The 288,358-nt window shown below is 39.2% G+C and overlaps 2 protein-coding genes and 1 non-coding gene across 10 annotated transcripts; 2 read left to right on the top strand and 1 right to left on the bottom strand.

Annotated features, from left to right (window-relative positions):
* Nucleotides 1-70,192: 70,192 nt before the first annotated feature.
* On the bottom strand, nucleotides 70,193-105,680 carry SUDS3 (SDS3 homolog, SIN3A corepressor complex component). The gene is made up of 12 exons (XM_053589211.1): nucleotides 105,149-105,680; nucleotides 101,499-101,568; nucleotides 98,384-98,439; nucleotides 96,610-96,681; nucleotides 93,916-93,935; nucleotides 92,321-92,477; nucleotides 83,800-83,895; nucleotides 82,725-82,786; nucleotides 82,535-82,556; nucleotides 81,364-81,469; nucleotides 74,591-74,675; nucleotides 70,193-71,838 (listed from the first exon to the last, which is right to left on the bottom strand). Exons 1-12 carry the CDS (start codon nucleotides 105,525-105,527, stop codon nucleotides 71,740-71,742), a joined length of 1,224 nt encoding a protein of 407 aa, XP_053445186.1. The 5' UTR covers nucleotides 105,528-105,680; the 3' UTR covers nucleotides 70,193-71,739.
* A 3,934-nt stretch (nucleotides 105,681-109,614) lies between these two features.
* On the top strand, nucleotides 109,615-286,908 carry TAOK3 (TAO kinase 3). 8 transcript variants are annotated; one of them, XM_053587887.1, is made up of 21 exons: nucleotides 109,861-110,115; nucleotides 123,348-123,393; nucleotides 185,879-186,088; nucleotides 200,261-200,332; nucleotides 200,757-200,858; nucleotides 204,505-204,550; nucleotides 205,769-205,865; nucleotides 208,209-208,322; nucleotides 209,730-209,821; nucleotides 222,492-222,585; nucleotides 223,722-223,803; nucleotides 234,928-235,095; nucleotides 237,820-238,032; nucleotides 249,637-249,771; nucleotides 259,719-259,955; nucleotides 263,594-263,722; nucleotides 267,429-267,632; nucleotides 276,334-276,573; nucleotides 277,933-278,145; nucleotides 284,364-284,546; nucleotides 285,555-286,908. In XM_053587887.1, exons 3-21 carry the CDS (start codon nucleotides 185,969-185,971, stop codon nucleotides 285,714-285,716), a joined length of 2,703 nt encoding a protein of 900 aa, XP_053443862.1. In that variant the 5' UTR covers nucleotides 109,861-110,115; nucleotides 123,348-123,393; nucleotides 185,879-185,968; the 3' UTR covers nucleotides 285,717-286,908. The 8 variants fall into 8 exon arrangements, with proteins under 8 accessions (XP_053443864.1, XP_053443862.1, XP_053443860.1 ...); XM_053587888.1 differs by lacking the exon at nucleotides 109,861-110,115 and adding an exon at nucleotides 119,239-119,384; XM_053587889.1 differs by lacking the exons at nucleotides 109,861-110,115; nucleotides 123,348-123,393 and adding an exon at nucleotides 109,615-109,735.
* LOC128585180 (U6 spliceosomal RNA) lies at nucleotides 262,054-262,165 on the top strand. Its single transcript, XR_008379915.1, has one exon. It is a non-coding gene; the product is annotated as a U6 spliceosomal RNA (small nuclear RNA).
* Nucleotides 286,909-288,358: the final 1,450 nt, after the last annotated feature.

Below are 288,358 nucleotides of genomic sequence, written 5' to 3'. Positions count from 1 at the left end.
TGTTAAATAAGGAGTATTTCCCCCACTGAATATTTTTGATAGGCTTCTCAAAGATCAAATGATAATAGCTAGCTGGGTTCATCTCTTGGTTATCTATTCTGTTCCATAAATCTACGTCTCTGTTTTTATGCCAGTATCATGCTGTTTTGATCACTATAGATTTATAGTATAGCCTGAAGTCTGGTAATGTGATGCCTCCTGATTTGTTTTTATTTCTGAGTAATATATTTGCTATTCAAGGTTTTTTCAGATTCCATATAAAATGAAGCACTATTTTTTCAAGTTCTTTAAAGTATGATAATGGTGCTTTAATAGGGATTGCATTAAATCTGTAGATTGCTTTGGGTAGTATGGACATTTTAACAATGTTGATTCTTCCCAGCCATGAGCATGGTATATTTTTCCATTTGTTAACATATTCAGCTATTTCTTTTCTCAGAGTTTCATAGTTCTCTTTATAGAGATCTTTCATGTCCTTTGTTAGGTAAATTCCCAGATATTTCATCTTCTTTGGCACTACTATAAAAGGAATAGAGTCCTTGACTATATTTTCAGCTTGACCATTGTTGGCATATATAAAAGCTACTGATTTGTAAGTATTGATTTTGTGTCCTGAGATGCTACTGTATTCCTTGATCACTTCTAAGAGATTTATAGTTGAGTCTCTGGGATTTTCCAGGTATAGGATCGTATCATCAGTGAACAGTGAGAGTTTAATCTCCTCTGACCCTATTTAAATACCCTGGATCACCTTCTCTTGCCTGATTGCGATGGCTAAGACTTCCATTACTATATTGAATAGCAGTGGAGATAGTGGGCATCTTTGCCTCATTCCTGATCTGAGTAGAAATTTTTTCAATTTTACACCATTCAATATGATATTGGCTGTGGGTTTGCTGTAGATGACCTCTATCAGTTTAAGAAATGTCCCTTCTATGCCTAATTTCTTAAGTGTTCTGATCATGAAAGGATGCTGGATATTATCAAAAGCTTTTTCTGCATCAGTTGAAACAATCACATGGTTTTTGTTTTTATTTTATTGATGTGATGTATTATATTTATAGATTTGCATATGTTGAACCAACCCTGTAACCCTGGAATAAAACCAACTTGATCATGGTGTATAATTTTTTTGATGTGTTGTTGAATTCTGTTTGCTAAGATCTTATTGAATATTTTTGCATCAATATTCATTAATGAAATTGGTCTATAATTTTCTTTCTTTGTGGGATCCTTTCCTGGTTTGGGAATCAGGGTGATATTTGCTTCATAGAATGTATTGGGAAGTATTCCTTCTTTTTCTATGCTTTGGAAAATGTTATATAATGTAGATAATAGTTCCTTTTGAAAGGTTTGATAGAATTTAGATATGAAGCCATCTGGTCCCAGACTTTACTTTTTAGGAGATTTTGTATCGCTGATGCTATTTCAGTGATTGATATAGGTCTATTCAAGATTTCTATTTCTTTCTGGTTGAGTCTAGGGAGGTGCTGTGCTTCCAGGTATTGGTCCATTTCCTTCAGATTTTCCATATTTCTGGGAATAGAGTTTTTGTCATAATCATTGAGGATTTTTTTTTTTATTTTCTAAGGTGTCTGTTGTTATTTCTCCTTTATTGTTTCTGATAGACAATATTAGAGATTTTACTTTTCTGTTTCTGATTAGGTTGGCCAAAGATTTATCAAATTTAAAATATTTTCAAAAACCAACTTTTTGTTTCATTGACCTCCTGAATGATTCTTTTGTTTTTGATTTCATTTAATTCTGCCCTAATTTTGGTGGTTTTCTTTTCTTCTTCTGGGTTTGGGGTTGGAATGTTCTTCCCTTTCCAGTTGCTTGGGATGATCCATTAGGTTGTTGGCTTCCTCTCTTTCTGTTTTCTTGATGAAGGCTCGCAATGCTATAAATTTCCTTCTTAGAACTGCCTTTGTAGTATCCCACAGGTTTTGATAATTTGTGTCTTCATTATAATTTTGTTCCAAAAAAGTGGTGATTTCCTTCTTAATCTCATCTTTGACTCAGCTATCATTCAGCCTAAGATTATTTAGTTTCCATGACTTTGTTTGAGTATAAAGATTCCTGTTGCTGTTGAGTTCAACTTTTTTTCATGGTGGTCCGAGAAGATACAAGGAATAATTTCTATTCTTTTAAATTTGCTAAGGTTAGACTTGTGTCCTAGGATATTATCACTTTTGGAGGGTGATCTGTGGCCTGATGAGAAGAATGTATATTCAGTTTTATTAGAATGAAATGTTCTATAGAGGTCTGTTAAATCCATTTGTTTTAGGGTTAGGTTTAAGTCTAATATTTCTTTCTTTAGTTTCCTCTTGGAGGATCTATCCAAACTGTCTAAGGGGTGTTAAAGTCTCCAACTATTATAGTGCTGGAAGATACCAAGTTGTTTGCATCCATTAGGGTTTGCTTTATAAATTGAGGAGCATTCTGGTAAGGTACATAAATCTTAATTATCTAAATCTCTTCATGTTGAGTGTTTCCCTTGACAAATATGTAGTGACCATCCTTATCTTTCTTTATCTTTGTTGGTTTAAATCCACTTGTATCTGCTACTAAAATTGCAACCCCTGCTTTTTTCTGGTTTCCATTGGCCTGTATTATACAAGTCCATCCCTTCAACCTGAGTCTATTTTTATCCTTTAACATAAAATGAGATTCTTGTATGCAGCAGATATCTATTCAATTTTATGCATGGCGGAAGCTCCCCACCTTTGACTTCATAAGAGTCTGATTCTTTCCAGTTTTTCTCCCTCTGGTCAAGAGCCTCTGCTGAGAGTTGCTACCAATCAGCCATCTTCCCAGGACTCCTTCCCTGATTCATCCCCCATTTTAAACTTCAAATCAAGACAGAAGGTTTCTAGAGATGAAGTAATCATCTCAGTTCATTCATTTTTTAAAATCCAATAGCTTACTTAGGAGGAAATATGAAAATCCCACATGGTAGAGTTTGCATTTTTCCTCTGAATTTCATTGTGTTAGAAGCTTAATCTTCAAATGTATATGTTTATGGAGGTGGGGTCTTATGGAGGTAATTAGGATTAGAGAAGGTAGTCAGGGTGGGGCCTCCATGACAGGACTAGTGTCTTTATAAGAAGAGGAAGAGAAATCTGAGCTGATGTGCACACTCCTGTACTCTCACCAGGTGATACCCTCCTCCATGTTCTGATGCAGCAAGAAAGCCCTCAGCAGATACATAGCCTCAGCCTGGGACTTCCCCAGACTCCAAATGGTGAGAAATGAATTTATTTTCTCTTTTAGTTACCCAGTCTGTGGTATTCTGTTATAACCATGCTTCTCATATTAGACAAATTATCTTTTTTTTTTTTTGAGACAGAATCTCATGCTGTCATCCTGAATAGAGAGCCATGGTGTCATAGCTCACAACAATCTCCAACTCTTGAGCTCAAGCAAGACTTTTTTTTCCGTTGTTGTTGTTGTTGTTTATTGTTGTTTGTTTGTTTGAGACAAAGTCTCAAGCTGTCACTTTGGATAGAGTGCTGCGGCATCATAGCTCACCACAACTTCCAACTCAGGCTTAAGTGATCCTCTTGCCTCAGTTTCTCTATTTTGATTTTGTTTTATTTATTTATTTATTTTGAGACAGGGTCTCACTATGTCACCCTCAGTAGAGTGCTGTGGTATCACAGCTCACAGCAACCTCAAACTCTTGGGCTTAAGTGATTCTCTTGCCTCAGCCTCCCAATTAGCTGGAACTATAGGCACCTACCACAACACTCAGCTATTTTTTTGTTACAGTTATCATTGTTGTTTTAGCTGACCCGGGCCGGATTTGAACCCACCAGCCTCAGTGTATGTGGCTGGCCTCCTAACCTGAACTAAGGGCAATACCAGGTTCTCTATTTTTAGTAGAGATAGGGTCTCACTTTTGCTCAGGTTGGTCTCAAACTCATGAGCTCAAGCAATCCACCTGCCTTGGCCTCCCAGAATGCTAGGACTATAGGCATGAGATGCCACACCCAGCCTAGACAAATTAACTTAAATTCTGAGGGAGACTCTACCACTTACCACTTATGCAACCTGGACTTTGATTCTCTGAGCCTCATTTTTCTCATAAGTGGTCCTTAAAAATCTACACAGAGCAAACATCATATAATATCATGAATAGTTTATGCACATGAGTGTAGGCTAATACTTATAAATTATAGCCAATGCCCACTTTGTTAGTTTTGCTCATTCCTACCCTCTTATCATTATTGCTGTATAGCACATTATTGTGTCTTGGTGACTTGTTGATTCTATATAGTACTCAAGAGCTTGCGAAACACTGCAATACCACAGCCACAATTCATTTTATGGTTACTAAAAGTGCTGTGTACTTTCTAATACATAGCCTGATAGGTCCTCACAACTCAGTAAGTATTACACATCTTGTATAAGCCATATCCAACAATGCTATATAGTAAGCAACCACAAAAACCTCAGGGCACAGAGCAATAAACACTTATGTCAGGCTCCTGATGATCTGGGTTGGGCTTATCTGATCTCACTGCCTCAGTCACATGTCTGGTTAACCGCAGGTTATCCAGGCAGCTCTGCTGATCTCAGTTGGACTTGTGTCTGAGGGTTGGCCAGATGTTGGCTGATGCAGGATGGCCTCAGCTGTTGTGATGGGACAACTTAGCTCCACAACACAGACCTTTCATCCTCTAGCAGACTAGCTTGAGTATTCTCCTGTGGCTATTAGAGAGGAACTAGATGAAAGCAGAAATGTGCTAGCAGTTTTTCAGGCTTCTGCTTGCATCACCTCCACTAGTATCCCACTGGCCAAAACAAGTCCCAAGACAAACATACTTTCAAAGCATGGGTAGATTGACTCCATGAAAGGGATGGCAAAGGATGTAGAGACAGGAGAGGTATTATAGGTTTAAATGTGTCCTTCCTAAAAGTCATATATTGAAGTCCTAACCCCCAGAACCTCAGAATATGAAATTATTTGGAGATAAAGTTTTTACAGAGGTAATCAAGTTATAATGAGGTCCTTAGAGTGAGTCTCTAACCCAGTAACACTGGTGTCCTCATAAGAAAGGGAAATTTGGATACATACACACGGAGAACAAAGATGATATAAAAAAGCAGGGAGAAGATGACCATGTGTAAGTCAAGGAGTTAGGCTTGGAACAGATTCTTTTCTCAGGGTCCACGGAAGGAGCCATCCCTGATGCTGCCTTGATCTTAGACTTCTAGCCTCCCTAAATGTGGGAAAATAAATCTCTGTTTTTTAAGCCACCCAGTCTGTGATACTTTGTCATGGTAGCCTAACAAACTAATAAAAGAAATAAAGAATGATGACATGAATGCAACCAGTCCTCAATATTCCACTTTACAGGTAAGGAAATTGAGGTGCAGAGAGTCCAAGTTAATGTGTTACCCAAGGGGACAAGAGCTGAGGAGCATTAGAATTGTTGAGTGGGACCCAGAACTCTGTATTGGTTTCCTCACAGCTGCCACTAAGCCATAGCAAGCCACGGTCCTTTGTCTTTTCCTAGGTGGCTTCCAACAGGGAGGTAGTGGCACGTGCAGGACACTGTTCATGCCTAACTAGGCAATTCTGTGCATGTTGCTTCAAAGCTTCTCTTTTACAGTCCTTAATGATCTAGTAATTGTGTTTATGGCTTTCCAATGAAGTGTGCGGGACTTGGAGAGCTGTCACTGGTTTCTTGAGGGCCTTTATTTGATCTGAGACTGAGCAGAGCTTCTAATAAGATAAAAAAGGTGTGTGAGGCAAAGAGGAGATAATTCGGGTCAAACCTTACTTTTCAAAATAGCTTTTTTAGCTAACTGCTCTGCATGTCTAAACCTCTATCACCAACTATGTTTGCACTGAACATACTCAATTATTTGGGATCACTCTGAAGCCACTGGGATGATTTCTTGGGCAGAATAAAATGATCGGAAAAGAATTAGGGCATTGACCCAGGCATAAGTTAGAGTTCCCTAAAGAAACAGAAACAATATATATCTATATATAAATAGATACAGACATGGACACACATATAGGCATAAAATACAAATATAGATACAGAGGGTCTCAAAAATGTATACACAAAGTAAGAAAGGAAACAACTGCATTAAAGTTGTAATATTCGATATATGTCAATAATAAAAGATAATACAAGTCAAGTTTGACTTCTGCCATTACAAGAAGGGCTCAAAGTGGTGACCATCAGCATCCAGACACTTCTGATTACAGCAACCACAGCCTGAGCAACACTGACCAAGGTGTCCACTTGTACCATTGCACATGGCCAGCACAGCCGGTTTCCTACGGCACATCATGTCCTTTAAGGTTCCCCACAGTTAGAAGTCAAGGGGTGTTAAGTCAGGAGAATATGGGGGAAACTCAACTGCACCTCTTCGTCCTAGACACTGTTCTGGCAAATTGTCATCAAGGTCAGCTGTCATGTCTTGGTGCGTGTAATAATCTTGGGATGAAAACTTCCCATTTTGCTGTTTTAAGAATACATCGTACGCTTGTTCTGCTGACTCCTGTCTCATGTTGCACACTGGTGGACTCTGTAGCTAACATGTAAAGTGTTCCAACACCACAAAAGAAGCAGCAGGATGTGTTGCTGTGCGAGGCATCCAGATCTTCCCCTGTGCACATCACACGGCACTGTGCATGTGCTCACACTTATCATCACACGGCACTGTGCGTGTGCTCACACCTATCACAAATGTGTGTGTATGCTTGTCAGGCACTTTGGAGATTCTGTTGCATACTCACGCCTCCATAGCCATTGTGCTTCCACAGTGTTCTTGAATTTCAAATACCACATCAAAATGGTCTTGCACTCCTCAAATGACAGCTGCACTTCTGCCATCATCTTTGACTGTCCTACCTGCTTCCTCGTGATGCTAGGTTCATTTGATTAATGCCTAAAAGATTAATCTTTTGAGCAAACATCATATACTCTACACATGGCTACCGTACTTCAACTTAGAAAAGTAATGCATACATAGATAACATCTCTTAAAATGTGTATACATCTTTTTGGCAACCTAGTATGTAGAAAGAGATTTATTATGAGGTATTGGCTTACACAATCATGTAGGCTGTGAATTCCCATGGCCTGCCGTCTACAAATAGGAGACTGCAGAAAGCTGGTGTGTAGTCTGAAGGCTGAGAGCTGGAGAGCCAATGGTCGAGGCTCCAGGTCTGAAGGCCTAAGAACCAGGAACACCAAGCTCAGGAGAAGATCCATGTCCCAACTTAAGCTAGCAAACCAAGCTCATTCAACCTTTCTCTGCCTTTTTGCTCTATTCAGGCCTCATGGATTAGATGACGCTCACCCATTATGGGTAAGGTCCTCTGCTTTACTCAGTCCACCAATTCAAATGCTAATCTTTGCCAGAAACACTCTCCTGGACACATCTAGGAGATGTGTAATAATGTTTAACCAGCTCTATGGGCATCTTCTGGTCCAGTCAAGTTGACACCTAAAATTAACAATCAAACCCATTACTCAAAAATTTACTGAGCATCTACTATGTGCCAAGCCCTGGAATATAGACATAGTAAGGCACAATAAGTGAAAACAAGGAGCTCGTTGTCTTGAGTTTATTCAATATTCTATCATCAAAAAATGATTTTGAGCATCTACTAAGTGTTCATCACCGTGTGAGTCACTGAGGATGCTGAGATGAAAAAGATGCAGACAGCCCCTGCTCTCCTGGAGTGTGCACGGAAGTGGAGGAGACAGGCCTTAGATAACTCATGGCACAGCTAAGCAATGGCAGTTGCGATGAGTGCTACAAAAGAAAAGTGAACGTTGTGGGGTGGCACCTGTGGCTCAGTGCATAGGGCGCTGGCCCCATACACCAAGAGTGGAGGGTTCGAACTCGGCCCTGGCCAAAACTGCAACAACAAAAAAAGAAAAGCAGACGTTGTAAAGGACTGCAGCCCAGGAAGACCTGATCTGTTTATCTGGAGGAAGCGGGAGTGGATCAGGAAAAACCATCCTTAGGAAAGGTTGTTAAAGCAGAGACATGAAGGATCAGTGGGGCCTCGCTGGGCAAGGACAGTGGAAACTTCCTTGTGTGAAGAGAAATGCTGCTTTTCTGACATCCAGGAGCTGTCCTGTCACCATTCCTTGGCCTCAGCTGCTGAGCTGACCTGTTGGCACTCACAGCCAGTGCGTGGTGTTCTCCTGTTGAACACAACTATTGCACAGAACCTCAACACAAGACAAGGGCACTCTGAGCCACAGCGGAACAGACAGAAGCAAACACATCTGAACACAGACAAAACATGAACACTGCCCAACCCGCAAAAACCACCCGATATTGCCTCTTCTGTCTAGTAAGGGTGGCTGCCACTTCTGTGCCAATTCCAGGCTGAGGCTTGCAGTAGTCTTTTCTCTTTTTAGACAAGATTTATTAAGATGCCCAATCATACGATGATTCCACTTCCTGCCAGTATCCAACCCCAGCAATGCCCCAGTTCCTCAAACTCTCTCCCCAAATCCCCGCCCCAAGTCCAAATCCTGTAATAAATACTCCCTAACCCCCCTTACTACGTTGCCCTACAGTTCTCACGCACCTGTGCTTGCTCACCACATGAGTAATCACCCCAACTTGTTTGACTGCCAGTGTGTTCCTGGTGGTCTTCAGCTGAAGGGCATTAACACTTGTAAATGCTTTTAAGATGTGAGCTCTAAGGAATCTAAACCATCTTCCAAAAGCACTTCTAAATTTAAAGAGGCAAGAAAGATTATTATTTGAATGTGTAATTAATATTCATCATAGCTAATGTATTAGTTTTATGGTAAATTTAAGATGGAATTGTGTTTTTATGTGCTGTGTATACACTTTCACAGTACATTGAAAACCTCTTATAATTAATGTGTCTCGTATATCTTTATTTATATTGGAAGCAAAGTTTATTATCCTAACTCACATGAGCCTTAGGATTCTTATACCTCTGATTTTTGGCATTGCTTCAGTTGTCACTTCTCTTCAGAGTCACAGCCTGTGACTTGATTTGGGGGCACTCGTAGTGACCTTAGACCTTTGGCACCTTGACCTTACTTGACCAAAACAGAACTCAGTGCTCTCTCCTAAAAATATAGCCATCTGACAATTTAGAACAACTTATCAAAATTTTAAATGTGCTTAACCTTTCACCCAGCAATGCTACTCAAAAAATTTTGTCTTATAAATTCACTGGCACCAAAAACCCAAAGATATGCTTTGGGGTAATATTAATAACAGAAAGAAAAATTAATTGGAAACAACTCAAATTTCCCTCAATAGTCAGCTGGCTAAATGAATCTTAATACCTACAAATGTAGAATACTATACATTCATTAATAATGACGTGGTAAATTGTATGGATTGCCTCGGAAAGACATATGCAATACATTGTGAGGGAAAGGTGCACAGCATCATCCAAGATTAACTTACACACATGCATTTTTATAAAAGCATATTTTTATGCTATAGATAATAGTGGAGAATTACTTCTGGGGATATTAATTCCCGGAGTTGGAGAATTTTAGTCCATATATCATGTTCAAAAGACATGTGGTGGTGGAAGGGGAGAGCAGTGGTGGCTCACACTTTTAATACCAGCTACTCTGGAGGCCAAGGCAGGAGTATCATGAGCCCAGGAGTCTGAGCTTGTTGTGAGCTGGGTTAATGCCACTGTACTCTAGCCTGGGCAACAGTGAGACCATGTCTCAAAGAAATAAAAAAACAAACAAAAGAAAAAACAGGACATGTATTGTTTTTATGTTTTTAAATACATTTTTAATTTGTCTCATTTGCTTTATTCCTTTCCCAGATTTACCTACTACCAAATGCCTCATCTAGATGTTTATCTTCAGGACTGGTCAGTCACGGGCTATTAAAAATTTTTTTAAATATAAAAAATTTTTTTAAGATTGGGTCTTGCCATGTTGCCTGGGCCTCAAACATGTGGGCTCAAGCAATTCTCCTACCTTATTCTTCCAAGGAGCTAGGACTATAGGCTACTTTTTATGTTTTTTTGGCCTTAGTCCCTACACGAGGTCAGACAATTAAGTTTTCGAACTCATCCTAGAAAAAGTGCTACATACCTCAATGCTGAATATCATCATGGTCACCTTCAAAGTACTCCCCTTGGAAGCTGTGCACCAACACCAGTGTCTAATGCACCCTTGAAAGCCATTTTGGAACTCTTCCTGTTGTTATCTGAGGCCTGACAATTAAGTTCATGAACTCATCCTAGAAAAGGTACTGTTCTATAGCATCGGTCTTTTCTATTTTCTTTAGGTAGTCCTTAAAACATTTCCCACTTCCAAGGAGCCTGAACCCACCTGCTTCTATCAATTAAAAAAAAAATTGACTTTTTTAAAAAAATGTTTAAAACATAAATAATTTCATAAACTTTTTTTAAATATGGAGTCTTGCTGCATTGTCCAGGTCTAGAACTCCTGGGCTTAAGCAATCCTCTTGCCTTAGCTTTCCAGGTAGCTGGGACCATAGGCACATACCACTGTGCTAGCTAGTCATAGACTTTTTAATACTTTTTCAAAAATTGAACAGGCCCCTATCCTGAGTCTCAGGAATGTGAAGACATTTATTTTGCTTCTTAAGAGACTTTCTTTAACTCCCTTTGGATTCATAAGATTGATTCAAATAATTAAGATGGCAAAATTAGTGACTTATCTCTATGGGTATTTAAAGGAATCAGAATATTCAACCCCAGAATATGCCATTTGGGCATAAAGATTATTTGAAGCTGAAAGCAATTAAGAAGCGGCAAACACACACACACACAGACACACACACACACACAAGAAGCAGCAAACACAGAAGGAGCTCTTTGCTCTACCCCTGTTGAAACTGCCCTTTATAAAGTTAATAAAGGGCCACAAGGTGGGAACTATGGTAGGGGCCTGAACTCTGCAAAGTTATAGGCATAGGTAAAATACATGGCCCGTACTCAGAAGTCATATAGCTGATGGTTATAAAGATTCTTTAATTACACCCATAGATAAAATCACCCTTGGGAAACCTAAGGCTAGTTTTTGAGATATCTTCCAGGCCCTGCATTCCAGACCTGCTGACCCAACCAGACCAGTGGCTCATACTAAGTAACTAGCCTGGCTACCTCTACTCAGGAACTGACTCAGTACAAGAAGACAATTTCTACACCTCATGGTTCTATCCTAAACCCAGCCAATCAACACACTCAACTCCCTAGCCCTTTGCCCACCAAACTATCTTTTAAAACCTTTCTCCCAAATTCTCAAGGAGACAGATTTGAGAGCATCCTGTCTTCCAATGACACTAAACTCTTTTTCTGCTGCAACCCCTGCTGTCTCAGTGTGTTGGCTTCCTCTTGAGCGGCAGCCAATGAACATGGTAAGGCCATAGCACTATCTGCCTAAAAGCAGGACATAAATTTCCCTTTATGAAGATCTTCCTTCTTCCATACCAGAAAGGAAAAACAGCCATTATCACTAGAGGCAGAAAGTCAACACAGAGGTGAGTCTACGCAAACAAACCTTTACTAAAGAAATGCTTACCTTCCACTGGTTTCTCCCAATTACCTTCCCACAATTTACCACTCCTAGAAGCCCAAACTTCTTTGTCTTGTCAGTGCTCCACAAATTTATCACCCTTTGTTAAAATGGAATATAAGGCCCCAGATTTAACCACCTCTATGGATCTTTGTTTCTTTGCTATAAAGGCCTCTATGTTTGTATGTTAATAAAAGTATCAAAATTAAATAAAATGTGTATACCTTTTCTTTACTGATCTTTTTGTCAGACTAATTCATGGACTTTAGCTGCAAAATCAGTAGAAGAAAAGCTTTTTTCTTCTCTTGCAGTATTATAAGCATACTAGACCAATGTATGTTCCTAGTTTAAGTTGGAATTAAGGCCTTTTAGAGAACAATGAAGAATTTTTATTTATTTATTTATTTATTTTGCAAACAAGAGTCTCACTCTGCTGCCCAGGCTAGAATGCCATGTTATCAGTCTACCTTACAGTAACCTCAAACTCCTGTGTTCAAGCCATCCTCCTGCCCCAGCCTCCCAAGTAGCTGGAAATACAGGTACCTGCCACAATGCCCTACTAATTTTTCTATTTTTAGTAGAGACAAGGTCCCACTCCTGCTCAGGCTGAGGCTCCTGAGCTCACAGCAATCCTCCTATTAGGATTACATACATGAGCCACCACACCCAGCCAAGAATATTTTTTCAGTTGTATATAATTTTAGGTTAGTTCATGTCCTTCATTCCAAAGCCATTTTATGGATCCTGCAAGATTTTACGCATGCATAGAAAAACTATACATACATTATATACACATTTATAAGTAAATAAATTAACATATATTATATTCAGTGTGTTGGAAATACACACACATTTACCTTATTTGAATTCAATTATGAAGAAGAGAAAAATTCATCCTGCATTTCTTAAAACCAATTATACTAGAACTTGATCTCGATGCCTCAGGAAAAGGAAGGTCACAATCAAAATGCAAAAAAACCAAAATAAGTTATTCTTGCCTTTTGACATTATAAAGACCCAGGACAATTTAAGGTAATTGTGGCCACACAAAATTTTCGCCTTAAGCACAAACATTGGAACATAATCCCTTTGAATTGCCCTTTAAGATGTAACCCCCACGTATTTTCCACATCATTGGTTTTAAAAGTGTAGGCCTCACCCTATATAGTCATGAAATCAATTCAGTGGGTTGTCCAGCATTTAAAAAAAAAAAAAGTGGAGGGACAGACAAGATGGCGGACTGAAGCCAGCTTTCAACAGAGGCTCCCGTCCAGAAGGAGAGTTAAGGGACAGGAATTTAGTAAGTATCCTGGTGGATTTGAGCTGCACCAAGAGAGAAGATTGAAGAATGCACATCAACACCGCTGAGGCAAGCTGTGATCACAAGGACGCAAACAAAAGGTACAAAATCCACCACCAAGCGGACGGGAGTCCCCCTCCCCCATGAGACCGGCTCAAGAGCCCCACAATTAAACAAACGGGCAGAAATTAAAGGCCCTCCCACTACACTCCACGGGAGAGACCTTCTAAAAACTGGACCTACCTCCCCTACTAGGGTGCCATGGCATTCTCCTGCCAGGCATAAAACTGTATAAAACTTTAAAAATCCTTTGCCGGCAACCCTGAACCCCCAAAACTCCCCTCCCACCCACTGAGGTCTGGAGGCCCGTCCCCCAGGAGTTTGGATTCTTGGGTGATTTCTCAAGAGGAGTGGACAGTCCCTGAGCTGCAACTGGTCAGCGCTGACTCTGAGACACGCGAGTGAGGAGAGGGCACCCAGCTAAGGGGGAGTCACGCCTCAGCGGCACTTCCCTGTGGTGAGGTGCAGCAGCCCTCCCTGTGCATCAATACGGCCAGGCATAACACTGAATGAAACTCTAGCTTCCCCCCACTCTCACTCGGGGTCTGGAGGCTTGTCCCCCAGGAGTTCGGATCCTTGGGTGATTTCTCGAGGGGAGTGCACAGTGCCCGAGCCGCGACTGGTCAGCGCTGACTCTGAGACACGCGAATGAGGAGAGGGAACTCGGCTGAGGGGGAGTCACGCCTTGGCAGCACTTCCCTGCAGTGCAGTGCAGCAGCCCTCCCTGGACAACAATACGGCCAGGCATAAAACTGAATGAAACTCTAGCTTCCCCCCACTCTCACTCAGGGGTCTGGGGGCCTGCCCCCCAGGAGTCCGGATTCTTGGGAGATCTCTCAAGGGGTGTAGACAGAGCATAAACTGCAGCCACTCAGTGCCGACTCTGGGGCGCAAGACAGAGGAGAAAAGGGTCAGCTGGGTGCCCACACCAGAGCGGCAGTTCCTGGAGGCAAATCAACAGCCATTTTTTCTTTAACAGCAAAACGGCTCACTTCTGGATATTCTGAAGCCACACCCCCTGTCTCCCTGGGCAACCAGAGGAGGCCACCAGTGAGCAAAGGATTTGCCTGACACTGCTCACAAACCCGGGAAGCTTCCAGGGCAGGGCCGACTCAGAGAGGTAATCGGACACAAACCTCCAGCAGCAAAGACATTTGAACACAGAACAGCCCGTCTTCTGTAGGCGATTTTAGCAGAAACAGAGACAGAACCCCACAAAGTTGTCTGTTCTGTTCTGTTAGCAACGTCAATCAGGGACGGGGCTAAGCCTGAGTGAACACCTCCCTCCCACCACCTGCATCAAGCACTCAAAGATGTCAGGCCCCATCTCCTCCTGCTAGATAGCGGCAGACTGCAGGGGCCTGGCAGACTTCCTTGCAATTCAGGCAGGTGCAAACCCCTGGAGTATCTGTTCACTACAGGCAACTGGGTTAGCCATCTGCAGAGATACCAGTGACTGGGTCCGACGGAGGGGCAAAGTGGGGAAGGAGACATCAACCTTCCCAGACTGATCTATTTGCTAGGTGGCTCCTCCTGACTCCACGTAGCACTGGAGTAAGCCATATCAGAGGAGTCACCAGCTCCCTGTGATCCAGTTCCCAGAGACCTCTTGAACTCTCCCACCCGAGACAGGTGCCGATTGAGACAATCGATTTGGACCTTTTGAACTGAACTAATAGACTGAGGACTTTTAAGGTGGTGCCCTGGGTATGCGGTTGTAGGAAGGTTTGATTTTCCTTTTCCTTTTCAAATTGGTGCCAGAGGTGGGTGGGCGGGGTGACTTAATTGCTGGTTTTTCCACACAGCTGAGACTTCAAGCCAGAGTAAATGTTACAATAGGATCGAACTGAAAACAAGACAGAACCACTTCACCCCACCACACAAGACAGGGCCCCAGTTTCTCAGGCCACAACACTGTATGGGCCCCCAGTAAAGCCCCAGGGGAAAAAATAAAAGGGAGTAAAATAATCATGGGGCGGAATCAGTGGAAAAACTCTGGTAACATGAATAACCAGAATCCCAGAAAAGATACAGCAGATGTGATTCAAGATCCCATTCATAAACAACTATTTGAGATGTCAGAAATCGAATTCAGAATTTGGGTTGCAGACAAGATTAATAAAATGGAATTAGGAATTCGAGGAGAAATTCAAAAGTTGTCTCAAGAATTTAACGAATTTAAAGACAAAACCACCAAAGACTTAGACACACTGAAACAAGAATTTACAGCCCTCAAAGATATGAAAAATACAGTAGAATCCCTCAGCAACAGAAGGGAGAAAGCAGAAGAAAGGATTTCTGACATTGAAGATAAAGTCTTTGAATGCTCCCAATCTCTCAAAGAGGAAGAGAAATGGAGAGCAAAAATGGATCATTCACTCAGAGAACTCTCGGATAATTCAAAGAAAAGCAATATACGAATAATTGGGATTTCGGAGAATGATAAAGTGGCCTCGAAGGGCACAGAGGCCCTTCTGCATGAAATTATGAAAGAAAATTTTCCAGACATGCCTAGAGAATCTGAAATTCAGATAGCAGACAGCTTCAGAACCCCAGCACAATTCAACCCCAATAAGTCATCCCCCAGGCATATCATAATTAGCTTCACTAAAGTTAATATGAAAGAGAAGATTCTCAAAGCAGCCCGGTGAAAGAAAACCATTACATACAAAGGAAAGAATATTAGAATAACTGCAGATCTCTCTGCTGAAACTTTTCAAGCCAGAAGTGGGTGGTCATCGACTTTTAATCTCCTAAAGCAAAATAACTTTCAACCCAGGATCCTATATCCAGCTAAACTGAGTTTCATTTATGATGGAGAAATTAAATACTTCAATGACATTCATAGGTTGAAAAAATTTGCCATGAGTAAACCAGCTCTTCAGGATATTCTCAGACCTATCCTCCACAATGACCAACCCAATCCTATACCACAAAAGTAAACTCACTCAGAAACTTTGGATCAAACTCCAACTTCCACACCAGTGAAAGGATCAAAAATGTCCCCTGGACCTTTGAAAAACTCGATACCCAAAATTCCACCAGATTTATCAATACTCTCCATTAATGCGAATGGCTTAAACTGTCCTCTAAAGAGGCATAGGTTAGCTGACTGGATACAAAAACTCAAGCCTGATATTTGTTGCATACAAGAGTCACATCTTAACCTAAAAGACAAATATAGAATCAGGGTGAAAGGATCATCATCCATATTTCAGGCAAATGGTAATCAGAAAAAAGCAGGTGTTGCAATTTTATTTGCAGATACAGTAGGCTTTAAACCATCAAAAGTAAGGAAGGACAAGAATGGTCACTTCATATTTGTTAAGGGTAATACTCAATATGATGAGATCTCAATTATTAATATCTATGCACCCAACCAGAATGCACCTCAATTGATAAGAGAAACTCTAACAGACATGAGTAACTTGACTTCCTCCAACTCCATAATCGTCAGAGATTTCAACAATCCTTTGGCAGTGTTGGATCGATCCTCCAGCAAGAAGCTGAGCAAAGAAATCTTAGATTTAAACCTAACCATCCAATATTTAGATTTAGCAGACATCTACAGAACATTTCATCCCAACAAAACTGAATACACATACTTCTCATCAGCCCACGGAACTTACTCCAAAATTGACCATATTTTAGGTCACAAGTCAAACCTCAGTAAATTTAAAGGAATAGAAATTATTCCTTGCATCTTCTCAGACCATCATGGAATAAAACTTGAATTGAGTAACAACAGGAATCTGCATACTCATACAAAAACATGGAAGTTAAATAACCTTATGCTGAATGATAGCTGGGTCAGAGATGAGATTAAGAAAGAAATCGCCAATTTTTTGGAACAAAATGACAATGAAGACACAAACTATCAGAACCTCTGGGACACCACAAAGGCAGTTCTAAGAGGGAAATTTATAGCACTGCAAGCCTTCCTCAAGAGAATGGAAAGAGAGGAAGTTAACAACTTAATGGGACATCTCACGCAACTGGAAAAGGAAGAACATTCCAACCCCAAACCCAGTAGAAGAAAAGAAATAACCAAAATTAGAGCAGAATTAAATGAAATTGAAAACAAAAGAATAATACAACAGATCAATAAATCAAAAAGCTGGTTTTCTGAAAAGGTCAATAAAATAGATAAACCTCTGGCCAACCTAATCAGAAAAAAAAAAGAGCAAAATCTCTAATATCATCAATCAGAAACAACAAAGACAAAATAACAACAGACTCATCAGAAATCCAAAAAATCCTTAATGAATATTACAAGAAACTTTATTCTCAGAAATAGGAAAATCTGAAGGAAATTGACTGATACTTGGAAGCACACCACCTTCCAAGACTTAGCCAGAATCAAGTGGAAATGTTGAACAGACCCATATCAAGTTCAGAAATAGCATCAACTATACAAACCTCCCTAAAAAGAAAAGCCCAGGACCAGATGGTTTCACGTCAGAATTCTACCAAACCTTTAAAGAGGAATTAGTACCTATATTACTCAACCTGTTCCAAAAGGTAGAAAAAGAAGGAAGACTACCCAACACATTCTATGAAGCAAACATCACCCTGATCCCCAAACCAGGAAAAGACCCAACAAGAAAAGAAAATTATAGACCAATATCACTAATGAATATAGATGCAAAAATATTCAACAAGGTCCTAACAAACAGAATCCAGCAACACATCAAACAAATTATACATCATGACCAAGTTGGTTTTATTCCAGGGTCTCAAGGCTGGTTCAATATACGTAAATCTATAAATGTAATTCAGCACACAAACAATTAAAAAACAAAGACCATATGATTCTCTCAATCGATGCAGAAAAAGCTTTTGACAATATCCAGCATCCCTTCATGATCAGAACGCTCAAGAAAATTGGTCTAGAAGGGATTTTCTTAAACTGATAGAGGCCATCTACAGCAAACCCACAGCCAATATCATATTGAATGGAGTTAAATTGGAATCATTTCCACTCAGATCAGGAACCAGACAAGGCTGCCCATTGTCTCCATTGCTTTTTAACATTGTAATGGAAGTTTTAGCCACCGCAATTAGGGAAGAAAAGGCGATCAAGGTTATCCATATAGGGTCAGAAGAGATCAAACTTTCGCTCTTCGCAGATGATATGATTGTGTATCTGGAAAACACTAGGGACTCTACTACAAAACTCCTAGAAGTGATCAAGGAATACAGCAGCGTCTCAGGTTACAAAATCAACATCCTTAAATCGGTAGCCTTTTATACACGAACAACAGTCAAGTTGAAAAAGCAGTTAAGGACTCTATCCCATTCACAGTAGTGCCACAGAAGATGAAATATTTGGGAATTTACCAAACAAATGATGTGAAAGATCTCTATAAAGAGAACTATGAAACTCTAAGAAAAGAAATAGCTGAAAATGTTAACAAATGGAAAAACATACCATGCTCATGGCTGGGAAGAATCAACATTATTAAAATGTCCATACTACCCAAAGCAATATACAATTTTAATGCAATCCCTATTAATGCTCTACTGTCACACTTTAAAGATCTTGAAAAAATAATACTTTGTTTTATATGGAATCAGAAAAAACCTCAAATAGCCAAGACATTACTCAGAAATAAAAACAAAACAGGAGGAATCACACTACCAGACCTCAGACTTTACTACAAATCGATAGTGATCAAAACAGCATGGTATTGGCACAAAAACAGAGAAGTAGATATCTGGAACAGAATAGAGAACCAAAAGATGAATCCAGCTACTTACGGCTATTTGATCTTTGACAAGCCAATTAAAAACATTCAGTGGGGAAAAGATTCCCTATTTAATAAATGGTGCTGGGTGAACTGGCTGGCAACCTGAAGAAGACTGAAATTGGACCCACACCTTTCACCATTAACTAAGATAGACTCTCACTGGATTAAAGGTTTAAACTTAAGACATGAAACTATAAAAATACTAGAGGAGAATGCAGGAAAAACCCTTGAAGAAATCGGTCTGGGCGAGTAATTTATGAGGAGGACCCCCACCCCGGCAATTGAAGCAGCTTCAAAAATATACTACTGGGACCTGATCAAACTAAAAAGCTTCTGCACAGCCAAGAACACAGTAAGTAAAGCAAGCAAACAGCCCTCAGAATGGGAGAAGATGTTTGTAGGTTATGTCTCTGACAAAGATTTAATAACCAGAATTTACAGAGAACTCAAACATATGAGCAAGAAAAGAACAAGTGATCCCATCGCAGGCTGGGCAAGGGACTTGAAGAGAAACTTCTCAGAAGACAGGCGCACGGCCTACAAACATATGAAAAAATTCTCATCATCTTTAATCATCAGAGAAATGCAAATCAAAACTACTTTGAGATATCATCTAACTCCAGTGAGACTAGCCTATATCACAAAATCTCAAGACCAGATATGTTGGCGTGGATGTGGAGAAAAGGGAACACTTCTGCACTGCTGGTGGGAATGCAAATTAATACATTCCTTTTGGAAAGATATATGGAGAACACTCAGAGATCTAAAAATAGATCTGCCATTCAATCCTGTAATTTCTCTGCTGGGCATATACCTAGAAGACCAAAAATCACAACATAACAAAGGTATTTGTACCAGAATGTTTATTGCAGCCCAATTCATAATTGTTAAGTCATGGAAAAAGCCCAAGTGCCCATCAATCCACGAATGGATTAATAAATTGTGGTATATGTACACCATGGAATATTATGCAGCCTTAAAGAAAGATGGAGACTTTACCTTTTTCATGTTTACATGGATGGAGCTAGAACATATTCTTCTTAGTAAAGTATCTCAAGAATGGAAGAAAAAGTACCCAATGTACTCAGCCCTACTATGAAACTAATTTGGGGCTCTCACATGAAAGCTATAACCCAGTTACAACCTAACAATAGGGGGAAGTGGGAAAGGGAGGGGAGGGAGGGGGGTGGTGGGTAGAGGGAGGGGGATTGGTGGGATCATACCTGTGGTCTATCTTACAGGGGTATTTGCGAAACTTGGTAAATGTAGAATGTAAATGTTTTGGCACAGTAACTGAGATAATGCCAGGAAGGCTATGTTAACCATTATGATGAAAATGTGTCAAATGGTCTATGAAGCGAGTGTATGATGCCCCATGATCATATCAATGTATACAGTTATGATTTAATAAAAAAAAAGTAAATAAAAAATAATAGAAAACATTAAACTGTATGATTCACAATATAATTTTCTTTTTATGAAACTTTTCCTTCTTAATAACTCTTAGAGGGAGGGGTGTATGTGTGCATGCTGAATTGTGATTAACCTCTGGCCAAAAACATTTGAAAGTCATTGTTCTTTCACATATTCCGTGCTGTCCAATACCACAGCTGCTAGCTACAGGTGCATATTGGAGCACTTCAATGTGGTGGATCAGAATTGGCATGTGCTGTCAAGTATAAACTATACACTGATTTTCGAAGACTCAATATGAAAAAAAAGGAAAGTAGACAATCTTGTTGGTAAATTTTTATATTGAGTGCATGTTGAAATGATAACATTTCATTTTTGGATATACTGAGTTAGAGAAAACACTATCGAAATTAGTTTTACATGCTTCTTTTTATTTTTCTACAATGTGGCTACTAGAAAATTTTAAATTCTATATGTGATTGTCATCATCTGCTTATTGGGCACTGGTGCTCTGTATGTTTCAGCAAAGTGTTGTATATATTTGATATATCTGTAATCTGGTTTATAATACTATATTTTTATATAGCATCTATCACCATATTTTTACCATTTGGAATGATTTGTTCAATCTCAAAATGGCTGCCAACATTAATTAAAATGGCTGCCCTCAATCATCTGAAGCCCCTACCTCCAATGCAGGAGGTACCTTTTGACTCAACCTGGGTATACCCATCTGCATGATCAATTTAGTCTGATGTTACAGTGCCTTGGCAGAGATGACAAACCCCTTGGAATGTTTTTCTATTTTCTCTTTAACCTTATTAGTTCAGAAAGGATTATGGCCATCTGGCAATGATTATGCACTCCAAACAGCAGGTCCTCCTGAGTCATTCAAGATATGGTTACATGTTTATTTCCTGTGTTCCCTTTAAATCTCTCCATACATTAGCTTTACCACTCGACTTCCCTCCAACCCCAGGTCCATTCAATCTCATTCCCCATATCCTCCTTCCCTCTCCTACCTCAGGAATAGTAACATAGTCTGTCAGTTATAATCTTGACCTGTCCAAGTTATCCTACAATGACACCCCTACATACATACCTGCCACTTCTGATGAGTTTTAGTCTCTACATCCAACACCTCTAATTATGTAGATCTTAGGGATTATTTTTCCCTTCCTACTGATAAATAAAATAATAATGATATAGTATCTGCCTTTTACTGAGTATTCATCATCCAGACAGTATGCTAAGCACTTTCTCTCACATAAATATCACAATTTTGTAATGTGGATACTTTTCCAATTTTAGAAATAAGAGTTCTCTTTGCCTCATGAAATGACTCAAACTGTAAGATCCATGATGTCTTGTTCACCACATAACCAAAGAATGCAAAAAGAGCCTGGCACATATGTGTAAGTGTTCAATAAACATTTGTTGAATAAATAAGTTAGCAAATGAATGAATCATGGCATAGACCACTTCTCCTTCATTTACAGTTGTATCTACGTAATACTCCAGTCACCTTTGACTTCTGCAATTACCACAGGTGTGTTCATCCTTTGTTATGGGTATATATTGAGTAGTACAATTTTATACAGTTTTGTTCTTTCTTAAAATGTGTATACATTTTTTTGGCACCCTGTGTGTGTGTGTGTATCACAAAGAATCCGGATTTCCGGCTTCTCTTGGAAAAAAGAGTCCAGCAATCTGGAAAGGCTGCATGTATCACTCAGGACAGGTGAGCAATGCTGCAGTAACACCCTCAAAGTCATAGATGGATTTCTCACTCACGCCACATGTCCACTGTGGGTGGGCAGTGGCTCTGCCCCCGTCTCCCCTGTGTTCTATCTGGAACATCTAGTCCTTGCGGCTGAAAGGAAATGAGACCCAAGCAAACCATGCCCCCTCTTAAAGCTTTCACTCATAAGTGACACACACCTCTTCCATCCAAATTTCACTGGTCCAACCAGTCAACAGGATGGGGCTATGTAACCCCCTCATGGGAGGGGAACTGGCATATCCTGAAAGTCGTAATACAAATCCATCCCAGAGAAATGATTGCCTGGAATTGAAAAGTAGCTGCTTCCTTCAGAGGGGACATTCACTACCTAGTTTGACACACACAACTCTTCCTGCATTACTCTTCATACATTACACCAATTCCCTACAGGAATTTAAGTTTATAACCCCTTTAGTAGAGGTTGTAGAAAGAATGAATATGTGAGTAAATGAACAAACTCTCCTATATATTATGGCACAAATGAAAACTAGCTCCTTGAGATGCATTTCCTCACACCAAGCCCTGGCTTGTTACCCATTGTCTTTCTTGAGATGCCCCTACCTGGACTCATCCCACCCCATGGGGTGGCTCTAGGAGTGAACAACATCGCCATGCAGACCCCCCTCCATTACAGCACAAATGGAACATCTGCCCCCAAGCGACCGAGCAGGGTGGTCAACATTCGAGGGGGCTTCCCAGAAGGAGGAAACAGCATCCATGGTAGCCAACGGGCCCTAACAGGTTGAAAATGTGTTGGGGTTCAGCCTCATTATTGTGTGTTTAATGGCCTTAGGATCAAAGAACAATCTCAAATGCCTTATCTTTCACAGTGACAAGAAAGAGGAGGCTCTCAGTTCTGTTGATGAACTCAGGGGCAGGTAAGGTTGATTTCTTTGCTTTGTAAAAGTATAGCGCTTTTTTTTTTTTTTAACTTTTATCTTTACGCTGGGCGTGGTGGTTCACACCTATAATCCAAGCACTCTGAGAGCCAAGATGGGCAGATCACTTAAGGTCAGGAGTTCAAGACCAGTCTGAGCAAGAGCAAGACATGTCTCTAAAAAAATAGCCAGGCATTGTGGCAGGCACCTGTAATCCCAGCTACTTGGGAGGGTGGGGCAAGAGAATATCTTGAGCCTAAAAGTTTGAGGCTTCTGTGAGCTACAATGCCACAGCACTCTACCCCAGAGCAACGAAGGGAGACTGTCTTGAAAACAAAGAACAAAAAGAAATTAAAACTTTTATCTTTAAAAGTCCTTAAGATGCTGTGGTGAGACACCTAGGATGTGAATCATCTGTAAAACAATCTCCTGTCCCAATCAGAATTAGTTCTGCTAACTTCCACCAGGCTACTAGATTTTCAATTATCTCCTCCTGGACACACACATCAGTGTTCCTATGCGGAATCTTGAAATGACAGCATTTCACTTTTAGCCAAATCTTCCCCATTTTCTGCCAGGCACAGTGGCTCACTCCTGTAATCCTGGCACTCTTAGAGCCACAGCCAGTGGATTACTTGAGATCAGGAGTTCGAGAACAGCCTGAGCAAGAGTGAGACTCCGTCTCCACTAAAAATAGAAAAAATTAAGTGGGGGTGGTGGTGGGTACCTGTAGTCCCAGCTACTCAGGAGGCTGAAGTAGGATGATTACTTGAGGCCAGGAGTTTGAAGTTGCCATGAGCCATGACACCATGGCACTCCAGCAGTGAAACTCTGTCTCAAGAAACAAAATAGCAAACAAACATAAAAATCTTTCCCATTTTCTGAGTCTCGTGTGGTCACTCTCTCACATGCATATGGGTGTGTGCATAAATACACATAAATGAATAAATGTGCACATAAACATCATTCCAGTGGCCATTTAGTACAATGTTAGATACTTGGGGTCAAATGACAAGCCCAATAAGAGCAGACACTGGTCCTCTGGAGCTCAGAGTTGTGATAGGAAGATAGCAGCAATAATAAGAAACTGTTGTGATAAATTCTACAACAAAAGAAGTTCAGAGAGTTACAGGAAGCTTGAACTCAGACCCAGACTACTATCAGGGACTACTTCCCAGAAGAAATGACATTTATGGCCGACACCTGTAATCTTAGCACTCTGGGAGGCCGAGGTGGGTGGATTGCCTGAGTTCAGGAGTTCGAGACCAGTCTGAGCAAGAGCAAGACCCCATATCTAAAAACAGCCAGAATTGTCGCAGGCACTTGTAGTCCCAACTACTTGGGAGGCTGAGGCAAGAGAATCACTTGAGTCCAAGAGTTTGAGGTTGTTGTGAGCTAGATGCCATGGCACTCTACCCAGAGTCACAAAATGAGACTCTCAAAAAGAAAAGAAAAAGAAAAAAGACATTTAACCTAAGAACTAAAGATCAACAGTAATTAGTAAAGCAACTCCAGACAGAAGGAACTACTGTGAGAAGACCCAGAATCCAAAAAGAGCATGGACTCTTTAAGGAGCCATTTAGCCCAGGTCAGTTGGAATACTAGAGAAGGAGAACCAAGGGGTGAAGCAGGTGGGGAAATAGTAAGCAAAGAAGCTAAAAAGAAAGCAGGGCCAGAACTTGTAATGTTTTATGTGCTCTGTGAAACAGCTAGAACTTAATTCTGAGTGGAGCCGGGAGCCAATGAAGGGTTTTAAGCAGAAGATGATAAGATCCTATTTACATGTATTCTGTGGGGCTGTTCAAAATACTCAGCAGCCTGGAGGTCTTGGCACTGACTCATCAGAATAGACGTAGACAGGGTCTTGAAGGCGCCGGTTCTTCTAGGTGTCCACTCATGGGTTGCTGGAAGTTTGAGGTGCCCTGGGGCAAAGGTGGGGCTGCCTGGGAGCCAGGATGGTGCACTGTTGTGGTAATAATTTACCAATGCGTATTATATCTAAAAATATAGATATGAAAAAGATGAAAAAAACTCTACACAAGCAAAAGCTGTCTTTTTGGATGATAGGATTAATGCCCTAGTTCAGAAGTATCTTACTGTTTTACCTACCAGTATAATCATTCTCATGAGCGCTAAGTCCTCAGTCTGCATAGAACAAATAAGCCAGAACAATATTTTAAAAGATTAACAAATGTTCTTTCCTCCCACCACCAGTATGTCATGTCACCCCATGAACCTTCTCTATTTGAGCAGTCAGACCACAGGTAGCTGAAAGCAGAAGAAAGGCTTTTAATTTTTAAAACCCTGAATCCTAAAGGGACTTGAAGCAGAGGGAAACAAACACAAGGAGACCAGGATTTCTTGCCTTAAATCCTAGACAAAGAAGGAAGGCAGAGAGGGGGAAACTTGGCCATTAGAGAGTCCCTACTCCATTAGGAATCTTTATAAACAGAAACTCTAAAAGGAAATCTGGGAGGTAAGGATCTGGAATCTGGGATTTGTTCTCTGTTATGAGTGGTTCACCCAAGAAGCCAGCAAGAAACTAAGGGGGCAAGTATCGATGATTCAGTTATAGTAAATATACCTCCTACTCCCCAGTAATCTGGTATTACTAAGCCTCCTGAAACTTAAAAGAAAGTTTCTGCACAGCCAAGGAACCAGTCAATAGAGGAAGTAAACAATCCACAGAATGGGAGAAAATACTCACTTGCTAGACATCCAATAAAGGGCTCACAACCAAGCTCTACAAAGAACTCAAGCAAATCAGCAAGGAAAATACAAACAACCCCATTAAAAAATGGCCAAAAGCTCTTCAAAAAGAGGTAGCGTAATGGCCAATAAACACATGAAAAAAATGCTTAATGTCACTAGTTACCAGAGAAATGCATATGGAAACAACAAAGAGATATCACCTAACCCCAGTGAGAATGGTTTTTAATCAGAAAGTCTCAAAACAACACATGCTGCCTTGGATGCGGAGAGAAAAGAACTCTTATACACTGTTGGTGAGACTGCAAACTTGTACAACCTCTATGTAAAGTCACATGGAGATTTCCTAAAGAATTAAACATAGATCTTCTATTTGATCCAGCAATCAAATCAAATGGTAAATCCAGTATTTACCCAAAGGGGAAAAAAAAAGTCATTTTGCCAAAAAGACACTTCCTCTAGAACGTTTATTGCATCATAATTCACAATTCAAAGATGTGGAATCAACCCAAGTGCCTATCAGTTCATGAGTGGATTAATAAAATGTGGTATATGTATACCATGGAGTACTACTCAGCCATAAAAAATAAATTAATCCCTTTTGCAACAATTCAGATAAAAATGGAGACCATTCTCCTAAGTGAAGTATTGCAAGAATGGAAAAATGAACACCACATGTATTTGCTATTAAATTGGGACTAACCAATCACTATGTGCACAGATGGAAATAAAACTCCAGGGAAATCAAGCAGGCTTGGGGGAGGGGAAGGGGTGAAATCACCCCTAATGGGTACAAGGCACATTATTTAGGTGATGCACACACCTTTAATTTTGTCTCAAACAGTACAAAAGCAATCTATGTAACCAAAACATTTGCACCTCCATAATATTTGGAAATTTTAAAAGAAACAATTTTAAGACTGTAATGAATTCAATCTAAATAAAGCAATAGCAAAGTTCAAGAAGAAAGAAAGAGTTGGGCTCTAAAAACCCACTTATTAATATAAAAGGCATTCTTGGGACAATTAGAGAATTTTGAATATGAACTAGATTTTAGATATCATGAAAATTATTGTTAATGTTCTTAACTATGATAATGGTATTGCGATTATGTAGGAGAAAGTCATTTTACTTAGGAAAATGTGTACCAAAGTATTAAGAGGTAAAGTGTCGGAGGAGGAGAGCAAGATGGCTCAAGTAACAGCTTCCTTGCATCTGGGCACCGTGAGTCCGGGGAGATAGGACTCCAGGCATCTCTGGCTGGTGGGATCTGCCTATCATCACCCCTGTGAGGATACAGGGAGTCAGTGAGAGACTTCTGGACCCCAAGAGGAGGACTAAAACAGTTGAAAAACGGCAAGTGGTCGCGTGTGTTCAATCAGTCTAAACTCACCCACAACTGTAAGTTCAGTAGCAGTGAGACTGCAAACCGGAAAGGCCTTACCTGTGAACTGTTTTAGTGTCTTTGGACTTGGCACTCAGTTGAGCTGCCTTGGGGAGAGCCTGAGCAGGAATGGGGAGAACTTTGGCCGTGGTCTAGGTCCCCAGTCTGAGCCGCTGAGCCAGATGGAGCTAATAGTGTTTGGCTGTGGGCCACAGGGCGCCATTGTGAGTGATCTGCCCCAGCAAGCTCTGCCCTCAGGGTCGCAGAGCTAGAACTGGGTGGGAGCTGGTAACCCAGCACCAAGTAGCCTAAGGGTGGGGTCTGAGCTGCCTTGCAGCCCTAACCCTCAGGGGCAGAGTGAGACCGGTTTTGGCACACTGGGTAAGTGGATAGCCACTTCAGCAGTGATTCCAGTGACAAGCACTTTCCTGGGAAGGCTTCTGCTCAGCAAGTTTACAAGTTCAAAGTGCCTTTTAAGTGGGCTGAAGAGAGATTTAGGGTGTCTACCTGCTGGGGTTTGAGAAATCAGCAGCCTCCAGTCGTATCAGAACTGTGATTAACATCTCATACCCCAGAAGACCAAGTGTTGCTCAGACAATATTCAACAACATATACATACTGCTTTGTTTTTGGTTGTGTTTTTTTTTTTTTTGGTTGTTTGTTTATTTTGATGTTGTTGATGTTCTTTTGTTTTTTAATATCAACCTTTTCCACACAGATCTTTTTTCTTTCTCAATTTTTCTAGTTTAATTATAATCCCCCATTGCTGCCTTTTTTAATAACTAGAACTTCATTTTTGCTACTGTTTCTACCGCTATTATTTGGTTTTTCACCCAATTTTATCCCGTAAAGTTTTCTGTTTGCTTGTTTTGGTTTGATTTATAGCACTTTTGTCTTTCCTCTCTACTTGGTGGAAGTGGGGTACTGTGTCTCATCAGGTTAGCAAAGAGCTGCTGACCTCAAGGGAACCACACAACTGGGCACTCCCAGATGGTGGGTTTTTTTTTAATGTGTCAAAGTACCCTACTGTACACCTATATTGCTCTGTCTCCCTATTTCTGTGCCTCTCTTCTTTTTGTCAATATTCCTTTTAACCATCCCCTCTCCTTTCTCTATTTTTTTTTTCTTTTCACTCGGTCCTCCTTTCTTTCATCCCTTTCTTGCTCTTCAACCTTCTCACCCTTCTGGTCCTGTACCAAAAGGACTCATCTGACCCTTAGTCCACAGGCACGAGAACTTAAAGAACAAGAAGAAGTGAAAAGAAAATTAGGGCAAGGAAACAGATAAAAGAAATCACTCCTGAGGAAGAATCAGCAGAAAACTCCAGGCAACATGAAGAACCAGTCCAGAACAACCCACAAAGAGACCATGAGGTAGCTACTGCAGAGGATTCCACCTATAAAGAAATGTTAGGAATGACAGAAAGGGAATTTAGAATACACATGATGAAAACAATGAAAGAAATGATGGAAACAATGAAGGAAACTGCTAATAAAGTGGAAAATAACCAAAAGGAAATCCAAAAACAGAATCAAATAAGAGATGAACGATATGAAGAATATAAAAAGGATATAGCAGAGCTAAAGGAACTGAAACAGTCTATTAGGGAACTTAAAGATGCAATGGAAAGTATCAGCAACAGGTTAGACCATGCAGAAGAAAGAATTTCAGAGGTAGAAGACAAAGTTCTTGACATAACTCAGATAGTAAAAGAGGCAGAAAAGAAGAGAGAGAAAGCAGAATGTTCACTGTCAGAATTATGGGACTTTAGGAAGCGTTCCAACATACGAGTTATAGGAATTCCAGAAGGGGAAGAAGAATGCCCCAGAGGAATGGAAGCCATACTAGAGAATATTATAAAAGAAAATTTCCCAAATATCACCAAAGATTCTGACACACTGCTTTCAGAGGGATATCGGGCCCCAGGTCGCCTCAACTCTAACCGAGCTTCTCCAAGACACATTGTGATGAACCTGTCCAAAGTCAAGACCAAAGAAAAGATTCTGCAAGCTGCCAGGAGTAAGCGCCAGTTGACCTACAGGGGCAAATCCATCAGAGTGACCGCAGACCTCTCTAATGAAACTTTCCAAGCAAGAAGACAATGGTCATCTACCTTTAATCTATTTAAACAGAACAATTTCCAGCCCAGAATTCTGTATCCTGCTAAGCTAAGCTTAAAAATTGATGGAGAAATCAAATCATTTACGGATATACAAACATTGAGAAAATTCACCACAACAAGACCAGCTCTACAGGAAATACTTCAACCTGTTCTGCACACTGACCACCACAGCAAAGTAAGAACTCAGAAATTAAAGGACAGAACCTAACCTCCACACTGATGCAAAAGATAAAACTAAGCAATGGACTCTCACAAAATAAGATGAATAGAACACTACCACACTCATCAATTATCTCAATAAATGTTAATGGCTTGAATTCCCCACTGAAGAGACATAGATTGGTTGACTGGATTAAAAAACACAAGCCATCTATTTGCTGTCTGCAAGAAACACACCTGGCTTCAAAAGACAAATTAAAGCTCCGAGTCAAGGGTTGGAAGACAATTTTTCAGGCAAATGGAATTCAGAAGAAAAGAGGAGTTGCAATCTTATTTTCAGATACATGTGGATTTAAAGCAACTAAAGTCAAAAAAAACAAAGATGGTCACTTTATATTGGTCAAGGGAAAAATACAACAAGAAGATGTTTCAATTCTAAATATTTATACACCCAATTTAAATGTTCCCAGATTCTTGAAACAGACCTGACTCAGTCTGAGCAATATGATATCTAATAATACCATAATCACAGGGGAATTTAACAGTCCTCTTACAGAGCTGGACAGATCCTCTAAACAGAAATTAAACAAAGATATAAAAGATTTAAATGAGACCGTAGCACAACTGTCCTTGATAGACGCATATAGAACACTCCATCCCAAAGATAAAAAATATACATTCTTCTCACCACCCCATAGAACATTCTCCAAAATTGATCATATCCTGCGACACAAAACAAATATCAACAGAATCAAAAGAATTGAAATTTTACCTTGTATCTTCTCAGACCATAAGGCACTAAAGGTGGAACTCAACTCTAACAAAAATGATCGACCCCACACAAAGGCATGGAAATTAAACAATCTTCTGTTGAATAACAGATGGGTGCAGGAAGAAATGAAACAGGAAATCAGTAACTTCCTTGAGCATAACAACAATGAAGACACAAGCTACCAAAACCTGTGGGATACTGCAAAAGCAGTTTTGAGAGGAAAATTCATCGCTTTAGATGCCTACATTCGAAAAACAGAAAGAGAGCGCATCAACAATCTCACAAGCCATCTCTTGGATTTGGCTTGTGAGCCAAGAAGAACAATCTAAGCCTAAACTCAGTAGAAGAAAAGAAATATCCAAAATCAAATCAGAGATCAATGAAATTGAAAACAAAAGAATCATTCAGAAAATTAATGAATCAAGGAGCTGGTTTTTTGAAAAAATAAATAAAATAGATAAACCATTGGCCAGACTAACAAGAAATAGAAAAGTACAATCCCTAGTAACCTCAATCAGAAATGATAAAGGGGAAATAACAACTGATCCCACAGAGATACAAGAGATCATCTCTGAATACTACCAGAAACTCTATGCCCAGAAATTTGACAATGTGAAGGAAATGGATCAATATTTGGAATCACACCCTCTCCCTAGACTCAGCCAGGAAGAAATAGAGCTCCTGAACAGACCAATTTCAAGCACTGAGATCAAAGAAACAATAAAAAATCTTCCAACCAAAAAATGCCCTGGTCCAGATGGCTTCACTCCAGAATTCTATCAAACCTTCAAGGAAGAGCTTATTCCTGTACTGCAGAAATTATTCCAGAAAATTGAGGAAGAAGGAATCTTCCCCAACACATTCTATGAAGCAAACATCACCCTGATACCAAAACCAGGAAAAGACCCAAACAAAAAGGAGAATTTCAGACCAATCTCACTCATGAATATAGATGGAAAAATTCTCAACAAAATCCTAGCCAATAGATTACAGCTTATCATCAAAAAAGTCATTCATCATGATCAAGTAGGCTTCATCCCAGGGATGCAAGGCTAGTTTAACATACGCAAGTCCATAAACATTATCCACCATATTAACAGAGGCAAAAATAAAGATCACATGATCCTCTCAATAGATGCAGAAAAAGCATTTGATAAAATCCAGCATCCTTTTCTAATTAGAACACTGAAGAGTATAGGCATAGGTGGCACATTTCTAAAACTGATTGTAGCTATCTATGACAAACCCACAGCTACCATTTTACTGAATGGAGTAAAACTGAAAGCTTTTCCTCTTAGAACTGGAACCAGACAAGGTTGTCCTCTGTCACCTTTACTATTCAACGTAGTGTTGGAAGTTCTAGCCAATACAATTAGGCAAGACAAGGAAATAAAGGGAATCCAAATGGGAGCAGAGGAGGTCAAACACTCCCTCTTTGCTGACAACATGATCTTATACTTAGAGAACCCCAAAGACTCAACCACAAGACTCCTAGAAGTCATCAAAAAATATAGTAATGTTTCAGGATATAAAATCAATGTCCACAAGTCAGTAGCCTTTGTATACACCAGTAACAGTCAAGATGAGAAGCTAATTAAGGACACAACTCCCTTCACCATAATTTCAAAGGAAATGAAATACCTAGGAATATACCTAACAAAGGAGGTGAAGGACCTCTATAAAGAAAACTATGAAACCCTCAGAAAGGAAATAGCAGAGGATATTAACAAATGGAAGAACATACCATGCTCATGGATGGGAAGAATCAACATTGTTAAAATGTCTATACTTCCCAAAGCAATCTACCTATTCAATGCCATTCCTATCAAAATACCAACATCGTACTTTCAAGAGTTGGAGAAAATGATTCTGCGTTTTGTGTGGAACCAGAAAAAAACCCGTATAGCTAAGGCAGTTCTTAGTAATAAAAATAAAGCTGGGGGCATTAGCATACCAGATTTTAGTCTGTACTACAAAGCCATAGTGGTCAAGACAGCATGGTACTGGCACAAAAACAGAGACATAGACACTTGGAATCGAATCGAAAACCAAGAAATGAAACTAACATCTTACAACCACCTAATCTTCGATAAACCAAACAAGAACATACCTTGGGGGAAAGACTCCCTATTCAATAAATGGTGTTAGGAGAACTGGATGTCTACATGTAAAAGACTGAAATGGGACCCACACCTTTCCCCACTCACAAAAATTGATTCAAGATGGATGAAGGACTTAGATTTAAGGCATGGAACAGTAAAAATCCTCAAAGAAAGCATAAGAAAAACACTGGAAGATATTGGCCTGGGGAAAGAATTCATGAAGAAGACTGCCATGGCAATTACAACAATAACAAAAATAAACAAATGGGACTTCATTAATCTGAAAAGCTTCTGTACAGCTAAGGAGACGATAACCAAAGCAAAGAGACAACCTACACAATGGGAAAGGATATTTGCATATTTTCAATCAGACAAAAGCTTGATAACTAGAATCTATAGAGAACTCAAATTAATCCACATGAAAAAAGCCAACAATCCCATATATCAATGGGCAAGAGACATGACTAGAACCTTCTCTAAAGATGACAGACGAATGGCTAACAAACACATGAAAAAATGTTTATCATCTCTATATATCAGAGAAATGCAAATCAAAACAACCCTGAGATATCATCTAACCCCAGTGAGAATGGCCCACATCACAAAATCTCAAAACTGCAGATGCTGGCATGGATGTGGAGAGAAGGGAACACTTTTACACTGCTGGTAGGACTGCAAAGTGGTACAACCTTTCTGGAAGGAAGTATGGAGAAACCTCAAAGCACTCAAGCTAGACCTCCCATTTGATCTAGCAATCCCATTACTGGGCATCTACCCAGAAGGAAAAAAATCCTTTTATCATAAGAACACTTGTACTAGACTGTTTATTGCAGCTCAATTTACAATCGCCAAAAATGTGGAAACAGCCTAAATGCCCACCAACCCAGGAATGGATTAACAAGCTGTGGTATATGTATACCATGGAATACTACTCAGCTATTAAAAAAAATGGAGACTTCACATCCTTCGTATTAACCTGGATAGAAGTGGAAGACATTATTCTTAGTAAAGCATCACAAGAATGGAGAAGCATGGAAAGGATTCACATGAATCCTATGTACTCAATTTTGATATGAGGACAATTAATGACAATTATGGTTATGTGGGGGGGAGCAGAAAGAGGGACGGAGGGAGGGGGGTGGAGCTTTGGTGTGTGTCACACTTTATGGGGGCAAGACATGATTGCAAGAGGGACTTCGCCTAACAATTGCAATCAATGTAACCTGGCTTATTGTACCCTCAATGAATCCCCAACAATAAAAAATTTAAAAAAAAATGAAAAAAAAGAGGTAAAGTGTCACAATTTCTGCAAGTTATTTTCAGAGAGAAAGCAAATCCAGAAAAATGTTAACAGTTGATCTAAAGGGCTTTATGGGGTTTCTTGTACTATTTCTGTAATTTCTATATGTTTTAATTTTTAATAAATATATAAACTTTTCTAATACATTTTTAATAAAATTCATATTTATAATTATGAATGCTAGAAGTCACAGGTTAAAAATTACGCAATAAGTTGAACTGTTTTAAGTATCATAAAAATAGTTTGCATTGAGTATACATATAAACTTGTAAAAACATGAGCATGAAAAGATAAAGAAGATACAAATAATAGTTGTTGAATTAGAGTGGTGAAGTTATCTGTGTCACTTTCCTCTATTTTTCATCTTCCTGCATTTCATAATACTAAACATTAGGTGGGGAGAAGAGACCAAGTATCTACCACTCATTATAATGGGTGCTCAGAATAAAAATTAAATGGAATCATGAAAAAGTAAGAAAGTGACTTTACTGATATGCTTAGGCTAATGGACCAAGAGTTTGCATGAGTCAGGTTCCTTAATTGTAAGCAACAAAAACCAACTCTGGTTCCTTTAATCCTTCTGGGGATTGTGGGGAGCTCACAGAATAATGAGAAACATTGAAGAGCCAGGCCTGGCAAGTGGGTAGGCGAAAAGAAAGGCTAGCTGGTAGCCAGGACCTCTGTCAACTTCAGGCAGCAAGAGAGGTTCAGAGAGAAAGGAATATAGCAACTCAAGAGTGGTACAGCTCAGACGTGAGCCCCTGCTAGTCCTGGGCACTAAGTGCTGCTGTTGGTAACAGTGTTGCCCTCCAGAAACCCACTGCTGCCCCTGCATCCTCCAAAATAAACCCTCCACTGTCCCTATTTTTGTATAACATGCTTTCCTCTTCTTTTTCTTTCTTTCTTTTTTTTTTTTTCTGGGAGAGACAGAGTCTTGCTATCTTGCCCACCTGGTCTCAGACTTGTGACCTCAAGCAATCCTTCCATCTCAGCCTCCAAAGTATTGAGAGTGTAGGCATGAGCCATAGTGTCTAGCCAGACACTCCCCTTTCAAAGTTTCACATGTGTACCTCTGATTGGCCAAGTCTAGGTTATATGCTCATACCTAAGCTGCAAAGGATCTTAGGAAAGCAATTACCTCATCTTTGAAGTTCCTCTTGAAGTAAGAGGGCTTTGTCTCTTCCCCCTCCCCCAGACCAATATAACAGGAATCTTTGAAAGACAGGATGGAGGTTCTAACACTGAACAGCCAAAAAATGGCAAATGTCACCACATAGTTTTTCCTGCCATTGTGTAAGAAAAAAACAAGAAGACCAAGATTTGGCCTCTGCCTCAAGGACCAATTTTGAGAGTGGAGACTGTATCTTATACTTCTTTGTTAACTCATGGTGCTTGGCAGAGAGGAAACTTTCAACAAATGTTTGCTAAATAAATAAAAATAAATGAAAAATCTTCCTTGGACAAACCAAATGGCCCTGTTACAAGCAGGGGAGTAGCGAAAATAACTCTATAGGACCTTCTGGCAAGAGGATTCATGGGATGTCTGATCTTGGCTGAGAATGAGGGAGACTCACAGTGGTCTTCCAGAAACTATGAACCAAAAGGTAGAGTAACATTGCACTAATGCCCTAAGCCTTAACACAATCCAAATATTATATTTTGCAGAGTGAATCCAGTTCAAATCAAGTCTAAATCTAAGCATCTTCTAAAACAATTGAACAAGAATGAAATTTGTTCTGAGTCCCTGCCTAAGGTTGAATTTTCTTATCTCTTAAGCAAAAAGCCCGATGCCATTAGTTTTGGTCATACACTGGCCAGTGGAGCCATGCTGGGCTGTCATGTCACGGCTCACACCAGTGATAATTTTATAAATGTGTTCTTCCCAGTCGCCTACCTCTGAGCTTTAATCGATTTCCAGTCACAGTTTGCATGTTTCATCCCAAAAGGCTACAGTGGGGGTACGAAAGCTTGGTGTGAAATCACTTATTTTGCAGATCTTTAAACATAGGTAAGAATCACCACTTCCTTTCAGTGGTTTTGGCCTTTTTAACCAGATACAAAGTTGCTAGATTCTGTTCTGTCTCTGGACTTTTCATTAATTCATTCACTCAACAAAATTTACACTGACTGTCTGCTACATATGGGTCAGGAACTGTGCTAATGCTAGGGATATAGCAGTGGTCAGAAAAGGCATGGTCCTTGAATTCATGACACATTACATATTATAGATGGAGACATATAAATGAATAAAGTCAGCCCTCTTTGACCAGGCCTCTTGAAGGAGCTGTCTTTTCTCTGTTGGTGCGTCCTCTTTCACCCCACTTGCCTCCTTTACTCCACTGAAACTGATTTTCCCACCCATCTCATGCTCTCATATAGCTATTTAGCACCCTGTTCTTTCTCCCCAATCCCTATTCCAATGTGTAATTATATAGGCACCAATGGGTTTCCTTCTAGACTGGAAGTGCTGTGATTCCAAGGCCAAATCCATGTTGCTGAATCCAATGGATACTCTTTACCTTTGACTTTTCTTAAATTTGATAGTGTGTATACCACTTTTTTTTTTTTTGGTCTTAATATTTTACATCAAAATATTTCAAGCCTATAGAAAAGTTGTAAGAACAGTTCAATATATATCCATGTAGCAATTAATATTTTGCTTCATTTGCCTTATATGTCTATTTATCTTTTTTCCCCCCAAAACCATGGAAGTTGTTTAATCTGTTTGGGCTGTGATAACAAAATACCATAAACTGGGTGGCTTATAAATAGAAATTTTGTTTACCCCAGTTCTGGAGGCTGGGAAGTCCAAGATCAGCATGTGTCTGATAGGGACCCACTTCCTTGCTGGCTGTTCTATCACTATAAACTCCCACAGCAGAAGAGCTAGGGAGCTCCCCAGGCTCTCTTACAAGGGCACTAATCTATGATAATGGTTCTACCCCTGGGAATCAATCACCTCCAAAGGTCCCATTTCCAAATACTTATACATTGGGGATTAAGTTTCAACATATGAATTTGAGGGGGGAATACAAACATTTTAGACCATAGCAAAAGGGTAATTTGCAGACATCACAACTAAATAATTCAATATGTTCCCTAAGAACAAAGATATTCTATTACATAATCATAACACAATTTAGAAAACAATTAACATTGACATAACACTATTAACTAATAGCCTAATCTAAAATTTTGTCAATTATCCCTATGTCTTTTATAGCAATTTTATTTCTGATCCAAGATCAAATCTAGAACCACATTTAGTCTTTTATCTGGAACAGTTCATTGGTCGGTCTTAGTCCCTCATGATGTAAGTTTTTTTTTAAGTAGGGCCTAATTGTTTTATAGAATGTCCCTCACTTTGGGTTTGTCTAATGTTTTGTCATGATTAGATTCTGGACATGCATTTTTGGAAGGAATCTCACAGAAGAGATGTTGTGTCCACCTCAGTGCGTGGCATTGGGGGGCACGTATGATACTGGTTGATCCCCTCAGCAGAGATGAATCACTCCTTCTTTGGAGTTCTCTCTTCTTTTGGCTTCTGAGGCTTTCCTCCCACCTCCCTGGTAGGTCCTTCTTGATTTCTTGTATGGGCTCCTCTTCCTCTGCACACCTGTAATTTTTGGCTAGGTAGGTTCCTATTCTATGAGCCTGTTCATACTGTTCTAAGCAACTTCATGTCCTTCTGTATCCTGACCCTAATCTTCTCCACTTCTATGCACTGACAGCTCTCAAAAAAATCTCAGCTCTCCTCACCCTGCATCTCTCTTCCAATCTCCAGACCCAGACCTGTCTAATAGCCAGCAACACCAGGATGTCACTCCAACCTCCAAGACTAAACACATTGTCTTCCCTTACCCCAAGCCTGTTTCTCTTCCTCCCATGATGAATAATAGCAGCACTCAAACCCCAAGCCCACTCATCCATTTTACAAACATTCATTGAGCACTCAAAACTTTCCAAATTTAATTATTGAAAACTTTCCTTCCTTCCTAGACTGTAGATTTCTTGAAATAAAAACCTTGTCTGTCTTGTTAGCTGTTGTATCCCTAGAAATGCCCGACACTTGAAAACGGTAGCTATTTTTAATCAAGTTCTCAGTTTCCTAATCTATAAGGTAGAAATAATAATAGATACCTCACAGGGTTTAGGTGAAGATCAAATGATATAAACATGCAAGCTCTTTATAAACTCTTATTTCTGGCTACTCACAACATCCATAGCAACAGCGGCAGCAGCAGCACCTGGGAGCTAGTTAGCAATGTGAATCTCAGTTGCTACCCAAACCTGCTGAATCAGAATCTGTATTTGAATAAGATGCCCACAGCAAAATCTGAAAAGGACTGTTCAATACCAAGGAGGCAATCATACTCAAGGCTATCGTACACATATCTCTCCCATTAGTTCATGGTCCTTCTCACACAGTCTTCGCTACTGAAATCAGAAATGGGAGATTCACATGGCACAGGATCACAGACACTTTCAAATCTTGACTCTTGATGCTTGCTGTCTATTGGACCTCAAGCAAACTGCTGCACCTCTGTAAACATCTGCTATTTCTTCACCTGTAAAATAGGTTTGAGAAAACCAACCTCCCCAAGTTGCTGTGACAACTAATGGGGAGAATGCACATTAAGAATCATAAACAGAGTGTGGCGTGGAATGATGAATACTCAGCACACTGTATATTCAGATGGGTTCCCATTTGCTATGAATATGCAATATCTGAGCTTGTCTATTTTTTCTATCTAGGTTATAGGAGAAGAATAGAAATCTCTTTTTTCCTATGTCTGGAACATATTACTATTTCTCAGTGAACTGAATGGCTGTAGGTTTTTTAGCTGCCCTTTATTAAATTCCTTCCATGTGCCATAAGCAAGTGGAAGTATCTCACATTCCCCATGTTGGTTGCAGGCCTAGCATATAGGATGGGCACGGCCTCACACAGCAGAGCCAAAGGACTGGAAGGAGGTGGAAAGAGAAGGAGAGAATTGAAGGAGCAAACTGCGATAATCAGGCTTGTTTGCCAAAGTTCATTTCAGTCTGGTTGGGTGTTTTCAAGCTTCAAACTTAAGCTCAAAATAATAACAATTCCTATTTCTGTTCTCTGCCCCCAGTCCTTACCAAATAAAGGTGCTCCTTGAATATCAAGGGTCTCTTATACCTAAGATGATTGTGCCAGGTAACAGGCACCTCAAAATTACAGACTGACATTCTCTAAAACCTCTTTGAGATTCTGATGAACACTATACCGTACAGCTTCCAGGAAAATAATCATACAACATTTTGCATATAATTTGGAGCTGGGAGGAAAGACTTCATTTCCCCAAGAGAGACTCACAAACCCTCCACTGGAAATCTCTTGATTTCAGGCCCATTTGCTTTACTTCACACAGACCCTTGTGTACCAGCACACATGGTGTGTATACACACACACACACACTGCATCTTCAATCACTTCATTTACCTCTCTAGCTCCAGAAGCAGAATAAATTAACATTTCCTGGCAGCAAAGTAGAGACATGTTTTGTCTAGAGATTACACAGATTAAATCATCAAGTGCCATAATCCACCCCACCAATAAGGCAGAAAGATAGACAAGAAAATTCGGATGTAACCATCTAAGCCTCAGCAGGGAACTACAAATTCACCTCTCAGGAGCCTCCTAGACCCCCCCGGAAAAGCCCGAAAAGCCCGTGTGCTTCAGCTCTCCTATTGGGAAAAGCACTCCTCTCATTTAATTGACATTGTTTAGAGGAAAACACAGCTTCTGTGAATTGTGATTTTTTTTTTTAACTTCATAGTCAGACCAGAGTTGCTTGGGAACCATTAACAACTTCATTTCTCCCTTATTACTATTTAACTAAGTAAATTCTCAAAATAGGTTTTTTAAATCCAAAGTTATGCATTTTGGCTCCATCTCTCAGCAAAACAAAAACAAAGAAACAGAATCCAGTGGTTAAAAGCATGATACCAAAGGGAATCAAACTGCCTGGGCTTCTTTGTATACTGACTGTGCTCTTCTCTGAGCTTGGTTATCTATATACGTAATGGGGTGATATAAGAATCTACTTTGTAGAGGGTCCTTATGAGAATTAAGTGAGGCAATTTGTGTAAAGGCCTTAGCATAGAATCTGGTATGTGCAAGTACTCAATAAAATCCATAACTCAATAGCAAGAAAACAGAGGGCCCAAATCCCACCTATTCCTTCCCCTCCAATGTTCTATCACATGCCACTGGCATCTTGGCAGTGTGCAGCACCGAACACTATAGCACCTGGCAAAAGTTCATGACTTTAACTCATTTGGGGTCTTTTGTGCAGTAAAATACATGCCACATGAGACTTGCTCTTCTGACCATTTTTAAGTGTACAGGTCAGGGCATTAAGTGCATTCACAATTTGTGCAGCCATGACCATCACTACTACCTAGTTTCAAAATTTTTCATCACCCCAAACAGAAATTCTACACTCTTTAAGCAATAATTTCCCATTTTTTCCTCTCCAAACCTCTGACAACCTATATTCTATTATCTGTGTCTATTAATTTGTCTCTTCTAGGTATTTTATATGGAATCATATATTTGTCCTCTTGTGATTTATTTCACTTAGCGCAGTGTTTTCAAGATTCTACAGAGTGATGGGCTTGTTGAAATTGTTTTAATTAAAAAAGGCTTATCCATGCTGCAGTATGTTTTAAGATTGAATAATATTCCGTTACATGGATAGACCACATTTTCTTTAGCTACTCATCCACCGAAGGACACTTCCCTCTTTTCTTGCTGTAAACAGTGCTACTTTGAACTTTCACATATAAATACCTGTTGGAGTACCTGCTTCCAATTCTTTGGGGCATATACCTCCCAGTAGAATTGCTGAATCATATGGTAATTCTCTATTTTAGTTTTTGAAGAGTCATCAAACTGTTTTCCACAGAAGCTACACCATTTTTATATTCCCACCTGCAATGCAGGGTTCCAATTCCTTCATACCTCTTCAACTCTTATCATTTTCTATAACTCATTTGTTTTTAATGACACCTTAAGACCGTCCCAACAATATACATTAATCAGAGTTCTCCAGAAAAACAAAACCAACAGGATATAATATATGAAAGTATCTATATATAATATGAACATGTATAATAATTCATTATAGGAATTGGTCACTTGGTTATGCCGGCCAAGAAGTTCTCCAATCTTCCATCCACAGGATGGAGAACCAGGAAACCTGCCAGTGTAATTCAGTTTCAGTCTGGAGGCCTGTAAACAGAAGTGCTGATATCAAAGTACTGGAGAAGATGATGTCCCAGGTCAAACAGGGAGCAAATGTAATCTTCCTCAGCCTTTTTCCTCTGTATAAACACTCAACAGATCGGATGGTGCTCACCTACATTGGGCAAGGTGATCTTCACTCATTTTACTGGTTCAAATGGTAATCTCTTCCAGAAACACCCTTGTTGACACAATCAGACATAGTGTTTTACCAGTTAGCTGAGTATCCCTAGCCCAGACAAGTTAACACATAAAATTAACCATCACAAAATAGTGACCTTATTTTTCTAAGTAATTCTAGTTTAGTGGTTCTCAATTAGAGACAATTTCCCCCCTCAACTCCACTCCACCCCACCCCAAGGGACATATACAATATCTGGAGACATTTTCAGTTTTCACAACTGGAGACGGGGCACTACTGGCAATCTTGTGAGTAGAGATTAGCATGGATGCTACTAAACTCCTACATGCCCATGACAGACCTCCACAACAAAGAATTATTGCCCAAAATATCAGTAGTTCCAAAGTTAAGAAAATGTTTAATAGTTAAAAAGTTAGCCTATCAGCTAGTCTTCAAACTAGATTTTATGGAATCACAGGATTCCAAAGGAAATTTGCAAGTAACAGAATCTCAAATTTAAATAGTTTAAAAAATAATAGCATCTCAAAATGTTTGTTAAAAACCCAGAAAGAATAAAGTTTTGCAGCTCAACAATGACCTTAAGTACTCAGTCTTTCCCCCTCTTTCTGCTTTATCACCCCAGTATGCTGACTTTTAGCTTTAGCCTGGTTTCCTCATGGTCTCAAGCTGATTGCTACAGTTCCAGACATCACATCCTCACACCACCATGTACAAAGGCAGAAAAGGGCAGTTTTCCTCTTTATACATGAGAGGAAAATCTATCATAGAATCCACACAGCACCTTCTGTCTAGGTCTCATTCGCGAGACTTGCTTGCCTTAAGACACGTTCATGCTTAAGGCAATCACTGGCAAAAAGAATAAAATCACTCCACTAGTTTTAGGCGAACAAAGTTTACCCATCAGGCTAAAGAGGACCACCTTCCCTGAGCTCAAGCAAGGGTGAGCATCCAAACAATGGAGATAGATGCTGAAGGAACTAAACTAACCTGCAGTTTGTTTCACTAGTGCTTCAAAGCCAGTATATTTATCATTTGGTTTCAGATGCAAATGATAAAATCCTATTTTTTTAAGGCAATTATTAAATAGCATAACTGAAAAGTTTAGGGATAGCCACTGGCTTCGGATACACCTGGACAGTGATGGTCAAATGCCATCACCAAAACTTGACCTTGCACTCTGTAGTTCTCAGTCCTGCTTTCTTCTGTACTAGCTCCATTCTCGGGCTGGCTCTTGCCTGTTGGTGATAACATGATCAAAACAAAGTTCTAGAAATGAATCTCACTGGCTTTGATGGGTCTCACTTTGATCTCACATGATTGACATGTGACAAGTCTATCACTGTCACATGCATCCCCTCAGCTTGGGGAAGGGATGTACAATAAGCGGGAAAGGTAATGGATGCTGGATTTGCAAAAACAACAAAGATGGACCACGTGATACAGGAAATAATTATATATTTTTAGCCTCTAGGCAACCTGGATATTATAAAAATGCATCAGTTCATTCAACAAACATTTTTTGAATACTAACCACATACCAGAGACATATATTCCTGGGTAGGTAAATAAATCATAGTCTCTTCCATAAAGGATGCTTGTCCTCTGCCACTAACCCACTATATGACCCTTAATGACCTGCTTGATTTCTTATATTCTCCAACTTATTATCTGGAACAAGAAATGGTTAGAATAATTTCTGAGTTGCTTTCCAATTCTGTACTCAATTAATCCTATGACTTCCTTCATGCAAACTGCTTTGAATATTTTTCCATATGCTATCAATCATATCAATTTGATTTCACTTGCTTGGCTTGTCACGTACCACAGAGGAACAAATGAAACAAGAGTGAAATCAACTCAGAGCTCCTCTGTGACTGTATGACTATACATAGTCATGTAGAGTTTATCGACTCTCACAGCCCAAACACCTTGTGGGTGATTGTGGTAAGAAACCCCAGTGGAGACGGAGCATCTTGGGCAGGGCAGGAGAGAGGAAGTCTACCATTGCAGAAGAAGCTCCAGACCACAGACATTGCTTTTACCCAGCTCCTGGCTCCAGCCTAAGAAGGACACTGCCAAGCCATGTCTGCAAGGGTGCTTGGCAGAAAGACTCATTGATACCCTTTGCAGACTGCAAGCTAAAATTAGCAGCGGGCATGAAGCTGACTCCTTCAGAGTGATTGCAGAGACCTGGAGGTGCTGGCTTCTGCTGATTACTCACGATGCTGGCTTGCAAGAAAATGGTGTCAAGTGCTTAAAATGTTTAGTGACCCTTAAAAGATAGCATATTGTAGCTAAGTCCAAGGGAATATGTCTGCTCTAACAATCCTTTACTCTTTCCCCAAAGTGATGAGCACAGTTTATAGTCACAAGGTAAGGAACTGACCAGCCTCCTGTGAGACATAGTGCAGGTTGGGCCCTGCATAACTTTAGGGATGCCTGTGACTCCCCTGAGAGCAGAGCTGCCTAGAGTTACACAGTGCTTAACCTGTCTAGTCACGTGTGGTCACCTGTTCTTAAGACCTAGACCAAAACTAAGGGGAAATGCTGCCAGGGCAGAAATCCAGGGATTTTTTTTTTTTTTTAGTCAACCAACACTTAATTATTTATGGTCATAGAAGAAACTCTGGGTGCCCTGCCCATATCCCAGAAGGTCGCATGTAGACATTTCCTATACATAGTTAGAGGTTCCTGTGTCTCTCTACCTGAGGATGTCCTCTGGCCACGAGGTGGGCTAGAAGTACCCAGGAGATAAGTTCCTAAGAGTGACACTCAACCAGTCACAAACAAGAACTGGTCAATCCCACAGTGTAGAGACTTGGTCCACTGGAGGACAATTCTGAGCTGTGTTCTACAGTGTCCCTTAAACTTGTTCTGTCCCTTAGAGCCGTTCTGTCCCCTATGGTTGTCATCAACCAAATGAGGCTATTGAGCAGCACTTGAAATGTGCCTCATCCAAACTGACAAGTGGAAAATAAAGTCTCAGATATTAGAGACTTGGTATGGAAAAATATAATGTAAAATATCTCAAAAAAAGTTTATATCAATTACATGCTAAAGTGATAATATTTTGCATATAGTGGGCTAAATAAAATATACTATCAGTTCGGTGCCCGTAGCACAGTGGTTATGGCGCCAGCCACATACACCAAAGTTGACAGGTTCAAACCCAGCCCGGGCCTGCTAAAACAACAATGACAACTGCAACAAAAAAAGCCAGGCATTGTGGCAGGTGCCTGTAGCCCCAGCTACTTTGGAGGCTAAGGCAAGAGAAATCGCTTAAGCCCAAGAGTTGGAGGTTGCCGCGAGCTGTAACCACAGCACTCTACTGAGGGTGACATAGTGAGACTCTGTCTCAAAAAAAAAACAAAATATATATATATATTATATATATATATATACCATCAAAGTTAATTTTAACTCTTTTTATTTAATGCGATTAGTAGAAAATATAGAAGTGCACAAAAGTTGCATTACGTCATCTACCACATAATAGATGGCATATACAACAAATGGTGGTTCCATAAGATTACAACACATATTTTTACTGTACCTTTTCTATGTTTCCATATGTTTGATACACAAATACTTTTTTTTTTCTTTTTGTAGAGACAGAGTCTCACTGTACCGCCCTCGGGTAGAGTGCCGTGGCGTCACACGGCTCACAGCAACCCTAACTCTTGGGCTTACGCGATTCTCTTGCCTCAGCCTCCGGAGCAGCTGGGACTACAGGCGCCCGCCACAACGCCCGGCTATTTTTTGGTTGCAGTTTGGCCGGGGGCTGGGCTTGAACACGCCACCCTCGGCATATGGGGCCGGCGCCCTAGTCACTGAGCCACAGGCGCCGCCCATTTTGTTGCAGTTACCTGCAGTATCCAGGACAGTAACCGGCTGCATGGGGTGCACAGCCGAGGAGCCTCGGTGCGCAGGGGGTTACCCCGCCAGCTGGTGCAAGTGCACTCAATGCTCGCGCATGACAACACTGTCTGACAGCACATTTCTCAGGAAGTGTCCCCATCACTGAACAAGATATGACTGTTGGTCTACTGGACAAAGCTGTCTTAAAAGGTCCCCAGCAGGACTGTGACCAATTGCCCACAGGGGAAAATCATGCAGTGGTTCTCAACCTTCCTAATGCTGCGGCCCTTTAATACAGTTTCTGTGGGCCGTGACCCCCCCAGGTTGGGAACCGCTGCTGTGTCACATCCTTTTCTGCCTTTCTTTTGCCTATCTCACTTTCTTACCCTTTCACCAAGTTCCATGAGATCACCTCCCAAATCAGTTCACTTTGGGAGGTCATCAGACACAAAACTGTGCCTCAAGACAAGCTTCTGGGGTAACCCAAAACAGAAGTACAGAGTACTGTAAACCGTGCTAATATCTACCTTTCTTACACTCAAATTGCATGTGATCCGGCAGGGAGATAAAGACACCAACAAAAGAAAGGTTAAGTCCCAGATTTAAATAAGAAAACGAGAGATATGCATGATTACCTGCCAAGTGAGTAGTATAGACAGAAAGCAGCAAGAGCTCAAAGTAGAAATGACATTAGTGTGGAGCCGTGTGGTTGGGGGAGATTTCTGCTCAGGCCGCATAAGATCTAACCGCTGGTTGCTTTGCTGCCAAGGAGCAGTTGTGACATGTGAAGCTCAATCAAGGTCCTAGACTCAAGGAATGACTTAGGTGCATGACATGAGCTGTACATTTTGAATTGTAGTGTGTGTGTGTTCTGAGAACGAAGAAGGATGCTAGACCTAATTCTCTTGTTTCACCCATCCCTGTTGTAAACAAAGCTGGCAGCAGGAAGTAGACACAGCCTATTTCTGAGAACACAACAAGAACAATAACAAATCCTTTCCAAAAAAGGATTAAATGCTCTACTCCTTTCCCATTAGCACTATGCTTTTTGTGACTGAGATGAATGACTGTAACATCCCCATCAGAGAGTGAGCATACGTTCTGTGAGTGTTACTGAGCACTCACAATGCACCAGGCAGTTAACATAGCAGGGCAGAAAGCAAAGAGCAAATGCTTTGCAGCTTTCAGGAAGAAAAATAAACCTCTGCCACCACTCAGTCCTTGAAAATAGGGAGTCAATAAACCAAAGGACAAAGGACATAATTAAAATGTCCTTTAGAATTGACATTTTGATAGAATTACCCATTCTTTTATTTTCTGGCCCCCTTTATAGGAGTGACAACCATTTTACAAATGAGAGTCCAGAGTTAGTTGGACTTTAAGAGGGTATGTCAAATGAAGTTCAGTAGAACCTCTGTAAGTTGATCACTCAAGGGACTGTATAAAAAGTGGTCAACATACGGAGGTGGTCAATGTAAGGAACTAGGCCTACTGTACTGGTATGTACATGTGGTGCATGTCTGGTCTATGAAAATTAGGTCAACTTCAGGAGGTGGTCAATGTAGGAAGGTGGTCAACTATGGCGCTTCTATTCAAGTTAAGAATTGGCAGGGGTAGGGTTGCTGTCCAAGATTCCCACAGGCTTCCCAGTGACCCAGCTGGAATTTTTACATGACTCCTCCATAATCTTATAGAGGCAACATTTTGCCCTCAATAAGCAGAAGGCCATCATGGTCTATACTGGTGGACGTGCGTGTTTTAAAAAAGAGCTTTTCTTTCATTTATTCTTATTTTAAATGTCCTATTCTGATTTAAAGAATCAGGGAGTCAAGGTTTTCCATCAATTCAATTCAAATTGTTGTAAAGTGCATTTCATCTTGTTGATAATGTTCTTTCTTATGCCCAGCTGAAATCTCTCCTGATTGCATGTGCAAGTTCAAATTCAAATGTCTACAAAGACCAGAGGGTAAAGTAAATGACTAAAATGGGACGTTTTCAATAGCAACTGACATGGCTTCAGTGTGAGGGAGACAATAGGAATGATGAAGGCAAGTTAATGGGAGAGTGCGTGCTCTGTCCAAAGGAAAAGGCTTCCGCTTAGCACCAGTCCACTGTGCCCGTGTAGGACACAAGTCTAGTTCTGCAAGGTTATCTAATTACTCAAGAAAAAGCTCAAAAATCTCTCAATTCTAAACTTCTAAAATTAATTCAGTTTCTAAAAAAATTTAGTGTGTCAGCCAAAGAAAACATCTCTGGTTGGATCCTACACGCAGATGATCACTTTGCAACCTCCTTTGAACATAAACCCTCTTGTTTCTCTTTGAGAGTTAGAAGATATAAAAATAGTTGAGAATGCAGTGTCAAATATCTGTCACTAAGTACACTGAGTAAAAAAACAAATATTAGACGATCAGTTTGTGAGCACTCATAAAAGAAATTCACTATAGAGTAGTCCCCCCTTAACCAAGGACGATTCTGTGCCAAGATCTCCCAGGGTATGCCTGAAAGCTTGCATAGTACTACTATATATGTACTATACACACACACACTACTATATATGTTCTATACACACACACTACTATATATGTACTATACACACACACACTACTATATATGTTCTATACACACACACACTACTATATATGTACTATACACACACACTACTATTTATGTACTATACACACACACTACTATATATGTGCTATACACACACACACTACTATATATGTTCTATACACACACAGACCTATGATAAAGTTTTGTAAACCAAGCACAGTAAGAGATTAGCAGCAGTACTAATACTACTAATAAAATAAAACAATACAGCAATGTGCCAACTACTCTTGCACTTCAGGAGCCATTATTAAATAAAATGAAGGTTACATGAACACCATCACCAAGCTATCCCAACAGTTCATTTGATAACCAAGATGGCTACAAAGTGACTAATGGGTAGGTTAACATCTACAATACGGATACTCGAGTCTAGACAAAGGGATGATTCACTTCCCAGGCTGGGAAGAAGCAGGATGGTGTGAGATTTCATCATACTACTCAGAATAGTGCACAATTTAAAACATAAGTGATTTATTTCTGGAATTTTCCATTTAATATTTTCAGACGACGGTTGACTTGGGATGATTGAAACTGTGGAAAAGGGGGGGAGACTACAGTAGAAAAAACATTGCATGGATTGAGCACAGACATGGTGGAGTGCGGGTGCCCTCCTAATGTATATAGTAGAAACTGCTGAATCAATGTCAGCTCAGTCACACATTATGGTTGTTTATCATAGCAGTGTGGTGTAAAATATTCTGAATCATTCCAAGTTTGAATTATACCAACAAACAGCATACTAGTTGTGTGACATTCCCCCGGCCTCAGGAATAATAACTAATAGGAGGATCTGAAATAATTCACAACACACATAATACACTAAAGATATATATACATACACATATACATATATATATACACATAAAATAGCGTCTATTTATATAATGCTCATTATAATTATTTGACAGATTATTACACTGGTAATTCAGGAAAATACAATAAAAAAAAAGACAACAAGCTTTAACGGGAAGACTGCAAGTTTTAAAATCAGTCCAAACTGAGTTAGAAACTACAGGAAGACTGCAAGTTTTAAAACCAGTCCAAACTGAGTTGGAAACTAGTTTTGCCATTTGCCATCTCAGCTACCTACCCTGGGTAAGTTACTTCAACTCTCTGTTTAATGATATCTATCCCCTCAGGGTGGTTTTATAAAAATTAAAGATAATAACTGGGTGCATACTCTAATGCCAGGCTCTATGGTCAAGCAATTCACTTACTTTTGTTCACTTAACTTACATAGGGCACTCAGCACTGCCTAGACTGTAACAAGTACTCAACAAAAAAATCAGGAGTGTTAATTATCAGTGTATCTGAATGGCAACAGGGTACTTAACATTGCTCAGAGGGACCTTGTGAGTATAATGAAGAAAAGTAGGATGGAAGGAAGTATAATTAAGTGGGTTAGTAAAATAGGAATGTACCTGGAGAAAATAATGGATGAAGTTGAGAGCCAAAAGAGGCTTGAATTACAATTTAGAGCCAGATCAGAAAAAAAAAAATTTTTTATAAAGGGCCAGATAGCAAATATTTTTAGCCACTTAGTGCAGTTTAAGAAACCAACTGCACATATTACTTAAAACTTTTGGAATTTAAATCAAAACTCAGGACGACAAAGGGATGTTAGTTTGTTAACAAAAACAAAGTTACTAAGGCAATTTTAGGCACAGTACCCAAAATTCTACCCAGTCAGTTATGAAAGGACCAAGGCTAGCTCTGGGTAGAGCAATATGAACTGGGGCATGTTCAACTAAAGTTGATGATAAAAGACCCAACCAGAACTGGCTTCTGTGTTTCATCTGGAGTGCTCCCCACTTTCCATTCAATTCCTGGGGGCTTCCTGAAAAAGAATTCTGAGATTTCACATCTGAGCCTACAGACAATGAGGGTCACGATTAATAGTAATCTCGGCTGTCATGAGTACAAAGGGGGAGAGTAATGATGAGTGTGCCACATACCTGCCATGCCTAAAACCATTATCACGTGAGGAAGGATAGACAGCAAACGAATGGAATCTGTTATCCTCTAAATAAGTTATATAACCCAAAACATACTTGTCTACAAGCTGCCAAGATACTTTCTAAATATTAATCTAATCTCACAAATAACAGACATGATAAATCCAAAATAGTTTCATTACAGTGGAAACAAGGAGCTGGACTCAGTCACCTCTGAATATTCTTTTTTTTTTTTTTTTTGTAGAGACAGAGTTTCACTTTATGGCCCTCGGTAGAGTGCCATGGCATCACATGGCTCACAGCAACCTCCAACTCCTGGGCTTAAGTGATTCTCCTGCCTCAGCCTCCCGAGTAGCTGGGACTACAGGCGCCCGCCACAACCTCCGGCTATTTTCTTGTTGCAGTTTGGCCGGGGCTGGGTTTGAACTGGCCACCCTCGGTATATGGGGCCGGCACCTTACCGACTGAGCCACAGGTGCCGCCCCACCTCTGAATATTCTTCCCAGTCCTATAAGAGACTGTGATTTTTTAGGTTTCATTGTACTATTACAGTTATGTTCCAAGTGGCTTAGTCTTCCCAACAGCTTTGCTTTGAAGATGTCATGAATATTTAAATATACTTTAGGCTAAACATTTTTTATGCTCCTCAATTCATCTATAGTCCAAAGGTGGGTTTTGTTTGATAAGCTCCTTTTTGAGACATATGTATTGTCCATATGTACATGCAAATCCACAAGCATTGTGTTACATACACATATTTAGAACTTCAAGGTGCGTATATGTAAATTCCTTCTTTTAAATCTTGACCACTCAGCTCTAAAGTCAAAGTCTGCAGTGAAAGGCCATTGACACAACTTTAAGCACAAAGCAGCAGCTTTGTAATCAGTAAGGATGTACTGATTATTTGGAAATGACCTTCTAATGTTCTTTATTCATAGACCATGATTTTAGAATCAAGGGACTATTAGACAGCCAAGGTCTCCTTCATTATCTTGATGTCCAAGGTCACGAATGAGTCACAGAAGCCCCAAAGAGAGGTGGAGGCAGGTGAGGCATTAACAGTTGAGGTAAAGAGTGTTGGTTAAATAAACATAACTGTTTTCCTCTTTTCCATAATCCCACTATAAGCAACATTAAAAAAATATTTTTTGTTTTGAAAGGATCAAACTCATCAGAATAGAAAGAACCAGAGAGGAAAAAAATAATCTATAGAAGCTGAATGTAAATTTAGAAAAAAACAAATGAATCTTAAGGTCACTGTGGAGAAAACTGAGAATCATAAACCAGCAGCTCCACATGTCGCTAGAAATGGAGATGAAGGTAACAGGGCTGGTTGAAGCTCAATTTAAGAGCCTGTGAGGTCCCTTGTTCCTTACTTCATTCAGTAAAATTATCCAGATCCTAACTTGGCAAAATACTGCAGGTTTCTTCTCTAGAGAGGATAAAATAAAGAATCTCTGAATTTAAAAACTTCAAATAGGATACCACTTTTTAAAAGGAAAAGGAGATAAAATCAAAGGACAAAATTAGTTCTTAGAAAAACAATTTTAAATGCAAGAGCAAAAGTAGAACTCAAAGACAAAGAGGCAGAAAATAGGAGACTGAAGAAAAATGTGAAGACTGTTACAGGAATTCTACAATCCAAGTAACAGAAATTCTTGAATGCAAGAACAGAGAAAACAGAATCATCCATTACATTAGTTATCTATTGCTGCATAGAAATTCTGCCCAATTACTCAGCAGATAGTACTAACATACATTTATTATCTTGCACAGTTTTTGAGAGTCAGAAATCTGGGAACAGTTGGGTAGTATTGGCTCAGGGTCTCCCATGAGGTTGCAGTCAAGCTGTCGGCAGCAGCCGTAGTCTCCTTGGAAGGTTCATCTGGGGCTAGAGGCTCTGCTTCCAAAGTGTCTCACCCACATGGCCGTAGACGCCTCAGTTACTAGCTGCATATTGGCAAGAAGTCTCAGTTCCTTACCACATGAGCCTCCTGTGGGGCTTTTTGACATGGCAGCCAGCATCCCCCACAGCAAGTAATTCAAGAAAGAAGCTACACTAACTTTTATACCTGAATCTCAGAAGTAATGCATTATCACTTTTGCTATAGGCTATTGGTCACAAAGATGTTCTGAGATAAGTGTGAAGTGCAAAAAAATGTGACTACCAAGAGGCAAGGATCACTGGAGCCATGCTGGAGGCTGGCTACCACATCCATGAAATACAAGGTGTGACAATTAAGTTCACAAACTCATCCTAGAAAAAGTGCTACATGCTTCATTGCTGAATATTATTACGGTCACCTTCGAAGTACTCCCCTTGAGAAGCTATGTACTGATGCCAGCACCTAGTCCACCCTTCAAAGAATTTTGGAACTCTTTTTCTGGAATGATCATCAGAGCTATTGTCACATGACACAAAAACACATGCAACAAACATAACACCGATAAGCAAGATATTACCACACTTTGATACAAACACAGGTGTGAGACATTGATATACCAAGGTCATGAAACCTTACTGAGTTGTTTGTACAGTGCTGCTAACATAAGCGTACAATGGCAAATTCATGAACTTAATTTTGGTCAGGCCTCATATGAGGACAGTTCTGATGGTCATTCCAGAAAAACAGTTCCAAAATTCCTTTGAAGGGTGGATTAGATGCTGCCATTGGTGTATAAGGTTCTCAAGGGGAGTACTTCAAAGGTGACCATAATAATATTCAGCAATAAGGTATGTAGCACTTTTTCTAGGATGGGTTCACAAACTTAATTGTCAGGCCTCATATACATGTATTTAGTATTACCAGAATACAAGGGTATAATCTTTCAGTATTAAAAAAAAGAAAATCTTAATGGGCCCACATCAAGGCCCATCATCATGATATTTCAAAACACTAAGAATTCTACAAGCTTCCAGAGATGTCAAAAAGTCAGATCAAAAAATCAATAATGAGAATGGCTTCAGACTTCTCAAGGGCAACACTGGACACTAGAAAGAAATAAACAATGCTTTCAAAATCCTGAAGGAAAATAATTTTCAAGCTAGAGTTAAACCCACCAAAATGGACAGAATTGGAAGGGAAACAACCAAACTTTAGTAGCTGGAAAATAGATTAAAACACACACACACACACACACACACACACACACACACCTCTGAATCTTAAGACTGACAATGGAGAAAGGTGAGAGTAAATTAGCAGCACAAAAAAACCTTTATAAATGAAGGTGAAGGAAGGGAGGCTGGGTGCTGGTTATAGTACAGTTTAAATGCTAAGCAACTTAACATCTTTTAAGTTCTAGAGATGTGAAGGCCTAAATTTGGGGAATTAAAAAATGTAGTCACACCAGCCAAACAACCAACAAAGTAAGAATTCAGGTCTTGTCTGATCCTGCTTGGGAAGTCACTGGAAGATGTGCTTTACCAAAATGGGAGAATAAATCAGAATAACAAGGAGTCAAACAAGGAATGGAAGATCCAATCCAAAGAAGGATTAGGGGAGCTCCAGCATGGTGGTGAAGGGAAACCCCAGAGGGCAGCTATGAGATAAACCGGGGGTTGGGGGGGTGGGGGGGTGTGGGGGTGGAGGTGGGGGTGAGGGTGAAGCCAGTCCAGCACGGAGCAGGTTGGGGTCTCTAGGAAGGAAAATTTTTCAGGGTGACAAAATTGATAGAATACCTGATGCATTAGAATGAGGGGGAATTTGGACACTTGGTGAAGGGTTGGAAGTCAAGTTAGTAATAAGAACATAGAAAACTAAGCAAACAGGCAGGGCACTGTGGTTCATGCCTGTAATTGTAACACTCTGGGAGGCTGAGGCAGGTGGATTACTTGAGCTCAGGTGTTCAAGGCCAGCCTGAGCAAGAACGAGACCCTGTCTCTACTAAAAATAAAGAAAAAAAAATTAGCCAGGCATTATAGCAGGTGCTTGTAGTCCCAGCTACTCAGCAGGCTGAGGCAAGAGGATTGCTCAAGCCTAAGAGCTTGAGGTTGCTGTGAGCTACGATGCCACAGCATCATAGGGGAGGGGAGGGGAGAGGGACAGTGTGAAGGAAGAAAGCAAACAATGAAAAGAAAGAAAAAAAAAAAAACAGGACAATTATTAACTCCTGGAGGAGGGAGGGAGCAATCAAAAAAAGATAAGGTAATCACAGTTCACAACACGGCTCAGGTGCAACTAGTGTTTACATAAGTCATAGTAACATGAACAGCAAATACTGACCTAATCAAAATTATGAAATGGCTATATTGGGAGAGTGAGAGATGACTTTCACCATGGAAAGTTAATAGGTAAGACCCAGAACTGAAATATCTAGCTTTCATAATCAGTAGACTATTTAGAGATAGACATTAAATACCAAAATAATCAGCTAAAAGAGGTAAAATGATCTCTAGGAGGGAGGAATGAAGGAGAAGGCAGCTGAATACTATATGTATTTTGTGGAAAACTTTGCAGAACCCTTTGACTTTCTGGACTCCACATGTATTGCTTTTTTTAAGAGATTAATATGTTGCAATGAGAAATGATGGAGCAACAGCCAATCATTCATTCACACACTGAGTATGTAATGGACACCTACAATATACTAGACTCTGGGAGGAAAAAAAGACCCAGTCCCTGTCCTCCCTGGCTCATACTCCAAAGGGTTTTGCAGTACACCCAGTGGCAGACAGTGGCAATTCAAATTCTTCTCTGGTGAATTGAACAGATTCCTAGACATCTGCTTGTCTTAAATTTGTTGAGGTTTGTGACTAGTGGTTTCTATTTGCTTTCTCTGGGTGGGCTATCTTGGAAGGGTACCCTGGGCTTTGCTTCGAGGCATGATGGCTCCTGAGCAGATGGGGCAAGAGTTGGGGTACATGACCCCTGATATAACAATGACCACCCAGCATGGACAGTGGGCAGTAGGATTACATTTCCTGAAGCACTCAGGGGGCCGAACACTTGTCTTAGCATGACAGTCACAATGCTGTTTTGGTTTTATGGCCTAAATGACAATAAACCTCAATATTATTATTCCCACTCTCTAGACGAGGAGACTAAAGTCCAGAGAGGTTATGTGCTTTGCCTATGGTCACACAGCTTGTAAGCCCCAGAGCTTACAAACACAAATTCAAACCTGAGACTCAAGCCCTGGTCATTGAGGCTCACAACTGGAATTTTTCTCCGTTTAGATTGTTGGATTGAGAATTGCAAAACCTGAATTCTACCTCTTGCTCTACCCTTAATCAGCTATGTGATCTCAGGCAAGTTCAGTTCCTTCTCAGTAGCAGCTTCCTGAAGTGAAAAACAGAGGGCACTGGCTCAGAGACACCATGGCAGTCTACCCTGTTTCCCTGAAAATAAGACATCCTCTGGAAAATAAGACCTACTTAACTTACAGGAAAGATAAGACATCCCCTGAAAATAAGACCTAGCGCATCTTTGGGAGCACACTGTCTTATTTTTGGGGAAACAGGGTATATTAGGATGGGGAAGCCGATGGAAAGAGATGTATGAATGTGATGCAGGAGCGAACACTCCTTTCCCTCCTCTGAGCCTCAACTTCACCATCTGTAAAATGGGAGTGCGTGTTAATACACACACCTCATGGGTGAGTTAAATAAATTAATGTTATGAAAAGTACTAGCCCTAGCCCTCACCCAGGCACATAGTAAAGAGCTCAGTAAGTGCAAACCCTTGTTCATTCCTAATATGCTGACAGAGCCTCCACACACACTTGGATTCCTGTAAGCTTTCACTTTTGGTAGGGTCAAAGCACCATGTTTAAGAGGAGAGAAGTGATCAAAGTAGAAGAAAGGAAGCCAGACAAAATTGCTGTCTAACAGGAATGTGTGCTGTTGCCCTTTATTGGTTTTACATATAAGTCCATTTACAAATACCTTCAGGAGCATGTAAGTGTGAAATTGGAAAGCGTCACTGCAGGTGCCACGAGCCAGGGCACCTGAGCACTGTCGGTAGAAAGGGGAGGAGGAGCAAGTGGGCCAGGGAAAGGGAGAAGGAGAGGCAGAAAGAAAAGGAAGGGGAGTCCAAGATGTAAAAGGACAAAAAGAAACTGGCCGGGAAGCAAACTCATTTTAGAGTTCAAAGCTTGTGATATATTGTTGAACACACATTTGCATTTGACTTTAAACATGCCCCCAGAGTAGAACTTATACCTGTAATCCCAGTTCTTTGGGAGGCTGAGGCAGGAGGATCCCTTGAACCCAGGAGTTCAAGACTACAGTGAGCTTACAACCTACCACTGCATTCCAGCCTGGGTGACAGAGTGAGACTCCGTCTCCAAAAATAAAATAAAAAATAAACATGCCCATACTTGCTGATCTTTGTCTTTTTGCTCAAACCATTTCCTTTGTATGGAATTCTTATCCCTGGGCATGGACACTGCTCATGGCTATCCAGATTTCTCTGAATTCCTCCAAAGAGCCTAGAAAGTGACCTAACTTGCAATAAAATGCAATGTTATTTGAGTTGAAAGTAATGACTAAAATGCATTCCTCAAGCTCAGAATTATTTACAATTTCAAGTAGAAGACAAAACATCCTAAATAACTGACTACAGGTGGCCAAAGATGATCATGCCTTCCCTGTCTGTCTGGGATGAGAATGAAGTTTTTTTTTAATTTATTATTATTTTTTATTAAATCATACATTGTACATTGATGCATTTATGGGGTTCAGGGTACTGCTTCGATATACAATGTGAAATGCTTACATTGAACTAAGTAACACATCCATCACAATTATACTCTTTTCTTAATAGTTTTGAAATGTATCATTGCATCATGCACATTAGGTGAGGTCCCCCCCCAAATACCCTCCCCCTCCTCCCATATTCCCCTCCCTTCCCCCTCTCTCCTCTTCCCTTCTACTTTCTCGATTATACCCTGTTTCCCTGAAAATAAGACATCCTCCGAAAATAAGACCTACTTATAGGAAAGATAAGACATCCCCTGAAAATAAGACCTAGCACATTTTTGGGAGCACACCTTAAAATAAGACACTGTCTTATTTTCGGGGAAACAGGGTAGTTATGTTTTGCCATTCATATGAGTGTGTAGATGATTATATATTGATTTCATAATAGTATTGAACACATTAGATACTTTTCTTTCCATTCTTGAGATACTTTACTAAGAAGAATATGTTCTACCTCCATCCAGGTAAACATAAAAGATGTGAAGTCTCTATCTTTTTGTATGGCTGCATAGTATTCCATAGTGTACATATACCAGAATTTGTTAATCCATTCGTGGGTCAATGGGCACTTGGGCTGTTTCTATGTCTTGGCTATTATGAATTGGGCTTCAATAAACATTCTGGTGCAAATGTCTTTGTTGTAAAATAATTTTTGATCATCTGGGTATATATCTAGTAGAGGAATTGCAGGATCAAATGGTAGGTCTACTTTTAGTTCCTTGAGTGTTCTCCAAACTTCTTTCCAAAAAGGTCATATTAGCTTGCTTTCCCACCAGCAGTGTAGAAGCATTCCCTGCTCTCCACATCCATGCCAACATCTGTAGTTTGGGGATTTTGTGATGGGGGCTAAACTTACTAGAGTTAAGATGGTATCTCAAAGTGGTTTTGATTTGCATTTCTCTGATGATTAAGGATGTTGAGCATTTTTTCATGTGTTTATAGGCCATGCTCCTGTCTTCATAGAGAATTTTCTGTTCAAGTCTCTTGGTCACATAGACATGGGGTTATTTATTCTTTTCTTATTGATTAGTTTGAGTTCTCTGTAGATTCTAGTTATTAGACCTTTGTCAGAAGCATAACCTACAAAACTCTTCTCCCATTCTGAAGGTTGTCTGCTTTACTTACTGTGCTCATGGCTGTGCAAAAGCTTTTTAGTTTGATCAGATCCCAGCGATGGATTTTGGTGTTGCTTCAATTGCCCGGGGGGTCTCCTCATAAAATATTCTCCCAGGCCAATTTCTTAAAGTGTTTTCCCTGCACTCTCATCTAGTATTTTTATACTTTCATGTCTTAAGTTTAAATCTTTTATCCAGTGAGAATCAATTTTTCTTAATGGTGAAAGGTGTGGGTCTAGTTTCAGTCTTTTACAGGTCGCAGCCAGTTCACCCAGCACCATTTGTTAAATAGGGAGTCTTTCCCCTACTGAATATTTTTGATAGGCTTGTGAAGATCAAATGAGGATAAGTAGCTGGGTTCATCTCTTGGTTCTGTATTCTGTTCCATAAATCTACTGCTCTATTTTTGTGCCAGTACCATGCTGTTTTGATCATTATAGATTTATAGTATAGCCTGAAGTCTGATAATATGATACCTCCTGATTTGTTCTTATTTCTGAGTCATGTATTTGCTATTTGAGGTTTTTTCTGATTCCATATAAAATGAAGTACTATTTTTTCACGTTCTTTTAAGTATGATAATGGTGCTTTAATAGGGATTGCATTAAATCTGTAGATTGCTTTGGGTAGTATGGACATTTTAACAATGTGGATTCTTCCCAGCCATGAGCATGGTATGTTTTTCCATTTGTTAACATATTCAGCTATTTCTTTTCTCAGAGTTTCATAGTTCTCTTTATGGAGATCTTTCACATCCTTTGTTAGGTAAATTCCCAGATATTTCATCTTCTTTGGCATTACTGTAAAAGGAACAGAGTCCTTGACTATATTTTCAGGTTGACCATTGTTGGCATAAATAAAAGGTATTGATTTGTAAGTATTGATTTTGTATCCTGAGACGCTGCTGTATTCCTTGATCACTTCCAAGAGTTTTAAGTTGAGTCCCTGGGATTTTCCAGGTATAGGATCATATCGTCTGCGAAGAGTGAGAGTTTGATCTCCTCTGACCCTATTTGTAAACCCTTGATCACCTTCTCTTGCCTGACTGTGATGGTTAAGGCTTCCATTACTATGTTGAATAGCAGTGGAGACAGTGGGCCTTGTTCCTGATCTGAGTGGAAATGTCTTCAATTTTACACTATGCAATATGATATTGGCTGTGAGTTTGCTGTAGATGGCCTCTATCGGTTTAAGAAATGTCCCTTCTATGCCTATTTTCTTAAGAGTTCTGGTCATGAAAGGATGCTGGATATTATCAAAGGCTTTTCTGCATCAATTGAGAGAATCATAGGGTCTTTTTTATTTTATTGATGTGATGTATTTTATTTATAGATTTGCAGATGTTGAACCAACCCTGTAACCCTGGAATGAAACCAACTTGATCATGGTGTATAATTCTTTTTTTTTTTTTTTGCAGTTTTTGGCCAGGGCTTGAATCCACCACCTCCGGTATATGGGGCCGGCGCCCTACTCCTTTGAGCCACAGGCACCACTCAGTGTATAATTTTTTTGATGTGTTGTTGAGTCCTGTTTGCTAAGATCTTATTTAATATTTTTGCATTGATATTCATTCATGATATTGGCCTATAATTTTCTTTCTTTGTTGGATCCTTTCCTGGTTTGGGGATTGGGGTGATATTTGCTTCATAGAATGTGTTAGAAAGTATTCCTTGTTTTTCTATGCTTTGGAAAAGGTTGTATATATAGGTACTTGTTCCTCGTGGAAGGTTTGATAGAATTTGGATACGAAACCATCTGGTCCTGGACTTTTCTGTTTTGGAAGATTTCCTAATGTTGATGCTATTTCAGCGATTGATATAGGTCTTTTCAAGATTTCTAATTCTTTCTGGTTGAGTCTAGGAAGGTAGCGTGCTTCCGGGCATTGGTTCATTTCCTTCAGATTTTCAAATTTCTGGGAATAGAGATTTTTGTAGTAATCATTGAGGATATTTTGGATTTCTCAGTATCTGTTATGTCTCCTTTATCATTTCTGATGGACAATATTAGAGATTTTACTTTTCTATTTCTGGTTAAATTGACCAAAGGTTTATCAATTATGTTAATCTTTTCAAAAAACCAACTTTTTGTTTCATTGGTCTTCTGAATGAGTCTTTTGTTTTCAATTTCATTTAATTCTGCCCTAATTTTGGTGGTTTCTTTTCTTCTGCTGGGTTGGGGGTTGGAATATTCTTCCTTTTCAATTGCTTGAGATGATCCATTAAGTTGTTGGCTTCCTCTCTTTCTGTTTTCTTTCTGGCTTCCTCTCTTTCTAGTTTTCCAATGCTATAAATTTTCCTCTTAGGACTGCCTTTGCAGTATCCCACAGGTTTTGATAATTTGTGTCTTCCTTATCATTTTGTTCCAAAAATTTGTGATTTCCTTCCTAATCTCATCTTTGACCAGGCTATTATTCAGCCTAACATTATTTAGTTTCCATTACTTTGATAATGAAGATTCCTGTTGCTATTGAGTTCAACTTTTATTCCATGATGGTCTGAGAAGATACAAGGAATAATTTCTACACTTTAAAATTTACTGAGGTTAGGATTGTGTCCTAGGATATGATCTATTTTGGAAAATGATCTGTGGGCTAATGAGAAGAATGTATATTCAGTTTTATTAGAATGAATAAAACTCTTTATTAGGGTCTATAAAGTCCATTTGTTCTATTTGGTCAGGTTTAAGTCTAATATTTTTTTTATTTTCTTCTTGGAGGATCTATCCAAAATGGTCAAAGGGGTGTTAAAATCTCCAACTATCATAGTGCAGGAAGATATCAAGGTGTTCATATCCATTAGGGTTTGCTTTATGAATTGAGGAGCATTCTGGCTGGGTGCAGAAATATTAATTATCGAAATCTCTTCATGTTGGGTGTTTCCCTTGACAAATATGTAGTGACCATCCTTATCTTTATCTTTGTTGGTTTAAATCCAATTGTATCTGCTATTAAAATTGCAACCTCTGCCTTTTTCTGGTTTCCATTTTCCCTGTATTATACAAGTGCATCCCTTCACCCTCAGTCTATTTTTATCCTTTAAGGTAAGATGAGATTCTTCCATACAACAGATATCCAGTCTGAGTTCATGTATTCAGTCAGCCAGCCTGTGCCTCTTTAGAGGACAATTTAAACCATTAACGTTAATTGAGAGAATTGTTAAGTCTGGTTGTGTTTTTGGGTGTCATGATTTGGAGTTGGGTTTTATTTTTGAATAAAACCCAACTTCCCTCAGCAATAGAGTTGACCAGGCAGAAGCAAGAATATCTGAAACTGAAGACAAAGCTTTGAACATTCCCAAACATTCAAAGAGGCAGGCAAATGGAGAGCAAAAACTGATCATTCCCTGAGAGAGTTGTGGGATCACTCCAAAAGATCAAACATTCATCACTGCGGAAGTTGGGTTTTATTCAAAAATTTCTGAGTAAGTTTACTTTGGAGGTACAGCATTGGGCTGGTCATTGTGGAGGATGGGTCTGAGAATATCCTGGAGAGCTGGTTTTGTTATGGCAAATTTCTTCAACATGTGTGTCATTAATGTATTTTATTTCTCCATCACAAATAAAACTCAGTTTAGCTGGGTACAGTATCCTGGACTAGAAGTTGATGAAGGTTGATGACCATCTTTTTCTGGCTGGAAACGTTTCAGCTGAGAGATCAGCCATCATTTTGATATTTCTCCCTTTGTAGGTAATGCTTTTCTTAACATCTGCCTGCTTGCAGAATTTTCTCCTTTGTCTTAACTTTGGCCAAGTTAATCACAATGTGTCTAGAAGATACTTTATTTGGATTGAGTCTTGCTGAGGTTCTGAAACTGTCTACTACCTGAATTTCTGTATCTCTTGCAATGTTGGGAAATTCTCATCCAAAATCTCTTGGAGTAGAGCATCTGTACCTTTAGGACCATTCTCTTCTTCAGGAATTTCTATAAGATGAATGTTTGATCTTTTGGAGTGATCCCACAACTCTCTCAGGGAATGATCGGTTTTTGCTCTCCATTTTTCTGCCTCTTTGAGTGTTTGGGAATGTTCAAAAGCTTTGTCTTCAGTTTCAGAGATCCTTGCTTCTGCCTGATCAACTCTATTACTAAGGGATTCTACTGTATTTTGGAGCTCCTGAACTAAATTTTCATTTCCTTGAGCTCTGCTATCTTTTTTCTCATTATGTCCACATCTTCGGGTGACTTGCACTTTGAATTCATGCATTTCTTGAGATAACTTTAGAACTACTCTTTGGGATTCAATTTGTATCTTTTCTTCCATTCTATTTACCTTATTTGCAATCCGTATTCTGAATTTGATTTCTGACATTGCTGCCATTTGTCTATGCATGGCATCTTCAGTTGTATCTCCTTTGTCATTTCTTGAGCAAGTTGATCTACTCTGGTTATTCATGTTGCCGGACTGCTTCTGTTGGGTCTGCACTATATTTACTTTCTTTTTTTTTGCAGTTTTTGGCTGGGGCTGTGTTTAAACCTGCCACCTCCAGTATATGGAGCTGGTACCCTACTTCTTCGAGCCACAGGCACCACCCCCCATGTTTATTTTTCACCATTTGGTTATTAGAACTGGTAGGGTGAGATTGAATTGGGGTTCCCAGGTAGTAGAGATAGCCCTTTACCAAAGTGCTAGGCTTTATAATTGTGGCTTATCTCCTACAACCTTACAAAGGCCCCTTTCAGAGTTTTGGCCAGAGACTCTGAGGACCTACTTGGTGAGATAGCACAAGCTAGTTCTGTTTTGATATCAGCCAACCTCTACTGTATTCTAAGAAATGACAGTATTAGGTTTAAATCTCAACTGTGAAGAGATACAAACAGCTGTGGTGCCCAGCCCCCACCCTTCAGTTCTTTTCCATTATAGAACTTTGAAGGTCAACCTCAGAATGTCCCCGAGTGGACAGCCCCAGACATGGGTTCCAATGAAATTGTCTCAGGAAGGAAGTGCAAACCCTGCTCAACTGAGAGGGATTCAAGGGTCTCCAACAGCACAATTGGAGCCAGGGATCCACACTCCTGCCCACCAGACTCAGTCCACCCTGTTGTCCACTTCTCTGTTCACAGGCCCAGTTGGATCCAGGGGCCATGCCCCTGCCCACTGGTCTCAGTCCACACCCAGCTAGCCTCTGCTTGCCAGACCAGTTGGAGTCAGGAGACCATGCCCCTGCCTGCCAGTCTCAGTCCACTGCCTGGCAAGCCTCTTTTCGCAGGCTCTGTTATAATCAGAGCACCGCACTCTGCCCATAGGTCTCAGTCCTCACCCGGTAAACCTCTGTTCACCAGCCCCACTGCAGACAGGGGCCTATGCCCTAGCCCTCAGGTCTTGGTTCACATCAAGTAAGCCACTGCTCAAGGATTCTGTTGGAACCAGGGGACCACACTCTTGCTCTCAGGTCTCAGTCCATGCCTAGCAAGCCTCTGTTCACAGGCCAACCAGAGGCTGGGGACAGCCCTGTCTGCCGAACTCAGTCCACAAGGGACAGCCACTCTCCTGCTGTGGGTGCCATCAGAGCCGGGGGGGTTCTACACCCAATCCTGACAGACACAGCCCTAACTGAGGATCAACACCACCACTGGCCGGGCATAATCATAACCAGGGGACTACTCCTCTTCCCACCAAGTGTCCCTTTCTTCTCACACCCTCTTTCTTTCCTATTAGTCACAGATTCTGTCCTGATGGTTGGTGGTCCACACTATGCCCAGATCTCTTAGGACAAGACCAAACACTCTGTGCTCTGCAGGGGGAAGAACTTTAGCCCGCCATGCGAGGGGGAAAGGGTAGACTGGGAGTCTGGATTTGTGGGGGAAAAAATCTGTTCAATTTTATGCCTGGCGGGGTGGTGTTTAGGTTCATAAATGGGACCTCCCTAGAAAGAGACTTAGAGTTTAGCAGCTCTCTCCAGCAAGATAAAATGAGAGGTCTTTTGTACCCTGCTTATTTACAGATAGCCTGCGGCAGGCCTCCTGCTTGGAGGAAGGGTCTCCTGTCCTCTAGTCAATAGGCTTTGTACCTGTAATTTGTTTTCTTGAATGCTCTTCCTTGGAGTTACAGCTTGCCTAACTTCTTTTTTGGCTCAACTCCCCACCTTTGGCTTCATAGAGTCTTATTCCATCCAGTTTTTCTTCCTCTGCCCAAGGGCCTCTGCCAAGGGTTGCTACCAGTCCACCATCTTCCCAGAATTGCTCGGAGAATGAAGTTCTTGAGGGACCCATTTCATAGTGAGGACACTTTGCTCCATTAATAATGAAAACAAGAACAAGAAACAACAACTATGTGTTGCTTGTAGTCCCAGGTACTCAGGAGGCTGAGGCAAGAGGACAGCTTGAGGCTAGGAAGAGTTCAAGGCTACAGAGCGCCATAATTGTGCCTGTGAATAATCATTCCCTTCCAGCCTGGACAACATAGCAAGACCTCATCTTTACCAAAAAAAAAAAAAAAAAAATCTGCACCGAGTACTTGCTATGTTTCAAACATTGTTTCTGATTACTTTGTTCATAATAAATCATTTAATGCTCAAATCAACTCAATGGAAAGGAGCAATTTTCACCTGTATCTTAAAGAGGAGGAAACTGAGTAGAGTGACCAACCAGCCCGGTTTGCCAGGGTCTGTGAGGTTTCCTGGAATGGAAGACTTTCAGTGCTAAAGTTGGAAAGGTGTGGGCACATTGGGATGAATGTCCCCTTCCCCTAAGGCACACAGGGATTAAGTAAATGTCCCAAGGTTAATGAGTGGCCAGGCCAGGATTATGAACCCAGGACCTCCACAAAAGGCAGAGGCAAAAATGAACCCATCAAGGTAACAAATGCACCAGTTCATAGAGTAGCCTGTTCACTGCACTTTCCCCACATGACCTGGCATAAGTCACTCCTCAAATGATATTTCTAACCATGTCCTAGCTATAGTGCTGCCACATGACCTTGGGCAAGTCATTTAACATCTCCGGGCCTCAGCTATTTTCATCTTCAGATGAAGGAGTCAACCTAAACGAAGAACAGCAAATAAATGTGCTCCTTTGTCTATGACAAAAATAATTGATGAGGCCACCCTTTCCTGCTCCCCCTGAACTTGGGCCTTAGAATTTCTTACCTCTGCACATTGGGCAATCACAATCCACTTGTAGGAGCTGACGCTTGACACAATCTCAAACACCAGTAGCAGACCTTCATAGTCTGTTAGGGCTGAAGTAGTTTCCTGAAATTGTTCTACTTTCTTAGGATTTGGCACTCCGACTAACATCCTATGATAGGAAGTAGACAAATGGCAGAGACAGTCCCCCCAAACTGGGCAGTCACTTGTGCCCAACTTTGCGCCATGTACACCTCATACAGTGAATGAGAGTAGGATCTCAGAATCTAGGCTCACCACTTAATGGCTGTATAACCTTGAGTAAGTAATTTAACCTGTCTTTCTCAATTTGCTCAACTACAAATTGGAAGATTGTAATAGTACCTACCTGATAGGACTGTTGTGAGGATCCAGTGAGTTAATATGTGTAAAATACTCAGCACACAGTAAGTGCTATATAGGAAGTGTTGTTAGAACTCTCAACACCACTTCTGAAGTAGATATTTAATAGCTGAGGAAACTGAGGCTCACAGAAATTAAGCTGCTCAAGGTTACACCAAGGTTAAGCACAGAAGCCAAATTCAAATCCTGATTACAAGGCATTTGTTCGCAGTCATAATGCCACACTGCATCTCAGTAAGCACTCAGATATTTATTAAAAGAATCAGAGGTAAAATAATGGTGATTCTTGGTCACCTGCAGGGGCTTGCTAACCTGTAGTGTACTCCTGCCTTCAATATCTGCCTGTCCCTCCAGGCACTGATCTATAACATTGGCATATAGGGAGCTGATACCAACAGATGCAAGCATCAGCCTACAGAAAAACAGAACATGCTGAGTCTCCACCTTCTGAAAAAACGAGAAAGAATCTTTTAAGATTCTGGTTATTAGTCTTCCCATATCAGTAAAGTAAATGTTCTTTTATAGATACCTATCTTTCAGGGAATTGAGCAAGTACAGGTTAGAGAAAATGAGTAAAGGGATTAAGCATCTAGATCCCTTATCTAGTTTCTCCCCTAAGAAACCTCCTAAATACATCTTTTTGTCTTAATAATCAGTTATTCACAAAAATATCTATTCTGGACACCTGATGTATTCCTTACTATGATAACCAGAGAGTATAAAATGGCACTCATGTTTTCTAGCTCATTCCATCTAGTACCTTCTTTTTAAAGGCAGGAGTGGTGCTTAGGCACCAAGAACAGGGCTTGGAGAGCCTGTAACCATAGTGAAGACCAGAAATTGGTTTCATTCCTGCCTCGGCTCAAAGACTGCAAACCCCAGCTTTGGTTGTTAAGCAGGTCACTGACTGGAACTGAGCAGATGGTTTGAAGCAGGTGACATGGAACTGGTATATTCTTCTATGACAGTGCCTCCACAGGAGGACATGACATGAAAAAGCCCACTGCCATCAGAGCGCACCAAGGTGCACAATGTTCAGCTAGCTCCTATCTACATTTTTAGAAACCAGTTCAATGCCCCCTACTCCATGGATGAGAAAGGCAGGAAGAAAGTGAACCGAGAATACACAGATGCAAGATTTCCTATGAAGGCCCTCAGGTTGCTTATTGCTTAAAGTAGTTTCCACCAAGACCAATTAACCCTTTCCATTCTGTGTGGTTCCTTCTTTTTCAGGGGGCTTATACTCATGCAGCATCAATGGAAAGCAACCTCTTGGCTGGTCACCGTGACTCTCTCAACTATATTGTCAAAGGAGAAACCCAGAGTCATCCACTGGGGAAAGCAGCCTAACAAATAATGTTTTCACTTCTAGTATTTGCTCTAGGAGTATGTGCATGTAAGAGATGAAAAAAGTAGACAAAGAAAAAAATACCTCCCAAGGAAGCACTGAAGAAGAAAGGTGGAAATGCTGAGTGTAATTTTAACCAAGTGGGGAGGGAAGGGACTGCAGAGAGTAATGGTCATGGGAAACTGGGTTTGGAATCCGAAAGATCCAGACTCTATCACTCACTGTGTGACCCTGGAAAAGTTACGGAACCACCACCTCCTACAACTCCAGGTGTCTGTTTCCTTCTCTGAAACCTGGTGAGAGCAACAGTGTCCTCTCCTTAGAGATACTCTGAGGCTTAAAGGAGAATCCAAGTGGAACACACAGCACTTGGAAGATGAGCTGTTATTACTAACCAGTTTGCCTTCTTTCACACCACTTTCCACTAATGTCATTTGCCAAATAACATAGAGTATTTATTATGTACCAAGCACAGTGCGGAGCGCTGGATTTCAAAGAATTGAAGTAAAGACTCATTAATTCCTCTAATACACCAGCCTTAAATTTGGAAGTTTATCAGAAGATGCCTCTCACACAGGGTTTAACACAGAGCTTGGTATACACCAAGTATCAAGTACTCTAGGACATCAAGGGCAAGCCCCATTTGTCCTGGTACTACATGACAAATAGGAAGGCAAAAGTGTTGACCTGAACCTGTTCTTCCTGCACCCATTTAGCCACATCTTTTGTTGCCAGCTCTTAAGTCCCTGGTCAGTCTCCAGCCTATACCAGGTACCTGGTTCTAGAACAACTGTGAAAGGACCCACCAGGTCAAGAGCTCAAAGATTAAGGTCATTAAAATAGAGACTAGTTAGTAGTAGCAGCTGGAAGCATAAGGGGCTTGTGGGCTCTAATAATGTTATTTCTTGATCTGGATGCTAGTTACATGGATGCTCTCAGGAACTTCAACAATTAAAATTTGTGCTCTTTTCTGTATGAATTTTCCATTACAATAAAAAAATTAAAAAATAGGACTGTCTCTCTCCATCACCTAAAGCAGTCCTTCCCAATGGTATGCCACAACTGGGTCACAGGCATGCCAGGTCAGTCACCTGTGGCAGCAAGCAGCCTTGTCAGTTGATCTCAGGGAACAGTACACACACCATCATTTGCTGCTTAAGATTGCACTGATCTCAAGTTCCAAGAGCAACATCTTCCTTAATCATGTACCAATTGAACAATATCCTCTGTCATGCATTTATTTCAAGGTTTTTCTCCACCTAAGGTCCATTTTATTTACTCAAGTTTTAAATTACTTTTATCAGGAACGCCTATTGCTCAGTGGTTAGGGCACCGGCCACATACACGGAGGCTGGCGGGTTTGAACCCGGCCCCGGCTGGCTAAAACGACAACTGCAACCAAAAAAAAAAAAGAAAGAAAAAGAAAAAGCAGCTGGGCATTGTGGTGGGTGCCCACAGTCCCAACTACTTGGGAGGCTGAAGCAAGAGAATCGCTTAAGCCCAAGAGTTTGAGGTTGCTGTGAGCTGTGATGCCACAGCACTCTACCGAGGGTGACAAAGTGAGACTCCGTCTCAAAAAAAAAATAAGTAAATAAATAAATTATTTTTGTCATCTCCAACAAGAAGGGAGTACACATTTAAGGGTCAACAGCTCAATACTGGGCCAGATGTGGTGGCTCATGTGAGGAAGAAATCCTCATGACCATGACTAGAGTACAGCCATTTGGGGAGAGAGTAGGTGAAAGCAGGCCAGAGACCAAATAGAATGGCCATAGCAACACCCTCCCCAGATCTCTGTAAATCCTCAGGACCCTGACAAGAGTATACCCATCTTGGGAGGATAGCTAGTGATGGAAAGCAGGTCAGAGCCCAAATGGCATGGTTACAGCAACCCCCTCCCCACACTCTTGGAATCCCTCAAGGCCAGCATTCCTGGGAAACATTAGAAATCTACCCTGGTCCTGGACGACACTAGAGATGAGGCCCTGGTGCAAGATCAACACCTTGGCGAAAGGAAGTAATTGTAAGGTCAGTCCCTAACATAGCATCATTTGCTCCGCAGAAGAAAGATGATGCCTCTCCTTCATTGCAACTACACTAATGAAAGCCTCCTGAAACTGTGAGAGGGAGCGGACTCCTGGTCAGACTCCACTCTACACTTTCTTCTAATAAATCCCTGGACTGGCCTGTTATGCTTTTTACATTTCCCCCACCAAACCCCAACTCTATTCTGGTACCTCTCAGCTCACATTTGTAATATATGTAATTCTGGCACCTTTGGATGCCTTCTTTTGAGGCCAGGAATTCAAGATCAGCCTGGGCAACATAGTAAGACTCCACCTCTACAAAGAAACCAAAAAAAATTAGCCAGGTGTGGAAGTGCATACTTTACTCGGGAGGCTGAGGCAGAAGGTTCTTTCAAGCCCAGTAGCCTAAGGCTGCAGTTAGCTATGATGACACCACTGACTGCATTCCTGACCTATGTGACAGAGCGAGGTCCTGTCTCTATCAAAAAAAAAAAAAAAAAGCACTCTATACTTCTCTTTATAAAATTGAGTGTGAGCCTTTCTGACCGCACTCCACATCTTACTCTTCACTGGTAACAAGTATATGTCTAGAATCCCTTCTTCTGCCTTCATTTCCTTTCCCCAAATCAACGGATTGACAACCTAAAAAAAAAAAATTTCAATCATCTCAAATCAATAATACAATACAGGCTACACGCTGGTTTTCTCTTTGAAAGTTTATTGTTATTAAAAAGAAAAACCTATACTTTTTACATTTTACATTCACCTCTCAGAACATTTAATGGTACCAGTTAATGATGTTAAAAGCCCACCAGCTGTTTGAATGTCTGCAGATTTATCATATTCTGGTATTAAAGTGGTTTTAACTCTTTGGAAAAATTGGCGTAACATTTAAGTATTGAGACTTTAAATTCTCAGATGAGGAAGAAAAATTAAATCAGGATAAATTTAGCAAAAATTCAAGGCAAAAAGGAAATATTAAAACAAAACTAAAAATATCATAAAAATGGGATTCCCCCACCCCCAAGAATTAAGTAAAAAAATGAAATCAAACCCTTACCCACTCCCCATATTTCTCTTAGAAAAGCTACTCAGTCCTGAACACAGGGTCTCATACACAAATACAGGTAGCCTGATTTGCAGCAACCTCCAGGATCTTACGTTGGCTTCAGTTTCTTTAAAAGGAAGTATTAAGTTAGGTAGTCAGACATCCATAAATACTATATCCAAATGAATGAGAACATGTTGGCTTTGGTATGGTTACAGAAATCTATCTAGAAACTGTTTAAGAGGGACTTGTCTTGGAGAGAAAGGGGTAGAGGGGGGTGCACACAAAAAACCCCCAGAGGCAAAATAAATAATGGGACACATCCACCAAAAATACTATACATAATACCTGAGGCAGCTGCCTCTAACAAAACACATACAGCTTGATTTACACAACAGCCTCTGAGATCTGGACCAAACCTTTTTCAAAGTATCACTTGCAGGAAACAGCTTAAACTTGGAAATTCATGGGGTGCCCTGGGGTCTAGCCAGAGACAGAGACCTTTTGGAATAAGAATCATCACCTAGGCTGAAAGGCCAGGCTCCTCCTCTAGGAACCTCAAAGCCCAGGCTTCTGGCTTCAGTTAGGCTTCTGTCCATCACAGACGAGAGGGTTCCTTCTGCCCCTGGCTACTGCAGAGGCCTGTCAGAAAGGTTCAAATACTGAGTTTCCACCTCTGGAGTAACTAAATAAAAAATTAATTCTTCTGGGAATAGGAACATAATTTACTAGGCTGTGTCCTGAGTCTACTTCAAATTTTCCCCAATTTCCACAAGGCCATGATTAAGGGTTGTGAGGACACTGAGAAGAAGGCAGTGGTGAGTGGGGTCAAGACCATGTCTCAGCACAGCCTCAAATACCCTCAAAAGTGATAGAGAGAAGGCAAAAGTGCCCACACCTTGGTCTTCAAATAAATAGTTACTTCACAAAAGCACAAAGGTGCTACCAGACAAGGTGAGAAAAAAGGCAACTTGTCCCCTGCTTCAAGGTGGAACCCCCAGTGGTTACCTACACAATCCTTTACAATAAAAACAAACTTTGGTATACTATTAGGATAAGGAAGATGATCCTGAAAAAAAAAATAAATAAATAAAAGAAAAAAATCCACCTTCTCATGGTAAAACATACTGAATACATATATGTAAATAAATCTCCATCCCAGGGTGCTAGATGACAACTATTAGCTGCCTGACATGCGATGTTACACACACCACAGAGACAGTTCAAGCTACAGAAGTCCTCCCTCACCCCTCACAGAAAAGGCCATCAAGGACAAAGGTGAAGCTCTGTGTCCTGTGGGCGTGGTTCAGTGCAGCAAACATCAAAATAAAGGGGGTGGGGGGCAGAAAAGAAACACAGAACGCCCAGGCAACTTTTGATAACAACATCATTTATCCTGTTTTCTAAATAAGACTCCAACACCAGAAAGAAAAAAAAGGGAGAAAAAGAAAAGGGATTTTTAAATTAAAACAAAAATCTATCTGTACAAGTCTTTACTCTGAGTCAGTAAGGTTTGGTCTCTGTGGAAGCCAGAGCTTGGTAGAAGGTGATTTACTTGTCTTTTGTGGCACCCAAAATTGCTTTGGGATATGTACCTCAAGAGACAACAGAAGAGACTCACTTGAGACCAAGGGAATTACAAAGATTTCCTAGGATGTGTAAGGTCAACTGATTGCCCATAGAGATGCCAACAGTTGCTCTAAGTGCAATTTCACCTTAAACACCCCAAGATGGCAACTAGGGTACAGAAAATCCTATCACCCAATGAATCACTTCTCTAAAAAATGGGAATGAGAAGGAACAGGGAACGTAGGGAAGACTGTCTCAATGGGACCCACTAGGCAGAGTGCGGGTTCAGTGGTAGCTACAGCAGAGCTTCCCTTGTCTTCAACCTGGACTATACATCTCCTGGGAGTCTATAGGTGGCTCACTGCCTGACAATGAGGTTCCACAGGTTTGGAAGGGCCAACATGTGATAATGGCACCAGCAACAAGAGTGAAACCTGAATTATGCATGGCTGTCTACAGATCACTGATTACGGCACTATCACTCTCACCTGCCCACCTACTGGAGATTACCCAGATAATCAGCCTGTGGCACATACCACTTCTATCTACTTGGGAATAGGGGAGAAAGGAATTACAAATGAAACTTCCTGAAATGACCACTTCTTGCTCCAGCTTGAGCTAAAACAAATGTGTCTGAATAAATCACCTGCATTAAATAACATTTAAAAATGCGGTAACTTTAGCACATTACGAATATGAAAGGTCCCCTCCCTTACTCCATTTACTTCAGTGCACCTTGTCTCCCAGACAAATTCTTCCGTCATTCAGCCAGTGGAATGGAAGGCATGCACCAAATTTTACACAAGCCGCTTACTTCTCTGAGAAGGCTGAGAGCCAGGAGAATTAATCTCCATCTGCTAGGACCTCTGCCCCAAGCTTCTGGGAAAATAGTGAATTGGGTTTGACAAAAGTAACTACGTGATCCACTAATCAGATTCAAAACATGAAAATGCCCCGTAGATTGTATCCCTTCCTGTTCTTCTCCATGGTGGAAAGACCTAAAGATAATGGAAAAAGCTGCCCCTTCAAACTCAAAGCAGGCCAAAAAAAAGACAAAGTGTAAGCAAAAAATAAAGAAATAAAAGGAAAAACTAAGTCAAACCCCTGATACTCCTGAGAATAAAACAGTCCTATGCTGACTGATGTCTGGAAGAAGCTGAGGCAGAAAAGACAGGATGAAAGTGGCCGGCCACAAACGTGCCTTGAGAATCCATGACCGTGTTCTCCATTTCCAAGGCCAGGGAGCTACTCCCAGTAAGTTAGAAATTTTCTATTAAAAAGAAAACAAAACAAAACAAAAACAAGAAACACTCTGGAAGGGTCATGGGAAAAAGAACACTGTAGAAAGTCAAGCTGCTGACCGCCGGCGGATAACAAAGAGCCCACGCTGAAGCTGGCCTAAGTAGATCCTCATCTTAGTGCTGTCGCTGGTCTTCCTCACCCAGATCTGTAGGAGAGAGGAAAGGGAGCAAGATGTGAGAGGGTAAGAAATATGAAGAGCAAATCTCCCAGAGCATCCAGATATTTGCCTGAGTTCTGTTTGGACAGAAAACTGGCTACCTCTTGCTTAAAAGAACCATCTCAACCTCCGAAGACTTCACAAAAATCTCTCTGACCTTTGGCCATCCTAAAAGCAAGCCTCTGGTGGAGGAACAAGCATTAGCCCTGAACTCACTTCTCCCAGCCATCTCTCTCACACCTTTGATTATGAAAATGGAAAACACAATGATCTCAGGCACCATTTTTGCCTTAATCTTCGAGACTCTTAAATTTGGTTTGATTATAGCATTATCGACACTCTAGAAACACAGTCATGAACATCAACTTTCGATTAAATTTGGAAATATTTTCCTTGCCCCAAGGGACTCCTTTTTATGTAGCTTTTCAATACTCTGATTTCCTGGCAGCAAAGAGTAATAGTTGTGACAGAAAAAGAAGGGGAAAACACCAACAATAGAAAAGATGCCCATGAGCGAGCTGGGGACCAAGAAGGCTGAAGAGCTCACGACAGCCTTCCCTCCCCATACTCCTCTCCAACAGATGGCACCAGATTTCTCATATGTGGACTGCCGGGCTGACAAGCGCACTCGGTAAGCGTCAACCTGCAGCCAGGGACAGGAAGGAGAGTTGCTGCCAGTCAGCTGACTCCACCAAGCCAGGGTTCCTGAGCTCTTACTGTGTGCCAGACATTGCACTGATCACAATGAGCTTTTTCACCCTCAGAACAAACCTGTGAAGTAAGTACTGTCACTGGCCCCATTCCATAGAAGAGGAAACCAAAGCTCAGCAAGGCTGAATCACTTGTCCTGATGTCAATTCTGCAGCCTGACTTCAAAGCCCCTCGCTGTCCTCTATTAAACCAGTCCCTGACTCTCCTCTGTCTTTCTGTAACATGCAATTAAACAAAGCCAGAAGTCTGGTTTTGTTAAAAGGCCTACATTTCACCCACATATACAAGTTTATAGGCATATCTCCTCCCTCCTCAACTCCATTTTCAGATTTAAAAAACCTTATTCTCAGTATTTCATCTCAATTTCTTTCACGTGATTACTTAGCAATAAAGACTTTAAATCAAATGTACTGGTTTAAAAATAAGAAAAAGTTAAAGATCCCACATAAAGCTAAGCTTCTAAAGGATCTTGCAGAACCTTTTTGAAAAGTGACCTCACAGAGGGCTAAATCAGGGTGGTTCAGATCCATCCACCACCAAACCTGCTCAAAGCTCGTTTATGCTAAAGCCAAGTAGACCCAGTGCCATCTAGGATTTCATTTGAAAAACAAGCAGAACACTTCCAAGAAATGTGAAGTGTTTCCTTGTTACCTAAGTTGCATGCCTCCAACCCACTGAGGCGCAGGAGACGTCTCTCAGGGTCATCATTTCTTTGGCAGATCTCACTGACACTCCATTATGTTAAAAATTAATAATATTCAACAGAGGAATGAACTTGCATTTTTATTCTACTGATCATCTTCAGGTCTCACAGAGGAGAATAATGCACTGGTTCTGAAGTTAGGTTTAGGTATACTAGAGGGCCACATGTGGTTTGTGCAGCATCCTGCACAGGCAAGTGGAAATGCTCTATCAGGACTTCACAACACCTCTTGGCTAAGGAACAGGAGGTCTATTAGATCCCTTGTTCTGATTTTGACTTGGTTTGAGGTGACTCACAGAACCTCAGCCCAAAGAATGACATTCATTTACCCAGATGGCACTCCGTAACTTTTTAAGTAAACAATCATTTAGCAAACCAGTCATATTATCAGGGCCTTTCCAATTCAGGAAGCTGAGAGAACAGAAGAGGCTTAAGTTATTTCATAATCCAGTTTCGTTAGATTTACTGTGCACTGGCACAAATAAGTTACAGAGTGTAGATACGTAAAAATCAATTTCTTTTTTGTGGACTGATAAAAGATCAAGCCAATCCAGCTATTAAAGTTTTAAACTTTAACTACCAACAACGTGAATTACACATTGTGGACATGCTCTTAATGAGGGGCCACTTGGAGAATTCACAAGGCGTCAGGTGCAATGCTCTGAGCTGAACACATCCTGCAGAAGTGAAGCCAAGAAACCAATACCCAAGGCCATGAACCTGGCTGCACACTGTTCAGAGGCACAATGGGACACATCAGACAGGAAAGACAGTGGACTAGGAGCAGCATGTGGGCTGAAGCAGGCCAACCCCATTTAGTGAGCACTTACTGGATGCTAGACCCTATGCTAAGTGCCTCATTAAATCCTTGAAGCAAGAAACAAATCTATTGGTATGTGTGAAAGTTCTAAAAAAATAAAACCAGGAGAGAGTATGCTCCACAGGCAAGCTCCATGCTGAGAAGATGATTACCTTACAAAGAAGCAGGATTTGAATGTATAGATGTTGTGCAGACTTGCCTTCTGTTCTTTCCTATCGTGTAGTTCAGTGGTTCCCTAATCGATTACTGTATAAGGCGTTCACAAATACCACAAGCTATTTACAAATCTGCATGTATTACAATCAAGCAAATGTAAGGGGTTTTCAAGGGCAATTTTGACTATGTGCAATTTCTTCCTAAAAGTGCTGACTTTAGAATCTAATCTACATATAAGATATGATTCCACTGTACTTTCTTTGTGGCACTTTCATTTCAGGTTTGTCATACTTTCAACACTTCAAAGAGCACATTTTGCCTTCCTAAGGGTGAAGGAATGTAGTTCCTACCTCGTTGGCTCCGACAGAGCTAATCACACAGCTCAGTTTCTGGTTGTCCTTTGACTCCAGATAGATGGCTTGGCTCTTGTGGTACCTGACAAAAACAAGGCACGTATCTTTAAAAAGGTGGCAGGGAGGAAAGAAAAAAAAAAAAAAACCCACTACCACAACAAAAGCTACAATTTAAAAAGTCTTAATTTATATTTGGAGAAGAGCCTCGATTTCAGAGGGTTTAATTTCAAGGCTCCTATCACTGGATCGGATTAGATGACCTCCTAATCTTTCTGTAGATCTAAAGCTTATATTCCTTGGTCCGTCTGCAAAGGGGAAAGAGGTGGGATGCTGAGGAAAGGGTTAGAAAATCCACACATTTTTCCTTTTTATATGGACTATATGACCCAGTTCAAAAGTAAATTCAAAGTTTTAAAGTAAAACCTCTGTTTCCATTTTCTGGCCCCACCCTAAAACACTGAAAAGTTGGATGGACAAAACAGGTTTGAACAACTGTTGTTACTCATTTTGTTTGTTCAAATATGTCACTAAAAAGAAAGTAGGCTAAATTCAGCCCTGACTTTAGTTAATCATTAAAAAATACTCATTAAACATTAACTGTATACCATTGATTATGCTGGAGATTGAAGAAAGTGAACAAGGCCACAAGGTCTCTGCTACCACAGAGCTTCAAATACAGTAGGGACAAAGAACATTAAATAGTCACACCTGGTACGTGCTCATCAGAAGACGTTCCAAGCATCCAGATATACACCAAAGGGTGTCTGATTTGGTCTGGATGGTGGGAAAGCTCCTGTGATCAGAGGAGGAAAGACAGACGCTTCCTTTTCACCTCCTGTATCTATTCTCTTGGCCTGCAGTGTACAGTCACTGCTAACTTCTAGACATTCAGGGACAAGGCTAAGGATCAAAGTGAATGTGCAAGGGCCAAAGGCCATATGGGACAACAGCAGCTGCTACAGGATGAAGAAGCAGCTGCTGGATTACAAAAGTTGGAAACATTTAGCTGAGCTGCTACAAGGAGCCCCAGCCAGCCTGGCCAGTCCCAGCTCAGTCGAGAACATAACCTTTGGTTCATTTTGGCTACAGACATCTGCTAAACAGACACAGCTAAACAGACTCAAAAGCTCATGTAAATTCTACAAAAAGACCTCCTCAGCAAAGTATTACATATTATTTCTTTTTTTTATATTTCTTTTTTAAATTATTTATTTATTATTAAATCATAGCTGTTACATTAATGCGATCATGGGACATATTATTATTTCTCTAGGGAAAGAAGACAGACTCCATTTTGTCTAATGAAATAACCTACTGCTCAAATATCATAGTAAAGGATATACTTCTTTTTGTTGTTGTTGTTGTAGTTTGGCCGGGGCTGGGTTTGAACCCGCCACCCTCAGCATACAGGGCTGGCGCCCTGCTCACTGAGCCACAGGCGCCACCCGTAAAGGATATACTTCAATCTCATAATGAGCTTTTTCCAATCTAGGTTCCAGAGTGCTCTTTAACCCTGTTACTTAGGAGCTGAAAACTCAGGTTTCCAAGTCAATTTATTTCTTGAAAATACTGTTAAAAGAAACTGAATTTTAAATGCAATTAGAATAGTGAGATTGGTTTAGACTCAAGTTTTAAAGCTACTTTTGGCCATGTGTCAGTTAGTAAACTGGGTTAGGGACCTTCATTTATGCTAAACATGTAATAACACAAGGTCCAAATTATAGAATGCATGAGAAGGCTAAATTAGTTCATGAAAACACTCTAATAACACTTCTCTTGGTCTCTCTCCCACATCTAAGCCAACTATCCTATGTAAACAGTAAAGTCCTCAGTAACGGTTGAAATGAAAATACAGAGGAAAGAGAACACTCAAGTTATTCTATAGGGATTTTGAATTATTAAAGAGATAAAAACACAACACAAAACACAACTAGCCTCAAGTCACACTCAACACTTTAATAAAGTAAGGTTATGGGTGGGGTGCAGAGTTTATTACTAGCATAGAAACATGCTCAATATACCTTAAGTGGAGGAAAAAACTATGTTCACAATATTTCTGTGTTTGTAATAAAATATATGCATGTTACCTGTGTATTACACACCCAAAAGAAGGGTAAATACATACTAAAATTTTATAAAAATGTAAATTAATAATGGTATTTGTTTATTGTATAGCTTCCTTTTTAAGAATGGATATTATGTTAAAAAGCAAATATTTTCATAAGTCATGAAAACAGCTAGATGATAAACATGAGGTAAAAAGAAAATTCTCACAAAGGTCTGTTAAAAGAAACCACTAATTGTGAAAGACTATTCAAATAATTTTTTTTTTTTTAGGTAGAGTCTCCCTTTGTCACTCTTGGTAGAGTGCCCTGGCATCATTAACTCACAGCAACCTCAGACTCTCGGGCTCAAGCGATCCTCCTGCCTCGGCCTCCCAAGTAGCTGGGACTATAGGTGCCTGCCACAACACCCAGCTATTTTTAGACAGGGGTCTCACTCTAGCTCAGGTTAGTTGTGAGCTCAGGCAATCCGGCCACCTCAGCCTCCCAGAGTTCTGGGATTACAGGCGTGAGCCACCTCGCCTGGCCTTATTTAAATAATCTTTATGAGATGCATGTATTTTCCTTTAGTTGCACTTAGAACCCAGACCCAACACATTTGACTAGCTAAAAGTGAACCCAGGAAGGCTGGGCATGGAGGTTCACGCCTATAATCCTAGCACTCTGGGAGGCCAAGGCAGGTAGATTGCCTGAGCAAGAGTGAGACCTCATATCTACTAAAAATAGAAAGAAAAAAAAAAAGTGAACACCTAGAACAAACAATGCAATCTGGTCTATTTCTGCTGAGAGTGATCTGGGACTTGGGCAGCTGACTACATACACCCCAGATCTCCCTCCACTAGGGTCACCATACAGAGGTGGTATGAATGTCCACCATTAGTCCCCGTTTGCTCTACAAGAGAGCTGGGCACTTCCCAAAACAGCCAACTTCCAAACCAACTAATCCCCAGGTCTGTCCCAAACCACAGTCTCTAGAACCTTCAGGAAATTCTCACACACCACACAACCATTATCTCTGAATATCAAATCTTATTAAATTATCTGAATTCTCTGAAAAGTCCTCATAAAGTGTGTATGACAGTCTTAAAAATTTTATCTTTTAAAAATAATAAAATCTGATACAAGAATTCAAAATATATTTAGATATAAAATGTGTTAAAAAGCAATGTCAATAGCAGTAAATTAGTAAAAAATGTGCATTATCTTTTCTTGCCAGTCAACCCATTTTACAAACTGCAACTCAGCTGCTAAGAAAACCAATTTTAATGGCCTCAGAGAATAAGCCTCAAATGTCAAATTGACTTTAATACTTTATTACTAATGGAAATTGTGACCTGGGAACTCTACAATTAAGTGCTTAAAGCTTTGTACTTCTACTATTAAACCCAACAAATCAGGATTACCACTACTGTACTATTTTGGAAGAAAGCAATTTCTTTAGAAGGTGGACCCAAAAGTGGGGTAAGGAGGGAAGAAAATTAATTTTGTATCCTACAGAGAATCCTGATAGTAATGCTTCATTTCCCAAAAAAACACATGGATATTACAGCTACAGAACCTCAAAGAGTTCTAATTCTCTATGTAAATATTCACTGTTCTGAGTTAATGGTCTTTTTTTTTTTTCTGAGGCAGAGTCTCACTTTGTCATCCTCAACAGAGTGCAGGGGCGTCATAGCTCACAGCAACCTCAAACTCTTGGGCTCAAGCAATTCTCTTGCCTCAGCTCCCAAGTAGCAGGGACTACAGGCGCCCACCACAATGCCCGGCAATTGAGATAACAGTCTTTTTTTTTGTAGAGACAGAGTGTCACTTTATGCCCTTCGGGTAGAGTGCCATGGCATCACACAGCTCACAGCAACTTCCAACTCCTAGGCTTAAGCGATTCTCTGGGACGACAGGAGCCCGCCACCATGCCCAGCTATTTTTGGTTGCAGTTCAGCCGGGGCCGGGTTTGAACCCGCCACCCTCGGTATGTGGGGCCGGCGCCTTACCGACTGAGCCACAGGCGCCGCCCGAGATAATAGTCTTTTGTGTAAATCCATGTGAGCAAGTGGGTGACTTCATTTCTGATGCACATTGGCAGGTCCAGATTTAAAGTGAGAAGAGGAAACACAGTCCACAGAACCGTCAGTTAGTTAACTCTTTTAAAATAACAGCTACTTTCACAGTATTTTTTGAGAGGGGTCCCATTAGTCCAAACCAAAATGTAAAACAAACTTGTAGCATAATATAAAATGCCTTGATCTAAGACAAAGACAAAGGGAAGATGCTTATCTTTCAACATGAACGGTAGCTTGGTTAAGTGTCCACACCAGGATGGGAAGCCTGAATCACATTTGTTTTGCTGAAGTCATTTAAGAGCCAGAAAACCTATTTTGCCAAAAATACTGCTGCACCAAAATACTGGAAAGAGCATAAAGTGATTCAGTTGACCTCGCAGCCACAGGCCATGTCTGTTGAAGAAGAAAGAAAAATGAAGGCGCAGTATTGGCAAGGATACAAAAACCAAACACCAAGAACACTGGTGGGACGGGAAAGGTTGGCTGTGTGCCAGTGGAAGCCCCGGCCGAAACTCCTGGAAACACTTTTATCATCCGGGAAAGGAGGGACCCACTTTTCAACAAGCGCATTATGTACTCCGATAATCAAGACCAAAAAAATAAAAATACACAGAATACAGGAGAAAACAGCATTCTCTAGGCATATTTAACAATAGATTAAGCAACTTTAAATTCACTAAAATAGTAAAGTGCTTCCAGAGACAGTACTTTTTAAATTTCTGCTTAAGTGTGAGAAAGATGACAAGAAAATTCCTACAAAATGCTTAGGAGGTCTAAAACATCAAACTTGACCACTCTGTGTACATTATGAAACACGAGACAGGGCAGATCCTTTATTTAAAAAAATAAGAATTTTATTTTCATGCATTTCACCCTGAAGACACATCTCATAAAGGAGTAAGCCTAAGAAGAGGAAGATCCAAGGCGGCACAAGCACAAAACAAACATCATTTGAAACATCACACAGAATTCAGACTCACAGATCCGTAAAAATGTTAGTGAGAGATCGCATCGTTTTCAAAGATGGTTCTTACGTGTGGACCTGATCTTTAAAGGCTGTTTGGTTTTCATTATTAGAAACCTTTTTCATTGTTTTTTCCCCTTCTCAGTGTGTTGAGCTGTTAGGGCCTGCCACCTAGTGGCATATTCTGATACGCAGCATCAAGGTAGCCATACTAACTGACCTTCTTGAACAACAGTAAAATCAGAGGGGCAAAAGTCACTAAGATGAGGCTTACAGGCCTCCAGCATCCACTGAGTTAACTCAGTGTAACTTGATAAGTAGAAATGATTTATTTCAGGCATGACTAGATCTCTAAGCATTTTTGATAAGTACAATATTAAAAGGTACCCAACCAATATAATGTTGGTTTCTTTTTTTAAGAAAGTTCAAAAAATTCAAAATAACCATTATCCTAATCTTGGAACTTTTGGTTAAATATATTGAAACTCAAAGGGTCCCCTTCCATTACAAGTGATCATTACAAAGACCATGATGGTAACCTAAAAAATATTCACAAAATAACCAAGTGGAAAAGCTGAACAATCCACGTGTCCATGGGACTTGAGTATGCCGGCCTATAGACAAAGAATTGAAAGAAATGTATCAGAATTCAAAGATCTGTGAAAAGATGGCAGGACCACGGTGATTTAATACCTAGCAGCCAGGAGCAGTGGCTCAGACCTGTAATCCTAGCGCTCAGGGAGGTCGAGGCGAGTGGATTGCCTGAGCTCAGGAGTTCGAAACAAGCCTGAGCAAGATTGAGACCCCATCTCTAAAAAATAGGAAGGCGCGGTGGTGGGCGCCTGTAGTCCTAGCGACCAGGGAGGCTGAGGCAAGAGAATCACTTTCAGCCTAACAGTTTGTGGCTGCTGTGATCTATGATGCCACAGCCCTCCACCAAGGGCAAAAAGAAAGACTGTTTCAAAAAAAAACTTAGCAGAATGCCTAACACAGGGCAGATAATAAATATTTGTTGAATGAGTAAAAGTATGAGCTTTTAAAGTTCTTTCATATTGTTTTGTCATTTCTTTCCCAATAAAAAATCACTGGTGTTCTGAAGTTTCAAACAGCCTGTTTTAAGAATGTTTCAATACACAATTCCCCCAGGTAAGTTTCCTGGAACACTTTTGCAGCAGGATGATGCATGAGAAAATGATGTGGCATCAAACAGAAATACCTAATAACATCTTAGAAATTAACAGTGCACATTAGCATCTCACTGAACCCAAAAGAGGGATATAAAGAAGAAACCCGTTTATCTTAATTAAAGTGATCATCTACTAATTTGACTAGAAATTCCTTTTATCTGAAGAACACTTATTAAGCACACAGGGACGAAGTTAAGGGGAGACAGAGGGGGACATATATCCTATTGGCAGGGGCACCACAAAAGATGTCAGTACAGTGACAGCAGCCAGAAGAGGAAAAGAGGCCATGATCAGAACACGTTTCTGGGAAATACCTCTTTCAGAGCTCTCACAGAAGTATCCATCAAATGCCAGCTTATATATTTTTAAATGGGATCCCACTTTTAGTACTATGTAAGTTAAGCAGCAGCCATGCTCTGAAATAACACCTATAGTCCTATTTCCAAGAGCTTCCTGTGAGACTCTTAGGAGTAGCCCAGGTTTTCCCATAACATACCATCTTTTATCATAGTACAGTTTGCCATCTTCTATCCGAGCTTCAAATCTCTGGGCTGGAGACTCTGCAGGTGTGGCAGGCAAATGTTCAGGAGAGGATGGAGAAGCTAGAGGAACCAGAGATACTTAGTCCACCAGATAACATGCCTTAATTGAAACACTATCCAAAAGTGGTAACAAGCATGCTCAAGCCCTTACAGCAGTAATGTATGAGAATGCAACAAAATTCTTGTATATTACATCTAAATTGATCCTCAAAGCAACCCTGTGAGGTAGGCCAGACACAAATTAACCTGACCGAATAAAGGAGAAACCTTGAGGCTCAGCAAGGTGAAGGTCAATGTGCAAATGCACAGGTCACTCAGAATAGTTTAAAACCCTGGTGATTTTCAGAAGCCCAAAAGGGAAAGTCTAATATGAAAACCTTTTTAAAAATGAAACCATTTCTAGAACTATGGTGGGTTCAAATGATCTAAATTCACACACTTATTCACATAACCCCCTCTGCCATCATCCCTCAGAAGCTCAGGGTGTCACTGTGGACCACTGTGACCCCAGGGAGACATTAACTAGAGAAAGAAAAATCTTGTTTTTTCTCCACAAGACTCAGTGAATAGAGGGATGTGTGAGTAATCACACTACTTTAAGAAAAAAAAAAAAAAAAAAAAACAGAGAGAGAAGACATTACCAATTCAATTCTAGTTGCACTGACTCTCAAGTGCTGTTCTGGAAGGAACCACTGTGAACTGGCCTCGTCTAATAACAGTGACTGGGAGCAGCCTGCAAATGTTTACCAGAGTCAGGCCATGTAAAGCTGCTGGAACAGCACTGTCCACAGGACCTAACTAATACCAAAAAATCTCTCTGGTTTCATTTTCAAAAACAGATGTGTACTTAAACCTTATGCCTGACACCTAGTCAGAAGGAAATCTTTACCAGCCAATCATAATCAATTGTAAGCAAAAGACAAAAATGAAACAGTAGGGTTAAAAAAAAAAAAAAAAAATTCAGAGATGGGTGCACTTAAGGTTCCCTTAACTTTTCATGATGATTACTCTTAGGCAAATGATGGACATTTTTGATAACGGCAACAATTCCCTGACAGGTACTCGCATGCTTTCCCAACACCACGATGAAAAGACTGCACAGATGCCAATACATGATGCACTCACCTGGTCTCTTGGGTGACTTAAGCTGTAGGAAGAACAACAACAAAAAATCTTAGAGAAAATCATTTCAGATGCAACTTCAGGTGTCAAAGGTATCACGATTTAACAAGTAACATATGCACAAGACGAAGTGGAAAATCATCAAGCCTGAGCTTTCAAATAAATAAAAATACTTTTAAAAATCAAACTGTACCTTATTTAATGTCCTCAGATCCTCCATGATCTGTTCATCTGTTAACAAATAGTTTAGCTGGGGTGTTGAGAGTTAAAGGAGTATGTCTGAAAAGTCTGGCTGCTAAAGAGTAATCAATAAAATGGTACCAGCATTTTTGAATTTACAAAGTATGACTATGTTAAATAATGTTTTTAGAATAATAGTTTGCTTCTCTGAAATTTCTTACTCTCCTACTAAATTGTCATGGTGCTTAGGTATATAAAAGAATTCGTATCCCTCACCTTACAAATTGCTGTGATGGGAAGGTGGAATAAGATTCATTAGTTATCTATGATAGAGCACAGGAAATAGCAAAATAAGAATTTCATCATTTTATCATTAATTTATAAAGTGCTTCTGTTCCAAAGATCTACAGACTTGTGCGCACACGCACGCACACACACACACACACGCACACACACGGTAAGGTTAATCTTCCCCAGCAACTTAAATGCTCAGTTGTGAAGGTGAAGGGACCTGAAGTTATCCCCTTTCCTGGTGGCAGACAAATAACCATTTTGGGCAAAGGGCTACTCATTATCTCCTCTAGAAGAATAGAAACTTCTCCATGTGTCCTGGTCCTGTTACCATTTCCATGATTAAAAGGCTTCTTTATGTCTGACTAAAATCTCATTTGCTTTAATTTAAAAACAGTTTGCAATCTACTATTTTAGGGACATAGAAAACTGAGGCACATAAAATCAGATATTACTGTCCTCATTTCTACAAAGGTAGAAAATTACAGGTGGGAAAAATAATGCACATCCATCTTCAGATGCCTCTGAATTTTGAAGTTAGTGTTAAGGCCAGGCTGAACTTCCAACACAAAGTACCCTTGCAAATAACTATTTTTAATCTCTCCCACCAAAACCAGTTGAGAACTCTTATAACAAAAAGACCAATCCCTATCCCACAGATATTTTATACATGCTTTCCAATCAATTCTTACTACTTCCTATAGGACCAACGGCCATGTATACTCTATCAGATGGACAACCAAAGGATTCAATCATCTTGAGAAAAAAAGTGATTAAAGCTTAATGCAAATGGATATCAGGAGCAGGTTTCCTCCTCTTGTCTGGGATGGGGACAGGATCATTTGGTCGCCTCCGCAACTTTCTGGTCATGATAGGTTTCACTTCCATAGAATCTGCAGCAAGAATGGAATGGGTAAATCTATCCAACTCCCTCTTAAAGACACTCAGTCAACAAATATCTGCCCCACACCCACCCATGCAGAACTGTCTTATTGGGGATGTTTGGTCTACACATGACTGCAGCCAGATGCCCCTATTAGACTTCTGAAAATGTCCATGCTTCTAAGATTCAGACCAGCTGTCCTAGGTACGCAGCCCTCCCAGAAATGCAGCCCTACAGCTAGCATGACGGCCACTGGAGGCACCTCTCCAGCACCCTTGAAAACCAGAGATAGTATTCCTCTCCCTCAAATTAAGACACTCCAGAGTTACAGGCTCTTAGGTCAAGGAACCTGTCAACCAATTTTTGCTTTTCCCACAGAGAGTGGGTGTTCTTAAGCCCACTGATGAAAAAGGCTTTTGGAGACCACTGGCCTCAGGGCTAACATTTTTAGACTAAGCCTTCATTCACAGACTCAGACTCTTTTTTTCTTTTATAACCTTTTGTAGCTACATGACTATCAAGGATGATACAATGAAGGCTCATAATAAAAGCCTCTTTCATTCTTTTTTAATCTTCTCTGTAGTCTGACACTCTGCACTCCCCCACCAGCCGTGGTGCACAAAGAGGCTGACTTGCCTTCCTCAGGGTCCTCTTCTGCCTGCTCCCTCGATACTGGTTATCTCCAGGGTCCTGTCACTCCTCAGCCTGTAATTCCCAATTACCCCTGAACGGCACCTGATATCCAACACATACTCTCCACACTCCAAGCAAACTGAGTTCTTGTTTTCCCTCCCAACACTGCCCATTCCTGTACCTATCAGGGGCATCAAATCTGTCCACCCTTCCATGCTGAACCGTATCTGTCATCTGTGACTTGTCTTCCTTCATCCAGGCCTCACAGTCACCAGAGACATCAGTTCTGCCTCAACTCCACCCTTCCTCTTTTCACTGACCTTCCTCCCACATCCCTCCCATCCAGCCTCCCCTCCCTAGTCTAAGTGATCTTCCTAAGACACAAATCAAATCATTTTACATACCACTCCTCTTACTAATATTTCAAGAGCTCACCGCTCCTAAAGAATAAAGGTTTAGCCTCAGTCATGTCCTTCCTCCCTTCTCCTTCATTCACACCTACCCTGTGTGCAAGCTTTTAGCTATTCTGACACCCAAAGGTTCCAGACTTTGCACCACCATCCTCTACCTAGCTTCCTCTTTCTGTTTGCCAAAAAACTCCCATATAACATTCTTTGAGGTGCAGTTCAATATTCCCCATTCTGTGACACTCTGTATGGGACATTATCACAGTTAAGCCTTTGAATTCCACCCACAGTAGGGGCTTCACAGTTTTTTACAGAAAAACTAGATGAAGTCAAGCTTGATCAGGAGGTAAAGTCAATTTATGACTGCATTACCATCAGCACAGCTACAGAGTATACACCACCACACAGTGTACAGAACCTTAGCGTTATCTAATAAACATGCCATAGCAAATCAAAAAGTGTCTCTACATGTTGCTTTTAAGAAATGGGTAATATTGACCAGGTGCAGTGGCTCAGGATTAGGATAATCCCAATCCTAGCACTCTGTGTGGCCAAGGAAAAAGGATCCCCTGAGCTCAGGAGTTCAAGACCAGGCTGAGCAAAAGCAAGACCCCGTCTCTACTAAAAACAGAAAAACTAGCAGGCATGGTGGCAGGTGCCCAGCTACTCAGGAGGCTAGGGTAAGAGGATCACTTGAGCCCAAGAATTTGAGGCTACTGTGAGCTATGACACTATGGCACTCCTCCCAGGGTGACAGAGTGAGACTCTGTCCGAAAAGAGAAATGGGTAATAATGAACATTTTCCCCCATGAATGGAATGCAAGTAAAATAAGAATGAGAGACCTAATGAATACTCATAAAGGTATGTATACCTGGAACTGTAAAAAGGGAAGAGGACACACAGACACACACACCTGTCTCCCTGGGAAGAGGGATAAAAGAAATGCCTGACCCTCTACGTTGAGGTGCCAGCTTTCTCCGCTTACTTACTGGCCAGAAGCATAGCCCTGTGGTTAAAAGCCAGGGCTCTGAATCCCTGCAGCAGCTTTGCGGCCTACGGTAGGCTACATAAGCGCTCTGTCTCTCGAGTTGCCTCATCTAGATAGTAGAAATATTAGTATTTCCCCTACCGTGTATTGTGAGGGTCACGTGAGATGATACATGTGAACCTTAGCATAGTGTCCAGCATAGGAGAGTTCAATCATGACTGGCTCATTATTATATTTTCAGGCAGGAAAAAACTGTACAAAGATTTTTTTTTTAAGTCAAGCTACAAACAGCTGAAAAGAAGTTACATACTCCAAGGCAGCTAATGTCACAAACAGCTGAAAAGAAGTTACATACTCCGAGGCAGTTGTGAGGCTTTCTAACATTCAGACCTAATCTAGAAAACAAAACATGAGGGAGCTCAACCCATCCAAGACAGCAACAGAGACAAAGCATGGAGCCCACAAACACATTATGGAGTGTGCTGCCCACCAAAAGGAACGGCTGGGGAGCAGGGAATGTGGGCAATACGCTGAGCCAAGTAAACATGTAGCTGAGAGGGTCTGGGAATAATATCTAGTCTGATCACGGCCACTAACCTCAGAAATCCAGGAAACATAATCAAATTCTTTTAGGAAATGATGAAAATCAATTCACTTTATTAGCCTGGTCACAGCAATAATCTGATGAATTTTATCCAAAAAACTATTTCTGCAGAAGGTACTCTAAAGACCCTAAAAATTTATCAGCATATCTCCACCACCACCTAGGGGAGAGCAGATAACAGGGGACAGTCTTGCCAGTGGCCCAAGTGGAAGGTGTGAATTGAGGAGATCAACATGGAAGCGTCACAGCCCCAACAGACATAGTAAGAGTATCCACTGACGTCCTCTTGCTCCGATGCCAGGGTTGCCTAGTTGGCTTCTAAGGTGGACTTTTCATAGGATGGGTCAGCCTGTCCACTTGAGTCTGCACCTGGAAAGTTCTAGTTCTCACTATAAGCAACAAGCTGACATTGTTTGGCCAGCTAAATGCCCCAACAAGCTCAATCTGGGTACAGATGCCAGAACTGAAATGCACACCACACAAGGAGTGTGACAACCCTGGAAAAGACATGTGAGCAGGAACTCAGCCTTCCTCTCAGACGTCATGCCCCAACCACAAAACACCTCTCACTGGCTTCAATGAGAAAGCCTCTCTGATCCAGAGGACTCATAGGTCTGCTTCAGGTGGGATACTATTTGTGGAATCTCATTAAACATCAATTAAACCAGGCTCAGGAGAGTATGGACTGTATGTGAGAGAAAAAACTGACCAAGCAATGAGCCCAGGTAAACACCTCCTCCCCAGCAGTATGACCTTTAAGAGTGTAAATCCTATTGCTCTACTTAGAGAAAATTTGATAGATACAGGTATTCCTCCCCCACCCTCAGGCAGCACTGGGTCTGCCATCTAAGAAACAGGAGTTCAGGCTGAATCAGTGCAAGGCAGTCATTACAGCTTAGTCCACATAAACAGAGATTCCTGACAAATTAATCACCTGCAAGTAAGTACAATTACCACTTTACTGGCTGGCCTTTTCTTCTGCACTTGCCTAGGCCTATTCATTCACTTCGAACAGCTCACCTGCCTATGGTGCGTAAGTACAGTGAAAGCTTCATTTTAACATACTTCAACCATTAAAACAAGATCATACTTGCTTGGCTATCAGGAAAAAATAATACTTGCAGTGATTCAAAGGACTTTCTTTAAGAAATAGGATGTAAGTGGCACAAAGAAAAGCCACTGCAGAGTAGGCACCATAGCAGACTGGCAATTACCTTCAAAACGGGCAGGGCAACACAGGCAGACGGTAATCCCCAGCACACCCCACACCCTCTCTAGTGGGATGGCAGGTGCATCAGTGTTCTCACAAAGCAATGCTGCAGTGGCAACTATAAATGACTGGCTGAGGGGAGGAGATTAAAATCAAGCTCAGGTCTTTGGAGGCCAAATCGGGATGGGAATGAAGTCATAATGAAGGTATTTAAAGATAAAGAGCAAGCCATCAAGCATTCCTCTCCACATCTCAACCATGTTAAATGGCTTGGCTGCCACTTTGCTAGTAGCATCAGGAAAGAACATCTTGAAGACAACCCCACTCCACCCAAAATCTAATCTAATCTCAATTCTCCTCTCCACACCCAGACATTTGTGTGGGACCCCTTCGCCATGCCTTGACCTCCAGCCTTTCCTCCTCATTAGCATCTATTAAATACTGTGCCAAGCTTACCGCTTGTACAGTAGTACCACATCCACCTTACGGTTTAAAAAAAAAATTTCAAAACAAGCCTATCAAATCCTTACTTCCATTGGGGGGCCCTTTTTCTCAGCACCACATTGTGTTGGGGAAGATAGAGAAGCTGTGTCAGCTATGCAACCATGAGAATATAAAGATACAACCCTTACCCATCAGCCCAGTTTTGTGGAGTCTCAGTACCACACGCACACGTGGCATCTGCAGAGAGCTGCAAGAATGAGGAGTCAGACAAACTCTGGCTTAACCACTATCTATTTCATTGAGGGACTTTGAGCATAAGGTATCCAGACAGAAGCAAAGCTATGGAGAGGCCTGTAAAATCAGAATGACGACACCAAGTCAAAGGGAGCTACAGCAACCAAATGAGCAATTTCCAGTCCAGGTGCTTCCTCCACACCAGCCACTTCCTGAAGCCCCTTCCAGACATCAGCTCCTCTCACCTCCACGCCAACACCACATAGTAGGTTCTGTCACCCCCTTGCCAAGTAAGAAAACCCTATCTCAGAACTAAGTCTGTGACAGAGCCAGGATTCACCCCAGGTCTATGAGCCTGCAGAGGCAGCTCGCTATTTTATTTATTTATTTATTTATTTTTGAGGCAGAGTGCCTTAGTGCCACAGCTCACAGCAACCTCTGACTTTTGGGCTCAAGTGATTCTCTTGCCTCAGCCTCCCAAGTAGCTGGGACTACAGGCACCTGCCACAACGCCCAGCTATTTTTTGTTGCAGTTGTCATTGTTGTTTAACTGGCCCAGCCAGGTTCGAACCTGCCAGCCTCGGTGTATGTGGCTGGCACTGTAATCACTGTGCTACAGGCACCGAGCCAGCTCTATTTTTATATGCCTGGCTTGATGTACAGTTCAAGAAACAGACTTTTCTCTTGACATTATAATGACTCGTGGTACCAGCTAGGAATCCAGTTCTAAACGAAACTCCCAGGCTTTCCTGAGGTCCTGAGTAGCTTCCATAGGAGCCTGAGGGTTGGAAGATGCCCCTGGTAAACAAGAAAATGAAGTGACGCTTAGTGGGCTGGTGGAAGGAGAAAAGGCCGCTGTTCTAAAGAATATGAAAAACACATTAAAAATGATAAAGCTTCTCACCTTTTTAAGCTCATTAGGTTCTCAACCATTATTTGAGTTACTTACAATCTTGGCCTCAACTCAGAGAAACTCCAACTCTGGTATTTTCTCTATAACCTCACCATTCAAAGTACCATCCTACCAGCAACCCTGGGAGGTGGTTAAAATGCAGGATCTCAGCCTCCACAAAAGACCCCCTGAACCCAAATCTGCTTTTTTTGTTGTTGTTGGAGACAGAGTCTCACTTTGTCACCTGTGGTAGAGTGCCATGGCATCATAGCTCACAGCAACCTCAAACTCCTGGGCTTAAGCGATTCTCTTGTCTCTGCCTCCCAAGTAGCTGGGACTATAGGCACCCGCCACAACATCCAGCTATTTTTAGAGACAAGGTCTCACTCGAGCTCAGGCTGGTCTCAAACCTGTGAACTCAGGCAATGAATCCGCCTAGGATTACAGGTGTGAGCCACTGCGCCCAGCCCTCCAAATCTGCTTTTTATCAAGACACCCCCAAGTGATTCATATACACGCAACAGCTGGAGGAGCACTGACCTATATAACTCATTCTAGCCCCTTTATCTACGGTACATCTTTCTACCTACACAACCTGGTTTTCATTAAGTTCTCCAGGAGAGAGCTGAACGGTGAAGAGTACGTCCATTTTGCCTGTTCCTATGGAGGTCTGTAAATGCTTTTAGTCATGGTCAGACAGAGTAGGTCACCAAACACAACTGTTTCCAATGGGTTATTTGGACTATGTGTCTCATCAGCCTCATGTTTTGAAGTTATCTTCATGTTCAACAAGAAAAGGAGACTTTAAAAAATATCTTTTTGGGGCAGAGCTGGGCAACATTAATATTGGGCATCAATCCACAAAAGTGAAATAAGTCACTCAATTAGAGGAATGAAGGCAGACCTTTAGTCCAACACCACAGCAGCACCATCTGCGGAAAGGCTAATTGCCCTTCTAGCTCCAGTGCCTCTTCTTCCAACACTCTGTCATTACCTTGGCAGTGCTTTCCATACCAAGGGCACCAAATGGCTTGAGGAAGGATACTGTGGCTGGCTTTAACACTTCTATAATCTATTTCTACTGTGTTACAGATGATTTCCCCACATTTATTTGGCTTTTCTACCCTAATAGGCTCAAGTCACAGAAGCTGCCTCCTGTCCCTGTTAAGATTCTGGCCGTAAAATTGCCTGACCAAACAATGTCTATCGCTTGTTAATAATTAGGATGCCAAATCACAAGTAAGGTGATGATACCCTTCCCTGCAGATGGAAAGGGAGCAGCTATAAACTGGCGATATTTCCCACTAGCCTAATGAAGGCTCCCAAACATCTGGTAGCTCCAGCAGAGAGCAATGAGGCATCAATACCAGTCACAGCCACCAAGCCACCATCAAAGGAAATGGTGTGCCAGGCAGAAAGCAGGCAGCAGGCAGGTCACTGACAGGGCACCACAGTGCTACCTGTCCCATTAGAAAAGCACTGCAACAAGAACAAGACAGTGCTGCTGGAAGTTACTCGTTTAGCATCCAATCTCATCCAAAAAAAACATGGCTGAGCCATTTTCAGTAGCCTTCAAGGAACTCACTCCTTTTGCCAACTCTTCTGATGAGGAAGCTGTTAAAGGAGAGACTTTTTAAGAATCAGACTCCAGGGCGGTGCCTGTGGCTCAAGGAGTAGAACGCCAGCCCCATATACAGGAGGTGGCAGGTTCAAACCCGGCCCCGGCCAAAAAACTGCAAAGAAAAAAAATAAAAAGAATCAGATTCCACCTCAGGCACAACCACATATTCTTTGGTGACCATGGTGACTGGACCCAGAGTGTCAAGCAGAGGACTAGGGTGGGTCACAACACGAGAAATATACAGGAAGGAACACAGATACCTTAACTAGATACCTTTAATTTCAAAGTCAGTCCCAAGAACTTCCATAAAAACATGTATTTCCTAAGAAACCCAGTTAAAATTAGACATGCCAAAACCCTAGTACCTTCCAAACATAATTACGAGTCAAATTTGTGGCTGTACAGAAAGGCAGGCCACTTCCATATTCAAGTGACAAACTCACCACTCACCTGCTTGCAGTTTTTGCCACATTCCAAAATAGCTAGTTCAGGCCAATTCCCTGTATCCTTCTAGGCATCATCAGTCTGCGTACGGCGACAGTGGAATCAGCCCATATTGCTTCTTTTCAACTTGCCTACAACCTGCTGAGTTTCCACATGTGGATTTACTAAACCCTAGAAGGCTAGGAAGGGATTGGCTCTGAGTCTTATGCAACTTTACTACCTTTATAGGAAAATAGTTAAGTTTAGCTACACTTCTGGAATCATACCCAGTCTTTTTGAAATGTTCACAGTAACACCTGGCAGTAGAGATCTAATAGCATACTTTACATAGCTGAAAGCCTTTGTTCTCACATCTAGGTCAAAGAAAGACAATACCTTTTCTGTAACTAAGGCAGACTGGGGGGGAAAAAAAAAAAAGCAGAAAATTCTCATCACCAGTGATGGAGTTGGGTAAATAATTTGGTAACATAACAAAGATGCAAATGTCCCAATAATTGAGTAGAGCATGAGCTAGAGCTTGCAACTCCTACCAGAGATCTACCATTTATTGAACAACTGTTATCTACAGGACACTGTACTAGGCATTCATGTCTAACCACAATCCTGTCAGACAGGGTATGACCAGCCCCATTTTATTTATTTATTTTTATTTTTTTGCAGTTTTTGAGCAGGGCCAGGTTTGAACCCACCACCTCTGGTACATGGGGCCAGCGCCCCACTCCTTTGAGCCACAGGCACCACCCCGACCAGCCCCATTTTAAAGAGGAGGAAGTAGACTCAGAGAAGTTAAGCAGCTTGACTAAGGTCACACAGCCAGTGCAAGGTGGAGCTGGAACTCTGATCTGCAAGGTCAAAGTCCACTCTCCTTCACCTTGCCCTGCTCTTGAGTTAGAGACAAAAGCAGTAACTGCAGCTCTTTCAGGGCTCCCAGGACCCCACCCCATGGGTCTTTCATACCTCCAGTCAGTTCCATCGTCAGCTTTTCATTTTCAATCATTTTCTTCTTTTCTTCTAGCTCAGCAATCAGGTTCTCTTTCAGCTCGACCTTCTTGTCTTCAAATTCTTTCACTGCTGCTTTCTTTTCTTTAATGTAATTTCTTTCCACTTGTTCGGTCTGAGCAAAAGAGAAACACAGGCTAGGAGTACATGTCCCTGGGTACCAAACAGAAAGAACTCTGGCTCTATCCTCAACAGAAAAGAAAAATACCTTTATTGACATGAGAAATACAGTTTTACGCATACACACCTGCAGTAACAGGGTATCTGGGAACAAGTTTTCCAAAGAATGAACAAAATCAAACCATAGGATTTTTTTTTTTCCTGAGTCAGAGTCTCACTTTGTCACCCTTGGTAGAGTGCCAGGACGTCACAGCTCACAGCAACTTCAAACCCTTGGGCTCAAGTGATTAGGTGCCTTCCATAACACTCGGCTATTTTTTTTAGCGACAGGGTCTCACTCTAGCTCAGGCTGGTCTCGAACTCCTGAGTTCAAGCAATCTGCTCACCTCGGCCTCCCAGAGTGCTTGGATTACAGGTGTGAGCCACCATGCCCAGCCTCATATGACTTTTGTTTTTGAGTATACTTCACTTGTTATTCAGGTATTTTCTCTTTTCCACATCTTTTATTTTACAGCTTTTATATTAAAAGAAAATAAAATGCTCAAAGATAGTAAATAATCCCTCTTAAAGATATAGCTTCAAAGGAAAACAGATTCCAGGTGAAATATCTGTATTACAAATCACAAGATACTGAGGCCAGATGGCATGAGTTACTATTATTATTTGACACTTATACAGCAAGAAAAAACTACTAAAGTAGATCATTTATTAACTGCCTGAACTCTGAAGCACTCAAACATCAATATCATAATAAAATAAAAATTGCACATGCACCACATTTAAAACTCACCATTGTAGTAAGTGACAAATACGGGGGCCTACAGAGGTCTGTGGAAGTAAATTATGTGACCCTATGTGGCTATGAAGACGTGCATTGAACTGACCTCGGTAACGAAAATGAGTTCTAACAATGTGGCTCTGAAAAACAACGACCTTCTCAAAAAGTACCCCCCACATACATCCACACGCTAGCCACCCTATGAGTGGCCACTGAGCCTGACAGAGCAGCAGCACAGAAGAGTCCATGGAATGAAAGGAAAAATTTAAAAATCTTTCTTACTAGTCTAGAGTTTTACCTGTAAAACATCACTGTTGAGCCAATTTAGAGATTGAGCTGCTTCAAGGACCAATATCAAATTATTAGGACATTGTAATTCAGACATACTTCCAAACAGCATTAATGTGAAATAAAAGTCAACAAGAAAGCAGTGAGGGGTGAATGTTCCTTAATCCTCTGTGATAAGCAGAGGCTGCTCAACTGGAAAATGAATGGACACAATGTCTGAATTGAGATAAAGATCCTGTAGTCACAGAACAGTGGTGAAGGTTTCTATACCATCTATTTGGTGACAGAAGGAAAGGCTACCAGATCAGAAGAGCAAGAGTCCAGTCTCAGAAAGAGCCTACAAACCTCAAAGATCCGTGGTACTTACTTCCAGCTGGAGGAAGAGTTCTGAAAGAGATAAGAAGTGCAATTAGATTCACTAGGCTATGTCACCTTTCTAGACAGTGATGTTAGCATTCATTTAGAAGCAGTAATTGCTTTCTGAAAGCACGATACTCAAATCGAATGTTTTCATCAGCAAAATGTTGATATATACGAAGGAAAAAGATGCAAGAAATACTCCTGTCTAGTTGAAATTTGCCCCTGAATGATCAGCTCTGGCAGTTCTGCCCAAGGGCAAAACACAAGCACAGGAACCAAACTACCTTGGCAAAATAAAGGTTATCCCTTTCTTCCCTTGGTCCACACCCTCCACCAGTCCTGAAAACAGCAAGAGGGGTCAAGAAGCAGCAATGTAATTACTCCAAAAGCAGAGTTGATGCTGATGTTTTTAAAGCATTGTACGAAGGGCTCTGTGCAGTAAGGATACTCCCAGAGGATCCAGAGGACATTAGTCCTGAATCCTCCTCGAGCTTCACTATCAGGCCACCAAGTTCTGCTCAGAGAGACCAGAGACTTGTGGTATCTCTGATCACATTCCCAAGTTTCTGATCAAAGGCAGCCTCTTCCCTGATGACTCTACTCTCATAAGGCTCCTCTGAGACAACTGAAGTATCCACCCAACAGTATTCAACAGATTCTTTAGTACCTCCTGTGTGCCACGTGATTGGTGACTGTTTACCAATCGAAGCTGCCCTACCAGTAGATTGGTAATAGATTACAATCCCTTCTATAAACCCAGTACTTGAAATCAAATAGGTCTGTGGTTTCTAATCTTTTCTGGGTGATGACAGGGGCCTGCTACATCCAGTCCACAAAGATTGTTGGTAGACCAATAATTTAGCAGGAGAAGCTGTTCACCACCTACTACAGGCCTCTTTGCAAACCTGGTAAATTCTATGAACCTATTCCCCAGAGGAATCACATATTAGCATTCATGCATATTCCATAGAATTTTGACAGTTTCAGGAACCCCAGATTAAGTGCCTAGATGCCAGATTACAGTTGTTGACTGGGAAAATTAATCACTAGGGCTCTCTAGACACAGGCACACACAGCCCAACATGCCTCACCTAGGACTATGTCAGATGCACACCACACATGAGCAGGCCAGACAGCTGAAGTCCTGAACCACTCTGAGAAGTCACACATGGCACCAGCAAATCAAAAAAACAAGTAACACTTAGACATGGTGCTGGTTGTTTTAGTTAAAGGAGACAGACACCAGACCCTGCTAAAGCAGGTGGATTCTTCTGTGAAGAATGTGCTTTTTAAAGTAGAAGTAGTGACTGATTTACGAGCTCTTTTGCATTTATACTTGGAGGAAAGAAATGTTTATGAAGGACAAAATTGAGAGTCTCTGGGCAGAAAGAAGAAAAACAACTCATACTCACCCTACTATTCTAACTTAAGAATAATGGCTCACATCGATTTTTTTCCTTATGTACATCTTATGCTGAGTCTGTCAAGTATTAGTATTCCCCTTTACAGATGGGGAAACTGAAGCTTAAAGAGCAAATATCCTGTTTAAAGGCACAGATCTAAAGTGATGGAGGGGGAATATGAACCTAAGACCCTCTCCTTCCATAACGGGGAAGACTAGGAAGAGGGTTGAGGATTTTAAAGATGTCCCAAGGAGGTCCCATAGAAACTCAGAGTGAGGACACTAGGAAGGGCCAGCAGGAGGTGGATGGGCACAGGGCTAATGGCTGTGGCTTCATTTTCCCAGTGTCCCCACACCCTTCGGGTCCTTCCTTTTCTGTCTGTTGGTATACACTGAACATCTTTTCCTGGTGGGGAAAGAGTACAGGATTCCACTGATAAAAAGTCAGAAAGTTATTGGATCAGAATGCAAAAGGACAGCAACGTGAGGAAAGGCAGCCAAGCCACCATTCTAGAACCCAACATCCATCATGGCTGGAGCCAACACCCTGCCGGCACCCAGGATACCAATGATGGTGAGCTTTAAAATTCAACACAATGAAAGATTTCCTGTACGCTCAGAAATCCAAGTTTATACACTCTTAAAGATGTCCCAAGGAGGTGCCACAGGAACTCAGAGTGGGGATACTCTGTCGCATCTTATTTTCTGCATGATTCTTTAATCTCTTCTGTCAATGAAACAGCTCGTTTCCTAAAGTCAAGGACAGAGTGTCACATGATTCTATACTGCTCAGTGTTCAGACGTGGCAGATGCACACAAATCTTTGTTGAACGAATACATTTACTGTATACAACACATCAGAAATGCGCTTCTTCCCTGAATGCTTATAATCCAGTGCTTTAGGGAAATAAGAAGAGGACACCCCCTCCCAGCACAGAATACTGAAGGAAACAAAGAGACTAAAACAACCTGTAATCTTTATTACATGTCAGCACTTCCGACTGTTCATTAGGCCAGTCACGTGGACAAGACTACCATGGGGTACCAGGGAGACCAAGCTAACCGCAAGGAGTCACCTCTGACTCCCTTCACTACGGGGCCATTCTCTGACAACTAGAAGAAAAGATGAAATAATTTTAAACAACTGCAGCTTGGGAGTCTTTCTTCTCATAAACTCTCTCCCTAGCGGAATATCTGAGATACGTTTTGGAGTACAGCTCATAAGGCCACATTATACCAATGATCAGCAAATGGTAGAAAGTTCAAAAATGATTCATTTTCCATTTTGAAAAGCCTTACCTGCATTTCGTATCCTCTCTTTGTACTGCTGATCGAGTTTTTTCATTCTTTTCTGATATTCCTGTAATGTACCTGATTTTGAGCATTTAAGAAAATAGTTATTTTGAAGAGCAATCCATTCTACATTGTTTCCTAAAATTATCCTTTAGCATCAACAGTAACTGTTTTGTGAACACAAGCCAAGGAATCACAAACCAAGGAAAGCTACATCCCAGCAGTTCAGTGGACACTGGTTCTCAATCAGGCACACAGCAGAAACCACCTGGGGTCTATTCTGAGTTCACCTCAACCTAGTACATCAAGATGATAGAGACTGAGGGGGAGTGAACGGTGCTGACACCCCCAAGTGGTCTGATCACCTATTGCAGTAGTCTTAGTCATGGGCCTCCCTTTCTCAAAGTTCAATGTCCTTCACCAGGGTCTAGGTCAACACTGTCCAGCAGACCTTTCTGCAGTGGTGGAAATATACTACATTTGCACTGTCCAATATGGTAGCCACTAGCCACATGTGGCTATGTTAGCATTTGAAACGTGGCTAATGCAAGTGAAGAACTCAATTACTAATTGTATTTAATTAATTTTTAATGGCCACATGTAGCTAGTGACAATACTAGATTGCTCACATACAGATTCTAACCAAATGTCTACTCATTTCACTGCTTTTCCCCTAAAAGAGCTAATTACAAGGGGCCCAAGTTATAGGGGGAATTATGTCCTGATCATAATACTTGCCCATGGGCTAGTCTCATGGAGTAGATCACCCCACCGCCAAGCAATAAAAGAACCTAATCAGAAAGCATTTTCACTGATGAGGGAATTCCACAAAATGAAGCCAAAGAGCTAACAGCAGCAGCTAACTGTCCCCAAGGTCTACGGTGTGCCCAACACTGTGCTCGACATTCCTCACTCATAATCTCATCTACTGTTATGTTCTTCATTTCACAGGTCATAAAATAGATTAAGAAAGAAAGTACTTGCCCAAGGTCACTTTACTGGAAGGCAGCAAAACTAGGACCCGAAGCCCACACGGCGCCTGAGAGCCTGCGTGCTGCCTCCCAGCCTGCACTGCCTTTAGCAGCAGCAGCAGCACTGACAAAACAAGCCCACTTTTAATCTACCAAGCAAAAAGGAAACACAGCGTGGATAATCCACAGTTCATTAACTCTTGGTTTAGAAAGAAAAGTAAAACTTTATTCTGTAGAAAAAAGTCCCTTCCAGCAGCACCCGTAGTTCACTGGGTAGGGTGCCGGCCACATACACTGAGGTTGGTGGGGTCGAGCCCAGCCTGGGCCTGCTAAACAATGACAACTACAATAAAAAAAATAGCCATGTGTTGTGGCGGGCACCTGTAGTCCCAGCTACTTGGGAGGCTGAGGCAAGAGAATTGCTTAAGCCCAGGAGTTGGAGGTTGCTGTGAGTTGTGACGCCACAGCACTCTACTGAGGGTGACATAGGGAGACTGTCTCGGGGGAAAACAAAAAAAAAGGAAAAGAAAAAGTCCCTACTAAAAATATCTAGCTTTAGGCACAGTGATTTTCTATTCATGTTCCACAGAAAGCCTCGAATTGAGATTTCATTTGAAGAAAGTACCTGATACATATTAGAAATAAATTAATAAAAAACAGAAGTTTGAAAATTGCCACTTTATTAACAGCAAAAGTATGTACTGGATCCCTAAATTTTAAATCATTCCCACAAATAAAATAGACATATTTCAAAGGTGTATGATACTAAGAAATATATTTAGAAATGAAGGGTTCAACTACACACCAACCTTCCTGTAGTTGTTGCAACTGCCTCTTGAGAGAAGCCAGTTTGTCTTGATACATCCTATTTAAAAAAAAAAAAAGAAAAGAAAAAAGCCACATTGAAAGATAAAAACGTTCAACTCTCAATTCCAAAATTATCTACGCATAGGAATTACCTGGGTTGTTATAGGAATGTCATTAACGTCCCTCAGGGAAGAGAGGAAACTAAAGTCAGCTAGTTGGTTTAAGATACACCAGCAGCTACAGGGAACAGAAAGAGAAAAGGACTCTGAATAATATCCTAATTTTGCAGATTCTCCTGTGTTATCCCACCTTTCAAGAATAAATCTAAATCTGCAAATATGAAGACAGATTTTAATAAATAAGTGACACTGGCCAGGCCCAGTGGCTCACACCTGTAATCCTACCACTCTGGGAGCGGAGGTGAGTAGATTGCTTGAGCTCAGGAGTTAAAGAGACAAGCCTAAGGAAGAGTAAGACTCCGCCAATACTGAAAAAAAAAAAAAAAAAAAAAATAGAAAAATTAGCCTGGCATTATGGCAGGCCCATACAGTTCCAGCTACTCAGGAGGCTGAGGCAAGAGGATCACTTGAGCCCAAGAGATTGAGGTTGCTGCAACCTACAATGCCACAGTACTGCACCCAGGGCAATAGAGTGAGACTCTCTGCCCACCCCTCAAAAGTGACACTGATAAACATACAAAGAAAAACAATCTATGATGTTATTTTCTTCTGGATTTAGAGGCATAAAGTAACACACAGGAAGAAATGTGTTAAGTACAACTCTTGTATAAGTCTACAAATTAGATTATAAAATTCCAAAGGAGTAAGATTATGCCCTTAGCATGCTTTTCTATACAGATAGCTTAGCTGTGTAAGCACTAAACCAATAACCCTTCCTGTCATTTTTTAAAGCGGTACTCTTTTAGAATCAGAGAAATAATAGGAATTCAGAAACAAAAGTTAAAATGCAGCACTTATTTGCAACCCCAGCTGGATGAGAACACACAGCATACACAAAGCAAAACAACTTGGCACATCATATTTTTCCTCTCACACCTAATGGATTATAGGCAATTATACACTTCAGCAAGTCTGTTTGATGGTAGATTCCATGTGTAAATCCCATTTTAGCAATATTTTGCTTCTACCTGAAAAATACCTCCAATTTCACAGTGACAATAATAGGATTCCCAACTAAAAGAACCCCGTCAAACATACAACAGGCACAATAACATTTGGGTATATGTGTTGCCAAAGCAAGCACATAGGCAGGATAACATTTTGATTGCTCAAATAAGGGCTGCATATAAAACCCAACTCTTAGTGGTGGAGGAAAAAGGGGGCGGATCTGAGAATCACATAGATCTAATGCCTTTAGGGCACATCGTGATATACTCGAGGCCCACCTTGAAGTACACAAGGAATTCGATTTTAACCAAAAATATTTTCTATATCCTCAAATACTAAAAGGGCATAATCAATTTAAAAAAATCATCTCAAAATGCTTAAATATATTTACAGGAAAGGGAATGGATAAGTGAACCATGCCAAGAAGTGTTTGGAACCTAAGGCCCTGAATTTTTCACCACATTGAGGATGCAAGCCAATACCTTTAGATTCCAAATCTGTCTTTGAAAGGGAATACTGAAAGACTGAAGTCAACAGGGGAAAAAAAAAAAGAATCAGATTTGTGCAGACCATGCATGAGGAAAAGAACAGATAAGTGAATATACATCTCAAACGGGTCAAGGTGAACCAATTCAAGCTTTTTGCTTGAAGAGAATAAAAAGCAAAGTTTCAGGAATGTAACTGGGAGAAAAAGCCTATGAATTATTAAAGGAATCCTTCTTCATTCAGCACTGTTCAAACTTAGCTGAATTACCCCTTTGGGTTCCCAAGCATACAAAGGATAGTAGAGTCCAGAAGATGCCAGAAAATATGTGCAAATGGGACATAAAAGGAAAGGAATGTAGATTATTTTATTTAAAGATGAGGAATAATAAAAGTCTAGTCAAGATTTTCAAAATGTATTCAACAAATACATACTGAATAGAACGGTTTTATACTGCCTGCTATCTGCACACATGCTAAAGTGAGTGGGGATTCTGTGGCTCTGTCCGAAGATAATGAGAAGCTTGGGTGAGGACAGTATGAATGCAGACAGAGCACTGTAGCCAGAAGCCCTACTTTCCAATCCTGGTTTCCTTAAGCTTGCCGAGCACCTAGCACATTGCTTAGGATACAGCTCATGCTAAGTAAGCTCACGCCCATCTCATCTGCAAACCCAGTTGCTTGAAAGCACCGTTTGCTCTCTCTATGCATTGGTTTTCATATCTGGAAAAAAATGAAGTAGTAAAAGTTTCTCTCCTGTTATATGGACTTATTCCGTCCTCTGTGATCATTTCCCTCAAGATCCTTTCTGGCCAACCCTCAAAAAAGTTTTATGTAGCTGTGTGGTGGAACATGCCTGCTGTCCCAGCTACTGGGGAGGCTGAGGCAGAGGAAATCACTTAAGCCCAGGAATTTGAGGTTGCAGTGAGCTATGATCACACCACTGCATTTCAGCCAAGGCAGCAAAGTGAGATCTCATTTCTAAAAAAAAAAATTAAAGTTTTAAAATTGTAAAAGATTAAGAGTCTTGTAACAGGAAGACTAATTAAATGTGACTTATTTAAAGAGGAGAAATTGCACACCTATGTAGTCTTTTGAAGCACTGTAATCAAAACATACACACAAGCTCACTGCAGGTTGTAGCACTTATGTGAAATGCTTGGGACAGGGTGGCGCCTGTGGCTCAAGGAGGAGGGCGCCGGCCCCATATACCCGAGGTGGCAGGTTCAAACCTGGCCCCGGCAAAAAAAAAAAAAAAGTGAAATGCTTGGGACCAGAAATGTTTGAAATTTTTTTAGATTTTAAAATATTTGCATTATACTTACCAAATGAACATCCCAAATCCAAAAATCTGAAATGCCATTTCCTTTGAGCATCATGATGGTACTCAGAAAGTTTTGGAACTTGGAGCATTTCAGATTCCTAATTTTTGGATTTGGAATGCTGAATCAGTATTAAGGTTTTGTTGTTAATTACATATTCCAGAAAATACAAAAATTGTACTCACTGTTCCTTCATTTCTACATAGTCTTCTTCATCGTGCTTTGCAAGGTCAGTTTCACTAGCATCCTCGGTGTCTGAGTAAAATTGGGAAATAAAAAAAATCACAATTCACAAATTTGGTACACTTAATAAACTCCTGTTAAATGAATTTCAGTGCAGGCCTGCATGAAGCCATTGGTAAAAATATATTAAATACATTTAGCCCCCGTTATCTTGAGGATGCAAAAACTGCAGATACAGAGGGCCAACTGTAAAGAACTTAAGCATCCTCTGGTTTTTCTAACCAGGGAGGTTCTGTAACCAATCTCTCATGGATACCAAGGAACAACTATACTTCTGAACAGAAAATGCCATTTCCAACTTATGCAAAGGCCTTTGCCTTTAACTAAAGTGCAGCCACAGGCCAGCACAGCTGTAATCCTATAATCTTCTGGAAGGCTGAGGCAGAAGAAGCCCTTGGGCTCAGGAGTTGGAAACCAATCTGAGCAAGAAGGAGACCCCATCTCTACTAAAAACTCCAGTAAAAATAGAAAAATTATCTGGGCATGGTGGCATGCACCTGTAGTCCCTCTGTGATCATTTCCCTCAAGATCCTTTCTGGCCAACCCTCAAAAATGTTTTATGTAGCTGTGTGGTGGAACATGCCTGCTGTCCCAGCTACTGGGGAGGCTGAGGCAGAGGAAATCACTTAAGCCCAGGAATTTGAGGTTGCAGTGAGGCTGAGGCAGGCGAATCGCTACACCCAGAAGTTTGAGGTTGCTGTGAGCCAGTCTAAGGCCATGGCACTGTAGCCTGGGCAACAAAAACAAAAAAAAAATTAAATAAAGTACAGCCACAGAAGAGGGTGCATCAGACACGGTGGTCATGCTCATGGCTGCTACTTCTGCAGAAGCAACAAGCATGGCAGTTGAAGAAAGAAAATGTAGTATTGAACTAGGATACAAGCAGTCAAAAGAAAGAAAAGAAAGAAAGAGGCTCGGCACCTGTAGCTCAGGAAGTAGGGCACTGGCCACATACCCGGAGGCTGGTGGGTTTAAACCTGGCCCAGTCCTGATAAACAACAATGACAACTGAAACCAAAAAATAGCTGGGCGTTGTGGTGGGTGCCTGTAGTCCCAGCTACTTGGGAGGCTGAGGCAAGAGAATCACTTAAGCCCACAAGTTGGAGGTTGCTGTGAGCTATGACGCCATGCACTCTAACAAAGGTGACATGGTGAGCCTCTGTCTCAAAAGAAAAAAAAGGAAAGAAAAGAAAGAAAAAAGAAATTCCTAGTGTGTCCATTCTCTCCTAGAGTAAGCCCAGTTTGAACCCTTCACACATTTTTACATTAGACACAGTCATCCCTCAGTATCCACAGGAGACTGGTTCCAGGACTTCCCTCAGATACCACAATCCTCTCAAGTCCTTGATTATAAATGATATAGTATCTGCAAATTACCCACATTCTCCCATATATTTTAAATCATCTCCAGATTATTTATAATATACAATATAAATGCTATGTAAATAGTTGTTAGACTGTTATTGTTTAAAATAATAACGAGAAAAAAGTCTGCACAAGTTCAGTACAGATACAATTTTTTTCCCCACTCTGGAATATTTTCATTTCATCTGTGGTTGGCTGAAATCCACAGATGTTGGAACCCACAGACATGGACAGAGCCAACTGTATACAATAACAAAAGAATCCAACAAAGTAACTCAAACGTTTTCAAAGTTACAACTAAAGGGAACAAGAAAGCCACAAGATGATCAAACCAATCTGTTTCACCAATCTGTTTCAAAACATTTTAAACATTGTTCTTAGAACAAGCAAGTAGCTGGAATATCTACATAACTTCAACAGCTCCTATATTTGAGGGGGGACAAAAAAGTCAATTTTGGTTTCACCACTCCCCCACATGGGCATTAAAAGCAGTGCAAGTGACTTCCACTTAATCTCTGGTTAAGCCAGCCCTGTCTTCAAACTTAGTTAAACCAATGTAATTCATTCCTTCCACTTTATTTCCCACATATGCAGCTGCCTTTTGAAATACACAGTTCTCCACAAACCATCCTGTCTTCCTTCCCTGAGTTCTTATTATATGCCAGTAAGCCACATAACTTGGCACTTGGGAGACAGATGAATAACACACACTCCTCATTCCAAACAGCTGGTCTAGCTTTCACTCCACAGCCCTATTTTCTGCCAGAATACTCCACCCAAAAGATACCCGCGCTCTCACATTTTTCCACCTTTCTTCTCCTCCATCCAGTTCTTTCCTCAATCCCTCCAAACAAGCACCCCACACTTGCCAAACTGTAAACGCCAGTTTGAAAACTAAGGTTCTGGCTCAGTGCCTGTAGCTCAAGCAGCTAAGGCGCCAGCCACATACACCAGAGCTGGCGGGTTCGAATCCAGCCGGGGCCTGCCAAACAACAATAACAACTACAACCAAAAATAAAAATAGGGCGGCGCCTGTGGCTCAGTGAGTAGGGCACCGGCCCCATATGCCAAGGATGGCGGGTTCAAACCCAGCCCTGGCCAAACTGTAACAAAAAAAAAAATAGCTGGGCGTTGTGGCGGGCGCCTGTAGTCCCAGCTGCTAGGGAGGCTGAGGCAAGAGAATCGCGTGAGCCCAAGAGCTGGAGGTTGCTGTGAGCCGTGTGACGCCACGGCACTCTACTCGAGGGCGGTACAGTGAGACTCTGTGTCTACAAAAAATATATATATATAATAAAAAAATAAAAATAAATAGCCAGGCTTTGTGGCGGGTGCCTGTATTCCCAGCTACTTGGCAGGCTGAAGAAAGAGAATAGCTTAAGCCCAGGAGTTGGAGGTTGCTGTGAGCTGTGATGCCACAGCACTCTACCCAGAACGACAGCTTCAGGCCCTGTCTCAAAAAAAAAAAAAGAAAGAAAAGAAAACTAAGGTTCTACGAAGCAGTAATGACAATATAAATAGCACACAACACCCGGGGACTATTAACTAAATCTCTACCTCTCCTTGTATCTGCTTCTCCAGTGTGAAAACTTTTATAATACTATTCACTGAGTGCCAAGCCAAGTATCTTATAAGTACGTATGTTATTTAATCTTCATACCTATCCTAGGAAGTAGGCGCTACTAACAGTTCCCTTACAGTTGGGTAAAACGAGGCTGGAAAGATCAAGTTGTCTAAGGTTACAAAGGTTGGTTAAGTCACAGAACCAAATTTAAACCTGGATCTGGCTGACTCCAGATCCCATCCTTTTTATCCAGCCAGTCTTTCTCAACCCTGTACTGCACCACTCAAAGTAGAGTTGACTTAAGCACTTGGGGCAGGGGGCGACTTGGGAATTACTCTGATCTTACTCAGGTGCAGAAAAGGGAGTACTCCACTCGGTGAACTCAAATGGATGACTTTTTCATTGCAGACAGCTGAGGGCGGGGAAAGTCTTAAAGAGACCTCCAACATCTAAGTCCCCTCTTCCTAGAACAGTTGGCTGCAAGGTACTCAGGGACTGCCCCCTAGCCCAGCGCGGTGAAGGTAACTGCCTCGAGCCCCGCTCGTCCCCCCGGTGACCCCTTCCAGCCACCAAGCCCGGGAGGCCGCCCCGCCCCTCTCCCATGCAGCCCCACCCCCTCCCCAGCCCACCCTCGCCTGGGGCTGCCTAGGGAGCTAGTGGACTCACCTTCGTCCGACTCGTGGCCCCGACAGCTGCGCTCGTCGTCCTCGGCGCTCTCCAGCTCTTCGTCCTCCTCCGGGTAATACTCCGGAGCCGGCGGCGCTCCAGCCGTGGCCGGAGCCGGAGCCAACAGCCCCGCTGCACTCATGTCCCCTCTGGCCACAGCTGAGCGCGTCGCCGGGAGACCGCGGCCACCCGCCCTAAGGACTCCACGTCCGCCTAGCAGCGCCCGAGAGAGCCCCCAACTCGAGGAGCGGGAGCCGCGGCGACCCCTTCCCCGTCTCCGCCGAGCTCCGCCCCCCGCGCCCGCGCTCGGCAACGGGGGCCTCGCTCTGCGGGCGACTTCCGGGTCGCGAGCTGCCCGACGACGGCCTGAGTCTGCCATTCTTCAGACGCCCCCTTCGCCACAACTTCAGCCCTTTCATCGCCGTCTTAAAATCCTCAATGGGCAGTGGGAAAGGAACGGAGGCAGACTCTCTAGAGTTAGGCAAAGCCTCGGGCAGGCCTGGCTGTGGTCAGGACCCCAAGCACCGAGGAGACTTCCGGAAGCCACCGCCAGGCGGCGCCTGGAGCCAGAACCAAAGGGAAGATCATCAGCGACTTGATGGGCGGAGGGCTGGACCGGGCTTTGGCAGGTGAAGGTGATCTCTAAGCAAGTGCACGGCAATAAACCATCCCCTAGAAGGTCGAGAAAGCTAGACATTTAGAGTGTGCGTGATTGTGCAGGAAAAGGGGCGTCTGCTTCCTCCCCTATTTGAATCTTTATTAGGAACTAAAAGACAAAGATGCTGATATCCTGGGGTAGAAGCAAAACAGTATTTTCCCAATCCTTGGGAATTTTTTTCCTGTCCATATACGTTTATAGGATAAGATGTTTTCTTAATTTTACAAATGAGAAAAAAATCCCATCTGCCTAAAAAAAATAGTAGCGTCCAGTCTAGACTCTTGAGATACAGGCCCTCCATAGTACAGCTGCTTCTTATGTCCTTGCATATTTATTTTTTAAAGGCTGTTTTTACCTGATCCAGTAACTTGCTAACCAACTCTCAATCGAGCAAGTGGAGCATTTGCCTACAGAAGTAATTTGGCCAAAGGAAGGAAGGCCCATGTGGAAACTCAGAATTAATTTCTGTGATGTAGCAAGAAAACAGATAAGGAAAAGGGACCGGAGATGGTTAATGGCTTGGCCAAAGTAATCCCACTCTTTACCTTTTAAATTTTCTGATTAATATGAGGGTACAAATGATTAGGTTACAATGTTTGCGTTTGTTAGGTAAGGCCTTCCCACTACTTTATCTTGGACACTAGTCTCCATAGAAAAGGTAACCTGGGTGGCACCTGTGGCTCAGTGAGTAGGGTGCCAGCCCCATATCCCGAGGGTGGAGGGTTCAAACCCAGCCCCGGCTGAACTGCAACCAAAAAACAGCTGGGCGTTGTGGCGGGCGCCTGTAGTCCCAGCTGCTCGGGAGGCTGAGGCAGGAGAATCGCGAAAGCCCAAGAGCTGGAGGTTGCTGTGAGTCCTGTGACATCACGGCACTCTACCGAGGGTGGTAAAGTGAGACTCTGTCTCTACAAAAAAAAAAAAAAAGAAAGAAAGAAAAAGAAAAACAAGAAAAGAAAAGAAAATGGTGACTTATTCTCACATAAATTGGATTTAATTAAAAAAAAAAAAAGGTAACCAGTAATAAAACTGACCACAGACATAAAAACCAGGGTGTATCCTAATATAATTCTCAGACTTTTTGTGATCAAATTTATCTCTGAATTGCACCCCATGGAGTCTCCTAAAAATGAAAAAGTTTATTCCCATCCCATTTATTTTGAAATTTCTTTTCTTTTTTTTTTTTTTTTGTTTGTAGAGACAAAGTTTCACCTTATCGTCCTCGGTAGAGTGTCGTGGCTTCACACAGCTCACAGCAACCTCCAACTCCTGGGCTTAGGCGATTCTCTTGCCTCAGCCTCCAGAGTAGCTGGGACTACAGGCGCCTCCCACAACGACCTGCTATTTTTTTTGTTGCAATTTTGCCGGGGGCATGTTTGAATCCACCACCCTAGGTATATGGGGTCGGTGCTCTACCCACTGAGCCACAGACACCGCCCGAAATTTCTTTTTTTTTTTTAATTTCAGAATATTACAGGAGTACATGCGTTTTGATTACATAATTTGTTTTTGTACATTTCCGGTCAAAGTTGTAAGTGTGCCCTTCACCCAGAATGTGTGCATTGTACCTGTTACGTGTGAATTAACCCAATCCTTCCTTCCCTCCCTCCCACTTGATTTCCATTGAGTTACTTCCGTATATGTACATAAGTGACATTTCTTATTTACTACCTTGTTTTAATTAAAATGATTTATTTGTAAGGGATTTTTCTTCCCAACAAAACTCAATAATTTCCAGTATGGAATGCTGCGATATCTTTCCAGGAGATCTTCTGAAGCTCCTTCTAAGCAAGTCATTCTCAGATTTCACTGTAAATCTGCTATCTATATTTAAATTAGGATTTCAGTACTGTCTCTTGTCCAAAGGATGAAGTCATTTTCTTTTTTTGTGCTGTTAGATCACCTCTAAATTATTTGTAATCAACTATATTGAGTAACTTGAGTCCTATCAGAAGCAATAATCATAGAGCAAAAAAAGCAACATTCTAGAAATCAGAGTTCATTGACATAATGAATCCTCCCAAAAAATTGATTTCATTGCTAAATGGTTTCCTTTCAAGATGCTGGGGATTTTTATCATGCTTATATTTAATTTCTATTTCTATCTCCTTGATTGCAAACAGCATCTGTTAATGGACATGTATTTCTTTTTATATGTAATGAACAGACACAACTGAACACTTGGGTGGTGAAAATTTAGCCCATTTTTTCCAGCCCAACTGCAGAAATGGTAGGGTGAGATCTTTTAAAATTGCTCTTTAGGCCAGCCCAGTGGCTCAGGTCTATAATCACAGCACTCTGGGAGGCCGAGGCAAGAGGATTGCTTGAGCTCAGGGGTTCAAGACCAGCCTAAGCAAGTTCAAGACTCTGTCTCTACTAAAAATAGGAAACTCAGCTGGGCATGGTGGCACATGCCTGTAAGTCCCAATTACTTGGGAGGCTGAGGCAAGAGGATCACTTGAGCCCAAGAGTTTGAGGTTGTTGTGAGCTATGATGATGCCACAGCACTCTATCCCAGGGTGATAGAGTAAGAGACTCTTTAAAAAAAAAAAAAAAAAAAGGCTCTTTAGTGAAAAAGAACCTACTCAAAAAACCTTTATAGCTGTTTAACATGATAATTTTAGACAGTCTCTATAGGCCTGCAAAAATTAAGTTCCCTCAAAACCAACTTTTACCATCTTGAAATTCTTATCTGCATCCCTTCCGAAAATGGTGCTCAGCCACACTGCTCAGAGACACCTGCTACAAAACTCAACTGAAAACCAAGTCCTGAATTTACACAACTTCCAGGCCCTCTCTCCACATACCCTAATACCCAAACTTTAAAGGGGAGCATTGACATTGGAATAGGGTATGATTTTTAAGCATTAGGGGAAAAATTTGGAACGCAAATTTTGTCAGTGGAAATTTTAAATTTAACAATGGAGGGTTTTCTGAGAACTAAGGCCTGTATAGGCTTAGGATCAAAACGTGTACCTGAAATGAAACAGTTTCTTCATAAAACACTAAATTGTCAAAGTCCATCAGCTGACTTGGAGTTTGGGGGTGAGGAAAGCAGTTTTCACTTTCTGGTACTGGATTTAATCAACATAACATCAGTTTCACAAAAAAGCAGCTGAATGGCTCTGGGTAACATGCACTTATACCCCTGGCAGGCAATATCTTTCAGCTTGGGTGAAGATGGGTCTCTGGTTATTACAAGTTACTCTTGGGTCAAAGTTCATTATCCTGTGGCCATTAGTTCCCATAGAATCATTAAAACCCATGGCGCTGAAAAAAGGTTATTTTAAAGTCTTGCTGAAACCTTGCTAAAGCTAACAGCGTTCTACTACAGTTCCTGTTCCTACTATCTTCAAAACCGACAAACTAAGTAATTTAAAGCTTTGTCTTTGTACCTATCAAAATGTGACCTGTCTGGAATGCTTAGTTGTGCAAAGTATGCGTCCAATATTACATATAGATTTCTTTTCCCCTAACAGCATTAAATTGACGTCTGTCGAAGGCAATGCAAGGAAAGCTATAAAACGCTTTAAGTCCAGGAAACAAATCCTAGGCCAATAAATGCTATTGTTAATTCTTTCTGTTGAAAGAATTACTAAGAAAGCTGCGCAAGGGTTAATGAGAGAATGGGGTCCACCCCCAAGGCTCTATCTAACACGGTGATCTCTAGAAGTCTCCCAAGAAAAGTAAAGCCTAGGGGACGAGTGAACTTTGACCCCAAAGCAGTACAAACATGACTGACCGCACCCCAGGCGGGCCCGTGGGTAACTAAAGTTACCAGGTCTTCCCAGTTTGAAGAAACTCCGCCCCAGTCCGTCCCGCCCTCAGTCAACTTCGCCAATCATCGGGTTCCATCGACGGATCGGCTTCCCAGGCACCTCCAATCAAATACCTACATCCAGCCCCGGCCTTGTGCCCGGCGATCAGGGAAGGTCAGTAGAAAACCCATCTGAGCCGGGTTGGGGGCGTGGTCGGAGGGGCAGGGGGCGGGCGGACTGAGACGGTGGGCGGAGCGCGCTCGGCGCAGTCGGGTGCGATTGGCCACCCCTGGCAGGAGCCGCACCTCGGACAGCAGCGGCGGCGGCCACTGTAGGGTCAGTGTGGCGCGGGGCGGCAGAGTCCTGAGTGCAGAGTGGGACGCGACGCGGAGAACCGGGGAGAGGCTCTGCGTGGTCGGATCCGGCACTTAGCAAACCCGACTCCAGGAGCCGCCGGGGTACAAGCCACAGGAGAGCGACTCAGGAACAAGTGTGGGAGAGGAAGCGGCGGCGGCGGCGACGCCGGGCCCGGGGGTGGTGACAGCAGGTCTGAGGTGAGTGCACCCGGGCGCGGGCGGTGACAGCGTGAGCCGGGACCAGAGGACTCTTGGCGGAGTGAGGTCGGGGAGACCCGGGTGAGGGGAGTTCCTGGAGCGAGCTCCACAGTGCGGACTGTGGAGGGGAGACCCCGAGGGGGACCGGGACAGCGAGTGAGGGGAGGAGACCCCGAGAGGGACAGAGACCGAGGGCTGAGGAGAAGGGACTCGAAGAGGTCGAGACAGTGAGTCTGAGTGGGGAGGACCCCAAAAGTATCCAGTACTGAGAGTCTGAGGGTCGGGGTCCCCAAGAGGGACCGGGACGATGGGTGTTAGGGGAGGGAACCCGGAGAGGGGCTGAGACATCTGGGTGTGGGGAGGGGTCCTCGAGAGGGGCCAGGACAGCGAAATGAGGGGAGAGGTCCGGAGGGGTCCCCGAGAGAGACTGGCACTGAGTCTGAGAGATGGGGACCCCTCCGCGAGGGCCCGGGCAGCACTAGAAAGAAGAGACCTCTCAAAGGACTGGGACATGAGAGTAAGGGGAAAGGACCCCGAGAGGCCAGGAAAGTGGACTGAAGAGAGGGGACCCCTGAGAGGGGGCGGGGCCGCGGATGTAAAGAGAGGGTCCCAAGAGGGTTTAGGGTAGATGTGCGCAGAGGGAGCCCCGAGAAGGGCCAAGACGGCGGGGTGAGAGGAGAGGACCCTGAAGGGCCCAGAACTGCAGGGGTGAGCGTGGAGACCCCAGGAAGGTGGAGGCTCGGCCCGGAAGGATGGGGCGACGCGCCCGGGGTGCGGGTCGGGCAGTGCGTCGCCGGCCGGGTCTAAGGAAGCGGGGGTCGCGCCCCGGGAGTGGTGGAAACCCCGCTGCAGCTGTGGCGGGGAGCCGAGGTGAGTGGGGACCGACGGGAGCTACTCCCAGGGTCTGCAAGCCGCGATCTTCCCGAGGGTATTGTGTGAGCCCCGATCTGGGGGTCGCGGGGGACCACTGGAGCCGGATTAGATCATGAAACATCTCTGAAGTGGCGCGCACCGGCTGGAGGGGCGGGCAGCAGGGCCGCTGTCTTGGAAGGGTCAAGGGAGTTGTGCCGCCAGACCTCTTCTAGCTGACCCGCTGGCTTCCGATGAGTTCTTGGGGGGTCGATGCGGATACCTTGGAAGTGAGGGCTTCGGGACCTTAATGAAAAAGTCAGGTGAAAAATTAGACGGGGCTTCTTTAACCTGCCACAGACAGTTGAAAGGGACAGGGATCCTTTTGGAGACCCATGTTTTAGATTCATCAAGATATTTCTTTTGATAGACCCTTGTATTTTCCTGGACTGCTAATTTTTCATTTTAGCTCAACAAAGAACTAAGAAACTTTTTCAGATTTGGCAACATTTCGGTATCAGTGTTTACAAGGCAGATTTAAAGGGACTATACTGGGCTTGGAATCTGGACTGTTTAACTTTGACGTGCTGGAGATAGTTGGAAGGTCAAACAGAATTTTGAAAAGAAGTACTAGGGTAACTATACTAACAGCTAAATTAAACGAAATCTTGTCAATTAGATTTCTCATCTTGAAAGTTACCAGGACTGAGCTTTAGGACTAGCTAATTCCAGGACTGGCTAAGGAGAGAGATAAACCTGTTTGAACTAGACACTGTATGTCCTGGTGGGAGGTGAGTGGGAGTCTTTTAAAATGCTGAAGCAAATATTGGGAAGCAATGGGAGATGAGAATTAGGGGGCAGCCTCCTACTACGAAGGGAGGGAAAATTAAATGAACAACCTGGCTAGTTGGTCATAGCACTAAAGCATGTTAATATGGTCCCAACTGCCTTTTAAACTCAGATAAACTTGCTTTGTTATGATTGTGCCCGCAGTTTTGTATTTGAACTTTTTAGATCTACTTTTCTCTGCGTGTTGCTTCTTCACACTGCTCTTACTGATTGGTTTCTTTAATATAGTGACAAAGGTAGGAAATGATAGTTTTAGGAAAATAATGGGGAATGTAGTTACTATATCATTTCACAGTTACTCTGATAGCTTCTTTGTTTCAGGTTAGAATGTGTCTTATTAGAAGTCTTTTGCCCGTGTTTAGTAGGGACAGCTTTAACTAAGAGAAAGAGAATGCTATATTATTTCCCAAAGTCATAGTGTAGAAGGCTTACACAGAACTGCTATTTAAATCCAAGACAAAAATTACTGCAGTCGTTTTCATCTGGTTGGTAATAAGTAGAGGACACAGAGCAGTTCTTTACGGCTTTCATGAGCGCGGAGCTTAATGTGGTTATGAAAATTCCACTAACTAAAAGTTCTCCCCTGAGAAATAGAAGTTACAGAGATAAGAGAGGAACAACAACAGCAAATACAAATTAAAGATATGAAATACTGTAATTTATTTAAGATGTATTAAGTATAATTTTTTTACAGTAAATTTATCTCTCTAGAATGCTACATAGAATTCAAGTAGAAATAAGGTTAGTTAATTCACCAGGTTATTTAGAAGAGGCATATTAGGTAGTGCATGTAAAGTATGAAATGGTCTGTAGAAGGATTGAGAATCTTAATACCAATAATTCTACAAAGCAATAGAAATGTTTGAGCACAGAAGCTTTCTTCATACTTATTAGCTCATTTCTATTTCTTTTTTTTTTTGCAGTTTTTGGCTGGGGCTGGGTTTGAACCCGCCACCTCCAGCATATGGGGCCGGTGCCCTACTCCATTGAGCCACAGGGGCTGCCCCTTATTAGCTCATTTCTGACTGGTACAAATGGTCATTTCTTAAGATAAAACATTGAATTTATTTCCTTGTAAGAAAAGAAAGTGCTCTGATACTCCCCTGAGTGATTACTAAAACAGTCATTTCAACCACATTACGTTATGGTATTGACCCAGAGATGATAAAGAGAGATTCATTGTAATAGAATTTTTAGTGATAGGAAAGGCCAATAATAACTTTATTCCCTAGGGAGTTAGGAGAGTAGGGGGTTCTGCTGGAATTTTTTTCATTTGTTTCAAAAAATAGAACTCTACTAGGAGAAGCTATAAATACATGAAAACATTGTATCTTTGCTTATTTAAACTATTTCTTTTCTATTACAAAATACAATCAAAAGAAGAGATTAACAGGAAGCCTTACACTTCCATAGGAATGGTTACAGCAACCACAGAATGCAAGTTCTTTTGGTTTTTAGTTTAGCACGATGCAAATACTGCCCAGCAGATACAATAACCCATTTTACATTTTCTATACCACCTGAGCCATAAACAGTCAAACCATTGTAATCTTAGAGGCTACATTGATATCTAATTTGGTTTAATGTTTAAGCTAACCGGAATAAACCTTCTCGTTGCTTGACAGTGTTCATATTCTTTGGTTTCAGTAGTTTAAGAGAATGAATGAAAATTGGTGGTATTTTATTTTAATACTCTTAGTTAAAACCCTCTTTCCTTAATAATCTTTCTCAGTCTTTGTTTCTTCCCTCTCTGCAAAAAAGAAGATGGAAGGAAGGGAAATTCTGTCTAAAAGTATTTTGTGACTCTCTTAAGAAAAGACTTCTTTTTAGTCTGTCTTCAATGATAGATTCCTGTCAATCAAAGTGGATAGTTTTTGAATTAGTATTTTTGAGTTGTGGAATATTATACAATTTCATGTTAGCATTGGGAGTTTAATTTGTGGTTATTTACGCTTTTCACCCATTTATTTGATTGCTTTATTATTTGTGAGGATATTAAAAGTATTGTACTTTTTCTTAAACTCAGACTCAGCTTAGTAAAATAAACAGAAGTGCTATTTATCTTTCCACTATAATTACAGATTATGTTGAATTTATGGGCCAAAATGTGATCTAACTCATTTCCAAGGTATAGGCACCAAGTTGAAAAAAAACAAAAATTGTGTAATAACCAATAAGAATAAAATAGATAAATTTTATTGTTACAGCTTTATGTTCTTACAGAGTCTGACTTGAGATCTGTTAGAGATACTGAAGTATATTTAAAATCTTTCTAAATTATTTCTATTTTACAACTTAAAGGGCTAATTGCTTGGCAATAGAATGACTTAGGGGGCAGTTTACTGATTCCCACAGATGAATCTCCTAACCATTTGTCAGCTACCTTACAAATTCACATTTTTCATTCCTACAGTGAGTGAGAAGAGAAAGATGATTTAGAATAAATGTTTTACACCTAGTAAAACCTATTCCCCTGAAACAAAGAGGAGTGACCCATGTGGCTTTCCCTCCTCAATGGAAATTTACATACTGGAGTCTAATGTTTTGGGCCCTTTCGCTTCACGCTGGCCTTAAATCAACCTCACATGATATGTTTTATGTTAATATTGTAGTCAGTGATTAAGTACTTATGAAGAGTTCAATTTTACTTTCTTCTACTATTTTTGAAGAACAATGAATGAGAGAATTTTTTATTTTCGGATCAAATGGGAACTCTATGCAGAATAATTTATTTTTGTAATGTTTTACTTTCTATGTAATAGCATTGGCTTATGTCCATGGTAATCAAGGCTTATGACAGTTCAAATACATTTTATTTACCCATTACAATAGATGGCACTAATCAAGGCAGAAAGCTTTCTTAAATAAACTAATAAGCTAAATACTCTTGGCATTTAAGGCACTAAACAGAATCATAGTTCACGGCAGTTTTCCATTCTGTTCTAAACATTAGCTTTTACTTTCTGAAGTATGTGTGTAAATGCACAAATATTTTCAAAAACCACATAAACATAGTTTTAAAATGACCTAGGTCAGCCTGGGTGTGATGGCTCATTCTTGTAATCCCAGGTACTTAAGAGGCTGAGGTAGAAGATCCCTTGAGCTCAGAAGTTAGAGGCTGCAGTCAGCTTTTATTTCACCATTGTACTCCAGCTGGGCAACAGAGCAAGACCCTATCTCTAAAATTAAAATAAAATGAAATGACCTAGGTCAAGATTTAGTAGCAGAGATTCAGAGTTACAGTAGTATGCATCCTTTGTCTCATGCAAAATTCTCTTCTGTCATTGTGTACCAGTTCCCGGTTTGCATGTGTTATTTACTAGCTTAGGCGTGGGTTGAGAACAGAGATGAGTCTTACTCATCTTTGCATCCCCCACAAGCAAAGTATGAAGGATGCTCAATCAATGGGAACTGATTGAGCAAATGAGTCAATGATCAGCAAATTAGTACATTATATTTTTGTCCACAGTTTGTTTCTTAACCTCACTAAGGACTTTAAGCACATCAAAAGGGTGTTAAAGAGACAGTGATAGCATTGGAACACAAAGAAAAATGTTAGCATTATTCATGTGCCAGGTAAAAAACAGCACAATACACTGGAAGGAGAGAGGGCCTTAGACTCAAAAAGACCCAGGCACCTATTTTGGCTCTGTTACTGTGTCAGTCGCTTGACCCCGGTCAAGTTACCTGTTTTAATTAAAGCTATCAATTCTCTTAATTATTAAATAAGAATACATACCTCTCTGGATCTTGGAAGGAATAAATGAAGTGATTTATGTAAAGTGCTAAGCATAGCGACAGACATTTAGGAATGCTTAATAAGTGATAGCTGCATGATATTTTAATTCCTTGAAATGATTTCTTATTGTATTTTTGCTCTATTCCTGGTATCTCATTTGCTGAAGGTCATAGATCCTGGTTCCAAAAAAAATAATAGATTCCCACATAGGGAAATTGAGACTTACGATAAATGACTTCCCAAGGTCACACAGACAATGGCAAACCAGATCACTGTGACCTAGATCTGGTTTTCAACTCAGCACAACATTCCACTGTATACCTCTCAGTGGTCCAGGATCTAATGAGGGCCCTTCATAAGGTCCAAGAGAAGGACTGCTGTGACAGTTTTCCGGTCTCCTTTTCTGTTTCCTTCTTCCAATATACACTGTTACTGCCTTATCCTCCCTAAAGTACAGCTCTGATTTTGTCCCTCACATGTTCAGTGCAGATACATCCAACCTGTTTTTAGTCAGTGGTTCTCAACCTGTGGGTCGAATGACCCTTTCACAGGGGTCACTTAAGACCATCCTGCATATCAGATATTTATATTACAATTCATAACAGTAGCAAAATTACAGTTATGAGGTAGCAGCAAAAATAATTTTAGGGTTGGGGGTCACCACAACATGAGGAACTGTATTAAAGGGCACAGCATTAGGAAGGTTGAGAACCACTGGCTTGTCATCCCATTTTGTATACATACATACACATATATATGTACATACATACACACACACACACACACACACACACACACACACACACTGCGCCCCGCCCAAACTGGCCTGCTTACTGGCCAAGTGCTGACTGATTTGCCCCCTTCAGGTCTGCGTTCCTGAAATACCTTTTGCTTAGAATGCCTTCTGTTTCTCATTTTCCAGAAGCTACATCTACTGTCATCTTTCATGAGGACTTCTCTGATCATTCTCCTTGCTACTTTCTCAGTACTTGATTTGTCTTTCTTATTATAGAATATTCTCTCTGATAGTACTTGATTTAGTTGTTTATTTTTAATTTTTTTTTAGAGGAGAGCACTTTTACTTATTTTATTCATTTATTTATTTTTATTTATTTATTTATTTTGAAATAGTTTCTCAGTTTGTTGCTGCTGGTAGAGTGTCGTCATGGCATCACAACTCACAGCAACCTCAAACTCTTGGGCTCAAACAATTCTCTTGTCTCAGCCTCCCAAGTAGCTGGGACTATAGGAGGCCACCACAATGCCCAGCTACTTTTAGAGACAATTTCTAACTATGGCTTAGGCTGGTCTTGAACTCATGAGCTCAGACAATCCTCCCACCTTGGCCTCCCAGAGTGCTAGGATTATAGGCCTGTAATTTTTTTTTTTTGAGACAGAGGCTCTCTTTGTTGCCCTGGGTAAAGTGCTGTGACATCATAGCTCACAGCAACCTCAACCTCTGGGGCTCAAGCAATCCTCTTGTCTAAGCCTCCAAGTAGCCGGGACTAGAGGCGAGTGACATTATGCCTGGCTTCTTTTCCTTTTTTTTTTTTATTAAATCATAGCTGTGTACATCAATATGATCATGGGGTACCATACACTTGCTTCATAGACCATTTGACACATTTTCATCACATTAGTTGACATAGCCCTCCTGGCATTTTCTTAGTTACTTTGCTAAGACATTTACATTCCACATTTACCAAGCCTCACATATACCCTTGTAAGATGCACCACCAGATGTGATCCTTTCAATCCCCCTGGCTTCTTTTTCTACTCTCACTCTTGCTCAGGCTGGTTTCGAACTCCCGAGCTCAAGCAATCCACCGGCCTTGCCTTTCCAGAGTGCTAGGATTACAGGCGTGAGCCAGGTCACCTAAACTCTGATAGTGCTTTAAAGGGTTGGTACTTGTCTTATCTTTCCTCCATATCCATCCTCTTGATTTTAAAGGGACAGTATCTGAAATGTCTAACCAGGTGTTCTACTAGTGTCTTAATTATTGAATTGTATTACATTTAAATGCTTATTTTAGGCTCAAAATAATATTTAAATACAGTAGAATTATATATATAAGTATGTAGATAATTATAAAATATTGTTATTGCTGCCAGTGAAGATAACAGGGATTTTTTTTATTAAATCATAGCTGTGTACATCAATGCAATCGTGGGGTACAATGTGCTGGTTTTATATACAGATAACAGGGATTTCTAAGGGAAGAATACACTTCTGACCCTGACAATTGGCAAATATAATGACAAAGGTAGTAAGTATATAGAAACCGATATGTTTCTTTTTAATGTTTATAATTGTCCCTAAAATGGTCGTTGACAGTGTTTGGATTTATTATTTTATTTCCTTAGATGATGTTTTTTCTCAAATGGGCTCTAACTTTGGGTCTTTGGAAGTTTGTTTTCCTTTCTCTAGATATTAGCAACAAATGAAATAAAACTATCATTTGTAATGAAAGGTGGTTGTTCACTTGAGTCAGAAGTAGAGTCTGGGAGAGTGTAATACTTTCATCTTCCAAAGCAAATAATAGCAGGGCATTATCCCTTTAAAAACATTTCACTTGATTTTCTTAGATGCTGACATTGACCCTGAAAATTGCTCAAATCAAGTTTCTGATGTTAATTTGGGGTTGTTATCAGTTTTCTGAGCGTACAAGTAATTGGGTTTGAAATGTGTTTTAAGCCTGAATTAAAAGACCTTAGTCACTGGTGACTCATGGTGAGGAGTTTTCCCTTTTTCCTGCTAGAACATAATGCCATTGCTTCCAACATGGCCTTTTTGAAACACAAAACCCTATTTTTGTGTATTAGGTCCAGGAAAAGTTTTTTTCGGTTTATATCAGCAACCTTAATTATAATGCTTTTAAGTAGTGAGCAGTAACTAAAATTGAGTTTCCAAATGTCTTTAGTTTCTGCCTTTGTGGAAGCCTTCTCATTATATATGAAATCCTCAAAAATCCACTAGATAGAACATGAATGAGCTCAGTGACGTTTATTGTTTTGTTTATTATGCTTTGTTTATTATGATATTCCTAGAGCCTAGACAGTGCTGTGACAGAGAAGGCAATTAATAAGCATTTGTTCAGTGAAGTCACATACATTCTTTTTTTTTTTTTTTTTTTGAGACACAGTCTCAAGCTGTCATCTTGGGTAGAGTGCTGTGGCATCATAGCTCACAGCAACCTCCAACTCTCGGACTCAAGCATTCCTCCTGCCTCAGTTTTTCTGTTTGTAGTGAGACCCTGTCTCACTTTTGCTCAGGTCTCGAACTCACGAGCTCAAGCAATCCACCTGCCACCGCCTCCCAGAGTGCTAAGATTGATTACAGGCATGAGCCACCACACCCAGCCTCACATACATTCTTAATAATAATGCATCTTAGAAAAATAAGGAAAGTGTGTTGAAATAAATTTTCTTCAACCTTTTTGAATCAGGTAATTATCAGTTCATAATCAGCCTAAGAGGCTGCTATATTAAAACCGAAGGTGGTTCTATCCTCATAGCTCCTAGCATGATTGTGTCAAACTTCATTTTCCTTTAGTGGATCACTTACAAGAGGAAGGGTAAGTCGGCACCACCCATAGGCACTTGCACCTGTGGGAACCAATGGGCGTTGGAACAGGAAGTAGTTCAGCTTGCAGTGCTGATAGTAATGTGCAGCACCCGGGTCACGCTCTTTTTATCTGTAGTTCCTTATTAGGATTTTACAAGGTTTCTTGAAGGTTTTTTTTAGATATATATAAGTTTAAGAAAATTAACTTTAAATTTGAAACTTAGTATGTAAACGATTATTTGCCTTGTCTTCATTACCAAGGAAATGGTGAGTTGTCCTTCAAAGTTCGCTCTTTGCCTTCTAATGTTGTGACACCTTACTGTAGCATGCAGGGTGGGGGAGTGGAGGGTGTGGAAATGTAACATAATTAAAACCTGAGCTAATGCAATTATCAGTAATCAATAACCAATTTTGTTATTTACTCGATGCTATACTGGTAAGCATGCATAGAATTTCCTAGAGTTTTACGTGAGATTGATTTAGCATGAGCAAGTTTTCCTCTTTTGAAGGGATTGGGGAAAAAATTCTGGAAAAATTTTTAGAAAGTTCTTTCTAAAACGTCAAAATGTAAAGCTGTATAAAATGCTGTTGACGCTAACTGTCTGACCAGGAAGTACTCTCTTTAAGCCTCATTTACAAAAACTAAGTATCTATTATAACTTCCTTTCTCGGGATGAAAGTGTTAATAAACCGGTGGTGTTATTGTAACTTGAGTTGGGTTTTATCTTTCCTATGAGTAAAAGGCAGCTTTTTAAATAAAGTCATCTCTGGGGCAATCTTATTGATTGCTGTAGCTAAATAAAGAATTTTTAAAATCTTTAGTATGTTGGCTTGAAAAATATAGGACATGCGTTTGAGATCTGCTATGAGTAAGCTTAACTGATTATTTTATTTTACATTTAATGTTTAATTGTAAATATGGTTGGTGTCCTAAACTTTGTTAATAAACAGGAATAATTTAAATTCTGTTGAATTTCTTGTAAATATTTATAGCCTTAGCTCAAAGTTCAGCTGATAGTAATTAACCTCAAAAGTCATTAGATTCATATGCTCTGTTTATTTTAATTTGTAGTTTAATATTCTACAAATAAATACTGGCACTTTTTCAGAATTTTTATTTCCCCATTTTCTTGGGTAAGTAAGGTAAATGCTAAGCTTCAAATAAAATATCAAAAGCTTGTCAAAAGAGTTTTTAAACAAAAAAAATTGAAGTATACTAAAGATCATGTTTCTTAAATGGATGCAATTAATGCTAATGGTGTATTACTTTAAAACTATCTCACAATGGCACACTTTTCATCCTAAATATCTTTAAAAATAACAAGGCTATTTCCTATTTTATTTTCTTTTACAGAAAGGGAAAATAGAATAAAAAGCAGAGCTATTTCTTAAATGTAATACCAAATTTAGGAAAGATCCAAATTTTAGAAAGATCCGAGGATTTGGTGATGTTTTGTTTTGTAATTTTTTAAATCATTTTAGTACATAGGGTTAGTTACTTAGTAAAGTATGAAAATAAAATATCTTAGCCATGAGGTAATTAATAATTTATGGAACTACTTTAGTTCATAAAACGAAATTAGATAAAGTAGGAAAGTAGATAGAATTTTTTATTTGACATTTCATAGTTTGTAGGTTAATAAGTAAACATAAAATATTTTGTAAACCATGAAAATCATCTTAATAGTTTCTTTGCCAGAAAAACCTTTAAAAAGGTTTAAATGAAATGTGTAGGCTGACATGGGACTCTGGTGCTCCAACTCATAATATTTTGCTTATTAGATGTGTAAATTAAGTCTTACTATTATATGTAGAATGCATTTTTCATTCAAGAAGCACCGCAGTGGATATTACTAATGGGGAGGTCTATTCTTTCTAATGTATAAAAAAGTAAATTACAAATTCGAATAATCTTTAAAATGTGATACCACATAGCATGTGCTTTTTCCCCTTAATATTTATGAATGCTGAAAACTTAAAAGTACAAATCATTTAAAGTTCAGTTTTCATAAAGACTCATTTATGATTGATTGTTTTATTAGCAGTCCAGAAATATCCCTGAAATAGCTTGGATGGGGGTGAGACAGAGGAAGTGGGTGGTGCTTCCCTAGTGACAGATTATTGCAGATTATATGGCTGCCTGCCAGAACAACACTAGTTGAAGGGAAAAGTGGAAGTAACTAACTGCATCCTATTAATTTGCACGTTTGCTTAGCCAGTTATAACTGGCTAGCTTTATACACAGATGACAGGTTTTAAACTCCTGAATTACTTTCATGTGCTTAATCTTCAATTCTCTACTTTGTTGTGGTCATATCCCTTATCTCTGGCCTGCAAAGATCACACTGACCCTTTTGTGGATGGCCACATGTTAGCAGAAAAGAGAGGGGGGATGGGGAAGGCAGAACTTAAAACTACAACTGCTTTATTTTCTACTTAAAAGTATTTCAGAGTTAAAACGTAAAGAAGTCACATCACATTTTCACATTGAGACAATTTATACAGAATAGTAATAAAAATAATCACTTCTTGTGAAAAAGTTTACAGTTCTAGATTGTTCTGGTACAGCTTGAAATTGAGATTCTTATTGTTGCAACATAAAAGGAAGCTCTGTGGAGGAAATATGACATCTCTGTCCAGATGCATAAGGAGGGAATTACAGTGGAGAGTTATTTTTAGAAGAACTAACTTCTTGTGAATATATTTTGTATACTGAGAAACATTTTTAAACGTTAGTTTCACTGATGGAAGTTATACAAGTTGCTCAGATCACTACATATTCTGCTAAGAAAATATTTTTTAAAACTTTGCGATAACCACCAACCAGCCTAATTAGTCTTAAGCTGACTGATCTAAGTACAGGCATTTCGAAAAATGTGACCAAATTGAGAAGAGATCCCGTCAGTGCTGTCAAAGTCATGTAAGTTGTCCTGCAAATTACCAATCATCGCAGTGTCCCACACTCCTTCGGGAAAGGAGTACAGTGTTCTCAGTTCAAGGAAAGGTTAGAAACTAGTCGAGCAGTCTGTCGTTTCTATCGCTGACAACAGTTCTCAGAATGGATGCCCCTCCTTCGTTTACACCATGAGCAGCACGTCCAGTTTCCTTATATTTCTTACTTTTGGTTTCAGTCATGTATGTTTGGAGTTGGGCATTATCTAATGGCTAACAAGAACATAGGAGATGAACTTGTCTGCCACTTAACAAGCTTCGGGGCCTTACACAAATCCCTGAAACCTTAGTTTCTTCAACTGTAATATGGGCATAATCTCAGTAACTACCTCACAGAATTGGTGTGAGGATGAAATGAAATAATGTAGGAAAAGCACAAGTTTGATCATGAAGGAAGAGCTGGGTGAGTGATGATAGTTATGCTTATTTTTGCCACTTTTGGATATTTTGGCTCTCATTCACCAGTTCTCTGGAAAATGATTGCGGGAAGAGACATAAGGACACATGAAAATTACGTATGGATAGTAGAATCAGTGTTATAATCATAGAAGTAGTTGGAAAGTACCATGAGAGCACATCAATGAAACCCAGCCATCTTATTTATGCCATCCTTCTTTCTTACCACATTATGTAGTACCCATGGCGAGGAGATGGGAGGAAAGGAGAGGCGGGGCATTGACTGTAGATTTAATAATTATTTAATCAAAATGATTAGATAGTCTGAAAAACTTAGTAGCATTTTTTCCATTTCAATTCCAAGACTTTCCTCCCATTTCATAGAACAATTCAGGAAAGCAACACGGCAAAGCGTTTTTATTTTTATTTTTAATGTATTTTCTCAAATAATGTTTGTTTTCTTCCAGGTTGCACCACCCTCAGGTAAAGCTAAGGCTGTATTTTAAGATTTTTAGATCAGATGAAAAAATTGTTTTGGTTTTTTGATTTGGTGGAACCAGACAATAGAGAGTATATATTTGAGGACAGCAATCCCCCCTTTTCTGTGGTTTTTCTTTCCATGATTTCAGGTACTTACTGTGGTCAACCAAGTTTCAAAAATGTTAAACGGAAAGTTCCAGAAATAAACAGTCCATAAGTTTTAAATTTGCATCATTCTGAGTAGTGTGACGTCCTGCTCCCTCCCACCCAGGACATAGATCATCCCTTTGTCCACACTACATACACTACCTGCCCATTAACGACATTAGTAGCAGTCGTCAACTGTGATCAGACTGACTGTCTTGATGCTTGTGTTCAAGTCACCCTTTTTTTTTTACTTAGTGATGGCAGCAAAGAACAAGAGGAGTGATCCTGGCATATTGTTATGGTGAGTCTTTATTATGGTTGTTAATCTTACTGTGCCTAATTTATAATTTAAATTTTCTCATGAGTATGGAATGTAGTAAGTATAGGAACAAAAACAGTATATACAGAGTTCACTGATCCAGTCATTCACTGGGGGTCTTGGAACTTATCCCCTTCAGATCTGGGGCAACTTGTACATAAAAAAGAATGCTTTTCTTCTCTCCTTGGGTCTTCAGGGGTTCATATCCTGTTAGGGGTCAGTTAATTTTATTCATGTATTGAAAATATTAAAACTAATTCTTCCATCAGCAGATTTTCATGAGGCTATGTTAGCAAAGAAGATGTGAAATTTGGGGCACCTACAGTAAATTCACTAAACAATGAACGCTGTTTATAAGATATTTGAAAAATAGCCTTTGTGAATATACTTCTAGTGCTTGAAATGTCTAGGTCTTAGTCTGTAGTATAATCCCTTTGCCTTGTAGCCAGTTCCTGGAAAAAACTATTCGAGAACTTTAATCAGGAGGACAGAACATATACTCAGATGCTTAAACATAGCAATACTTGTTACTTCAGTTTGGGTGTTTATTGATTTAATTCTCAGTCTTCTATCTTTTAAAATAACATACACCCTCCTTTGTATTGGTCCCAAAGAGTATATGGGACACCCGAACAAAATTTTTTAAATGAAAAATGTTTTATGTGTGTAAGAGTATGGATATTTTCAAACATCTGTACTGATGCTTTACTTACAGATGCAGTCAGTAACACCATACCCCTAGCTCATTTATTCAGTAAATATTTACTGAGCATCTACCTGTGTCAGGCCTTGTGCTAGTCCTGAATAGGACTCTGTCTATTCCTTAACTATATAAGCAGAACATCAAACTGTTTGGCTAAAGCAATGCTGTGTCATGCTGGAAAAATGCATAAGAGGAATCAAATTGTCCCTTATTCCCCTTACCTAAACTAAAACCAGTGTTCCACAGTATGGACAATCATAATAATTGCTGATGGAGTGCTTGTTACATACCACAATATGTGCTTTGTAGGGCAGATATCTCAAGGAACTGTGTCACTCCTAATATGTGTATATACATATACACACTTATACACACTCCGTGGGAGGTACAGTGGTGTTCAGAGATGTTAGGCGTTTGTCCAAGGTCAGTAGCAAACCCGAACTTAAACTCAGTTCTGTGCCTGTTTATAACTGTAGGCCCAAGCTGTCTCTCATTGTTAAGATTAGAATTAAATAACTCTGTGTCTGTTAGTGTTGCCCAATGGAGAGAAAGCACCCAAACACCATGTTTATAAGAAAAAGGGCTTTATTTCATCTGGTGGTGCAAATGGCATAGAAGAATTCAAAATGGCCACGCTCCCCAACTGGCTTGGTCTTCTCCTTTTTATCCCCAGCCAAAAAGTTCCAGCCCCCACAGAACTACAGGATTTCGCAGAAGCAGAAATTTCCAGGTCCGGGGAAGTTAAGTTTCTACAAATTCCCAAGAGCTGAGTCACTATGGGGAGAGGGAACCCTGCAGGTGTATCCTTGGGGTCTCTTTGAGAAGACCCCCTAGAACTCACCTTTCCCGGGTATCCTCTCTACTAGTGCCTGCAGAATAAGTGCTGCATAGATCCAAGATGTCATTCATATTTGACAACAAAAGCTGGTCAGATAACCAGTCCATAAAAGTTAGGGGCTATTCAGTGAAATTACGGACTATTCAATACAGTTCAGGATTTTAAAAAATCATTTTAAATATACAGAATAACAGTAGGTTTTTTTCATTTGAAATAATAATTGCAGAAATCTCACAGTGACTTTATAGATGAAGTTCTTAAGGCTTAAGAAAAGTTAAATGTGCTGAACATGCGACAACTCATAGGTAAGTGGCAGAATTGACTTAAACCTAGATTTGCTGGTTCAAAGGTCAGAGCTCTTCTCCATTATACCACAAAGCCAAGTTGTCATTCCAGGGACCAAACTCACAACTCTTTTTTTTTTTTTTTTTTCAATTGAGGTAATATTCACATAACATAAATTATATAATTCAGAAGGTTTTTAGTATATTCTTAATGGTGCAACCATCACTATCTAATTCTAGAACATTTCCTTTACCCTAAAAAGAAACCCTATTCACAGGCACTCCCAATGACCCCCCAACTCCTGGCAACTACTAATGTATTTTCTTTATGGATTTACCTACACTAGAAATTTCATATAAATAGAATAAGACAATCTATAGCTTTTTGTGTCTGACTTCTCTATTTGATATGTTTTCAAGATTCATCCACATTATAGCTTGTATCAATACTTCATTCCTTTTTATAGCCAAATAATATTCCATTGTACGTATACCATGGTCTGTTTATTCATCAGTTGATGGACATTTGAGTTATTTACACTTTTTGGCTATCACAAATACTGCTTCTACAAATGTAAATATATAAGTTTTTGTATGAACATATGTTTTCAGTTCTGTTAGACATATACCTAGGAGTAGAAGTGTTCATAATTATTTTTTGTAAAATCAGATGAAAATGCTTTAAAATAAGTTCTTTTGAGTCTTTTATTCAGCACCCCACCTCCACCCCATCCCCCATAATATTGTGTATTTAGCTCATTTGGTTACCAGAACTTTTCTTTAGAAGTAAAGAGAGGCAAACTTTATTTCAGATCATGGATAATAGTTTTTAATTCCAGATGAATAATCTGCGTTTGACACTGTTTACTATGCTGAAAGCACTACAGAGAAAATACAATTAAGATTCCTACTGCTAATCATATTCAATTAATAGAATTAAGAAATATCTATGTCATTTCAAAGCAAGGCAGGATGGCATCAATGTCATCAAGAAGTTTTTGAGGGGCGGCGCCTGTGGCTCAGTTGGTAAGGCACCGGCCCCATATACCGAGGGTGGCGGGTTCAAACCCGGCCCTGGCTGAACTGCAACCAAGAAATAGCCGGGCGTTGTGGCGGGCGCCTGTAATCCCAGCTGCTCGGGAGGCTGAGGCAGGAGAATCGCTTGGACCCAGGAGTTGGAGGTTGCTGTGAGCTGTGTGAGGCCACGGCACTCTACCGAGGGCCATAAAGTGAGACTCTGTACTTTCTATACATGAAGTAGGAAGAGGTTAAAACTGAACTAGGAAGATGGGGTCATTTGGATTCAGAATTTGAACTGAGTCTTGAATACTGGATAGTTCTTCAGCAAGTGTGGTGAGACATAATCAATATACTTTTTAGCCTAGTTCAGACATTATGAACAAAAGTATCGGATACTTAGGGATAGTAGCAAATCAGAAGACTTCAAACCTCTCTCAAGCAGTTTGAACTTTGAGCAAGTAGACAGTGGGGAGCCATTTCAGGTGCGTGAATAAAACAAATTGATGCGATCAGGGCCTTTGAAAGATTACTTCATCCATAATTTGTAGAATGACTTAGGGAAGGAGATTCAGAATGAGAACTTGGACTGGTAGCAAGGTTCTGGAACTGTCCAGAGCAAAAGGGAAAAGCAGTTTGTGTGAGATTTATTGAGAGCATTAACAGCTTGAGGGAGAGACCCAAAAGAGTAGGAGTGAATCAAATAAACTAGAGAAAGTATAGAGAGAAGAGAAGAGGCCCAGCACAAGGGGTGAGGGATGGAGGTGGGTGGAAAGGAACTCAGAGGACGGTATTACATAACCCAAGAGAAAGAACCTTGTAAAGAGATGCTTCACAGAGGTGAAAGAAAGATACAACCAATTCAATCCTGTTTGAATTTGGAGATGAGGTTGGAGCTAGTTAGCTTGTTAGTGTCAGAGCATCTTCCTTTCAGGGAGTTTTTCCTCCTTCCCTGGATAAATGATACCTTGACCCTGCGGTAAGCCAAAAGGAGGAGTTGGTAGAGAGTAACAGAAGATTTAAGAAAAGTGAGAGGGGTGAAGGAATGAGAAGGTAGTAGGATACAGAATTAAGATGCCATTTGTTGTCATAGTTGGGGAGAGGTGGTTAACATGAACAAAGAAGACCGAAGGATGAGGACAATTTAGTATACAGAGAAATTTTAAGGTGGAATGAAGAAAAATTTAGGAAGCTTACATTGAATGGCTTAATGTTGAGTGTGTACTAGTATTGCTTATAGTAACACTACAGATAGACTACAGTAGAACCTCCTTTGGTGACCACCTTAAGTTGACCTAATTTTCATAGACCAGACATGCACCACCACATGTACATATCAGTATAGCAGGCCTAGCTCCTTACGTTGACCACCTCTGTTTGTTGACCAGTTTATTACCGGTCCTTGGATGGTCAACTTACAGAGGTTCTACTGTAGTTAGAAAATACCTTGCATTATCTCAGGCCTATGTAGACAGATTAAGCTCTGTCTTTGTGTCTTATATAAACATTTCATTCTTCTAACTATATATTGAACATATCTTTGCCTATTCTTTTAAATGCATTTACTTCCCCAAAGCACAGCTACATTATGTAATTATGTAGAGTGCCAGGTTAGGCCTGTTAAGTCCACATTTCTGCTAATTATTCAAGCTGTGTATTTTGAGTGCTAATAATAATGAGAACTCAAGTACAATATTTTGTTTAAAAATTACTTTGTGATCCTGTTTGAATTTTTATGTAAATGTTTTATTATTTCTACCAGATACCTAAAAATAATATTTTATATTTTCCATAGAATAGAAATTTATTAGTGATCTGGTCATAGTGTAGCAGGCATTGTAGGGACGTTTTACTCTGCAGGATTATTAATTTAATTAAAAGTAACAGTAAATATGTGTCACTTTGAAATTCTAAATTCTCTGTTTTAAAAATGTTACAAAATCAGTTCCTTATCAGTCCTAATGTTGGGAGTTCCCACCAAGAAGACTTTGTTCCCCTTAACACTGTCTCCTCTTCCCGACCAAATGGTGGGAAGTCCCTTCCCCAACATAGTTCTTCTCATATACTTTTTAACAGCTGCGCAACTAATACATGCTTTTTGCTTTAATAAATAGAAAATACATATGAGTAATTGGAAGAAAATGAAAACTATTTTCTATATCCAGATACATTTTGACAGAAAGACTTCCAGACATTTTTTAGATAAAATGTATTTTTAAATAGTAATTGAGACACTTATATTGCACATACACATTATTTAATATGCTCCGTTTTAAAACTTCAACAGTATATCATTATCATATCAACAAATATTTATCTCACTATCTCTAAATATACTTCTTCCACCTAATTTTTAAGCCTGCATTATTATATGGATATGTAAGATGATTTTTTTCTTAGCTTTTCTTATTACAAAGCATTCTAAATCACTTCTTAGTCAATCCATCTCCACTACAACTCTAGGTTTCTTTCCAGTCACATGGAGATTTTATAGCAAAGAGACTATAAGAACTTGATTTTCAAGAACATGTTTTAATTTGTTTTTCAACTTGAGTGGGTGAACGGCATTATTATGGTGTATGTCCTGAAAAAGGCATTCATTGCTTGAAAACATGGCTCCTGTTTTCTCTACCCATCAGAAACATAAGCCAGTTTCTTACAATTCTGTTGAGCAACAAGGGCTTGGAAGGATGCGTACTTATCTTCCCAAACACATGGTTCTTTTCCTTGGCCTTCATCGCTCCAGAGGAGCTCCCACTACACTTCATCTCTTAAAGCTGTTATCAGCCTTCCTTCCTCTTCTGTTCCTGCCTAGTCAGGACTTTTGTTTGTTTTTTGTTCAAGTTTTGCATTCATACCTCTTGGTTAGGAACCATTCAAGATCTTCCTTAGGAGAAACAGTGGTGTTGTCCAAAGTAACCAACTACTACAGTCACTTAATGAATATTTCTTGTCCATTCTGAGGGCTGTATTTCAGCCTCTTTAATCTATTTTGTATTACTTTTTAAGATTCTATCCTGATCTGACCTTAAAAATAGATATTTTCATTGTTTTACTAGAAGTCAAATTTAAATTCAAATCTGTATCACTACAGCAAATACAAGGTTACTAGAACTGCTTCCAAAAAATGGATATGGTTCAGTAAAGTTAACATTTTACTTAAAAAATAGGTGAATAAACTAAGCTTATGGAATTTGCTAGTGATCCTTAACTGGCTTATACTGTGGAAAAACAGATTAAAATTCTAATTATCATTGACAAGGTGAAAGGGTGAAGGACTATTATACAAGAGTTGATCAAAGATGTGCTGGGTGATTGACTAAAGGACTACAAAGATAAAGTGTAAATATAACAGGAGGCACCAGACTTTGAAAAAGCATGAGAGAGGCCAGGTACAGTGGCTCATGGCTGTAATCCTAGCACTCTGGGAGACTGAGGCAGGAGGATTGCTTGAGCTCAGGAGTTCAAGACCAACCTGAGCAAGAATGGAAAAAATGGAAAAATGAGCAGGGGGGCACCTGTAGTCCCAGCTACTCAGGAAACTGGGGCAGGAGGATTGCTTGAGTGGAGGAGTTCAAGGTTGCAAAGAGGTAGGCTGACACCACTGACTTGAATGGACAAGAACCTGGGCAACAAAGTGAGACTCTGTCTCAAAAAAAAAAAAAAAAAGAGAGAGAAAGAGGAATAAATAGTATAAAGTATTATGCTATTGATAGTTTTATTAATAGTAGTTTTAATTGATCTTGACTTATTTTGCAACTAAGAGGAAGTCTTATTTTATATTTGCAAAATTCTTTCCATAGTTACAAATATGAATTGAGAGAAAGGAGAGGTAAAAGCAAGTGAGGAAAAAAAAAAACAGGGCCGTGAGATTGAAAGTTCTAATTGCCATTTATCTTTCATGTTGTTAAATATATTGTGAAGTGATAGTACCAGTGCAACATTTCTTAGGTGAAATTTCCATCATTGTCAAAATATGAATAGGTATTGCTGATGTGAACACTGCTTCTCCCTTGTGAGCCAGGTAGGATGGATAGGTGTTTTAAAATGTGGTATTCTGTCTGTTCTGTGTATTAACAGAGATTTACACCTGCACTTTTATGTAACAACTGAACAAATCAATGCTGGGATTGCTTTACCTGAATCTTATGGATTATATTTATTATGACACCTGTTTCCACCTTGCTTTAAAAGAATCAAGAGCTTGAATCTTTTTATTTTGTTAAATCAGAAAAAAAAATCGGTACACAGATTAAAGAGCAATTGGTACATTAGGGACTCTGGAAGAAAGATGAATGGAGTCAATCTAAACAATAAAAATAGTATTAAAGTCAGAACATTGTCAGTGTTCTAAATGTATAAAGTTATCACAGCCTTGTTAGTGTTTTTGTTTTTCTGAGGGGTTTTTTGTGTGTGCGTGTGTGTGTCCTGTAGAGCTTGGAGCAAATAAATTCTAGGGAATTTTTATAAGATTCTCAGGGTTTAACAAAAAAAAAAAACCTAACTCTCAAAACTTTCCATCTCAAAATTACTGTTTTTAAGTACTTACTTCCTTTAAACTAAATGTATTAATGGTTTAATTTGATATCGTTCTGATACTTCATTCTACAATTTGAGGATTCACCCAGTACAGTTATATCAAACAATAAATATTTTTAATTGTTTTTCTGGGCATTCTAATTCCTGGGTTATATACATGCAGTGATTGAGACTCCAGGATTCCATAAGAAATTTTTGCTTTTGATTAATAAATTTATTCCACAGTGAAGTGGTATCTAGAGCTTACCAGTAGATACAGAAGGGACCACTACCTAATTTTTTTAAAACCTAAGAAATACTATTTGAACTTGATATGCAAATTTTAGAAAACTTATTATTATTATTATATTGCAATTTTTGGCCGGGGCTGGGTTTGAACCCACCACCTCCAGTATATAGGGCTGGTACCCTACTTCTTGAGCTACAGATGCTGCCCAACTTACTAATTTCTAACTGGGTGAGAATGCCTCACAACAGAATACCATCAGCTATTTCACATTGCATGCTTTATTTATTGATAGTACACAAGTATATAACTCCTTGTTATGGTATTGTTTAGTAGTACTGTAGAAAAGAGTCTGGCATTTACTGTATTGATTTCTGTAAGCTTCTGTAATTGATAGGTTTCGAACCTTTATTATTTTAAATCTCGAACTAACTGTACCTCTTTACTACTTGTATCACAAGATTTCAGTATGTCAGAGGAATATTATAACACTATCAATCTTTATAAAAGGATCAAATTCAAAGTTATTTCATGCAGTGCTAATAAAACTTTTAGTGATCATACATAGTAGAACATGGGCGGCGCCTGTGGCTCAGTGAGTAGGGTGCCGGCCCCATATGCCGAGGGTGGTGGGTTCAAACCCTAGCCCCGGCCAAACTGCAACAGAAAAATAGCCGGGTGTTGTGGCGGGCACCTGTAGTCCCAGCTGCTCGGGAGGCTGAGGCAGGAGAATCGCGTAAGCCCAAGAGTTAGAGGTTGCTGTGAGCTGTGTGACGCCACGGCACTCTACCAAGGGAGGTACAGTGAGACTCTGTCTCTACAAAAAAAAAAAAAAAAAAAGAAATTAGAACATAGTCTGTACTGTCAGCAGATTGCTTCCTCACAGGAGCCTTCTTATTGGAAACACCAATTTAATAATACATGTATCAAAACTGCCTACTCTCTGACGAAGACACATGGTTCCTTCCAACTTTGAAATCCTGTGCTGTCCAGCTGATTTCAAATGGAGGAAGAAGTATTTGGCCAAAGTAAAAACAGTAAAAATGTTACAACAATCAAATTAGAGATCAGAGAAGGGTTTTGTTAGCATGGATTAGTGGACTTCCTTGATAGAAATCATATTAAAACCTCAGAATGAAGAAGGAAATGTTTTGAAAAAGCTATAACTGGGGCGGCGCCTGTGGCTCAGTGAGTAGGGCGCCGGCCCCATATACCGAGGGTGGCGGGTTCAAACCCAGCCCCGGCCAAACTGCAACCAAAAAATAGCCGGGCGTTGTGGCGGGCGCCTGTAGTCCCAGCTGCTTGGGAAGCTGAGGCAAGAGAATCGCGTAAGCCCAAGACTCAGAGGTTGCTATGAGCCGTGTGACGCCACAGCACTCTACCAAGGGCGGTACAGTGAGACTCTGTCTCTACAAAAAAAATAAAAAATAAATTAAAAAAAAAAAAAAAAGAAAAGAAAAAGCTATAACTGAGGTCAACTCTCCCTCGTTTTTTTCTTTATTTTGCTTAGTTTGACCTCAGGTCTATACATTTTTAGCATACATAATCAATATTACGCTGGTAGGGTGACTTAGTCTGGTTATTCATAAATAAGATTTAATTCTTTAAATTTATTAAGACTTCTAAAATTGGAATAAATTGGAATAAAGTTGAACAGATCAGCTAGTCACAATGTATGGACCTAATTTGGATTCATGTAGAAAATAGAATAAAAAAAAACATTTATGGGGCAATGTGGGAAATTTGAAAATTTGACCTTTTATATGATGACATTAAAGAATTATTGTTAAGTTTTCAGGAGGTATAGTTATTACATTTTTTAAAATTATTTTTTTAGACATACATTCTAAATATTTGTGGATAGAATGATTTACTTGGAATTTGTTTCAAAATAATGGAGTGCTGTGGGAAGTACGTGGGCCCTGAGTTGATCACTGTTAAAGCTGGACATGAGGCAGCTCATTATACTCTTATGTTACCTTTCTGTACGTTTAACATTTTCCATAATTTAAAAAATCCAAAAAATAACACAATTCATCTATTTGGGTTTATAAAAACTATTTAGATATCTTAATTCCTTATAAAATGACACAGAAGCATTACTTACACAAAAGCATTCCATATCATTTTCTTTACTTTCTTTTCTTTTTTTTTTTAAGGGACAGTCTCATTCTGTCACCCTCAGTAGAGTGCTGTGGCATCACAGCTCACAGCAACCTCTAGCTCTTGGATTTAGGCGATTCTCTTGCCTCACCCTCCTGAGTAGCTGGGACCACAGGCACCTGCCACAACGCCCAGCTATTTTTTGTTGCAGTCTGGCTGAGGCCGGGTTTGAACCCGCCACCCTCGGTATATGGGGCTGCGTCCTACTCACTGAACCACAGGTGCCGCCCCATACCATTTTCTTTTCATAATCCATATTCCCGATTCTCTCTTTTTTGTTGTTGTGGTTGTTTTTAGCCGTTGTTTAGCTGGCCCAGGCCAGGTTTGAACCCACCACCCTCAGTGTATGTGGCTGGTGCCATAACCACTGTGCTGTGGGCGCCCAGCCCCCTGATACTCTCTTTGCTGTTAGAAAAGAACTATTAAAATTGTTACATGGTATAAAAGAACAGCAAGGGGGAGAACAAGTCATTTTATTGTGCCCAGAATGAATTATATTTAACTCCTTTGTTCTTCTTCCCTCCCTAAACTAATGGAGAGTTTTTTGATTTGGGGAGGTTTGGTGGAGTGGGCACAGCCAAGTTATCATTACATTATAGAGCTACCATTCAACCGTGTCTACATTTTATCACAAATACATGTATATTTATGCATAAATATATGGAAAGTATTTATATACGGTGTCCATAAAGTGCACGTGCTAAAATAGTTTGCTATTTTAATAGTTGGCTATTTTAAATAGCATGTGAATTTTACGGACACCCTGTATGTATTCTCCACATTTCATGCTTATAATTTATTCTCTCCAGAGATCAATATTTTAGTTACCAAAGCTCTAGGTAACTTGTTGCTAAAATAGTCATTATGTGGGGGTTTTTTTTGTCATTTTGTGTTTTAAAGAGAATTAAGTGCAATTCCTCAATAGCATGAATAGTATGTGGAAGTAATAATTTTTGATAATCAAAATATTAATAAATTGGTTACAAATGTGGAAGATTTTGTTAAGTATGAACAATATATTATTTTTAAACAAAATTTTTTTAGACAGGGTCTCACTCTGTCACCCTGGGTAGAGTGCTGTGGTGTCATAGCTCACAGCAACCTCAAACTTATGGGCTCAAGCAATCCTCTTGCCTCAGCCTCCTGAATAGCTGGGACTATAGGCATGTACCACCAGGCCCAGCTAGTTTTTTCTGTTTTTAGTAGTGTTGGGTCTTGTTTTTGCTCAGTCTCTTATCCCAAACTCCTGACCTCAGTCCTCCCAGAGAGCTAAGATTACAGGTGTGACCTATTTCAAAATTTTAAATATTGGAAAGAGAGGAATTTCAAATTTAAAACTATAAAGTAGGATGCTCTTATTGAAAAAATCTGCAGAACAAGAGCAACTAAAATGCTCAGTATACGTCTCTACTTCACAGTCCTATGACATGATTCACTATACACATTTAGAGATTGCAATAAACCATTCAGGCCAGTAGTTACAAGGATTTAACTTCCACTAATGCAGTGCATTTGGGAATAGGGCTTTCTAGTAAATTGAATGCTATGAAGAACTGAGTATTTCTGTTCACTTCAAGCCCTTATGTTGGTTTCTCAGCTTCCCAGTCCCTTCCCTGCTGTGCGTCCTATCACTGACTTAAGTGTTAACTTTCTAAAAGGCAAATCTGATTATCATTCACTGACTTCAAAAACTTCAGTGTTACCAAATTGCCTCAGTGTGGCACCCACAGTCAGACTTGTAGCTTCATCCTTTGACACACCCTGTAAAGAACTATATGCTCAAGCACACCAAACTCTCTGCTGGTCCCAGGGAATGCTATGCTCTCTTTATGAAACTGTGCTTTTCGGTGCTCCATTCTCCATTGAAGTGGTTTTTCTCCTCTTCCCCATCCAGATTGTAAGACTCAGCTGAAATGTCTCATCTTTGAAGCTTCCCCAGTTCCCCAAAACAAGTCCAATTATTCCTTCCTCTGTTTTCATAAACACTTTTAATCAGGTGACTACATTTTGTAAGGATTCTTTGTTTGATTTATTTTTATTTTTTAGAGACAGAGTCTCACTCCATGACAGGTGGAATGTAGTGATAGGATTGTAGATCACTGTAACCTTGAACTCCTGGGCTCAAACAATTCTACTTAAGCCTCCCAAGTATGATAGGGGTGTTCCATCATGTCTGGATAATTTTTTAATATGTTTTTAGAGGTGGGGTCTCACCATTGTTGCCCAGGCTGGTTTCAAACTCCCGACCTTAAGCAATCCTCCCACTTCTGCCTCCCGAGTCACTGGGGTTACAGGCATGAGCCACTGGCTTATACTGTATTCTAACCATTTGGTAGTACTTACCACCCCTTCTGTTGATTGATTCAATCATTCATTTATGAGGCATTAATTGAGAAGTTACTTTCCAGACACTGTGTTTGGTACTACTAGAGACAGAGTAGTTATTAAAGCAATCACTGTCTCTGCCCTTTTGGTGGAGGACATGTGGTAATGAGTGACCCAAATGTCTATACAGGTATAATTTCATTTGTGGCATCTGTGAAGGTGGGGTCTTTATTCAATTCCCTTTTGTACAGTGCCCGCCCCCCACCCATTGTCATACACATTGGACAATTCAGTAAATGCTTAAAGAAGTGAATGATAAATATAATATAACTATACATAAATGACGTGGATTTTTTTAGATTAAGCTTTTTATTTTGAAACAATTATAAACTGACACATACTTGTAAGAAATAATAGAGATCTTAGGCGGTGCCTGTGGTTCAGTGAGTAGGGCACTGGCCTCATGTACTAAGGGTGGTGGGCTTGAACCTGGCCCCAGCCAAACTGCAACAAAAAAATAGCTGGTCATGTGGTGGGCACCTATAGTCCCAGCTACTCAAGAAGCTGAGGCAAGAGAATCACGTAAGCCCAAGAGTTGGAGGTTGCTGTGAGCTGTGACACCACGGCACTCTACTGAGGGCAACAAAGTAAAGCTCTCTCTCTAAAAAAATAAATAAAATAATAGAGGTCTTATATCCGCTTTACCTAATGTTCCCCAACAATAACATCATAAAAATCTACAGTACAATATCATAACTAGGAAATTGTTACTGATACAATTCTCCATTCTTCAGATTTCCTCAGTTGTGAGTGTGTGTGTGCACATGTATTTGGATCTAAGCAGTTTTCATGTGTAGGTTTGTATATCCACCACCACAATCTAGATTAAAAAACATCACAAGGCTGCATTCCATGCCTACTTTCATCCTCTTCACACACACACACACACCCATCCATAACCCCTGGCAACCACTAATCTCTTCTCCATGTCTATAATTTTGACATTTCAAGAGTGTTACTCAAATGAAATCATTCAGTATAGAACTTTTGGGGACTTTTTTCCCACTCAGTATAATTTTTTTGTAGATGAATCTAAACTTGCGTGTTTTCAATAATTAGACCTTTGTATTGCTGAGTAGTATTCCATGGTATTAATGTACTACAGTCTGTTTAATCCTTTATCCATTAAAGAACGTCTGGGTTGTTTCTAGCTCTGGGCTATTACAAATAAAGTTGCCAGGACCATTCATGTACAGGTTTACATGTGAACATAAATTTTCATTTCTCTGGGATAAATCCCTAGGAATGCAACTTCTGGATCCTATGGAAATGATATGTTTGGCTTTATAAGAAATAGTCACACTGGTTTCCAGAGTGGCTGTGCCATTTTATATGTAAGAGAGCAACTGGACACGAGAAACATTCCGTTTCTCCATATGCTCACCAGCGTTTGGTGTTGCCATTATTTGCTATTTTAGCCATTTGAAGAAATGTGTGGTAATAAAGTATCTCATCGTGATTTTAATTCACATTTCCTTAATGGATAATGAAGTTGAACATCTTTTCATGTGCTTGTCATTTGTGTACCCTCTTAAATGAAATTTCTGTTTATGTCTTTTGCCCGATTTCTAATTGGATTTTTTGCTTTTATTTACTATTGAATTTTGAGAGCTCCTGATGAATTTTACATACTAGTCATTTGTCAGATATGTGGTTTGCAAATATTTTCCTTTAGTCTGTAGCTTGTCTTTTCATCCTTTCAATGGGTCTTTTCAAAGTAAAGGTTTTTAATTTTCATTAGGTACAACTTACCAATTTTTCCTTTTATGAGTCATGCTTTTCATGTCAAGCCTAAGAACTTTTTGACTATCACTAGATCCCAAAGATTTTCTCTTATGCTTTTTTCCCAAACATTTCATAGTTTAACATTTACATTTAAATTTATGATCCATTTTGAGTAAACTTTGTATAAGGTATGAGGTTTACGTCAAGATTTATCTTTTTGCCTGTGGTTGTCCAATTGCCCCAGTACCATTTGTTGAAAAGTAATTCTTCCGACTTGGCACCCGTAACACAGTGGTTACGGTGCCAGCCACATACAAGAAGCCTGGTGGGTTGGAATCTGGCCCGGACCAGCTAAATAACAATGACAACTGCAACTAAAACATAGCTGGGCGTTATGGCAGGCACCTGTAGTCCCAGCTACTTGGGAGGCTGAGGAAAGAGAATCGCTTAAGCCCAAGAGTTTGAGGTTGCTGTGAGCTTTGACACCACAGTACTCTACCGAGGGTGACATAGTCAGACTCCGTCTCAAAAAAAAAAAAAAAAAGAAAAGAAAAGAAATTCTTCCTCCATTGAATTGCTTTTGTACCTTTGTTTAAAAGAAAATCAAAAACTTGAGTGGGGTTATCTCTTAAAGCTGCTTATTTAAATATTTGGTAGAAATTTCAAGGAAGCAAACTGGAACTGCGGGCTTCTTTTTCAGAAGGCTTTTCATTACAAACTCAATTTCTTTCATGGTTAAGGGACCTCTCAAGTTATCTGTTTCATGTAGGTGGATTTTTTGATAGGTTGTGATTTTAGAGAAATTGGTTTGTTTCTTCTAATTTGTTGAATTTGTGAGCATAAAGTTGTTCTTTTATTTCTTTGTTAACTTTTTAATGACTATAATATCCGTTAGTATCTCCTGTTTCATTTCTCATGTTAAGGATTTGTCTTCTCGCTCTTGATTTTACTTTGGTAAGAATAATGACATGAGATCTGACCTCTAAACAGATTTTTAAGCGTACGATACAGTGTTGTTATCTATAGGTATGATGTTGTACAGCAAATCTCTAAGAACTTATCTTACATAACTGAAATTTTATACGAGATGATTAGCAACTACTCATTTCCTTCTCCCCTCTGCTCTGTCCCTGGCAAACTTAGCTTCTATGAGTTTGACTATTTTATTGCTTCTATGAGTTATTAGATAAGTGGACTTAAAATATTTGTCCGTCTATAACTGGCTAATTTCACTTAGCATAATGTTGTCAAAGCCCAACAATGTCACCTATTGCAAGATTTCCTTCTTTTTACAAGTGGAATAATATCCCGTCATAATACTGTGTATATACTCCTTTTTCATTCATTCATCTGTTGAAAGACATTTAGGTTGTTTTCACGTCTTGGCTATTGCAAATAGTGCGACAGTGATCATGAGAGTGCTAAATCTTTTTGAGATCCGGATTTCAGGTCCTATGGACAGATATCCAGAAGTGGATTGCTGAATTATATGGTAGATATTATTTTCAATTTTTCAAGGAAAAAAGTTTGTCTTTATTTCTTTTTGTTAGTCTTATTGAAAGTTTATCTTTTTTTTTTATTTCCCCCCAAATAACTAGTTATTAGTTCCCTTAATTTTTATAATTTTTCCCTTGTTTTTTAATTTCATAGGTTTCTGCTCTTAAGTTACCATTTCCTTCTTCCTGTTTACTTTTGCTATTCTAGTTCTAGGTTCTTAATGTTATCAGATTATTAATGCTCAATTAATAAAAATTGCTAATTAAGCATTTGGTACTATACATTCCCCTTTTGGCATTGCTCCAGTCACATCCCTCAAATTTTGATACGTTGTATTTTCATTTTTATTCAGGTCTATGTATCTTTTTTTAATTTCCTTTGAGACTTCCTTTTTAATGCATGTTTAGAAGTGTTTAATTCCCAAGTGTTTGAAGATTTCTCTGTTGTCTTTCTTTTACTGATTTCTAGTTTGATTTCACTGTGATCAGAAAACAATGGGGATGGATGGCACTTCCCTGGTCTTCCTCGGGCTTCCAATTACATTAGATAGGGACTATGAGGTGCTGGTTCCCAGCATGGAGAGCATTGCTCCTAGTATTTTCCACTCTGTCTCCAATGGCGCTGCTGGGATGGAGGCACCTTTCTGGGCCACCTCTTCTGCTGCTGGTGGAGGGCCAGGAGCCAAAGGGTCTGTGTGGCTCTCTGCTACTGGGTAGAAGGCAGGAGATGCTGGACCTGGTTCACCTCCTGCTGTTGGGTGAAGGGTGGGAGATGTCTGGCCTGAATTGCCTTTTGCACTGAGTTAGATAGCCAGCAATCACCTGGGAGACATCTGGCCTCCTGGCTTAGCTAAGGCGGATGGAAGAGCATGCCTGCTGCCACCTGGTGTGGGGTAAGAATGGGTCAGCTTGCCCCAGTTCTGCTGTTGCCACTTCCGTGGCAGATTGGTCCCACTGTTGCTACTGGGATATGGTCCTTCCTACTAAGACCATGCTGTGATTCTCCTTTCCCCATCCTTTGGCTGAAAAGAGTAGGCTTTTTTTTTTTTTTTTTTTCTGTCTCTCTCTCTCTCTGTTTTTGTATGTCTCTTGGTGGTTCAGGGATGCAGACCTTTCCCATGTCCTGTCTGGGATATAAGGAAGATAAAACAAAGCCCCAGGGATCTCATCCTCAAGTCTTGAGGTCCCTAGCCAGTCTGCATTTTTCTTTCTACCTTTCAGAGCCTTTTTGTGATTATTTGTTCAGTTATTTCCAGGTTACAGTTAGAAGGAACAGGGAGAAATAAGCCATTTTGTCCTGCAAACAGAAACCTACATGGATTTTTAAAGAACAGAAATACTTTTGAAGCCATACTGAACATAGCTGAGTTTCTATGGTATATTTATTACTTCAGGATTTTGGGAAGTGGGATTCTGGAATGTCTTTTACCAAAAGAACTTTATTAAAATAAACATACACAAAAGAAAATTTGAAGTATAAAGTTTTTGTTTGTTTTTTTACAAGCAGCATAGAAAATGGTGAGTTTACCAAACACATTTTTTCTTCCTGAGGTTTCCCCATAATTTATTTATTACAACAAACCTAGCATTCTTCAAGCCTTGCAATAATTATTTCTTTTTAAGCTGAGCTGAAGCAGGCTGGCCAGATTGTAGGTTTTGTGAAGTCTGAGGTCCGCCTGAGTCCTTCCTGGCATTAGCCCCCTGAATATCATTTCTCACATGTGATACACAGTAGGAACTTCGGTTGACTTTGGAATGATTAAATGGCATAATATGTAAATATCTAATATCAGTTTATTTAGTATTTGTCTCAGTTTTATAAAAGTCGAGTTCAATTTAAAAAAAATCTTGTTTTAGGTGCTGCAGTTATATGGACTAGGGCAAGTAAGATTATATTGTACTCTTGCGTGATTTCAAATGGCTAATTTAAATAAAGGAACTATTTTAAGTTGATTATATGATCTAATTCTACCACCTACCCACACCATTGTATAAGAGACTATGTGTGCAGTTCTGTTTATGGAAAATGGTATCATCCAGCAGTCAAGAATGGCTAATTGACTTAATAGCAGGACAGCAGCATAGCTGTATCCTAAGGAAGGAATGTAGCCAAACAGCAACAAAAATTTTAAATTGCATTAATTTGTTCTGATATTTTACTTAAAAAGAAGTAGAAGATATGTAGGTGCTACTGAGATAGCAGTTGGTCTGCAAATAGAAATAAAAGATTTCTATGGTGATACTTTTTTTTAAATGTCTAATTTTTTTTTTTTTTTAGAGTCTCACTATGTCGCCCTCGGTAGAGTGCTGTGGCGACACAGCTCACAGCAACCTCAAACTCTTGAGCTTAGGTGATTCTCTTGCCTCAGCCTCCCGAGTAGCTGGGACTACAGGTGCCCGCCACAACGCCCAGCTGTTTTTTGGCTGCAGCCGTCGTTGTTTAGTAGGCCTGGACTGGGCTCAAACCCACCAGCCTTGGTGTATGTGTCCAGTGCCCTCCTCAGTGAGCTACAGGCGCCGAGCAAAATGTCTAATTTTTTTTTTTTTAAGTGAGAAAAGAGAATTCTACAGGACAGGTTTATTAATGAAAAATAAAAGTGGAATAAGTAGAGAGTATCTGAGAAAAGATGACTTTATACTGAAGTATGAGAAAATAAAGTCATATAATGGAAACTGAAGGCTAGGTAGTAGGTGGGCTTGCAGTGGATCACAAGAAGAAAATATGTAAAGAAAGACTGTAGCTCTTACGAAATCAACAATTAGTACACACACTGGACATTCTTCCTTATTTTCTGTCCTATCCCCTGGTATCATGGGTGTTAAAAATAAATTTATTTGTTCTGTGATAATCATACTTTACCTTCATAGGTTTTTAAATGCTTTTATTTACTAATAAAACATTATGGTAGTTTACAAAGCACCTTTACATGCGGTTTTTATTTTGGTCCTCAAGACTACCATAAGATTAGATATTATTATCTTCATTTTAGAGTGAACGATGGACCCAAAGTCAAAAGGCTAACAATTGGTGCAGCCAGGGACACAACTTAGCTCTTTGCTTATTTATTTACTTATTTATTTATTTATTTATTTATTTATTTATTTATTTATGATAGAGTCTTGCTCTGTTGCCCAGGCTATAGTGCAGTGGTGCCATCATAGCTCACTGCAAAATCCAAGTCCTGGGCTTAAGAGATCCTCCTGTCTTAGTCTCCCTAGTAGCTGAGAATACAGGTGCAGGCTACCATGTCTGGCTAATTTTTTCTATTTTTAGTAGAGATGGGAGAAGTCTCACTGTTGGTCCAGCTGGCCTCAAACTCTTGAGCTCACAGGATCCTCCTGCCTTGGCCCCCCAGAATGCTGGGACTATAAGCATGAACCACTGTGCCTGACCAGCTCTTTGCTGCTTAATTCAGCTAGCATTTTCTGGAATTCCATGCTGGCTACCTCTTACCTCCAGTCTCTCTCTACATTAGTTCAGTAATCAAAAGTTAGACATTATAGGTCTTGTTCTAAATGAAATGGAGCTGAATCCAAGTTATATTTATGTTCCCTAATAATTACTCTTAAAAAAAAAAAACACTAATCATATGTTGTACATGTTGTTTAAGAAATTCCTCCTCTCATATAAAATGAATACAGACATATGTGTTTCATGTCTGGAGTTTTTATTTTGATTGTTTTTAGTAGGTGGCAGTTAGGCATAGATGAGATAAATTCCATCTTCTTCTTATTCTTCAGACCAAAGGAAACAGATGTCTCACATTTTCACAAGGTTTATGGCTGTTACAGACGCAGGAACCTCATAAAGATAAATGGGCACTGTCAAACCAAAGGATCTTTGTTCACTGAGATTACCTTCTGCATCTTTCTACCCCTTTGTAGCTCTTTTTTCCTCTCTTTTTACCTTCCTCTTTCTTCTCTCCTTCCTTCTCTTTTTCTTGTTTTTCTTTTTGGACTCTTTATTTTCTTCATTCTCTTTTCTTTCTTATTATCAATCAAAGCATTTAAAGTTTAATTAGCACTGTCTTTTGTATTCCAAAGAAATTGTCATGCAGTATACTTCCTCTTTGTAATAGTTCCTCTTTACCTAACTACCAACTGCACCCAGATCCACAAGGGGCTGTCAAGTATCCGGCCATGTACTATGAAAAATAGAGGCAGACATGGCTGGATACTTTCCGCACAGACCTCACACGCATCCACTTTGCTTCACGTCTGAGCCATCTGGAGTGTGCCTGGGGCCTGAGTTAGGGTAATGTAGTTTGGGTCAAGAATCTGAACACTGCCTAAAAATACACTAAGCTGCTTTGGCATATTTTAAAACTCATTTAGAAACAGGGCTTTTCTCCCCCCCACCAATAGATATATTTATATTGGCATGTATAAAAACATGTACCGATGCCTTTTGCAGACAAAAGAGGTGATAAAGATTTATCAGACCTCACTTTTCTAATATAACTTAAGCAAACACTTTGAAACAACTTTATCTACTGACTTAAATATAATCTTTACATTTATTTTCTCTTCCATCATTTGACTTAGTAAGGGGTTTGTTTTGTTTCTCATTTTGACATCTCTAGATATAAGTAATTTGTGAAAAAGGATGACCGGAAATGAGAGTTCAGATGTTGCTTTAGGATTTTTGTCATTAGAAAGCACATACCATTGAATCTTGATGTGTTCATCTTCTAAAATGTTGAAGATACTCAAATATTTTTCCATGTCGTTGACAGGTTCTGACTTAGTGGCAAAGATCGATAGAGTACTACCCTTCTCCTGTCATTATGAGAGTTAAAGGGCACATGACCTATTGCTCTGACTTACGTTTCTGATCTTATCAGAGTTCCATTTTTAAGTCATGACAGAAGTAGCTGTATGCAAATATTTATGCAAATCATGACCACGTTATTTAGCAGTATTATATCAGAGAAGTTGGCATAGATCCATATATGAAATGTCAGCATTAAGGGAATATTTGTGTTCCCATGCCCTTTAAAAAAAAATGTCTATCTTCTATAGGCCAAAACCATGCCCCTTAATTTTTATTTATAATAATAAATATAGAAGAGCTTTGCAGTAGTTAATTGAATGCTCCTTCTCCTTTAAAAAAAAAAAAAAAAGAAGGAAGAGATGCTTTCACCACTGTATTCAACTTGGTACTAGAAGTTCTAGCTAGAGCCATCAGACAAGAGAAAAATAAAGGGCATTCAAATTAGGAAGAATGCAAATTATCCTCATTTGCAGAAACTATGATCTTTTAGCAGGGGTCCTCAAACTTTTTAAACAGGGGGCCAGTTCACTGTCCCTCAGACCTTTGGAGGGCAGGACTATAGTTTTAAAAAAAACTATGAACAAATTCCTGTGCACACTGCACCTATCTTATTTTGAAGTAAAAAAACAAAACGGGAACAAATACAATCACACCGCTGCATGTAGCCCATGGGGCGTAGTTTGAGGACCCCTGATAAAGAAACCTAAAAACCACAAAAAAAACTGTTAAAACAGATAAGCAAATTCAGTAAAGTTTCAGGATGCAAAATCAATATACAAAGATCAGTAGCATTTCTATATGCCAACAGTAAACAATCTGAAAAAGAAACCCAGAAAGTAACCTCACTTACAAGAGCTACAAATAATGCCAGGCATGGTGCCTCATGTCTGTAATCCTAGTACTCTGGGAGGCTGAGGTGGGTGGATTGCCTGAGCTCAAAAGTTCAAGACCATCCTGACCAAGAGTGAGACCCTGTCTCTAAAAATAGCCAGGTGTTCTGGCTGGTACCTGTAGTCCCAGAACTTGCCTCTGGAAGCTGAGGCAAGAGAATCCCTTGAGCACAGGAGTTTGAGGTTGATGTGAGCTATGACACCATGGCACTCTACTAAGGGAGACAAAGTGAAACTCTGTCTCTATTAAAAAAGAAAAAAGCTGGGCGGCGCCCGTGGCTCAGTGAGTAGGGCGCCGGCCCCATGTACCGAGGGTGGCAGGTTTGAACCCTGCCCTGGCCAAACTGCAACAAAAAATAGCCAGGCATTGTGGCGGGCACCTGTAGTCCCAGCTACTCAGGAGCCTGAGTGAGGCAAGAGAATCCCCTAAGCCCAAGAGTTTGAGGTTGTTGTGAGCTGTGATGTCATAGCTCTGTACCCAGGGCGACAAAGTGAGACGCTGTCTCTAAAGAAAAAAAAAAAGCTACAAATAAAATAAAATACCTAGGAGTACACTTAACAAAAGAAGTAAAAGGTCTGTATAATGAAAACTATAAAACATTGATGAAAGAAATTGAAGAGGGCACAGAAAAAACGGAAGGATATTCAATGCTCGTGGATAAAAAGAATCAATATTGTTAAAATGTCCATACTACCCAAGGCAAGCTACAGATTCAATGTAATCTCCATCAAAATATTCTTGATGTTTTCCACAGTAATGAAAAAATAATTCTAAAATTTATGTGGAACCACAAAAGACCCAGAGGAGCCAAAGCCATCCTGATTGAAAAGAACAAAACTGGAGGAATCACATTATCTGACTTTATACCATAGAACAAAAACAGCATGGGAATGGCATAAAAACAAACACGTAGACCAGTGGAACAGAGTAGAGAATTCAGAAATGAATCCGTACATCTGTAGTGAACTTATCTTTCACAAGGATGCCAAGAACATACAAAGGGAAAGGTAGTCTCTTCAATAAATGGAGTTGGAAAAACTGGATCTCCATAGAAGAATGAAACTAGCCCCTTATCACTCAGCATATACAGGAATCAAATCAAAATGGGCTCGGCGCCTGTAGCTCAGTAGTTAGGGCGCCGGCCACATACACCAAGGCAGGCAGGTTCAAACCTGGCCCGGGCCTGCTAAACAACAATGACAACTGCAACCAAAAAATATCCGGGCTTTGTGGCAGGTGCCTATAGTCACAGCTACTCGGGAGGCAGAGGCAAGAGAATCTCTTAAGCCCAAGAGTTTGAGGATGCTGTGAGCTGTGACACTACAGCACTCTACCAAAGGCAACGTAATGAGACTGTCTTAAAAAAAAAAAGTGTTTGTTGAATAAATTCATGAAAGAGGAAACATTACAATGGAAATCTTAGTTCTGCATGTGAATTCTATTGGTAAAATGCATATATGACCAATTTAATAAGTGGGAGTTACTGTCTAAACATAACATTCTTTCTGAAAATAAGCAAAAAGGTCCTACTGGGATTAGGAAAATTACAACTTTGGGGTCAGTTTTCAGTAATCGTTTCACTCTTTGAATCAAAGTAGGTCTAAAATTAATCCATACAGAGAAAATGGACCTTTCAAGTTTTATCTTGCAATAGAAATTGAGAAGGATATTGTTTGTGTTCTTTAAGTAGATCTTTACTCAGGAAGACATGAAATGGAAACTCTGAATGTCAGTAATCCTGAGGCTTATTTGTGAACATTATATTTGAGGATTTTTATAGAAGTTCTTCTTCTGCCAGAAAGGAAACTTGAGTTTTAGAACCAGTCTCCAAGGACTTGATACTGAATGAACTTAAACTCTGTCTAACATGGATTGATTTCAGTATTTTTGGCAAAAGATCAAAATAGCTTACACATAGCATTTATATGAATGTTTTCCTTCACTATTATTATTTCTCAACATACTTGTTTTTCTTTCAAGGTGATATATGCTTGCATTATATAACTAAGTGGTTCAAACTTGTTTGGACTTCAGCTTTCATGCTATGAATAAAGAGTTAAATTAAGAAGTTGAACTTTCACTCCTTCTGGTTCTTAACCTTTCCAGAACTTAGAGTAACCATGCCTACCTCTTAGGATTCTTGTGGAAATTAATATAATATACATAAAACCTCTAGTACGAAGTAAGTGTGTTAAAGATGATAGTGATAGGGTGGAGTGAGTAGTGGTTTTTATTATTAAAACCAGATGCAGGGATTGAGTTAGTTATTTTGCTTCTTGCTTGTTTTTGATCACTGTGATCCCAGATCAGCCTAAGTGTGTCTTTTAAATAAGAAATAACATTTTAAAATATTTTGCAGTAATCACATAGCAGTCTATTTAGAAGAATATGTGCAGATATATGCCAGCAAGTTACAGATTTGGTATTAAAGTATGACTCAATTTGTGTAATAAAAGGGATCATTATCCATATTTATAGAAAAATTCCTGAAGAATGCACAATAGTTTCTTAGGAATAATTGCCTTTGAGGAATAGGAATGGGGAGGCTAAGCAAAAAAGGGAATTTATCTATAAGTCTTTGTACTTTTGGAATGTTATTAAACATGTATTTTTATAATAAAAAAAGACTGTTGAATATTTTAGCAGAATTTGGCATAGTGAAGATTGTACGTAGAACTAATAAACTGCCTAATGTGCTGGTGAAATCCAAGAGTAATTAATTTTTATTGTAACTAACGAGTAAAATTATATCATGATTATAAAAAAGAAGAAATGTAAAGAGGTTGCTATTAAATTATAATTAATTAATTCAAACTACCTGACACAATGCTGATACCGAAAAATACAACTTTCATTGTTTTTTTTTCTTTTTTTGGGGGGGGGGAGGGTGTGCCCCAGGCTAAAGTGCCTTGGCCTCAGCCTAGCTCACACAAACTCAAACTCCTGGGCTCAAGCTATCCTTTTTCCTCAGCCTCTGGAGTAGCTGGGACTGCAGGTACCTACCCCAATGCCTGGTGAATTTTTTCCTTCCTTCCTTCCTTCCTCCCTGCCTTTCACCCTTCCTCCCTTCTCCCCTTTTCTTCTCCCCTTTCCCCACTTTCCTTGCTTTCTTTCTTTTTCTAGCAGAGATGAGGTCTCCCTCTTGCTCAGGATGATCTTGAACAGGATGATCTTGAACTCCCGAGCTCAAGGGATCCTCCTGCCTCCTCTTCCCAGAGTGCTAGGATTATGGGCATGAGCCACCGAGCCCCGCCACTTTGATAACTTTAATTCAGAGTAATTTCTACAAAAAGTGAAAACAACAAGGAAAAGTTGAAAGTGAAATTTCCATATAGTTATACCACCACTAAAGTTTATTTATTGCGTTGATTTGGTGAATATTTTTCTAGAACTTTTCCTATGGGAATATATAAACCTACATGCAACAATACGCATATCATTTCTTAAATAAAAATGGGATTTTGTTATGGGCACGGTTCTACAACATGCTTTTTTCACTGAATATATTTATATAAGATCAGTACATACATGCTTTTTAACTACTGAACTGTTGTACCTAATTTACCTAACAATGTTATTGATGACAGTTAAAGTTGTTTGCATTACCTTGCTGGCTTGAACATTCCTATATACATATCTTTCTCCACTTGTGTGTTTCAACAGAACAAATGACTAGAAGTAAGAATTGCTAGATGAAAAGGTAACTTCATTAAAAAAATTGATAGATAAAATTAATAGATTGCCCACCCATGAAGTTATAGTAATATATTAACTTATAACCCTTCTTCTCAACAGGGTCTGGTAGCACCTCTCTTACCATACTGCCTCTAACACACTGCTGTTATGATGTGAAAAACTTGATATAATTTACTTTATATTTATTTATTACTGTGGTTGAAAATTTTTTCATTTTACTGCCCTCGGTAGAGTGCCGTGGCCTCACATGGCTCACAGCAACCTCCAGCTCTTGGGCTTATGTGATTCTCTTGCCTCAGCCTCCCGAGCAGCTGGGCCTACAGATGCCCGTCACAACGCCCGGCTATTTTTTTGTTGTTGCAGTTTGGCCGGGGCTGGGTTTGAACCCACCACCCTCGGCATATGGGGCCGGCGCCCTACTCAGTGAGCCACAGGAGCCGCCCGAAAATTTTTTCACATATTCATTAACCATGTATAGTTCTTTTTATTTTTTCCTGTGGAGTTTCCCTCTTGCCTTGGTTGGAGTGCAGTAGCAAGATCTAGCTTACTGCTTCCTTAGACTCCTGGGCTCAGGCAATCCTCCTGCCTCAGCCTCCTAAGTAGCTAGGCTTACAGGCATGTTCTACCACACCCAGCCATATTTATTTATTTATTTTCGTAGAGACAGTTCTGACTATGATGACTAGGCCTTGCGTCATAGCTAACAGCAAACTCTAACTCCTGGGCTCAAGCAATTCTCTTGCTTCAGCCTCCCAAGTAGTTGGGACTACGGGCACCCACCACAACACCCAGCTATTTTTAGAGACAGGGTCTTGCTGTAGCTCAGACTGGTCTCGAACTCGTGAGTTCAGGCAATCCACCCACCTCAGCCTCCCAAAGAGCTGGGATTACTGGCATGAGCCACTGCGCCCGACTATTAATCTGAAATTTTAAAAACAAACAAAAAGCAATGATACTGCACATTCTTTGAGTTTCTGTGTCATATTTAAAATCTGATATTATAAAAATATTCCATGCTTTTAATGGCTTAATGGTTTTGTTTTTTTCCATGTGAAAATCTAAATTATTTTGGTGTAGAGAATGATAGAGGTTTCCACTGTTTTATTTTCTTTGACAAGTCACCTGTCCCATGTCATTTTATTGAATAAATTATTTATCATCTTATACTGATTTTGGATGCAATCTATCTCATATAGTAAATATCCTAATGTCTCCTCATTCTATTTCATTGATCTTTCCATCTATTCCTGTGCTTGATTTGCTATAGTTTTACAATTTGTTTTATAGCTGATAGGACAAGTCCTTCTTGATGACTCTTTCCCTGCTGAATCTCCCTGGCTACTTCTTGCATGTTTATTCTTCTACATCAGGAGTTGGCAAACTATAATCTTCAGACCAAAGCTGTGCTGCTGCTTTTTTGTGTAATCTGGAAGCTAACAATGGTTTTTAAAATTTTTTGATGGTCAGGGGAAAATAATATTTCTGGACATAGGAAAATGATATATGAAACTCAAGTTTCAGTACTCATAAGTAAATTTTATTATGTATTACCTGTGGCTTCTTTCATGCTACAACATAGAGTTGAAGCCCACAAAGCCTTAAATATTACAGAAACTTCACAGAAAAATATTTCTGACCTCTGTTCTGGATCAAATTTTAAACAATTTAAGAGGAAACCTATTGGAATTTCAGATTAAGGAGAAATAATATTTTCTTTTTTTTTTTTTTTTTATTGTTGGGGATTCATTGAGGGTACAATAAGCCAGTTACACTGATTGCAATTGTTAGGTAAAGTCCCTCTTGCAATCATGTCTTGCCCCCATAAAGTGTGACACACACTAAGGCCCCACCCTCCTCCCACCATCCCTCTTTCTGCTTCCCCCCCCATAAACTTAATTGTCATTAATTGTCCTCATATCAAGATTGAGTACATAGGATTCATGCTTCTCCATTTTTGTGATGCTTTACTAAGAATAATGTCTTCCACTTCCATCCAGGTTAATACGAAGGATGTAAAGTCTCCATTTTTTTTAATAGCTGAATAGTATTCCATGGTATACATATACCACAGCTTGTTAATCCATTCCTGGGTTGGTGGGCATTTAGGCTGTTTCCACATTTTGGCAATGGTAAATTGAGCTGCAATAAACAGTCTAGTACAAGTGTCCTTATGATAAAAGGATTTTTTTCCTTCTGGGTAGATGCCCAGTAATGGGATTGCAGGATCAAATGGGAGGTCTAGCTTGAGTGCTTTGAGGTTTCTCCATATTTCCTTCCAGAAAGGTTGTACTAGTTTGCAGTCCCACCAGCAGTGTAAAAGTGTTCCCTTCTCTCCACATCCACGCCAGCATCTGTAGTTTTGAGATTGTGTGATGTGGGCCATTCTCACTGGGGTTAGATGATATCTCAGGGTTGTTTTGATTTGCATTTCTCTAATATATAGAGATGAGGAACATTTTTTCATGTGTGTGTTAGCCATTCGTCTGTCGTCTTTAGAGAAAGTTCTATTCATGTCTCTTGCCCATTGATATAAGGGATTGTTGGCTTTTTTCATGTGGATTAATTTGAGTTCTCTATAGATCCTGGTTATCAAGCTTTTGTCTGATTGAAAATATGCAAATATCCTTTCCCATTGTGTAGGTTGTCTCTTTGCTTTGGTTATTGTGTCCTTGGCTGTACAGAAGCTTTTCAGTTTAATGAAGTCCCATTTGTTTATTTTTGTTGTTGTTGCAATTGCCATGGCAGTCTTCTTCATGAAGTCTTCCCCCAGGCCAATATCTTCCAGTGTTTTTCCTATGCTTTCTTTGAGGATTTTTATTGTTTCATGCCTTAAATTTAAGTCCTTTATCCATCTTGAATCAATTTTTGTGAGTGGGGAAAGGTGTGGGTCCAGTTTCAGTCTTTTACGTGTAGACATCCAGTTCTCCCAACACCATTTATTGAGTAGGGAGTCTTTCCCCCAAGGTAAGTTCTTGTTTGGTTTATCAAAGATTAGGTGGTTGTAAGATGTTAGTTTCATTTCTTGGTGTTCAATTCGATTCCAAGTGTCTATGTCTCTGTTTTTGTGCCAGTACCATGCTGTCTTGACCACTATGGCTTTGTAGTACAGACTAAAATCTGGTATGCTGATGCCCCCAGCTTTATTTTTATTACTAAGAACTGCCTTAGCTATACGGGGTTTTTTCCGGTTCCATACAAAACGCAGAATCATTTTTTCCAAATCTTGAAAGTACGATGTAGGTACTTTGATAGGAATGGCATTGAATAGGTAGATAGCTTTGGGAAGCATAGACATTTTAACAATGTTGATTCTTCCCATCCATGAGCATGGTATGTTCTTCCATTTGTTAATATCCTCTGCTATTTCCTTTCTGAGGATTTCATAGTTTTCTTTATAGAGGTCCTTCACCTCCTTCGTTAGGTATATTCCTAGGTATTTCATTTTCTTTGAAACTATGGTGAAGGGAGTTGTGTCCTTAATTAGCTTCTCATCTTGACTGTTATTGGTGTACACAAAGGCTACTGACTTGTGGACATTGATTTTATATCCTGAAACATTACTGTATTTTTTGATGACTTCTAGGAGTCTTGTGGTTGAGTCTTTGGGGTTCTCTAAGTATAAGATCATGTCGTCAGCAAAGAGGGAGAGTTTGACCTCCTCTGCTCCCATTTGGATTCCCTTTATTTCCTTGTTTTGCCTAATTGTATTGGCTAGAACTTCCAGCACTATGTTGAATAGTAAAGGTGACAGAGGACAACCTTGTCTGGTTCCAGTTCTAAGAGGAAAAGCTTTCAAGTTTTACTCCATTCAGTAAAATATTGGCTGTGGGTTTGTCATAGATAGCTTCAATCAGTTTTAGAAATGTGCCACCTATGCCTATACTCTTCAGTGTTCTAATTAGAAAAGGATGCTGGATTTTATCAAATGCTTTTTCTGCATCTATTGAGAGGATCATGTGATCTTTATTTTTGCCTCTGTTAATATGGTGGATAACGTTTATGGACTTGCGTATGTTAAACCAGCCTTGCATCCCTGGGATGAAGCCTACTTGATCATGATGAATGACTTTTTTGATGATAAGCTGTAATCTATTGGCTAGGATTTTGTTGAGAATTTTGCCATCTATATTCATGAGTGAGATTGGTCTGAAATTCTCCTTTTTGTTTGGGTCTTTTCCTGGTTTTGGTATCAGGGTGATGTTTGCTTCATAGAATGTGTTGGGGAAGATTCCTTCTTCCTCAGTTTTTTGGAATAATTTCTGCAGTACAGGAATAAGCTCTTCCTTGAAGGTTTGATAAAATTCTGGAGTGAAGCCATCTGGACCAGGGCATTTTTTAGTTGGAAGCTTTTTTATTGTTTCTTTGATCTCAGTGCTTGAAATTGGTCTGTTCAGGAGGTCTATTTCATCCTGGCTAAGTCTAGGGAGAGGGTGTGATTCCAAATATTGATCCATTTCCTTCACATTGTCAAATTTCTGGGCGTAGAGTTTCTGGTAGTATTCAGAGATGATCTCTTGTATCTCTGTGGGATCAGTTGTTATTTCCCCTTTATCGTTTCTGATTGAGGTTATTAGAGATTTTACTTTTCTATTTCTAGTTAGTCTGGCCAATGGTTTATCTATTTTATTTATTTTTTCAAAAAACCAACTCCTTGTTTCATTAATTTTCTGAATGATTCTTTTGTTTTCAATTTCATTGATCTCTGATTTGATTTTTGAGATTTCTTTTCTTCTACTGAGTTTAGGCTTAGATTGTTCTTCTTTTTCCAATTCCATAAGATCTCTTGTGAGATTGTTGATGTGCTCTCTTTCTGTTTTTCGAATGTAGGCATCTAAAGCGATGAATTTTCCTCTCAAAACTGCTTTTGCAGTATCCCACAGGTTTTGGTAGCTTGTGTCTTCATTGTTGTTATGCTCAAGGAAGTTAATGATTTCCTGTTTTATTTCTTCCTTCACCCATCTGTTATTCAACAGAAGATTGTTTAATTTCCATGCCTTTGGGTGGGCTTGAGCATTTTTGTTAGAGTTGAGTTCCACCTTTAGTGCCTTATAGTCTGAAAAGATACAAGGTAAAATTTCAATTCTTTTGATTCTGTTAATATTTGTTTTGTGTCCCAGGATATGATCAATTTTGGAGAATGTTCCATGGGGTGATGAGAAGAATGTATATTCTTTATCTTTGGGGTGGAGTGTTCTATATGCGTCTATCAAGCATAGTTGTTCTAGGGTCTCATTTAAATCTCTTACATCTTTGTTTAATTTCTGTTTAGAGGATCTGTCCAGCTCTGTAAGAGCTGTGTTAAAGTCCCCTGTTATAATGGTATTATCAGATATCATATTGCTCAGACTGAGTAAGGTCTGCTTCAAGAATCTGGGAGCATTTAAATTGGGTGCATAAATATTTAGAATTGAAATGTCTTCTTGTTGTAGTTTTCCCTTGACCAATATAAAGTGACCATCTTTGTCTTTTTTGACTTTAGTTGCTTTAAATCCACATGTATCTGAAAATAAGATTGCAACTCCTCTTTTCTTCTGAATGCCATTTGCCTGAAAAATTGTCTTCCAACCCTTGACTCAGAGCTTTAATTTGTCTTTTGAAGCCAGGTGTGTTTCTTGCAGACAGCAAATGGATGGCTTGTGTTTTTTAATCCAGTCAGCCAATCTATGTCTCTTCAGTGGGGAATTCAAGCCATTAACATTTATTGAGATAATTGATAAGTGTGGTAGTATTCTATTCGTCTTATTTGGTGAGAGTCCATTGCTTAGTTTTATCTTTTGCATCAGTGTGGAGGTTAGGTTCTGTCCTTTGATTTCTGAATTCTTACTTTGCTGCTGATCCATTGTGGTGGTCAGTGTGCAGAACAGGTTGAAGTATTTCCTGTAGAGCTGGTCTTGTTGTCGCAAATTTCCTCAATGTTTGTATATCCGTAAATGATTTGATTTCTCCGTCAATTTTTAAGCTTAGCTTAGCAGGGTACAGAATTCTGGGCTGAAAATTGTTCTGTTTAAGTAGATTAAAGGTAGATGACCATTGTCTTCTTGCTTGGAAAGTTTCATTAGAGAAGTCTGCGGTCACTCTGATGGATTTGCCCCTGTAGGTCAACTGGCGCTTACTCCTGGCAGCTTGCAGAATCTTTTCTTTTGTCTTGACTTTGGACAGGTTCATCACAATGTGTCTTGGAGAAGCTCGGTTAGAGTTGAGGCGACCCGGGGTCCGATATCCCTCTGAAAGCAGTGTGTCAGAATCTTTGGTGATGTTTGGGAAATTTTCTTTTATAATATTGTCTAGTATGGCTTCCATTCCTCTGGGGCATTCTTCTTCCCCTTCTGGAATTCCTATAACTCGTATGTTGGAACGCTTCATAAAGTCCCATAATTCTGACAGTGAACGTTCTGCTTTCTCTCTCTTCTTTTCTGCCTCTTTTACTGTCTGAGTTATCTCAAGAACTTTGTCTTCTACCTCTGAAATTCTTTCTTCTGCATGGTCTAACCTGTTGCTGATATTTTCCATTGTATCTTTAAGTTCCCTAATTGACTGTTTCAGTTCCTTCAGGTCTGCTATATCCTTTTTATATTCTTCATATCGTTCATCTCCTATTTGATTCTGTTTTTGGATTTCCTTTTGGTTATTTTCCACTTTATTAGCAATTTCCTTCATTGTTTGCATCATTTCTTTCATTGTTTTCAACATGTGTATTCTAAATTCCCTTTCTGTCATTCCTAACATTTCTATACTGGTGGAATCATCTGCAGTAGCTACCTCATGGTCCCTTGGTGGGGTTGTTCTGGACTGGTTCTTCATGTTGCCTGGAGTTTTCTTCTGATTCTTCCTCATGAGTGATTTCTTTTATCTGTTTCCTTGCCCTAATTTTCCTTTCACTTCCTCTTGCTCTTTAAGTTCTTGTGCCTGTGGAAGTTGTGGGCGGGTTTAGATGGATTGAACACACGCGACCTCTTGCCGGTTTTCCACTGTTTTAGTCCTCCTCTTGGGGTCCAGAAGTCTCTCGCTGACTCCCTGTATCTTCATAGGAGTGATGATAGGCAGTTCCCACCAGCCAGAGATGCCTGGAGTCCTATCTCCCCAGACTCACGGTGCCCAGATCCGGAGCCTCTTTTCTCCCCCAACTCCCAGCTTCGCCTGCCTCACCTAGCGGGCTGAACAAGATGGCCGCCGGGGCGAGGCCGCCGAGAAATAATATTTTCAATATTGAGTCATCATCAGAGAAAAAAAGCGTCTTTCATTTATTCAAATTTTGTTATATCTTTTGTGGCATTTTATAATGTTCTTCCATCTCATTCTTATATATTACTTTTATGAAATTTATTCCTAGATTTTTCTCTGAAATTGGTTGTTGTTAATGAAATCATTAATGTACGCTTCTCTCCTACCATGTATGTATTTTTTTTTCTTTTTTAAAAATTACAAAAATAAAATATATTCATTATAAAAATAATTAAGATATAAGATCCTTTGGTAGCAGTTTTGCCCATCTCAATCAGATAAGTGGAATAACAAAGAAAATGGGAATTATATGCTAAGTGAAAATTATAGGTGATGGTAGAAAAATTACTTCTTGTTGAAATGTCTTATAATCTAACTTGATTGCTGTAGCAAACATTTTAATTATGGGTCAAAGGCAAAATGATTTTCTCATTTAAACTTATTTTTTTAATTAAAAATATACTTGCATATAAACATTTTAAACAGTAATGCACAATATAGAAAGTAAATGCCCTCAATCAAATATAAAAGTTACTCACCATACCAGTCTTCCCCCCAAGGTGTTGTAGCTAGTGTAGGCAGTTTGGGCATATTCTTGTAGATTTTTCTTTATCTTTTCTAATATTCATGTTATTAATGTTATTTATTAAAATATAACCATATGCATATCATATTGTATATTACATATTCTTTAGTAGGACTTCCTCTAGATCTGCTTCTGGCTGTATTAGCTATACAGTAGCCAAGTGTGTAATTGCACTAGTTCCTTTTTGATGGACATTTGAGTCGTTTCCAAATGTTTTCTTTTACAAACCATGCCGTAATTATCATTATAAATAGCACCATGATTCATCTTCAGTTCATCTACTCTGACTCTAAAATATTCCAGCTTAGCGACCCTCTTTTTTCACAGACTCCTAGCAGCATAACAGCTACTTTAAACAACATCGTTTAACTGTGCAGTTGCTGTGTATAAAGAAGTCTTTTTGAGTGTTTTTTCTTTAGTAATAAAATAGCCTCACTCTAGCCCTCATGACAGAGTGAGACCCTGTCTCAAAAAGATAATAGTAATAATGGCACCCTTTGTCTAAATGAGGTTACTAGTATAGTGTGGCTGGTCAATGTGTACCAAATGGTTAATAATCATTACTAATTATTATGTTTGTAAAATGTTAGTTGTGACCACAAACTAATGAACTTATTTGCCTTGGGCTTCTGGTAGATTGCAAGGAGATGGATCGATAATCAAGTATGTGGAACAAAGTATATGTGAAACAATAGCAAAATGCTGTATATTGGTGGACTTTTGCCAAAACAGATCTCTTATCTATTAGGCAAAAATATACATTTTAACAAAGGGAATACACAAAGGGATTTAATATCCTATTGGTGACCTGGTATTCCCAATACACTATCTGATTTTATTATTCATGAGCTAGCAGCATCAGCTCCAGGAAGTGATGGTTAAAATAAATCATATAAACTTCTTAAAAACAAATCAGTCATAAACCTTTGAAGGATCACTATATTTCACTAGACTTATGATCCTAAATTTTACAAGACATGATTAAAAGATTTACAAAGAGTTAACAAGTGGAAAAATGTTAAACTTTATTAATGACGTAAAAATGTAAGTTAGACTATTGTACAGTGCCTTAGTTATCCTATACCTTTTGACATATAGGTTCCACTTGTAGAAATCTATCCTAAGGAAATAATTATGGGTGCATCACCCATAGCACCTATAACATCACTGTTACCTATTTCAAGAACTTTTTCTTTAACCTAAACAAAAGGCTCTAACCCTATAGAGCATTAACTCTCCATTCTCTCCACTCTGCCTAGTGTGTGGTAACTCTCATCTTTTTGTCTCTTTGAATCTGCCTGTTCTAAATATTTCATGCAATTGATATCACACTTTTCCTTTTGTGTCTGACTTTTTTTTTTTACTTAGCACAATGTTTTCGAAGTGCATCCATGTTTTGCATCTATCAGAAAATTCATTTTTATGGCTGAATAATAATGTATATACCACATTTTGTATATCCATGTGTCTGTTAATGGACACTTAGGTTATTTTCACCTGTTTGGCTATTGTGAATAATATTGGTGTGAGCACTGGCATACAAATACCTGTTTGAGTTCCTATTTTCAATTCCTCTGGGTATATAACTAGGAGCAGAGTTGCTGAATCATGTGGTAATCCTGTGTTTAACTTTTCTTTTCTTTAGAGATGCATTTTGCCTCTGTCACCCTTGCTTGGTGCAACAGTAGCTCACTGCAATCTCAAATTTGTAGACATAAACATTCTTCTGTCTCAGCCTCCCAAGTAGTTGGGACTACAAGTGTGCACCACAACACCTGGCTAATTTTTAAAAAATTTTATAGACACAGGGTCTTGCTGCATTGCCTAGGCTGGTCTTGAACTCCTAGCCTCAAGCAATCCTCCCACCTCGGCTTCTCAAAGTGCTAGGATTATAGGCGTGAGTTACTGCACCTAGCCTGTTTAGCTTTTTGAAGAGCCATTAAACTGTTTCCCATAGACACTATACCATTTTATATGCACACCAGCAGTGTTCAGAGGTTCCAGTTTCTTTGCATCCTTACCAACACTTGTAATCTTCTGGGTTTTTTAAAAATTATAGCCATCCTAATGGATGTGAAGTGGTATCTCATTGTGCTTTTGCATTCCCATAATAATGAACGATGTTGAATGTTTTCTCACGTGTTTATTGAATATTTGTTCATCTCCTTTGAAGAAAGTCTAGTCCCTTGCTTAATTATAAATTGATTTGTTTTTTTGTTATTGTTATGTAGGAGTTTGTTATATATTCTAGATATTAAACCCTTATCAGATTATTATTTGCAAGTATTTTCTCTCTTGATAGGGTCCTTTGATCCACATGAATTTTTAAGTTTAGGAAAGACCAATTCATCCATTTTTTCCTTTGCTGTTGATACTTTTGGTGTCATTTTATTGTTGGGTTTTTGGTGTTTCAAGTTTTTTATTTTTAAATGGGCCTAATCAAGTTAAAAATTTCTGCATAGCTAAGGACACGGTCAACAAAGCAAAGAGACAACCTTCAGAATGGGAGAAAATATGTACATGCTATGAATCTGATAAAGGGCTAATAATCAGAATCTTGAAGAACTCAAGCAAATCAACAAGAAAAGAGTAAACAACCCCATTAGAAACTGGGCAAGAGATTTGAACAGAATCTTTTCTTCTCAAGGACAGATGAATGGCCAACAAACACATGAAAAAGCGTTCATCATCACTAACCATCAGAGAAATGCAAATCAAAACTGCTTTGAAATACCACCTAATCCAATGAGAATGGCCCATCTCACAGTGTCCCAAAACAACAAATGCTGGTGTGGGTGCAGAGAGAAGGAGCATTCATGCATTGTTAGTGGGACTGCAAACTAGTACAGCCTTTGTGGAAAGACGAATAGGGACTTTTTAAAGAACTAAAAGTAGACCTTCCATTTGATCCTGCAACCTCATTACTAGGTATCTATCCAAAAGAAAAAAAGTCATTTTATCATAAGGACATTGCACTCAAATGTTGATAGTAGTTTAAGTCACAATTGCAAAGATACAGAAACAACCCAAGTACTCTTTAACTCATGAGTAGATTAATAAATTGTGATACAGGGGCTTGGCGGCCATAGCACAGTGGTTACGGTGCCAGCCACATACACCGAGGGTGGTGGGTTCAAACCCAGCCCAGGCCAGCTAAACAACAATGTCAGCTGTAACAAAAAATAGCCAGGTGTTGTGGCGGGCGCCTGTAGTCCCAGCTACTCGAGAGGCTGAGGCAAGAGAATTGCTTAAGCCCAAGAGTTTGAGATTGCTGTGAGCTGTGATGCTACAGCACTCTACCCAGGGTGACAGCTTGAGACTCTGTCTCAAAAATTAAATAAATAAATAGTGATATATGTATACCATGAAATACTATTTAGCCATAAAAAGATGAAAATTATGTATGTTTTATAACAACCTAAAGTATTTGGAGAACATTCTCCTAAGTAAAGTATCACAAGAATGGAAAAACAAGCATCCCATGTACTCAACACTAAATTGAAACTGGATTAGATTAACAACTACAGGCCCACACAAGAGAAAAACCCAATTAAATTCAAGAAGGGGAGAGGATAGAGGGGACTTGGCATGTTCCCACCCCAACGGTACAATGTACAGGTATATGGCACACTTCCTGGATGAAGAATACAACTACAACTTGGACTTTACCTTACAAATGCAAACAGTGTAACCTAATCCTATGTGCCCAATATTATCCTGAAATTTGTTTAAACATTAAAAATTATAAATAAAAAGGATTTTTTTTTGGTAATTGACAAATGAAAAATTATGTACTGTATTTATGATGTGCAATGTGAAGTTTTGATATATGTATACATTATGGAATGACTAAATCAAGCTAATTAAAATATCACCTATTTCAAGTAAAAATTTTTATCTTTTGACCAACATGTCTCTAACCCCTCACCTCCCTAGCCCCTGGCAACCACCATTATATTCTCTGCTCCCAGGAGCTCACAATTTTTAAATTCTGCTTATAAGTAAGATGATACAGTTTTTGTCTTCCTGTGCGTATCTTATTTAACTTAGCGTAATTTCCTGTGTTCATCCGTGTCATTGCAAATAAGGATTTCCTTCTTTTGTTTTTTTTTTTTTTTTTTTGTAGAGCTAGAGTCTCACTTTATGGCCCTCGGTAGAGTGCCGTGGCATCACACAGCTCACAGCAACCTCCAACTCCTGGGCTTAAGCGATTCTCTTGCCTCAGCCTCTGGAGTAACTGGGACTATAGGCGCCTGCCACAACACCCAGCTATTTTTTGGTTGCAGTTCAGCTGGGGCCGGGTTTGAACCCACCACCCTCGGTATATGGGGCCGGCACCTTACGGACTGAGCCCCAGCTGCCGCCCTCCTTCTTTTGTTTTTTTAAGAGTTGGGATTTTGCTCTGTCACCCAGGCTGGAATGCAGTGGCATCATAGCTCACTCTAACTTCATATTCCTAGTCTCAAGCAATCCTCCTGTCTCAGCCTCCCAATAGCTGGGACCACAGGTATGTCCCAGCTAATTTTTTTTTTTTTTTTAAATTAGAGATAGGGTCTTACTGTGTTGCTCAGGCAACTCCTGGTCTCAAGAAGTCCACCTCCCTCAGACTCCTGAGTAGCTGGGATTACAGGCAGGAGCCTCCACATCTGGCTACAGAATTTCCTTCTTTTTTTTTTTTTTTTTTTTTAAAGACTGAAAAGAGTTATTTCATTGTGTGTATGTGCCACATTTTCTTTATCCATTCATCTATTGATGAACACTTAGGTTGATCCCGTATCTTAGCTATTGTAAATAACACTGCAATGAACATGGAAATGTAGATGTCTCTCCGACATACTGATTTCATTTCCTTGGAATATATACTCAGAAGTGGAACTGCTGGATCATATGCTAGTTCTAATTTTAACTTCTTGAGGAACTGCCATACTGTTTTCCATAATGGCTGTACTGATTTGCAATAATACATTCCCACCAACAGTGTGCAGGGTTCCCTTTTCTCCACATCTTTACCAACACTTGTTAACTTTCGTGGTTTTTGGATAAAAGCTATTTTTACAGGTGTGAAGTGGTATCTCAGTGTGGTTTTAATTTGCATTCCCCTGATGATTTTAATGTCTTAGTTAAGAAATAATTTGCCAAATCTAAGGTCATATACATTTAACCATATATATATATATATATATATATATATATATATACAGTGTTTTTAAAAGTTTATAGTTTTAGCTTTTTTTAAGTCCTTGATCTATTTTGAGTTAATTTTTTTATATTAGTATAAAGGGCCCAACATCATTCTTTTTCCTGTGGATGTCCAGTAGTCCTAGTACTATTTGTTGGAAAGACTAGCCTTTTCCTGTTAAATGGTCTTGGCACTCTTATTGAAAATCAATTAGCTATAGATTATGAGGGTTTAGTTCTGGGCTTTCTAGTCTCTGTAAGTCTGTCATTAGGCTCGTACCACACTGTTTTGATTACTGCAGCTTCATAGTAAACTATAGGAAATGTGAGGCCTCCAACTTTTTCTTTTTCAAGATTATTTTGGCTATTCTAGGTCCTTTGAAATTCCATATGAATTTTAGGCTGGATTTTTCCGTTTCTGCACAAAACACCATTGGAATTTTGATAGGAATTATATTGAATCTGTATATTTTCGGGGCTAGTATTGTCACTTGACAATATTAAGTCTTACTAGTCCTTGAACACAGGATGTCTTCCTATTATGCCACCTTGGTTAAAATTATTTCTAAGTGTTGTATTCTTTTTCGTGGTTTTATAAATGGATTATCTTCTTAACTTTCTTTTCAGATTATTCCTTTCTTGTATATAAAAATACAACTTATTTTTGTTTTACCCTAAAACTTTGCTAAATTTATTAGCTCTAACAGTTTGTGTGTGTATGTGGATGAATTCTTTAGGTTTTTCTAGATATAAGATCATGTTATTGAAGCAGAAATATTTTTTTTTTACTATAGTATCTTTTCTGAATAAGATCAAAGAAAATAATTTATGCCAAATGAGTAGGCACTCTTCCAGTTTTGTGTGTTTCTTTCTTTTTTTTTGGTTTTATTTTGGATAAGGGACCAGTTTTTTCTGTTTTTAAAAAAGGAGCACTAGTGATAAACACAGTAAAATTTCTAAAAGATGATAGGTAAACTAGTACGTTTAACCTCTTATGAGTAGCATGTGTGCTGTAGTTAAAGGGCAGTTAAAAGATGAGATTTATGTTACAAATTCATGATCAGTAAGTCTTATTTTAGATTCCTTTAATTGAGCTTTTAAAACCAGTTTCTGCATATAAATACATTTAAGAAGGCAGAGTTACCAGTTACTGTTAGGAATAAATTGAAGGGAGATCTAAGAAGTCAGACAATTGCAGATACATGTACATGATGTCCATCACATTCACCTTGTGATCTTTGCGAGCGTGCTTCTTCTCATGAGTACCTCATAATAACTCCCCACTTCCTCTTCCCATGGTAAAGGTGTCCCAACGGCAACCAAACTGCCTCGGGGTGAGCTTGGGGAACTATCCAATCCAAAACTTACAGACTTCTTTAATGACTGTTTCTGCCTTAGTTTTCCTTTGTCATGTACACATAAAATTTAGTCCACTTTTCGTGGCGGGCGCCTGTAGTCCCAGCTACTCGGGAGGCTGAGGCAAGAGAATCGCTTAAGCCCGGGAGCTGGAGGTTGCTGTGAGCTGTGTGAGGCCACGGCACTCTACCGAGGGCCATAAAGTGAGACTCTGTCTCTACAAAAAAAAAAAAAAAAAATTTAGTCCACTTTATTACCTCCACCAAATTTTGTCTGTGATGTACATATATAAATTCTACCTTTCCCAAGATTTCTTATAAAATTGCCTCTGAATAATTGCACAATCTGGTCCTTTTCATTTTTGGATTTTCCTTTCACTGGGAGAAAGATTATTTTTAAAAATATTAACAAAGTGTTTCAAATTGCAAAATATAATCTATATTCATAATCCTACCTCTTCAAATTAATTTTTGTTTGAAACACAGTCTCGCTTTGCTGCCCTCAGTAGAGCAGTAGGGCATCACAGCTCACAGCAACCTCAAACTCTGGGGCTCAAGCAATCTTCTTGCCTCAGACTCCCAAGTAGCTGGGACTACAGGCATGTGCCACAATGCCTGGCTAATTTTTTCTATTTTTAGTAGAGACAGGGTCTTGCTCTTGCTCAAACTGGTCTTGAACTCCTGAGTTAAATCAAGCAATCCACCTGCCTGAGCCTCCTTCGAGTGCAAGGATTAGAGACATGAGCCACCGAGGTCATCCTCAAATTAATTTTTTAAAGAAATAGGCTCGGCATTCATAGCACAGTGGTTACTGCACCAGCCACATGCACCAAGAATGGCGGGTTCAAACCTGGCCTGGGCCAGCTGAACAACTGCAACAAAAAATAGCCGGATGTTGTGGCAGGCGCCTGTAGTCCCAGCTACTTGGGAGGCTGAGGCAAGAGAATTGCTTAAGCCCAAGAATTTGATGTTGCTGTGAGCTGTGATGCCAGAGCACTCTACCAAGAGTGACATGGTGAGACTCTGTTTTAAAAAAGAAAGAAAATATTTTTGTACTTCTTCCCAGGTGGTCCTGTTTCTTTCCATCCACCCAAATCCATTTATTCTCCTAAAATTGATGTATCTCTTTCCCTTACCATTTGTATGCTTATTTATTGTGCTTCTATAAATAATGCATTTTTGTATGTTAAAACTTGCATAAATATCAATATATTCTACACATGGTTGTTCAACTTGGTTTATCCATTAGCATGTGTTTTTTTTTTTGTTTATGACAGAACCTTGCTCTGTCGCCCCAGGTAGAGTGCAGTGGTGTCATCACAGTTCACTGAAACCTCAAACACCTGGACTCAGTAATCTTCCTGTCTCAGCCTCCTGAGTAGCTGAAACTACAGGTGCATGCTACAATGCTTGGCTTGGCTAATTTTTCTATTATTGTTGCAGATGGGGTCTAAGCTAAGGCTGTTCTCAAACTCCTGAGCTCAAGTGGTCCTTTCCCCTGGGCCTCCCAAAGTGCTAGGATTACAGGTGTGAAACACCATGCTCAGCCCCTACATTACCTATATTGATAAATTTAGATCAAGTTCATTGATTTAAACTACACTGTGGTGTTACATCACATAATTATACCACAATTATCCTTTTTCCTGTTGATGAATGTTTAAAGTTTTTCTCATTTTTTATCATAACAAAAAACTCCTTAAGGTACCCATGAAGGAATTACCGTATATGTATATTGTCAACTTTATTAGATATTGCTAAATTATGCTGATAAAGAGGTTTTAGTAATATTTCCTTTTTACTTTATTTCTGAGCAAAAATATGGTCTTGAATTATTAAGACCATGAGAATCAGCTCCAGAACTGATAGTTATTCAGTTAATCTGAGTCTCAGTTTCTCCATCACCAAATTAATGTCAGATAATATGTAATCTCTGAAGTCTTTTCCAACCTTGATGTTCTGTGGTTTTAGTGTTAACGATATATTGTATGTTGAGGAAAAGAAGAGTTATGTGTTTAAAATGAAATTCTAGCTAATAAACTAATGTCTCTGGTCCCTAAAATCCTTAAGTAACTAAAAACTTCACTTCAGAATATCCTCAAGTTTCTGTTTACCATATTATTTTATGTACTCCATCTTGAGTCAAGGTATAGTTTTTAAACTATTACTCAGCTAAATGTTTTTCTGACTTCCATAATTATATTTCAGTAGTACTTACGAAAGATAGCTTAAAATGCAAAATAAGCTATTGAATTTGCATTAGGGTTAATTAACCCTTTGTGGACTAACTTAAAAACCTAAATTCCACATGAAACATTGCTTTGTGGATAAAAACATATTTTGATTTACAAATACCTGACTTAGAAATGATTGTTTGGGACCCAACTCTTTTGTAAATTGGAGGCTTCCTGTAAGGTTAATTTCAGGAAATCCTAGGCAAATATGCAGTTACTGCTCAAGAAGATTTATAAGTGACGTGTACTGTGATGGAAATTAAAATGTCACTGCTAAAAGATTTGCATTTTGTGGTCTTGTTAGGGCCTCAAATTTCCTTCTTAGGCTTTGTTTTCTCCACTAGCAGCCTCATTCATTTTACTACTCCTAGAGAAAGGCAGGCAGGTTTAGAGGCAGGGCAAGGAGAAACTTTGAAGAAATACTGTATTTCACAAAAGGGCAAAACAACTTTAAGGGCAGTGATGGTAAATAATTTCGTTGGCTCAGTCATCAAATAAGACAGAGCCAGAATTACTTATTCTGGTTTGATTTCTTCATAAATAGTTGGTATGGCTGTCCTTTAATATAAAAGGTTTGATTTTCATTTCATTAAAATTTTGTTTTGGAATACTTATGGTTTAGTCATTTCTGTTATATAAAAATATATTATTGAATTATCTGATACAACCTTAGAATGAGGTTTCTATTGACCAAAAAAAAAAAATTTTAATATTAGAGGGTCCCAGTCTTAGGTGAAGTTATAAGGAACACCCTTTTTCTTTCTTTGTGATGGAACTGAAAATACCTTTTTTCTGTAATGCCACACCTGACCAGAATTCCCACTAGGATCCAGCATTACTCCTAGTTGGTTGACTATTTAGGTATGAATTTTAAACTGTTAATTTTTTAAGATTTCATTTTGTTTGCATTTAACTCTTTAAATGGCTATTAGGCCTCTCTTTTGCATTTTTCCCTCTTTAAAGTTAGGGATTTTTTTTTTTTCAGTTTTATTTTCACTCTAGATTTTAATGAGGTTCAACTGAATAGAGCCTCACTAGATAAGCATTTTTGATTGATGAAATTTGCATCTGTTGTGTTTCTCCAAATGTATTTTTTCCTCCACAGTCTTTCAACACTCATCATGGTTTTGTTGTGTTAGATAATGATACTACAGGCCTCTGGTTAAGATCAGTGTCACTCAATAGCCAAAAATACTGTCAGAGTGCAAGGCTGTGACAAAAACTGTTAGAGACACACAAAAAATTTGTACTAGAAGTGATACTCTTCTTTTTCTGTTGATTCAGTATTCAACTGTGGACAATTAGTTTCCTTTAGCTTTGATTTCATTTCTTCATTTGTAAAATTAGGCTAATGTAGACTGTCTTGTGGATGTTTTGAGTAATTTGATTGTAAAACATTTGTTGGTTGTGACACTTATTAGATGTTAATAAAAAACCGTTAATAAATATTTTTTAAAAGCTGTTCCCTCACTACTATCCACTTCCCTAACCCAAGAAAAATCTTACTTTATTGTAACTGCCTGAGGTGTGGTTGGTTGTAGATTATAGAAACATGATAAGTAACTATTATAATCCAAAATTTTGACATTATTTTCTAATAATTTTTGAAGGAGAGAGGGGCCTAACATCTGTTTCAGGCTAGTTAAGAGTTATCCCTACTTCATAATGAAGATCTTTATGACAAACTTATTCGTCAGGGCATTTTTTTTACCTTTATTTTTACTAAGACAACATTTTTGTAGTTTTATTGCATTAATTTTGAAAGAAAGGCCAATACACACCTTTTCTGGACACGTGTTTTTAAAAGTACAACATAGGCTGGGCGAGGTGGCTCATACCTGTAATCCCAGCACTCTGGGAGGCTGAAGGTAGTAGATTGCTTGAGTTCATGAGTTTGGGAATATGAGCTAGAGCGAGACTCCTTCTCTACTAAAAGAATAAAGAAAAAAAACACACAACAACAAAAAAAAAACTAGTTGGGCCTCATGGTGGGCACCTATGGTTCCAGCTACTCGGGAAGCTGAGGAAAGAGGATCACTTGAACCCAAGAGTTGTTGGTTACTGTAAGCTATGATGTCACGGCACTCTACCTAGGGCAGCAGAGTAAGACTCTGTCTCAATGAATGAATGAATGAATGAATAAAAGTACAACATCGACATCCATGAAGTACTTGCAAGAAAATGTAGAGCTACTGGAATTGAGAATCTGTGGGTATCTACATACACCTTGTAGATAAGAATAGCCTGGGGAAATAATGTCGTTATAAAGTCTTATGGATGCAATTAGTTTTCCCACTGCCTTAAAATTCTAAATCTAGAATATATTATGGTTATCTTCTCAATATGGTTTACACATTCTTAACTTCTTTCTATCTTATACTTTTAATCCTTCTGTCATACTCTCCCCTATAATAGGAGAAAAAAACTATCAGCATCACCAAGCAGATGTGGTAAACCCATTTATCTGACTAGTAACAATATAAAGGGATTGTAAACATTTAATAGGTTATATCAAATATATATTACACGGACAAATGATAGAAATCTATCCAAAAAAACTATAATAATTTTTATATTGCCTTTTTATGTTTCCTGTAAATTCCATAAAAAATGAGATACCAATTTTGGAACAGATTTAATGTTGTTTTAACAATTTAAGGATACTCCCCAAATTCAGTAATTTTTCTAAGGTACAGATTTAAATAGAACCCTTTATGAAGCTTGATAGCATGTGAAGAATTTACCTTATTTTTATGTTTGGCGGTACACATATTCCACCTTTCAGAAAAGTCTATATGCATAGCTCACCAAATGTCAGAACCATTGACAACCACATTGATAGGAAACATAAAGCTCTTAGGATGGTTGGGAGGTGGAGAGGAGTTGCCTCTGGGAGAAAAGAAGAAGAAAAATACAAAAGAAGAGAAGCGGGAAAACCTCAGGTTTTGAGCTACAATCGTAAATATGGATAATCTGCTACTCCACACACAGCCAGGAGGAAGGTAAAGAAATCCACCATTTGAGCCAGGGGGAATATGTAGATGGAGGTTGGAGGTGAATGCTGAAATAAAATTCAAGAAATAAAATAAAAGTAAATACTTAACAACTTGTAGTTATAACGTGTTTAGCTGAGAACTTCAGGGCATCCATATTCACTTTTACAAAATCTACCCTAGTATGTTGGTATTTTAAAACAATATAATTCAAAGAGGGGAAGAAAAGCTTCAGGAACTAAGTTTTGAAAGCTCAATTAATTAAGACCATCTAAATATTATAAAGTACCAGATTATAGATTTTTTTCTGCAGTGTCTACTTTTTCCCATCACCATTTTTCAGCAGCACCCTTGCCATGTAGAAATATTGTTATATTGCGAAATATACTAAACTGGGAATCAGATGTCATTCATACAAAATTGAAATGATGATTAATTAAAATTGACCGTGATTAGATATGAAACATATAGAAATGTAAACTTTTAACATTATTTTTTCAATGTAAAAGAGAAAAAGGCCAAACTTGATCTAGCGTCCTCTTTTAAGTAGCTATTGGGAACAAGTACCAACAGCTATCCTGTCCTGCCAAACTCTTTTTACTAAGGCCAGTACAGATAGTAACAAGCCTTAAAACTACTCATTGGAGCAGTATGCAGCTTAACATTTTTAGTGTTTGAGTAATAAGATACCATTTCCGTGGGCAGTATGTTCAGCATGTAGAACTCTTTTTTAAAGAAAAGAACTCCCTGAACTTTATTAACAGTTCATAAAGGAAACCATGACCTCTGGTAGAACTACTATCATCTGCTTGGAAACTGTCTTAGGGCAAGAAGAAAGAAGGGGTGGCTACAGCTACAATCTCAAACCCTGTGAAAACACAGTTATACACACTCTCATCCTTCCCAGTGCTACGGGATAACTGAACTCAACAGTTTCTATTTCCAAGTGTGATTGTCTTTAATTTCTGTTTAAAGACAGCAGGTCAAGGAGTTAACTAAATGTGACTAGTCACAGGGTTAGTGGAGAAGAGGAAAGAAGGAGGGCAGCTGGAAAGGGGAGACCAGGAGGGAAGGACTGGGGAAGAGAGAGAGAGGAGAAAGTGTGCAAGTGGGTAGATGGCAATACTGTCATCCTCCAGCGGTTAGGCCAACAAAAACCCTCGCATGCCCATGGGCGCCTAAGGTCAGAGTCAGACTACGGGCCAGATTTGAGATCTTTGCTTTTTCTTTTGCAGATGATTTCAAAGAGAAAGTATGAGAATGCCAATGATGAGAGGGGGTGGGGAGGAGGGAAGGTTGATTCATAAAGCGGTAAAAACAATGCTGAAAACCTCAATACTTCTTGCACAATTAGTCAAGAGATGTGTCAGCAAGTCCTGAGGCAGTAAAACCTATACAGTTTAGTTTTGAGAATTATTACTCAATTTCTTCATAATTATCGATGTTTTTTTTTGAAATATCTACAACTGAGTTATCTAACGTGGTAACTTCCAGTCATGTAGCTATTTAAAATAAATTAAACAGAATTATAAATTCATTTCCTCTAGCCACATTTCAAGTGCTTAATAGCCACGTGTTAATGGCTACCATTGCAAATGACACACTAACTTCAACATGGAACATTTCTTTTTTTTTAAACAGATTCTCACGTTGTTACCTTCTGTTGAGTGCTATAGTGTCATAGCTCACAGCAACCTCAAACTCTTGGGCTCAAGTGATCCTCTTGCTTCAGCCTCCTGAGTAGCTGGGATAACAGGCACCTGCCACAGCACCTGTCTATTTTTTTAGAGACAGAGTGTCCTTGCTCAGGCTGGTCTTGAACTCCTGAGCTCAAGCAATCTACCCACCTTCACCTCCCAAAGTGCTAGGATTACAGATGTAAGCCACTATATCCAGCCTAGAACGTTCTTTTTGAATGCATTGATCTAGAACAAATTCTGAAAGCCGAAGTGTAATGTTCGGTATTCTTTATCTACTTTACAATTGAATGATTAACTTAAGTCCAAAGTACAATATAAATAATACTTACCTTTAAATGAGGGAACCTACCATTATGGTTTTGTTATCCTAGGCATAAATGTTCACTTTTTTAATGAATATTGTGGCCCACTAAATAAATTTAAGAAAAGATCCATGTTAATTTTAGACTCATGAACTTGAGGGAAACGTATTGATTTTTTTAAAAAATCATGGAAAGTTTCAATTCATTCACAATACTTAAGGATGTAAGTCAAGATGAAAAATTTAAACAGGCCCAGTGCAGTGCCTCATGCCTGTAATCTGGGAGGCCTAGGCAAGTGGATCACCTGAGCTTAGGAGTTTGAGACTAGCCTGAGCAAGAACAAGATTGTGTCTCTACTGAAAAATAATATAGAAAAACTAGCCGGGGGTTGTTGCAGGCACCTCTAGTCCTACCTACTCAGAAGGCTGAGAAAAGAGGATCTCTTGAGCCCAGGTGTTTGAGGTTGCTGTGAGCTATGATACCGTGGCACTCTACCCAGGATGACAGAGTGAGATTCTGTCGCAAAACAAAGTTAAAAATTTAAAATAAAATAAAAATGGTAAAAAAAAAATGGAAAATTTAGATAAAGCATTGACATAATTAAAGTTATTGGTAAATAAGTGATAGAGTAAGAAAAATCCAAATCAAACAATAACACAGTATCCTTTCTGCATTATTTATTTTATGAAAACATGTCCTCTTAAAAATATCTGAAATGATTCCTGTGCTACAAGCGCTGAGCCAATCTGAAGTGATTCCTATAGCAAAATTTAAGCATCAGTGAATGAAGAAAACTAATTTTTAGTTCTAATATACTAATGAATGTTACTATATTAGAAATAACGATATCTAAAACATTAGGGAAGAAAATAAAATGACAAGCCAATGTTTTGAAATGTATATACATATATATTTATACATATATAGGTAAAAAATTAAGTTGAATACTTAATAATTTATAGGTAGGTTCTATATGGACTACCTATTTATTTCATTTAATGTTAGTAATGGATGAAGTTCATTGATTACTTATTATGTGTGAGCCACTTTAAGCACTTTGCATATGCTGTTTCATTAAATCCTGACAATAAACAATTCTGTGAGTTTGATATATTCATTGTGTCCATTTTACAGATGAGGAAACTAAACCTTGGAGAGATCTGAAACTCGCCTATGGTCATATGGGTGGTGGTGAAGGATGGACCTGGGATTTGAACCCAGTTCAGATTTAATCAAAACCCATCCTGTTTACCATGGCTGCCCTTCTAAGTAGCAGGCTGAAGACTGCACTACTAAGCAGAGTAGAATTTAAATCCTTGCCTTTCTAACTCCAGATGATGTGTTCTTTCTAGTTTTCTATATGCCTTTCATATCAACTGAAAATGAGGCGTGAGTGGCCATAATTTTATAATATCTAATGAAATTCTTGAAGTTTTTATAAGCACAATGAATTTTGCTAGGTTCATTACACATCAACATTTGAAAAAATGAGCAAATTGCTAAAAACATTGCAACTTAAACTAAAATACAAAAGTCAAGGAAACCAGACTGTGCAATCAGGGCATCTAGACAACATATGTAACAGAATGAAAGACCAAGGATTTCCTGGCATTCATTTTAGTTCAGATTTGTAGCACTTTAGAGCTCATAGGGATCCTGCAGACCTTCTAAATCCAAAATTACTCATTTACCAGATAAGGAAATTGTGACCTGGTGAAAGTAGGTGACTTGTCCGGATAGTGACATGTCAGAACTGCACACCAGGTCTTTGGACAGTCTAAAAAACACTGTCATATCTTCTCTCCATTGTCAAGTCTGCTTTCCAAAGCAGAATCGACAGTACAATATATAATAATAGAATTTATCTTGAGCATGAATCTTCATTGTTTGTAACATTAACTACTTTCACCTTCTAGGTTACAAAGTTTTAACTTCTGAATAAAGATTCCTCCATTTTTGGTTTCTCTGCAGTGGTATTATCTGATGTGATATAACATACTTTAATAAGATTCCCACAATCGTTACGTTTATTAGGTTTCTATATTACATGACTTATCTGATATTACTGAAAGTTAATCATGGGGTTTCCTTGGATGTTTTGAGTCAAAATATTCTACCTCTATCCGTTCCTATTACCCTTCCATTTCCCTCCCCCCCACTGAAATATAGGCTGGTTTCTACAAGGTGGTGGAATAATTGGACAGATCTTTATGCAATAGCATGCCATCTTGAGTTCTCAATTAATAGTCATTGAAATAAACTATTATTAAATAAGCTGATTAGTTAGAAAACAATATTACTTAATATGGACTTTAAGTACATACGAATCAAATAAATACATATCTTTGCATCAAAAGAAAAAAATCAAAAGCCTTGAAGCAGCAAAGATGATATTTATTAGTGGCTTATTTTAACATTGTCTTTATTTCAGATTATACTTGTTTTTAGAGAACATTGTAACCATGCAGACTTGTTGAGTGTTCCTTACTATAAACGTGAATCGTGGTAATTTTTCTAAACTGAGGTGTGAAGAAGTAATCACATACCAGGCCAAGAAGTCTAAGAAGAGACAATTCATAAATCAACACCAAGTGGTGAAGGCCTCTTTTTGGTTAATAAATTTCATAATCAGCCTATTTAAAACATCCTGGGTCTCTTCCCGGAGCACTTTGAGGGTCTAATGCTCAGTATGAGAAATATCGCCAAATGTGAAATCTTTGGAGAGCAAAAATTAAAAGGAAGTACATTCTCTTTAGTTTTCTTTAGTGGAATTTCCCTCCAAGTGAATGAAACATAATTCAGCTAGTTGAATCATTGAACTATTTTACTGCATTGGATCTCATAAAAGAATGTCTTCTGAAAAACACTGCTTGCCATTTCAACAACTTAAAACGTAGTCTATTAAATCACTTCATAACAAAGTGGTATAGATAATGACTTCGTTGAAACAGTGCCAAACTCTGCTCTGCAAAGTGGTATTGGCATGAGAACGCATACGGGAAGGGAAGGGCAGGACCAGGAGCAGGACCAACACCAAAGAGAGGAGTTAACTGTATTTTATTTATTAGTTTTTATTTGAAATATGAGAGCATTAAGGGAATAATCAAGAAATAATATGTAGAATCCCCCTCCCTTCAAGAAAGTTACTGTCTTATTGCAAAAAACCAATTCATATGACATAGCAGGAAGCCTATAGACTGACAGGAACAGCGGGGAGAATGGTACACAGATAAAAGTCAATGCAAAAGAAACTGTACAGCATTGTTTTGTTTGAATGGAGTTGATTGATTCCCTTTTTCAGCAAGTACACCTATGGTATGCCAACACTCTTTCAGGTATTTTGAATGTAACAGAGGGAACAAGGCAGACTGAAAAACCTGCCCTCATAGAGTTTACCTTCTAGAAGAGGGAGACAGAAAATACACAAGTTAAGTAAAATACATAGTGCATTTATGAAGCAGAAAAGCTGAGAAGGAAGATAGGGAATGGAGGGGAGTTTGCAATTTTAAGAAGGGCAGCCATATTCAATCTGTAGAAGCTGAATTTGAAATAAGCCCAAGCTATTCTCTCTAGTGAAGAAATAAGTGAAAAGAATTCCCTAAGTAAGTGAGATTGGTGTCAGGTACTGTGTTTAGCTGTTTCCTGGCATGCTCTTTTATTTATTTGAGTAGGTGTTTAGGACTGCATTTGTATTTTTGGTAGGGTCTTTTGACCCTTGAGATAAAATCTGGTGGTGTTAAAAATGTAAGACAGCACAGTTCTACTCATCTTTTCCTGAGATCTCAGCACAACCTGTGTATAGTTATAAAGAACACCTTTATTAAATGGTATTTGTGATTTGGGGATTTTTACTTGTAGGAAAAAAAATTGACTCTGTCCTCTTAAAATTTTGAGAAGTTGTCGTAGTTAAGGAAAATCTATCTGTTCCCATCTCTTCATGACACCAAGTTAGTTTATCAAGGTATGTGTATTTGCCTTGAATAGTTGTTTTATTTATTCATTTCTTCAACATCCATTGAGTGACGAGTTTGTGCAGAAGATTTTTTTTCTAAGCATATCCAAATTTTTTTTGCTTTGTCACAGTTAAAAAAGAAGAAAAGAAGTATTGGCTGTCCTTGTCTCTCTCTTACCTCTGACCTCTTCTTACTTCTTTATTTTAGCCAAGCTCAGGTATCTTATTATTAGCCAAAATCTGTCCTTGACCCTGCTACTCAATTACTTAGGGTGCCTGTAAAACTTTTTCCTCTACCTTCATTTCTTTCCCTTCTCCCCCTACCCAGCCTAAACCAACCCTATCCTACCCTGGTCCAGCTGACTGAAACAGTTTTTCTCAAAGTTCACCAGTAATTCCCATTTAGCCAGTGTTCATGGTCTTCTCTAAATCGTCATTGTAACTTGGCCACATGATCTTTTAGGAAAATCTCTGACCTTGCATTGCATCCCTTAAGTGAGATAGGTGAAAATATATCATAATGCCTGACATGATGAACCATTCAGCAAATGATGGTGAACTGAATATGATGTTACCTTAGTTCTAGTCCAGCCAGTGCCTTACACATTGTAGGCACTTAGTATATTTTGATTTATTTTGTGAATAAATGAGTGAATGAATCTGTCACTTCTGTCTCTTTTAATGGTTCTTCCTCTTCCTGATCTCAAACCTGTATTTAAGAACCTATGTATTAGTCATCATGTTAAAGGCTTTATATTTATTATTATCTACTATTTCTCACAACTTGATATGCTAATTATTCTTATCTGCCTCTTATAATTGAGGAAAATGAGACTTAGAACTCTGAAATAACTTGTCAGGGTCACACAACTAGCTAGAATCTGGTGGAGCTACCAATTAAATTACTCAAGATTGTTCTAGACCCTGCAGATACTGGCTCTCTGCCTTGTCTTCACTGTTGTCTTCTCCTTACAGTGTTTATCCATTCTCCTGATGTTGGGTTTTAAGCTAGTGACACCAAAATCTATGCCTTTAACAATTAACCATGTGGCTCATTCTCCAGCTCCACTGGGCTATCATGCGTCATGTTGAACTCAACCAATTTAAAACAGAACTCTTTATAGCCATTGAAATTCAAAGAAAATAAAATAAAATAGACCTCATCCATGTTACCTCAAGCTGTGCTCCCTTCTCCTGATTTAGCCATTGACACTAATCACTCAGACTTAAAACCTTTTCTTCTCTCTCTCTCTCTACATGTATATTTATACATATATGTATGTATTTATTTATTCCAGAACATTAGGGGCTACACATGTTTTGTTTACATACGTTGCTTTTGTACAGATTGAGTCAAAGTTGTAAATGTGCCCTTCGCCCTGATGGTGTGCACTGTACCCAGGAGGTGTGGATTTACCCCATTCCCTTCTCCCTGCTGCCTGATTTTCACTGAGGTTTACTTCCATATTGTGCACTTACGTGTTGCTCACTTAGTTCCAATTTGGTAGTGAGTACATGTACTTGTTTCTCCATTCTTCTGATGTTTCACTTAGCATGGTTTCCACTTCCCTCCAGGTTGTCCCAGAGATCCAGCTTGCCATTCTTTTATGGCCGAGTAGTGCTGCACAGTGTGGAGTGCACATACCACATTTTGTTAATCCATTCATGTAATGGTGGGCACTTGGGTTGTTTCCACATCTTTGCAATTGTGAGTTGTGGCTCTATAAACATTCGGGTGCAGGTGTTCTGTTTTCTAAAATGACCTTTTTTCTTTCAGTCTATATGAAACCATCTTTAACTTCTTTCTCTTTTCCATTTTCTCATGAGAACTTACATCAACCAATACAGTGTAATTCCCAAGGGATCTACAAATACATAACTAATCCTTACCTGTGTCTACCACAGGTAAAGGACTTGATGTAAGAAGTATCTTTGTTACTTCCTTTTAGTTAATAACTAACTTATTTCCCCCTGTCATTTTAGAAACATACTATGACAAATCTAATGAGAACTGCTGAGAATTTTAAACTTACTTGAAACTACTTGTCCACAATCTTAAACATTGAATAAATAACAAATACTGCTAATTTACCAGTGCTTCCTTCGGATGGTTTTGTTTTTGTTAAGTTACTTATTCAGAAGCCCCACCAGATGTCTCCTCAGTTTCTGTTCGGCAGAACTGGCTCAGTTGCTTACCTCCAGATCAGTCACTGACAATGGCAATTAAAAATGTCACCATGAACTTACACTTATTAACATTCATCCTATATGGTGGAGCAGAAGGTTGTTCTGTCAGCAGAGTAAAGGGAAGAAGAGGCTGTTAGCTGGCAACTAACAGGCAGGATCTGCCAGAGCATTCTTTCTTCATTTTGGATTTGTGCCGTGCAGAGCACCCCCATCTTGGCAAGCCATCTTTCTAAAAGTAAATATTGTGATTGTCTTCTTTGAGAATGGGCTATAACATATGCAGTATTTGTTATAAGTGACAATTTGAGGAGTTAGAAAGGTTATCCCTGTTTTTTTAAAAGGACCTACCATTTATGTAGGGGTATCATTAGACATAGAAAACAGGATATGTGATTTATTTTGATCATCAATAATAGCTGATAGCCAAAAAAATTATGGTGTGATTTACTGTGTGACAGCCTTCTACTCGAAAAATCTCATATAATTCTTACAACAACATATAAGTTATGAGCATTTGTATTGTCCTTGTTTTACCCATGATAAAATTGAGCCTTGGCGAGGGTAAAATTACTTAGCAAATACCGTTAAGTTAGACACAGAGGCACAATTCAAACACAGCTAATTTTGCATCTGATTAATGGTCTTAACTAGCACTCTAGACTGCTGTCACCAGTTGGCAGGAGAGATGAGATGGTGCCAAAACCTTCCAGGCTTCACTCTCATTCATTCTGAGACCTGGGGCTCTTGACCTAATTTTCCCTCGTGCCAACATTTTCATTCTGCCTCCTGTAACCTCCAACAGAGTGTGGATGTGGTCAGTAAGGTGAGGATAGTACAGGTCACCCTGATTTCTTTCCTTTATCTGGCCAGACCGTCGTGCTTTGTTTTATTTTCCCCAGTTCAAGATGAGTGAATAAGGACAGAGCGTGACAAACATGTACTAGAAAAATATCTGAAAGCATACAAATATTGAATGAATTTTGAATTTAAATTTGAATTTTATGTATAAGTAATATAATTCTGTGAAAGTTAAAGGGAAATAGTCTGAGAAGAAAAAAATATGATCACAGTGTGATCATCACCAGGCTTTCTTTTGATGCTCTTGTCCTTGGCCTGCTTTGAACTTTGAATATTCTGACCACTACTTCAGGCTTTAATAACTGCAATTTTAAATGAAGAAGAAAATACCTTTGCTGAATCCCTATCCATCAATTCTTCTAGCTTTGACAAAGTACTAGATTGCTCACAGTGAAAAAGGTCCTTAAAATTTTAGCAAACACTTGAGCAAACTTTTATTATTACATTCCCACTGTACCAGGCACTTTGCTAAATACTAGCTTTTTTTTGGTTTGTTTTTGTTTTTAGCTTTCATTAACTGTTTTCCTTGATGTTTCCACCTCTTTGCAGCCTTAATGGAGCCTTCCTTGATGGTGACATTTGCAGCGGCTTGTGGCATTATTACTATCTAACATTTATCAAGCACCAAGGGAAACCCAGACATTTGTATGTAGAGAGGTCCAAAAAAAAAAAAAATGTAGAACGAAAACATTTGTACTTGGAAGAAAACTGGATTTGGTCATTTCTGGCTGTATGGTGGAGGTTTAAAAAAGAGAAAGAAGGGTGGCGCCTCTGGCTCAAAGGAGTAGGGTGCTGGCCCCATATGCCGGAGGTGGCGAGTTCAAACCCAGCCCCTGCCAAAAACTGCAAAAAAGTAAAAAAATAGAAAGAGAAAGAAAGGGAAGGTCCTAAGAAAAGAAAGAGAAGAGCATAGAACAAAGAGGTAATTAGGCCAGAGACATATAGAATTGTTTAGAAACAGAAAGAATAATAGAATGCAGACAATGGAACAGAGAAGAGGACTTTGAACAATATCCATCAGTAGACTACAGATTTTCTTCATGCATATGTGCATGTGAGTGTGTGTGCACACACTATAGTGAGATTATTTAGAAAACTTGCTCTGAGTCCATTTTTCCTTGACAGTCAGTTTTAGGTTAGTGAGCTTTCTTGACTATACTAATCCTTTCTTCTTTGCTACTCAACTCCCAACCCTCCCACACAAACACAGACTGTCAGAATTATCTTTTTTATCACTTGATATTCAGCTCACATTTACTCTCTCAGACTTCTGGAAGTTACCACTCAGACAGATGCAAATTCAATGCTATGCCTGCCAAAGTGCTGAGCAGAAAAGAGGCTTACTTTTTACACCTTCCATCTTTTGAGCTTTGGGTCCTGCTCTTTCAATTTTTGCTAGATAGTAAAAGGTGAAAGATTTATGCGATCTGAAGAGAAACTAGAGTATTTTGCTAGATGGTAAGTAGGAGAAATTTTGTTGTTGTGCAGACAACACAAGTGTATTTGCATTACAGGGCTTGCTGTTTCTAGTTCCAAAGAGATTCTTTACGATTTCCTTATCAGCAAAGGAATTGCCTTGATTTCCTTTGATGATGTTTCCCAGCTGATATCCTAGACTTAGCTCCGAAGCAATTTGTACCCTCCTGAAATGGCTTTTGCCCAGTAATTCTGCTTTATTTGTATGTATTCAGCTTTAATTATGGGTTAAGGGGATGGATGGAGAAGAAAACCAAAAATACCCACTGTCCCCAAGTTGAGAAGCCTGACTCTCTCAACAGAGACCTGCAGGGATACAATTATATTGAAACGGGTTTTTTCCCAGTTGTCAGCCACAAAGATAAACATTCAAAGTTGTTTTTTTTTTTAATAACCCTAATTTATCCTGAACACAAACACAACTCCTAATAATTCACAAAATTGTGAAAATTCTTAAGTACTTTAGACCTATAAAAAGCATCTCAAAACACATTTTGTGCCTGTTTTGATTTGCCATTGTGGACTATAATTTATTTTTTGTAATGGGCACTAGTGTATTTGAACTCAAGATAACTGTAAAAGTCAAAAAGTTGTATGGATCTCTGTTGAATGTTTTGTACTAAATCGAGAGAAGTTTATCTAGGAGGAAAAAACAGTGCTGAAACAAGGTCATGGAAGGCCTTAATGTTTTGTGTATTTAAGGGTTACTAATTTTTGTTTATTTTAACTTTTTATGTATAATTGTCTTTCCAATTTAATTTCATATTTTTAACCACTGATGTTTAAAGGACTTAGGACCAGTGTAACTTACATATTTAAAAATTATAGTTTAATGATCTACTGTCAGATGGCAAGATTGTAAAGTGGGAAGTAACATTTTTGACTAGCAAAATGAGTGCTCCCTTATCTAACTTGAACACTTTCATGTTACTGATTAAAATTAAATTATTTGGATCATTAGGAGATGGAGAACAATGCAGTTTTAAATGTGTTTTTCCTCTTTTACTTAGTTAACTTTTTAAGTAGTTGATTTTGATTGACAGTGTTACCTTGAAAAAAAATCTGGTTTTATAATCTTAAATTTATGTGGGGAGGAGATAAAATTAGAAGTAATGAACTTCTGAAAAGTCCCCATCTCTTTGCAGCTTTCAGCTGCCAGTCATGCTCTTTTCCTTCCATACAAATGTAAATATACATTTCAAAGTCATGAAACTGTAGGGACAGAAGAGAATTTTGAGTGTTCTTTTTTTTTTGAGACAGAGTCTCACTTTGTCGCCCTTAGTAGAATGCCAGAATGCCGTGGCGTCACAGCTCACAGTAACCTCCAACTCTTCGGCTTAATCTATTCTCTTGCCTCAGTCTCCCAAATAGCTGGGACTACAGGCACCTGCCACAACGCCCAGCTATTTTTTGTTGCAGTTTTCATTGTTGGTTAGCTGGCCGTGGCCGGGTTCGAACCTGCCAACTTCTATGTATGTGGCTGGCAACCTAACCACTGTGCTATGGGTGATGAACCAGAAGAGAATTTTAGGTTTTTTTATATTTATTTATTTTGAGGCAGAGTCTGACTTTGTTATCCTCATTAGAGTGCTATGGCATAAGAGCTCACAGCAACCTCAAACTTGGGCTCAAGTAATCCTCTTGCTTCAACTTCCCAAGTAGCTAGAACTACAGGCGCCCACCACAATGTCCAGATATTCTTTAGAGGTGGGGTCTCACTCTTGCTCAGGCTGCTCTTGAACTCCTGAGTTCAAGTGATCCATCCACCTCAGCCTCCCAGAGTGCTAGGATTACAGGCGTGAGCTACCACATCCAACCTGAGATTTTTAGATCTAGTTCAAGCTCCTCATTTTACAGATAAAACTAAGGTACTAAGAAAACTGATTGAAATCATTTTGTTGTAATAAATCCTACATCTTAAAAAATGTTTCATTTGGGAATAATAAGATGAACACAGAATTCTAGATCCAATGATCATGGTTGGAATTATACTAACCGTGTGGCCAAAATAGAATTTAAAAGCATTAGGAAGTCCTTCTTGAAGTAAGTGGTTATTCACATTCTCAACTGTATCTCTACTGACTGGCTGGATTTTGTCTTTTAGCATCACGTTTTCTTCTGTGCTATATAGTACAATGTATATTCTTTGTCCATCAGTCCAAACCTTTTTACTTTACTTCAAGACTTTTGTCTTTGTTCCTCGTGTCCATCTGGGATAGGTGGGCTGTTACTTTTTAATAAAATTATTTCTAGATCTCTATAGAAGTTCTAAGAATAGTACATTATATTTGGCAATAACAAAACTTACTATTCTGGGAAAGGGGATTGGTAAACTCTCACCTAATGTTCACAACGTAAGGGTATACAGCACACCCCTTGGATGAAGAGGTCAACTACAATTTGAACTTTACCTTAGAAATGCAAACAATGTAACCTAGTCATTTGTACCTTCACCTTAATCTGAAATAAACGGAAAAAAATTATTATTTTGAATAGTTTGGCTCAACCGTTTTCTTTTCTGGAATTTAATCAAGTAATAATTATGTGTAGTAATGATCATTGTATGATATCATGTGTGTGTGTGTGCCGTGCAGGTACAAAAGAACACAAGAGTCATGAAAGAAACCTACCAGCTTGGATAGCGTGAGAAATATGAAATGCAAATGGCTTTCATTCTAATAAGTGTGAACTGCAGAGCATGGTGGCTCACGCCTCTAATCCCAGCACTCTGGGAGGCTGAAATGGCAGATTACCTTAGCTCAGGCATTCTAGACCAGCCTGAGCAAGAGTGAGACCCCATCTCTACTAAAAATAGAAAAACTAGCCTAAAAATACAAAAGCTAGCTGGGTGTTGTGACAGGCACCTGTAGTCCCAGCTACTCAGGAAGCTGAGGCAAGAGGATCTCTTGAGTCCAAGAGTTTGAGGTTGCTGTAAGCTATGATGCCACTGGCACTCTACCCAGCTCAACAAAGTGAGACGACAACAAACTGTGAATGTTAGGAAAGCAGTAGCTTCTAGGATGTAGATGATGGGGTACAGCCAAGGACTGGGTAAGAACAACATGGAATGTAAGATGAGCACAAGTACAAGGATAACCTCTACTGTTCATAAGAAGATTATTTATTAAAGTTGACTAGCCACCTTAAATATATAAACTTATAAAAATATCAATTAAAAAGTTAAATATCTATGTAGAATATTTACAATATATATGTGCTTGTTTTAAAACACTGTGTTTTTCATTCTCATTTTATTTTGTTCAGTATTGGGATCTTGGCCTCCACTGTTGTTACATCCCTCCCTCAGCATATAATCTTCACTTCTCTTGAACAATAAACATTTCTTCAAATGTTTTTCTGTCCTAACTTCTCTTTTCTCTCCTTCAGGAACTCCAATTAGACATATACAAACTGAATGTGTTTACCAGCTCACTGATGCTTTGGGGTTGTTTTGTTTTATTTCTTCTGTATTTCATTTTGGGTAGTTTCAATTGCTGTGTCTTCAAGTTCATTAATTTTTTTTTCTTTGTAAAGCTTCATCTGCTATTTGTCCCATGAAGTATATGTTTTTCGTCTCAGACATTGTAGCATTCACCTTTAAAGGATTAGTTTATGTCTCTTTATATTTTATTTGTCTCTATGTGTTCAATATTTTCTCTAACCTTTTAAATATATGGAATACAGTTATAATCAATGTTTTAATGTCCTTGACTGCTTATTCTAACATCTATAAGTCTTATCTATGTCAGTGCTGGGTTAGTTTCAATTATTTTTCCCTCATGAGTCATATTTGCCTACTTTTTTTGATGCCTGGTAATTTTTTATTGAATGATAGATGTTGTGAATTTTATGTTTGTGTATACTGGATATTTTTATATTTCTTCAAATATTTTAGAGGTTTGTTCTGGAACACAGTTAAATTACTTAGAAATAATATGATCCTTTTATGTCTTGCTTTTAAAACCTGTGAGACATCGCAGACCAACATTTGGTCTAGGTTGAGTTATTCCCTACTACTAAGCAAAACTCTGTGGAATATTCTAAAGACGGCTCCATGAACTATGAGATTTCCTGTTCTCACTAGCAGTAGTAAGTACTATTCACAGCTCTTTTTGAACTCTAGGTCTTGTCTTCTCTAATCCTTTCAGACAGTTTCTTTCCTGGCCCTTTTCTTTCTTTGTCTCACATGTATGTGCCAGTCAGGACTCAGCTGAAGACTTGCGGGGAACCCTTTGCAGATCTCCATATCCTATTTCTGTATTGCTGTCTTCTATTGGGCACTCTCCCCTGCATGCTCTACCCACCTTTATCACCCTGGATACTTGTCTTAGTCTCCTCAACTTTGAGGGTCCACTAGGCTCTAACTGGATTTCCCCTCCCTGTGCTCTGGCCTGGAAATTCTCCCAAGGCACTAAGCTGGGACAACTATGGCTCAAATCCTTTGCTGCTTGTGTGTCAGTCTTTTTTTGCCTAATAATCCATTGTCTTGAAATACCATCATTTATATATTTTATCCAGTGTTTTAGTTATTTCTGGTGGCAAATGATAAATCTTTACCTGTTACTCCATCTTGGCTAGAAGCAGAACCCTCTTCATTATATTTTTTAAGGTTAAAAAAAGTTATCAATTATGTGTAGTCTGGCTTATTGATTTTAATTTATGGGTTTTGCCTCTGGTGCTAGTAACACTTGTAATTTATTTTAGAAGTTTTATGAACTTATTTTTTACATTTAAATATTTATTTCTTCATAAAATTATTTTAGTATCTCATAGTACAACATAGTAATAGTAATCTATGTTTTTCCGCCAAATGGTTATCTATAGTACTTAGCTTTATTCACATTGAAGCCAAAATATCCAAACTTTTATAATGCATTTTGGTGAATGAAAAGATTTTAGTCATCATAAATTTAGTTCATAGATTTTTTTTGAAGGCAATCTCATAATTTGTCTTTTATGCATAGTTTCTAAAATGATTTGTCTTTGATTTAATCTGTTGTTTCTCTTTTCTGTTCTTAGAAATAAGCAATAACAATAAAAACATTTTTTAAGCTTTTATTTTATATTGTAAGTTACCTGACTAACAAACAGCTAGATTCAAGTTACTTTTCCAGTAGTACTGATGTAGTCACTTTATGCTTAATTTATTGGCATCCACAGATTGGCAGAATGACTGTCTAGGATTATAGGTTAATATTGGCGAAAGGATCCTTTTTCCAATTTAAAACCTTCAATAGCTCCTCTTACCCTCAGAATAAAGTCCAAATGTTTTAATAACGATTTACAAGGCCTCCTGTGATTTTCTTTGGTTTATCATCAACCAGCATCATGGTTTTTCCTTCCAGCTTTCTCATACATCCACATTGAATGAGCTACTTTTATTTTCCCTAAAAAGGCATTCCTTTTCACTTCCAAGTCAAAAATAGATTGGGTCATCTTATAGTAGCTTTATATGAAAAGTATTTGTGGCTGACTATGGTATGTCACACCTGTAATTCCAGCACTTTGAGAGGCCGAGGCAGGAGGATTACGTGAGGCTAAGAGTGAGAGACCAGTCTAAGCAAGAGCAAGACCCCATATCTACAAAAAAAAAAAAATTAGCTGGGCATAGGTTATATGCCTGTAGTTGCAGCCACTTCGGAGGGTGAGGCAGGAAGATCAGTTGACTCTAGAAGTTTGAGGATGTAGTTACCTACAATGACACCACTGTACTCTAGCCCAGGTGACAGAGTAAGACTCTTCTCTCCAAAAAAAATTTTTTTTTACTTTTTTCCTTATAATACCTCTCAGTTATAACCATTTTGTCATTTCTGGCATTATAATTTAATGTTTGTCATCCCATTTTACGGGATGTCCACTTCTTAAAGAGGCCAGTGGCCTCTTTAAGGGCAGGGACTATATCCCTTTCTATCCCCAACACCCAGTTCAGTGTCTGGCAAATAGTAAATATTCAAGAAATATTTGTTGAATGAAAGAATGAATTGGGGAGATGGATGGTTAGGTTGATGATCTACATATGCTAATGGCTTCTCTAAAACATATGATGTAATGTACGTTGTCATAAGAGAAATGTCCTGTCACAAGAGAAAAGTGCCTCTTAGCACTATTGGTTTTACTTCTTTAATTGATTGCCTTCTTGTTCTCATATCCTAGTATAAAACCTTGGCTTAGGTTTTTAAAAATTGTTCTGTTGCCCAATAACCAAAGTTCCTTGGACAAGGAAGAAACATAAGCTATCTTGTGACAAGTTTAAATGTTGAAATAAATGGTTGATTATCTGGGAAGGGGGTACAGAGGTTATTTAAAATGAAAAATATAGATGAAAGTTAACATTTTGATACCTTTCAAAAAAGTAAAGGAAAAAGAATCTACACCAAATAAAGGCATGTAACTGATGGCAGATCAATATAAAAGCATGTCACAATGAAGTCCTTTTATTAGAAGAACCTTTGAAATTTAAGAGTTCTGAATAGCAGTAGAATAACTTGTCTCTTTAAGTGGACATCTATAGCCTCCAAATCATAGCAGTTTCTTCCAGTGCTTAATAAAATTTCTTAATTTCCTATACAAGTGTATGAATATATCATATCATATGTCAACCAAGAGCAAGGGCTTTGCTGTTAGATACTATTTAAATTGTAGTTCTGACAAATAACTGCCTTCCTGGCCCTGCGGAAGTAGTTTTGCTTCTCAAATTCTTAGTTTGTTTTGTGAAAATAAGAACAAAATCATTATATTGTGAAGTTGTCATGGGGGTTAAAGGAAATAATATATGTGTTGTGGGATTTTTAGTATTGCCTGACACATAGTAGTGCTTAATAAATGTTAACTTTTTATGTCAGTATTAATTATATTAACATGAATTTTTGTAACATCTTCAAGATACAATTTACACGCATTTTGGTTACATAATTTGCATTCTATGTCAGAGTTATAAGTGTGCCCTTCACCCAGAAAGTATGAGATGTACCCATTGGGCATAAATTTACCCATCTCCCCTCCCACCTACTTGAATTCCATTGAATTTTGCTTCCATATGGGGACATAAGTGTTGATCAACTAATTCCAATTTAGTATCAAATACATATGGTGTTTGTTTTTCCATTCTTGCAATACTTCACTTAGGAAAATGGTCTTCAACCCCATCCAGATTGTTATAAAACATACTAGGTATCCATTTTTTTGTAGCTGAGTAGTATTCCATGGCATACATATACCACATTTTATTAATTCATTCATGTATTGATGGGCATTTGAGTTGTTTCCATATCGTTATGATTGTGAATTGTGCTGCTATAAACATTGGAGTACAAATGTCTTTTTTATAAAACGTGTTTTTTTCACCTTTGGGTAAATATCTAGTAGGGGGATTGCTAGATCAAATGGTAGGTCTTAAATATTGAGTTACCATTTGACCCGGAAATTCCACTCCTAGTTATATACAATTTAATTTTCATTTCTCCAATAATAATGATTTTAAGGATCATTTCATGTGTCAATGCCCACTTGTGTATCTTTTTCAGAAAAATGTCTATTCAGATCCTTTGCCCTTTTTTTTATTTAGGTTATTTGTCTTTTTATTATTGAGTTGTAAGAAAAAGGTGCTTTTAAATATGAATTTACATTTATATTGCCACCAAACAAAATCTGTTAGAGAGAATTTAATGGAAAACTTAATTTTTCTACAGATACTGAAGATTTTCAGAAAAAAAAATTGTCTATGAGAAATAAAGCTGACTGGCATATCAAAAAGCAAAGTACTTGCAATATTGGTCATCATGCCTAAAGGGGTACCAAAGGACCCAGAGATCGCTGATCTGTTCTACAAAGATGATCCTGAAGAACTTTTTATTGGATTGCATGAAATTGGACATGGAAGTTTTGGAGCAGTTTATTTTGTAAGTAATTAAAGAATTGTTTAGATAGATCAGATTAAGAAAGTTTGAACTCTGTACATTCTCTACATGTAGAAATTACTCATAAAATATGCTTGGTTTTAATGTTTCTTCTATAAATTAAAAGATTTCTACATTAGAGGCAAGTAGTCATGGCTGAAAAGCCAGTTCCAGAACTCTAAGCTTTATTCAGTTCAGTGGTATCTGTTATCAATTGACCCTGCTATCAAGGTAGTGTAAGAAAGTTAGAAGGGTCAGGTTGAGCCCTGTGCATTTTCACTGTATGCTAAGTTCTTTCATGTGTCAGGGCCTTTATGTATGCTGTTCCGCCATGGAGAAAATCCTGCCCATGGCATCCTCATCTCCATCTAACTCTCTTTCACCTGGCATGTTCCCACTTAGGTGTTTCTTCTACAAGATACCCTTTACTCCCTTCACTATTCAACCCTCCACCACTGAAAAATCGGGACTTTTCTGTATGATCTCATAACACCTTGTGTTTGTTTGTACTTTGTTCCATTTATCACAGTTGTAATTAAACAATTATGCATAAGATTTTTCCTTCCTACATGTTTCTTCCCCTAAATAATAAGCATTACAAGGACAGGAATTATTTCTGTCTTGTCATTGTTATATCCCTAGGAATTAGTATAACGTTCAACAATAGTAGGAACTTGATAAATGATGACCCTTTTTTGAAAAGCATCCTTATTATAAATATATAGCATGTGAAGAAGTATGCATGATATATACACATGTATATTTTAATATATAACTTAGAGAATAATTAAAAGGAAAAACCCCTGTGTAAAAAACACCAGCCAAGTCAAGAAGTAGGACATTGCCAAGAGCCCCTGTGTGTCTCCCTCAGCAGCAGCCCTCTCCCTCCTGTTAGGAGTATCCTGATTTTAAGGTTTTAAATATAAAGAAAAGGAGAAAATATATTATTTAATTCCTTTTCTTTAAAGTTAACCCCCTTACTCTGTACTGCTGAACAGTGTAATTTGGTTTTGCCTGGTTTTAAACTTTCAAAAACGGAAATATTCTATATATGTTCATTTGTGACTTGTCTTAGAAATATATTCTTCAGCTGTCTTTTCTTACTTTCCTTTTATTACGCTATATCAAATTCATCCTCTCAGAATCTCTCTTAGCCAGAGTCAGAGGGTAGTTCCAATATTAATTTGATTTTACTGTTTTAAAAAGTGGCCAAACCTTCTCAAAGTTCTAACGTTTAGAATGAATACAGTAAACCACCAAGCATGCTTTAAAACTTATCAGCAAGCCATTTGTAATAGGGGCAACATGAGTCCCACCTTGCAGTAGGCTGCAGAAGACCTAGTGATTTATTTCCTTTTGGGGGCGAAGTCCTTTCTAGTTAACTAGAGTGCATGCCTTTTGAAGATGAGGACTATTTAGAGTTGTAATATTTCTTTATTATAATCTCCTATTTACAGTAGGTACTGAATGTATGTTATTGTTGTTAATGATAGACTAGGGGAATGGCAAAGGTACATGAATGACATAGATATTAAAATGTAACCATTAAGTCTATGTTACTGTAAACCTATATACAGGCTACATATATACCCATGAGGTACCAACCTTCTATCTATAGTGATCAATCGGTAAAACCCCCAAAATGGATTTTCCTACTGCCCACAATAATCTTTATATGTGTTACTCTTTACCCACTGTTAAATAGATTCTTCATCTTTTTTCCTCGTACCATTATAACCAGGAAAACTCTATTGTCTCCTATTTGGACAACCGTGGTAGCCCACTTTGGTCTGTCTCCAGGCTACTGTGCGTACTTCAATGAGCTAGGACAAAATGTAAACAGGATCATATGCCCCCTTCACTATAAAGCCTTTAACAGCTTTCCCAGTACTTAAGCTGCCATCAAAATCCTTATAGGGTCAGCCTATAAAGTCCTTCATGATACAGCCCCTCGCTATTCCTGAGCTATGTTCCTTCTCTTTCCCACTGCTTAGCTCTAATTGCTGTCTTTTAATTGATTCATAAGGTCTTGCATAAATTCTTCTCTCTGGGGTATTTTTCCCTTCCATCTTCCCCCCTTTAACTCCTTTTCATCCTTGACCTTTCAACTGAAACCCCATTTCTTCAGGGATGGCTTTCCTGATATCCCTAAGTCACATCCCCCAATTTGGGTTCTCAAAGTAACACATGCCCATCTTTATAGCACATGTCACAGTTACAATTTTACATTTGTTTGTTATGATTTGATTTTTGTTATTGTCAGTCTGGAGAGAGGACAGAGACTGTATTATAAGACAGATAGGTACTGGGTATATTTACTCATGATTCTTTTTTTTTAATTAAATCATAGCTGTATACATTAATGCGATCATGGGGCACCATACACTGGTTTTATAGACCATTTCACACATTTTCATCACACTGGTTAACATAGCCTTCCTGGCATTTTCTTAGTTATTGTGTTAAGACATTTACATTGTACATTTACTAAGTTTCACATATACCCTTGTAAGATGCACCACAGGTGTAATCCCACCAGTCACCCTCCCTCCCCTCCCCTTCCCCCTTCCTCCTACTCTTAGGTTATAACTGGATTATAGCTTTCATATGAAAGTCATAAATTAGTTTCATAGTGGTGCTGAGTACATTGGATACTTTTTCTTCCATTCTTGAGATACTTTACTAAGAAGAACATGTTCCAGCTCCATCCATGTAAACATGAAAGAGGTAAAGTCTCTATCTTTCTTTAAGGCTGCATAATATTCCATGGTGTACATATACCACAATTTAGTAATCCATTCGTGGATCGATGGGCACTTGGGCTATTCCCATGACTTAGCAATGATGAATTGGGCTGCAATAAACACTCTGGTACAAATATCTTTATTATGATGTGATTTTTGGTCTTCTGGGTATATGCCTAGTAGAAGAATTATAGGATTGAATGGCAGATCTATTTTTAGATCTCAAAGTGTTCTCCAGATATCTTTCCAAAAGGAATGTATTAATTTGCATTCCCACCAGCAGTGTAGAAGTGTTCCCTTTTCTCCACATCCAGGCCAACATCTCTGGTCTTGGGATTTTGTGATATGGGCTAATCTTAATGGAGTTAGATGATATCTCAAAGTAGTTTTGATTTGCATTTCTCTGATGATTAAAGATGATGAGCATGTTTTCATATGTCTGTAGGCCGTGCGCCTGTCTTCTGAGAAGTTTCTCTTCAAGTCCTTTGCCCAGCCTGCAATGGGATCACTTGTTCTTTTCTTGCTCATACGTTTGAGTTCTCTGTAAATTCTGGTTATTAAATCTTTCTCAGAGACATAACCTGCAAATATCTTCTCCCATTCTGAGGGCTGTCTGCTTGCTTTACTTACTGTGCTCTTGGCTGTGCAGAAGCTTTTTAGTTTGATCAGGTCCCAATAGTATATTTTTGAAGCTGCTTCAATTGCCCAGGGGGTCCTCCTCATAAAATACTCGCCCAGACCGATTTCTTCAAGGATTTTCCCTGCACTCTCTTCTAGTATTTTTATAGTTTCATGTCTTAAGTTTAAATCTTTAATCCAGTCAGAGTCTATCTTAGTTAATGGTGACAGGTGTAGGTCTAGTTTCAGTCTTCTACAGGTTGCCAGCCAGTTCACCCAGCACCATTTGTTAAATAGGGAATCTTTTCCCCACTGAATGTTTTTAATTGGCTTGTCAAAGATCCAATAACGACAAGTAGCTGGATTCATCTCTTGGTTCTCAATTCTGTTCCAGACATCTACTTCTCTGTTTTTGTGCCAGTACCATGCTGTTTTGATCACTATCGATTTATAATACAGTCTCAGGTCTGGTAGCATGATTCCTCCTGCTTTGTTTTCATGGCTGAGTAATGTTTTGGCTATTGGAGGTTTTTTCTGATTCCATATAAAACGAAGAATTATTTTTTCAAGATCTTTAAAGTATGACAGTAGAGCTTTAATAGGGATTGCATTAAAATTGTGTATTGCTTTGGGTAGTATAGACATTTTAACAATGTTGATTCTTCCCAGACATGAGCATGATATGTTTTTCCATTTGTTAACATTTTCAGCTATTTCTTTTCTTAGAGTTTCATAGTTCTCTTTATAGAGATCTTTCATGTCCTTTGTTAGATAAACTCCCAAATATTTCATCTTCTTTGGCACTACTGTGAATGGAATAGAGTCCTTAACTGTTTTTTCAGCTTGACTATTGTTGGTATATATAAAGGCTACCGATTTGTGAATGTTGATTTTGTAACCTGAGACACTGCTGTATTCCTTGATCACTTCTAAGAGTTTTGTAGCAGACTCCCTGGTGTTTTCCAGATATACAATCATATCATCTGCGAAGAGGGAAAGTTTGATCTCTTCTGACCCTATATGGATACCCTTGATCACCTTTTCTTCCCTAATTGCAGTGGCTAAAACTTCCATTACAATGTTAAAGAGCAGTGGAGACAATGGGCAGCCTTCTCTGGTTCCTGATCTCAGTGGAAATGATTTCAATGTAACTCCATTGAATACGATATTGGCTATGGGTTTGCTGTAGATGGCCTCTATGAGTTTAAGAAATGTCCCTTCTATACCAATTTTCTTAAGTGTTCTGATCATGAAGGGATGCTGTATATTATCAAAAGCTTTTTCTGCATCAATTGAGAGAAGCATATGGTCTTTGTTTTTTAATTTGTTTGTGTGCTGAATTATACTTATAGATTTATGTAGATTGAACCAGCCTTGAGACCCTGGTATAAAACCAACTTGGTCATGATGTATAATTTGTTTGATGTGTGGCTGGATTCTGTTTGTTCGGAACTTATTGAATATTTTTGCATCTATATTCATTAGTGATATTGGTCTATAATTTTCTTTTCTTGTTGGGTCTTTTCCTGGTTTGGGGATCAGGGTGATGTTTGCTTCATAGAACGTGTTGGGTAGTCTTCCTTCTTTTTCTACCTATTGGAACAGGTTGAGTAATATACGTACTAATTACTCTTTAAAGGTTTGGTAGAATACTGCCGTGAAACCATCTGGTCCTGGGCTTTTCTTTTTAGGGAGGTTTTGTATGGTTGATGCTATTTCCGAACTTGATATGGGCCTGTTCAACATTTCCACTTGATTCTGGCTAAGTGTTGGAAGGTGACGTGCTTCCAAATATTGGTCAATTTCCTTCAGATTTTCCTATTTCTGAGAATAAAGTTTCTTCTAATATTCATTAAGGATTTTTTGAATTTCTGAGGAGTCTGTTGTTATTTCGTCTTTGTCATTTCTGATTGATGAGATTAGAGATTTTACTCTTTTTTTTCCTGGTTAGGTTAGCCAAAGGTTTATCTATTTTATTAACCTTTTCAAAAAACCAACTTTTTGATTTATTGATCTGTTGTATTATTCTTTTGTTTTCAATTTCATTTAATTCTGCTCTAATTTTGGTTATTTCTTTTCTTTCTACTGGGTTTGGGGTTGGAATGTTCTTCCTTTTCCAGTTGCTTGAGATATCCCATTAAGTTGTTAATTTCCGCTCTTTTCGTTCTCTTGAGGAAGGTTTGGGGTGCTATAAATTTCCCTCTTAGGACTGCCTTTGTGGTATCCCAGAGGTTCTGACAATTCGTGTCTTCATTGTCGTTTTGTTCCAAAAATTTGGTAATTTCCTTCTTAATCTCATCTCTGACCTAGCTGTCATTCAGCATAAGGTTATTTAACTTCCTTGTTTTTGTATGAGTATGCAGATTCCTGTTGTTACTGAGTTCAACTTTTATTCCATTGTGGTCTGAGAAGATGCAAGGAATAATTTCTATTCCTTTAAATTTACTGAGGTTAGACTTGTGACCTAAGATGTGATTGATTTGGAGTATGTTCCGTGGGCTGATGAGAAGTATGTGTATTCAGTTTTGTTGGGATGAAATGTTCTGTAGATGTCTGCTAAATCCAAATGTTGGATGGTTAGTTTTAAATCTAAAGTTTCTTTGCTCAGCTTCTTATTGGAGGATCGATCCAACACTGCCAAAGGAGTGTTGAAATCTCCAATTATTATGGAGCTGGAGGAAATCAAGTTGCTCATGTCTGTTAGAGTTTCTCTTACAAATTGAGGTGCATTCTGGTTGGGTGCATAGATATTAATAATTGAAATCTCGTTATATTGAGTATTACCCTTAACAAATATGAAGTGACCATTCTTATCCTTCCTTACTTTTGTTGGTTTAAAGCATGTTGTATCTGCAAATAAAATTGCAACACCTGCTTTTTTCTGATTACCATTTGCCTGAAATATGGATGACCATCCTTTCACCCTGAGTCTATATTTGTCTTTTAAGGTAAGATGTGACTCTTCTTTGCAGCAAATATCTGGCCTGAGTTTTTGTATCCGGTCAGCTAACCGGTGCCTCTTTAGAGGACAGTTTAAGCCGTTCACATTAATGGAGAATATTGATAAGTCTTGTAAAATTTTGGGTATCGAGTTTTTCGAAAGTTCAGTGCACATTTTTAATCCTTTCACTACTGTGGAAGTTGGAGTTTGATCAAAAGTTTCTGAGTGAGTTTACTTTTGTGGTAGAGGATTGGGCTTGTCATTATGGAGGATAGGTCTGAGAATATCCTGAAGAGCTGGTTTGGTTATGGCAAATTTCTTCCACATAAGAATGTCATTAAAGTGTTTAATTTCTCCTTCATAAATGAAACTCATTTTAGCTGGATACAGGATCCAGGGTTGAAAGTTATTTTGTTTTAGGAGATTAAAAGTCGATGACCACCCTTTTCTGGCCTGAAAAGTTTCAGCAGAGAGATCTGCAGTCATTCTAATATTCTTCCCTTTGTAGGTAATGGATTTCTTACATCTGGCTGCTTTCAGAATTTTCTCCTTCATATTAACTTTTGTGAAGTTAATTATGATATGCTTTGGGGATGTCTTATTGGGATTGAGTTGTGCTGGGGTTCTGAAACTGTCTGCTATCTGAATTTCAGAATCTCTTGGCATATCTGGAAAATTCTTTTTCATAATTTCATGGAGAAGGGCCTCTGTGCCTAGCAAGGCCACTTCATCAGTTTCAGGGATTCCAATGAGGCGGAGATTAGCCTTCTTCGAATTATCCCAGAGCTCTCTGAGAGAATGATCCGTTTTTGCTCTCCATTTCTCTTTCTCTTTGAGAGTTTGGGAGCGTTCAAAGGCTTTGTCTTCAATGTCAGAAATCCTTTCGTCTACTTGCTCCACTCTGTTACTGAGGGATTCTACTGTATTTTTCAGATCTTTGAGGGCTACAAATTCTTGCTTCACTGCATCAAAATCTTTGGTGGTTTTGTCTTTAAATTCGTTAAATTCTGGAGACAACTTTTGAATTTTTCCTCAAATTTCTAATTTTGACTTTTGAATTGCTGCTTGAATTTCTAATTCCAAATTTTCTTCCATTTTATTAATCTTGTTTGCAATCCAAATTCTGAATTCGATTTCTGACATCTCAGCCAGCTGTTTATGAATGGGATCTTCAGTTACATCTGCCATATCTTTCTTTTGGGGGGGGGGGGTTGATCTATTCTGGTTATTCGTGTTACCAGAGTTTTTCCACTGATTCCGCCCCATGATTGTTTTACACATTTTATTTTTCCCCTGGAGCTTTGTCGAGGGCCAGTACAGTGCTATGGCCTGAGAACTTGGAACCTGTTTGGTGTGGTGGGGCAAAGTGGTTCTGTTTTGCTTTCAGCTCTTCTCTGTTCGACCCTAGTGAAACAGTTACTCTGGGTTGGAGTCTCAGCTGTGGAGAAATACCAGCAATTAATTACCCCACCACCCACATGCAACAATAGGAAAAGGAAAATCAAACCTTCCTACAACCACACACCCAGGGCACCACCTGAATAGTCCTCGGATGATTGGCTCAGTTCAAAAAGTCCAAAAATTATCTCAGTCAGCACCTGTCTCAGGTGGGAGAGTTTAAAAGGTCTCTGGCAACTGGATCACAAGGATCTGGTGACTACTCTGATATGGCTTGCTCCAGTGCTCCGTGGAGTCAGGAGGACCCACCCAGCAAATAGATCAGTCTGGGAAGGTTGATGCCTCCTTCCCCACCTTGCACCTCTGTCACACCCAGTCACTGATAGTCCCACAGGGCTTCGACCCAGTTGCCTGTAGTGAATAGATACTCCAGGGGTTTGCACCTGCCTGAATCACAAGGAAATCTATTGCTGCTCAGCCTGGCCGCTGCATTCTGCCTCTATCTAGCAGGGGGAGGTGAGGCCTGACAACCTCGGGTGCTTGATGGAGGTTGGGGGGTGTTCACTCAGTTCCAGCCCTGCCCCTGATTGATGTTACTGACAGAACAGAACAGAACAACTTTGCGGGACTTTGTTTCTGTCCCTGCTAAATTTCCCTGCAGAAGAGAAGCTGTTTTGAGTTCCCAGAGCCTGCGCCTCAGGTCCTATCTTTACTCCTGTAGGTTTGTATTCGGTTACCTGTCAGTTCTAGCCTCCTATCTTCCTTTGTCTATACGCTGACGATCCCCTGAGGGCCGGGTGTGTCTTAGGCTCAATAAAGCGGTCCTCTGAGTCAGCCCCACCCTGGAAACTTCCCGGCCCTGTGCGTGCGTTTCTAGTCCCCACGCTTCACCCAGGCTGCTACTGCCTCAGGCAAACCCTTACTCACGGGGCCTGCGTTTCTGTCCCAGATCTGTTCCGTGGTGGTTGCCACCGGAGTAGATGCCTGGCCTCCTCTGGTTGCCCAGGGGGACAGGGGGTGTGGCTTCAGAATATCCCGGAGTGAGCCCTATTGTTGCTAAAAGACGGCTGCTGCTCTGCACCTCAGGGCACCACCCCTCCAGTGTGTTGCCCTCTCAGCCGACTGTCCTCTCCTCACTCCCATGCCCCAGATTCAGCACTGACCAGCAGTTTAGGCCCTGTCCTCACTCCTCGAGAAATCACACAAGAATCTGAATTCCTGGGGGACAGGCCTCCAGACCTCAGAGTGAGAGTGGAGGGGAGTGCTGGAGCTCAGAGTTGCAGGTAGAGAATATATACAGTTTTATACAGTTTTATGCCTGGCAGGAGAATGCCATGGCACCCTAGTAGGAGAGGTAGGTCCAGTTTTTAGAGAGTCTCTCCTGTGGAGTGTAGTGGGAGGACCTTTGAACTCTGCTCGTTTGTTTGTGTGGCACTCCAAGCCATTCTCATGGGGGAGGGGACTCCTGTCCTCTTGGTAATGGATTTTGTACCTTTTGTTTGTATCCTTGGGGGTCACAGCTCACCTCAGCAGGGTTGATGTGCGTTCTTCACCCTTCTCTCGGTGCAGTTCAAATCCACCAGGTTACTTGCTAAATTTCTGTCCTTTAACTCTCCTTCTGGACAGGAGCCTCTGTAGAAAGCTGGCTTCAGTCAGCCATCTTGTCTCTGCCCAGTTGCCATGTCTTTACTCATGATTCTATCCCTGATCCTTACCCTTAAACCTAACAAGTTGTCAACAGCTAATAAGTATTTGTTAAGTGAATGAATAAATTGTAAAGAACTCAGAGAACTTGGTACTGCTAATTAGTACTTTCCATAAGTCATAGCCATGCTAGCAAACCTTATAGGCCAGAGTCTAGTAACTACTGTTTTTATACCTAAACACTATGATTCTGTTAGATTCTTACTAGGTTATAGCTTTTACACAGAATGATGCCAGGAAATAAGCTCAATGTGAATTATAAGCTGGCACAACTCTTATAGAATCAATCAGTGAAAAGTATATGTTGTATTCAGAGAAAACAGAAATTATTAACTTGAAATATCTCCGTGTGTTCGGATTACATAAGAAATTCTGAAATTAGCAGCATTAACAAATGGGACATGAGGAAGACAGAAAACGGCTGAGCACGTTCATCTTTGTACTCACTTAAACACAAACTACAGCACGTGGGTTTCTAGTGCTCTCTTTAGTTCTGTTTTTCTGGATATAATTGCCTTTTAATTTTCAATGAGGCTCAATAAATGGGGCAAAAAGAAAATTTTGTGTTTATTATTTATTTCTCTATGAGCTAACAGAAAGTATAGCTGGAGAATATTTAAGAAAATATTATAAACACATTGTAAATTCTCAATAAATATTTTTTGAATCAGTGATCTTTTGAATCAGTGAGCTAACAGTTACTAAGACTATTAGAGGAATTAAACCTGAATGTAAGTTTCAAGAATAAACTTGAGGGAGGCCATAACCATTCCTAATACAGTTTGGAGCAGTGGAGAGTTGACACCCCATGGACAGCTTCCTTCTATATAATTTTTTTTTGTTTTTTTTTTTGGTTTCAGTGTAACATGTTCTGACTTTTAACTGGTATAAATTTGCATTAAAAAGTTCACATCTATAAAAAAAAATATGGAAATGTTTTTCAAATTTCAAGTTTTTGTCCCAGTAGATAAATTGTACACCTATAAGCAAGTGGTTGCATTTAGGTCTAATTAGTGAGTATTCTGTAAATTAAAAAAATATGTTTTTATTTTAGGTTGATTCTTTTTTCATGTCTCTAGTTCCAAAGAGTATTATTTCTAAATAACCAATTAGATAATAATGCTATCTGATTCCATTTGTGTGGACTTTCTCTTTTTTTCATAATGGTTAAGAATTGTTTTTTATTAAGCTCCACCATAAGTTAAAATTTCTCATGTATATTTCCTAATTCTTTCCCTAGATCCTTAAGCTGTACAATACATATGTGTATGTATTTATGTATATATATATATACATATATATATATTCGTGCCTAAAGTATCCTCTTTTCGGATAGAATCCTTCTAACCTGTATTTAAAATTATCAGCTTTTCTTTACTGCTGTCATATAAATACGGTCTTACTATTAATGTTTAAAAGTCAGAACTGTGGCTCAGCGAGTAGGGCGCTGGCCCCATATGCCGAGGGTGGCGGGTTCAAACCCAGCCCCGGCCAAACTGCAACAACAACCAAAAAATAGCCGGGCGTTGTGGCGGGCGCCTGTAGTCCCAGCTACTCGGGAGGCTGAGGCAAGAGAATCGCGGAAGCCCAGGAGTTAGAGTTTGCTGTGAGCCGTGTGACGCCACGGCACTCTACCCGAGGGCGGTACAGTGAGACTCTGTCTCTACAAAAAAAAAAAAAAAAAAGTCAGAACTATGTGAGAAATATTTGTTTCTAACAAAAATCAGTCTGTACCCTTCAAATGAATAAAACATATTTGAATTATGATATTGTGGAGTCCTACAAATGTGAAAATTATAACTGATATATATCTTATTTATACAGGGTAGACATAAAGTTTGCATGCAGTTTACTATGTTAAACTGCTTTAAATTGCACATGAACTTTATGTCCACACTGTATACATGTATAATGGGTTCTTTTACCTTCATGCTTGTAAAAACCATGATTTTAATGTTTTACTTTTCTTTGCACTTTGACATTCAGTAAGAATCTGTTATTGAATTCTTTTTACGTTAGTAATTCATTATTTTAATTAACCTTTTTTAAAAATCATAAACTATTATCATATCTGAAGAGATTTATTTCTCTTAAATTAGTTAAGAAAATGGTTATGCATTTTACTCTAAAATTGGTAGCCTGATTTTATCAGTGAATGAATTCCATTCTTTTTATTCATTTTATCAGTGAATGAATTCCTGTCTTTTCAGACTGATAATAGCTTTATCAGTAGTAATATCATAGAAGTGAAATAACTTACATCAGGGCCATGGCACTGATGCAGAGATAATCTTTTAGTGTTTTATGTTTATTTTTCTAAAACTTTTAAGAAAACTAATTAGTTCTAAGTATCTTAAGTAAATTGGGAGGAAAAACTATTACTCAAGTTATTTATGGTTTTCACATGCACTTTCAATGAATTATGGTATTTTGGGTGTATAGAAGACAAGCAAAGATAACTATGAGTTAAGACAAACTTTATAGATGAAAAATACACAAACGTGTACATAAATGTGGGTATGTGGCTATATAGTAAATTCTTATTATACAATGTAAACCCTGAAAATTATTCTTGGATCAGTCTTACCTTCTGTTGCTCAATTAAATACAGTAGCCAGTTTGGGATCAGCTTGAGCAAGAGTGAGACTCCATCCCTGCAAAAAATAGAAAAATTAGCCGAGCATGGCAGCGCACGCCTGTAGTCACAGCTGCTTAGGAGGCTGAGGCAGGAGGATCACTGGAGCCCTGGAGTTTGACGTTGCAGTGAGCTATGATGCTGTTGCTACACTCTAGCCAGGATGACAGAGTGAGACTGTCTTAACAAAAAAAAACAAACCCAGTAGCCAGTAGGCACATGTAACTATTCAAATTTAAGTTGATAAAAATTAAATAGCTTTCATGTGAGAGCCCCAAATTAGTTTCATAGTAGGGCTGAGTACATTGGGTACTTTTTCTTCCATTCTTGAGATACTTTACTAAGAAGAATATGTTCCAGCTCCATCCATGTAAACATGAAAGAGGTAAAGTCTCCATCTTTCTTTAAGGCTGTGTAGTATTCCATGGTGTACATATACCACAATTTATTAATCCATTCGTGGATCGATGGGCACTTGGGCTTTTTCCATGACTTAGCAATTATGAATTGGGCTGCAATAAACATTCTGGTACAAATATCTTTGTTATGTTGTGATTTTTGGTCTTCTGGGTATATGCCCAGCAGAGGGATTACAGGATTGAATGGCAGATCTATTTTTAGATCTCTGGGGGAAGTGGGAAAGGGGGGGAGTGGTGGGTAGAGTGAGGGGGATCGCTGGGATCACACCTGTGGTGCATCTTACAGGGGTATTTGCGAAACTTGGTAAATGTAGAATGTAAATGTTTTGGCACAGTAACTGAAATAACACAGGAAAGGCTATGTTAACCATTGTGATAAAAATGTGTCAAATGGTCTATGAAGCGAGTGTATGATGCCCCATATTCATATCAATGTATACAGTTATGATTTAATTAAAAAAAAAATTAAATAAAATTTAAAATTTATTTCCTCAGCCATACTAGCCACATTTGAATGCTACTATTTTGGACAATGTTGGTATAGAATATTTCTGTCACCACAGAAGGTTCTTTTGGATAGCACTACTACAAAGACTGTCTTTGATATAAATTATTTAATAATTTTTTTCTCTACATATGCTCATATTATTACCATTGACAAAAATAGGATCATACTTTACAACTTGTTTTGTTTTGACAAAAAACATTTTTGTTATCTTCCCATATTACTACATTATAGATTACCTCATTCTTTTAATGGTTATCTATCTCATTATCATATTTATCCTTTTTTTTTTTTTTTTTGAGACAGTTTCACTATGTCCCCCTGAGTAGAATGCTGTGACATCACAGCTCACAGCAAACTCAAACTCTTGGGCTTAAGCGATTCTCTTGCCTCAGCTTTCCGAGTAGCTGGGACTACAAGCGCCTGCCACAACACCTGGCTATTTTTTTATTGCAGTTGTCAATGTTGTTTAATAGGCCCAGGCCTGCCTCAAACCACCCGCCTCAGTGCATGTGGCTGGTGCCCCACTCACCGAGGTATGGGAGCCAAACTTATCATATTTCTTTAACTCATTCTTCATTGATGGACTCTGTAAGGTGAAACCAGTATGGATATTTTGGGAATATGACTTTTTTCATTTGATTTGATATATTTATTAAACCCTAATCCTTTCTTATATTATAATCTTTGCATGTATATACAGAAAGAGATAAAGAAAAGCTATACCTTAATGTGGGGATGTAAATATCTCTAGCCTATCAAAAGTTGGAGCATTTTTAAACTGTGATGCTGAAGTGTAACGATATTATTTTAAAAGTCTCGAGTCAGACTGGGCATGGTGGCTCACACCTATAATCTCAGCAATTTGGGAGGCTAAGGTGTGAGGATTATTTGAGGCCAGGAGTTTGAGACCAGCCTGGGCAACCTAGCAAGTCTCTATCTTTACAAAAAAATTTTAAAAAATTAGTGAGGCATGGTGGTTGTGCACCTATAGTCCCAGCTACTCAGGAGGCTGAAAGAGGAGGATCTCTGGAGCCCAGGAGTTTGAGGTTGCCATGACTATGATGACACTACAGCACCCTGGCTTAGGTGACCAAGCAAGACCCTGTCTTAAAATAAATATAATTAGTAATTAATGTCTCTAGTCAATTATTTAAGTTAAACCACCCGAAACATCATTAATTTTTTTTTCTTCTATCCTCTTAACTCAGGCTACAAATGCTCGCACCAATGAGGTGGTGGCAATTAAGAAAATGTCCTATAGTGGGAAGCAGGCGCATGAGGTAAGATGTAGTTGTATACCTAAATTGACATAAGCAAGTTAGTGTGAAATTAATAAAATTCTTTAAACATATTTTATGACAATTCTTTTTTTCCTCTATTATGATAGAAGTTTCTGGAGTGTTTTGTACTTTGTAAGACTGCTGTACCTACATGTGCACATTAATAATTTTTTTTTTAGTTCCCAATATTCTAACTGAACTGTGTTGCAGAATAAAACATAGGCAAATGTAATAGATTTTTAATAATTTATTTGATGATAGATCTGCATTTACATGTACTCAAATAACACAAATGTTAATAGCTTCTTTATTAGACATTTCCTTTGTTTTTCTTAAAATAATAAAAAGAATATTAAATGTATACTTGATAATAAAATATTATTTTCAATTTAAAAATTAAAACATTTTCCTTCTGACTCAATAGAAATGGCAAGATATTCTTAAGGAAGTTAAATTTTTACGGCAATTGAAGCATCCTAATACCATTGAGTACAAAGGTTGTTACTTGAAAGAGCACACTGCATGGGTAAGTCTAAGGACCTCTGAGATCTTTTTTTCTATTAATTTTTTTCTTTTTCTGTATTATCTATTGTATCTGTAAAATTATCAGTCCCCTTTCTGTCCCATTGACGTTTTAAGTCATTATTTATTATTTATTAATACCTCAGTGTGTCACATGGTGTACATCCATGAGATTAAACAGGATATCTAAGTTGTTGAAAATTCCATTCTATAAATGCTCAACAAAGAGATGGTAAAAAGCTAACTCATTTTTGAATGACTTATTTGTAAAAGTAAAAAGTATAGCCTTTTATTCTAAATCTTAGAATTTTTATCTTTGTTATTTGTCATCCCCCCACTCCAATTCTCCAAACATTTGGAATCGTGCTTGATATTTTCTTTTTTTTTTTTTTTGTAGAGACAGTCTCACTGTACCGCCCTGGGGTAGAGTGCCGTGGCGTCACACGGCTCACAGCAACCTCTAACTCTTGGGCTTACACGATTCTCTTGCCTCAGCCTCCCGAGCAGCTGGGACTACAGGCGCCCGCCACAACGCCCAGCTATTTTTTGGTTGCAGTTTGGCCGGGGCTGGGTTTGAACCCGCCACCCTCGGCATATGGGGCTGGCGCCCTACTCACTGAGCCACAGGCGCCGCCCATGTGCTTGATATTTTCATCACTCTTGTTTTTACAAACCAGGACCTACCATGTGATTAAAATAAAAGACTTTTGTCCCATTTTATCTTGTTAGCATATTTTTACATGATTGTATTTCTGTTATGTTGGCACATTAAGCACCAATTAAAATATGAAAATGTTATACTTTGTACTTTATCAAAAGGCACATTTCAGTAAATGCTAGTTTAAGTAGCATTACTGAGTGCTCACCTTGTACCAAGTCCTTTCCTGTATGGGATCTCTAATTAGGAAATAGAATTTTTGTTCCCAGACTATCAAACAGTATACGTAAACATTTCTGCCCATGCAACTCTTAAGAGAGAGAAGGAAGGGAAGAAAGCAAAGAAATTAGAATGCAGACCTAATAATTTAAAGGCAGGGAAGCTAGAGCTGTTTAGTGTCAGGAGCAAACCACCAGCTCAGGTATCCTTGTGTGCTGGAATAAGAGGCAAAAAAATATTTGTGACAAAAATGCTGAGTTTTTTAACGTACAGTTTTAAAATTGTATGTAATTCAACAATGAGCATATTCATTCCATTCAGTTTCAATATTCTAGAATTCTATGTTCATATTCCATATACTCAGTTTAAGGAACTCACAAGTACAAATGTTTCCATCAAAATTGATTAAGGGAAAAAGGAGACCAGGCTCAGTAGCTCACAACTATTATCCTAGGACTCTAGGAGAACAAGGCAGGTGAATTGCTTGAGCTTAGGAGTTCAAGACCAGCATGAGCAAGAGCAAGACCCTGTCTCTGAAAATAGGTGGGCACTGTGGCAGACACCTGTAGTCCCAGCTACTTGAAAGGCTGAGGCAAGAGACTCACTTGAGCCCAAGAGTTTGAGGTTGCTGTGAGCTGTGATGCCACAGCAGTCTACACAAGGTGACAGCGTAAGATTCTGTCTCAGAAAGAGAGAGAGAGAGAGAAAGGAAGGAATAAAGATTGATTCTGTCTCAAAGAAAAAAGAAAGAAAGAAAAAAAGGAAAAAAGATAGGAAGGGAGGGAGGCAGGGAGAGAGGGAAGGCGGAAGCCACGTAAAAGGATAATGTATGTTATACTATTCATGTAGAATTTTACACATGTTTAAAAAATACATATTTTTCATAATAAGAAATAAAATTAATGTTTCTTTTTTTTTTATTGTTTGGGATTCATTGAGGGTACAAAGAATTAGGTTACAGGTGGCGCCTGTGGCTCAGAGGAGTAGGATGCCAGAGGTGGGTTCAAACCCAGCCCCGGCCAAAAACTGCAAAAAAAAAAAAAAAAAAGAATTAGGTTACACTGATTGCATTTGTTAGGTAAAGTCCCTCTTATAATTGTGTCCTGTGCCCCAGAAGGGTACTATACACTGTGACCCCCTCCATCCAAAATTAATGTTTCTGAATCTGTTTTTAATGTCACGCAGAAAACAATGATAATGTTTCTAAACTTTAAACTTCTAAACCTCTCATATTGTTCTAAATTATTTTAACTATGCAAGGCATATAATATATAAATATATACCAGTAAGATATACTTATATTAATATATATCTGTTATGATATATAACCATTTCATTATATTCCATTATGATTCTATAAAATATAACTATATCTATATTATGTTTAACATATTAGTATATTGACAAATAATATTTCAGTATTAAGACATTGATATTGTATAATATACTGATTACAATATATAACTATATAAAGCTATAATAAAGTTTCTGAGTTTTAAACTTCTACACTTCTTGTATTGTTCTAAATTATTGCAATAATACAAAGTACCGAATATGTAGTATACAAATATGTTTTCATATTTATTAAAATTGAAAGGAACCAGTGTGTTGATAATGGTTATATCTAGTTGATTATAAGAAAATTATATTTCATAATGAGCATGTGCTATATTTTAGAATAACAAAATAATTTGTAGGTGTGTGAGTGCTTGCGTATTTATGTGTCTGTATCAGTCACTGAACACTAATAATTTTGACCTTTGGCTACAAATCAATAGTCTTGGACACCTAAATAATGTATGTGAGTATATAGTTTTCACAACTTCCCAAGATTGCAAATTCAATAAAAATCAATAGTATTTTAATAAGAATATTCTAAAACATAAATATTTTTTTCATTAATATTATGTTTTTGGAGATAGGGTCTCACTCTGTTGCCCAAGATGGAGTGCAGTGGCCTGATTACATAGCTCACTGCAGTCTTGAACTTCTGGGCTCAAATGATCCTCCTGCCTCAGCCACCTAAAGGCGCACACCACCATACCTGGCTAATATTTTTATTTTCTGTATATACAGGGGTCTTGCTGTGTTGCCCAGGCTAGTCTCAAATTCCTGGCCTCAAACAATCCTCCTGTCTCAGCATCCCAAAGTGCTGGGGCTATAGGTGTGAGCCATCACACCCAGCCTTAAGATACAAATTTAAATATCTCCTATCTCTCAGGGGTTCAAGCTAATGTAATGCTACATAGCAAACTACATTTTTAGATTGCACTCAAAATTATATCTTTCTTCTTTATGACTTTTCAAAATGTGAAAATGAAGAATTTACTACTTACTGGTTTATTTTATTTAACAAGTATTTTCAATATTTAACTAGTATTTCCCAGTATAGATTTTAGTGGCTCATGTATTTGTTTGCCACTTTCTAAATTACAGAGTTCAATTTATACTACCACCTAGCCACCTTAAATCCTTTTTGAAACAAAGTGGTGTGGAAGTTAGTAAATAAATTGGCAAGCTTAGCTTGACCATTTATACTAAATATTTCCATATCCAGTCCCCTTATAATCTTTAGGCTAACTCTAAGAAAAACAAAACCTGAAATGATAATAATTATAAAACTCAATTAGTGCCATATGACCAAAAATCGGTCCAAGTCAGGTAAATCAAAATATTTATTCTCTTAATATTCTTCATTCTTTGGTTGGGTGGTTGGTTTCAGCAATTTCTCATTAATCTTCATTGTTCTGATTATTATTTTAATTTGTTATAGCTGGTGATGGAATATTGCTTAGGCTCAGCATCTGATTTGCTAGAAGGTAAGAATGAAAGCATTATACCCTCCTTTCTGTTTTACTTTAATCAGAATGTTATCTGCTGCTATATTAAAGTGTGGTTTCAGCAATCTAAGTGGATAATGGCTTGGACTGAAGGGTTGTGTGGACAGGCTATGCAAACCTGATCTCTGCGGTGTCACTGAAAGTGTCTGAGTAATGCTAGCAGCCTTACCACAGATTTAGTTCACGGCCAGTCCAGGGCAGTTACTGCTAACATGTTTGGTGAACGTGGTGTGTGTGTGGCCAAAAACATAGATTTCATGTGTACATATGAAAGAGAGGCAGATAATATCAAATTATATTAGAATTTTTTTATTTGTTTTGGTTTGGGGAGGAACAGAGTCTCACTCTGTTGCCCTCGGATTGAGTGCTGTGGCATCAGCCTGGCTCACAGCAACCTCAAACTCCTAGGTTTAAGTGATCCTCCTGCCTCACCCTCCCAAGTATCTGGAACTACAGGCACCCGCCACAACACTCAGCTAATTTTTTCTATTTTTAGTAGAGATGGGGTCTGATCTTGCTTGGGCTGGTCTTAAACTTCTGAGCTCAAGCCGTCTGCCCACCTCAGTCTCCCAGAGTGCTAGGATTACAGGTGTGAGCCAATAGTGCCTGGTCAAATTATACTGGAATTTAACCCTTTCAAATATCTTGACTAAACCACTTCTTCTCTGCAAATGCTGTTATGACTAAAAGCTGTGTTAAAAATCTACATTAAAAAATACCTTACATAATCCTTGGTCTCTGAATAAAATTTGCTTTATTAGCTGCTTTCACAAATAATGAAAATCTGTAGTTAGAAGCAGCAATTAAAGATAGCTTTGTGGCAGAAAAGAATAACGTAACCTAGAACACTCTAAGCATTTAAAATATTAGAAGGTCCTGGTAAATTTGAGCCTGGTCAGTTCAAATCACTGGGGCTATGACTTGCAAAAATGAATTTCAAAAGTGAATTTCAGTCTTGCTTAGTTTTATTTTGTTTTGAAGCATCGTTTTGTTTTTATCCATTTGGGTTTCCTGTTACCTGATCATTCATTGCGATTCTATGGAAAATACATATCCTATATATTTAGGGGAATATATTCCCAAATTGTTGCTTGAAAAAAGTATGTAATTCAGTTTGGTTATAGCTGTATAAACTAATAAAAAGAGTAATAAAGCCGATCATCTACTCTTGGCCTTTTCTTTTTTTCTCTTCCTAAGTTCATAAGAAACCCCTCCAGGAAGTAGAGATTGCTGCCATTACTCACGGTGCCTTGCATGGGCTGGCCTACCTGCATTCTCATGCATTGATTCATAGGTAAGATTAGACACCAGTTACGGTTTCATTTCAGTTACAGGACTGTTTCGGAAACCTTGAAAATTAGCACATGCTCCAGTTTTTAGGGTGCCTAAGGATTTATGAGAAGCAAATAGATTGTACTGCTTCTCATAGCATATAAGAAGTAAAGTTGCCAGAATTTAACTTCTGTCCTTTAGTCTCTCCTGTATATCCACAAAGACTTATATCATCTCTGTTCTGCAGGTAACTATTTTCCATGCTGGGTATGCAGGAAAATTTTAAAAGGCCCCAGCAACCTTTTGATACTGTTTCACAAAGAAAAGAAAATCAACCTTCCTTGTATATATTTATTTCTTAGCCAAGTTCTTCTTCCTTTCCTATTGCACATAACAAGTTAGTCGTATACAAATACATGCTATTTTATCCCTTAAAATAGTTTGCGTTTCCTTAGTCCACAGAGACTTACCCATCGTTTTGTAGCATTTAAGTAATAAAGACTGAAACCTAAATTTTCTGATTCCTAGTCCAGAGCTTTCTTCTACCTTGTATTTTTTCTATCACAACGCAGCTCTCCTCCCTACCACCTACCTTGCACCTCTAACTTCTCCTAAAGAAAGATTGTTATTACCAATCTTTGCTTTTCTCAGTAAAGAACTTTAGTACAGTTACTTGAATGAATGGTGGGAGGAACAGTGAAATATTAGGTAGGTATGAAGAATGTGAGATGGCTCACAAACAAAAGAAAACACTTACCATTTCCTACCAAGAAGTGAAACCATTAGGTCATAGGTTCTCCTTTTGCTCCTTAAGTTTTAATCATCCCAGAATGGTCATCACCACTAACTGGTACTACAAAAGCAGAACTTGCTATGCAGACCAAAATCCTGCTGGAATTTAGCTTATTTATAAGGATAAAGAATGAACCTAATCATAGCTAACAAATAACAAGTGAATTTACCATTATGTCTATAGATATGACAACTTTTTAAGTATCTCTTTGGTACCAAGATATTGATACTGTATGCCAACTTGCTTATGATGATTTTGTCTGCTTTGATTTAAAGACACAGTTCAGGGTTTTTGTGCTTTTATTACCTTCGTCTTCACGTTAACTTAATGTTCTAGTCTGTATTATGCTTTATCTTCATTAGTATGTAAAAAAAGTTAAAAAAGACAAAAAAGACTTAAAGAATGTTCTTTGAATTTAAAAATGAATATCATGTATCAGATTTTTATTTTAATCTAAAAGGCAGTTCAGTCTTCTAACTAAAGACTGAAGATAATAGAAAAAAGGTATTTTTTCTGTTTTGAAGAGAAATAAATAACGTTTTTTGTATTTTTTTAGTTCTCTCTGCCAATGCCTAATGTCATCATGAGGAAGGAAACTGAATTTTCAAGGGAAGTTTTTGTAAAGTTGTTTTGGAAGCATTTGAACCTTATCATTTTCAGCTTGACATAAATTTCCCTCATCTTCTCTGCTTTATCTTTTCATTGCCCATCAACTTCCAACACTTGGTTTCTAGTACTCATTACACCTCATGTCTTTTTTTAAAAAAGAATAAGGAGCACATCTACATCTTCTCATACTAAATTATCATACTGAAGAATGAATTTTTAAAACAATTTTTAAAACTTTTTGCTACATAAAGCATCTAATAGCTTTACTGGTAACCACTTGCGATTTTTCATAGTAATGCAATAGAAATGCAATATCCTAACTCCTAATCCTTGTTTGTTTTGATCTTTCAGGGTCTTCTTTTTACTGAAAATGTTATTTTTAAAATAACACCTTCTATGTAACATGTACCCTCAAATGCCTTAGAGTTGCAGTTACAATTAAAGGCAGAGAGAAAGGGTCACAGGCAAGCAAGCAAAGGTATGTGTGTAGTGAAGGTTTATTGGTAGGTAGTCAATACAGAGTCATTACAGGTTTGTTTAGGCTCCACAAATGTCATGTAATTTGGAAAAAGAAAAAAAGGCAGTTACAAATGAATCCAACTTTTCCAGCACAAGGAATGTATTTGATGACTGGCTTTAGGGTTAAGAATATGCCTTTGTAAATACAGCGCTAAATACATTTCCTTGTCTGCAGTGTCTGCCTTTTTTCCTCACTGTATCCTCTCCCTCTGAAGAAAGGTCTACCTTTAAGTAATTACTATGACCTATCTGTAAGTACACACAGGAATCAGGGCCCCCTTATAACATAAAGTAATTACTAAATCCCCTTCTGGCTATCTGAGCAAGGTGTGTTTTTATTTTTTTTAAATAAACGTTTTTTATCTTATTAATTGCATGCTCTGACCTAATCCACAATCACAATTGAAAAGTAATTGTCTAACCCTCTTATTTTTTTTTCTATAGAGATATTAAAGCAGGAAATATTCTTCTAACAGAGCCAGGTCAGGTGAAACTAGCTGATTTTGGATCTGCCTCAATGGCTTCACCTGCCAACTCCTTCGTGGGCACACCTTACTGGTACGCAGAATTGGGCAACATGGCATCATTTTAAAATATGTTTACATGAACAGGATGGACTCATGGCAGTGGTTATATTTTGGATTTTGACAGCATCTTACCCATATGTCTCAAAATGAGATTTCATTTGAAGAGGATAGAAAACACACTAGCATAAAAAAGAAACATTCTGACTTAGGATAGAAGTTACAATGACTTCAAATTGTTCAAAAAGGGCTGGTGTCACTATGTGTAAACTGAGCAGGATTATCAACTCACTGACCAAGCTCAGGTTTTAGATTTCATTCAAGGTTTCTTTTGAACTTTTCTCTTGAGGCAGAGTCTCCGTAAGGACAAGGCAGCTTCTCTGGTCTTTTCTGATTAGCCAACAAACATAAATGTTACCCTTTAGTGAAAGAAATTCAAGTTCTTGTCTATGTTGAGACCTCTGATATTTTACCTAGCTTATTGTTACCCTACGCTGTTCCAGATTCCTTTCCTTTCTTTCATGGATATGTTGGGACTTCATTATACCTTAGAGCAGTGTTTTTCAACCTTTCTTATCTCATGGCACACTTGCACCAATGGTTAAACTTCCATGGCACATTTAAATTATTTTGATCAAAAAAATGGGGGAAAAAAGGAATATACTATGCTTTGAACATCTTTCTAAAGTAATTTAATTAATGATCTTTAAAATATTTTCACAGCACACCTAGATCCTCTTATGACACACCAGTATGCCGCGACGTGTCAGTTGAAAAACTGCCTTAGAGAATGACATATGTTCCTGGAAAATACTTGCCTACTAAAAAAATTAGCTACCTGCTATTTGAATTTTTCTCCTGTCATCCTCAAATAGCATTTACTAACCAACTTCTTAATATGCAATAATAGAGCATGCTTCTGTTCAAAGCATGTTAAACTGATAAAACGCATTATGAACAAACAAGTAAAGTAACATCTATTACTGTAACTTGTTTTTGTTTATGCCAGTTTTAGAATCTTTGGAATGCTTATTATATTGCCTTACATCCCATAAAGTATTGTTTAGGTTGTTTAATTCATTTAAGTATTTCATGTATAGTAGTCCTTTACAAATCTTTATGAGGTAGCTGCTAGAATTCTGGATTCTTTCCATTTAACAGATAAAGAAACAGATATACAGATAGGTTAAGTAACCTAACCAAGATCAAACTGATAATATGGGTGAAGCCAGGATTTATTGAAAAGTGTGTGCTGTCTATGTAAATCATCAAGTGTATTTATATTCTGAATGGTATTTTTCAAAATGATTTATGTCTGAAAATAATATCATTATCAGATAAAATTTTAGAATATCCTTCTGGGTAGTTATTTCTTTGAATCACTGTATTAGAGGAATTTGGTTTTAATTGACAACTTTGCTTTTTATACACTGTTTGATAGGATGGCTCCAGAGGTGATCTTAGCTATGGATGAAGGGCAATATGATGGGAAAGTAGATATTTGGTCACTTGGGATCACCTGTATTGAATTAGGTAAGTAAAGAGTTATTTGATTTCATGGTATTTTTGAGAATCACTCCTTATTATGATTGTCAAGTAACTCACCCAGCTATTATTTAATGAATTACTGCTGTATGTGTGCCAGGCAATATGAATTTATTTTGTTCTTCATACTCTTATATAATACTCTTATTTTCTCTCTGCTCCATTTTCATATTTATTAATTTAATGCAAGGAATTTAAGAAGATATGCCAGTTGACAAACCTGGAATAAGAGATAGTAATACTAATATTTAAGAAATATCTCTTCTCCTTACCATCAGTGATAAAATATCCTACCTTCATGGTAGTTTCCATTACCTTAATTTATAATTCCAACTTGTATCAGGGAAATCCAAAAATATAATAGAAGGTTTATCAAAAATCTTACCCTAAAACTGTGTTTGACCCACATAGAGCATAACCTTTGAGAAAACTTTATGTTAGAAGATGCTCAGCTATAAAGCTCAAATATTGTGGCGGTTACCTAAAATTATCTAAAGTGCCACAAATCTCTCCTTTGGTTGTATATTTTGAACTTTAATGTATCTTAAAGTTACTTCTATGCAGTGATGTACTGGTAAACTTAACAGATGGATCTCTTATGGGGAGAGAAAAAGCCCTGATTTGTGGCATTTGCCATTTTCCACAGCATAAATATTCCCATTATCACCAATTTCAGGATATCAGTGTGATTCACTAAATGTGGGGCTGGGAAAAGATGTGCACAACGGGCCTTCCACAGCCAGTATGAGCAGGTGCCAATGTAACACTGCCATTATCTGGATATTTGTGTAAATTGTAAATCAAAATGTTAACCTTAAAACAATTGGTTTTTTAAAAATCCTTTGGCTTTCTTTTTAAGAATTTAATTTTCAGGCCAGGCATGGTAACTCACAGTAATCCTAGCACTCTGGGAGGCCAAGGAGGACAGATCACTTGAGCTCACAAGTTCCAGACCAGCCTGAGCAAGAGTAAGACACCTGTCTCTAAAAATAGCTGGGTGTTGTGGCAGGTACCTATAGTCCCAGCTTCTTGGGAGACTGAAGCAGGAGGATCACTTGAGCCCAAGAGATTGAGTTTGCTGTGAGCAATGACGCCACGGCACTCTACTGAGGGCGACAAACTAAGACTCCGTCTCAAAAAAAAAAAAAAAACAGAATTGAATTTTATTTAATTAATTTTTTTTCCTGGTTTGCAAATTGATCCTGTGAGAATTTGAGTTCCAATTTCAGCTTCCAACTATGGTTTTCTCTTACTCTAAAAGGTTTGACCTACAAAGAAGACTTAAGATACTTTGCATTACGTTTATAATGTTTTATTGACCCCTTCAAAAAGGCAACACATGGTAAAAATGAACAATGTGGTTTTCTTTTAACATTAAAGACAAATTAACTTGGGCGGCGCCTGTGGCTCAGTGAGTAGGGCGCCGGCCCCATATGCCGAGGGTGGCGGGTTCAAACCCAGCCCCGGCCAAACTGCAACAAAAAAATAGCCGGGCCTTGTGGCGGGCGCCTGTAGTCCCAGCTGCTCGGGAGGCTGAGGCAAGAGAATCGCGTAAGCCCAAGAGTTAGAGGTTGCTGTGAGCCGTGTGACGCCAGGGCACTCTACCCGAGGGCGGTACAGTGAGACTCTGTCTCTACAAAAAAAAAAAAAAAGACAAATTAACTTAAAAAAAAAACAGAATTTGAAAAGGAAAATTAGAATATTTACTTGATTTTTTTTCAATTATATTAACAAACTCACATGATTTGTAAATCAAATAATATAAAAATAAATAGCAAAATATCTTCTCCTGTCCTTAACTTCCCAGTTTCCACCCCACCACTACATGTAGGTAACAACTGTTATGAATTTCTGATGTCTCTTTTCAGAGGTTCTTTACAATTATAGAAACAAATGTGAATATTCATTTCTTATATGTCTTTTCAAACCCAAATTAACATATATACTTGTTCTGTACTTTGATTTTTTTACTTAATAATACCTTAGAAATCTATTTTATATTACTTAGACATCTTTTTAATTGTTTTAATTCCATCATATTATTCTATTATCTGGATGTATTATAGTTTATTTAAACTGATTCTTTATTGATAGATATTGAGGTGATAGATGTCTTTATTATGTTCTAATGTTGTACTGTTCTTTTTTCTATTGCAAAAGAAATTGATCAAATTAATTCATACTTATGTGGAGAGCACTCAGCAGAAATATTTGCATCCTTTGAAAAGGACCTATGACAAACTTTCAGTAATACTGTGTAAAACTTGAATTTTAGGTAACCCTAAAATTCATAGGGTCAAAACTAGCTAAAACAAATTGAAGAAATAGAATTTGGACAGAAGAATCACTGCACCAAAGTCCATCCTTTAATAATTAAATCTAATATGGAGATAATTTGTTAATTACATGATAAAAACTAAACTTAGATCCTTAGCCATGCCATACACAAAAATACATTCCAGACTGGTTATATACTCCAAAGTAAAAAGTAAGACTTTAAAACATTTAGGAACCCCCCCCCCATGCCTCAGTTTCTTCATGGTAAGACAGAAATAATAACTGTCTTGCTTCATGGGGATGCTATGACTGTCAATGAATTAATATACATATAAAGTACGTGGTCAATGAATCCCCAACAATAAATTTTTAAAAAGTACTTGAAACATTACCTGGCGTACAATAAGCACTATGTAAGTATTGTTGTTATTATTACTCTAGAACACCTTTATGAAAAATCTTTATAAGGTAGAATTTTTCTAATCAATATTTTAAAAGGATTAAGTATGATAGTTCTTATGATGCTACTTTATAGCATCATGTAAAACAAAAAATTAAGAGGCAATCCATGGATGAGGAGAGGGTACTTGAAACATATCCAACTAACAGGGTAGTTATCCAGAATTTACAAAGAGCCCTTACAATTTCTTTAAGAAGAAGCCAAACATCTGGTAGAAAAATGGTTAAAGAATATGATTAATATAATAATTGGTGGGACCATACCTCTGGTGCATCTTACAAGGGTACATGTGAAACTTACTAAATATAGAATATAAATGTTTTAACACAATAAGAAAAAGCCAGAAAGGCTTTGTTAATCAGAGTGATGAAAATATTTCCAAATGTATATAAAACCAGTGCATGGTACCCCACGATTGCATTAATGTACACAGCTATGATTTAATTCAAAAAAAGAGAATATGATTAAGTAATGCCTTGAAGAGGAAAAGCAGATGGACAACAGACATCTAAAGATACTCCGCCTCATTAGTAATCAGGGAAATGCAAGTTGAAATCATTTCACATCTATCAGATTGGCAAAAGTTTTTAAGTGTGAGGCTAGTAAATTTAGGGAAGCATCTAAGGAAACTTACATTCCTGTCAATAGGAATATAAGTTGATAAAACTGCTCTAGTGCATATTGGCCAAATCTTGTAATGGTGGTAAAGGGCGGCAACCCAACACTTCACTTCCAAGGGTGTAAACCTTAGAGAAGTCTGTACACATGTACACTGGGAAATGTGCACAGGATGGAGCCTTGTTTATGGTAGCCAGAAAAGGTGGAAATGCCCTAAATCCTTACCCAAAAGAGAATGAATAGATTATGGAACACTATATTTGTATTACAGTTAAGAATGAACTATATATACATGTGTCATCAGAAATAAATCTCAAAATCATAACACTGAATCTTTAAGGAACAAAGAAATCACCAAAGGATAGTATGATGCCAATTATGAAAGTTGTATAAACTCTTTAACATATTGTTAACAGCATATATACACTAATAAAGCCTAAGGATACAAATGTTTAAGATACAATTCAAGAATAGTAAACTCAAGAGAAAGGAAAGGGGAAAGAGCTGTATCTACCTTTTTTTTTGTTTGTTTGCAGTTTTTGGCCGGGGCTCGGTTTGCACCCGCCACCTCCAGCATATGGGGCCAGCGCCCTACTCCTTTGAGCCACTTTTTTCTTTTAAAAAGAAAAAAGACCAGAAACAAATGTGACAAAATAATGACAAATCTAAGTGGTAGGTGTCTACTGTATGATTCTACAAAATTTTATCTATTTAAAATAGTAAATAATTTAATTCTTTTAAAAATTAGAGATAAAATGTGCATTCCTTTGAGGGTAAGCTACTCTATGCTTAGCACAGAGTTAGGAGTATAGAGTAAGTTTTAGAATCAGACACCTTGGATAGGAATCTTGGCTGTACCAACACTTAGCTGGTAGGACCACTGTGTGCGGCTGCAGCATAATGCCATCAGGCATTTCCACAGTCTGGGATGTAAATGATACCCCCTGGAGGTGTGTAACATGTTCGTTCTGGCTATGTATTCTTGAACCTTTCCTTTTTAACTTCCCTTATCTTCAGTTGTCTCATCTAAATGAAAATAACAAGGCAGGTATGGTAGGTATCTTTAGGCTTTGATAAGATAACTTAGGTAGATTATTTAACATAGTGCCTGGCTTATAGCAAATGCTCCATAACAGCTCATTGTTACCCACATAAGGGATTTTTTCTAACTTTTGTAATTTCTATTTTAGGAAATAAAAATAAACCAAAATTTGCTGTTAACACGGAGACCGTAGCAGCAACTCCTCAGTTAGGACACGTCAGAGAATATACCACAGGAGTTAAATCTTACAGACAGTCAAAGCCCATCCAGGGTTCTAACAAGATTTTCTTCGTACCAAAACCCCTCTGAAATGTAATGTGGCTTCTTCCCTTTACAACCTTGCTCAGTTTAAGAAATAACATATGCCCTTTTATGATGTTTCAAAAGCATCAGCTTTTGCACTGTGTAGAGATAGTGGTGACTAAAGTCTCAGTGATTGACACTGGGCGAAAATAGTTACTAGCCCCAGGAGATACCTTAGTACTTCCTCTCTTGAGATAGCCTCTGGTATGCACTTACTGTTCTGATTTTACTTTTAAAAATGTATTGAAATATGGATAACAACATGCTCCCTTTATCAGCCTAACTTTGCCTTTTATAGAATGATTTACTAAATTAAAGGATAAACTATCCTTTCACAAATTGTTGTTTTATCTTCCACAACAGCTATTCCTTTAAATTATTAGGTATCAAATTATGCTAAAGAGCACAGAATCTACAGTCAGATGAACATGAGTTCTAATTCCACTCTGCCATTTGATTTTGGTCAAATTATTTTAACTCTGTGAAATTTTTATAATAAGATTCCCTGGCTTAAGATGACTATCTGGATTAAATGAAAATATGAATTTAAAATGCTTATTTTTGTATCTGGTACATAGTATATGCTCAAGAAATGCTAACCATTACCAGCACAATCCTGAGATATATGGTATTTCATCCAGTTATGTTTTTGTTTTGAGACAGAGTCTCACTCTGTTGCCCAGGCTAGAGTACTGTGGTGTCAGCCTAGCTCACAGCAACCTCAAACTCCTGGGCTCAAGCAATCCTGTTTCCCAACTGCTCCAGCAAATCCAGTTTCCCAAGTAGCTGGGACTACTGGTGCCTATACCACACCTGGCTAATTTTTCTATTTTTAGTAGAGATGGGGTCTCACTCTCACTCAGGCTGGTCTCAAACTCTTGACCTCCTAAGCCACCAAGCCCAGCCAAAAAGCATTCTAATCTATAAATTGAATTGCTAAGGTCAAATCAAAAGCCAGAAGATGATAATGTTACTGGTACTGTCCTCTTTCATAAGGATCAGGCTCTAAAGTTCCTAAGTAATTAAGCCTGTTTTAAAAATTGTTTTGCTAAATTGATCTTTCATTGAAAGAACTAGTTAAATGTTTGAATCCTCTAAAAGCTCTTGGACATTGAAATTGTCCAGTCACCAGATGCTTTATTTTTCAAGATTATTTCAAGAGAAGTTAATCCCGAGGCTCTTCTGTTTAAACCACTGACATTTAGTTCACCAGCAAAGATCATAGTAGAAGCTGACAAATGGCCCATCTGCATTGTCGGGGAATTGGCTCTCTTCAGAAATAAATTCTCCAGGAAAAAAACAAAAACATCATTCATTGTTTACCTGTTATTAAAGGAATGCTGTAATGGCTGTTTGGGAAAGAGCGTAATAGTATTCTGGCTGTTTTTGTTTTTGTTTTTGTTTTTTCTACTGTGAAATACTAGTATTATCTATAATAAAATTGTACAGGATCATTTGAGAGTCTCATAAGATTGGGCTGAAATCTTAAACTAGCCACTTACTGTGTGATCTGATTTCATTATTTAGCCTAGCTGAACCCCAGTTTCTTCAGTTGGGAAACTAGAAGAACAATAACCTATCTTGCCAAGCTCTTGTGAGGATTCTGAATAACATGTCATGTGCCTAAGGCAGTGAGTGTCTGCCATGTAGTAGTAACTCAATCAAAGTTAGCATTTGTTATTTTCATTATTATGGTTGCCAATCACATTTGTTCATAAAAAAAACCTTCTTCCTTTTCAGGAACTATTTATCTAAACCCAGGGACACTCTTTGATTCTCCTAATTAGAGTCAATCCCCGTAGGTGCTCTAATGTAGCATGATCCTCGCCAACATAGCAGTGTCCAGAAACTTCATCAAACTGACCTTCCTGAACCTTGATCTTGCATAACACAGATGGATCATCCACAAAAAAGTGATCAATGTCTTTAAGTTAAATAGAAACTATTTTTTTCTTGTAATGTAGTTAGCTCAGCACTTTAATGCTTCTGCCTTTTTCCTTTCATTTAAGAAAATACAGATTCAGTATCACAAGGTGGCTTCAAAAGCACTCCCAGTTTCTGTTCTGCTGTATCTGTAGCTCTATGCAAACTATTACATTTTAGAGTAAGAGTTGACAAACTTGGTGTAAAGAACCTGATATTAAGTATTTTAGCCTTTGCAGACCATGTAGTATCTGTCATAACTACCTAACTGTGCTGTTGGAACATGAGAGCAGCCACAGACAGCACATTAAGGAGCAGGCAGGGCTGTGTTCCTCTAAAGCTTTACAAAAACAGGATGGTAGCTGAATCTGGTCCACACGCCACAGTTTGCCAACCCTTGCTGTATAGTATTCTGGCCCAGCAGTGAGCCAAAGCTCTGAGGATTTATGTAGTGCTTCTAGCAAAGGACCTGAACACAAATGAGACCGTCTGAAGCTAGTATTTAGAGAGTAGTTCCCAGACCGTGGAGCGGTTTTGTGGTTGGAATACCTGTAGTCATGTGCTTCTCTGCCAGGGCTATTCATTCTGCCATCACGTGGCCAGCTGTCTTCTGGTCTTGCTCTTGGCCGGGCAAGGCTTCTCATAGCCCTGCCTGTTCCTGTGTCAGATCTGACCTCCCGCCTTTCTTGTTACTCTATTGAATTGAGTTTTATTCCTTCATCCTCTTCTTTCTAACTTCCTGTTTATTTCTGTATTTAGTCCCTTACCCTTGCTTTTCCTTTTATGCGACTCAGTATTCTTCTAAAGCAGCATGGATTATTTTTTTAACTTTTTGCCAATGAACAAGGGAATTCCTATCCTAATAGTGAGTGGAGTCATCCCACAATATCTAACATAAGCCCCAAGACTTTGATGCTTCTTAGCCATTTTGTAACTGCACAAAATTTTTGCTGCACAAAAATTCATTGTTTGTTGACGAGAATTTATTCCTAGCTTTAATTTGCCTTACTCTCGTTTATTTTTAAGAGGTGTTTTGGGGCTACCTACTATGTACCAGGTGCTGTTCTTAGCACTGAGTATCCAATAATGAGCATAATAGACATTGTCCCTGCCTTCATGAAGTTCAGCAAAGAGGACACATGTTAAATAAGGAATCACACAAATAATTAGTGTTGTGACATGTGGTAGAAAGGGAAAAATATGATCTGCAATGACAAAAATCTAATGAGAGATCTAGTTCGAAAAGTCAGAGTAGATATATCTGAGGAAGTGATTGCAAGCATATTATAAGCCTTGAAAATATGTTTATTAACTGATGCAGCAATGAAATTATGTTAGAGATGAAACTGAAAACTTGTCAAGAATTAGCTAAAGTTGAGGGATCAAAAGGAGAAATACTTCCAGATCAAGAAAACAGCTTGAGTGAAGCACAAGATGGCATGAGAAGATGGAGAAGAGAGAGCAGAGGAAAAGGGAGGAGAGCGCAGAGAGGGCCTGCTGCTCAGGGTGAGGCAGCGGGCTCACAGTTTGAAGGCTGGGAGGCATGTTTAAGGATTCAGACTTTGTCATAAGAGGAATGGGAAGCCGTGGATGATTACATGATGAGTTCCTAGTCCCACATGGTTTTAAATACAGTCGGCACTCCATATCTCTGAGTTCAGCCAACCTCAGATCAAAAATATTCAGGAAACTAGATACGATGGCTCGGCACTTGAGGAAGCCAAGGAGGAAGGATCATTTGAGATTACAAGTTCAAGACCAGGCAGGGCTCAGTGGCTCACACCTATAATCCTAGCACTCTGGGAGGCTGAGGTGGGTGGATTGCCTGAGCTCATGAGTTTGAGATCAGCTTGAGCAAAAGCGAGACCCCCATCTCTACTTAAAATAGAAAAACTGAGGCAAGAGGATCACTGGAGCCCAAGAGTTTGAGGTTGCTGTGAGCTATGATACCCCAGCTCTATCCAGGGTGACAGCTTAAGACTCTATCTCAAAAAAGAAAAAAAAAGGAAGTTCAAGACCAGCCTGGGATACATAGCGAGATTCCATCTCTATACAAAATATAAAATTAGCCAGATATGATGGCATGCACCCTTAAGCCTAAGCTACTCAGGATCACTTGAGCCCAGGAGATTGAGGTGATGTTGCACGCTAGCCTTAGCAATGGAAAGAAATCCTGTCTCTTAAAAACGTAATTTTTTAAAAAGGTGGTTACCTCTGTACTGAACATATTTTTCCTTGTAAACTATTTATGTAGCATTTAAATTATATTAAGAATTTATAAATAATCTGGCGATATCAGGAGGCTATGCCCAGATTATATGCAAATACTATGATATTTTATACAAGAGACTTCACATCTATAGGTTTTGGTATATGTGGGGGAAATGACTGTACTTGATGTTGCCAGAAGGCCAAGCTCTAGAAACTTTCTAGAGCAGTCTTTTTCAATCTTTTTATCTCATGGCACAATTGAACTATAGTTAAACTTCTATGACACACTTAAATTATATTGATTTTAAAAAGTTAAAAAAGGATATACTTCTGTACTTTGAACTCTTTTTGAAAATAATTTAATTAATGGTCTTTAAAAATTTTCATGGCACACTAGTGTGCTATGACACGCCAGTTGAAAATCATTGCTCTAGAGTCTACCTCCTGAAAAATAAAATTAAAATAAATTCATACCAGAGTTTGTTTCCATCTGCATTTGAAACAGATATAAACCCATTTATCCACACAGCAAGTTTCAGTTTCCACTTGTTAACAGCTCACCTCCCCATGATATCAGTATCTGTTTGGTGAATGTAAAGTGTCCTATTGAGAGGTCAGTGAAAAATATCTGTAGAATGGGGAACTATCACCTTCCAGAGGTACAGATATCATTTAGTAAAGACTATTGGTAGGCCCTCCAAAGCATAGCAGATGAGTAAGTTATGGATGTCTTCTGCTTAAGTACTAAAAATGACTAAAAATTTACTACTTTTCAATGTTGTCCATTCTGGTTTATTGTTTTTTTTTTAACCACTCTGGCTTTTCATAGATTCTTCCTTCTATGAGTGAAATGTCTTTACTATAATTTCCACCCTTACCTCTTGTTCTGTTTCTTAGAACTACATAGAATAAGCCCAGTTTGGGGCGGCGCCTGTGGCTCAGTCGGTAAGGCACCGAGGGTGGCGGGTTCAAACCCGGCTCCAGCCAAACTGCAACCAAAAAATAGCCGGGCGTTGTGGTGGGCGCCTGTAGTCCCAGCTACTCGGGAGGCTGAGGCAAGAGAATCGCTTAAGCCCAGGAATTGGAGGTTGCTGTGAGCTGTGTGAGGCCACGGCACTCTACCGAAGGCCATAAAGTGAGACTCTGTCTCTACAAAAAAATGAATAAGCCAAATTTGTCATTTTAGTAGTTGTTCATAGGAGAACCTTTACTTAAATACTCAGATGTTCCGATTAAACTAGAGATCAGATTATGAAATAGAAAGTTGGGCTATATTAAAAAAAATCAATTAGGGGAAGTGTGATAGAATGAGATCATGGTGGGACTGCAAACTAATACAACCTTTTTGGAAGGAAATATGGAGAATCCTCAAGGAACTCAAATTAGACCTCCCATTTGATCCTGCAATACCATTAGTAGGCATCTACCCATAAGAAAAAAAAAATCATTTTATCTTAAGGACATTTGCACTAGACTGTTTATTACAGTTCAGTTTACAATCACCAAAATGTAGAAGTAACCTAAATGCCCACCAAGCCAGGAATGGATTAACAAGCTGTGGTATATGTATACCATGGAATACTATTCAGCCATTAAAAAACATGGAGATTTTACATCTTTTGTATTAACCTGGATGAAGTTGGAATACATTCTTCTTCTTTTTTTTTTAATTTTTTTTTTTTTTTTTTAATTTCAGTGTGCTTGTTCATTCTTCTTTGTTTGAAGTACTCCTTTTTTGTTGATTTTCTTCTTTCTCCTGCTGTGCTGGCTGTTTTTGATGTTGTTAGTAGAGATGGGGTCTTACTCTGGCTCACTGCTGTTCATACAGGTCTCGAACCTCTGAGCTCAGGCAATCCACCCGCCTCGGCCTCCCACAGCGCTGGGACTACAGGCGTGAGCCACCGCGCCCGGCCAGAACACAGTAGTAGAGTATCACAAGAATGGAGAAGCAAGAATCCTCTCAATGTAATGTGCTCAGTACCACCTTTTGGGGGTGGTACACAATTATAAAAGGGACTTTACCTAATAGATGCAATCAGTGTACCCTAATTTTTTATACCCTCAATGAATCCTGAATAATAAAAAAAGGAAGAAAAATTACTAATATGAAGCCAGTAGACAATCTAATACATACCCACATATGAAAACTCAAATCAATTCAAGGTGGGGAATGGGGAAATGAGGGAGTGGGAATAAGGAAGGTTGGAAGGAGATGAGTGTGTCCCACTTAATGGGCACAATGTTAGGGTGTATGGCACACCTCTTGGGGGGCCAGACACAATTATAAGAGGGACTTTACCTAACAATACAAGTATTATAACCTAATCCTTTGTACCCTCAATTAACCTGAAACAATAAAAAAAAAAGAGGTCATGATTTATCTTCTATTCCATAATAAGTAATAAATAGAATAATATTAACTGTACTCAGACCTAGAGCCTTGTTTCTTTCCTATGATCCACCCATGGAGCACCTAATATGTGAATAATATTTTATTACAAATTCTAGGGAAATAAAGAATAGTAATATTAAGATTATAAGATCTTGGCTGGCACCTATGGTTCAGTGAGTAGGGCACTGGCCCCATATACCAAGGGTGGCGGGTTCAAACCAGGCCTCGGCCAAACTGCAACAAAAAAGTAAATAGCCAGGCGTTGTGGTGGATGCCTGTGGTCCCAGCTACTCAGGAGGCTGTGGCAAGAGAATCGCCTAAGCCCAAGAGCTGGAGGTTGCTGTGAGCTGTGATGGCACAGCACTCTACCGAGGGCAATAAAGTGAGACTCTGTCTCTAAAAAAAAAAAAAAAAAATTATAAGATCTTGCTTTCTTGCTGTTTATGATTTCTTTTGAGAGAACATATTTGCATGTTTATGTAAGTATAATAGGTGAGCACATGCAAATGAACAAGGTGCCAATAAAGAGATCGTGGTTGGCTGGAATGGAGTAAGTCCTTGATTAAGCCACGTTGACTCACTGAGTTTCTCTTTACCATGAGATGGACCAGACCTTCTTTATTGCTTGATCTCCTCTTCCTGCCCCCCGTTGCCCTCTCTGCTTCGACACCCAACAGTTCTTTGGCCTGGATGAGCTGTCCAACAGTGTTTACTGAATTAGCTTATCTCCCACACTATGTTAGTGATATTTAAGATGTTCCGTTTCGTAGAAATCCTTTTTTGCTGTATCTACTTTTCTTTGCCTTCTTTCTGAATTTTTTAAATGAATATGTATTTTTTTTTGTAGAGACAGAGTCTCACTGTACCGCCCTCAGGTAGAGTGCTGTGGTGTCACACGGCTCACACCAACCTCCAACTCCCGGGCTTAAGCGATTCTCTTGCCTCAGCCTCCCGAGCAGCTGGGACTACAGGCGCCCGCCACAACGCCCGGCTATTTTTCTGTTGCAGTTTGGCCGGGGCTGGGTCCGAACCTGCCACCCGCGGCATATGGGGCCAGCACCCTACTCACTGAGCCACAGGCGCCGCCCAAATATGTATTTTTTAATCAAAATACACATGCAGTGATGTTCATACCTACCATGAGAAAATAGGGAAACACCAGTTTTTTGGAGATATGTGAAAAAAATAAATTTTTCTTCCCACACTTTTGAAATGGATTCTGTTAGTAGCTTTGCCAGTGTACATTAAATGACCAGCAGCTTCTGAATAGCTATCCTGGGCCGACCTTAGAGATTAAAATAAGTGGATTATGTAGCATGATGACGGTAATGAGCTATTGATTTAGCAGCAAAGCTTTGCTTATAGTTTCTTATTTCTCTATCTGCCCGATTTCCTTCAAGACCTGCTTTATCGTGTTTCTTTCCTCTTCCAGCGGAACGGAAGCCCCCCCTTTTCAACATGAATGCAATGAGTGCCTTATATCACATTGCCCAGAATGATTCCCCAATGTTACAGTCTAATGAATGGTAAGACTCTGCTATCATTTTAAATCTCTAAGAAAATCACCTTATGTATTTGGCACTTATATTAAATTATATTTTAAATATCTGACCTAGAAAGCATTTCATTCCTTCATTGTCTATATAATACATAACACTGATGTTTCACAGGTGTCATATGTCTATATGCGTGCTCACACACAGTTGTATTTATTTACACTCTCACCGTGGCTTATGCTGTGTACGTAGATAACTGTGTGAAGTCCTATAGGGAACGTAACCTGCTGCCTTCCCAACTAGTCCAGTCTCTCAAGTCATGATGATCTAGTACGGATCATCTCAGCTCTAATCACTTCTCAGCGAAGATAAAACGGCCCTCTCTGATGTCATTATTTTTCCAGTTGTCATTTTTTAAATGGTTGAAACAGAACATATACTATCTATTCAGAAGATATATTGTTCCTTGCTGAAAATTATGACATTTTTATAACTATTTGAGCCACCAATAATTATAAAGAGGGGTGGGGACAGTTTGAAGAAAAGTGTACAAAATGGAATTTGCAAGATAGGAAGTATTTCTATTCATAAAGCCTATTCCTAGCTACTCCATCCCTTATGCTTCAAATTTTACTTCTTGTTACAGGTTGTGGATGGTAGAGGAATTAACAACTGGTCATGAAGAATGCCAGAACTAAGACTATGAGAATTGTTATCTTTGGAGAAAAATATGTATAGGAAATTGTCTTATACAAATATATATGTAGTATTTGTGTTTTCTGATACATATTATGACTTGACCTTACTTTCTTTTTTTTTTTTTTTTTTTTTTTTGTGGTTTTTGGCCGGGGGTGGGTTTGAACCCACCACCTCCGGCATATGGGACCAGCGCCCTACTCCTTGAGCGACAGGTGCAGCCCTCACCTTACTTTCTTATATACTAAGATATATTTATATGTTTGACTAACTTGAAACTTATCATCTAAAAAAAAATTAATTTTAAATGCTATAACTTGAAAATGGGTAGGTTCTCCTGATATTCCAAATTATTTCATTTGAACATTCCCCTAAAATGCAAAACTTTCCCTGGAATGAGAATTGTTTAAGGAATCTGTGTGATCTAAAGACCCCGATTTTATTTTCTTTTGGTGTATTTGCCTACACAGGACAGACTCCTTTAGGAGATTTGTTGATTACTGCTTGCAGAAAATACCTCAGGAAAGGCCAACATCAGCGGAACTATTACAGGTAATTTTTCAAATTTACATTTGAGGAGGGGGATTTAAAGTCGTGTTAGAGTAGAATGTAGTAAATCATTCCTATGGCAACTCTCCATGACAAAATGATTTGGAACGTGCTGCCTTGTCATTTATCCAGAGACAGTAGCTAGGCATAGAAATAGTAAGATTGGCTCGGCACCTGTAGCTCAGCGGCAAGGGCGCCAGCCACATACATCAGAGCTGGCGGGTTCAAATCCAGCACGGGCCTGCCAAACAACAATGACAACTACAACCAAAAAAATAGCTGGGCATTGTGGTGGGTGCCGGTAGTGCCAACTACTCAGGAGGCTGAGGCAAGAGAATCTCTTAAGCCCAAGAGTTTGAGGTTACTGTGAGCTGTGACTCCACAGCACTCTACCAAGGGTGACATAATGAGACTCTGTCTCAAAAAAAAAAAAAGGCAAAATTATTGCAATGTATGTGCTATATATTCTCTGTGGATAGTTTTTTCCCTTTTTTCTTTCTCCTATCTCCTCTTTTCCCTTAGAACAAATAATATTTCTTCTTCTTGCTCTGATCATTGTTGTGATGTTCCTGGGCCTAACATCTGCATGAACGTTAATAAGGGTGCTCTCAGGACGGAGTCTAGAAATGGTTCAAATCCCAACACTGGGATTTTTCAGTTAGGTTGTTGCCAAATCTTCATGCAAAGAAGATCTGTTATAACTCTATAAAGCAGATGTTTACATGGCATTAAGTCGTATATGTTAGTGACAAGAGTATCACATTAACTGCATTTATTTGATTAGAACATCACACTTCTGAGCATCTCTTTTCATATGATACTTTATTATGTACTTTACTTGTGGGCAGTGTGTTGTATCAACATCAGTGTAATATGTGGGTGTCTTTTACAATTTGAATCTTCTTTATTTGGCACAGAATAACCAAAATTTCTTTAATCCTTTTTTGGGGGTATGTATATTTCTCAACCCTCTTTTGTTTGTTTCATCTCTAGAAGGGTTGTACTTTATTATAGAATAGTTTCTTTGCTTTTTTTCTTTTTAAGAAAAACTCAGATTTTATTGCCCACATTTGTAAAGCTTAAAGATGTCAGCTGCCTTTATAATTAAAAAGCACATTGGCTGGGTCACAAATTCTTAGTTTGCATTAGGACTCTGTAAACATTGTTCTGTTATTTTCTGGCTTTGAGTGTTCTCGAAGCGATAGGTCTGATGCTCCTGAAAGTAAGTTTTTTCTTCTTGTGAGTGGCAGCTCATAGAAATATAGTAACAGAAGAAGCAGGGCAAAGGATTTGACCTTGTCTTTCTTTGTCAATGAGCTCTCGCATGTTCTAGACGTGAACTACTCTGTGTACCTCAGCAACAGCTCCACTTTTCCTTAGGGAAAACTAGGAACCAGAACAAAACACCACACACACAAGATAATATCTTTATTATGTTAAAGTAGGCAAAGAGTTTAAGAACAAAAGCAACAAAACAGTATATAAGAAACATTATCTTAAAGGGGAGAAAATGAATAAATTTGGGCTTTATTAAAATTAAGAGGTAAAAGCTCAGGATTCAGAAAAGCTACAGACAAAAAAGGATATAGACAAAAGCAAGTGGGCAGAGTAAAGAAAGAAATGGAAGAGGGCGGCGCCTGTGGCTCAGTGAGTAGGGCGCCAGCCCCATATGCCGAGGGTGGTGGGTTCAAACCCAGCCCCGGCCAAACTGCAACAGCAACAAAAAAAAATAGCTGGGCGTTGTGGTGGGCGCCTGTAGTCCCAGCTGCTCGGGAGGCTGAGGCAAGAGAATTGCGTAAGCCCAAGAGTTAGAGGTTGCTGTGAGCCGTGTGACGCCATGGCACTCTGCCCGAGGGCGGTACAGTGAGACTCTGTCTCTACAAAAAAAAAAAAAAAGAAAGAAATGGAAGAGAACAAAACATAATACAGGTTAAAAACTGTACCCCTAAATATGCAAAAATAAAAAATAATCATATTGGCTCGGCCCCTGTAGCACAGTGGTTACAGTGCCAGCCACATATACCGAGGCTGATGGGTTCGAACCCAGCCCAGGCCAGCTAAACAACAATGACAACAACAACAAAAAAAAAAAAACCCTGGGCGTTGTGGCAGGTGCCTGTAGTCCCAGCTACTTGGGAGGTTGAGGCAAGAGAATCACTTAAGCCCAAAAGTTGGAGGTTACTGGGAGCTGTAATGCCATGGCACTCTCCTAAGGGTGACATAGTGAGACTCTGTCTCAAAAAAAAAAATCATAAGCAAAAATTAATATAGTAAACCAACCCATTTAGGGTATTTCTAATAGTGAATAGTGGAAATAAAACAAAATTAAATGCAAAAAATAAAAGTTCCAAAGATGAGGATAGAGAAAATAATACATGTGAAAGACAAAGAAGATCTACTATATGGCAACCTGTTATTCCTGAAAGAAAAAACAAAATACATGGAACAGAAAATACTCAAAAATATACCTGAAGAAAACTTTTCTGGAAATAAATGTTTTGATCTTTCTTTGATTTGATTTGGTCTTTATTTGAATTGAGGGGCCCAATAAAACAGACCCACTATTTATTCATCCAATATTTACTGATTATCCACTGTGTATCAGCACTATTCTAAACACTAAGAACACAGTAGAACACAGACAAAAGATACAGTCCCTGCCCATGTGGAACTTACAACATGGGAGTAAGAAAATAAATGAATAGATGCTATAATGCCAGTTGGTGGTAAATTCTTTGCAGAAGAATAAATCAGGGGCAAGGATGGAGAGTGACAGCAGCTACTGTTTTAGGTAAGGTGTTGAAGAAGGCCTTCCTGAGGAGGTGACATTGAAGCAGAGCCCTGAAGAAAGGGGACCATGAAACTGATCTTCAGTGATCAATAAATCACATCCTGGTGAAGCTCTTGAACTCTAAAGAAAAAGAGAGATTCATAGAAGCAGACTGAAAAAAAAGTTTATTTTGGAGTGGAAAAACCAGTTGGCTTCAAACTGACCTCTTCAGGAACACTCAAAGTCAGAAAACAATACAGCAGTGTTTATGGAGTTCTAAGGCAAAGAAAATAGAAACCAAGAATTTGTGACCCAGCCAAGGCGCTTTTCAATTATGATAGCAACTGACATTTTCAAGCTTCACAAATTTAGGCAATGCAACCCTTCTGATCATTTTTTGTTTTAATAAATTCCTCATAAAGAAGTCTGGCCAACGTAGAAATGAAGCAAAAAAAAAAAAAAAGAAGAAGGAAAGAGAAAAAAGGAGAAGAGATAGGAAGAAAGGAAGGCAAGCAGGAAAGAAGAATGAAGTTGGAACTGCCCGTCTTTTACCAGTTTCTGTACTACAAAGAGGCCCAGAATGCCCCCCAAAAAATTTATTTATTTTGCATAGCTAAAGAAACTATATGTTCTTCATTTTGAATAAGTAATACAAATTTCAAAAGGCAAAAATATAGTAGAAATGAAAAGTAAATCTCTTCCCATTCCAGGCCTCTTTTGTGGCCTGCACCTATTTTGTGCTTGTCCTTCCAGAGAAATTTTATGCATATGACAGAAAATGTTCTTTTTACCTTTGCACAAATAGTAGCAAATCATAAAACCTGTTTTTTGTGTGTTGTTGTTGTTGCTGTTTGCAGTTTTGGCCAGGGCTGCGCTTGATCCCGCCACCCCCGATATGTGGGGCCAGTGCCCTACACCTTGAGCTATAGGCACCACCCAAAACTTTTTTTTTGTAAACTTTCCAGTGTGTTTAGGATAGTTTTGTATTACTACACACAGAGCTACCTCATTCTTTTAATGACTCCATGCTATTCTCAGATGGCCCATAATTTGTCTAAGCAACCCATTTAAGATGTTTGCAATCATTTGCTATTACAAACTGTGCTGTAGTGAATATCTTTGTTCATATGTCATCCCACACCTGTATGAAGATATCTAAAGAATAAATGCCTAGAAGTAGAACTACTCATCAAGGTGGAGTTTTTTAATTTTTATTTTAAATTATTATGGATACATAATAGTTACACATGTATCTTTAGAAAGTATATGTGTTGTGATACAGGCATACAATGTGAATTTATCAAATCAGGGTAACTGGGGTATGCATTATCTCAGGCATTTAACATCTCTTAGTTACAGTATACCCTAACTTACTGTTTATAGTCACTTCATTATGCTATCAAATGTTATTCATTCTAACTATCTAACTACATATAAATTTTTTTTTTTTTTTTGCAGTTTTTGCAATGCCGGGTTTGAACCCGCCACCTCCGGTATATGGGGCTGGTGCCCTATTCCCTTGCCACAGGCGCTGCCCTATCCAACTATATTTTTGCACTCATCACCCATCCCTACTTTATCTACCCTCGCCCCCTGCTACACTTCCCAGCCTCTGGTAACCATCATTCTATTCTCTGTTTCCATGAGATCAATCATTTTTAATATTTAGCTCCCACATTCATAAGTGAGAAACATGTGAGATTTATCTTTTTGTCCTTGGCGTATTTCACTTAACATAATGTTCTCCAGTTCCATCCATGTTGTTTCAAATGTCAGGATTTAGTTCTTTTTGTGGCTATATAATATTCTATTGTGTTTATTTACCACAATTTCTTTATCCATTTATCCATTGATGGACACTTATATTGATTCCATATCTTTAATATTATGAATAGTGTGGCAATAAACATGGGAGTACAGATATCTTTTTCGTACACTGAATTCCCCTCCTTTGGATATATACCCAGCAGTGGGATTGCTGGGTCTTAGGGTAGTTTTGGTTTTAGTTTTGTGAGTGACCTCCATACTGTTCTCTTTTATGATTGCGCTAATTTACATTCCCATCAAGGTGGATTTTTTTTTTTTTTGAGACAGAGTCTCACTGTGTTGCCCAGGGTAGAGAGCCATGGCATCATCATAGCTCACAGCAACCTCACACTCTTGGGCTCAAGCGACCCTCTTGCTTTATCCTCTTGCCTACTCCTGCCTTATCCTCCCAAGTAGCTGGGACTATAGACACCTGCCATCACACCCCATCTGCCTCAGCCTCCCAGAGTGCCAGGATTACAGGTGTGAACCTATAGCCATCAAGGTGGATTTTAAATTTAAATATCTTGCTAATTGTCCTTCAAAGAAGCTGGCCTATTTATAGTACCACTAACAAAGTATGCTTACTGAAACTTTTTGAACTTTGCTACTGAGACCAGTGAAAAACTTTTCTCATTGTAGTTTTAATTTATATTTCTCATTATTATGTGATATGTATGGTTTTTATCTTGGAAACCCATTTTTATTTCCTTTTCTGTGAGCTCTCTGATCTTTGCCCATCTGTCTATTGGGTTGTTGGTATTTTCCTTATTAATTTACAGTAGATCTTGAAATTTTTTTTTTCCTGTTTCTATTTTGACATTCTTTACACTGGGCTTTTTGAGGGAAGGCGGGTCATGAAGAAATTTGTTATAAAGAATAAGGGTAGGGACCTGGCACAGTGAGGTTTGCCTGTTGTCCTCACACTCTGGGAGGCTGAGGCAGGAGGATCACTTGACCCCAGGAGTTCAAGACCAGTCTGAGCAAATGTGAGACACCATGTCTACTAAAAATTGACAAGTTAGCCAGGCATTGTAGCAGGTGCCTGTTGTCCCAGCCAGGGTTTAAGGTTGCTGTGAGCTAGGCTGACTCCACAGCACCCTAGCCTATGCAACAGAGTGAGACTCTATCTTATTTTTTTTTAAAAAGTTAGAAAAAGTCTAACCTTTCTTTTCTAGTTAGCTATCCCATTATTCCCAAGTATTTTTCGATCATCTATCTTTATCTTTTAATTTCTTCCTGACGTTAAAATGTCACTTTCGTGTTTAATCCATTTAAATATAGAATTAAAGTAAAATAATTGAAGTGGTTAAAGAACAGATGTAAATTTTATTAACATTGGCAATGTAAAAATAATAATTAGAAAAATCTAGGTGGAGGAAAAAATACAGGTACTAATTTTCTTATCTTTCAGAGTAGCTAGTCAATAATATTTCTCAAATTGAAATATACATTTTTTTAAAAAAGTAACTCCAATTTGTTAAGATTTTAATTATCTTTTTCTTAACTTTAGATAATCTTTTTTTTTTTTTTTGAGACAGAGTCTCACTATGTTACCCTTGGTAGAGTGCTGTGGCGTCATAGCTCACAGGAACCTCAAACTCTCAGGCTTAAGTGATTCTCTTGTCTCAGCCTCCCAAGTAGCTGAGACCACAGGCAGCGCCTGCCACAATGCCCACCTATTTTTTGTTGCAGTTGTCACTGTTGTTCAGCTGACCCAGGCCGGGTTGAAACTCGCCAGCTTCAGTGTATGTGGCAGGTGCCGTAACCACTGTGCTATGGGTGCCAAGCCAACTTTAGAGAATCTTTAAGAACCAGGTAACTCTTATGGTGAAGAAATAATAACTGAAGTTAAGCAATTATTTTAATTCTTTTGGTTCTGTTAAATTCAAGTATACCTTAATTTAATAGATTATACTTAAAATTAGCTTGTGTAATAAGAATTCCCATGTAAAATTATTTCTGGATATCTATTCTTCTGAGAGAGAGAGAGAAAGGTGATGTCTAAAGTGATATTCCAGCTCGGCGACTAGGGTGCCAGCCACATAACACCGGAGCTGGTGGGTTCAAATCCAGCCCAGGCCTGCCGAACAACAATGACCACTACAACAAAAAAATAGCCAGGCATTGTGGCAGGCACATGTGTTCCAGCTACTTGGGAGACTGAGGCAAGAGAATCGCTTAAGCCCAAGAGTTTGAGGTTGCTGTGTGACATGAAACTCATGTATGGGGAATTATTGAGAATGTAACATGTGTAGGACAAAAAAGTAAAATAACTAGATTTCAAGTTAGGAATATAAGTAAGAACCTGGCTGTAAAAAGGCCAGGCTCTATCCAAGAGGCAGTGAGATATTTTTAAGATGTTTGAATGTATCCGTTTTTAAAAGGCTTAAACAGGTAAGGGATTATTTATCTCATGTAATAGGAAACTCCGGACATTGGAAAAGAAGGTGGTGTAAGCAGCCCAAAACTCTAAGCAGCTCAACAATGTCATCATTGACTGAAGCTCCTTGTCTCTTTATACCTCCCCATCCTTAGCATGTGGCTTTTATCTTCTTTGTGACAAAATGACTACTATATCACCAGGACTTGGGTCTTTATTCCAGGCAGGAAGAAGAGGAGAGAGTAAAGGGTAAAACGCCTTCTCCTCATGTGCCTTGCCTTTTTAGTCTAGGAAATAAAGCCTTCCTCAGGGACTTCTATCTATTTCTCATTGGCCAGAACTTGGTCACTTTGTTACCTGTAACTGCAAAGAAGACTTTAGTTCCTTTACTCTCTAGTTCTTAAAGTAAAGAGCAGCAAGGAAAAGAGATTAAAATGGGGAATAAGAGTGGCACAGACTATCTGTCACAATGAATAACATAGTCAAATCTTTTAGAAAGATAATTGTGGTAGTAGAACACCAGGAAACAAACCCCAAAATAAAACACCCTGAGCTTCAGCCCTAGCTCTTCTACTAATTAGCTATGGAAATCACTTACCTTCTCCAGGCCTAAATTTCTTTACCTTGAAAAAGAACATTTTCTAAGAGCCCTCCCTGCTCTAAAATTTCTGTGATTCTAAGACAGATTCTTAAAGTTTACTAAAAACTGGTTTGCTCTTGTATTCATTGCAAGCACTAGAGTAGCAAAATGATTTACTTTCTCTCTTTCTTGCTCATCCTTGAAATGTACAGGCTACTCTTGCTTCTGGAAATGGTGTTTCGTTTTTAGAAAGGATTCTCAGCAGAGGAAAAGGTATTTTATAAAAGCAAGAGCAAAAGTCCCAACTCCTCTGACAGCAAAGTCAGAATGAAGAATGACAAGACATGTAGATTGTTTTCTCACGAGAATCCTGCTCCTCTCTTATATCTGTTTAAATTATAAAGAAATTAAATTCGTTCCATCATCTCAGGCCCACTACATTGTATCTCATTTCCCCAATATCGTCATGTTATAATTTTACATAAGTGAAATTTCCACATAACTGAACTTTTTCCTTTAAAAAATGATACTTCCTGGGGCCTTGGTGTGTGTCACATTTTATTGGGGCAAGACATGATTGCAAGAGGAACTTTACAATTGCAATCAGTGTAACCTGGCTTATTGTACCCTCAATGAATCCCCAACAATAAAAAATAAATAAATAAATAAAATAGGATGCCAAATATAAAAAATAAAAAATGATACTTCCTCCTTTCACTTTTTTTTTTGTTTGTTTTGTTTTTTTGTAGAGACCGAGTTTCACTTTATGGCCCTAGGTAGAGTGCCATGGCATCACACAGCTCACAGCAACCTCCAACTCCTGGGCTTAAGCGATTCTCTTGCCTCAGCCTCCCGAGTAGCTGGGACTACAGGCGCCCGCCACAACACCCAGCTATTTTTTTGTTGCAGTTTGGCCAGGGCTGGGTTTGAACCCGCCACCCTCGGTATATGGGGCCGGCACCCTACCGACTGAGCCACAGGTGCCACCCCCTCCTTTCACTTTTGACCATTTTCTGATCTTGCTGAAATATAGAGGGTGCCAAATGTATATATACACATTTTAAGAGATGTTATCTGTATATTACTTTTTGAAGTTGAATTGTAGGTACCGTTACTAGTCAAGTGTACCTAGACATTAATTTTACTTGCAATTCATACGCTTTAGGGAATGATTGGTTTTACTTCAATAAGATCGCTTAAAATGTGTACACATTTTTTTTGACACCCCTGTATATGATGTGTTTCTCTGCCCTCTTAAAGAGAGCATAATTAACATAATTTCATTTCTTGATGGCTCAGAGACAAGAGGGTTTTGTGAACTCAGAGGCCATAAACAGGGTTTTATAAAGAGCATATGTTCCTTTGCAAAATAGCCCACGAGCCTCATTTTTATGTGTTGGTTTGGTTGGTAGGCATATTAGTCAAGGAATTTCTCTTCCTCTCCTGTCAGACTGTCATAGAGCTTACAAAGGACACTACACCTTTTCAGAGCTAATTACTCTACCTCAAACAGTTCTCAATCATTTCTTCCCTGACTCTTGTTCCCTCTTTCTAACCTTCTATGAGCTGAGAACCCAGGAAACCAGAATGTATGTGTCAACAATCATTAATACTTTTGAAAGTGAGAGAGATTTATACAAACAAGAGTTTATGGACTTTGGGACAGTTGTTTTCACTCCTCAGAGACCTGTTTTCCTAACTTCTGGTTATACAGTTCTTTAAAGAGGAAATGGAGTTGTCAGAATTTTAAACTTTGGATGAACTGCTGTTACCATATTTTTTTCTTTTCTTTTTATTTTTTTATTATTAATTAATTTATTTATTTATTTATTTTGAGACAGAGTCTCTCTCTGTTGCCTAGACTACAATGCCATGTATCAGGCTAGATCACCGCAACCCCAACCTCCTGGGTTCAAGTGATCCTCCTGTCTCAGCCTCCCAAGTAGCTGGGACTGCAGGCATCCACCACCATGCCTGGCTAAATTTTCTATTTATAGTAGAGACGGGTTTTACTCTCGTTCAGGCTGGTGTTGATCTCCTGAGCTCAAGGGATCCTCCTGCCTCAGCCTCCCAGAGTGCTAGGACTACAGGCACAAGCCACCACACCCGGCTGCTGCCTTATGTTCTCTTTGACCAGAAATACAGAGAATCATTTAAACAGGTGAGAGAATCATTTAAACCCTTTTTCAAAGGGTAGTATGGAATTGGGGGACCAGGACCTAGGTTACAGCAAGAATGGACTATACTTTGCATTGCTTTTGCTTATTATATAGTTTCAGGTTTGAAAGGTACAATCCTGTCTGCTACTATTTAAAGTTCTGGTGATTTTTATGACTTATCTGATAAAGTAAACCTCAAGAATTTTCATATGAAAAGATGCTCAACATCACTAATCATTAGAGCAATGCAAATCAAAACCACAATGAAATATCATCTAACACCTGTTCGAATGATTGTTGTCAAAAAGATAAATGATAACAAGTGTTGGTGAGGGTGCTGGAGGGAGAATCTTGGTGGGAAAGTAGTTGGTGCAGCCATTGTGGAAAACAGTATGGAGGATCCTCAAATAATTAAAAATAGAACTATCATAAGACTCAGCAATCCTACTACTAGCTACATACCTGAAGGAGGTGAAGTCAGCATCCCATAAGACTATCTGTGCCCACATTACTCACAAATAGCCGAGATAAACAAGCTAAGGGTCCATCAGTGGATAAAGGGTAAAGAAATTGCTATATATATTATATCAAAAATAAAATTTGGCCTTAGAAAAGAAAGATATCCTGCCATTTGCAACAACATGGACGCACGTAAAAGACATTATGCTGGGTGAAATAAGCCAGACCCAGGAAGAAAAACACATGTGAAATCTAAGGGAAAAAACAACACTCAGATACTTAAAAGCAGTGGTTAGAAGGGGTAGGGATTGGAGAGAGAGATCAAAGCATACAGAGTTTCAGTTGTGTGGGATAAATAAGTATAGAGATCTAATGTCCAACTTAAGGTCTATTTGGCCAGCCCCCAAGTTACAAACATCTAACTTACGTACAACTTGCATTTATGAACAGGGACTATGAGAGGAAATAGATGAATGTACCCTTTACGACTTATATACTAATTCAACTTAAAAACAAACACACAGAACCTATCTTGTTCATAACCTGAGGACTGCCTATAGTTGATAACATTGTATTGTATCCTGGAAATTTGCTAAGACAGAAGAGTTTAGATAATTGTGTCACAAAAATATAACTATGTGAGATGATGGATTTGTTAATTTGCTTGACTATAGAAATCATTTCACTGTGTTCGTGTATATCAAAACATCATACCTTAAATATATATAATTTTAAAAAAGAAATTTCACATAAAATCCTTGAGTTCAAGTGGGGCTTGAAGAAGAAAAAAGCATAGTTATCTTTTATATGAAATTTATACAATGTGGAAAGATACACAATATGAATATCCTATTTTGTTATTTCTGCAAAATCCATGGACCTGTTTTATGCTTCTTTACTTGTATATCTATATCTTGCACCTAAAAATGTGTTCTTCATTATCAGTTTATTTTTTTCCCCTCTCAATCAGCATGACTTTGTTCGCCGAGAGCGGCCACTACGTGTCCTCATCGACCTCATACAGAGGACAAAAGATGCAGTTCGTGAGCTGGATAATCTACAGTACCGAAAAATGAAAAAAATCCTTTTCCAAGAGACACGAAATGGACCCTTGAATGAGTCACAGGAGGACGAGGAAGTAGGTTCAATTTATTTTAGCAGGTGTTTGTAGAGTGCCTACTATGTGAAAAAGTTCTAGACTGGGCACTTGTGAAAAACTTTTGAGGACAAAAATACAATTGATGTTCTCTGCCTCAAGAGACATAAAGGGTCCCTGTGAAATAACTAGTATATAAGCAAACTATGAAAAGTGCTATAGGGCTGTATAACCATTGCAGCAGTCCATAGTGGGAAGAAAATAAATCTGCTCGTAGGGATTAGCGAAGGGTCTGTGGAGAACATGATGTGGGTGATTTTTGACAAATGTAGAACGCGTTAGACTCAGAAAAGTCCTGTGCTTATATGAAGATTATCTTGGCAACAGCATGTAACATGGATTTGAAAGGGTAGCATCTTGGATAATGTAAGAGGTAATAAGGGCAGTGTCAAGGGGAATGGGGACAAAAGGAACACTTCTGAGAAACATTGTAGAGACAGATTTGAAAATATCTATCTTCTCATTGAAAGTGACAGTGACAGATGAGTTTATGGTGACTCTGAGCATTTGAACCTGGGTGGCTAGGAGTATGTCAATACCAAGAGCACGGAAAAAGAGAGAGTAGGTTTAGGATGGTTTCAGTTTGGTGCCTATTAAGTTTAAGGTGCTGGCACTATATACTGTTGGGCATAGTATACAGATAGAAGTTCTCAAAGAAGAGAACTTCGTTCATATCACTTAAAAAAAAAAAAAGCTGGTTGAAAGCAAAGGTGATGCTGGCTAGGACACCTGAATGGTGATGTGTATAATTTAATTGGTATACATAAATCCAGAACCCAGGAAGGAGGTCTGGACAAAGAGGGTAGCTGGCTATCAGTCAATAGCATTAAAATGATAATGAACCAAGGAGCTGATCAATGAAACTTCCTTGGTGGAGGATGGGAGAAGAGCACACACCTCCAGGGAGGGAGCCACAACATTGTCAGCTGCCAGAGAAGTCAGGTAGAGAAGGACAAAAGAAGTTGATTGGGTTTTACAATGAGAACATGAATGACCTTGGTGAAATCAATTTTACAGGACTAGGTAGGATGATTGGTGGATTACTATGGATTGTGATGTAAATGGGGGATGAGAAAGTGGAGACAGCAAAGCTAATTATTTTGAGATTCAGAAATTTGGTCAAGAAGGAAGAGAGTGAGGGCAGCATGTGGAGAGGTCCTGAGGATGGGGCCAGGCTGCTTCATCTTTGTAGGTGGAGATGGAGCCAGAGCAGAGGTGTTGAAGACAGAGGCAAGGGAAGTAGTTAAAGAAGCAGGATTTCCACAGAAGTGTTAGGAATTAGCCTTCAACAAGAGAAACGACTCCTCTTCCTCCAAGCAAAATAAAAAGGTAGAAAAGAATGAAGAATTGAGTATATTTTAGTTTTCCTTACTAGAAAAGAAAAGAAAACAAAATTATTTTATCAGTAGTTATAAAAATGAAGCTAGAAAATGGACTTGAACTATAAGATCTCTTGATTGCATATATAGAAACCATCCCTTTTAATTGTGAAAATTAATCTGTTAAAAATGTTATCGGTGGCACCCGTAGCTCAGTGGTAGAGTGCTGGCCACATACACTGAGGCTGGCGGGATTGAACCCTGCCCAGGCCAGCTGAAACAACATTGACACTGCAACAACAAAATAAATAAATAAATAAAATAGCTGGGTGTTGTGGTGGGTGTCTGTAGTCCCAGCTACTTGGGAGACTGAGGCAGGAGAATCACTTAAGCCCAAGAGTTTGAAGTTGCTGTGATGCCACAGCACTCTACCCAGGGCGACAGCTTCAGACTCTGTCTTTAAAAAAAAAAAAAAAAAAAAAATATATATATATATGTGTGTGTGTGTGTATATATAGATATATATAATGTATCTACTATTTTATATGACCAGTGATTCATTATATTGCCATGGCTAAGTAACAGTTTATTAAAGTTATATGTGTATAGTATGGTTCTTTGAAAACAGGGTTTTATTTGTTACTGAATTGATTTAATTGTATTATTTAATCTTATCTCAGAAGATATCCCACTGTGATGGATAAATTATATGTTCTGATTATTTAACACTTTTCAAATAGTAGTCTTTGGACCAGTAGTGATGAATACCAGTATTATTTAACAGATATATTTAATAAGATTATAGAGATAAGCATGATAGAATTGCTTGAGGGAGGCAGAATGTAATTACCTGTCCAGGACAGTAAGAATTAATATCCCTGCTTAGATATGAAGTTACTCAATAATGACTTGCAGAGGAACATATTACTTGTCAAATCTCTGAAACCTCTTTCCACTCTACTTTAGTTTCTAGTGACCACTGCTGTATTGGCAGATGTCCTGGAGGTCCACTGCCTGTTCAGGGGCCAGCAGTCTTTCTCCAGCACTTTGATGCCCCCAAAGGCCCCTTACAAACCTGGCCTGATTCTGCTTACTGAATCACAATACAATAATATTAGGGTCATATATGACCCAAAGCCTTGCAATAGCAGCATTTTGAGGCTTATGATCCGTGTCCAGAATGGCCCCTGGGAAGGCATGGAAGTGAATTTGAGATATCTAAAACTGCTGGGGAAGTAGTGGAGTCACTACATTAAAAGTTCATCTTCTCAGATTTGCAGAAAAGCAACTTGGCACTGCAAAATTAAGTGTGCTTAATAGCTTAATCAGTGGTTGGTGCTTTATCTCCACAGTCTTTTTTGAACCTTGGTGTCTCATTTTTTTGTAGGACAGCGAACATGGCACCAGCCTGACCAGGGAAATGGACAGCCTGGGCAGCAACCATTCCATTCCAAGCATGTCCGTGAGCACGGGCAGCCAGAGCAGCAGTGTGAACAGCATGCAGGAGGTCATGGACGAGAGCAGCTCTGAACTTGTCATGATGCACGACGATGACGACGAAAGCACAGTAAATTCCAGCCCCTCTGTCGTATACAAGAAGGTGGGTTTCACAGCACCCCTCAGCCAGGCCTTGCCAGTCTCAGCCATGCCAGCGCAGGTCACTTAGCTCTGTCATATACAAGAAGGTGAGTTTCACAGCACCCCTCAGCCAGCCAGGCCTTGCCAGTCTCAGCCACGCCAGCGCAGGTCACTTAGCTCTGTCATATACAAGAAGGTGGGTTTCACAGCACCCCTCAGCCACGCCAGCACAGGTCACTTAGCTCTGTCATATACAAGAAGGTGGGTTTCACAGCACCCCTCAGCTAGGCCTTGCCAGTCTCAGCCACACCAGCTCAGGTAACTTAGCTTCTAGACATTTGAGTCCCCTTTTTTTCTTTGAGACAGAATCTCACTATGTCGCCCTGAGTAGAGTGCTTTGTTGTCACAGCTCACAGCAACCTCCAACTCTTGTGCTTAAGTGATTCTCTTGCCTCAGCCTCCCAAGTAGCTGGGACCACAGGCACCTGCCACAATGCCTGGCTATTTTTTGGTTGCAGTTGTCATTGATGTTTAGCTGGCCCAGGCTGGTTTGGAACCCACTAGCCTCCGTGGATGTGGCTGGCACCATAACCACTATCCTACACCTACTGAGCCTGAGTTACGTTTTTCAACTGAAATGTGGGACTAAACCTAGCACTCGACAGTTTTCTTACAGAAAAAGTTAACAAAGTACTATCTCCAGGCTACATCTCAGCCTATTTCTTTATCTTCATCTTCCTTTCTCATTTTTTTGACATTTGCCGTCATCAATAAATGAAAACAAATAAGTTGAAGAATCCAGTAAGTCCTTCTTTAAGCTAATAACCTTAAAACTGTAGACCTTCAAGTGTTCCTGAGTGTAACCTGTTGGTTGTGCTGTTTTAGAAAAACGCTGTTACCGAAGTATATTTCTTAATCTATATTCCCAACATGCTACAGTAGAACCTCTAGAAGAGGACCACCCAAGGGACTGTAACAAACTGGTCAACATACAGAGGTGGGCAACATAAGAAACAGGCCTACGGTACTGATATGTACATGTGGTGCATGTCCAGTCTGTGAAAATTAGGTCACTGTAGGGAGGTAGTTAACTATGGAGGCTCTCTACTGTGTTTGTTTTAGAAACAGTTTCTACTCCATTCTGCTGTTGCTTTGATTGATTGATTATAATTCTTCTAAATCTGGCCCTCTATCAGCTTAAATATTCTGACTTTTGAAGGAATGATTCTATTTTTTATTTTGGTGTTTTTTTCCAATTAAAGGTCCTCATTTTGTAAAAGCCTGTGAGTATTTGTAAGTTGAAATACTTAATGAAAAATGTGAAAAAAAAATTTAAACCTTCTTTTAGAGAAATTATTATGATTATTTCACAGAATTATCAATACTTCTTTGTAGAAATTCTCCAAAAGTGTTTTGAGAGTCTTTAGGTAAATAGTCTGGAAAAAGATAGCTTATAATTTTTTCCTTTTCAGGTATATGTGAGGACTGTATGTACTTATTGTAATGAACAGCAGTGATCACATTCTAATTTCAGTGAGAAAGCATGTTTAAGATTTTTTTTTTCACTTAGATTCTATTGGTTATACTTTTTTCTTAGAAATAGAAAACTGAATAGGAAAGGAAGAAGGGCAGGAGAAAATATGTTGGTGCCCATTTATGAATAGTGGAGGGATGCACATCTATTTTTTGGAGTTGTTGAACTTAATTATTCACAAATACTGCTGGGGACCTCTACTATGTGCTAGCAACTTTATAGAACCCCTGCAGCTATAGAAGAAACAAAACAGATGTGGTCCCTTCATGTAGCTTTCCATCTGTGGGAGAGATTAAGCAAATAACAACACAAATAACTACATACTATAATGTAATTATTGTTTGTGACCAGCCTGGGCAACACAGTGAGACTTAACCTCTACAAAAAAAAAAAAAAAAAAGAAGAGGAGGAGAGGGAGGGAGGAATTAGCTGTGCTTGGTGGTACATGCCTGTAGTCCTAACTACTTGGGAGGCTGAGGCAGGAGGTTTGCTTGAGCCCAAGAATTCAAGGCTGCAGTGAGGTGTCATCACACCACTGTACTCTAGCCTGGGCAACAGAGCAAGACCCTGTCTCTAAAGTAAAAAAAAAAGAAAAAGCAATTATGAAACTTGTTTCGCATGAAAGGAGGACTTCATCTAACAGGGAGTAACAGAAAGCTACCTGATGAGGTGACATTTAAGCTAAAACTTCAAAGACAAGTGGAAGCTAGATAGCTTAGGGTAAGAGATAGGTGTGAGTCCGAGAGCAACAAGTACAAAGGGCCTGAGACAAAAAGTGCTTTGTATGTTTGAGGAAGAGGGGAAGGCCAGAAAGGTGAGAGCTCAGTGAGCTATGTGGACAGTGACTTGGGACCAGAGAGACAGCAAAGACTCAGATTATTAGGAAGCCTTGGAAACAGTTTGAGGAAAGGAGTGACATCAGACAGATGCAGAAATCTACTGAGGACAGCATTGCCAGCTGGCCTCCTTTGAACATGGGCAAGTGGCCATGTATTTGAAGAGTAGAAAAGAAGGTTTTGCTGGACTATCTTTTTGGAGGGAGCTATCATGGGTGCTGACAGGTCTGGCTCTTTCCTTTCTATTGCCTCAGGGACTCCATGGGTGTAGGGGACCTAAGAAGAATTTAGCTGGCTCTTTTTACTCCACGACTACTCAGATAGGCACGTAGATTTAGAAGAATGATACTACTAGTATAATCGACAAGAAATGAGAACCTGGTCTAGAACTCATTGGGGTGAGGGGTTAATTTTAATTTCTGCATGCTGTTATAGAGCTACCTTGTGATAATATAGGTATTTTGAATACTTTTTTGTCCCTGATGTAATCACTTAAGAAGAACAGATATAAGTTATATTCTGAAATAGAAGGCAGTTGTATTTATGATCCACAACAAATACATGTCAGAAGGAATTTGTTACACGGTGGATTTCTATTTTATTATAAAATACATGGAGGAAATAGGATGGAAGGAAATCAAAAACACATTTGGAAATAAAACTCTGAATGACTTAACTTTATAAGTAGGCTAGAAAAATAAAATGTATATAAAAAACTAAATGTTAAATAGGGTATCTCTTTATGAAATCCATTTAGTTCTTATACCAGAGTTTAAAAATATGTTATCCTTAAAAAGAGAGGAAATAAAAATATATTCATAAAGTATATATTGGTTGGTTTACTCAAATTCCTAAAACTTTTTCACTTGTGTACATAAACAAAATAGGACCTTACACACTCAATAGAAAACTTTGTGTATTGAACTTAGAAATGAAGAAGCTGGTTTGTAGTCCTGTCTATCACTGTTAGTTTTATTTTACTTTAGAAAAGTCATAAACCTCTCCGGGCCTCAATTTCTCCATCTGGAAAATTAAAATTGTTCTGTATGATTTCAAAGTTCTCTTCCAGATCTAAAATCCTGGGCTTTTATTCCTGTAATCGTTAAAGAGGTAATCTTCACCCACACCTCACCAAGGACAAGGTCTGCTCTAATCTCTAACATTATATATTTGGATTTCACTTAAGTTTCCAAGTTTTTATCTTAAAAGCCACAGCCTGGGTCGGTCTCTTCTTATGCAGATGGGATGGTGGCCACCCTATTTTACATATGGGTACAGGTAACATTTGCACCACAGACTGGATTCTCTGACAAGCAGTGCCAAGACAGTTTATTTAGCCCTGCAGGATTTTTTAAAATTAGGAAGTTCTCTTTGGATCAACACCTGTGGGAAGAAAGAGAAGGAAGCAGCATTTGGCAGAAGACAAAGTTGAACTGATAGGCAGGCCCAGCGGCAGCCTCAACCAACCCCACAGGGAGCCCTGGAGCTAAAGGGGCCTTACAGAGTTCTCCAAGATGGGCAGAAATAGCTGGGCCTTGATACCTCAATCTAGGTCACTCATTGAAGGGTGTGAACTTGGGTAAGGCTGCTCTGTGCAGCCAACACCATCCCTGTAGGAGCTGACACCCACACAGTTGCTAACAGCACTCCCAAGCAGTTGGGGCAGCAAGGCTTTCCTTATAGGGATATCTGGGGGCATTTCTGAATCTGTCATAATTTGTGACCACAAAGATTTTATTTTAGAAAGGAAGCAATATTGTTTTATGAAACATTTACCTGTTTTGCCTAGGTTCATGTCCAGAATCTTAGAAAAGCCTATATATCATTAAATTACCATAAGATAAACAGTGTTCCAACCATTATCTCATTATCCTATTTAATTTTCTTTTAATATTTGTCATTATATAAAATTATATATTCATTTCTTAAATTTTGTGAACAGAATGTGAATTCTATCAGGGCAAGGGCTGTGCCTGCCTTGCTGAGCGCTGTCTCCCCAGTGCCTAGTGCCCAGCACAGCATAGATATTCAGTAGGTAACTATAGAATGAATGAATGGCCAACCAACAACAAAAAAGAGAGAATGAATTAATTACCAAATACTCAAACATCATGTTACTCTGGTTCTTTGAAAATAAAATGGATTAAAAAGAGTTAATATTAAATATCTTTATGATTTGAAAGAGTTAAATGATTAGCGTTTCTCCAGTAATAATACCTAAAACCATTAAGAACACACTTAATAAATACTGAAATATAAGAATAAGAGTGACGGATTTTTTAGTCCCCCTTGATTGTTATAATCAAGCAGACATATCTTAAATTAGCCAAATCATAGATCTGAAACAGATTACCATTTTAGATAGGAAGTAAATTCACTTTTAAAGGCTGTGTGTAACTAGGGAGAGCGTGACTTGAAATTAACTGCTCTGCACCCAGAATAAAGATGCCCTGATTTTAGCAAGACAGTTCTACTATCACAAATCAAGCCCCCAAACTGTAAAGTGGGACACTAAAAATTTTCCTTTGACATCAGAATTTCAGGTTACTTCTTTTTTCCAGTCCTTGCCCCTACTCTAAGTCTTTCCCAGGCCCTGAAGGGATCCTAATCTAATCTTCTTTTTTTGAGCAAGAATGATTTGATAAGTCTAAAAGCACATTCTGACAAAATAAACTTTAAGTGCTTATTTCTTTTCCCCCTGGCTGGTGTTGCCGTACTACTTTTCCCAGTAACAAGAGTATCACCTTATCTCTAACCTGGTAGTTTCTTAAGAACCTTTCTTACCCACCCCCACCATCTAGCACAGTGTCTGTTACAGACACTGTAAATGTTCAATAAATGTTTTGAGAACTAAATTGAAGAACTGGACTTTTATAGAACAGGACTCTACACCTCGATTCTTGATTATTCACAAGTTGACACTGGGGCAGACTTTTATTTATTTATTTTTATTAAATCATAGCTGTGTACATTAATGCAATCATGGGCACCATACGCTGGTTTTATAGACCGTTTGACACATTTTCATCACACTGGTTAACATAGCCTTCCTGGCATTTTCTTAGTTATTGTGTTAAGACATTTACATTCCACATTTACTAAGTTTCACATGTACCCGTGTAAGATGCACCGCAGGTGAGGGTGATTGGTGGAGCAAACTTCTAATCCCCATTAGTTTCTTTGCTGTGATCTCACCTGCTTCTTTCTGAGCCTCCATCCTACTCTTTAAAATCATTGCATACACACCAGTAGCAAACAGATTTTAACACTGTCTTCAGCAATAAAGTCTATATTTTTAAGTTTGTCGATTTAAAGTTACACTTACTTTGCTATGACCTTTGCCTGCTACTGCCATCTATTAATATAGATCATAAGACTTTAATGTATTAAAAGCACTGTTATTTAATAAATATTGTTTTAGGTATACCTAATGAACTCCATAAGGGCCCCTTTTTAGGGATTATTTAGGGAAAATCATTCTACCCTAACTCCTAAAACTTTACTTGGCCCTTCCTATTAGTCGGTGTTAGCTCCTTTTTTTTTTTAACCTCCTTCTTTAAAAAAAAAAAGAACAGCTTTCACCATTTTCATGGAAGAAAAAAAAAGGAAATGCTCTTGAGGGGATTGGGTGTTCTAGTTTAATTTTCACTTGCATCAGTGGCCTTTCCTGTTATTTTTCTGAACAGAGGGATGGGTTCTTTGACTCTTCCACTCACATTTGGCAAAGTAAAAGTAAATTAACATATGAAGGTAATATCTCCTAAACAGAGCAGTCATAGACACCTCTCTGTAGTAACATCTTTATCCTCCAGCTTCTGCTAGTCATCTTTCCTCCCTAACACTTCTTCCAGGTTAAAAATGCCCATTTTCATATTCTCTTCCCCTTCTTCTCTAGCCCCAGCTTTTGATCGCTACACCTGCTTCAACAATAATTCAAGAATTTTGAAATGAACAAAACAAAAGAGAGGTGGTGGGTTTGCTGATCCCTTCTCCACAGCATGAAAAGCGTAGGAGTCTATAAAAAGGTTTCTTGTCACCAGATAAAAGCCATTTTTAGATGCATACCACCCCACCGCGTAAAGGTGTGCTTGTGTGTGTGTGTCACTATTTTACAACTTTCTTAGAGTACAGAGTGGCAGATTTTTATGAAATACAAATTTAAATTCTGTTAAATAATCCAAGAGAAAATGTCATTTTCTCAAAATCTCCTCAGACCTACATTCTTGCACTTGTTTATTCAGCAAACATTTACTGAATGCCTACTAAGTATCAAGCACCTATGCCAGGTGCTAGGGAGACAGAGAGTTTTCAAACCATATTCACTCTGCTTTCAAAAAGCCCACAGTCTCATGCAGAGACAGACAAGTAAGTATGATGAGTACATGATAAAGATAAACCCAAAATCCATCAGAGTCCAAAGGAGTGACTTCCACTGTTAAAAAAATGCAAGTTAATTTAGAAACTCAAGGCCAAGTGACTGCACCACGAATCTTCATTTCAGAAGTGTACTAATCAGACACTTCTTTTTAAACGGGAAAAACTGCTAAATAAAAGTAAAACCCCTTATCCAGGGAGTAGTAGTAAAATTCTGATACTTCACACACTGCACTATATTATATAAAAGTTCAATCATTTTGGCTCATCACCGTAGCTCAGTGGTTAGAACACCAGCCACATACCCTAGGGCTGGTGGGTTCGAATCCAGCCCAGATCTGCTAAACAGCAATGACAACGACAACAAAAATAGCTGGGTGTTGTGGCAAGCGCCTATAGTCCCAGCTAGTTGGGAGGCTGAGGCAAGAGAATTGCTTAAACCAAGAGTTTGAGGTTGCTGTGAGCTGTGATGCCACAGCACTCTACCAAGGGCAACCTAGTATGACTGTCTCATAAAAAAGAAGTTCAATCCTTTTTATGAAAGATTTTGAGCAAACATTATGACAGCTTCTTTTTTAATCTAAACTTTATTTTTTATGATGAAAGAATGTTGTAAATTTACCGGCTTAATGTAGGTTTACTTACATTTGATCCCCAATCACATTGGTATTGTTCCTGGATGATAATGTGTTAAAAATGAATTATAAAAAGCAAAGATATATTATAACCAAGCTATATTGTCTTGGCAAAATAGAACATATGTGTTCTTAATCTTCTAAAAGAATTCTTCAAAGATTTGGCCTTCTTATCATTTGTAAATAATCTGCATCCAGTGACTAACCGCATAAAATGGCAAACTGGCCATTTCCATTATTAATTTTAAGATATGTGCAGCTCAGAAACTCTGGGAGCAGGTATAGTGGTCATTTTCAAAGGAGTTGCTTGCTTGAAGGGGGAATATTGCCAACAGATAATATATTCAGTAAAGTTAATACTTTAATTTGTTTGGGCTTGCTTCTAAAATCACAGTCCCCTCTTTTTTTTTGTTTTGTTTTAATTTTTGAAATAGAGTCTCGCTCTATCACCCAGGCTGTAGTGTAGTGGTGCCATCATAGCTCACTGTAAACCCCACACTCCTGGGCTTAAATGTTTCTGCCACCTCAGGCTCCCAGGTAGCTGGGACTACAGGTGCAGGCTATCATGCCCAGCTAAGTATTGTTGTTGGGGGGGGGGTTTTGTTTGTTTTTAGACAGAGTCTCACTTTGTCATCCTTGGTAGGGTGCCATGGCATCATAGCTCACAGCAACCTCAAACTCTTAGGCTCAAGTGATACTCTTGCCTCAGCCTCTCAAGTAGCCGGGACTACAGATAACCGCCACAATGCCTGGCTATTTTTTAGAGACAGGGTCTTGCTCATGCTCAGGCTGGTCTCAAACTCCTAAACTCAGGCAATTCACCTGCCTCAGCCTCCCAAATTATTAGGATTACAGACATGAGTCACCATACCTGGCCTCCCAGCTAAGTTTTGTTTTTTTAGTAGAGAGGGGGTCTCACTATTAGTCAGGCTGGTCTTAAACTCCTAGCCCCAAGCAACCCTCCAGCCTCAGGCTCCTTGAGTGCTAGGATTACAGGTGTGAGCCACTCTGCCCTGTGTCCCCTCATTTTTTTTTAGATTTCAAAATATTAAGAGTACAAATGCTTTTTACATAGGATAGCTTTTATAATGCTTAAATCAAGGCTATTAGTATGCCCATCACCTGACTATTGTTCATTATTGCTTCATTTAGTTGTCTTTGTAGTTTTGAACCTGTTTTATACAATAGAATTGAATATTTAAAAATTAATTTCTTGGGCCAGGCATGGTGGCTTGGCAATAAGAAATTTTTGCAATAATATGATTTATAAAAATAACCAGTGACATCAGACTCCACATTGTCCACACAACACATCAAAACTTAAACTCTTAATTTGAAATAAATGAAAAGAAAGAAAACTTAAACTCATGCACAAATATATCTAATTTTATTATAATAGTTTGTTCTAGCTCTGATAAAAACTAGTACTTTGGGTTTAAGACCCTGCTTGTCCAATTAAAAGCCACACTCTGTTTCTTGAAATGGGTACCCCTTCTTATACTAAAACTGTGTCCCATTCTGTGGTCTCTTACATAGTATTTGAAGATTGTAGTGATGATTTCTGTTACGAAGCTGCTGTGGAAAACTAAGAATTCTTTTATAAAAGGAGAAAAATGTTAGGGGGAAGCCGGGTAGTTATACTATTAGCATGATTATATTTACAATGGATTAAAATTTTGGACCTATTCTCTGTACTACTTTCTAAACATTTATTATTTTAAAAGTATATTTTAGTGGGTTGTTTAATTAGGTTATGTGTCAACTAAAAGCAGTACGTTATTTCAAATTTTAACTATTCCAGTGTATTTCATCTCCCTTAAGTTCATTAAAAGAAAAGATAGCATGGATTTTAATTTGATGAGCAGGGTCCTAAACCCAAAGTGCCAATTTTTATCAGAGTTAAAACAAACTATTGGCGGCGCCTGTGGCTCAAAGGAGTAGGGTGCCAGCCCCATATGCCGGAGGTGGCAGGTTCAAGCCCAGCCCTGGCCAAAAACTGCACAAATAATAATAATAATAAAACAAACTATTATAATAAAATTAGACATATTTGTGCATGAGTTTAGGTTTTGATGTGTTGCATGAACATTGTGGAGTCTGGTGTCACTGATTATTTTTGTAAATCAAGTTATTACAATTTGAAACTGAGACTCCACCACATATTTCAGGTCTCCCTCTCAATCAGTTTACTTAATACGATAGCCAACTGAGCCTCACCAAAACAAAACCACAGGCCCCTACCTAGTGTATCTCTTCTGATCACTGGCATTTAAACGCTGCTTGCTTTTCTGGGACTGAAATATTAAGTTCTATTCCAGACATAAAAGTCATTTATTAAGAAATACACAGTGACATAAATGGTAGCAAGTCAGAGTGCCTTCCCCAGTGCACGAATCCTAATCACACACATAATCTCTTTCTTTTCCCTGTGAAATAAGAGTTTAGGTTCCCTGAGAAATAATGTAGAATAATTTCAACGGACCCTTCAAGCATTTTCTTATAAATTTTTGTAAATGGGTCAAGAGATTCATTTTTTAACATAAAACATCATCTAATGGAACCTTCTGCCATGATGGAAATATTCCATATCTGCGCCAGGCAATATGATACCACTGACTATACCTACTGAGTCCCCGAAACATAGCTGGTATGACTTAGGAACTGAATCTTAGATTTTATTTATTTTAACTAATTTTTTGATTGATTAATTTTTAATTAAAATAGCCACATGTGGTGGTTATCTTACTGGCCAGCACAGCTTAGAATACCCCTTGAATTTGATACATATACCCTCACTTGCAAGTTCATTGAAGATATCTTCATTATTTTGTAATACATAAATTGAAAAAAAAATTCTAAACAGAAATGTAATGGTACGTACCTTCCCAACACATTGAGGCATTTTAAATGTATGAAAGGAAAAAGAAAATCAGTCCATTGATAAATGTAATGTTGGATCTTGGCTTTTACATAAAAATCTGAATGTAAAAGTTAATTTTCTTCAAGAATTATGTATTTTGACTTTTTAAAAATTTTAGACTATAATGAAATTGTGTATTTCTAAATCTCTTTAAATTTTGTTTTCTGATGAAGGAAAGAGCAATTATAAAAAATTTCATAGTCATAGACAAAATGCAAAACTGACTTCTCACAAATGGTTTCTTCTACAACCCTAGGGAAATAAGGGATTAATTTCTCCTTCCACATTCTGAACATGTACTGTTTGAACCATGTACCATGGTTGTGCATGTTTTTGAGCTGCAAATTACTATACTTTCTTTTTTTCTGAAGGGTTAGAGCTATTTAATGACTGACCACTTCATCTTGTATAGAGAGGAGCATTGTCCTTTGAAAGCATTTTCCCCTTTAAAAGTCATTTCAGTTGCATTTAAGAACATCCTTTATTATCCTTCCAGGGAATGCTATTTTTCACTGGGCATTAGAAAAAAATTAATCATATTTGCCTATCAAGAAGCATAGGCTCTATTAAATCAGTCAAAGACATTAAATTCCAGCTTTACTCACTCTGGTGACCATACCGATGCTGAGTTGAGGAAGAATTTGTGAAAGTATCATTTGGTTAAAATTGTACGCCTGTCTCTTTAAATCTAAAAAAAAAAAAATCCTTTCAGAAGCTGTAGAGAGAAGGTGCTAGAACTGTGTACGATCATGACTGGAAAGCAGGATCCCTCAGTGACTGCCGAATCTTCCCAGCACAAGATTGAGAGGCAGTCCAGCACAAGCCTACACTGATTCTAGGCAGAACGATGATCCTACCGAACAGATCTCAAATAAAATTAAATTGAGAAAGCAGATCTTTCAAGGGAATGAGGCGGAGGCTCGCTTTTATGTTAAAAGCCACCAGCATCCTCCTTGCTAGACATGGACATGACATTTTTAAAGGAATTATCTGGTTACAGCGTTTTAAACAAACTGTTCTAAGGAGTCTGTACATTGCATTGTTTTTTCTATTCTTTTTTTCTTTTGCATATATGTAATTCTGGAGGTAAAGAAAAAGCCTGCCAGGGATTCAGAAGGCATCCCACTAGCGATCAGCTGACATTCCTAACTGAAGGCTGCAATGTGTTGCTTATTCATTTTGTACCGTGGGAGCTGCGGGGACTAGCAGAGAGCTAAACTATGCATTTCAAACAGCAGTGCTTGTGCAGAAAGAGGGGTGAGAGAGAGGCAGCCGGCGAGGAAAGAGCACAGCTGGACTTTCTCCTTGTTTTTATCCATTTCTGCAGGATCATGTATTCATAAGGGATGAGGCGGGCCACGGCGATCCCAGGCCTGAGCCGCGGCCTACCCAGTCAGTTCAGAGCCAGGCCCTCCACTACCGGAACAGAGAGCGCTTTGCCACGATCAAATCAGCATCTTTGGTAAGCAAACACCCCTCTACCCACCTTCCCTTCCTTCCCCTCCTCCCCATCTGGCAGCCTCTCGCCCTCCCTGAGCCTCTCGTTTCATGGACGGGAGGAAAGGAGTCAAGAATGTTTTCTCCCTCCTAATAATTTTATTCATTTTAGAAAAAATCTGTTGGCATAGCAACCTGATCTCTGCTATTTTAGCATTGTCTATGGCATGGAAAAAAAAAACCTTTGTGTGTGTGTGTGTGTGTGTGTTTGTATTTGTATAAGCTGTATGTGCAAAATATAAGGCCTTTGAGATGAAGTTGCTAGCCTAGCCAATTTTTTAAAAGCTATGTGTCTTTTCATTGGAATAAATAGTGCTAAAAAAAATTTTTTTTGGAGTATCGATGTATGTGTGTGCAGGGCACTATGCTTCTTTTTGTAAAGATGCATGTGTATCTATCATGCATATACACACATCAAAAGATAATATACAATTTTTTAAAAAAATATATGGTTACTAGCTAATGTATGTAATTGTAGAAAATAAGATACTTGCTTCTCAGGGATGGATTGCTGGTTCATTATGGTTCATTCATTTATTTATTGCAACAATGGTAGTGGCTGCACTTCCCCATTTAACCCCTGAAGAATTTCCTGGCACCGATAAAGCAAGAAGGGCTTTGTAGGAGAGAATAGGGGTGATTGTGGAAGGAAGGAGACTGTAGGATTCTTCAGCATTTTTACTATTGCAAATGTGATTGCTGGATGCCCTTGTAGTAGCAAAAGGGGTGTGTGCTGGAAGAGTTAGTTTTCATGCCTCCTCCCCTTGGCCCCCCACGCGTGCGCGTGCGCGATTCCACACACACACACTCTCACACACACACACACACTGACATCGTTTCATCCTGGGCACTCTAAACTCTTTTAATCTTTTGCTTCCCAATCTCACTTCTCAGCCAAAAAAATTATTGAAATATTAGTTGTTTTGCCCAAATTGATGTTAGAGGTCACATGGCAGGAAGAGTTAGTGTACACTGCTTTGCTATTACATTTAGAACCTATGATGACATCATCCGAGGCCGACCCAGAAATGATCATTTTTCTTGTTCTATTTTTTTAAACCTGATTTCTACTTTTATCTCTTAAGTCTTTTAAAAGCTTAGTTATCTTTGAAATGTATAATGCATTATAATCTTTTAAAACCCAAATAGAAGGAACATGGAAGTTAAAGCAGCTTCATATTGCGAGGCATGCTGCTGTCTACAAACAAGCCATTTAACTGAGGTTGCTGATACATAAGCCCACCTTTAAGGTCCTTTTGTAAAAGTTTCTTGTAATTTCTTTGATGGGCAATTTTTCATTTTGAAGGGATGTTATCCTGTGCAGTGTAGATCTTAAAATGTCCACTATGCATTTGCTAAGGATTGTTAAACACCTAAAATTATGCTTTTGAGTCTAAATAAAGCATCGTGAGAATATTAAAATAATAATTATCTTCATGCCATGATGTTGGACAAAAGAAGGAATATGGTATTTTAGAGAACTGTTCCTACTCACCACAGACTCATGTGAGACTTGTGCCTTTATCCAAACCTGTTCATGTTGAAATGAGAGGAGAAATAACAACCCCTGAGAATCAGAGCACCATTAGCAGGTTTTACGTGTGGTGCAGACTTTATACCAAGTGGCTTTCCCCCTCTGGGACAGGCTGTCTTCCCTTCTCACCTGCCACACCCTCATTCCCACATCATACATACATGACCTCCTCTACCTCCCAGGAAGATAATACTACAGCCACACTGGAATAATCTCCTGCTGTGTCTGTGAACTCAACTAGGGCTGTGTGTGTGTGTGTGTGTGTGTGTGTGTGTGTGTGTGTGTGTGTGTGTGTGTGTGTCTGTCTATGTGTCTATCAACCATCACTGTCTTCCTCTCTGTGGGTGATAAAAGCTGCTTCCCCACTAGGCCACCTCAGGTCTATGGGCAAAGTCCTCAGGCACCTCTCTGAATCCTACAGACTACATAATGCCCACCCAGAGAACAGCTGGGCTCAACCTCTCTGATGGAGTTTTGATTTTGCGAAAAGGCCTCTTCCCCTGTGTTGAGTTAAAACCAGAGTAGCTGATAGGATGTCACTTTAGCCATAGAATTAGTTGGTTTTCTGGAGTACCCTCTCCAAATGTAGTGCTTTGGGAGTCATAGCTGGGACTGGTGGAAGTTTATCTGAGTTCAGTGGTGTCTTTATCTAGTTAGTATATTTTAGGGAGAAAAAACTACTGAGGGAAGAGAAAAGTGGTATGATGGTATACGGTTCCATGTCCTATTTTGGACAACCTAACTATTGGTATGGACTTTTTAATTTTTATTATCAAGTACTACAATTCTGCTACCCATTGTATTATTTTAAGAGCTAGTTCCAACAGGAATGTATAAATCAGGACACTGGAATATCTTAAAGTATTTAATATTTTTAAAAAATATCATGAATCCTATTGTTTTTCATGGATCCCAGCTCAAATGAAAAGGACCAAAATGACATAAATAAGAGAAAAGTAAGAGAAGAACATGGGAAACTGAAAGTTTAGCATAATCAATAATCAAGCCATTGTCGAAACCTTGCCTCACTTCTCATAATTAGTAGCAATACTATATTGATTTATTTTTGGTTTTACTCTTTTCTTTATAATCTTCTGGTAGAGATGCTAACAAGTCACATGAAGGCCTAAAAGTGAAGAGTAAGCAAGAAGAGGAGAAATTTAGAAATTAGTTTTTCAATTACTTGATAAATGATGACTGTATATTTTAAAACAACTTGTAAACTGACAAAAAATATTTCTATCCCTAAAATTTGTTCATAAGCCTACCTATTCAACATAAACCTAACAGAGGCCTAGTTTTGTGATTTTTTTTTTTCCCCATAATATGACTTTCCACATTGTGCTTTTAAATGAGGTTAGTGACAGGTGTATGAAGCCCATGGACTGCAGGCTAGATTTTTTGTATTATTTTGATGCCTTTAAACTGAGATATTTGCGTTATGATGCACTACTGAACAACTGCATCTGTAACAAAGGAAAGGCTATAAACTTCAATACCAGAAGAAACCCCAAGGAAAATTTAGAATTCTAATTTGTTATTATAATTTCCTGAGGGAAGAGATTATTGACCATATTTTGAGGAAAAGGAAGGGAATTTCATGGCATCTTTTCTCATTTTATCCTTTCTTTTTCTTCTTTTCTTTTTTTTTTTTTTGGCCGGGGCTGGGTTTGAACCCACCACCTCCGGCATATGGGACCGGCGCCCTACTCCTTGAGCCACAGGTGCCGCCCTCTTTTTCTTCTTTTCTAAGAAAGTTCACATCAAGTTGATTTGTTATCTGGGAACAGGAATTGTTTATATAGTTCTTCACTAATCTGACTTCTTGGGCTTTCGAGAAGTGTCTTCCTTGAGTTTTTATGAAAAGCCTAATCCTTTAATTGTATTAGTAACCCATGAGGGTGTTTTCAGCTATTGCTATATCAGGTGCCATTTCTTCTGAAAACTTTATAGTGGACTGGGAACTTGGCAGTTTCTATAATAGATGTTAGTATAAACAGCACCAACGCCATGTCTATCAGACCGTTCAGCTTTTGGCCTGCTGAAGGAATTCTTGCTGGAATTCAGTGGTCTTACTATCTAGGCAAGTTTATGTCAGAACACACATTAGGGAGGTGGCACAAGCAGGAAACTCTTAGTGTGGAATCTCTAGGAAAGCATGTAAGAGAAAATGATTATTGTTCTATCCTTGCAAATACAATTTGTTTACTTGGCTTTTCCAGATTCAGAAGAATAACTTATTAAAAGGAAGCCTTCATTTATAGTTTTAGAAATGCAGCCTCATTATTTAGCTAATTGTAAAGTTGGATACCTGAATAAGTTATTGGATACCTAATAATAAAAGTATCAGAACCTCAGCAGCCAATGCTACTGTTGTGCCTCTCATAAGCCCAGTCCTGTTTCTAAATGCCTGAAAATGGTGTTCCCTTCCTGAATTGTATACTAGAGGATGCTTATCAAAATATTGCTTATCTCTTTCCATATTCTCGGCTTCTTATTCACTGTTGATACCATTTTTCACTGTTGTCCAAACCACATGGCCAGAGTCTCTCAATAAAGTCTCTCTGTTGAAGAGATGAGTGAATGAAGTAATGATAGTCTTGCTATCACATGAGAATTTGGAATTCTCAGTGTATATTTCAGAGTTCTTTGTGTAAAATTTTATAAGGCAGAATTGCCTGTTAGCAGTTATTACTTTCAGCAAGAATTCAAAACATTGTTTTCCTTAGGTGTTACAAAGTGGAATGTAAATTTCTGATGCTGAAATGTGAATCGTTGTATTCTTTTTAAGTACTTGCTATAAATTTGTTTGAAGTGCTGAGGTAGCCACATTTATCATATGCATAATTTCAATACTTACAAATTATTAATCTTATAAATCGGCTTTGATCTCTTAAAGGGGTAACCTTTTAGCGGCCATTCTCCTGTTTTATGTTTAGGAAGTTGCTTGTTAGCCTTCTAGTGCTGCGTTGTGTGCATAGCAGAGACATTACACTTTGGATGGAGTGGTTTATTTTAGGTCCAAATTTTGCTGGAATTAAATAGGGTAGCATTGAAGAGCTGTAGAAACTTCTTGAAAAAAGTTTCAGTCCACCTTTTCACAGCTCACTGTTTAATTATTTATATATTTATTTTCATGTATTCCAGACATATGAAGTGAGTAATAATTCAGATTCAGAAATTATATGTACGTATTTTTATAATCCACAGCCTGGATATAGGCATAGTTTTATTATTAAATGTGCCCTTTCTCTTGGATCCATTTATTCTGATCTGTCTCCATCACTAAAAACACTAAGCAGAGGAAAAAAAGACTTACTTCTCAGAGCCTGACATGAGAAAGAAGGACACCAACGTATGTCAGATATTTCCTAATTGCGAGGCACTTTCACATGTGGTAGCTTATGCCCTGGTGAGACTCTGAGGAAGACAGTAGTAGTTCCTCCTTCTGTAGGAAGAAACTGAGAGACTTTAAGAGGTTAAGTAATTCTCCTAGGATCACTTATGTAGTAAAGGATTGAATAAGGGTTTTCTCTAAACAGCCTACTGGGCAAGCCAAGTCGGTACTGCTCACTTTTAGTTGATCACATTTTTTAAAGTACACTGTAAAAACTATCGTCACTACATCTCTAAAACTTTCTCCCATATTCAGACTTACTCAGTTTGTAATTTAGAATTACCACTCTCTGTAGCTTTGACTTTTTAATTATTATTATTATTTTATTTTTTTTTTTTTTTTGAGATAGAGTCTTACTCTATGTCAACCTGACCTCATTTCAGAGGGTTAATACATCAGCCTAGATTATAGCAACCTCAAATTCCTGGGATCAAGTGGCCCACCCGCCTCAGTCTCCGGAGTAACTTGGACTACAGGCGCCTACCACAACACCTGATTTTTCTATTTTTAGTAGACACAGTCTTGCTCTTGCTCAGGCTGGTCTCCAACTCCTGAGCTCAAGTGATCTTCCTGCCTTAGCCTTCCAGAGTGTTAGGATTACAGGCATGAATCACCACACCTGGCCCAGCTTTGACTTTTGGGGGTGTTGATTCCCTCTTTTACTTTAGAACAGAAAGTAATCATTCTTTCCCTACCTTGGTAATGTGAATCTCCCCCTAGACCCATAGGAATCCAAGGTCCTACAAAAATTAAAGAGGTAGATTATATGTGGAAGTACTTTGTAAACCATAAGCCTCATAGAATTATGGTCTATTTTTTTTTTAATTCTATTGATCAAATAGTATACTCTAAAAACACATAATGTAAACAAAAAACAGACATACATAAGTGTGAGTAATGTATTTTTATATGTTCATGTTAGAAAACTAAAACATCTGATTACACTTTTATTTAAATCCATCTATCTAGCTTGAACATAAAATCGTAAAATTTAGTATCTCTGTATGTACCCAAAAGGACAATTTGAAACTTAGAAAGTTTGGTTGTGACAAATGAAAGGTGATGTTAGGCATTTAAGAAGGTAAATTATCCAAATATGGGAAGGATTCAAAGGCAAAATGTCTCTCCTGGAACTCAGTGATGTACAGTGATGGTAGACTAAGCTTTGTACTTTGCCTTTGCCACATATTTGTACCAAGTATGACCCGGTAGGCAGTAGGACCACTGTCTTTACAAGCACCTACCCACCAGTTAAGATAGAAAATGTTCTTGGCTGGGTGTCGTGGCTCACACCTGCAATCCTAGCCCCCTAGAAGGCTGAGGCAGGAGGATCACTTGAGCTTAGGAGTTCAAGACCAGCCTAAGCAAGAATGAGACCCCCATCTCTACTAAAAATAGAAAAATTAGCCGGGCGTTGTGGTGAGTGCCTGTAGGGCCAGCTACTCAGGAGGCTGAGGCAGGAGGAGCATTTGCGTGCGGGAGTTTGTGGTGGCTCTGAGCGAGGCTATGCCACAGCACTCTTTGTCTGGGCAACAGAGTGAGACTCTGTCTCAAAAAAAAGAAAAGAAAAGAAGATAGAAAATGTTCTTGACACAACTCATTTCTGCTTTATCCTTAGGTCTGCTAGTTTAGGAAAATGGCCATCCTGAGAATCTTTTGCTAGCCATAGCCAGTCCTTATGGCATGTTTTAAATGTGTCATAATACCTCAGAGTGTGCCATGCCTCAGCACTGGGGATCTGGTTAAAGAAGGAGCACTAAGAGAAGAATAAAGAAGTATCTGGATAAAATGTATCTCAAACTCATTACCTTAGTATGACATTTTACTGCCATATTTGTCTGAAAAAACAGATAAATTCAGAAAGGACTAAATAGTATCCTTTTCTGTTGATTGTAATTGTTTTTCCCCTAAAGTTGAACTTTAGAAAAGCATAAGCTTGAGGAAATGAAATTTATACACATATTTCAAACTATTTCTTCCCCCTTCCCTTTTATCAAGAAATATATCCATTGGCGGCGCCTGTGGCTCAGTGGTTCCCATATGCCAAGGGTGTCGGGTTCAAACCCAGCCCCGGCCAAACTGCAACAAAAAAATAGCCGGGCGTTGTGGCAGGCACCTGTAGTCCCAGCTACTCGGGAGGCTGAGGCAAGAGAATCGCTTAAGCCCAGGAGTTGGAGGTTGCTGTGAGCTGTGTGAGGCCACGGCACTCTACCGAGGGCCATAAAGTGAGACTCTGTCTCTACAAAAAAAATAAAAAAACAAACAAACAAAAAAAAAAAACAAAAAAAAAATTCAACAAATGGGGTGGCACCTGTGGCTCAGTGAGTAGGGTGCCGCCGACCCCATATACCGAGGGTGGTGGGTTCAAACCCAGCCCCGGCTGAACTGCAACCAAAAAATAGCCGAGCGCTGTGGCGGGCGCCTGTAGTCCCAGCTACTTGGGAGGCTGAGGCAAGAGAATTGCCTAAGCCCAAGGAGTTGGAGGTTGCTGTGAGCTGTGTGATGCCACGGCACTCTACCGAGGGCAATAAGGTGAGACTCTGTCTCTACAAAAAAAAGAAATATATCCATTAACAAAACATATTATTGTGATAACAAAATAGACTATTTTTTTTTCTTCAGAGTATTAGGTGCCTTTTTGGTGATGCAATCCTTTTTTGGTCTTGATATCTTCTGCTCTTATTCCTCAAACTTTAAGAGGATTGTCCTCCAGAAAAGAGAAATGAATATGAAACCTAGTGTTAGTTTCAGCTGGAAAGGTTTCAAAGTTCGGCTAATGTATAATGGTGTACTTTGATAATGTGATCCAGTTACAGAGCAGCACTCTCTAGATAGTAGGGGCTCTATCTAGTATGCAGGGCTACCTTCTTAAAAGATCAGAAAAACAAACCCTTCTTTGTATAAAATGCACTTTGACCCATAAACTGAAAATAGTATAGAAAATTAATAGCAGCATGAAAATTTCCAGTCAAACTTGTTTGGGTGTGAGGTTGGGGAAAAATGCCTTGTAGTAGATAGGAGTGACTAAATCACTTAATGAAGAGTAAAACCAAAGTTATGATCCTGTAATTAAGATTTTTTTTCTAAAATAGATAGGAAAAGTGAGAAAGAAGTGATAAGAGAATACTGGGAAAATAAAGAGGGATGATAAATTGAAAGAAGGACTGGAAAATCACAGAAGTTTCCTTGGGAAGAAACAAGAGGTGCCAGAATATACATTTGCACTCTCTAATTGGTTGGATATTTATTTAGGTATGAACTAGGGAAAAGTTACTAAGAAAAGCCATTAGAAAGTCACAGAAATGCTTTCTTCCCTTAAGGACAGCAAATGAATGTATTATTATTTGTTAAAAAAAGGACATCGTGGGAGGAGGGGATGGGTAAATTCACCCATAACGGGTATAATGCTCGCTGCCTGGGTGATGAGCACATTTATAACTTTTACACAAATGGTACCAAAGCAATTTATGTAACCAAAATATTTGGTATCCCCTGTAATGTTCTGAAATAAAAATATAAATAAATAAGGGATTGGTTTTTCTCTCTCTCCACCCCTTTCTGCCCCACCCCCCATGTTAAAAATAGGAAATAAATCATGTTTAGACTATTTTCAAAGGAGATCCAGGGTTCCTATGATTGATGGAGTCTTGATCCCTAAAAACAAAAATAACAAAACAGTGAGGATGCTCAAGTAGAGAGATTTTACCCAAAAAAAGGGGCATTTGGCAGTCTCTGGAGACACTAATTGTCATGACTTGAAAGGTGCTACTAGCTTCTAGAAGGTAGACACAAGCTACTAAACATCCTGCAAGGTACAGGACAGCCCCCTGTACACAAAGAATTAGGTGCCCCATTGTCAGCAGTGTCAAGGTTAAGAAATCCTGGTACAGTGGAAGTAGCACGGTTATGGACACAGCCGGAAATGGGACTGGTTCCTAGTTCTACTCAGTGTTACTATGTGACCTTGAGCATATATATGATGGTATATCACAAGTATGTAGGTTCAGGCATGGTGGCTCACACTTGTAATCCTAGCACTTTGGGAGGCCAAGGTGGGTAGATCATCTTAGCTCAAAGGTTCAAGACCAGCCTGAGCAAAGTGAGACCCCCATCTGTACCAAAAAATAAAAACACTAGCCAGGCATGGTGGCAGACACCTGTAGTCCAGCTGCTTGGGAGGCTGAGGCAAGAGAATCGATTGAGCCTGAGAGTTTAAGGTTGCTGTGAGCTATGACACTGTGGCACTCTACCCAGGGTGACAGAGTGAGACTCTGTCCCCCTCCTCCCCCCAAAAAACAAATATAACACGTCCATAAAATTTGTGTGCAATTTAACTATTTTAAATTGCATATGAAGTTTACGGATACCCCATGTGTAAACATATTTTGACTTTGAATAAATAAATTATTTCCTTCAAGTCTGAATTCCTTCATCTCTCTTATGGGGATGGTAACTCCAGCCTCACAAATGACTAAAACAAATGAGTTAATAAGGTAGTTTTAAGAATTAGAGATGAAGTATATAAAGAGAACCCAGCACATCCTAGCACTTTGGGAGGCCAAGGCAGGAGGATTGCTTAAGGCCAAGAGTTCAACACCAACCTGAGCAAAAGTAAGACCCCATCTCTACAAAAAATAGAAAAAGTAGCCAGTTGTGGTGGCACACGCCTGTAATTCTAGTTACTTGGGAGGCTGAAGCAGGAGGATCACTTGAGCCCAAGAGATTGAGGTGGTCTCATCATTGCTATGATTTCTACGATGAGGCCACTGCACTCTGTAGCCAGGGCAACAGAGTCAGACCCTGGCTTAAAAAATAAAATTTAAAAAGGCACTCAGTACCCACTACAGGTTAGTATTTAGTAAATGGTAGGTAAATTGATGGTGACAACAAATAAAATTATGCCAACAGGCCCTTCTCCTTTGCCTGAAAGTTGGCCTCCCATAGACATGGTTACCTCACTTCTCTCCCCTGTCCCATCCAGGTTACACGGCAGATCCATGAGCATGAGCAGGAGAACGAGTTGCGGGAACAGATGTCAGGTTATAAGCGGATGCGGCGCCAGCACCAGAAGCAGCTGATCGCCCTGGAGAACAAGCTGAAGGCTGAGATGGACGAGCACCGCCTCAAGCTGCAGAAGGAGGTGGAGACGCATGCCAACAACTCGTCCATCGAGCTGGAGAAGCTGGCCAAGAAGCAAGTGGCTATCATAGAAAAGGAGGTCAGGACGTGCACACGTGCCGTGGCGCCACAGTGGAGCCCAGTCTGCTCTGGCCAGTGGCAGGATGTTAGTAGGAAGCAGGAGCGAGCAGTGTGCCTGTTGGTGGTGGGGGGGTTCAGGGGGGATTTGATTGCTGAGGGGAGCTGAGGTGAGCATGGTTTCCAGGTTTTACCAGGCTACTTTAAACAGTCATTCAAAGCTACGATAACAACTGAAGATGTATATCACATTCTTGTCCATTCAAATACATTGTGCTCATCGGCCCTTTGATGGTGGTCTGGGTGCAAGTAAAGAGAAACTGAATGCTGCTGTCTTCTGAGAATTTGCACAGCACACTCCTCCTGTCACACCCACAGCCCTCTTCCAAAGAAAACCGCTCTACAAAGAGTTTAATGGTCCTAGTCCCTGCCTACAGCTGGCTAGACCACGGTTGGGCACCTGACCAATGGGAACAAGTAATTAGTCTGTTCATTGTTTGGGTTTTCTAGAAAACATCTTTCTTCCCCATCCAGGTTTTAAAGTAATTTTAAAAACAGATGAAACAGTAAGGCAGGTGGAAAAAGTATCAGCTTTATGACTGATAAATATTAGATATAAGAAGTGGTTTATGTCTATAGGAAAATGGGCCCAGTAATGCTGAACAAAATTAGACTTATGGCCAGGCACGATGGCTCACACCTGTAAGCCAACCACTCTGGGAGGCTAACGTGGGTGGATTGCCTGAGCTCAGGAGTTTGAGATCAGCCTGAGCAAGAGCAAGACCCCATTTTTACTAAAAAAAAAAAAATATATAAAAAAACTATCTGGGCATCCTGTTGGGCACCTATAGTCCTAGCTCCAGAGGCTGAGCTCAGGAGTTTGAGGTTGCTGTGAGTTACAATGCCATGGCACTCTACCCATGGTGACAGAATGAGACTCTGTCTCATAGATAGATAGATAGATAGATAGATAGATAGATAGATAGATAGATAGATAGATAGATAGATAGACAGACAGACAGACAGACAGACAGACAGACAGACAGACAGACAGACAAATAGCTTTGCCTGCCCAGGCACAGGAAATGCTAAACCTGAGTCACCTTCTCCCACCTCTATAAGACTTCCATAGTGTGGAAAAGCAGGGATGGACATATGCTCCCTAGGAACGGAGTGACAGGGGACAGGGTGCCAGGGGTGTCTGAGCAATTAAGCTCTTTCTCTCACATGAAAGGAAACATCAGACTGTAGAAGAATCATTCCCCTAACAGCCATCCATCTAGGAGGCAGTCAGGCATGAAAACCTCTGCCCAGACAGGGATGATGTTCATTAAATAAACCAGTCAGATTCTTTCTTGAAATTTGACTTGGTAAATATGTGGAAAGAATTGTTCATAATAGAAGAATTGTTAATAATGGAAGTCGCAGGTGAAAAGATATATAAAAAGTTGTGTAAAAAGAACCATGAAGCATAAATTCCTTCTCTATCTCCTAAATCTCTCATCTTACAAATGTCCTTCATTTGATGGTTACCAGAAACTTAGATTTGGTCACTTTCAGGAGCTAATATTTATTGGGTTACCCTTTATCTGGTCTGTTTTATCTATTCCCAAAAATATCCTGGTGTCTGACTATTGTGGACTGTAGCAAGTGCCTAAGAAAACAAAATGTCTTTAACTTTCCTGTTATACTTGAGAGGATCCCACTAGGAAATCTGATAGTTGGAGTTTGATCTTTGGACTACAACTGGCCAGTCATATAATATCCATTTTTATAATTTAGCCTTTGAGCAACCAATAATGTGATTTTTAAAACCTTCATTAATGGCTCAGCACCTGTAGTTCAGTGGTTAGGGCGCCAGCCACATACACCGAGGCAGGCGGGTTCAAACCCAGCCCAGGCTTGCTAAACAGCAATGACAACTGAAACCAAAAAATAGCAGGCATTGTGGCAGGCGCCTGTAGTCCCAGCTACTTGGGAGGCTGAGAGAATCGCTTAAGCCCAAGAGACTGAGGTTGCTGCTGTGAGCTGTGACACCACAACACTACCCATGGTGACATAGTGAGACTCTGTCTCAAATAAATAAATAAATAAAACCTTTATTAATAATCCTTAGTTCTGTGCTCACTTCGGCAGCACATATACTAAAGTTGTAATGATACAGCATGTAGTGATTAGCATGGTCCCTGCATGAAGATGACATGAAAATTTTGTGAAACGTTCCATATTATTGGGCAAGAGACATGACCAGGATCTTTTCCCAAGAGGTGAGTGGCCAAGAAACACATGAAGAAATGCTCATCGTCCCTAGTCATCAGAGAAACGAAAATCAAAATTATCGTAAGAGATCACCTAACCCCAGTGAGAATAGCCCGTATCACAAGGTCTCAAAGGGGCAGACTCAAGTGTGGATGTGAAGAGAGGGGAACACTTAAGCACTGTTGGTGGGATTGCAATTAATGAGCCTTTTTGGAAAGAAATATGGAGAATCTTCAAAGAGCTAGAAGTCGACCTTACATTTGATCCCACAACCCCTTCCTAGGTATATAACCAGAAGAAAAAAATAATCATTTTATAATAAGGACATGTGCACCAGAATGTTTATCACAACTCAATTCACAGTTGCAAAGATGTGTAAACAACCCAAGTGCCCATCAGCCCACGAATGGATTAATAAAATGTGGTCTGTGTATATGCCATGAAATACTATTCAGCCATAAAAAGATGGAGACTTTGTATCTTTTGTATGTACCTGGACGGATTTGGAGAATATTCTCCTTAGCAAAGTAGCTCAAGAATGGGAAAGCAGGGTTGGCACCTGTAGCTCAGTGGTTAGGGCGCCAGCCACATACACGGGGCTGCTGCGTTCGAACCCGGCCTGAACCTGCTAAACAACAATGACAACCTCGACAAAAAAATAGCCAGGCGTTGTGGCCAGTGCTCGTAGTCCCAGCGCCTTGGGAGGCTGAGGCAAGGAACTCGCTTAAGCCCAAGAGTTTGAGGTTGCTGTGAGCTGTGTGACACCACAGCACTCTATGGAGGCTAACATAGTAAGACTCTGTCCCAAAAAAAAAAAAAACAGGAATGGAAAAGCAAGCATCCCATGTACTCAAGACTAAATGGAAACTAGTAGATTAACGACTATAATTCCACATGAGAGAAAAACACAATTAAATTCAAGAAGCAGAGAGGGAGAGAGACTTGGTAAGTTCCTCCTATCAGGTACAGCATAGGGATATATGGTACACCTCCTAGGCGAAGGACTTACCTCCAATCAGACTTTACCTTACAAATGCAAACAATGTAACCTAATCATATGTATCCTCATATTAAGAAAATATTAATAATAATCTTCAGTTCTTTTTTGTCCCATGAATTTTTTTGTGTTCAATGAAACATGTTTAAGGTTTACCTTTTTTTCCTCTATAAGTGAGAATGTAATTTTCAGTGGGAGAAATTTCTACCTTTTTTTTTTTTTTTTTTTTGAGATACAGGAGACTCAAAAAATATTTCTTTGTTTTTTTTATTATTTATTTATTCAAAAAAAAATCACAGTATTCAGTGCTTATGAACTCTCCTAATTCTTTGGAGATTATAGACAGCTGAATTTTGTGTGTAAAGAATGGATTTATCCTAGATTGTTATTTGTTATTTTATCAGGCAAAGGTAGCTGCAGCAGATGAGAAGAAGTTCCAGCAACAAATCTTGGCCCAGCAGAAGAAAGACTTGACAACTTTCTTAGAAAGTCAGAAGAAGCAGTATAAGATTTGTAAGGAAAAAATAAAAGAGGTAAGGGTACCAATATTTGGGCTCCCAAGTTGCCATTCAAATGGTTAGAACATAAAATGAACTCGTCTTACACTGTGATCAATATTCAAATCCGGCAAGTTTCAAACTTTCCATTAGAATCACCTAATAAAAATGCTATCAAGGCAGATTGCTAAGCCTACCCCTATATTTTATGATTCAAAACATCTATCCTTATCTGCCCCTAGATTTTCTGGTGTAGAGTTTAAAAACGTACATCACTGACAAGTTCCCAGGCGATGCTGATGCTGCCGGTTCAGGGACCACATTTCTAAACCATGCTTATGTATGTCTTGTTTACTTTCCATACCTCAGCCACAGTGATCTTTTCAAACCTAAGTCTGGTCATACCACCTAATGTTTTTAAAATCCCCTGGCTTCCCTTTGCTCTTAGGACAGACCAACATCCTAGAAGTCCCTCCGCAGGGTGCTCCCAGCCTGCCCTTCCAGTGTCATCTCGCCGGTGCTTCTGCCTCCCCCACCCCACTGTCCGCAGCTGCAGACATCTGTCTTTCAGTTCCTCAATGATCAAGCTCCACCCTTCCCCAAATTATTTGCACATACTATTTCTTCCGCCCCTATTCTCTCCAAGCCCAAGCCCTCCCTGCCCACAACTCTGCTCAGTTAATTCCTACTTCTCCTCCTTGTAAGATGTATGGCTGGTTATAAAGACCTTAACTCACATATCACTTCCCCAGGGAAGCCTTTTCTTACTACCTTAACCAAAACAGATCTCTGGTTTCCTTACACTAGCACTTGGAATAATCCATTTACTTAATGATTGTTTGCGCTACTTACTCTGCGAGCTGGTCAGCATCACAAGACCAGAGGCTACGTCTTTGTTCATGACTATATCCATGCTTCTTGTACATGTGAATATTTGATAAATGATTGATTCTGGAATGTTTGGCTAAAGATCTGGAGTAGACTTAGAGGGTCTTTCCAGAGGAACTGCCGTTGAATCAGACCACATTCCTTCTCTTCTTCTTTTACCAGTGCTAGCGGGTGAACTGTGTGCAGTTCCATAGACTTTGCTTCTCATAAGACTTAGTGTCTCTTATTTGTAGACTTACTAAGTATATATTAAGGTTTAATAAAATTTAATATGAGGTGTTGTTTTAGTATATATGAAATCATGCATTTGAGTGCATATTCTGATATATAGGTTAGTAATTCAGGATTTAGCACGGTTCCTCTACAATTGTTTTTTTAGTTAGGAAGCGAAAGCAAATGGGTTGGGGTGGGGCTTAGGACCTTTTGCTCTGCCAGGTAAGCCACTGGTAATTGTTGGGTGAAACAGGAAATTGTATTTTATCCACTTTGGTGGGATGGGGAGAATCTCTGACACCCTCAGGACTAGAAAACCAGAGTGTAGAGAGAAATAGCACAGCTAAGAAGGTTCCCATTCTCTCCTTTTTCTCTTAGTTATTGGCTTCAGCCTAATTGTTATACCATAATAGAGGAAGGTAGATCAATCACAGAGATGGCCTTGATTTCTCTATAAGAAGTTTTGAGATTTTTCTCAGCTCTCAATACCTTCCTTATGTCTAACTCTGTGTGTCCACTAACGCCTGAAGGCCCCGACTGTGACTACAGCCACCACCTTAGGCTTTTGTAACCCCGAGGTACTTGGAGATTTCATGAACTCTACCTTTAGAAGATTGTCCCACAGAACAGCATCCAAGAGTTCCACTCAGTCCTCAGGCATTAGGCTATTTTTGGTTCACCATATTCTGGTTTATAAGTATAAAAGACCCTGGGCCTAAATGTCTAAGTCTTTCAACATGCTCATGAAGGAAAACCAAGCCTAAAAGCAATCTGAGATAGCCTCAGTGGGCCTGTCTGTGCAAAGCTAACATTACTCCTTACTAATTAATGCTTACCTCAGACTATTGAAGGTGGCATGTATATTTAAATATTGATGTGCTTGAAGGTATTGTTTTGTAATGACAAAATAATCTCCATTATCCCCACTATTGATAGATAACAGGAATGGCTAATACAAAGTGATAAATGGTCCAGAAATAATTCATTCTTGATTTTGGAGTGAATTTCTATGACCGTGTTTGAATTTGGGTGTGTGGTCTAGTGGTTAATGCCAAATCTAGTAGTGAAGTCGTAGCATGAAGAGATGTGTCACTCAGACTTCCTGTTGTGATCCCGACTTACTCCAGGCTGGAAAAAGCACTTTCTCCTGATTCTAAGATTTCAGTCACAACTTCACTGGAACAGGATAGTTGAAAGTTGATTTACAAAGTCTACTTGGTGAAGAGAGAAAATAGTGTATGATGTCCACATCACAAAACATTAAGTAAAATAGATGTCAGCAATGCCAAATATCATAGGTCAAGTTTGTCAGTATGAACAAAGAAGACTACACTGTACTTTCTCCAAACTTACTTTTACCATAGATCAACATCTTAACTGGTCTGGGCAAGGTAGCTCATGCTTGTAATCCTAGCAATCTGGGAGGCCAAGGTAGGTGGATTGCTTGAGCTCAGGAGTTCGAGCCAGAGCAAGACCCCATCTCTAAAAAATAGCTGGGTGTTGTGGCAGGCACCTGCAGTCCCAGCTACTTGGGGGGCTGAGGCAAGAGGAGCACTTGAGCCCAAGACTTTGAGGTTGCTGTGAGCTACGATGGCCAGAGCACTCTGCCAAGGGTAACAAAGTAAGACTGTGTCTCAAAAAAAAAAAATCTTAACTGTTCTTATTCACTGCTTTCCTCCCTCTTCTCAGATGTTATAGAAAAATTATGAATTTTGTCCTTTTGAAAATATAGATGATTTATATATCCTCTAATCCTAAAGGAATAATGCTTCTTTCTGAAATTCACACTAGTGGCACTTGGAATCTGCCCACTTCTCTCAGTCTTTTCACCACCTCCTTTGTCCAAGCAACTATCATCTCTTCCCTTGGACCTTTGCAGTAGCCTCCCAGCTGTCTCCATAGATGTGCTCTTCCCTCCTCTAATCTGTTCCCTACACAGTGGCCAATAATCTTTTGGAAAGGCATCTCAGTATGACACTCTCACATATATAAAATCACATTCGTCCTGTCCTAAAGATCACTGTCCTTATCTTGGCTTATAAGGCCTCCGTGGTCCTGCCTGCCTTGCCAGGCTCGTCTCGTGTCTCATTGCACCAGCCGCCCTGAGCCTCTTTCAGTTCTGAATGGCACCATGTTTTTTCCTTCTCCTTTTCCACCCGTGAACTCCTGCCAGATTTTCAAATTTCAGCTTCATTGTTAACATGATCAAATATTTTTTATTGAACATTCTTATAGGACTAAAGACTTCCTCTTCATAGCAGTTATCACAGTAATTTCTAGTTCATTTCTTGGTTCTTTGATTTATTTTTGATTCTCTACCATAAAGCCCTATGGTTTCAGATACACATGTTCTTTTACTCACTATTGTATCCTGTGCCTTGCACAGTGCCTGTCACATGATAAGAGCTTAGTAAGTTATGTATTGATTGATTAAATAATTTCTGAACGGGGTGGGGGTGGGAATTCAAAGATATGGAAACTCTTAAGTATCCCTCTCACTTTTACTTAATAGGGAAAAAAGAAAGTTGAGAGAGGGATGTGTAACACCAAGACTTTCTGTATTTACATTTTCATATGCTTTCCAAATAACATAATATGCGGCTGCAGTAAGCAACTGGCTTTTTTTGTTATTGTTCTAAAGGAAATGAATGAGGATCATAGCACACCCAAGAAAGAAAAGCAAGAGCGGATATCCAAGCATAAAGAGAACTTGCAGCACACACAGGCTGAAGAGGAAGCGCACCTTCTCACTCAACAGAGACTGTACTACGACAAAAACTGTCGTTTCTTCAAGCGGAAAATAATGATCAAGCGGCATGAGGTGGAGCAGCAGAACATTCGGGAGGTATTTATGAAGTTCACAACTGCTGTCATTGACTTACAAGGCAGTGAGCTTTATGAGGGTCTGACTATGTCTGTTCTCATCCGATCCTATATCCTTAGCCTTTGTAGTCTTTAGCACCATGGCTGACACAGGCCAGGTATACAGAAAATGTCAGGGAATGAGTTTACCATCAGTAAGAGAAAGCCAGCTGGGGCGATGCCTGTGGCTCAGTGGGTGGGGCGCCAGCCCCATATACCAAGGGTGGTGGGTTCAAACCCAGCCCCAGCTAAACTGCAAACAAAAAATAGCCGGGCGTTGTGGTGGGCGCCTGTGGTCCCAGCTACTCGAGAGGCTGAGGCAAGAGAATTGCTTGAGCCCAAGGGTTTGAGGTTGCTGTGAGCTGTGACTCCACAGGGCACTCTACCAAGGGCAACATAGTGAGACTCTGTCTCAAAAAAAATGGGTAAAGGGCAGTGCCTGTGGCTCAAAGGAGTAGGGCCCAGCCCCATATGCCAAAGATGGCAGATTCAAACCCAGCCCCTGCCAAAAACCACAAAAAAAAAAAAATGGGTAAATAAGAGAAAGCCCATTTGCAGAACACGGAGTCAACTTTTTCTAAATAATTGAAATAGAATTTTATTAAGCACCTGTTATAAGCCTATCATGCACTAAAGTATCAAAAGAAGTAACACAGAAACAGAGTTAGTGTGAGTATTCAGCCTGCTTGTCAAGAATCTGTATTTTTGTGACCCCCACATGAAACATTTAAATAATAGTGTGATACCCTAAAATTAAGTATGTTCATTTAGTCATCCAGCACTCATGGGGTGCCTTCTTTGTGCCAGGGTCACCAAGCCTCTGTACTCCCTGTGTTCATGTGGCCCTGAGTCTCAGGAGGAAAAACAGACTAATTACAATATAAATGTTAGGTACAATAATAGACCTAGAAATAAAGTATCAGGAGCTTATAGTTATGAAGGGGATCGGAGGATTCAGAGAACAATGAGACATTGAACATGACCAGAGTTCTGAGCAAGTGGAGTGGAGCGCAAAGCAAGAGTAGTGGGAGCAGACTGCGAAGGGCGGTGTAAGGCAGGCAGGGCATTTCAGCATAAGCCTGAAGGCAGTGCACCCCCATCAGAGGTTTTTAAGGAGGGGAGTGACGTGATGAGACATTTCATTATTTTGAAAAATCAGTGCCTCGGTGTGAGAGAGGGGCTGGGGTGGTGAGATGCAAATGACAGTGACGTCAGCCGGGCTGCTCTTTGGTTCTAACCTGGAAGATGCTACATCGATAGAGAGAGGAGATTAGATCTGAGTGACATTTCTCAAGCAGAGCTGACAGTAATTATGCCCAAATGGATGTGGGAATTTCAGAAGAGAAGTCAAAAATGACTTCCAAGTTTCTAATTTGAGAGGGTCAGATGGATACAACGACATTCACCGAGATAAGGAATAGAGAATGTGAATCGGTTGCAGATAGTAAGTTAAACAGGAAATCACTGCAACCTGGAGTGATCAAATAAAATCTCATAAATGAGCCAGCACATTGGCAAAAATATCTGAGTTTGATTTAAGAAAAAATTGTTAGTCTGCAGGAAGGAAATAAGCATTTCAAACAGAGTTAATGGAAAAGTGAATTGGTATAAGCTTTCTGGAGAGCCATATTCAAATAGGAAAAAGAAAGAGCATGAAGCAAACTAAAATTTACTGAACACATACAATTATAGGCCCAAACTCGGGCTCTTTCTATGTGTTATCTTATTGGAAGAGAGAGAAACTGCTGAACTTTTTTGATTAGCTCAGTGATATTAACATTTCAGCAGTGGGAATGGTTAAAGGGGAGTCTAAACAAGCTCCTTATGGGGGCAATAATTAAAAAAAAAAAAACCTTGAGAAACACAGGATTAGAAGGACAAGACTTAGAGGCAAAGAAATCAGGTTGGTGGAAAGTAGCCGTCCAAAGGGAGGTGGACTAGAACTTAATCTGAAATATGTAGTAAATAAAACTTGGCATGTGATAGGATAGGAGAGAAAAGATGAGGACATAACAAAAATTATTTCTAGGGTTTAAGACTTAGGGAAATGTAGACTTGGTGTAGAAAAAGAGTGGCTTAGAGAGGGGTAAAGAGACTGAGTCAGTGCTGGGCATTTTGAGTTCGGCAAAAATAAAAAATCATAATGAAAAGGTCCGATAGCCAGTTGGACATAAGGTATTTGGGATTCTTTTCATGTGGCAATTATTATTGTTATTCTAATAACACATATTTGGAGGAAAACTGAAGCTAAAGCAACAATTAATGTTAATAAAAGCCGTACAAGATAAGTACTCCCCCAAATGGATAAGAAACTGCATTCGTAACTTCATTGGTATTAGGTTCTAACCAAATGAGCCAAGAATAACTCTGATAGTACTTTTCTTAAAAGCCCAGATTTTTTTCTTTGCTTAGTCTTATTTCAGAGCCACCTTCATGAAAATGTCCAAAGCTTTTCTTTCTGTTTACAAAGTAGTAAAAGAACATTGAAGAGTGCAGTAACACAAGCCTATGATCCCAGCTACTGGGGAGACTGAGGCAGGAGGCTCACTTGAGCCCAGGAGTTCAAGTCCAGCCTGGGCAACATAGCAAGACCTCACCTCTAAAAATAAAAAAACGAAAAAGAAAGGATGGAAAAAAAACAAATAGAGAAAAACATAAAGCTAAGTAGTAAAAGTTCTTTTTAACAGCTTTATCATTAACAGCAATATCATTGACATTAAAAATTACACATATTTAAGGTATACAACTTCATATTTGGATTTAGTATACATTGTGAAATGATTAATACATTTAAACTAATTGACATTTAAGCTGGGTGATATCTGTCACCTCCACATAGTTACCATTTGTGTGCATGGTGCGGCAGAGCGGAGGAAGATTTAAGATCTTTCCTCTTTGCAAATCACAAGTATACAATACAATATTGTTAACTCTTGTCACTATGATGCAGTACATTACATCTCCAGAAATTATTCATCTTGTGTAACTGAAACTTTTTTATCATTTGACCACCATCACCCCATTTTCTCCTTTTTAATAATACCATTCCACCCGAGACAGTCACCAATAATTCCGCACATATTTTTCCTGATACCTTTTCCCTACCTACATGCATGTAGCTTATATGTTATATATTACTTTAACCTTATAAAAATTAGGTACTTTTGTATCAGTAGGGTTATTTGACTTGCAAGCAATAGAGACAAACTCTGGCTGACTTAAGCATGAAAAGGAATTTATTGGAAGACTATGGGGGTAGGTGACAAAGCTGAAGAACCAAGCCGGAAAAGAGGAAGAACCACGCTGGAAAATCATCTTCCATGGCGTAGAGAGCAAGAGCTAATGGATACTTCTCAAGGCACTGTCATTTGGATGTATCTCCTCCAACCATTTTTAATCTTTGTATCATTTCTGTTCAAGATTCAAATTTCTAGGAGAGAGAGAACTTGATTGGGTAACATTTCTAATCCTTACTCAACACTCTCTGATTCCTAATAGAGTGGCATAGTTTCTCAAAGCAAGAGGAACCTATAAACAGAAGTAGGGAAAATGCCGAGCCTGCAAAAAGTATCAGGTGTCCGCTGGAGTGTTTTATAACTTTCCCCCCTATTTACTATCTGACACATGTAGCTCTGCCTCATTCTTTTTAACCTAACAGTATTTTGTTGTATGGCTTTAAAATCATTTATTTAATGAGGCACTTCTCAGTGGACACTTTTGCAATATTACTAACCCTACAACAGAGAATATCTTTGTACATGGATATTTTTACACGTAAACAAATATTCTTGCAGAATGTATGCTCAGATGTGGAATTTCTAGGTCAAAGAATCTATAGATCTAAATTTGTAAATAAATATGGCCACGTTGCCCTCTAAAGGGGCTTATACTCTGAACCATCAAAGCGTAAGAGTGCCTGTTTTCCTATATCTTTGCCTAAACTGAGAATTGGCAATCCTTTTATTGGTTGATTTTTTTTTGAGACAGAGTCTCCCTCAGTCACCCTGGGATTCAGTGCCATGACAGCAACCTCAAACTCTTGGGCTTGAGCAATCCTCTTGCCTCAGCCTCCCCAGTAGCTAGGACTACATGGGCCTGCAATATGCATGGCTTTTTTTTTTTATTTTTTTTGTAGAGACAGGATCTCAATCTTGCTCAGTCTGGTCTTTTTTTTTTTTTTTTTTTAAGTTGGGAATTCATTGAGGGTACAATAAGCCAGGTTACACTGATTGCATTTGTTAGGTAAAGTCCCACTTGCAATCATGTCTTGCCCCCAGAAGGTGTGGCACACACCAAGGCCGCACCCCTCTCCCTCCTTCCCTCTCTCTGCTTTTCCTTCGCCCCCCCCATGACCTTAATTGTCATTAATTGGCCTCATATCAAAATTGAGTACATAGTATTCATGCTTCTCCATTCTTGTGATGCTTTACTAAGAATAATGTCTTCCACTTCCATCCAGGTTAATACGAAGGATGTAAAGTCTCCATTTTTTTTAATAGCCGAATAGTATTCCGTGGTATACATATACCACAGCTTGTCAATCCATTCCTGGGTCTCAGTCTGGTCTTGAACTCCTGAGCTCAAGTGATCCAGCCCCCTCAGCCTGCCAGAGTGCTAGGATTATAGGCATGAGCCACCACACCCAGCCAGCAATCCTTTCAATTAGTGAAAACATTTAAGAAGATCACCGTAGCCTGACCAACATTGAAACCAGGAACTGAAACTAAAACAGCATTTAAATGTCATAGGCTTGAGATCATCTCCAGTTCAAAGTTTGAATTCTAAGTTTTACTCAGCCTTAGTGGGTATGAAGATAAAACATCGGCATGAGCAAGATTAACTGCTTGGAACACAGGGAATGTGATGTACGTGACCTTATAATTCCCAACTGCCCATCACCTATAAAAAGAATAAATTTCAATCTTATCACTTCATAGGGTTGCAGTTGGGATTGAATGAGGTATATGAAATAACTTGTAAAATTGAAAGCAAAAATAATAAATAAAATAATAAAAAATAAAAACTGAAAGCACATTACACATTATCATGTAAGCACAGCACTTCACTCATAGCAAGCTGAGTAATATTTCTCCCATGATTTAAATTATTATAGACAGCTCACATCTTACACCTCAGCAACTCTTACCATGTTTCTCTCACTCTTCTAAATAGTTTATAAAAAATAGATTTAAGATATTACATGCCAGATACTTCTGAATACAGAAAAATAATAATGACACTTATGTGTTCTGAAACATTTTCTTATAGTCTTGCGCTTCATCTTCGCAAGCATGGTAGTTCACAGTGGGTGCTGTTTTTCTCACCCAAAGAAACTAAAATGTAGATTAAGAAATTTGTCTAAAGCCATATCTAATGTGTTCATGGAGGAGCTGAAACTGACTCACACCCTAAGCATTTTTCCCTTGATTCTCAAACTGTAGTATATCAAAATTAACTGGATACCAGTTATAGAGACCAATCACTTTTGTAACCCAGGTGATTCTGACATAGGTCCTCTGTGGACAGTGTCCTGAAACATGGACAGGAGACTCCATTTCCTTTCCAAGGGTCCGTTTGCTTTGTGTCCTTTATTTCCCCTCCCCCAACCCCCATGAGTTTCAAGGCTGTGGGCAGCTTAGACTCAGTTTGGACTCCGCAATTTAGTTACGTGCAAGATGTGTAAATGCCCAACATTGGGACTCCTGGAATTCAAACATCAAAAATGATTTAGTAACCTAGGAACAGAACCTTTATTCATTTAAAGAGCTTCTCTTGGCTTTCTCGGTGTTTGGTCTGGGGTAGCTTTAGTCTGTGAAAAGGGCCCACTGTCCTTTGGTGCCACCTAGGGGCCAGTTACCAGTTTTTAAAAGAAGAAATGTGATGGTTCCAGGTAAAGAGGAAAAATTTAAAAAGGAGAAGAAAAACACAGGAGATGGGGAAGAGATGCACAAAGACATTATCTTTTATTCCTTAAAACAACTTTAAATTGCATTAATAGTTTAAGTATTTCCACACTAGAAAATAAAGCCCATGAAAGGGTAAGATGTACAGGCTCGGCACCCGGAGCACAGTGGTTATGGCACCAACCACATACACCGAGATTGGAAGGTTCAAACCCAGCTTGGGCCAGCTGAAACAACAATGACAACTGCAACAAAAATAGCCGGGTGTTGTGGCGGGTGCCTGTAGTCCCAGCTATTTGGGAGACTGAGGCAAGAGAATCGCGTAAGCCCAAGAATTGGAGGTTGCTGTGAGCTGTGACACCATGGCACTCTGCTGAGGGCAACATAGTGAGATTCTGTCTCAAAAAAAAAAAAAAAAAGAAAGAAAAGGGATGGGTATGTTCATTATTCTGTCCCTAGTGCCTGCAACAGTGCCTAACACGTAGTAAGTGCTCAACAACTATTTGTTGAATGATTAGCTACTGTGTTCTAGTAATATGTACAGTACTGTCTGAAGGATTTCTCTGGAAATGAATAGGGGCCCAAGTATACAAGATATTCTCAATTACACCAATACACAAATATTACTGTGATTTCTATGAAAATACGAATGACTTGCATTTTCTCCCACAGTGGATGCCATCAGAGAAAAGAGGCATCTTCTTGTTCTTCTTTAACATCCAGCTCAAAAGCTCTTTACTTTCCTTGACCCTCTTAGCTAATAGTAATGCCACCCTTTTCAAAAACATTATAGTATAAAATCTTCATCTCATTTATAATATGTATCACTTCCAGCCTTGCTTTCTCTTTTTTCATTTCCTTGTAATAAAGTTCTTTTGTCTGCATGTGAACTGAAATTTATTTGAGCTAGCTTAAGCCAAAACTAGGAAATTTACTATAAAAATATAGGGACTGGGTGCCGTAGCTCATGCCTGTAATCCTAGTACTCTGGGAGGCCAAGGCAGGAGGATCCTTGAGCTCAGGAGTTCAAGAACAGCCACCTAAGCAAGAATGAGACCCCGTCTCTACTAAAAATAGGGGGGAAAGGCTCAGCACCTGTAGCTCAGTGGTTAGGGCACCAGCCACATACACCGAGGCTGGTGGATTTGAACCAGGCCAGGGCCTGCTAAACAACAATGACAACTGCAGCAAAAAAATAGCCAGGAGTTGTGGTGGGCATCTGTAGTCCCAGCTACTTGGAAGGCTGAGGCAAGAGAATTGCTTAAGTCCAAGAATTTGAGGTTGCTGTGAGCTATGATGCCATGGCACTCTACCAAGGGCAACATAGTAAGACAGTGTCTCAAAAAAAAAAAATAAAATAAATAAATAAGAAAAAATGAGGCATTGTGGTGTACACCTATAGTCCCAGCTACTTAGAAGACTGAAGCAGGAAGATCGCTTGAACCCAAGAGTTTGAGGTTGCTATGAGCTAGGCTGATGGCACAGCACTCTAGCCTGGGCAACAGAGTAAGACTCTGTATCAGAAAGGAAAAGAAAAGAAATATAGATAGGAATGTCTTATAAAACCCAATAGCAATAATACACATGGACTTAGAGGAGGGCTTATAACCAACAGTAGGAACTTAGGTATCAGTATATTTCCTGCACTACTTTTTTTCTTTCTTTTTTCTTACTCTTTCTTGCTGTAATCCTTGGCCTTGGTAGCATCAAATGACTACCACATGTGTAGTTTTTATATGCTACTTATTTCCAGCCACACATAGAGATGAACTAGTTCTGAATGTCAATTCCAAATTCCCAGGTTGGGCTACCGTCTACCTCTGACTTGGTCAGCTTTGAGCCGACCATATACTTCAGTAAACGTCTATTATACTTCCTTATGCCAGTGTTAGCAAGTTGCGGACAGAAGTCATATCTTAATAAACATTTTTATGTACCAAGAGCACATGGTTCAGATCTATGTATATAGTGCCATTTAAGAAATATTCATGAACTGGTGAATGAAATTATTTTACTCCTTCTTTTTCTTCTAGTTTGCTTTCCTTTCCCCCTTCCAACAGCAATAAAAAGACAGACATGAATAGAACGGAAAGGAGCAGAGTGGTTAGATCCAGAAATGATCAAACAGACTGTGATAGGAAAGATGAAAGGAAAGAGATCTCATCAGGATTTTTTTCCCCAACATGCCCTGAACTCTGAGTTTTAAAAAATAGATAATTGGCCTACTTCTGATATGGGCAAAACCAGGGTATTTTCCAGAAAGCTAAGGGCATTGCAGTTGTTATCAGTTTAATTCTCACCCCTGACTGCATATTCGAATCACCTGAAGAACTCTTAAACACATTGGCATCAAGGTCCCACCCGAGTTAGTGAAGGAGAATTTCAGTTGTGAGTTGCAAGGATCTTATGTTTGAAAAGTTTCCTCACGTGAGGGCAATCAGGATGGAGAGCATTAATATAGATATCTACACACTACCTCACCTAAGGTTCAAAGCAGCTCAGTGAGGTAAGAGGGTGGTCGGGTAGAACTGATCCCATTTTCTAGATAGTATGGCTATGGTTGCTATGAATGCCCATCTTGCAAGTGGTGGACCCAGGACCAAGCCTAGACCTCCAGGGATCATCCATCTAATCTCATTAAGCCCCGCTGCCAAACACTAATGGGTTTAATTAAGCAATGGTTAGCAGTGCCTCTCCCTTGCCATCCCTCACTTAGTTGTACATTCCTTCCAATTCATCTCCATTCATCTCTCTCCATTTATCTTTTGTTCCCGGATACAGGAACTAAATAAAAAGAGGACCCAGAAGGAGATGGAGCATGCCATGCTCATCCGGCATGACGAGTCCACCCGAGAGCTGGAGTACAGGCAGCTGCACACGCTACAGAAGCTGCGCATGGATCTGATCCGTTTACAGCACCAGACTGAACTGGAAAACCAGCTGGAGTACAATAAGAGGCGAGAAAGAGAGCTGCACAGAAAGCATGTCATGGAACTTCGGCAACAGCCAAAAAACTTAAAGGTGAGAGGAGAGAGCAGGATTTCACTTTCTGTGCTTCTGAACACAACTAGGCTGATTCCAATTGTGGCTTACATATCTGTATGACAGTCCCCAGGGTAATCCTTCAAAATCACAGATTGCTGGACCCTATACCTACTGAACTGGAATCCTAAAGAGGAGGTGCTGGCAAGCTGGTTTGGAAACCATACCCTACATGATCTCTTAATTTGTCTTGGTATCCAATTTCTCTGAGCACTTTATGACCCCCACTTCTTCAAAAGAGAACAAGTAGCATTTCATGGATCTCCCAGGAAATGAGAAAGTTAAACTGGCATTAGCTACTTTGAATGCCACTGGAAGGTAAAAGACCATAAAGCCACATCCCAGCTCAGCAGGAAAGAGTGGTGATGCCTGTCATGGTCATGGGACTCAGGAATGAATCTACATGTATTCACTGGGCATTTACCACGTCTGCACCAGTGACGTTCAGAGAAACTCCTTTGGCCTCCAGCTAATGGCTGTAGGTACTAAGCCTTTGCTATATGTCAGGGAGGACGTTATCATTGTGGGCCCAGAAATGAAGCCAACCTCAGTCACACTGGCCATGCATCTCTTCCAATGAAATCCTAAGCTAACTAGTCATGTAAGTCTGCAGGGTGTTCATGAACTTCAAATGTGACCACGGGGCAACCTGGTGGAATGCCTTTTGGGCTTAAAATAAAATACCCTCTCCTTGCCAAAATGCTTATTTGATATTGCTACATGCAAGCACAACCTCTCAGTGGAGAAAAATAATTCTGAAATCACTTTCCTCTTCCAGTTTATGCTCAAAATCCAGTGGAAACAGATTAGGATGTGAAATATTATCCAGATGTTCTCCTTTATTGAGTTGATAAGAAAACGCTCTAAGCCAGGACGGTAAAAGCTGGCTTATATAATACCACCCACTTTCTCACTTTAAAACAGGGGAAAATGAAAAAAAAAAAAAAAAACGGGAAAATGGTAATAAAAGGGGGGCAAACAATAAACAATAGAGACACTGAAGACTCCGACTAGGAAACCAGAACATAGTTGCCAACCTTTTAACAAGCTAAGTTTCATTATATTCCACAATCTGCTTGGAGTTGTCATCCCCTTGCAACAAACCTTTTTGTTTCTTGAAACCATTTGTAAATTCAAAATTACTTCTATTGTAAAAGGAGTATTGGTAGTGTTAACTGTTGTCTCTGTCTTATTTTCATTTTTATTAATTAGCAATGTGGGTCACTACACCGAAAAATAGATGGTCCCAGCACTTATAGCGTATGCATTACTATAGTGGGAGGCTTTCTATATTTACTGATTTTTCTTTATGTTTCCTTTGTCACTTTTTCCGCACAGGCCATGGAAATGCAAATCAAAAAACAGTTTCAGGACACTTGCAAAGTACAGACCAAACAGTATAAAGCACTCAAGAATCACCAGTTGGAAGTTACTCCAAAGAATGAGCACAAAACAATCTTAAAGACACTGAAAGACGAGCAGACAAGAAAACTTGCCATTTTGGCAGAGCAGTATGAACAGAGTATAAATGAAATGATGGCCTCTCAAGCGGTAAGTGGTTAGGTTTGGTGCCACGGCTTCAAGAGCTTTGGGAATCAAGAATCCAAGATCCAGCCTTTTTTTCCCAAGATGATTCTTGCACAAATTTAGGATATTGGTGTTTTTCTGCCCAAGGAACTGAGGAGATGACGCCACCGAATAAAGCCAAGCCAATGCGGATACTTGCTGGAGTGTGTCTATAAGCTGGAACTCAAGGAGTGACGTGCTTAGTCAGACCTGTGGCACGTAGGGACTTTAAGGGCGAGATGTGATAGATCCATATATGACGTCGCGTGCGCGCTCACCCAGGCTTTACTGACTCCTCTCCCCACAACCAATGTCAGGCACAGATGAATCAGACCCAGGCCTTGTCCTTATGGATCTCACAGTCAAGTGAGGAAGGCAGATACACAGACACATTCATTCAATAAACTCTTACTCAGCATCTGCGCTCAGCATTCCACTGGGCTCAGAGTTAGAGGATGTGCTAGAGAGACAAACTGGTCTCTGTGCCTACACTTTTGTCAGTGCAGCCAAGAGGTCAGATAATTAAGCAATTATACTAAAGTTTAGTAAGTGACTTGAAGTGGGAGGCACTGGGGACAAGGAGCAGGCAAGTAGGAATAACTGCTCTGGTCTAGGGAAGGATTCCCAGAGGGAGCCAAGAGGCTTTAAGGAATTCATTGATGTAAACAGGTTCCTTGAAAATGGGACCTGTAGGTAGTATAAGCAGAGGTCCAAATGATGGAAATGTGTATATGGGGACTGGAAGAACTTTGGCATGAGCCCACAGTTCAAGGGGGAAGATTGTGGAGAGGTCTTAAAAGTCTTGGTAATCCAGGGACAGGAGCTCACCTAGTAATTCAGTGATGATTTCACAATGAGAGGAGTCCTAAAGAGCAATAGTTTACCAAGCAGGCAAAAGGAAAAAGGTTGTTCCTGACAGAGGATATATAGTATATGCAAAGACTCAAAGGTCTGAACGAGGATGGCACTTTGAGAAGCTGAGTAATTGCTGCGGAAGGAGTACAGAATGCTAGTTTAGGGAAAGCCAGTGGGTAGTCGGGGGTCAGATCCTGAGAAGCCAGGAGTTTGGACATTATTCTGTAAGCAATGGGAAGCTGCTGAAGCCTATTTGAAGATAAAAAGATGGCAAGGAGGGGAAGGATTTGAAAATTATAGGAGGTAAGATAGAAAGAACTCAGTGGCCAATTTGAGAGGTTGGTTTAACAACAAAGTGGAGGAGGTCATCATTTTCCCAAGATAGAAAAATAAAAGGAGGGATGAGTTTGGACATCTAGAAAGATAACTAATTTGTGGACATGATATATGAGCTGCATGGGTGTCGAGGTAGAAAGGTCCAGAAAATCTGGACCCGTAAATCTGTAGTTTGGGAGGGATGTCAGGATTAAAGACAAAGAGTTAGACCTCATTGTTATATGGGGCAATGGTGGCTGCTAGGAACAGGGGAGGTCTGTGAGGGATAGGAGATGGTGTCATAGAGGAAGGGAGCTAGGAACAGAGGCTGGTGGACACCAACTGTCCAGGGCTGAGCAGGAGACAGACCAAAGACGATGCATCAAAGATGAAGGAAGGAACAGAAGAGAGCGTGCCACAGAAGGTGGAGCCAGAGTTTCTAACCAAGGACTCCAAATGTTGCAGAGACCGGTTAGAGTAACAAGCTTTGAGGTGTCCTTGGACCCAGCAGTGGATTCGTCCATTGCTTGTCACAGATAGTTGGTGGGGTAGTAGGAATGGGAGACATTATAGTGCTTCAAGAGTTGAGTATAAAGTGGGATAGAAATGATGAGAGAGGCTGCATTTCCTGGGTCCTCATCAGTGAGAGAAAAGAGAGCAAGGGCTGTAGCAAGAGGAGACAGGTAGAGGAAGGTTTGTTAGTTGGGAGAGGTTCAACATGTTGTAGGCCAAGGACGGGAGGTAGTGCATTGTGCATCCATCTGTCCATCCAGCAAGCCTTACTGAGTGACTTAGTGCCTGCATGGTGCCCTAGGCATCTGGGGATACTGGTGGTGAGTATGACAGTCACGGATCATATCTTCGTGGGATTTGCAGAAGAGTAGAGGAAACAGAGTCCATTCCACGTAATGGCAGAGCAGGTGCAAAGTGCCAAGAGAGTGAAGCAGGAGCACTCCCTGGTTCAGAGAGTCAGGAAAGGCCTCTCTGACACAACTGTATGGGCTGAGGAACCACAGGTGTCAAGATGAGGAAGACAGTGGCCCTTCTGAAGAACTCCTATTATATTTCTCGGAGGTGACTAACATGAGAAGACAGGCTGGATCTCACAGGAGCTTGCAGGCTTCGTTAAGAATTCTTGTCTTTATCCTAAAAACAATAGGAAGCCATCAGAGTATTAAGCAGGGGTGTGACATCAGATTGGTGACGTGGAAGGTGGCAAGAGCAAATAGAAGGAGGTGATTTATGGAGTTGCCTTTACCCTCAGGGAGTGGTGGCTAGACCAGAGAGAGGGCAGTCCGGATGAAGGCAGAAGTGACTAAGTTTGGCAGGAGGTAGAGCTGAGGACACTTAGTCATGGATTGAACGTGGAGAATCAGATATTCAGGCTGACTCCCAGTGTCTGGTTTGAGTGAAACGGTAGATGGTGCCATTTACCCATATGGTATAAAGAAGGAAGGGGAGCAGCCTGGGAGCAGAGAGAAAGATGAAGAGTTACTATTTAGTCCTGTTGAGCTTGAGGGCCTGGGAAACATCAGGTGAGGATTTCTCTAGCAGGCCAGATAAGCTCATCCTGACCTCAGAAGGAGGTGTGAAGTAGAGGTACAGGTATGGGAGTTATTTGCATGTATGTGGTGGTAATCGAGGTTCTTTGGATTGTGCTTCCTTAGGAAGAGAGCTTAGAGGAGGAAGACGACCCATTACAAAGCCCTGAGGGACACCCATGTTTAAGGGCCAAGTAGGTAGGGACTAGCTGGAAAAGGAAAGAAGGGGAAGAAAAAACAAGGTTATGATATCTCAGAAAGCTAGAGAAAGACTTCAAGGAGGGGCCATCAACAGTACCCAGTATTGCAGGGAGGGTAGGTAAGATAGGGACCACTTCAGGGTGGTTACCGGTGACGTTACTGTGGGCAACAGAAATAGAGGGGCAGGGTCAAATGAACAAGGAGTTGTGCAGAGAGAAGCTAAATGTAAGGAGAAGGGGACAGAGTTGATGGGCGTAGAGACTGATAGGGCATTTGTCTTGTTAATCTCTGTGTTCTCAGCATCTGCAATGGTGCTTAGAACACAGCAAGTGTTCAACAATCTTGGTAAACATATAAGGAAGATAGGTTAATAAAAAGAGAAAAATGCTCTTCTGAGATGGAGAAGATAAAAGTATCTATGATCATTGCAGATATCCTTTCCGTACTGCTTGCCATGTGCGGGGTGGAGTTTTAAGTGTTCTGTAGGCATTATCTCATTTTGTTTTTGTAAAACACCTTTGAAGTAATTACAACCCTAATTTACCTATGAGGTAATTGAGGTTTATTGACATAAAGTCACTCGTTTAGGGCAGAGTTGGCAAACTTTTTCTGTAAAGGGGCAGAAAATAAATAGGCTTTGTGGACCACAGGATCTGTGTCACAACTACTCGATTTCAGTATTATAGTGCAAAAACAGTTATAGATGATACATAGACAGATGAGTGTATCTGTGTCCAATAAAGCTTTATTTATTAAAAAAAAAAAAAAAGGTAGCAGGCCAGATCTGGCCCATCAGCTGTAGTGTGCCAACTCCTGGCTCAGGGATGGGCTAGAGTCACATAACTAATTAGTAGTAGGCTGGGCGTAGTGGCTCACACCTGTAATCCTAGCATTCTGAGAGCCCAAGGGTGGTAGATCGCCTGAGCTCAGGAGTTCGAGCCCAGCCTGAGCAAGACCAAGACCTCGTCTCTACTAAAAATAGAAAACCTAGCTAGGTGTTGTGGTGGGCACCTGTGGTCCCAGCTACTTGGGAGGCAGAGGCAAGAGAATCGCTTGAGCCCAAGAGTTTGAGGTTGTTATGGGCTGTGCTGCCACGGCACTCTACCCAGGGCGACAGAGTGAGACCCTGACTCAAAAGATAAAATCCTTAGTAGTAGAGCTAGGATTTGCGCCCATTTTGGAGGAAGCCTATAACTCTGTGTGCTTGATCACTGTTAAATTCTGCTGCCTCTGTCACATCTTTTTCTTCAGTTTAAGCCACTTTGGAAAACAGACACAATATTTACGTACACTCTTATAAAAATCTTTTTAATGGATTTGGTATGTGTGACCTTGGGTGATAAATACCAGATATTGGAATTGCCTGTTGATCTCTAGCGCTGGGCATTTATGTCACAACTGGTACAGAACAGCAGAGTTACTGACAATAATAGTAGAATGCCAGAAATAAAAGAAAATGGAGATGTTTCAGTGATCTAAACTGATCATAGGATGAACCTCTCACCCATTTGGCCAAGGCTTATGCAAACAAGTAAGAAAGAAAAGCACTTTCATTTCTTTTACTAGTAAGGAACCTCCTGTGTCTGGAGGGAATCGCTAACAGTCCTGCTGCAGATGCACTGCCTGTTGTGTCTTAAACGTCTTCTTTCATTTATCATCAGGAAAATGAGCAGAGAGCTGTCTATCCTCTTTAGTGGGCTTTAATGAAAACTGGTTAGGATTAATTGTTGGAAGGTACCTGGAAAATATGATTTCACAATTTATGTTCCTTTAATCTCTATAGTATGTTTCTCCAGACTACTAAAGAAGAGACTATGCAGATAACTTTCTAAAGCTACTTTAATACATCTCAAAAAGTCACTTCTCAATCAAGGTATCACGATGTATTTATTGTCAAAAATTGTGCATAAGGTGGAAAGTAAGTATTTTGGCAAGGTGGTCTCTATGGAAACATGTGGATAAACTCAGGGCAGACAAAACTGTCTGATTCAAGGGTTCTAGTCTCATAGTTCTTAGTCAAACTGAGAGCCAACTAAGTCTGGACAAAGCCAAGCCTGGGATGAGGGGGGCAGCCTCCCTAAACACAGTGCTGCTAATGGCCCCAAATCGTCATCTCTGCTAGTTGAGAGGTTGGCATTTCTGCTGGCTGACTTGGTCCACTGCCCACACAGGATCTGGCTTTCTTGGTGTCATCAGACAGAGGTCCCCTACCTACCTTGTATGGTGAAGAGCTCTTGAACCACGTGCATTTTGGATTGGCTTGCTAGCAGGGTAACTTGTGTAGCCAGCAGTGGAGGCCAGCATTATTGCTAAGAGCAAAATAGTACTGTGCTATATTTCTCAAGCTTTATGGATATTGGATTCATTTTTTTTAGAGCCAAGAATATCTAAGTGGTTTTAGGGCTACAGACCTAAATAAGGAAATGACCTAGGCTGTGTCCAACCTGCAGCCCATGGTTTGCATGCTGATTTTTTTTTTTTTTTTTGGTAGAGACAGAGTCTCACTTTACCGCCCTTGGTAGACTGCCATGATGTCACACAGCTCACAGCAACCTCCAGCTTTTGGGCTTACTCGATTCTCTTGTCTCAGCCTCCCGAGCAGCTGGGACTACAGGCGCCAGCCACAACACCTGGCTATTTTTTGGTTGCAGTTTAGCTGAGGCCAGGTTTGAACCTGCTACCCTTGGTATATGGGGCCGGCGCCCTACTCACTGAGCCACAGGCGCCACCCTGCATGCTAATTTTTTAGGACTTTTTTTGCTTATCTGTGGTGTTGGATATCAGAAAAAGTATGCATGGACTTTTTTGTTTTTTTGCTCACCAGTTTTCATTAGTGTTTGTATATTTAATGTGTAGCTCAAGACAACTCTTATTCTTCCAATGTGCAGCACAGAAAAAAATAGGTTGGATACTACTGATCTAGTCAAAACCAAAATAATAACAGCTACTGTTTATTGAACACTTAGTATGCATTGAGAGCCATACAGAGGACTTTCATTGAATTATTTAATCCTCCCAGCAATCTCAGGAGACTACCTCCTAAGCCCAAGGGCTCAATCCCTGGGGTGTATAAGGCACTGTGGTTTCAGACTATACGGAAAAGAATGTGCTTTTAGTAGTTGTAGCCCATTGGGCAGACCTTACTGTTTTTTGATTCCTAACTCTGAATGTACCCAGGTCATCTATGTTTCCAAGGGGACTCATTTCAATCCAAAGAAGCAGCCTCTTGTGGTAGTCAGCAAGGGCCGTAAGTGAGGGGTGCATTACAGTGTGTGTCTTCTGTGCCCACAGTTACGGCTAGATGAGGCTCAAGAAGCAGAATGCCAGGCCTTGAGGCTACAGCTCCAGCAGGAAATGGAGCTTCTCAACGCCTACCAGAGCAAAATCAAGATGCAAACAGAGGCACAACATGAACGCGAGCTCCAGAAGCTAGAGCAGAGGGTGTCTCTGCGCAGAGCACATCTTGAGCAGAAGGTACAAGAGTGTTACCGGAGGTGGAGTGCAGCTGGGACGGGGTGCAGTCAAGGGGTGCTGCCATTTATGGACCCCTCCTTAATTCGAGGAGGATGAAACTAGGCATTTTCCACTTACTACCTGCTTTATGCTCCTAATACCCCCTGAAAGGTAGGCGTCGTGTCCCTGTTCTACAGGCCAGGGCACTAAGGCTCAAAACTGTGAAGTTACTGGGATAATGGTGACCCCACATCCTACTCTGCTAGGAAACCCTCCACCCTCACAGCCAGAGGAATGACACAGGTAGCTGGGGGGTAATGTGACGTGTGAAAGGTACTGTGAGCAAATGGCACGGCTGCCAACAGCACAAGGAAGCCAAAGGCAAAAGGGGCTTTTGGGCTATTTTTTAAACCAAGAGAAATCACGAGCAGGGCACTTGCTAAAAAATTAAAATGAAGATAGGCAGATGTTGCCATGCATACTAAATGTTATTCCCAGTTGAAATATTCATTGCTTTAGATATTCTGGGGACTATGAAGTAGAAAAGATTTCATAAAGCATCTCAAAGCTGTTAAGCATTTATTTACTTAACCAGTTATTTGCACTTTCTTCCAGTTACTTTTCCTGACACCACTGTAACAGACTATTTTCTCAGCTCCTGTTGCAGAACTAAATTACTAATGACCCAGGAGGCGTTTGGCTCTCTATGGGAAAGCAGCACAATCTAATTGTGCTTGAGTGTCTTTGCACTTCTCTTGAGCCGTCTCCTGCTAAGACAAGACAGTGACCTAAATCAGCCCAGCTGCTTGGCTTGGTAGAATGGCATTGCTACCCCAGCGTGGGCCCCAAACGTTTTTATTCTTGTGAGCAGGTTTTAAATATAATTAATTAGATACGTTTATCACAGGAGTCTTTTGGTCTTCCTCAGCCTGGGTCACTCCTAGTTCCTGTGTGTGTGTGTGATGTGTGCACAGGGGTGCCGGGCAGGAGATGCCTTCCATTAACAACCACTCACTGTGCTTATTTCAGATTGAAGAGGAGCTGGCTGCCCTTCAGAAGGAACGCAGCGAGAGAATAAAGTACCTATTGGAAAGGCAAGAGCGAGAGATTGAAACTTTTGACGTGGAGAGCCTCAGAATGGGATTTGGGAATTTGGTTACATTAGATTTTCCTAAGGAGGACTATAGATGAGGTTAAATTTTTTGCCATTTACAAAAAAAAAAAAAAAAAGAAAACAAAAAATTTCAGACCCTGCAAAACCACATTCCCCATTTTAACGGGCGTTGCTCTCACTCTCTCTCTCTCTTACTCTTACTGACATCGTGTCGGACTAGTGCCTGTTTATTCTTACTCCATCAGGGGCCCCTTCCTCCCCCCGTGTCAACTTTCAGTGCTGGCCAAAACCTGGCCGTCTCTTTTATTCATAGTACACGTCACAGTATTGATGTGATTCAAAATGTGTCAGTGAAAATCTTCGAGACAGTTTTAACAAAACCAATAAACCAACAACAACAAAGAAGTGGATGTATATCGCTTTAAGCAATCACTCATTACCACCAATCTGTGAAAGTAAAGCAAAAAATAATAATAATAATAATGCCAAGGGGGAGAGAGACACAATATCCGCAGCCTTACACCTTAACTAGCTGCTGCATTATTTTATTTTATTTTATTTTTTTGGTATTTATTCATCAGGAATAAAAAAAAAAAACAAAGTTTTATTAAAGATTGAAAATTTGATACATTTTACAGAAACTAATTGTGATGTACATATCAGTGGTGACATATTATTACTTTTTTGGGGATGGGGGGGTGGGGTGAAGAGATCTTGTGATTTTTAAGAACCTGCTGGCAAGAGTTTAACTTGTCTTCAGCATATTCTGATTGTATCATAATCATTTTCTGCTGTTGCAGAGGATGTGAATACACTTAAGGAGCTCACAGAATCCCAGTAGCACAAATTGGGCTTTGGCAAATCGTGTATTTTGTGTATAGAAGGAATTTAAGGAGAGGTATTACTTATTTTCATATTGTATTTTAACTGTTTCTCTGATCAAATTTTTTTACTTCCTCCTCCTGTTCCTCCCCACCTTCCTCCTTTTCCAATTCAGTATTTGGAGTTCAACACTGTCTCTCAATCAGATCATCTTGATCTTTTTTCTTTATATCCCTTCCCTTTCCTAAGTCCCATATCTTGGTCATAAATATTGCATTATTCACACTTTCAAACTGTGTATTTTCTTACAATAAAAAATGATGAAAAAAAAAAGGCTTTACTTCTTTTGCATGCACTTTAAAAACAAAACATTTTTCAGGTTCCAAGGAAGAGCATGATAACTGTCAGAGCTTTTAATTATATTTGTAAATAAAAGTGTTCATCACATTGCCTTGCTGTGTTATTGTAGCAGGAGATTTCCCTTCTAGGTTCACCAGTTAATAATTCAGAGGGAGAGCTTCCCTCCTGAAATTGTTCTCCACGGCCTCGGTTGCTCTAAGAAGAGCCATTCAACATTTTCAGGTAAAATTGTGTCTTCCAAGTTTTTCTACAGGGCTGAAGATAATGTTGCACTGTTTGATGTGGGCAAGTGGTCGACTGTATCTTTCTGCCCTTAAGAACAGAAAAAGACAGTGTGCACACACGCACGCCCTCCCCCCACATGCCCGTCATGCAGAGGAGCTGATGTTGAAGAGAGAAATAAGATACCCTCAAAAGGCTAAGGAAAAGGCATTATACCCAAGTATTTGAAATCCCACTGTAATCACAGCTCTCTCTCCCCTCATATTCTGCTTTTATTAGAACAATTTTATACATGGGTCATTATGAAAGTTTTGAGAAATACAAAAATCAAGAAATGTAAAATCCACGCAGATGGAAATGAAGCCCTCCTGGTAACACCAATAAGCCAAGCAAGTTGAAACTTGCACAGATGAATCAGAAAGGACGCTGTCAACTGTGTTTCTTGGAAGTAAAATACAATCTTGGAGTGACCTACATATGTATAACAATAAGATAGTGAAAATTTTAACTTCTAGGATGTGATTTGGGGGTCAGAACGACCTCGACAGGATCTCACATTCTTAAGGCTGGAAGTCCTGAACGCTGGAAATTGCTCTTGAGAATGATGACCTGCAGATCATTTTTATATGCTACAGGATGTTCAGTTATCTCAGAGAAATGTGACCAGTCATGTTCACTGTGCTGTGCTAGATGAAAACAAGTACACTCATAAGATTACAAAATAATTAGCAGCATGTGTTAACCCTAATCCTATAACCTTTTATAATTATCAGTTCATTGACATTTCTGTATTGGGTACATCTAAAAATAATACTGGACAGGGATAGAAAGAAGATACATAATTCTCCAAGAAAAATAGATGGTGTGCGTTGCATTGTGTGCTTGTGCTTACCCTGGATGGAATACTACCCTAGCCTCTTACAGATGGAGAAATAAGCTCAGTCCAGTGTAAGTGGCCCGGTCAGGTCCGAATTGAGACCTGATTTTAGGACCCATTCACAAAAGGACATCCAGTCATTGTGTGTAAAGCAGAAAAATTTCCTGTAGTCTGTTCCATTCATTTCTCTCTTAACGTAAAAAAATGTCTAGGTAACTTGTGAAAAGGCCCTATGTCTGTGAGATTATAGGTGCTGCTTTTGTAAAAGTTCCCTCTACAAGTTTGTTAGGGATATGTCTTTCTTAGGGCAGAGTAACCAGAAAGAAGGAATGTGGGTCTCTGCTCCTAACACCTGGTAGAAACAATCTTCCCACTCTCAGTACCTTCCTGAGGAGGCCACTTGAAAGGCAGGGACAAGGACGGCAACCACAGAACAAG

This window comes from Nycticebus coucang, chromosome 4 (genome assembly GCF_027406575.1).
Source record: "Nycticebus coucang isolate mNycCou1 chromosome 4, mNycCou1.pri, whole genome shotgun sequence".
Lineage (NCBI taxonomy): Eukaryota > Metazoa > Chordata > Mammalia > Primates > Lorisidae > Nycticebus > Nycticebus coucang.
This window is presented reverse-complemented; position numbering and strand designations above follow the sequence as displayed.

Coding starts and splice junctions, on each gene's coding strand:
- SUDS3 (XM_053589211.1), bottom strand. CDS start 105,527: ATGGCAGACTCAGGCCGTCGTCGGGCAGCTCGCGACCCGGAAGTCGCC. Junction 98,440..101,498: donor TATGTAGAAATGAAGGAACA/GTGAGTACAATT, acceptor TTTTTTAAATAG/GATGTATCAAGACAAACTGG. Junction 81,470..82,534: donor TAAGTCACCCAAGAGACCAG/GTGAGTGCATCA, acceptor TGGTTCCTCTAG/CTTCTCCATCCTCTCCTGAA.
- TAOK3 (XM_053587889.1), top strand. CDS start 185,969: ATGCCTAAAGGGGTACCAAAGGACCCAGAGATCGCTGATCTGTTCTAC. Junction 200,859..204,504: donor TGAAAGAGCACACTGCATGG/GTAAGTCTAAGG, acceptor AATTTGTTATAG/CTGGTGATGGAATATTGCTT. Junction 208,323..209,729: donor TTCGTGGGCACACCTTACTG/GTACGCAGAATT, acceptor ACTGTTTGATAG/GATGGCTCCAGAGGTGATCT.